This window comes from Heloderma suspectum, chromosome 2, assembly GCF_057233095.1.
Source record: "Heloderma suspectum isolate Gila_16-S chromosome 2, 16-S_ref, whole genome shotgun sequence".
Lineage (NCBI taxonomy): Eukaryota > Metazoa > Chordata > Lepidosauria > Squamata > Helodermatidae > Heloderma > Heloderma suspectum.
Window position 1 is genome coordinate 205,920,884 of NC_139459.1, and position 288,358 is coordinate 206,209,241.

General features: G+C 45.5%; 3 protein-coding genes across 4 annotated transcripts in view; all 3 read left to right on the top strand.

Moving 5' to 3' along the window:
* The first annotated feature begins 19,877 nt into the window (after nucleotides 1–19,877).
* Nucleotides 19,878–48,367, top strand: LOC146353866 (ATP-binding cassette sub-family A member 10-like). 2 transcript variants are annotated; one of them, XM_084832335.1, is made up of 6 exons: nucleotides 19,878–19,943; nucleotides 20,067–20,230; nucleotides 39,920–40,060; nucleotides 40,796–40,875; nucleotides 41,304–41,359; nucleotides 41,886–42,328. In XM_084832335.1, the coding sequence occupies exons 3-6, from the start codon at nucleotides 40,032–40,034 to the stop codon at nucleotides 41,982–41,984; spliced, it is 264 nt and encodes an 87-aa protein (XP_084688461.1). In that variant the 5' UTR covers nucleotides 19,878–19,943; nucleotides 20,067–20,230; nucleotides 39,920–40,031; the 3' UTR covers nucleotides 41,985–42,328. The 2 variants fall into 2 exon arrangements, with proteins under 2 accessions (XP_084688461.1, XP_084688462.1); XM_084832336.1 differs by having other exon boundaries at nucleotides 19,932–20,230; nucleotides 41,886–48,367.
* A 15,775-nt stretch (nucleotides 48,368–64,142) lies between these two features.
* Nucleotides 64,143–193,335, top strand: LOC146353867 (ABC-type organic anion transporter ABCA8-like). Its single transcript, XM_084837521.1, has 38 exons — nucleotides 64,143–64,277; nucleotides 65,222–65,426; nucleotides 75,614–75,772; nucleotides 85,834–85,934; nucleotides 96,806–97,026; nucleotides 97,489–97,627; nucleotides 99,556–99,741; nucleotides 100,114–100,246; nucleotides 101,195–101,366; nucleotides 101,647–101,705; nucleotides 102,851–102,961; nucleotides 110,150–110,325; nucleotides 111,949–112,068; nucleotides 113,149–113,287; nucleotides 114,521–114,611; nucleotides 119,945–120,084; nucleotides 120,642–120,761; nucleotides 121,865–122,045; nucleotides 123,404–123,567; nucleotides 125,951–126,078; nucleotides 130,711–130,848; nucleotides 133,849–133,965; nucleotides 135,490–135,666; nucleotides 138,483–138,596; nucleotides 144,679–144,804; nucleotides 146,749–146,826; nucleotides 153,626–153,717; nucleotides 154,550–154,673; nucleotides 161,846–161,972; nucleotides 174,124–174,215; nucleotides 177,249–177,421; nucleotides 177,712–177,787; nucleotides 180,125–180,219; nucleotides 181,792–181,911; nucleotides 187,113–187,253; nucleotides 189,677–189,756; nucleotides 190,199–190,254; nucleotides 190,730–193,335. Exons 1-38 carry the CDS (start codon nucleotides 64,173–64,175, stop codon nucleotides 190,820–190,822), a joined length of 4,869 nt encoding a protein of 1,622 aa, XP_084693647.1. The 5' UTR covers nucleotides 64,143–64,172; the 3' UTR covers nucleotides 190,823–193,335.
* A 10,515-nt stretch (nucleotides 193,336–203,850) lies between these two features.
* Nucleotides 203,851–288,358, top strand: part of LOC146353868 (ATP-binding cassette sub-family A member 10-like) — a 111,933-nt gene continuing 27,425 nt past the window's right edge. The window contains exons 1-25 of the mRNA XM_084837522.1: nucleotides 203,851–204,505; nucleotides 209,902–210,014; nucleotides 212,624–212,834; nucleotides 214,763–214,921; nucleotides 220,422–220,522; nucleotides 235,216–235,442; nucleotides 235,931–236,066; nucleotides 242,365–242,550; nucleotides 242,912–243,044; nucleotides 243,802–243,973; nucleotides 244,266–244,324; nucleotides 245,590–245,700; nucleotides 248,557–248,732; nucleotides 251,009–251,128; nucleotides 251,636–251,774; nucleotides 255,266–255,356; nucleotides 256,556–256,695; nucleotides 257,379–257,498; nucleotides 258,711–258,882; nucleotides 261,076–261,239; nucleotides 263,484–263,611; nucleotides 265,213–265,350; nucleotides 267,418–267,534; nucleotides 273,419–273,595; nucleotides 282,829–282,942. Of these exons, the coding sequence (XP_084693648.1) occupies nucleotides 204,496–204,505; nucleotides 209,902–210,014; nucleotides 212,624–212,834; nucleotides 214,763–214,921; nucleotides 220,422–220,522; nucleotides 235,216–235,442; nucleotides 235,931–236,066; nucleotides 242,365–242,550; nucleotides 242,912–243,044; nucleotides 243,802–243,973; nucleotides 244,266–244,324; nucleotides 245,590–245,700; nucleotides 248,557–248,732; nucleotides 251,009–251,128; nucleotides 251,636–251,774; nucleotides 255,266–255,356; nucleotides 256,556–256,695; nucleotides 257,379–257,498; nucleotides 258,711–258,882; nucleotides 261,076–261,239; nucleotides 263,484–263,611; nucleotides 265,213–265,350; nucleotides 267,418–267,534; nucleotides 273,419–273,595; nucleotides 282,829–282,942 (3,414 nt within the window). The 5' untranslated portion in view covers nucleotides 203,851–204,495. The remainder of the gene's footprint in view (nucleotides 204,506–209,901; nucleotides 210,015–212,623; nucleotides 212,835–214,762; nucleotides 214,922–220,421; nucleotides 220,523–235,215; nucleotides 235,443–235,930; nucleotides 236,067–242,364; nucleotides 242,551–242,911; nucleotides 243,045–243,801; nucleotides 243,974–244,265; nucleotides 244,325–245,589; nucleotides 245,701–248,556; nucleotides 248,733–251,008; nucleotides 251,129–251,635; nucleotides 251,775–255,265; nucleotides 255,357–256,555; nucleotides 256,696–257,378; nucleotides 257,499–258,710; nucleotides 258,883–261,075; nucleotides 261,240–263,483; nucleotides 263,612–265,212; nucleotides 265,351–267,417; nucleotides 267,535–273,418; nucleotides 273,596–282,828; nucleotides 282,943–288,358) is intronic.

Below are 288,358 nucleotides of genomic sequence, written 5' to 3' on the forward strand. Positions count from 1 at the left end.
TAGCTTCTAGCTGATAAGGATGCTCTTACTATGCTGTGAGAAACTTTCTTTCCTGCCAACAGAAAGGCCGCCTTTCTCCTCTCTAGGTGAAGGGAAAGCGGTATATGTGTGTGTTGTGACAGTTTCTATTTTTCCTATAAAACCCTGAGCAGATTGGCCTGCTACCTGTTCTTACCTGAGAGGGGGAAGGTGTGCCAGCCACCTGCTCAGGTAATCAGTCCTGGGACTATGGCCATCACTTTTTTGGGAACCAGAGTGACTGCAGTTGAGAACAGGAGGGCTGTGTGTAGGCTTTCGTTGTTTTTAAATATCTGCATCAATTTTCCGTCAATAAACTATCATTCTATCACACAAGTGGACTTGAGTCATATTGGAACCTTTAAAAGTGCTTAGTGTGTGGGTCCTGGCTGGGCCAGGCCCCAGATTTAAGACACCTATTAACATGCAAACCCATATAAGATCTATGGATACGTATAACCTGTACCTTTCAACCAAGCAAGAGGCTGAGAAGGAAAATAGGGAAACATTCGAAACATCCAAGTACTTGACATTTGTATTTATAAACTTTCCAGGTACAGAAACTATTGACCCTCTTGGATATCAGTGCCATTCAAGACACCCAAGCTAATCGTTTAAGTGGTGGACAGAAACGAAAATTGTCGCTTGGGATTACTTTCTTAGGAGACCCACAGGTAAAACATGATCAAACAAAAAGGTCTATTGCACATATTGTGTAAGTACATTTCTTTAATAACTGCAATATTTACTTACTGCTCTGTGATGGATTGTGGAACTCCTTAATTCTGGTCTGTGTGGGTACAGATTCTACAGAATACATAATGTGAGTTCCTTCCAGCACGGGGGGTGGGGGGAATCAATGTTGGAAGGTGAAAGATTTGGCACAAATCTTCTCTTGTTTCTTCTCCCTTGTTGTTGTTGTTGTTCAGTCGTTCAGTCGTGTCCAACTCTTCGTGGCCCCATGGACCATAGCACGCCAGGCCTTCCTGTCCTCTGCTCTCTCCCAGAGTGTGCTCAAGTCCATATTCATTGCATCGGTGATGCTATCTAGCCATCTCATCCTCTGCCGTCTCCTTCTCCTTTTGCCTTCAATCTTTCCCAGCATCAGGGTCTTTTCCAGGGAGTTTTCTCTTCGCATTAGGTGGCCAAAATATTTGAGCTTCAGCTTCAGTATCTGTCCTTCCACTGAGCAGTCAGGGTTGATTTCCTTTAGGATTGACTGATTTGGCCTCCTTGCAGTCCAGGGGACTCGTAAGAGTCTTCTCCAGCACCACAGTTCGAAAGCATCGATTCTTCAGCACTCAGCCTTCCTTATAGTCCAGCTCTCACAGCCATACGTTGCTACTGGGAAAACCATAGCTTTGATTATACGAACCTTTGTCGGCAGGGTGATGTCTGATCTAATTGTCTTCTCAAAATGTATCTCAAAGTTTTCTCAGGCTTTGTGTGTAAAGTGAAGTTTTCACAGTTATACAAAATTAGTTTCAATTGCAAAATACAATATGAAATTATTTAAACCTTTAAAAGCCACAGAATTGTGCACTGTTTTATATCATCATACAGAAAAAGAATACATGTCATCACTGAACACTAACTGCCAATTTCTCAATGTGATTAAATTTACAAATATAAGTACATCCCTGCCTGCAGGTCTTATTATTAGATGAGCCAACTGCAGGACTGGATCCTTATTCCAGGCACCAAGTGTGGGCCCTCCTGAATGAGCACAAAGCAGGTTGGGTAACCCTGTTCATTACTCAGATCATGGATGAAGTGGATATTCTTGCTGGTGAGTAGAGTTCCTCTTGGTAAAGCTGTTCAAAAATATAGGCATAAAGAGAAAGAGACATGTTTAGGGATGTCAGAGAATTTTGCCACGGATCTCAGTGAGGCCGAATGCCAGTGCACCGAAATCGGTGGCGGAACAGCTTGCCACCCCCCCACCACCCCCTGGGATGAGACTTACCTGGGGCAGATCTTCCGGGCGGCGGCGGCTCCGGCTCCAGCAGCAGTTTGGTGGTGGCGGCCGGTCTTCTGACTGGCTGCCGCCGCTGCCATTTCCAATTAAAAAAAAAAGACGTGATAGGCTATGTAAATCTTTATGTAGCCTCTCACATCTGACTTTAAAAAAAAAAAACAAAAAACCCGTGTGTACGCAAGTGGCGGTGGCCGTGGCCGCCACCATTTGCGTATGTGCGTTGGTTGTCTTTTTTTTTTAAAGTCAGACGTGATAGGCTACGTAAACATTTACATAACCTATCACGGCTGACTGCAGGGACGCAAATGGCGGCGGCTACGGCCGCTGCCATTTGCGTCCCTGTTAGCCAGCGGCCGGATGTCCGGCTGCTGGCGGAGCCGGCTGGTGGCTTCACAGAATCCCTGCGGAGCGGAGCCAGCCGGCCAGGATTCCAGAGGGAGGTACGGAACGCCTCCCCCCCACCATCAACATAATCCGCGAACAGGTAAGTGACTTTCGTACATCCCTAGACATGTTGCTTGGGAGCTTATGATGTTATTATCTCTCCCCCCACCCCCCAATATGGTATCTGCACTATTCCTATTTCTCCCTATTGGAGCAAAAAGGTATTTTACCACACTGCACAAGTCAGTTGGTCCATGTAGCATCCTAAGTATGGGATGCCTTCACATTTTCCACTGTGGAACAAGTACACATTATTCTACGAGCTCAGGGCCAGCCACAAGCATTTTGTCCATCACTTAAATGATTAGCTTGGGTGTCTTGAATGGCTTTGATATCCAAGAGGGTCAATAGTTTCTGTACCTGGAAAGTTAGTATGTCTCCAACTGCTGCTTCTCTGTCCAGGACTTTAATGGATTCCAGTTGCTATTCTTTTACCCAGTCTTCACAGCTTCTTCCAAGCCCACTGTTCTCCTCTCCCACCCCATCCACTCCAGTGGCTTTTGAACTGCTTTGCCTGTTATCTGATCCTTCCCTTGTTCCTTGCGTAGCATCAGCTGCTCTGTCCCTGCTTTTCATTCCATTGTAAACATTAACACCAGGATGACTGAGATGGAGGCATCCCTCCCAACACTCTTTGCAGGAACTGTACACTTTGCAGTGTACCACTTCAGGTAATTACTTTAGGTAAGGTTGGCCCTGAAACCACACAGTACTATAGCTACCAAAAATATCATCGTTGTTGTTGTTGTCGTCGTCATCATCATTTCCGTCTGTATCCTAACTCCCCTCAATGTTCAGAGGAGCAATTTGGATAGACTGGCAATGATCCTCTGAGGTGGGCTATTCCCAGAGCGATTGCCGTTTGGCCAAGGCTACCCAGTGAGCTTAATCGCTGAGTGAGTAGGAATTGGCATGCAGGATACCCAACATCAACACCCCAGCCACTTCCTTATGTTGGCTCAACCTACCCCAGAGAGATTGGTTTGTTTGCAAGCCCTGCTATGACACTTGTACAGCTTGCTTCTTTGTGCAGATAGCAGGAGTCACGTGCATGTAAATAGGGTCATTTGATTCCAAGCCAGCCTCTTTGGAATTCTTCATTTCCACTTCTGAATATCCAGCCCCTGTACCTTCCCTCCTGATAGGGATGTACGAAAGTCACTTACCTTGTCTGGCAGCTTTTTTCGTGGTGGGGGGGAGGCGCTTCGCTTTTCCCCCCGAAGTTCAGGCGAAGGGGGGGAGGCTTCCCGCCTCGCCCAGCCAAAATTCAGGCCGGGGGAGGGGAGGCTTCCCGCCTCGCCCGGCCGAAATTCAGGCCGGGGGGGAGGCTTACGTAGCCTATCACGGGTGACTTTGGGAAAAAAAAAAGCGTGTACGCAAATGGCGGCGCCCATGGGGCGCCATTTGCATTCCTTATTTGACCCCTGTAGTCTCCGTAAATCTTTACGTAGACCACGGCGAAAATAAGGACAATGCTATTTGCGTTGCCCTTATTTGACCCCTGTAGTCTACGTAAAGATTAACAATTACAACGTAATTGTAAATATTACGTTGTGATTGCTTACGGATTTCCTCCATAGGGGGGAATCCCCCCGTTGCTTCCGCCGTACTCTCGCCATTGTGGATTGCCTTGGCAATCTTTTCCATTATTGGAAAATAATGGCACACTTTTCCATTATTTTCGTAATTATTTACGTATTTTTTGTCGTTGCTGCCCGAAATATGTTTCCCACTTTCCCGCCTTCTGTGCGCTCCCCCGCTGTCTTCTTTTCTCGGACAGGGACAGGGATTTTATTAATTTCTGTGTATTTGTGCTTAATGATCCTCGCGTTTACTGGTCTTGTTAACCTAACCGCCTCACAGTCACAATAAAAAAAAAACGGGGCTGCAGCTCCGCTCCCGCAAAATCTGTCGTCAACTTCCTGCTAACTTCCTGCTAACTTCCTGAATGTCATCTGCATTTGCGCTTGCATCTGCGTGGGGATTTGTGGGTTCTGTGGTGTGGTGGTGGTGGTGTGTTAATGGTGGTGCTTGCTTATTATTGGATTTCCTCTGTTGTTTGTTCATTGTTGTGGTTTTGTCTGGTCTGTGTGTGTGTGTGTGTGTAGTTGTGCATTGTGGTGTTTTTATATGGGTTGGTCTGTGTGTGTGTGTAGTTAAGTGGTGGTTGTGCGCATGGCTGTCTTGGTGTGTCTGTTTGTTTGTGTGCAAATTGCAAAATGGCTGCACCAGTGCATGGCAGGAGGTGGGACCATGAGGAGACCAAGGCCCTCCTCATCAACATTAAGCACAGCGAGGCGGTGGCAGTGCTGTTTGGCAGCTCCTCCTGCCGCAATGAACTTTTTTGGGCCCAGATAAAGAGCAGGATGGAGCGAGCGGCCCACTATCACACAGTTGGACAATTGAGGTCCAAATGGAAGGCGCTCAAGCAGTCCTTCGTCAGAGAGGGGATTGCTGCTGCCGAGCGGAGGGCACCGCTGTCCAACCCCCCCGCCTACTACTGGCGCATCCGCAGAGTGTGGGTCCAAGCAGGCCGGCCCCCATTTTTGCAGAGGTATATGCCTGGTAAGTTATAGTTATCCCATCATCAAGCTCAACTAAATATGAAGACAAGGATGTGTACTGAAAATGAAGCTATCGCTTTGTGGTCTCATGCAGAAATAAACAAATCCTGACATTTTTAGCCTGCAATCCTATGCTTGCTGAACTTGGACAGAAAAAGGTCCCATCATCTTCCGGCCACTTTGGCTGGTTGAAGAAGGGATGCTGGGAACTGCATTGTTTTTCCCTGTACAACCACATGCATAGGATTATGCGGGCCTGGCTACTACAACTCATATTACACACTGACACACTGTCCATTTCCAGGGAAATGCTGCTGCTGCCGGTCTCTGCAGTGCACACAGGGGGACTGGCACTAGCCCAGCAGCAACAGGGCCAGCCTCTCGGTGTCGTCTTCCTTCTTCATGTAGTGATTGCTGAATTTTTGCACCCCACCCACCCCACTTTCTACCAAGACATTGGCACTCAAGTCAACTCATGAGCAAGTGTTCATCTGAGACCTTGGAGATCTGGGTATAGTCCACTCAGCCATGGAAGCTCGCTGGGTGACTTTGGCCCAGTCAGAAAGCCCCAGCCTACCTCAGTGTTGTTGTTGTGAGCATTAAATGGAGAGGAAGAGGCTAATGTGAGCCGCCTTGGGTTCCTTGCGCTAGGAAAAAAGGTGGCATTTATGCAATGCATCTCTAGAATGAACAGATACCATGGCATTGCAAATGTAGAAGTGGGGTGACTAGAAGTGCAATCCTGTGCATGTTTACAGAAGTGCAACAGTCCCCATCACACCAAAACTGTCAGTACTGTATAATCTGCCTCCCTAATTATCCCCTCATCATTAGACCTTGTGGTGGGAGGACAGAATCAGTGGTCCTTATGGTAGTGGGGATGGTGATAGACAGATCAATCAGTGACTGTGGTTTTGTTCACTCACCACATATATAAAGGCATTCATTCTGTTACTGTGACATCCCACAGTTGCGCATCGTGCCTTGCTGGTGGAGGAGGCACTGAGGGCCGCGGAGAGGGAGAGGACAGAGGAGGAGGAGGAAGAGGAGGAGGAGGAAGCGGAAGAGCCAGCAGCAAGAGGAGCAGCATTCGTGGAGGAAGGCCACCCTTCTTCCACAGATGAAGCCCCTCCTCTTGTGATCCTGACGCTTCTGATAAGAGACGTCCGGATGCTCAGGAGGACCTGTAAGTAGTACTACAGAATGGCACCTGACCTGAGCTAACAACTCTGCCTGCAAGATGCATATTACCATTGTGCTTTATTCTTCTCTTTCTTTCTACACACAGGTGACGACCTTCGAAGAAGGGTGGAGGCCCTGGAGCGGGAAAGCCATCCTCCTCCTACGAGCTGAGGCCTGCAGCCACAGCCAGCCACCCCAACGTTGTTTTTGAATTGTTGAATTGTTGAATTGTTTCTGTGTTTTGTTTTGTTTTGATCTGTTCTGTTTGTATATAAAGTTCTTTCTAAAAAATAGGTTACAATTCCTTGGTTCAAGTCCACAGATATAATTTCTTAAATATAGATCATTGTACACAATGATCTCTGTGTTTGCTTACTGTTAACCGCAACAAGAATGCCTCCCCAGAATTCCAGCAAAACAAGAACAGCTTCCCTCATAGGGAGATGGACAGTCCGCATCCCTGATGTTATGAATGAGTGCATTCAAGACAAGGCTGGACAGCCATCTGCCAGGGATGCTCTGACTTGGATACCTGCATTGAGCAGGGGGTTGGACTCGATGGCTTTGTAGGCCCCTTCCAACCCTATGATTCTGTGGCTCTACGATTCTATGAAGTATGCTTTGTTTTACATGTAGGTGCATATCTACCGAGAGTCCTTGGTCTTCACCAGACCCCCTCTCCGGGAGACCAAGGTTGCTGAGTGCATGTACTGGAGGTTGGGCCCGAAGGGCAGTCTGGGGATTCTGCTCGTGTACCGTCCACCCCGCTGCATGACTGACTCCCTGGCCGAGGTGTTTGAGGTGGTCTCTGATGTGCGTGTACAGTCCCCAAACTTACTGGTGTTGGGGGACTTCAGCATACATTCAGAGGCCATCCTTACAGGAGCGCCTTGGGACTTCATGGAGACCATGGCCTCCTGGGAGCTGCACCATATTCCAACTGGGCCCACCCATGTAGCCAGTCAAACAAACTAGACCTTGTGTTTGTTTCTGGAGAAGTGGGGAGTGATCTGGAAGTCGGGGGTATATCCACCACCCCCTTGTCATGGTCAGATCACTATCTGGTGACGTTGGACTTCTCAGTTCCACAGCCCCTCCGCAGGGGTGGAGGACCCATTAAAATGGTCCGCCCCAGGCATCTTATGGATCCGAATGGATTCCTGAACGCGCTTGGGGATTCTCTGGGGCATGCCAACGGCCACTCGGTCGAGACCCTGGTGGGTGGCTGGAATGCTGCAATCACTGGGGCATTAGATCAGGTGGCTCCGAAACGCCCTCTCCCCCTGAACAGGGCTCGGACTGCACCATGGTTCAATCCGCGGTTACGAGCTCTGAAACAGGAGGTGAGACGGCTAGAGCGCCGGTGGCGGAAGTCTCGCTCCAAAGACGATCAGACACGGGCTAGAGCTGTATCTTCAGCCTATCACGTGGAGGTGAAGGCAGCAAAAAAGGAATATTATGCTGCCTCCATCGCGTCTGCAGAGTGCTGTCCCAGGAGGCTGTTCCAAGTGGTCCGGAGCCTGGTCGGTCCTGTGGCTCCGAAACCACTGGAGCATTCTAAGGCCTCCTGTGAGGCCTTGGCAAGGCATTTTGCAGATAAAATTGATCAGATTAGGTGTGTTACTCTGCAAGCTGTGGATACAGTTAGTGAGCAAGAGGCGGCCTGTGGCTATCCGGTTTTGTGGGATCGGTTCCAGCTTTTCCTCCTGATGAAGTGGACAAGGTGCTTTCATCGGTACGGCCGACCACCTGCTTACTTGATCCTTGCCCATCTTGGCTCATTATGAGCTGCAGAGAGAGACTGGGTGAGGGGATCAAGGCGGTGGTGAACGCCTTCCTTGAGGAGGGAGTGATGTCATCAGCCCTCAAGGAGGCACTGATAAGACCGCTCTTAAAGAAGCCCTCCTTGGATCCTCAAGTTTTGAACAACTTTCGCCCAGTCTCAAATCTGCCATTTTTGGGCAAGGTGATTGAGCGGGTGGTGGCGGTGCAGTTGAAGGCATACTTGGAAGAAACTGATTATCTAGACCCATTTCAGTCGGGCTTCAGGCCTGGGCATGGGACGGAAATGGCCTTGGTCGCCTTGGTAGATGATAAGAGGAGGGCTCTGGATAGGGGTGAATGCTCCTTCCTTGTTCTCCTCGACCTCTCAGCGGCTTTCGATACCGTTGACCATGGTATCCTCCTGGACCGCCTGGAGGGGTTGGGCATTGGGGACACCGTATTGCGGTGGTTCCGGTCCTTCCTCTCCGGCAGGTACCAGAGGGTAGCACTGGGAGAGGAGGTTTCGGACCCGTGGCCACTTACTTGTGGGGTGCCAGAGGGTTCCATCCTCTCCCCGATGCTATTTAACATCTATGTGAAGCCGCTGGGGGCTATCATCAGGAGGTTTGGGGTGCAGTGTCATCAATATGCGGATGACACGCAGCTCTACCTCTCGTTTAAATCTTCACCAAGGTTGGCCGTAGAATCCCTGTCCAAATGTCTGGAGACAGTGAGTGGCTGGATGGGGAGGAATAAGCTGAAGCTGAACCCTGACAAGACCGAGGTACTTTTGGTGGGAGACAAGAGGAGGCTGGGGGATGTTGACCTGGTGTTGAATGGGGTACGGCTACCCTTGAAAGACCAGGTCCACAGCCTGGGGGTCATTTTGGACTCCTAGCTGTCCATGGAGGCTCAGGTGTCAGCTGTGAGCCGGACAGCGCTGTATCAACTCCATCTGATACGGCGGCTGTGCCCCTTCCTTCCCGACCATCTGCTCCCATCAGTAGTACATGTCCTGGTCTCCTCTCGTTTAGACTACTGTAATGCGCTCTACGTGGGGTTACCCTTGAAGACAGTTCGGAAACTGCAGCTGGTACAGAATGCGGCGGCTTGCCTGATTAAAGGCAGCCTCCGGCGAGATCACATCACTCCAGTGCTGAAGGAGTTGCACTGGTTACCAGTTGTTTTCCGGGCCAAATTCAAAGTGTTGGTTTTGACCTTTAAAACCCTATATGGTTCCGGCCCAGCCTATCTTAAGGAGCGCCTCCAGCAGCACCAGACAGGCCGCTTAACAAGATCAGCCTCGGATGGCCTTCTCTCTGTCCCATCAGCCAGGACAGCTAGACTGGTGGGGACGAGGGAGAGGGCCTTTTCTGTGGTGGCCCCCACTCTGTGGAACTCCGTCATGCCCCCTCTTTAATGAGCTTCCGTCGTGCATTAAAAACGCTGTTGTTCAGGCAGGCATTTGGGGTGGGTTAGGGTATTTTAGAAAATGTTTTTATTGTAGAATTTTATTGTTTTAAACTGTTTTTATTGTGTGTTGTACATCGCCCAGAGTGGCTGGGTGACCAGCCAGATGGGCGATTAATAAATTTAATAATAAAATAAAAATAAATAAAAAATATAACATACATGTAAACTGGACGCATACCAGAGGGATCTTTTCACATAGAGCTCTCGGTGCTTAGGAAAACCCAAAAGCTGAGGAGTCCAGGGAGAGACCACAACAAGGTCTTTGAAAGCAATTCCATGATTTATGAAAGAATTTTAAATGAATTAAAAGCATACATCAACATCAAGAGAAATAGAACTATACATACATTTGGGGAATCAGAATCATACTAACATTCAGAGGGGTAAAGATACACATATACAGTCGATAGCGGAGTACACTGGGATGCATAGAGAACTCTGTGTGTGTGTGTGTGTGTGTGTGTGTAGTAGGGATGTACGCTGTTTAGGGGTGAACAAAAGTCACTTACCTTTTCTCGCAGCTTTTTCGCGGTGGGGGGGAGCGCTTCGCTGCTCCCCCCGCGAAGTTCAGGCCGGGGGGGGGGAGGCTTCCCGCCTCGCCCAGCCGAAATTCAGGCAGGGGGGGGAGGCTTCCCGCCTCGCCCGGCCGAAATTCAGGCCGGGGTGGAGGCTTCCCGCCTCGCCCGGCCGCGAACACGAAAGTAACAAAAAAAAACAAAAACGTCCCCTGATAGGCTACGTGACGATTCACGTAGCCTATCACGGCTAGATCTGGAAAGTCAGCCATGATAGGCTACGTGAATCGTCACGTAGCCTATCACGGGTGACTTAAAAAAAAAAAAAAAAGCGCATACACGAATGGCGGCCCCCATAGGGAGCCGCCATTCGCGTTCCTTATTTAGTTGCTGTAGTCTACGTCAATGTTTACGTAGACTACGGCGAAAATAAGGGCAACGCAAATAGCGTTGCCCTTATTTTCGCCGTAGTCTATGTAAACATTGACGTAGACTACAGCGACCAAATAAGGAAGGGGAATGGCGGCTCCCTATGGGGGCCGCCATTATCCGTACACACTTTTTTTTTTTTTTTAAGTCACCCGTGATAGGCTACGTGACGATTCACATAGTCTATCACGGCTGACTTTGCAAATCTAGCCGTGATAGGCTACGTGAATCGTCACGTAGCCTATCAGGGGACGTGTTTTTTTTTTTTTCTTTCATTGCAATGGCGGGGGCGGCAGCCGGTCAAAAGACTGGCTGCCGCTCCCGCCCCGCTCGAACACCGGACGAACCGCCAGCCGGACCCGCCGCCAGGAGGGACATTCAGGGAAGGTAAGTCCCGTCCCGGGTGGGGGTGGGGGGCGGGGGGGGCGGAGGATTTCTCCCTGAAACTTGTTCGGGGGGCCGAACACGTTGGCGCTCGGCCCCCCGAAGTTTTGGGGAGAAATTCTCCGCCATCCCTAACGCTGTTGCATAGTCCGCCACACACAGTCGGGTAGCGCAACTGGATTCTGCATGTGAGGTATTATAAAGCTCTGCCACATGTCGCCAGTGCTTTGGGCTCTGCTCAGGCCAGACAGGGACTGCAGGTTTGGACAAAGTTCTGAGGGACACCTCAGTGTGACCACTCACAAATTGTATCATTCTACCTCATTGTCCCTCAGAACTCTGGCTCACATTAGCAGCAGTGTCATCATCCCAGGGGTCCTCCTCGTCACTTGATGACTGCTCTACTCTGCTGCTGACAGCTGGGGGGGGGAGGTGCTCCTTGGGAATCCATCCCCTGTTGGAGTGTATGAGGGCGAGGGTGGAGACATGTTGTGGCGTGAGTCTGCTTCAGTGGGCGGTGACAATGTTGCCTGTGGTGGAGAAAAGCCTTTCAGAGGCCTCACTCGAGGGAGGGCAAGATAGATGCCAAATGGCGACTTTGGTCAGATGTGGCCAAACGCCACGTTTTGTATCCCAGTATAGGAGAGGATCACTCTCTGGGCTGATCTGTGTTCCCGAGAAACTCTCTCTTGAATAACCTTCAAGTTCCCGGACAGCCACATCATAGGCTGATGCTTTCCTGGCTGCTTTGGCACATTCCCCCTGCCTGCGCCCACTTACACCAAGCTCCACTGCCATTGAGGAGTAAAAGCTGAACTTGAGACAAGATGCCCCTGTGTCTGACTCTGTTGGTGGTGCAGCTGCTGTGGCGTCATCATTGCCCCTCCTGCTGGTGATGGTGCTACTGCTGCAGATATTGTCTTCAGGGGAGGTAGTAGTCCTACTAGCCTCACCCAGGTCCTTCTCATCCAGCCCATCTCTCTGGAAGCACTCCATGACTTTCTCAAATATTTTTTTAAACTTTGGAAGTCAGGGTTGTCGTTTGGAGGCTCCACCCTTGTTGTGCTATCCCTGAACCGTGGTTCAAGGAATACAGCAGCAACGTATTTCATGTCCCCCCTGATTGAAGTGATGTGTTCGTTGGTGCCCAGCTCCTGCAGAAGGAATTCTGCAAGCCTAACTGCAGGATTGGGGAATAATTGACTGCCTCCAGCACTGGTGCACTCACAAATCTCAGCATGGCGTTTTCTCAGCACCCCCTCTATGATCCTCAGCACAGGTAGCACTTGGCCCAGTGTGGCATAGTCTGCACTCAGTACCGCTGTGCATTCATCGAAAATTTTTAAAATGTCCACCAGGTCTTGCATCCAGAGCCACTGATGTGGTGTGACAAAAAATTTGGAGTGGTATTGCTTCTCAGTGATGTAGTCATTTATAGCTGGTCTCTGCTCACAGAGTCTCTGAAGCATATGCAATGTGCTGTTCCAGCGTGTGGACACATCCAAAATGAATTTGTGTTGTGGAAGGCCACGGCTACGTTGGATGGCGCTGATTGCCTCCATTGCTGAGCAGGACTGCCGGAAGTGGGTGCAAATGCATCGGGCCACCTTAAGTAGCTTGCCAATTTTGGGGGAGGCGTTGCTTAATCCAGAATGCACCACAAGGTTCAAGCAGTGCGCAATGCACAGAACGTGGTTTAGCCATGCAATGCGGGCTGCTTTTAGGTAGTTTGAGGTATTGTCTGTTGCTACACAGCCCACTGTAAGATTTAAGGGGGCCAACCAGGACTGAACAACACCATTGATGCTGCTGCTGACGTTTTCCGCTGTGTGTGTCCCTGAGAGCATTGTGAGGGACAATGTCGCTGTTCTACGACTCAGTCGGCTGCTCGCACTGATGGATACCCAGTGCGCGGTGACACACAGATAAGACTTTGTTTGGTTACTTGTCCATGTGTCACTCATTAAATGTACACTTCCTCCAACTGCACATTTCAAATCCTGTTGGAGCACCTGTCTGATTGCAGAAGCCAGGGCTGGAATGGCTACGCCACTAATGTAGTGACGAGAGGGGACATCCCACTGAGGGCAGATGCTCTTAATGAAGGCCAAAAAGTCTTCATCTTCCACCAGGGAGAAGGGAAGCATACGTGCTGCAATGGCCACTGTCAGGAGGTGTGTCTACATTCGTGCCTGGGCGCTGTCAGAGGGTAATTTCTGTGTCAGTGCAAGGCATTTCTCCAGTGACACCTGCCTCTTAGCGAAGCTGCCTTCTGTGCCCTTCCCACCCAGACCACTTTGTGTGAGGTCGTTGGAAGATGAGGCAAAGGCGGCACTGTTCTTTTGGGATGGTTGTGGCTTCCCGTTGCTATCTTTGGGCACAAGAAGCAGATGATGCACCTCCATGTGTTGCCTCATGGCAGACGGGCCCACTCGTGGACAGCCCCCTTCTTTTCTTAGCCGCACACGGCTTTGACAAATATCGCACATCACGACATAGCGGTCATTCTCTGCATATTTGAAGACGCGCCACACATAGGAGCTCACCCTGCCACCACCATTTCTTCTTTGGGGAATGGGGCTTTTGGTTCCAGATGAGGTGGCATCTGGAGCTTCATGTTTCCACTCATCTGTGGATGGTGTTGTTGATGGTGTTGTTGATGGTGCTGACCAGTGCTTGGCAGGGGACGTTTGTTCCTGAGGTTTGGGATTGCTCCCGCAGAACGCGGAAGGCTGGAAGTGGAGAACAGAGTCAGACCCAGTCTCAGCAGGGACATCATTGATATAAAAGAGCTCCTCATCATCTTCGCAGTCCAGATCACTGATGACGCTAAGTCCTCCGGCCTTTTCTTCAAAATCACCTGAGCCGCCGCCCACGAGGTGATCATCAGCAGGCAGCTGTGGACCTGGTTCACCTGTCCCACTTCCGCTGTCGGATGCAGGGAGGACGGTTGTGGGCGTCTCTGTAAAGATTCAAAATAGATAGAAGCAGAGTTTCATGAGAAATGCGACTTTTACACATGAGTAATAGCCAAGCGAATAAAACTGTGTTGTTGTAGCAATCTATGAAACATAGCTTGGAGGACTCGCAATCAATCCACATGACACAAGGTGCAGTTGTAAGCTACTCCTGCACTACCGAGCACTGAGAAAACACATTAGGTGCAAAAAAAAGGGTACTGTACAGACTGGGAAACTCAACGAGAGTTATCTAAACGTGTCCTCACTGGTGAAAACATGAAAAGCATGGGGGAGGAGATATCTGGCTCCCTTGCAAGGTCCACTCCTTTCATCAGCTCTATTATACCATTGTGTGGGACTCATCCCACACAGGGCTGGCCCAACGCGTTTTGCTTCCTGAGGCAAAGGGTAAAATGGCACCCCTCCATCCTACATAGGGCGATAGCTGAATCTTACTTGAACAGTGACAATGGGAGAGCCTCTTCCACCACACCAGAGGACAACAAGCTGGCTGAGGAGCTGCAAGGCTCCCTAACGATAGGGCTGGTCCTAACCTGAGCACATACTTGGCGAATCCCACTGCCTTTTTCAAGGGTGCATTTGTGGTCCCCCAGGAGCAGTGCCTGATTAGTCAGGCCCTCTTTTTGTAGTAGCCATATCGGGGGTCAGACTAAAGGGACTAAATAAGTCTCTGTCTCAGATTTCTGCAACATTTTAAAAACCATCCTCAGAAATGTAATTGCTTAATCAATTCACATTGCAGCTCTAGTTAAAAGAGATCAAGCCCAAACAAGACAGCAAACTATGATGAATGGCTTTGGAAACAAAGCAAGCACAAAACACTGAGGTGTTTTCCCACCAAAAAGGTGTATCGTTTGAGAAAGTATTGCAGTTCTTTTAAAGACTTGGGGTTTTCTTTAGTACTGGAGCACCATGTAACATTTAAATAATATGAAATATGTTCACAGCAATGAATATGAATGAATGTAAAACAGTCGTGTATGTTTTGTTGTGTTGAAGAAGAAGATCTCTTCCCCAAATGCTCCCCTCCAAAGGTTTTGGACTTCAACTCCCATCAGGCCCAGCCGGCATGACCAATGGTCAATAATGCTGGGAGTTGTAGCCCAAAACATCTGGAAGGCTGCAGGTTGCAGAAGGCTAATGTAGGGACTATTCAAATATTCGAAGATATTTATTTGTATCCAGATATTCACAAGCACCTGTGATGACAGAGTCTTACCAGATTCATCCTTTGGAATGAGGTAGATATCTTGACTTTCATCCCGCCGCTGCAGAGTCTCCTTGGGAACATTTTCATCCACTCTGGGTTTGGAGACTCTGCCCTTCCGCTCACCATCCAAGAACTTTCTTCCTCTTCCTCTGGAGTTGTGGCCGGTTGTGCCTGTGTCACTTTCTGTAGCGGAAATTGGTGGTGTGCGCTGCTTACGGGTGCGTGGTGGACTGGGGCTGGGGCCACTGTCGCTGCTGGTCACACCTTGGGCTTCCTCCACTTCCATCTCATTATTAAAATACCGCTGAAATGCAACCTCAGCGGTGTATGTTCTCGCCGGGTGTCCACGCCTCTTTTGAGTGCCGGATTGACCACGGGTTCCTCTTTTCTCCATGTTCAAGTCTCTGGGCAGAAGGAGACATAAATGCATGTGGCAAAGCTGAAATCATGTGAACAGCCTACAATCGCAGATATAGTACAGTGTAGAAGTAGTTACCCTCCAATCCAGCCATTCAATGCTAACTAAATAGGGGCATATTGTACAGCAGACTAGGCTGAAAAGCCCAGGATGGAGGATGTGGTCCATCCATGTCCAGGAGGATGGGGGATGGGATCCTTGCCTTGCACACTGGCAATGGCTGCTGCCTGGAGCATGGCTTCCCCCCCACATGGGTTAATCCTGGAAAGACCAGGAGGATGGGGGATGGGATCCTTGCCTTGTTGCAGACTAGCAATAGCAATGGCTGCTGGAGCATGGCTTCCCCCCCACCTGGGTTAATCCTGGAAAGCCCAGGAGGATGGGGGATGGGATCCTTGCCTTGCACACTGGCAATGGCTGCTGCCTGGAGCGTGGCTTCCCCCCCACATGGGTTAATCCTGGAAAGCCCAGGAGGATGGGGGATGGGATCCTTGCCTTGCACACTGGCAATGGCTGCTGCCTGGAGCATGGCTTCCCCCCACATGGGTTAATCCTGGAAAGCCCAGGAGGATGGGGGATGGAGTCCTTGCAGGATGCCTTTCCACCCGGTTCCCCCTGCTCCTCCATCTCACCCCAAAATCACTAAGCATAGGGCACATTCAGGTAAAGTAAACATACCTTCACTGTAATAAAGGTTGAACTGCAGTGCTGTAGAATGCGGGGATGCAGAGAAAGAAACACCCTCCTTGCAGCAGCTGGGACAGAGCAGCAGCGGCGCCTGTTCTCTGTCTCTGGACTCTGGAGTCTAGCCTGGAGCAAGTGAGGCTGCATGACCGCCGTCCTATGTGAACTGAAGGCGGGAATCATAAATGGTCGATGAGTTCCCTCCCCTCAATGACGTTATCTTCCTGGTGGGGTGGCCTGGAGGGATCTCGCTCACCTGACCTCACCTGACCTGAACCTGACCACACACAGACAATAAAACAAAAGATGAGGCTAACTGCAGGTCGTGACTCAGCCTCAGGGCAGGCAGGCTACGTGCACTTTGTGACCCTGTCCCTCCCAGCGAAAGAAAGCCGCGTCGTAGCAGGAAAGGAAACTGCATGTTTATTAAAAAGTTTCGTAAAATCCCTTTCGCCATCTTTCGTCCAAATTTGCGAAGTTGCCTTCGTAAATACCTTCGTAAAACTTTTGGCAGATAAAAAAAAAAAGTGCCGCATGAGCTCCGGTTCGGGTAGACCGGGGCACCTCGTCCCAGACTAGGGTTCGGCGAACCGAATGTCGTTGATTTCGGGCCCATTTCACTTTCAAGAGAATTTCTCTGACATCCCTATTTGCAGAGCAGTTTTTGTTTTCATTGTGGCTCAGAAGGGTCTGTAAGTTTGCAAGATAGTTTCAGTCCTACAAAAAGCAGACATCTTGTAAAAATGTGTGCAGAGCTCAGCAGAATGAATTTAGGGAAAATATAAGCCCTCGTAATTGATTAATGTTGCAAGCACAGGCTAGCTTTAACATATAAAAAAGAGGCAAAAAGGCAGTTTTGAGTAGCAGAAGGCTATAGGGATGGACGAAAGTCACTTACCTGGTCCCGCATCTTGCTTTGCAGTGGGGGGGAGGTGCTCCGTTCCTCCCCCTGAAATTCTGGGTGGGGGGGGAGGCGCCCTGTCCCTCCGGCCACGAATCCTCTTCTCCTGCCTGGTTGCAAATGGTGGCGGCCATAGCCGCCGCCATTTGCGTCCCTGCAGTCAGCCGTGATAGGCTACGTAAATGTTTACGTAGCCTATCACGACTGACTTGGGGGGGGGAAGCGCGTACGCAAATAGCGTTGCCCTTATTTTCGCCATAGTCTACATAAATGTTTACGCAGACTACCCATACCCAAATAAGGAACGCAAATGGCGGCGCCCATGGGCGCCGCCATTTGCGTACACGCTTCCCCCCCCAAAGTCAGCCGTGATAGGCTACGTAAACATTTACGTAGCCTATCACAGTGTTTTTTGAAAATCTAGCCGTGATAGGCTACGTGAATCTTTACATAGCCTATCACGTTTGTTGTTGTTGTTGTTGTTGTTTTACACTTGGAAATGGAGGCGACGGCAGCCGGTCGGAAGACCCACCGCTGCCGCCGAACCGCCGCCTGGAGCTGCCGCCACCAGGGACATTCGACCAAGGTAAGTCCCATCCCGGGGGGTGGAGGGGGTGGCAGATCGTTTCTCCACCAATTTCAGGGGGCCGAATGCGTTGGCATTCGGCCTCCTGGAGATTCGTGGAGAAATTCTCTGACATCCCTATGAGAGGAAGGTTTGAAAGAAGTATCATGCAATTGCAGAATAGCGGCTGGCTGCCCTTTCCCCTTCTGCTCTGTGTATTCTTTATTGTGCACTACATATTAGGGGTGTATGAACCCCACTCACCGTTCCAGTTTGAGGTGTCTGTGGGTTGGGGGAGGCAATCTGTCCCTCCCCCGGAATCCTCCCCAGCCGGCTATGCTCCGCGGCAAGTCCGTGGAGCTCCCAGCTGGGCCCGTCCGCAGCCGGACTTCTGTCTGCTGCGGGCTGTGGATCCAAATGGTGTCCAGCGTAGCGGACGCCATTTGCATCCAGAGACCAGGGCAGCGGATGGACCCAGACCGGCTGGTGGCAGGTAGGGTCCACCCGGGGAGGATTTTGTGGGGTGGCAGGGGGGAGTAGTCAAAGAAAGAAGACTCAGAAAGAGAATGAAAGTCAGAGAGGTGTTTGGGGAATGCTGAATGCTGGGGAGAAGCTGACTGCTTGGAAAAGCTGAGAACTCTGACAATAAGATGTTGCTGATTGGACCTTAGAGAAAATAGAGGCTCAGACTAGTCAGACTAGCTGGGTACATATACCCTGGGTACCTGTACCTCTACTCTTTTGCTCTTAAGGTTTTGTTGTAACTGGTGCTGTAATGATTCAAATGTTAAAAACTTCTTTATAATAGTTTCTTCAATAAACTTTAAAATGTTGTTTAAACTAGGGTTGGCGGAGAATTTCTCCCCGAAACTTCGGGGGGCCGAGCACCAACGTGTTTGGCCCCCCGAACAAGTTTCGGGGAGAAATCCTCGGCCCCCCCCGCCCCCCCCGGGACGGGACTTACCTTCGCCAAATGTCCCTCCCGGCGGCGGGTCCGGCCGGCGGTTCGGCGGGTGTTCGAGCGGGGCGGGAGCGGCAGCCGGTCTTTTGACCGGCTGCCGCCGCCGCCATTGCAATAAAAGAAAAAAAAAAACAGCGCCCCCTGATAGGCTATGTGACGATTCACGTAGCCTATCATGGCTAGATTTGCAAAGTCAGCCGTGATAGGCTACGTCAATCGTCACGTAGCCTATCACAGGTGACTTAAAAAAAAAAAAAAAGTGTGTATGGATAATGGTGGCCCCCATAGGGAGCCGCCATTCCCGTTCCTTATTTGGTCGCTGTAGTCTACGTAAACATTTATGTAGACTACGGCGACTAAATAAGGAACGCGAATGGTGGCTCCCTATGGGGGCCGCCATTAGCGTACGCGCTTTTTTTTTTTTAAAGTCACCCGTGATAGGCTACGTGACGATTGACGTAGCCTATCACGGCTGACTTTGCAGATCTAGCCGTGATAGGCTATGTGAATCGTCACGTAGCCTATCAGGGGGCGTTTTTTTTTTTTTTAACTTTCGCGTTCGCGGCCGGGCAAGGCGGGAAGCCTCCTCCCCGGCCTGAATTTCGGCCGGGGCGAGGCGGGAAGCCTCCCCCCCGGCCTGAATTTCGGCCGGGGCGAGGCGGGAAGCCTCCCCCCTGGCCTGAATTTCGGCCGGGGCGAGGCGGGAAGCCTCCCCCCCCGGCCTGAACTTCGCAGGGGGAGCAGCGAAGCGCCTCCCCCCCACTGCGAACGTCCTTCGAGGACAGGTAAGTGACTTTCGTCCACCCCTAGTTTAAACCTTGTGGTTTTCTTTCTTGTTGGATTACCCATTTCATGCCTAGAAGCCAAACCCTGCACTACCTAAAGGTATTTATAAGAGACACAGAGGCTGTTCATGGGGGCAACCTAGGAAAATGAAGATTTACACCTGGTGGCAGTGGAAAAGTGCCAGGAAGGGAAAGGCAAACAGGAGTGGGAAAACAGGAGCGGTCTCCCTTCCGCACATGGATCAGGGCATAGCTGGTCCTTTGACAAACTTTCTACAGCTTCTCTCCAAGTAGGCTAGTTTTGCATCTCCACTCATTCTGTGTTTTTGTTAGACATAAAGGAGGGGTTCAGAAAGGATAAGGCTCTACCAGGGATGTTTTTCTGAAAATGTAGTTCTGTTTCTGGCGAGCTTTTGCTGCTCCTTCAGCTGTGCAAGTAGGCTGCTTTTTATTTTGGCAGTACACTCTTTGGCTTGAACATCTTCTCCCACCTCCTTGTCCTGCTGGCTAAGGGCCCATTTATAATTGGACCCACAAATATTGCTCTCCTGCCCCCCAGCCTGGTCCTGCTGCCAACAGCTGCAGCTGCTTTTTCATCAAGCCCAGCTGTGCAGCATCTACTCAGAAGTCTGACTTTTGCAGGGCTGAATGCAGCTTAACTCAGCTCAGAAGTCTGCTGTTCTAACGGTAAAGAGTTATGAGTGGCAGCAAGAAGGAGAAAGCCCCACTTTTCCCTATGGCACAGTATAATGCAATTGGCCAAATGTCTCCTCCCTCCTGTGCTTAATTACTATCTCTCCTTCATTACAGATTACTTCTTTCTGGAATTCTGCTACTACCTGCTGTCATTCACTTAATATCATATGGTATTTGGTTGAATTTACGTTATGCAGAGCTTCGTCATGGCCTTTATTTTGAGCCAGGAAAGCAGTCTTTCACAGGATCCAGTGGACTTCTGATCCTTAATGATACAGGTACGTGCACAGAACAAAATACTGAGACATTCTTTCATACAGTTCAGAATGAGATCCAAGGTAGTGTAGGGGTTACAGTGTTGGGCTACCACTAGGGTAGGGAGATTAAAATTCAAATTCCTCCTTAGACATAAAACTCCTTGACCAGGTTCACATGTCATGGCACACCTCATTGTGGGTTATTTAATATGCAACTCCCAGCCAAGGGGTGTTCTTGTGCCACGTAAACCCAATGACCATCATATGTCTGCTGTAGAATTATGCAATGGTTGTTTAACCATCACATTACCCAAGGCTGCCAGGTTTGCATGACATGACAATCCTTGGCAAACCCTGGCCAGGGAATTGCATATTCAGAATGGTGGCCAACACTTGCTGCATCCTCTCCATGTGTTACATGACCCACAGTGGGGTATTGTCTTGTGAGAACTGGCCCATCAAGTTTCCTCGGTCCAGCCAGGTACTAGCCTTCAATCTAACCTTACTCACAGGGTAGTTGTGAGTAAAAAATGCGGGAGGGGTTGCCATGTCTGCTGTCATGAGCCCCTTGGAGGAAGAGTAGGATATAAATGTAATAAATAATAAGGTTTGCATTCAATTTCAATATAAGCAGAAGTAGAAAATGCATGAAGAACAGGAATTCTAGAAAAAAGAGCAAAGAGAACAGCCACCATGCCATAGCGTATTATTTCTGCAGAAGTATCACACAATTCTATGATTACCCTCAGTGCATTCCTCTGCTTCCCAAATTGACATGAGTGCTCCCTTCTGGGCATCAGGCCTGGCAACATGCAGCTGAAAAAGGTCACAGAGTACTGAGGTTGTAGAATGGATTGTACCACTTCAGACTGCTAGTGGGTGTACACTATTTTCAAGTTTTGTTTTGTATGAAAACATTCAAAATGTGACACACCCCAACTGAAGTCTGAGCTGAAGTTCTGCAATCCGTTTTATCAGCCTGGGATTTTGCTACCTCAGTTCTAACTTGTTCTGCAGCATACGTCTGTCTCTCCTCAGAAACCAGCAGAATGAGGCAGTAAAGTGACTTTGTAGTAATTGGAAACTATAGAGTTAAATATTGTCTCCAGTTATAATGGGTTGGAGTTTAGACCCCACCCCTTGAGCTTGTGCTTACTTTCGTTTTCCTGTTTAGATCAGTGTTAGCCTGTTCCTCAATAGACAGCCTCTTGTGTTTGGGCCTACAATTGGGCTCTGTTTCATTTATATTACATAAATGAGGACTTTGTTGCAGAACCCAGAGTCAGAGAGACCACGGAGTGAAGAAAAAGAGATTCTTTATTTAACGCACGGGCTTAAGGCTGGAATTCCTGTGTCTCGTCAGCTTACAACAATATATTCAAGGGAGAAAGAGCTCAGCAAGAACATGAAGCATGAGACTGCATGAGGCTACTTAGTCTGACCCCCAATATGGCTGCTACAACTTAACAGTGGCAACGAGAAAAATCGGATCATGTCAGCCTATGGAACAATAGAGGAATTTAATCCAGAAACAGAAGAATGGCAACAATATGTGGAAAGACTAGGCCACTATTTTTTTGCTAATGAAATCACTGAAGAGGACAAACAAAAGGCGATATTCCTCAGTATTTGTGGCAGTAAAACTTATTCCCTTTTAAGAAGTTTGGTGCAACCCCAATAGCCAGGGGATAACAGTTTGGCAGAGTTACAAAAGATCTTGTCTGAGTGATCACTATCTTCCAAGGCCAAGCATACTTGTGGAACATTTCAAATTCCATAATAGGAGGACGAAGGAGGGGGAATCTATATCTGAGTATATAGCTGTTCTCAAAAAGCTTACGGAACACTGTTCTTTTGGAAAAGTTCTGGAGGAGATGCTAAGAGACAGACTTGTGTGTGGAGTTGGTGATATTAAAATTCAAAAGCAGTTACTGGCTGATGGGAAGCTGGCCTGGGATAAAGCTCTAAAAGTAGCAACAGCCATAGAAGTGGCAATAAAAATGTACAGGATTTGCATCTTGAAAATAAAGACATTCAACATGAGTCTATAAACCAGGCATACAGCCCACAACAGAGGCTTGGAGATTTGGAGAAGTGTTTCCGTTGTGGAGGAACACATTTATCCTGTGTTTGCAGAAAGAGAACGTCCCAATGCTGTAAATGCAGAAAAACTGGGCATTTCATTTGCAAGAAGTTGCAAAGAGAGTTATCAGGCTGCACAACCAAGTCAGGCTAAACGACAGGCAAGAAAACAAAAACAAAAAATTTACCATATACAAGAGGAGAGAGTATAGGAAGCAGATGAAGAGGTCCACACTGTTTACTGTGTAATGGGAAAAAGTGGAGCCTTATAAAGTAACTGTACAGTTCAATAAGCATCCACTAAGCATGGAAATAGATACTGGTGCATCTGTTACAGTAGTCAATGAAGAGACTTATCAGCAATGTAAAGGAGGTCTAAGTCGATTGGCCAAGACAAGTATGAAATTAAAGACTTATACTGGGGAAAATATCCCAGCCCTAGGATCAGTAAGCATTCCATTCACATACAAAGGACATCATAAAGTCTTAGAGGCCTTAGTAGTAAAGGGAGAAAGGCCAAACGTGTTTGGTAGAACATGGCTGAAGGTACTGAGACTAGACTAGGACCAAATCTGCAAGGCTGAGGTACAGAAATGGTCAGACCTACACGAAATTCTGGGGGCACACCCTAAAATATTCCAGGAGGGGTTAGGTACAGTAAAAGGAATAAAGGCCAGGATTTATATCCAGGAGGGCAGCCAGCCTAAGTACTGTAAAGCCTGAGCAGTGCCCTATGCTCTCAGAGAGAGAACTGAAACAGAACTGGACAGACTGAAACAAGAGGACATAATTTCCCCTGTACAGTTTTCTGAATGGGCAACACCTATAGTACCTGTGGTTAAGCCTAATGGAAACATCCGCCTCTGTGGGGACTATAAAGTAAGTATTAATCAAGTTTCTAAACTAGACAATTACCCCATCCCAAATTGGGATAATTTGCTAGCCGTGCTTGGAGGAGGCCTACATTTTAGCAAGTTGGACATGTCCCAGGTGTACCAACAGGTAGAACTGGAGGAGGACTGTAAGAAATTCACCACAATTAATATGCACAAGGGATTGTACCAGTACAACAGGTTGCCTTATGGAGTTTCATCAGCGCCAGGCATATTCCAAAGGACCATGGAAACTTCTTAAAGGAGATCCAGGGAGTAGTGGTGAGGATTGATGATATTCTCATCACAGGGAGAAGTGATCAAGACCATCTCTCAAGACAGTATTTCAGAGACTGGAAGAAGCAGGGATACATTTGAAATGAAGGAAATGTTTTTTTATGAAGCCTGAAGTTCAGTATCTAGGTTTTAAGATCAATAATTTTAAGATCAATAAGGAGGGAATTCATACCATGGCAGACAAAGTAGTTGCAATTGAAAAGGCATCAGCCCCACAAAATACATCAGAACTTCGGGCATACCTGGGGATGTTGAGTTATTACCATCGATTCCTCCCAAACCTTTCTGGCCTGTTAGAACGTTTACACCACCTGTTAAGAAAAGGAACGTCATGGCACGGGGGAGATGGGCAAAGAGGGGCTCTCCAGGAATCTAAGAAGTTACTCAAATCTGCAGAATATTTAGTCTATTTTGGCCCCACCAAAGAGTTAATTTTGCCCTGTGATGCTTCATCCTATGGACTAGGTGCTGTTCTATCCCATAAAATAGATCCAGCAGAACGGCCTATCGGTTATGCCTCCAAGACACTAAATAAAGCAGACTAGGGATGTACGAAAGTCACTTACCTTTTCGAAGGGGGTGATTCGCGGTGGGGGGGAGGCGCTCCATCCCTCCCCCTGAAATTCTGGCGGGGGGGAGGCACTCCGTCCCTCCCCCCCAAAATTCTGGCCGGGGTGGGCGTCCGTCCCTCCCCCCCCGAATCCTAGCTGGCCGGGTATGCAAATGGCGGCGGCCGTAGCTGCCGCCGTTTGCGTCCCTGCAGTCAGCCGTGATAGGCTACGTAAATGTTTACGTAGCCTATCACGGCTGATTTAAAAGAAAAAAAATGCGCATATGCAAATGGCGGCGCCCATGGGCACCGCCATTTGTGTACGTGCATTTGTTTGTTTGTTTTTTAAATCAGTGTATTTTTTAAAAAATCTAGCCGTGATAGGCTACATAAATCTTTACGTAGCCTATCATGTTTGTGTTTTTTTTTTTTTTTTTACTAGAAATGGCGGTGGCGGCATCCGGTCAGAAGACCGGCCGCCGCCGCCGAACTGCCGCCGCCGCTGCCAGGGACATTTGCTCAAGGTAAGTCCCATCCCGGGGGGGGCGGGGGGGTGGCAGACCGTTTCGCCACCGATTTCAGGGGGCTGAATGCGCTGGCATTTGGCCTCCCCAACATTCGTGGCGAAATTCTCTGACATCCCTAAATTAGGGATGTCAGAGAATTTCTCCACGAATCTCCAGGAGGCCGAATGCCAACGCATTCGGCCCCCCGAAATTGGTGGAGAAACGGTCAGCCCCCCGCCCCCCCCGGGATGGGACTTACCTTGAGCAAATGTCCCTGGCAGCGGCGGCGGCAGTTCGGCGGCGGCGGCCAGTCTTCCGACCGGATGCCGCCACCGCCATTTCCAAGTAAAAAAAACAACAACAATAACAAACGTGATAGGCTACGTAAAGTTTTATCACGGCTGACTGCAGGCCAGGGATGCAAATGGCGGCAGCTACGGCCACCGCCATTTGCGTCCCGGCAGGAGAAGAAGTTTCGCGGCCGGAGAGACGGGGCGCTCCCCTCGGCCACAATTTCAGCGGGGAAGGATGGGGCGCCTCCCCCCTGCCCAGAATTTTGGGGGGAGGGACGGAGCGCCTCCCCCCCACCGCAAAGCAAGCTTTGGGATCAGGTAAATGACTTTAGTCCATTCCTAGTATGAGTACAAAATAGGGATGTACGAAAGTCACTTGCCTTTTCGAAGGGTGATATTCGTTGTGGGGGGGAGGCACTCCGTCCCTCCTCCCGAAATTCTGGCCGGGGGGGAGGCGCTCCCCCCCTCCCCCGAAATTCTGGCCAGGGGGGGAGGGACTCCGTCCCTCCCCCCCGAATCCTGGCCGGCCGGGTTCCGCAAATGGCGGTGGCCGTAGCCGCCCCCGTTTGCGTCCCTGCAGTCAGCTGTGATAGGCTACGTAAATATTTACGTAGCCTATCACGGCAAAATACAGGGATGCAAATGGCGGTGGCTATGGCAGCCGCCATTTGCGTCCCTGCAGGCTGCCCAGCGGCTGGATGTCTGGCTGTGGGCGGCCTGGCCGGCGGCTCCATGGAGCCGGCTGGAGAGAATTTCGGGGGGGGGGACTTTCGAAAGGTAAGTGACTTTCGTACATCCCTACACCATGTCTGGCACTCACTGGTTTGTACTGTAAAAGTGTGTGATTGTAGTGCTGACACTACTATCTGTGTGGTGCAGGAGTGATTGATTTAGTTGAGCCATGTCATTTCGGGAAGGGACCATAGCTCAGTGGTAGAGTTCTTGCTCTGCGTGCAGAAGGTCCCAGGTTCCATCTCTGGCATCTCCAGGTAGCAGGTGGATGATGGGAAAAGCCTCTGCCTGAGACCTTTGTGATCTGCTGCCAGTCTGAGTAGATCATACTGGGATAGATGGGCAGCTAGTCTGACCTGGTATAAGGCAACTTCTTAAGTTTGTATGCTCTGCGTGAATGGGAATGCCTCATTTGGCTTCTGCTTGATCAGTTAAGAGGAGGAAGGCCAACGGCTATGACTATATATGGCATAAGCAACCAAAGTTTGAGCGCATCTTCTACAACCATCAAAGTCATCTGGATGCTGATTTAGATATATGAAGTGCTTATATAGACATACCCTGTTTATATAACCAACACAGACACTATGGTCAATATCAGACGCCTTCCTCTGAGTGCTTCCACTGAGGGAGGCTGAGAAGGTGGCAGCAAGGGAGAGAGCCTTCTCAGTGGTGGTCCCCCGATTATGGAATGCTCTGTCCACTGAGGTCCACCTGGCGCCAACATGTCACTTTTTTGGTGTTGGGATAAGACAGGCCTCTATGCCCATGTGTTTGATGGCATATGATCAGCAGATATGTCAATTGTTTCTATCAGGCCCAGTATCTTACTGTTAATGTTTTAGCTGTTTAAATTCTTTTAAATTTTGTATGTTAGAGTTTTTATATTATGTTTTTACTAACTTGTATTATGATATGTGTTTTTTGGGAACTTCACAGAGAGCTTTGGCTATTGGGCAGTATAGAGATGATGACGACGATGATTTTGAAAAGGAAATGTTAATCCTTCCCCCCTTCTTGTTCTTTTATTTTTCATTTTTTCTTATCCCTATATCAGGGAGATGTTAATGATTACTGTATATTCATATGTTTAATGATATGATTCCCATCTTTTAAAAACTTTTTTTGTTCACCTGTTTTTGTAACTGTTGTGTTGCAAATAAAAAGATTTTCTTTAAAAAAAAGCAACCAACTTTTTCTCTTCTTCTTCTGACTTAAAAACCGGTTATCATTGTCCACAATTTGCACAAGGAATACAAAAGTGGGAAGGCTTGTTCCTGTTCCTGTTTCAAGAAGAATAATGAAGGGAAAAAAGTGGCGACCAGAACTGTCTCTTTTTGTGTTAAAAAAGGTTAGATGGCAAAAATACTGTTATTGTATAATGTTTTGACTTGAATTTTTTTTTTTGTTCTATACTAATTTGCAGGAATGTTTGACCTTTTGTTGAATATGCTGTTTTTGTTCGTACTGTAAGGGACTGAAATAGGAATGGAAGAAGTTTCAACATTGCAATACATGTCTATTCAGATGTAAGTCCCAATGAGTTCAATGGGGCTTGCTCCCTAATAAGCAGATATAGGACTGCAGCATAAGCTATGTCCTGTGGTCATGTAGAAAAAAAATATCCAAAGGAAGAAAGTTAGAAAAAGAAGGGGTTGTTTGGTTATAAAAAGCCAGCGAAAAATTTCAGCTCAAGTACTCTTAACTGGTTTCTTTTTCCATACATTCCTATTACTATGCTTACTGTATACTTTTCACAAATATTTGTGTACTTCCTCATTCTTTGTATAGTTTACCATATTGTGCTTTATATTTCGTGTATTTATTTATTTTGGTAGATCTGTATCCTGCTTTATGACTGGCACATTAAAGACCATACACCTAAAGCAAAACAAAACCAGCGCAGCTAGGGCAAGAGCAACATCTGATGCCATTTTCGCCTTTCTCCCCCCCTCCCCCCACCCCTTATAATTGCTATGATCTGTGGATAAGACAGTAATCAAAACAGTTTCAAACCCCCCCTCAGCAACAACAGCCATGAAGCACAGTAGAATGCTTGTTTATCTGGAAGTAATAAGGGATAATAACTGTGCAGCCATAGTCTAATGCTTATTTGCATTTGTTGAGACATTGACTACTTCCTAGGAAGATTAAAAAAGAACACTGGTGATTACTGAAGCATCCAATTTAAAAAACATACAAACCTAGCTAGCTCTCTTGACGTTTGCTTTCCTTTCTTTGGTATGGTATTGTTGTTGTTCAGTCGTTCAGTCGTGTCCGACTCTTCGTGACCCCATGGACCATAGCACGCCAGGCCTTCCTGTCCTGCGCTCTCTCCCGGAGCGTGCTCAAGTTCATATTCATTGCATCCGTGATGCTATCTAGCCATCTCATCCTCTGCCGTCCCCTTCTCCTTTGGCCTTCAGTCTTTCCCAGCATCAGGGTCTTTTCCAGGGAGTTTTCTCTTCGCATTAGGTGGCCAAAATATTGGAGCTTCAGCTTCATTATCTGTCCTTCCAATGAGCACTCAGGGTTGATTTCCTTTAGGATGGACTGATTTGACCTCCTTGCAGTCCAGGGGACTCGTAAGAGTCTTCTCCAGCACCACAGTTCGAAAGCATCAATTCTTCGGTGCTCAGCCTTCCTTATAGTCCAGCTCTCACAGCCATACATTACTACTGGGAAAACCATAGCTTTGATTAGACGGACCTTTGTCGGCAAGGTGATGTCTCTGCTTCTTACTATGCTGTCTAGGTTGGCCATAGCTTTCCTCCCAAGGAGCAAGCGTCTTTTAATTTCATGGCTACAGTCACCGTCTGCGGTGATCTTGGAGCCCAAGAAAGTAAAATCTGTCACTGCTTCCATTTCTTCCCCTTCTATATGCCAGGAAGTGATAGGGCCAGATGACATGATCTTCGTTTTTTTAATGTTGAGTTTCAAACCAGCTTTTGCACTCTCCTCTTTCACCCTCAACAAGAGGCTCTTGAGATCCTCTTCGCTTTCTGCCATTAGGGTGGTATTGTCTGCATATCGAAGGTTGTTGATAATTCTCCCGGCAATCTTAATTCCGACCTGTGATTCATCCAACCCGGCATTTCTCATGATGTACTCTGCATATAAGTTAAATAAGCAGGGTGACAATATGCAGCCTTGTCGTACTCCTTTCCCAATTTTGAACCAATTGGTTGTTCCATGTCTGGTTCTTACTGTTGCTTCTTGACCCTCGTACAGGTTTCTCAGGAGACGGGTAAGGTGGTCTGGTACTCCCATCACTTTCAGAATTTGCCACAGTTTGTTGTGATCCACACAATCAAAGGCTTTATTTGATTTATTTGGTCCCTGCCTTCTTTGTCCTTTATCATGCCCGTCTTTGCACAAAACGTTCCCTTGAGATCTCCAATTTTCTTGAAGAGATCTCTAGTCTTTCCCATTCTGTTGTTTTCCTCGATTTCTTTGCATTGTTCATTTAAGAAGGCCTTCTTGTCTCTCCTTGCTATTCTCTGGAACTCTGCATTCAGTTGGGTATATCTTCCCCTTTCTCCCTTGCTTTTCGCTTCCCTTCTTTCGTGAGCTACTTGTAAAGCCTCATCAGACAGCCACTTGGCTTTCTTGCATTTCTTTTTCTTTGGGACGGATTTTGTTGCTGCCTCCTGAACAATGTTACGGACCTCCGTCCATAGTTCCTCAGGCACTCTGTCTATCAGGTCTAATCCCTGAAATCTATTCCTCACCTCCACTGTATATTCAGAAGGGATATGACTGAGGTCATACCTGAACGGTTTAGTGGTTTTCCCGACGTTCTTCAATTTAAGCCGAAATTTTGCAAGAAGCAGCTCATGATCTGAGCCACAGTCAGCTCCAGGTCTTGTTTTTACTGACTGTATGGAGCTTCTCCATCTTTGGCTGCAAAGGACATAATCAATCTGATTTCGATATTGACCATCTGGTGACGTCCATGTGTAGAGTCGCCTCTTATGCTGTTGGAAAAGAGTGTTTGCTATGATCAGCATGTTCTCTTGGCAAAACTCTATTAGCTTTTGTCCTGCTTCATTTGGTACACCAAGGCCATGCCTGCCTGTTATCCCGGTGATTTCTTGACTTCCTACTTTAGCATTCCAATCCCCTATGATGAAGAGGACATCTTTTTTTGGTGTTAGTTCTAGAAGGTGTTGTAGGTCTTCATAGAACCGATCAACCTCAGCTTCTTCGGCCTCAGTGGTTGGGGCATAGACTTGAATTACTGTGATGTTGAATGGTTTGCCTTGGATTCGTACTGAGATCATTCTATCATTTTTAAGATTGTACCCCAGTACTGCTTTTCCCACCCTTTTGTTGACTATGAGTGCTACTCCATTTCTTCTAAGGGATTCTTGACCACAATAGTAGATATGATGGTCACCTGAATTAAATTCGCCCATGCCTGTCCATTTTAGTTCGCTGATTCCCAAGATGTCGATGTTCAATCTTGCCATCTCATGTTTGACCACCTCCAGCTTACCTTGATTCATTGATCTGACATTCCAGGTTCCTAAACAATATTGTTCTTTACAGCATCGGATTTTCTTTTCACCGCCAGACACATCCACAGCTGAGTGTCCTTTCGGGTTTGGCCCAGCCGCTTCACTCTTTCTGGCGCTACTTGGAAATACCCTCTGCTCTTCCCCAGTAGCATATTGGACACCTTCCGACCTGAGGGGCTCATCTTCCGGCGTCATCTCTTTTAGCCTTGTGATACGTTCCATGGGGTTTTCTTGGCAAGAATACTGGAGTGGGTTGCCATTTCCTTCTCCAGTGGACCACATTTTGTCAGAACCCTCTGCCATGACCTGTCCGTCTTGGGTGGCCCTGCACGGCATAGCTTATGGCTTCACTGAGTTACGCAAGCCCCTTCGCCACAACAAGGCAGTGATCCATGAAGGGGACACATTCTATATTAACCTTTTTTTTCCGCTCCTAATCCCTCTCAGCCTATAATCTTTCTAGCCTTGCCACATGTGCTTATTTAATGTGAAAATGCAGTTCCTTTTGGAGAAAAGATTCATCATAACTACAAAAACAAATTCTAATTGAATATATTACAAGGACAGTATATCCTTATAGAGTTCTGTTAATATTATAAGACACACACGTAATATGGGTTGGATCCAGGATCTGCCTTTTGCAAGAGGAAGGACTCCGTTCACAGAAGGTCCCTCCACCTGATTGGGGCGGGGGGCTCCTCCCTCCTACACCACTGCTCACCCTATTCAGCAGGGTGTTCTGACTCTCTGTAGCATTTTCAGGGGGCTGGAGGGGCTGCCATCAGAAGGTCATGGTGGGAAAGTCCACTCCCATCAGTGCAGGTGATACAGTGTAAATCTGGATCCAGCTCTATATCAGTTCTTTATTTTGGAGGACTTCAGGTGGCAACCCAAAATCTTTCTCTGGTATCCTAATCATTTTCCTAGCCGCTCTCTTAGGGTCAAAGTAGATGTGATGTTCAACGCATGTAAGCACTTACTGTGCCTAGTTTTTGTTATTTAAATAGCAGCTATGGCAAGGGTGAGAGGATCAAGATCTCAGCGCTCAGGGAAGGGAGATTCAACTCTTTTCCCCATGCTGGGGTCCTAATGAAAAATCCCCCCAAAGCTGCTATTAGCCCCTGATCATGTGAAGCTTCCATTGGTGCCAGTTGTGGCTCCAAGTTTTTGAGGGCCCTTGGGCCAGACACCCTCAGTGGTCCCCTTCCCTCTGTGGTTCCCCTTCTCACCAGTATTATGACCAGTATTGTCACCAGCTGCTGTCCTCCTCATCCTATTTCCCATGGTGGCTACCACTTGCTTGCTGGATCAGCAGAGAGCAAGCGAGCAAGTAGACAGTGGCATCTCTCTCCTCCTGACCACCACCACCACCACCGTTGTCTGGGACAGAGCAAGAAGCAGGTGAAGAAACAGGGTGTAATAGTGAAGAGGAGGAGCAACTCCAGGGGGCTCTTGTCAGTGGGCACCTGCTGGGGTGTGGACCCCCGGCAGGTGCCCTACCATGCCTTGACACCAGCCCCGATTGGCACCAATGGAAGCTATTCTTCTGGGGCTAATAACAGCTTCTCTGTATGTATGGTGGGTGGGTAGGAATTTCATCAGGACTGCAGTGGTGCTTGTCCTGATTGCCTCATCCCCTCCATGGCTGCCATTTAAAGAACAAAAGTCGGGCATGTTAAATGCTTACGCACATTTCATATCATGTCTAGTTTGGTTCTTTCTCTTTTCTAAAGGGTCCAACATTTCTCAGTGAGTCTCAAATCTCTGACCTATCTGTCATCTGGTTCTACATCATTAAGTTGTTATGCTAGTGCCCTGCACCTCTGACTAGGATTGCATGGACCACTTGCAGATTCTCGGATGTTCGTCTTCATGGTCTCTGTGCATCACACATATAGGCCCTGTGCCTGCATGGAGCCTCAATTCGGGATGCTTCTGTACCTGAGGAATTTTGGTGGGAACCCCTCCCCCACCATCCTAGTGTGCATGTCTCTAGTGGGTTCCCATTTATTCCCTCTGGTATCTTTTGATCGCCATTGCATGTGCCTGGTAGAGAGCTGCTCTCATCGTTTGCTGTCTTTAAAAGTGTTTTTCTGATGAAAAGGTGAGGTTTTTTCTATCAAGTATTTCTCTCTGTTCCCTTGTTATTTTAATTTCTTTTGTTTCACTAACTTCGCAATCGTCCTCACGGTCATATGGCCCTCAGGGCCCCCTTTTGAAAGTGCACCCGCTGCAGGGCAAAACTGGTGCCCTCAGATGGGCACTCTCTCTTCCTGTTCTGCTTTGGTGAGGGGCACGTAATTGAGGCTTGTCCTCACTGTAAAGCCTTTTTGAAGCAAACAAGAAGAAACAGGTCATATTGTTTAAAAGCCACACTTTGGAAAAGGGTGGTGGAATCGATAGAGGAGCCAAAAGATATGGCAACCTTGCCAGTTTTGCCCTCACACAACCCATGTGCCACACAGGAGCCTGCTGAAGGGTTGGGGTCGTCATCCCCTCAGCGTTGTACTCCACTGAGTACATAAGATCTCACCACTCTGGGCCAATCTTTGGGGCTTACACTGGCAAAAAGACTAACAAAAACAGCAAAAGTCTCTAAGCAGGCTAGTCTGTCTTCTTCACCCTCAAAAAACAAAGACAAAAAAGTAGGGATGTATGAAAGTCACTTACCTTTCCGCGGATTATGTTGGTGGGGGGGGGAGGTGTTCCATCCCTCCCACCCGGAATCCTTCACGGCCGGCTGTGCTCCGCGGCAGCTCTGTGGAGCAGCCTGCCAGGCCCAGGCCAGAGCTGTCCACAGCCGGATTTCCAGCTGCGGAGGGCTCTGGGTTAAAAAAAAAAAAACCGCGTACGCAAATGGCGGCGGCTACGGCCGCCACCATTTGCGTTCCTTATTTTTGTCCGTCTCAGTCTACGTAAATATTTACATAGACTATGATGGCAAAAATAAAGGGGAACGCAAATGGCGTAGCGGGCGCTATTTGCGTCCCTTTTTGATTCGCCGTTTTAGCCTATGTAAAAATTTACGTAGACTATGACGGCGAATCAAAAAGGGACGTAAATAGCGCCCGCTACGCTATTTGCGTTCCCCTTATTTTCGCCGTCTTAGTCTACGTAAATATTTACGTAGACTGAGACAGCCAAAAATAAGGAATGCAAATGGCGGCGGCTGTAGCCGCCGCCATTTGTGTACGCGTTTTTTTTTTTACCCAGCCATGATAGGCTACGTAAATCTTTACGTAGCTTATCACGTCTTGTAAAAAAAAAAAAAAAAACCCCGACAAGACTGCAAATGGCGGTGGCGGCAGCCGGTCGGAAGACCAGCCGCCGCCGCCTGGAACATCCGCCCCAGGTAAGTCTCGTCCCGGGGGGGATCCGCAGGGGGGCGGGGGGGTGGCAGGCCTTTCCGCCACAGATTTTGAGGGGCCGAATGCACTCGGCCTCACCGAGATCCGTGGCAGAATTCTCTGCCATCCCTACAAAAAAGACTTCGAAGGAGTCGTATGATTTTGCTCAGGATCAAACATCAGGACCCTCGTGTCTTTGTGAATCTGCACGAGCTCCTTGTGACTGGGATCGGTCCATACAGGCTACGTTGGCCAGAGCTCCGACTCAGGATGAAGAGCTGACCATCTTGCTCGTTTCGGTGCACACCTCTTGGGAATGACAGTAGGGGTGCACGAAAGTCACTTACCTGGTCTCGCAGCTTGCTTCGCGGTGGGGGGGAGGCGCTTCGCTGCTCCTCCCAAAGTTCAGAAATTCTCCCCCATCCCTAAATGACAGCAACCCCCACTATAGGCTATGTTGCCCACTGCTCTGCCAGTGCCTTCTAGTCGGATGCAATTGCTTTTACCAACAGTGTTACCCGCTATTCCGCCTATGTTATTCTCACCCAACAGTGAATCTTAGGTAGGAGAGGGAAACCATCCTGATAACATCTATGTCAGAAGGTGAGATCTGGACCCGTCCCTAACAGAACCAGTCCCTGTACCACCTTGTTATTATGGGTTCAAAAGCCATGGTACAGCCCGTAACGGCTGCCCATGTTCACTGGAGTCAGTGTGGTCATGTACCTCCAGTACAAGAGGTCATGCCCCCAGTTTTTATGAGTGAAGCCAATATTTGGAACGGTCTAGAACGCCATTCAGCATGAGACATGCGGTACAGGAGACACTAGGACTGGGTTGACTACTATAAAGAGCCATATGTCTAGTACCATTTTTGCCATCCTGACCCTCCCTACTGGGGAGAAAGTTGGTACCATCGACACCCATTGGCTACAGTGTTGAAACCTCCAGACCAAACGGTCCTTCCCTACCTTTGGTGCCATTTATGCTGCCTATTCAGCGGCCACCACCAGTTCAGCAGCAAGACATTCAGCCCACTGTCAGGGTGGAAACTGAGCCCATAGAGCCCCAGAGCAGTTCTGATTCTGAGGAGGAACAGCAATCTGTGGGAGAGGAGCTTGCTCATCTCTCACAAGCACAGCGGCTGGCAGAGATTCCTCCTGCCAGCACTCCTGGGAGAGATAGTGACCCTGGCAGTGAGAGAGCGCTGGAGGGGGGCTTGCTGGACGCTCGGTGCAGATGCAGGGAGCGACGGCAGATGGAAGGTGCCGAAAGGAGGCGCTCCACTCGTTTGGTGCTAAAACAACGGTCGCGTCCCGAGGACCCAAGGGAAAGAAGGAGGATCTGTCCATAGCCCATAAGTTCAGAGTCTTCCCGCGATTCTCCTTCAAACGGGGACCAACTGCCTTACCTGGAGCTTAGGCTGCTCTGCTATCTACCCCTGCGCTTACTTGGGAGAAGACTATATTCCTCCACAGTGATGGGCCTTAAAATATCAAACTACCAGGCAGCAATGTTGGGATACAAGCTATTGCTATGGGACAAAGTAGGCTATCTTCTTGAGCATCTTCCAGATGATAAGAAGGAGCTGGGTTGCCTCTTCCAATCAGAGATTCTGAAGCTGTCCAGACAGCAAATAAATGCATCACACCACCAGGTTCATTGCAACTAAAGGTGCTAGTTGGATCCATAGCCCTTTGTCACCACGCCTGGTTGAAATCGTCCGGTCTTCCACAGGAAACCAGGAGCCATATCAAGTACTTACCCTTTGTTGTTTTTTCAACACAAAACTGATTATGCCCTCGATTTGGTACAGAAGACCCATACCATGGTGTGTTGTATGGGTTTTATGTTGCAGCAGCCTCCCAGGCAATGGCACTGGTTTTTCAGTCATCTGCTGCTCAGTACCAACCTTATCAGCCAGCTAAAACACAACAACATCAACAACAATGGTCACAGGCAGGGAAGTTGGGGAAACCATTCCCAACTTCAAAATTCCACAATTATCGCAGGAAACACAACAGCAGAAGTAAGCAGCACGTTTGACTTGGTTCTTGCCATCCTTCCTCGCCTTGTGGCCCAAGCACCCATTTTTGGAACACGCCTGTCTGCTTTTCATTCAGCTTGGTGCAACATCACATCAGACTCCTGGGTCCTTGCAATAGTCCAGAGGGGCTACCGTATTGATTTTGATACCCTCCTCCCTCTCGGTACCATGCTGGTGAGTACTCCATTCCCGGTCCTCCATACCAGAGTTCAAACCCTCCTTGAGAAAGGCGCAATAGAGCCTGTCCCTTGAACTCAACTTCAGGATAGGTTCTACTCAAGGTACCATTTGGTACAAAAGAACGATGGAAGGCTTCAGCTGATCATGCACCTTCAACAACTGAACGTGTTTATCTCACCCAGGAAGTTCCACATGGTTTCTCTGGTGTCTGTCCTGCCTTTCTTCTCTCAAAGATTGGTTCACCTCTATCAACCTCAAGGATGCCTACTTTCACATCGCCATAGACGAATCACAACAACGCTACCTCTGCTTTGCCATCGGTACTGATGCCTACCAATTCCTGGTGCTACCGTTTGGTTTTGCCACTGCTCCGAGAGTATTCACAAAGTGCATGGCAGTGGTCTGCTCCTACCTGCAACTGCAAGGCATAGAGGTCTAGCCATACATAGATGATTAGCTGTTGGTGGTGTCAATGAAAGATCAACTTCTTTGGTTGATAAAGGTGACCTGCCATCTAGGAATCTTGCAGGAGTCCGACAGGGGGATGGACTCTGGTGGACACCCCCCAGCTTAGCCCCATGGACCCTGCTCGCCGAGCTGCTGCCACTTACTGGACCCATTTGCTGGCTGCTTGCATGTCCCCTTAGCAAGGTGCCATTTTGCACAAAATGGCAGCTTGGAGTCTTATAGAAAAGTAATGTTGTGTAAATGGCACCTTTACAGCTGCCATTTATGTAACATTACTTTTCTGTAAAACCCTGAGCCACCATTTTGTGCAAAATGGCAGCTGCCAGAGTCCCTGTTGCCACCTGCCAACCCCTTGTTCTTTCCTCCTTGCAAGAAGACCATGAGGGGTTGCCAGGTGGTGGGGGCAGGAGTCCTGTTGCCGCCTACCAACCGCTCATTCTCTCCTTGCAAGGAGGAGAGAACAAGGGGTTGGTGGGCAGTGATGGGGACTCTGGCAGGCACCATTTTGTGCAAAATGGCGGCTTGGGGTTTTACAGAAAAGTAATGTTACATAAATGGCGGCCATAAACTGTTGTTGCATATTTGAACAAACAGGGAGGCACCAGATCTCTCTCATTGCTCAGCCTTATGCTCCAGATTTTCGACTGGTGCATAGCCATCGAATCAGACTTGTGGCAAGGGATGGGGGAGAATTTCTCCCCGAAACTTCGGGGGGCCGAGCACCAATGCATTCGGTCCTCCGAAGGTTGTTCGGGGAGAAATTCTCTGCCCCTCCGCCCCCCCCCCCGGGATGGGACTTACCTTTCACGAATGTCCCTCCTGGTGGCGGGTCCCGGCGGTGGTTCGGCAGGTCTTCGTCAGGGCATTTCATTTTCCAGCATACATAGAATCATAGAAGAGTAGGGTTGGAAGGGGCCTACAAGGCCATCGAGTCCAATCCCCTGCTCAATGCAGGAATCCAGGTCAGAGCATCCCTGACAGATGGCTGTCCAGTCTTGTCTTGAATCCCTCCAGTGTAGGAGAGCCCACTACCTCCCTAGGTAATTAGTTCCATTGTTGTATTGCTCTAACAGTCAGGAAGTTTTTCCTGATGTTCAGCCGGAATCTGGCTTCCTGTAACTTGAGCCCATTCTTCCATGTCCTGTACTCTGGGATGATCAAGAAGAGATGCTGGCCTTCCTCTCTGTGACAACCTTTCAAGTAATTGAAGAACGCTATCATATCTCCCCTCAGTCTTCTCTTCTCAAGGCTAAACATGCCTAGTTCTTTCAGTCTCTCTTCATAGGGCTTTGTTTCCAGTCCCCTGATCATCTTTGTTGCCCTCCTCTGAACCCTCTCCAGTTTGTCTGCATCCTTCTTCAAGTGTGGTGCCCAGAACTGGACACAGTACTCCAGATGAGGCCTAACCAGTGCTGAGTAGAGGGGAACTAGTACTTCTTTCTAATGGAAGCTATGCTTCTATTAATGCAGCCCAAAATAACATTTGCCCTTTTTGCCGCCACATCACATTGTTGGCTCATATTCAGCTTGTGATCTACAACAATTCCAAGATCCTTCTTGCTTGTAGTGTTGTTGAGCCACGTATCCCCCATCTTGTAACTGTGCATTTGGTTTCTTAGGATACCATGAATGTGCTGATGAGGCAAAAGATCCTTCGTATTCTCATATTCTTTGATCTCATACTTCTTTCAGTAGTTGAAATGCTGGTCAATGGTTGGTTCTCTCTCTCTCTCTCTCTCTCTCTCTCTCTCTCTCTCTCTCAGTCAGAGACCTGTTATACTCTGGTACACAAGGAGAGAGACCACTTAATGGCTCAATGTGGCCAATTTTCAGGACACTTTGCATTTAAAATCGATCATATCTGTGTGTACTTGGAAGCCAACAGCTGATACAGGTCCAGTGGATATAACTTTGGCATGTGCTTTCCCAGTTACAATATAATTTGTATGGCCCAAGGATGCATGCAGGACCCTTGGAGAAGTGAGGCCTACCATTTGTGTGCTGGACGTTTGCCCTTCCTGTCTTATAACAGCAGCCATGAAGAGACTAGCTGAGTGGGTAAGGGTAGTGGTGAGCACCTCTTTATGGCAAGGTGTGAATCCATCTTACCTAAAACAGGTGGTGGTAAGACCTTCATTTAAAAAAAAAACCCCAAACCCTCCCTGTATCCCACAGTATTGGATAATTTCCAGCTGATCTCCAATATTCTATTCTTGGGCAAGGTGCTGGAGTGTGTGGCGGCTTCTCAATTCCAGGGATTTCTAGATGATGCGGATTATCTAGATACATTTCAGTCTGGCTTCAGGCCTGGTTAACGGACAGAGATTGCTTTGGTTGCCTTGGTGGGTGATTTATGCTGGAAACTTGACAGGGGGAGGCCTGTTAGTTCTGCTGGACCCCTTGGCAGTTTCCAATGCCATCGACCATGGTATCCTTCTGTGGCCTATAACTGATAGGGGACTGGGAGGCACTGTTTTACTGTGGGTCTGGTCCCTCTTGGAGGGATGATCTCAGAAGCTGGTGCTCAGGGATTCCTGTTTCATGCTATGGCCATTGGCCTGTGGTGTCTCTCAGGGTTCTTACCCCCCTGCTATTTAACATATACATGAAACCAGTGGGAGACATTGTCCGAAGTTTTGGCTTTGGTCCCACCAGTGTGCTGATGACACCCAAATCTCTCTCTCCTTTCCATCCAAAACTAAGGAAGCTGTTCTAGTTCTAAATCTGATACTGGTAATGGACTGGCTGAAGGCAAACAAATTGAAGCTTAATCCAGACAAGACAGAAGTATTCCTGATCAAGTCAAAAGGCAGATCGGGGAACAGAGATGGTTCACAGTTTAAGTGTACTCTTGGCCTCGACGCTGAACCTGGATGCCTGGGTTTCAACAGTGACCAGGAATGTCTTTGCGCAGCTGAGGCTAGTGTGCCAGCTGCACCTGTTCCTAGAAATGTCTGATCTGGCCAAGGTCACAGATGTCTTAGTTACATCTCATTTGGACTACTGTAACTCACTGTATGTGGGGGCTGCCTTCCAAAAGGGTTAAGAAACTTCAGCTGGTCTAGAATGCTGTGGCCTGACTGTTGACCAGTGCTGATCAAAGGGAGCACATGACACCTTGTTACAACAGCTTCACTGGCTACTGGTCTGTTTCCATGCAGAATTCGAAATGCTGGTTATGACCTACAAAACGCTATATGGCTTGGGATCAGGCTACCTGAAAGACCGCCTTCTCCCATATGAGCTTGCCTGGGTCTTAAGATCTTCAGCAGAGGCCTGTCTTTCAGTACCGCATTTGGTGGTGATGTGAGAGAGGGCTTTCCCAGTGACCACTCACAGCCTGTGGAACTCCCTGTCAAAGAAGGCTAGGTTTGTTCCCTCTTTGCTCTCCTTCTGCTGGCAGGCAAAGACCTTTTTATTTAAGCAGGCCGTTGGTGTGTAAGTGGGTCTGTTGGGTTGGCACGGTTTATATTCTGTTATTGTTGTGTTTTACTGCATTTGTTTTAATGCATTATTCTTTTAATCCAGTTTAATTTATGACTGTAAGCCACCTTGAGTGCCATTTTTCTTGGTAAAAAGGCAAGGTACAAATCAAATAAAGAATAATAATCAATTAAAGTTTAATCAGCCAACTTAAAGGTCTCTAATGGATTGACAGTCCTACCCTGTGAATACTTTATACAGTAGTATACATTCGGAACAACAATATGGTGTGTCAGATCACCCAGGGAAAGCCTGCAATAGTGTTCTGCATTAACTTCTGCGTTAATTACATTTTGTGACCTTATGTTGTATGCTGATCCCTCCCTCCCGCAGGTGCCTTGGTCCTATTCAGTATCTGAAAAGCAAATTTGGCAAAAACTGTTTGCTGCAAATAATAGTAAAGGGAGTTGAGCAAGGTGAGCTTCTGAATACTCAAATTCTTCAGATGTTCCCACATGCAGCTCATCAAGAAAGGTAACTGAAAAACCTGTTCACAATTTGCTTACAAAATGTCTTAGATTTTAGTTAGCACATTCTGTGTTCTTGTTTGATTTGCATTGCTTTTTATTTAACCTTCCTGGCCTTTAGGGGATGGATTGGATTAATGAGATCTGGAGCAAATACCTGCCTGTGCCATCATTTCACTCAACCGTCTAGGTCAGCCTTCACTAACCTGGTGCCCTCCAGATGTGTTGGACTACAGCTCCCATAATGCTGTAGTCCAAGTTGTCCAAAACATCTGGAGGGCACCAGGTTGGGGAAGGCTGGCCTAGGTCCCAACTATTAACACATATTCCTACCACATAGGTTAATACCACCTATTATCACTACCACATGCTAAGCAGGAGTTGTTAGTTCTGGGGATAAACTCATATGCCCCAATCCATCTGGCTTCTGTGTGTGTATCTGACGCTGGAAGAGGAACCATGCGTGTAGCTCCCTTCCCAACCCACCAGCCCATGCTGTACACATGGAACCCTTTTAAAAAGCTGGAGTCTTGCTGATAAGCTTTTCAGGAGAAAAAGCTGTGTGTGCATGTGTGTGTACACAAGTGTGCATGCTGGATTCAATCTCCCTGTTCACCTTCCCTGCCAACTTGGACCTTCGTTCCTTCTCTGCTTCCCTACCAAAGTGATTTCTCTGCTCAAACTCTTTTGGATCCAAGCTATACTGGCAGGCATACTAGGCTGTTGTTTTTCCTCCTCCTAGGATATCCAGTTTGTTGGTCTACAAGATCCCAATGGAAGATGCACTGCCTCTGTCAAAAGCCTTCTCCATGCTAGAGGAAGGTACGTTTGAACTATGCAACTATTTGTAAGTGAAGATACTTAAGGCCCAGTTTGGATGGCACTGTCCCTTCCCTTCCCCCTATGCACAGCGGGGAAGAAAGATCACACCTTCCTTCTCACTCTGCCTCCAGCATCTCTGGACATCCAGATACAGGTGTAGAATGTGAAGAGGGTATACATATGCAACATCCAGCACATAACGGAATGGGTAGATGCATGTTGGATTTTACATATGTGTGCCCTCTTCAAACATTACACTCACATATGGACATCTGGGGGTCCTGGAGGTAGAGAAAATGCACCCTGTGGACGAGGCGTGAAGGCCTGATCTTGCTCCCCACTGTGAAAAACGGAAGGCAAGGGAAAGCATCATCCCAAAGAGGCCAAAGTCAACAGAACATAATTGGTTTAATTTTATGTCCTCACAGCTAAACGAAGCTTCAACTTTGAGGAGTATAGCTTTTCTTTGAATACTTTGGAACAGGTAATGTCTATTTAAAATATGAATAAAAAATGGTGGTATTTGCAGTGGTGGAAAATGACCTTACCCCAAACTGGAAGTTTTAATCTTCATGGCTGAAAACCATATTCAACAGAAGTCAGCTTCCACATGTGCATCTTCTGCTAGATTGGGAATCAAGTGCAAAACAAGAGCTGTGCATGTTCCCTGTCCCTCCTGTGCTGGATCTCTGCATCCAGAACTATGGGCCCCATCCACTGTATTGGAAACTGTGTACTTCAACATTTTTCGAGATGCTGGTGACCTCCTCCTCAGCCAAGCTCAGACAGAAATAACTGTGGGGGATCATTAGAGCCCAATGATGGGGAACCTCTTTCAGTCTGGGGGCCAAATTCAGTTTCAGATAAGTGCTCTAGGGCCTCATTCCAGTGTTGGGCAAGGCTGAAGGTAAAGGAGGTGAAGCCAGAGGCTGAAGGGGTGGGCCAAAATGCAAAACCAAAAATAACTCTTAATGTGGCTGAATAAACAATTTTTTTATTGTATCCATTAGGTTTTCCTAGAACTTTGCAGAGAGCAAGAGCTAGAGTATTTTGATACAGCTCTGGATACAACTTTTGAATGGAAACAACTGCATGGGGCTGATCTCTAAGTTGTTAATAATAGCTCAGCTGAAATGACAGTGTTTACCAAAGTGCTGATGTCTTGAACGGAGGAGGATCTAAGGCAGATGGCCCACAGCAGATGTTCCCTGCATTCTGTCTTGTCTAGTTTGGCCTTTAGACTGGAAGCCCCTTGGGGCAAGGACACTGCAGTTCATACAGCCCTCTGTATGCTAACAGGTCTGTGTGAGTAACACCCATAGTAGTCATATGTTTGCTATGTTTTTCAGAAAAAGACTGAAATTGGGGTAGGGGGCAGGGGAGAAAAAATGCAATATTTTAAAGTGTATTCTATATACCTTAGCACATACAATTATACTATTGATATAGATTTGAAAAGTGTAAATGCCTTAATTCATTCACATAATTCTGGTTATTATGCAAATAATAATTTCAAATATACCCAGTGTTAAGAGATGGGTCAGTAACCCATCCCCAAGATACCGAGCATCTGTTCCCCTTGCCCGCCTTATTTTGCAAACTAGCAAAAGCTAATAACGTATCATCAAAACTATAGTAAAAAAGAGGAATTAATTAATTCCTTAGCACTAATTAACATATATTTATTAATGGGTTAATAAAATTGCACCCACCAGGGGCGTTGCTAGGTTCTTAAAAGATCCGGGGCACAGGCCCATAACACAAATTTGCATGCATATATGTATGTACAGTACGTATGTATATGTAATATATATCAGTCTAAGCGCACCTCATATGTGTGTGTGTGTGTGTATGATGTGCTTGTGTATGTGTATAGATTACATACATACATATACATACGAAGTATGCACTGCCCCCCTCACCTCACTTCAACTCAGGCCCTGATTCAGCATTTTGGAAAACATCACACTTCTGCTCTGCACCAAACCAGAGTCAAAGTTCAGAAAAATGAGTCTTTATGCTTCCTGTTGACTACCATGGGAAATTAGAAAAAAACTCTTAACTTTTTTCTCTTGGTCAGAACTGGATGATAATTTCAGGCATAGTAGCCCCCTAGAAGGGGATTACACCTGCCCAATGTCAGAAAAATAGGTGTAGGGTTTATATTTTGATTTTCTTTTGAAGGGAACTGCCAATAACATTTTTATTACTTGGAAGAACTGGATAAACATTTCAAGATTCATTGCCCCATCAGAGGAGATCAAGTCTGCCAAATTTCAGAATGCTAGCCACAAGGGTTTTTGTGCAAGGGTGGCCTTGACATTTTGCAGTCTCCAAAAGAGGACATACTTATCTCCCTGTTTTCCTTGTGGCCCATTGTTCTGAAAGCTACAGACAGCCTAGAGGTGTCTCTAAGTAAGAAACCAGTAAAGTTTCAGAAGCATAGGTACAGCAGTTCATGTAGAAGGGAGTTCTCTAATTTGGGGGAGGGAGGGATTTGCTTTCCCTTCCCCAATAGTTTTTGGGTAAGTTTATATGAAAATGAGCAGGTCATTAGAGGTGCCCCCCAGCCAAGACACCTGCAAAATTCCTGAAGGATATACATGCGTGCAAATTTAGAATTACTAGAATTTATTTACTTTTCACCAATGTTAGCAGCAGGGGAACATGGGTGGGAAGGTACTATAGCACTCATGTCCTGCTTGTGGGTTTCCCTTGGGCAACTGGTTGGCCACTGTGTGAACAGAATGCTGGACTAGATGGACCTTGGTCTGATGCAGCATGGCTCTTCTTATGTTCTTAAATAGAGAGTGCCTCTGAGCATATGCAGAATGCTTTTCTTTCAGCACTGAGCACTTACATTCTCCCCCTACCAATTCTATTCCCCTCCATGCAAACATCCCTCCTCATCCTACCATCCTCCAGCAACTCTTCATAAAAACAGATGTCTTGTTTCGAGCAATTCTTCTCTACCTCCTCCTTGTTATGCACAAGCTCTCATTGTATCTTCCTCCCCGTAACTTCATTTGTGCCAAGACTTCACCAAGATCCAGCCAATGAATCTATTTTCAAAACTAGGGCTAAGTTATGGAGAAACTCTGAGCATGTACTAAGTGCCTTTCCCTCACCACTGAAGCTAGAGTTCATGCAACCCCCCCCCCCACACACACAAATGAGAAAACATGCACAGGACTGAGCTGAAAGGGTAGTCAATTCATTAGACAGAATTGGGTAGGCACTGTATTAAGCTTGCAGTACCATGCTCACAACTCAGGACTTATTTGTGAGTAAACATGTAGAACATCAGGGTGCAAACCTCCCTGCAAAAGTAACTTGTGCTGGAATCTTATGCACACTTTCCAGAGGTTAAGCCTCATTAAACATGATGGGGCTTCTGAGTAGGCATACATAGGCTTGTATAAATGAGCAGTATTTATCTCCCCTCCACTTAAAAAACCCCAAACTCCTATTTTTATTAAAGCTTTCTGTTCATAGGAACATAGGAAGCTGCCTTATACTGAGTCAGACCCTGGGTCCATCTAGCCCAGTATTGTTGACACTGACAGGCAGCAGCAGTTTTCCAGGGTTTCAGGACAGATTCTTTCGTAGCTTTACCTGGAGATGATGCTGGGGATTGAACCTGGGACCTTCTGCATACCAAGCATGTGCTCTATCACTGAGATACAGCCCTTCTTATTGCCGGATAATGGCAACTGACAAACCAAACAGCCCCAGATTTGTTTCTCTACCACCATGTGAACCCACTTTTCTCAAAGACTTGAGAGAGAAGGAGAAAACCCAACCCTCTTGTCTGTTTGTATAAAGTCAAATACAGTTCAGAACTTCTCTTGCCCACCAAAGAGAATTCTCTTTAAGAGTTCCCCAAGATATGCTCTGAGTGGAATAAAGAAGAGAAAGAAAAAACAGGATAGAGGAAGGAAGAAGAAAAGTGATTGGAAATGCGTGGGGGTGGGGGTGGGGATAGAGAGAATTCCCTAAGCCAAGTGGCACCTTTCAGAGAGGTAGTACTTCAGAGGAATTTAGGAAGCTGTGGAGGGTTTGTAAGGATTGCACACACTGAACTTTATGAGGCGAGGTGACTGAGGGCTTTTTCTAGCTTTTTAAAAACTAGAACTTATTTAAAAGCCTCAGCTATTTAAAAGCCTCCTCAATCATGATACCACATAGTCCTAACTCTCCTTTTGGAATAATTTGAGTCCTACAGCTCTTTAGGAGAAATTAAAGTGGAGGGGAAGAAAGAAGTTTGTGGAGGCTGATTGGATCCTTTGCTGTACTTGAAGCTACTAAACTTCCACAGAACCCAAAGGTTCCAGTTCGGGGCAGTAAAACCAGGTGTTGTGTGAAATACCAGTATTTCACATGGAGCTCTTTCTTCCCTTCTCCCTCTTCAAAATGTCATTGCAAGCAAGCTCCCAAAAGTGGGCATGTAAGAGCAGACTGGTAGGGGGAGAGAGGTTTTTTGCGCCTTAAAAAAAAACCTACATCAGAGATTAGGGATAGTGACCTCCTAATGGTCACCTTAAACACCTTCTGATTAGGATCTCTAATCCGCTGTGTGACAGTTTTTTATGGTGATTACATCTGGCACTTCACCCATCCTCCATGATTTCTCAAAGATAACAGACAGTGGTTCTGAGAGTTCTTCTGCTTGTTCCTTTATTACTCTAGGATGCAGTTCATGTGGCCCTGGAGATTTGAACTCATTCCAAGTAATTAGGTGTTCCTTGACCATATGCCTATCAATCTCAAGCTGCAATCCTGCCCCTTCAGCCTGTACTTCGCCTTTGCCAGGGGCGTCATAAACCATATTTCGGGAGAAGACTGTCAGGAGCGCCCTGGCGGCCTCTGTCAGTCTACTCCAATAGCTAACTCAAGACACAGACAAAAGGATTATTTTCAAGGCTTTAATCCTTTTACAACTTAATGACTCTTATAGATGCTAATCACCTGCGACTAAGCAAGGAACAGCAGAGTAGCCTATGCTCCAGGTTAGGCAGTTGGTCCCCATTTGAAGGAGAATCATGGGAAGACCCTGAACTCATTGGCTAAGGAGAGATCCTCCCTCTTTCCCTTGGGTCCATGGGACACGGCCGTTGCTTGCGTGCCAAACGAGCGCTATGCCTCCTTTCCGCACCCTCCAGCTGTTGTCGCTCCCGCCGTCGGCATCAAGCGTCCAGCAAGCCCCCCTCCCGCACTCTCTCGCTGCCAGGGTCACTATCTCAGGAATGCTGGCAGGAGGAATCTCTGCCAGCTGCTGTGGCTGTGAGAGATGAGCGCGCTCCTCTCCCACAGATTGCTGTTCCTCCTCAGAATCAGAACTGCTCTGGGGTTCTATTGGCTCAGTTTCCACCCTGACAAAGACTGAGCCAAAGTAGGAATTGAACACCTCTGCCCTTTCTTTGTCATCTGTTATCATTTTGCCATCCTCATTGAATAGCTGAACCACCATTTCTTTCCTCTGCCTTTTACTAGGGAGAGGGCCTTTTCTGTGGTGGCCCCCACTCTGTGGAACTCCCTCCCTAGGGAACTCCGTTATGCCCCCTCTTTAATGAGCTTCCGTCGTGCATTAAAAACGTGGTTGTTCAGGCAGGCATTTGGGGTGGGTTAGGGTATTTTAGAAAATGTTTTTATGGTAGAATTTTATTGTTTTAAACTGTTTTATTGTATGTTGTACATCGCCCAGAGTGGCTGGGTGACCAGCCAGATGGGCGATTAATAAATTTAATAATAAATAAAAAATAAAATACTATGCACATATCTGAAGAAAGCCTTTTTGTTGCTTTTAGCATCCCTCGCTAATCTCAGCTCGTTCTCAGCTTTAGCCTTCCTGACACCATCCCTGCAATTCTGTCCTACTTGCCTGTACTCTTCCTTTGATGCTTGTCCTTCCTTCCACTTCCTATATGCGTCCTTTTTGGTTTTCAGGTCTTCTCTAAGCTTTTCGTGAAGCCACATTGGCTTCTTCTGCTATCTTCTGCCTTTTTTTCTTGTTGGAATTGTTTGTAATTGTGCCTTTAGAATTTCCTATTTTAAAAACTCCCACCCATCTTGGACTCCTTTTCTCATTAGAGTCGCTTCACATGGGACCTTACTTATGATTGTTCTGAGTTTATTAAAATCAGCTTTCCTAAAATCCAGGGTATGCGTTTGACACTACACTTGGCTTTTGCTTCCCCTAGAACCAAGAACTCAAGTGCAACATGGTCGCTTTCCCCCAGAGTTCCTGTAACTGCTACTTTATCCACTAAATGATCCTCATCTTCTCCTTGATTGGGTGATCGCTCCTTAAAACTGTTTTATATTATTTCATTTATACTCTTTCATTCGCCTAATCAAGCTTTCTTACTATCAATAAGGATTCTTCTTACTACAACCTTTGAATTCCTTTCTAAAAGTTTGCTCTCTGTCCCTTCCTCCTCCTTTCTAATTCATGGAATTGGCCTGGATCACTGTGACGCTGAAAGTACCTTGAATTGTAAATATCCTGAATGTAACCTCTCTACCCAAAATATTTGGGTGACATCATGGAGGACATTGTGAAATGTGAAAAGGTTAATGTGACAACAATTCTGTGTAATATTCATATGAAACATTCTAGCCCAGGTCAGGAAAGTGGGTGGGGAGATTGTGAATGGTGAGTGGTTTTATTGCAGAAAGGCCTAATGGGGGTGCTTTGGTATATGCCAAAGATTGCCACAGTGTCAGTTAAGATTAGAAAGATGGAGATAGGCCAATAAAGAGGGGCATCAACAGATGTTTTAATACAAAGAACAGTACTCTCCAGGTTGTAGAGGTGTTGGGGAATCAGAAGGATGTGTCAATCTGTCAGTAACAACCATCAGTCTTGGAATTTGGGATCAGCAAAGAACATGTCCAGCCCCTCTTTGATGCCATAGGCCCCAACCAAGGAACAAGAGTATAAAACCCCTGAGCTTGCCAGTGTTAAGGAGGGGCAGGGTTGCATCTGGATTGTTGCATGTGCCGCATACCAACAATACCCTTGATCCACAGGACATGTGTCAAGTGCTCTGGCCAAGTGCTTGGCAGTGTGTAGTGAGTATGTGTTGGGTAGAATTCAGGGAACAGGATTTTACCAACCAGGGCACAGATAAGGTGCAGTTATCTTTGCACTGTCATGCTCACTGTTTCGGAGGTTTTCATACAGACAGCAGGTTCTGGCTTGAGCCTGGCTGACACTGTGTGCCCGTTGCACCGTCAGCAGGCTCTGGCGTGAGCTTGGCTGCAGGGAAGCTGTGCAACAAACAGAGACTAACTGTATATTTAGTCATTTAATGCACCATGTTTGGGAAGCTAAGTTGTGACCAAGGAGCGTATAATTCTTTGAGGTATTTGTAACTAAGTTTGTAACTACAGGGTGCACTGCATCTTAAGCCTCAGATAGCTTGCAACTCTCTGGGGAGGCTCAGCTGTTGTTTGTTTCTTTATTGTCAATAAATCGCCTTTTGCTTTCAGCTACGTTGGTTGTGTGTGTCCTATGTCCACCACAAAAGATCCCAAACTCCTCAGCCTGATCAACTAACGGGTTCTGGGTATAAATTAAAATTAAACTCATACCCTAAGGGACACCACAAGCTCATACCCTGAATAGAACAGGAATCCCCCAGCACCACTTTTGAGATCAACCCTCCAAAAAGGACCAGAGCCACAGTATAACAGTGCCTCCCAGTCCCATCTCAGACAGGTGCCTCAGAAGGTTACCATAGTTGATGGTATCAAAAGCTGCTAAGAGGTCCAGCAAAACCAACAGGAACACACTCCACCTGTCCAGTTCCCAGCATAAATCGTCCAGGGGGTTGGACTCGATGGTCTTATCAGCCCCTTCCAACCCTACTATTCTATGATTCACTAAGGGCACAATCCTCTGGCCACTAGACAGGCCATAGGATTTTTTTATTTCTGGGAAATGAGCTCAGAGCCAGAAAACTCACCCCCCACCTCCTCATAGGCAGTGTGATTTGTCCCCAGCTCAGCACTGAGGGTGAAAAGGGGGTGTTCCCAGGGAAGGGGAGGGCAGGAGACTATGGAAGCGTCATTATGTCACTTCCTATGTGCCATCCGGCCTCTCCCACCCCGCTCCGAGGTGCTCCAGCTAGACAGCCAAAATTGGCCATCCAGCTGCCAATGCTGAGGATCCCATCCATACTCTGCCCATCCTGCCATCTCTGGTTGGCTATCTCTGAGTTTGGAGGCGGCCAATTATCCTAAGTAGGGATGTCAGAGAATTCCGCGATGGATCTCGGTGAGGCTGAATGCCAGTGCATTCGGCCCCCTGAAACCCATCGTGGAATGAAGCCCCTGCCCCCCCCAACCCACAAAAGGCGCGCAGGACGAAGCGCTCACCGCCCCCACCCCACGAAAGGCGCACGAAACGGAGCACTTACCTGCTCTCATCCGCGCTGCTGTGCGAATGGTGGCCGTCCTGCAGCCGCCATTCATTTCCTCCTTCTTCAGCCGTGATAGGCTACGTAAATATTTACGTAGCCTATCACGGCAGGGGGGAAAAAACCCCAGCGTACGCAAATGGCGGCGGCTACCACCATTTGCGTACGCTGGGGTTTTTCCCCCCTGCCGTGATAGGCTACGTAAATATTTACGTAGCCTATCATGGCTCACTGCAGGGACGCAATTGACGGCGGCTACGACAGCCACCATTTGCATCCCTGCAGGGCTGCCCAGCGGCCGGATGTCCAGCTGCAGGTGGCCAGAGCTGGCCGGCAGCTCCGCAGCTTGGCCGCAGAGCGGAGCCAGCTGGCCAGGATTCCGGGGGGGGGGGCAGGCACGGAGCGCCTCCCCCCCAGTGAGGATTCTGGGGGGAGGGACGGAGCACCTCCCCCCACCTGCGGAGCCCAGCGGAGCCAGGTAAGCGGGGTTTCGTACACCCCTACCTAGGATTGCGCCCTCTGGCGACCAAAGCAGTCTCTGTCCCATAAGCAGCCCTGAAGCCAGATTGAAATGGATCGAGATAATCTGCATCATCCAGAAATCCCTGGAGCTGAGAAGCCACCACACACTCCAGTACCTTGCCCAAGAATGGGATATTAGAGACTGGCTGGAAATTATCCAATACAGTGGGGTTCAGGGAGGGTGGGTTTTTTTTTTTTAAGGTCTTAAAAAAAGTGTCTTATCTTACCACTGCATCCTTTAGGCAAGATGGAACCCTTACCATACCTTGCAGTAAAGAGGCATTCACCACTGCCCTTACCTACTCAGCCAGTCCCCATCCCCCAGCTGCTTTGATAAGCCAGGAAGGGCAAGGGTCCAGCACACAAGTGGTAGGCCTCACTTCTCCAAGGGTCATGTACACATCCTTGGGCTGTACAAACGGAAAAGTATCCATTGAAACTGGACAAACAGGAGCCAAAGTTACATCCACCATACCTGCATCAACTATGGCATTCACATCATCATGGATATGATCAATTTTATCTGCAAATTGTTGTGCAAATTGATTACTGTAGGCTATCGAGTTGTCCACCTCCTTTTCTTGTGGGCCAGAGCATAACTGGCCTCTGCTCACTCAAAGAAGTGCAGCTGGTTGACTCTGTGCAGATGCAACGATGGTGGTGAAGTGCACTTTCTTTGCTGCCCTCATTGCAACAGAGTAGGCTTTCACATGAGCTCTAGCCCATGTTGGATCGGGCTCATTCATTTCCACCAACGTTGCTCTAACAGATGCCCCACTCATTTCATTGCTCGCAGTGCCCTGGAAAGCCAGGAGCCTTAGTGGGCTCTACGCTATGGGAGAAGATGCTCAGGAGCTATCAGGTCAACCACCCAGGCTATTTCTCTATTCCACACATCAACCAGGGCTTTGATAGGTGACAGGGAAGGTGACAGGGAAATCCCCAAGAGCCATCAAAAAACCATTTGCTTACATCCATCTCCTGGGATGGGCCATCTTAATTGGCCCCCCGCCTCTCATCCTACCATAGAAAAAATCACTGTCATTTTCAATTTGATGCAGAAGAATATTTTCTCTATTTCAAAAGCTGTTTGATTCTCCCAAACTCTGGAGCATAGTTCTTCAGTTGTCCAGCTGCATGAATACTGTTTAAACATTCAATAAAGAAATCTGTTGAGCTGTCTTGAGGGTAAGGTTTGGGAGGGGAGCAAATACTGGGAAAACAAAAATAATAAAGGGCTTATGAAATAGTGTGGCTTTTTTGGTTGCATGAATGGCTTGAAAGAAGAAACACACAAAGAAGCAGAAAAAGCTGCTGAAAACATTAAAAGTCATAGTCCAGACAAAGAAACGACACCGCCATTCTTATGCAGCTATCTTTTAATTCTATGCTGAACTTCTAGCTGAAACGGATGGCTTCAGCCAGGTAAGCCTTTCATGTTCCTTTTCTGCTTCCCTCTCAAGCTATTTTCTCATCAGTAATAGTTGCGTGCTTCCAGATGAGGCTTTTATTGTGCAATTGCCCTGCCTCATTCATGGAATTTTATGGGAGTCCAGATGATGCTGTCTTCTATTTGCAAACCTCCTGTGGTGCCCCACAGCTTTCTTCCATCTTTTTTCTTACCACAAAAAATCAGTTAAAAGGGGAAAGACAGAATAGCTGCACAACACCTTTTGACTGGTAGCGCTAGGAGCTCTCTGCCTGGAAGCACTCCCTGACACTGCATCAGCCTAGCCTTTTGGGGAGCATTAAAGCAAACCTCCCCCTTCATGGATCACTGCCTTGTTGTGGCGAAGGGGCTTGCGTAACTCAGTGAAGCCATAAGCTATGCCGTGCAGGGCCACCCAAGACGGACAGGTCATGGCAGAGAGTTCTGACAAAATGTGGTCCACTGGAGAAGGAAATGGCAACCCACTCCAGTATTCTTGCCAAGAAAACCCCATGGAACGTATCACAAGGCTAAAAGAGATGACGCCGGAAGATGAGCCCCTCAGGTCGGAAGGTGTCCAATATGCTACTGGGGAAGAGCAGAGGGTATTTCCAAGTAGCGCCAGAAAGAGTGAAGCGGCTGGGCCAAACCCGAAAGGACACTCAGCTGTGGATGTGTCTGGTGGTGAAAAGAAAATCCGATGCTGTAAAGAACAATATTGTTTAGGAACCTGGAATGTCAGATCAATGAATCAAGGTAAGCTGGAGGTGGTCAAACATGAGATGGCAAGATTGAACATCGACATCTTGGGAATCAGCAAACTAAAATGGACAGGCATGGGCGAATTTAATTCAGGTGACCATCATATCTACTATTGTGGGCAAGAATCCCTTAGAAGAAATGGAGTAGCACTCATAGTCAACAAAAGGGTGGGAAAAGCAGTACTGGGGTACAATCTTAAAAATGATAGAATGATCTCAGTACGAATCCAAGGCAAACCATTCAACATCACAGTAATTCAAGTCTATGCCCCAACCACTGAGGCCGAAGAAGCTGAGGTTGATCGGTTCTATGAAGACCTACAACACCTTCTAGAACTAACACCAAAAAAAGATGTCTTCTTCATCACAGGGGATTGGAATGCTAAAGTAGGAAGTCAAGAAATCACCGGGATAACAGGCAGGCATGGCCTTGGTGTACAAAATGAAGCAGGACAAAAGCTAATAGAGTTTTGCCAAGAGAACATGCTGATTATAGCAAACACTCTTTTCCAACAGCACAAGAGGCGACTCTACACATGGACGTCACCAGATGGTCAATATCGAAATCAGATTGATTATGTCCTTTGCAGCCATAGATGGAGAAGCTCCATACAGTCAGTAAAAACAAGACCTGGAGCTGACTGTGGCTCAGATCATGAGCTGCTTCTTGCAAAATTTTGGCTTAAATTGAAGAACGTCGGGAAAACCACTAAACCGTTCAGGTATGACCTAAATCATATCCCTGATGAATATACAGTGGAGGTGAGGAATAGATTTCAGGGATTAGACCTGATAGACAGAGTGCCTGAGGAACTATGGACGGAGGTCCGTAACATTGTTCAGGAGGCAGCAACGAAATCCGTCCCAAAGAAAAAGAAATGCAAGAAAGCCAAGTGGCTGTCTGATGAGGCTTTACAAGTAGCTGAGGAAAGAAGGGAAGCGAAAAGCAAGGGAGAAAGGGGAAGATATACCCAACTGAATGCAGAGTTCCAGAGAATAGCAAGGAGAGACAAGAAGGCCTTCTTAAATGAACAATGCAAAGAAATTGAGGAAAACAACAGAATGGGAAAGACGAGAGATCTCTTCAAGAAAATTGGAGATCTCAAGGGAACGTTTTGTGCAAAGACGGGCATATAAAGGACAAAGAAGGCAGGGACCTAACAGAAGCAGATGAGATTAAGAAGAGGTGGCAAGAATACACAGAAGAACTATACAGGAAAGATCTGAATGTCCCTGATAGCCATGATAGTGCGGTCACTGAACTTGAGCCGGACATCCTCGAGAGTGAAGTCAAGTGGGCCTTAGGAAGCATTAGTAACAACAAAGCTAGCGGAGATGACAGTATTCCAGCTGAGCTATTTAAAATCCTAAAAGATGATGCTGTTAAAGTGCTGCATTCAATATGCCAACAAATCTGGAACACTCAACAGTGGCCACAAGACTGGAAAAGGTCAGTTTACATTCCAATTCCAAAGAAGGGCAATGCCAAAGAGTGTTCAAACTACTGCACAATTGCGCTCATTTCACATGCCAGCAAGGTGATGCTCAAAATCCTACAAGCTAGGCTTCAGCAGTATGTGAACCGAGAACTACCGGAAGTACAAGCTGGGTTCCGAAGAGGCAGAGGAGCTAGAGATCAAATCGCCAACATTCGCTGCATCATGGAGAAAGCAAGAGAATTCCAGAAAAACGTCTATTTCTGCTTCATTGACTATGCTAAAGCCTTTGATTGTGTGGATCACAACAAACTGCGGCAAATTCTTAAAGTGATGGGAGTACAAGACCACCTTACCTGTCTCCTGAGAAACCTGTACGAGGGTCAAGAAGCAACAGTAAGAACCAGAGATGGAACAACCGAGTGGTTCAAAATTGGGAAAGGAGTACGACAAGGCTGCATATTGTCACCCTGCTTATTTAACTTATATGCAGAGTACATTATGAGAAATGCCGGGTTGGATGAATCAGAGGTCGGAATTAAGATTGCCGGGAGAATTATCAACAACCTCAGATACGCAGACGATACCACCCTAATGGCAGAAAGCGAAGAGGATCTCAAGAGCCTCTTGTTGAGGGTGAAAGAGGAGAGTGCAAAAGCTGGTTTGAAACTCAACATTAAAAAAACTAAGATCATGGCATCTGGCCCCATCACTTCCTGGCATATAGAAGGGGAAGAAATGGAAGCAGTGACAGATTTTACTTTCTTGGGCTCCAAGATCACCGCAGACGGTGACTGTAGCCATGAAATTAAAAGACGCTTGCTCCTTGGGAGGAAAGCTATGGCAAACCTAGACAGCATAGTAAGAAGCAGAGACATCACCTTGCCGACAAAGGTCCGTCTAATCAAAGCTATGGTTTTCCCAGTAGTAATGTATGGCTGTGAGAGCTGGACTATAAGGAAGGCTGAGCGCCGAAGAATTGATGCTTTCGAACTGTGGTGCTGGAGAAGACTCCTACGAGTCCCCTGGACTGCAAGGAGGTCAAATCAGTCCATCCTAAAGGAAATGAACCCTGAGTGCTCATTGGAAGGACAGATAATGAAGCTGAAGCTCCAATATTTTGGCCACCTAATGCGAAGAGAAAACTCTCTGGAAAAGACCCTGATGCTGGGAAAGACTGAAGGCAAAAGGAGAAGGGGACGGCAGAGGATGAGATGGCTAGATAGCATCACGGATGCAATGAATATGAACTTGAGCACGCTCCGGGAGAGAGCGCAGGACAGGAAGGCCTGGCGTGCTATGGTCCATGGGGTCACGAAGAGTCGGACACGACTGAACGACTGAACAACAACAAAGCAAACCTCAGCTACTGCTTCAGTTGAAACCCATTTACTCAGTGTATTTGGATTTCAAATTATATTTGATTTTACAGTACATACCCATTTGGATGTAAGCACATAGCCATGTAACGTTGCCTTCCCCAAACCAGCACCCTCTGGATGTGTTGGACTACAGCTCCCAACATCACCAGCCATCACAGGAGTTGTGGGAGGTGCTCACCTCTTGGGTAATAGAAAAACTGCATGGATCTAATAACAAATTGCTCCTCAGAAGAGAAATGTTTTGGATTTTAAAGCTTGGTAGCGTTTCTCCCATAGGATTAAATGAAGATGTTGATTATTTACCATTGTTGTGAAGGTGAGAACAATCCTAGTTTTTTCAGGATCAGGACAGGCAGAGAAGGGTTTTTGTTCTCCTTACGTAACACCAGTGTTTTAGGCCAGTGTAGCCAATTAAGGGCATTCTATCCAAATGACTTAAGCCAGCCCCTGGGACACTTTCTGCTAATACAAACAGATGTGGGTTGTCTGTCTTAGTATATTGACTACAAGATAAGGTGAGGGTGTGGGAGCTAAGCAAATAACTTTCTTGGGGGAAACTATAGCTCGTATAAGATTATACCATTTTTTGGTGAGTCTACGATTTGCTTGCATTTGGCACAAGAAGTAAGGGAGCATAGTTAGGTTGTCTATGAAAACAATTTTGTAATATGGGCATTCCTAATCTCCATTGCCTTTCCTATTTGTCTTCCTGGTCATTCAAACAAAGTTTCTTAACAGTCTAAGGCAATTTTGAAGAATAATAGATTTTCACAGGAGAACAAATGCCTGTTGTAACAAAAGTATTTCTGCAAAATAAGATGATGTGAGGACTTTAATTTATCTGATTGTCTCATGAAATGATGGCATCGTATAAGAGAATTATAGTTTAGGCTTTTTCTATGAAATTCTCTCAAGCGTATGCTTTAGGGATGCCAGTTTTGAGAGCTATTTACAAATGGTACACTTTCATTACTACAAACTTACTTCATGAAGCCCACCTTGTTATAAGGGTAGTTCAACAAAACCTACATAATTTGCTGTTAATATGTTTATACAAAAGGTGCTGGTCAGTTTCAAGTGTGCGATATAAGGTGGACAAGTGATTGGTCTGTTTTTATGTGAGGAAGGTTCTTTAATAATATAAACAGTACTGATGTGTTGTTTTTTTATTGATAATTATTGCAGTTAGAGTAATCCTGATGTTGTCATTTGAAGCTTTTTTTAAAATGTAGACAGACAATAACAAATCTTTGCACTTTGTTCTTATTTTTTGCCTTGTTGGTTTTAATATGTGGAAAAGTAATGGTTTCCTGATTTTTATATGAATGTCAGAAGTATTAATTGTGTATAGGATAAAATTGGCTGTTACATTTCTATAACGTTATAGTAATCATTTATTTTAGGTGTGTCTGAGATGTTTTCATATTGTCTGGAGTAACATAAAATGACCAAGTTGATGTATGTATATATTTTTATTGTAGCCCCTGAAGAAGGCAATCAATATTTCCGAAACGCGTTGGGCCAACTTAAAAGCACCATAATAAGCTTTTTTCTATAGGCACCTGGGATTTCTCCTTTTTCTTTTCTCCTTTGTTTTTTCTGCACACATGCCTCCCCTCCTCTTTTCATCCTTTAATTGTTGTGAACCACCCAGAGAGCTTTGGTGATTTGGTGGTATAGAAATGTAATAAATTAATTAAGCCCTGCCAGTCTCCGTCATGGTGTGACTGGTGGTGCTTGTTTTTTTGTGAGGCAACTGGGCACGCTCAGCCCCGGCAGTTTCCCCCATTGTAGTTTTTTTCAGTTTGAGGGGACGGGATGTTTTTCTGGCCCACCCTGCTCTCTATCACCAATTGTTTCTGTTATCAGGTCAGGTGGGAGGACTTGGCACTACATAGCCCTGGTAATCACTCCTGACCTGCCGCTGCCACCGCCACCACCGCCAATCAGCTGGGCTGACTGGAGGACCCAGCACATCTTGGCTCCAGGTTGAGGAAGACTGAGGTAACTAGACTCAATCAGACTTACTTGACTCATTTGTGGATTGACAGTACATTAACTAAGCCTGTGTACTCGGAAGTAAATCTCTCTAGCCTAGTGTGCATGTATATTTGGGTGTGTGCTGTGACTTCTCCTTATGTGCAAACCTGGCAAGGGTGGGTTGTTGGGGTGGTTGACAAGCCACTTGCAACCCTAATACAGCCCATGGGTTCTGGGTAGCTTGTCAACCACCCCAACAACCCACCCTTGCCAAGTTTGCAGCTAACAAGAAGGCACGGTGGCAGCTTTGATAGCCAATCTAGTGTCCACAGGCTGCAGTGATGGTGTGAACCAGGTCACTGAGTTGAATGAAGCTTACTGCTAGGCATATTTATATAGAATTAAAGCCTTAGACAAATCCTATGCACTCTTACTTGGGAGAAATCTCACTGAACGAACACACACACACACACACACACACACATATATATATATATATTGCCAAAAAAGAAGAGAAATCAAGATACAGATTTTAATAAAATTTGCATATGCCAATGCAGAGCTATTAAATGCTAATTTAGAAGTAAGTAATTTAAAAAGAAATACAATACAGCTCTCCATAGGGGGAGGTCTGTGACCCGTGTGCCTGCTCACTGGTCTGTCCAGGTGCTGACTGTTCACTGGCAACGTCAAGGCCCCTCCCTGCTCTCCCTTCTTCTAGGCCTTTATCTTTCCACTGGACTTGAGCTGGATGGCCCTTAAAACAGACAACACCTTGAAAGAGAGGGCTGTCCTCTGTAAAGAAGGACACATGCCACTGTAGTCCTTGATGGAATCAGCAGGTGAATTACCATTGGAAGGACATTTGGTAGAGCTGTCTGTCTCTCTGTCTATGTAATAATTCATATAGCTGGCCAGCATATAGTATGAATAGTTTGTCACCTAGGGAGGCAATTGCCAGATCACAAAGCAGAGACCACTCCTATCCCTTTAAATATTCCAAGACAGCTGGAGATTGTGCAACCATTGGGCCTCCCACCATGCTCCTCCTCCACATCCCGCCTCTGCTTCCCTCTATTGGCTAACACTCAAGCCCACGGCAGGTGTGGAGGAGAAAAGGGGGGGCAGTAAGGAATAGAATGTAAGGCACAGGCACTAAATGCACTGGAACACTTAAAAGGACAGAATCGAGCTCCACTTAGAGATGTGAAAATGCCACTGGCGAGGAATGTCAAACAGCAGATGCTTTGCTTTCTCCTTCAAACTATTAGAACATAAGAAGGGACATGCTGGATCAGACCAAAAGTCCATCTAGTTCAGCATTCTGTTCACACAGTGGCCAACCAGCTGTTGACCAGGAACCCACAAGCAGGGCATGAGTGCAACAGCACCCTCCCACCCATGTTCCCCAGCTCACTGCCTCTAGCTCTGGAGGTAGCACATAGCCATCAGGACTAGTAGCCACTGATAGCCTTTTCCTCCAGGAATTTGTCCAACCTCCTTTTAAAGCCATCCAAATTGGTGGTCATCGCTACACCCTGTGGTAGCAAATTCCATAGTTTAACTATGTGTTGGGTGAAGAAGTGCTTCCTTTTATCTGTCCTGAATCATCCACCAATCAGCTTCATGGGATGACCCCGGGTTCTAGCATTTTGAGAGGGGGAGAAAAATGCCTCCCTATCCACACTGTCCATACCATGCATAATTTTGTACACCTCTATCATGTCTCCCCTTACCCTCCTTTTTTCCAAGCTAAACAAGCCCAGCTGTTGTAACCTTCTCTCATAGGGGAGATGCTCCAGCCCCATGATCATCTGAGCTGCCCTTTTCTGCATTTCTTCCAGCTCTACAATATTTTTTTGGTGTGGTGACCAGAACTGTATGCAATATTCCAAGTGTGATTGCACCATAGATTTGTATAGGGGCACGATGATATTGTCAGTTTTATTCTCAATTCCTGTTCTTATGCCTAACATGGAGTTTGCCTTTTTTACAGCAGCTGCACACTGGGTTGACATCTTCATTGAGCTGCCCACCACAACCCCAAGATCTCTTTCCTGGTTGGTCACTGCTAGCTCAGATCCCATCAGGCTATACTTGAAGTTGGGATTTTTTTGTCCCAACATGCATCACTTTACACTTGCTTACATTGAACTGCATTTGCCATTTAGATTCCATCCTCCCAGTTTGGAGAGATCCTTGTGGAGCTCCTCACAATCCCATTCTCTTCACAATTATGCTGCATCGAGTGCTAACTATTCTGTTGTGTTTGAGGACTGGTGAGAAATAACCTATGGCTTTCACCACCCAGTTACTTGGATCCATATCAGCTGAACCAGTGATAATTAAAGTTTGAGAGATTTGTTTGAATTCAGACCCATTTGCAATCCTGTAAGTCTGCAGTTTAATTGTGTGTTAAAACTAAGCTTCCATTTTATGTATTTCAGCAATGTCTGAAATGCATTAAAATTCTTATTATTTTTATTTTATTTTAAAATGAATATGAATTTGAGCACACTCCGGGAGAGAGCGCAGGACAGGAAGGCTTGGCGTGCTATGGTCCATGGGGTCATGAAGAGTCGGACATGACTTAACAACTGAACAACAACTGCACCTTCACCCCAAAGAGGATTTGAAATTAAAAATTCAATAGGAAAAAAACCCTAAAACCTAACAAACCGTAAAATTGAGATGCTTATAACTATATCAACAAGCTTAAAAATACAAAATTAAAACATAAAATTAAAATTAAAAAATGCCTGTCCAGATAAAAGGGTTTTAACCCACTGCTGAAAACAATACCATGTTGTTGCCAGGTATAGCTCCCATGGAAGGGCATTCCAAAGTTGGAGCACCACCGCATAGAAGGCCCTGTCTTTTGTAGAGGATAGAGGAGCCTCTCTTATAGAAGGCACACAGAGAAGGGCCTCCTCTGATAATCCTAATGCGTGGGCAGGTTGGTGTGGGAGCAGGCAGCCCTTCAGATATTTGGGCCCCAAGCTGTTTAGGGCATTAGAAGCAAGCACCAGCATTTTGAATTGGGCTCGGTGCCAAATATGCACCCAATCTAGCTCCTTCAGAACTGATATCATATACCTCCACCTAGGCAAACCAGCCAGATTTCTAGAAGGTGAATTCTGTACTTTTTCAAAGCATTTACAATTATGCATTGCATTATCTGACCTGGAGGTTACTAGAGCATGGTTTGCTGAAGGCAGACTACCTCTATCCAGGAAAGGTCATAGCTCACGAACCAGAAGAACCTTGTAAAAGATCCTACAAGAGATCACTTGGTTCTCTAGTGACTGTGTTGGATCAAGAAGCACCCCCAAGCAGTGCTCCTTCAGAGAAGTGCAACCCCGTCCAGAATAGGTTATACACCAACTTCCTGGACCTGGGAAGCACCAACCCACAGTGCCTCTATCTCTTCAGAATTCAGCTTTGGCCCTCATCCAGCTCATTACTGAGTCCACAGAGCTGTTCTGCACCTCCACAACGTAACCTAATGGTGCAGCCCTACTTCCCAATTGCATGTTCAGGTAAGTGATTGTAATAAAGCCCTGAATAGGCTATAGAAACCAGCAAAGCTAGAAGATGGCAGGAACCAGCAAACCCAGCACTACGAAATGTACCCAAAAGATAAAGGGAGCAAATACACATCCCGGAGCAATGGTGAGATGCATTTCCCACTTCCCTTCCAGGACAGGATGTAGGTCATTGCATTCTGCAGAAGCTGAAGCTTTTGAATGCTTTTCAGATGCAACTCCACGTACAGCACATTTGGGTAGCCTAGCCTGCAGCAGATTACAAAAGCGTACACAAAAATGGCAAGTTGCCATTTTGTCTGAGTCTGATAAAAAGTTTGCAGCTCTCTCCTTCAGATGAAGTTGCTATCAGGAGCAGCAGTAAGAACGTGCAAAACACTGTGACCTAGCTAGGCAGAATGACATTGCTGATGGGGAACTCTAGGGTGGCGAGATGTCTTACTTTACACTCCTCTCTTTGGAGGGCTGGAAGAGGACAGTCCTCTCTCTGAAGGTGTCCTCTGTTTGAAGAGGTCTCCAATCAAAGTTTAGTTTAAAGGTCATCAAAACATAAGGAGGGAGCACAGGGGCCTTGAAGTTGACCAGCAATGCTTCGCACCTGGACAGCAGACTGAGCAGGCACACAGGCCACCTGGTCACTCTTCTCCACTATGGTGAAATGTATTGTATTTCTGTTGACATTATAGTTATTATTTCTAAATTTGCACACACACATACAGTCAGGGCCAGAAATATTGGAACAAGGATAACTGTTTTGGCAGTTGGCCTCTGTGCACCACCACAATGAAGTTGAAAGGAAACACACCCAGATGGGAGTGAAGTCAGGACTGTCAGCTGTAATTCAGGGGGTTTGACGTAAGTGGGGCACCACAAGAAGTGAAGATTTACTATAGTTGCACAAATGTCAAGCTCCTCTTAGACTGCAATCCTGTTCACACCTACCTTGAAGTAATCCCCATTGAATTCAGTGGGGCTTACCTCTGAGTAGAGAAGTATAGGATTGCACTGTTAATTGGTCCAATAAATTCTGAATGGAATATCACAGCAGAAACATGTTGATTACGTATCTGAAACTCATTAGTGCATTTACTTGCTTAACAAAGATCAACAGCCTCATGTCTTTCTGTAACAGCTTTCAAAACACCAGTCTCTTAAAATATATTCTAAGGGTGCAGTCCTACAGTCAGGGCCAGAAATATTGGAATAAGGATAACTGGGCAGTTGGCCTCTGCACACCACCACATTGAAGTTGAAGGGAAACACACCCAGATGGGAGCGAAGTCAGGACTGTCAGCTGTAATTCAAGGGGTTTGACAAAAGTGGGGCACTAACCATTCAGGAAGTACAGCCAGTGGCATACACACACACCCATCGTTGGTGGCTCATAAGTAATGGAACAAACCAACATCATTTCAAACTTAAGGATCGCCTTTAATACCTGGATGGAAATCTTTTGCAGTCAATGGCTGCCTGAAGTCTGGAACCCATGGACATCACCAAATGCTGAATTTCCTCCCTCGAGATGCTTTGCCAGGCCTTTACTGCAGATGCCTTCAGCTGCTGCTTGTTTGTGGGTCTTTCTGCCTTCAGTCTTGTCTTCAGTAAGTGAAAAACATGCTCTATTGGGTGGAGATCAGATAACTGACTTGGCCATTGAAGAACATCCCACTTCCTTGCCTTCAGAAACTCTTGGGTAGCTTTTGCTGTATGTTTTAGGTCATTATCCATCTGCAATATGAAGCGGCGTCCTATCAGTTTGGCAGCATTCGGCTGAATCTGAGCAGAACGTATAGCCCTATACACTTCAGAATTCCTCCTGCTGCTTTTATCAGCAGTCAGGTCATCAATAAACACCAGTGACCCGGTTCCATTGGCAGCCATACATGCCCATGCCATAACACTGCCTCCGCCATGTTTGACAGATGATGTGGTATGCTTTGGATCATGAGCTGTTTCTTTCCTTCTCCATACTTTTCTCTTCCCATCATTCTGGTACAAGTTCATCTTGGTTTCATCAGTCCAAAGAATCTTATTCCAGAACTGGGCAGGCTTTTTTAGCTGTTTGCTGGCAAAGGCTAATCTGACCTGTCTGTCCTTGAGCGTTTGCACCTTGTTGTGAAGCCTCTGTATTTACATTCATAAAGCCGTCTCTTGACTGTAGATGTTGACAATGACATGCCTACCTCCTCAAGAGTGTTCTTGACCTGGCTAGATGTTGTGAAAGGGTTCCTCTTCACCATGAGCAGAATTCTGTGGTCATCCACTTTAGTTGTCTTCCGTGGTCTGCCAGGCCTTTTGCTTTTGCTGAGCCTGCCAGTTACTTCCTTCTTTTTCAGGATGTTCCAAACTGTTGCATTGGCCACTCCCACTGTTTTTGCTATCTCTCTGATGGGTTTATGTTGTTTCCTCAACCTAATGATGGCCTCCTTTACTCGCATGGACACCTCTTTGGACCTCAGGTTTGGAGTTCCAGTGAAGAGCTACCAAATGCAAATGTAACACTCAGAACCACCTCCAGGCCTTTTATCTGCTTAATTGGTCATGAGGTAGCCAGGAAACAGGCCACACCTGGCCATGCAGCTGCTTGTCAGTCATTTGTTCCATTACTTATGAGCCCCCAACGATGGGGGTGTGTGTGTATGCCACTGGCTGTACTTCCTGAATGGTTAGTGCCCCACTTTTGTCAAACCCCTTGAATTACAGCTGAAAGTCCTGACTTCGCTCCCATCTGGGTGTGTTTCCTTTCAACTTCAATGTGGTGGTGTACAGAGGCCAACTGCCAAAACAGTTATCCTTGTTCCAATATTTCTGGCCCTGACTGTATATAAATTTACATAAGCACATGTTATGCGAATTGGCATCTGCTTTTGTCCTCCTTTGTGCTGATGAAAGTCCTCTTTTTTGGCAATACTCTTGGGCTCCAAGATCACCGCAGACAGTGCTGTAGCCATGAAATTAAAAGACGCTTGCTCCTTGGGAGGAAAGCTATGGCAAACCTAGACAGCATAGTGAGAAGCAGAGACATCACCTTGCCGACAAAGGTTCGTATAATCAAAGCAATGGTTTTCCCGGTAGTAATGTATGGCTGTGAGAGCTGGACTGTAAGGAAGGCTGAGCGCTGAAGAATTGATGCGATCCAACTGTGGCGCTGGAGAAGACTCTTACAAGTCCCCGGGACTGCAAGGAGGTCCAATCAGTCCATCCTAAAGGAAATCAACCCTGACTGCTCATTGGAAGGACAGTCAGATACCGAAGCTGAAGCTCAAATATTTTGGCCACATAATGCAAAGAGAAAAGTCACTGGAAAAGACCCTGATGCTGGGAAAGACTGAAGGCAAAAGGAGAAGGGGACGGCAGAGGATGAGATGGCTAGATAGCATCACCGATGCAATGAATATGAACTTGAGCACACTCCGGGAGAGAGCGGAGGACAGGAAGGCCTGGCATGCTATGGTCCATGGGGTCTCGAAGAGTCGGACACGACTTAACGACTGAACAACAATGATGAAGTGGCCACCCTAAACCTAATTCCCCTTTTAGGTTGCAAGGCCTGGTGAAGGTCATTTTATCCCTATTCGTTTGAAAGTCTTTTACTGCATGGTAAGGAAAAGGAGCCATCCCCAAACAGTGTCAGTCAAGCACCTGCTATCGCATACCCAGATATTGATCTGCTTAGGAAAACACACATGCAGAGGGCATTGTCCAAATAAACACGAAGGGGAGTTGTGTTGTAATTTTTAACTTTTGCCCACTGCTTCACCTTGCCTTCTTTAAAAGATTTCTGTACAGGCTTATTTCCCATTTCAAGCAGACCCTAAAATGCAGAAACAACACCCGAGAAACAGAAGTGTGTATCAACAGACTATTGCACTCCTGTGGAAAAACATAATTTTTAAATGGAGGATGAGAATGCAAAGTTTTCAGGTGAGTATAAAGAGCTAATTCAGGTGGAAGGAAAAAAGAGCAAAATGCTTTTTTGAGTTCAGCATTTCTTCTCCTGATTTTTTTTTAACGTTTGAAGTTGTGATCATTTGTCAAGGTTGAAATAAGAACAGTTAGCCTTGTGTTTATTTTCCAATTTTACTATTGATCATAATGGCTATTTGAATGACATCAGGAGAAAGAGAAGGCGTTCATACTAATTATCAGAGGGACTGGTTTCCGTTGTTCAGTTCTTTCTGTATCATGTTAGTGGCAGGAAAATGGTGTGTATTGATACCAGCTGCATGTAACTGCAGGGAGGGACCTTCCCATAAACATGCAAGATAAAGTATTCGTCTCTTAAATTATCCTGATTGGCAGAGTAGGTAGAAAGAATTTGTGAGTGGTTGCACATGCCTAGCAAATTGATCTTGAAACACCAAACACTTGAAACACCAAATAGGCTCGGAATGAAGATAGCTCGAGTGCAACATTTTAAAAGTCCCTTCTGATCAGCTGCTTTGTGGGTAAGAGAGAACAGTAGGAGTGAATCCTCTTCTTTCACTCCTGAACAGCGGATCAGTGGGCCTTTCAAGTTTTTTTTTAATAGGTGTCCGTGCATGCAGTTCTGGCAATTGGATCAGACAGGAAAACCATGTTCCTTGACACTGCAGCCAGGAATATGTGTGTGAAAACCTCCTTCCACCAGGGATCAGGAAGACTATGGGTTGTATCCAATCATGGGTCTGTCCTAGTGGAAAGTACTTCTGCAGGTCAAGGCACCCATTTTCACTGATCTGCCCCCCAATTCACTTAAGCCCCCAGCCTAACCCCCAAAGCTGCTCCTCAATTGTTTGCCTATAATCTGAACAATACAATTATTGTAGGATAAGACTTTGGTGTACTGTTCTGGGTTTTATTGTCACTGACATGTTTGTCATCTCCAGGAATGGTTCTCATGGCTGGTTCTCCTCACTGTATTGATGGTATATGTGTTAGATTTTCATCCACCTCTTGAAATACCTCAGGCATTTCTTGGACAGCTTGATGATCCTTCCTTCAATACTACTGGGGTTAAAATTGTTTATACTCCAGATACAAAGATGGCAAGAGAAATAATGGGAAAAATAGAAACCATCTCTGTCCTGAAAGGTATATAATGTCTGTTATAATATTTTGGCATACTAGTTCTTTAGACGGAGTTAACTTGTAATGTGACTTATCACTTTGGTTGAGCTCTGGAGACTGTTCACAGTCAGCAAATGGGTGGAGCCAGCAGGAAAGGGTTAAGTCCAGCCTGAGAAATCAGGGTAACAAAAATCTCACTTTCACCTGATTGGAAGAAACCCCCCTCACTCCTGGCTCCTGCCTTCAAGAAGAGTAGGGTTCTCTCACTGCTCCCAGGTAGTTCTGGTTTTTGTTTTGTTAAAAAGGACATGTTTTTGCAGAAGAGTGGTCCTTTTCCTCACCTTCTCCTACCCTCCTGTTGGTGTCCTAGGATTAGCTTTGGGGGGAATCAAAGGCTGTCGGAGTGAGCTTCTCGAGCTACAAGCCGAGTCCAATCAAACATAGGTTAGAGCTCTTTATTGAGCTCACTCTGTGGTGGTGAGGGTGGGAAAGAGGGAGTTCTTTTCCACCACCATTGCATCTTGTCAGTGTTGTCCAGCAGAGCTGTTCTGAGTCGTTCATGGCTTGCTGCAATCTGGGTCAGGAAGAGAGATGGTGGAACCCTTGGTAGTATGTTGTGACAAATTTGAATGACACTTAGCAGATAAAGTCCCTCGAATCCGTCAAGACTTGAACACCACAGTTAATGCAATTTCATTGGAGGTGTCCAGCACACTGACTGGTTTAGTTTTATTGGTTGAGTTTCAGTTATTGAGGCCTGAACAAGGTGCTTGGCCAACCTGTGTGCTTGACCCTTACCTTCATAGCTTATTACATTTAATAGAAATGGGATGTCTAGTCTAGCTGGGTCCAGGAGGCTGTAAATTATAAGGCTGTTCAGGGGCCCCCTGATCCAACTCGGAAGCCACTTCGAGGCTTCGGAGGTGGGCCCAATTCGGCTCGGGCTGATTTGGGGGGGCGGCGGCTACCTGACTCGGCCCTGAACCCGAAGCGGGATTTGGATGCTGAACCCTGCTTTGGGTCCTCCTCTGACAATCCTGTGCAACCCCCCAGCTCCTTACATTGCCACTGCCACCTCCTCTGCTGCTGCTGCCTTTTCCGCCACCTTCTCCGCCTGCGCCGCCTACTCCTCGCTGCTACCTTCTCTGCTTTTGCCACTGCCATCATCACTGCTGCCAGATCCTGAGGCCTGGACACGTGCTGACTGTTATTGCAGGGACTCGCCATTTTTAAAATGGCAACCTCCTGGAAGTTCCTGGAAGTTGCCATTTTAAAAATGGTGACTCCCTGCAATAATAGTTGGCGCACGTCCAGGATCTGGTGGCATTGATGACGGTGGCAGTGGTGGAGAAGGTGGCAGCGGTGGTGATGGAGGTGGCAGTGGAGGTGGCAGCGGTGAAGGAAGTGGGCAGCTCAGGTAAGGACCTGGAGGTGCCGTTGCAGCTGCGCTGGGGGTGCTGAAGCTCCAAAGTGCAGTGAGACCTTTGGAGAGCCCCTGACTTGCTCCGGGTTGCTTTGTGCCCCCTCCACTTCCCTTCAGAAGGGGCTCAAAGTGACCCGAAGCAGCTCTCTTCGACTCAGGGTTCGGGCCTCAGGCCGAAGCAGTGCACAGCCCTAGTAAATTCCTCCTTGACAGAAAGGATAGTACCAGCCTCTTTGAAGGAGGTGGTAATTAGAAGCCTAACCTGAGGTAGTCTAACCTGGACCTGGAATATGGTAACAACTATCGAGCACCATTCGAGCACCTTGCCAACTTCTTCTTCCTGGGCAAGGTGCTCAAACAGGTCAACTCCAGATACTCTTGAATGAAACTGAAATAGATCTACATAATCAGTTGGGCCTCAGGCCTGGTCTTGGAATGGAAACTGCCTTGGTCACCTTGTGGGATGACCTTTGCTGAGAGCTGGATAGGGAGAGTGTGATCCTGTTGATTCTCTTGGACCTCTTGGCAGCTTTTGATACCATTGATCACGATATCCTTCTGGATAGGCTGTCTGGGTTGGTAGTTGGAGGTACTGCATTGCAATGGTTTGGCTTGTATTGGATGGCCGATTCTAGAAGGTGGTGCTGGGGGATTATTACTCAATGTCTTGGCAGCTAGGGGTGGACGAAAGTCACTTACCTTTCGTCAAAGGTTGTTCGCGGTGGGGGGGAGGCACTTCACTGCTCCCCCCGCGAAGTTCAGGCCGGGGGGGAGAGGCTTCCTGCCTCGCCCCGGCCGAAATTCAGGCCGGGGAGGAGGCTTCCCGCCTCGCCCGGCCGCGAACTCGAAAGTTTTTTTTTTTTTTAACGCCCCCGTGATAGGCTACGTGACGATTAACGTAGCCTATCATGGCTAGATCTGCAAAGTCAGCCGTGATAGGCTACGTTAATCGTCACGTAGCCTATCACGGGTGACTTTAAAAAAAAAAAAGCACGTACGCTAATGGCGGCCCCCATAGGGAGCCGCCATTCGCGTTCCTTATTTGGTCGCTGTAGTCTACGTAAATGCTTACGTAGACTACGGCGAAAATAAGGGCCCTTATTTTCGCCGTAGTCTACATAAATCTTTACATAGACTACAGCAACCAAATAAGGAACAGGAATGGCGGCTCCCTATGGGGGCCGCCATTATCCGTACGCGCTTTTTTTTTTTTAAGTCACCCGTGATAGGCTACGTGACGATTTACGTAGCCTATCACGGCTGACTTTGCAAATCTAGCCGTGATAGGCTACGTTAATCGTCACGTAGCCTATCACGGGGGCGTTTTTTTTTTCTTTCATTGGAATGGCGGCGGTGGCAGTATTTATATTTCCGAAACAATATTTCTGAAACGCGTTGGGCCAAATTAAAAGCACCATAATAAGCTTTTTTCTGCCGCCACCGCCAATCTGTTGGGCTGACTGGAGAACCCAGCACATCTTAGCTCCAGTATTCCTCACAGCCAATTTTGCTACCACAGCCTCCTGTTTCAGTGGGCAGAAAGCTGGTGCTGTGTCACACTTGGTGTTTCCCACCCATGGGATAGGTCTGTGAAGGTCACCTCAGGGAATGTGGGAGCCTGAACACCCAGTGTTCCTTGCCTCAGCTTTCTCCTGTACACCTGTCCAGGTAAGCCTGGACTGGGCCCTTCATCAGGGAATTCTTGAGGCTTCTAGCAAAGGGGAGAGGAGTGCCTGAAGTACAAACAGCCAGTGGACTGTGCTTTCTCTTTTCATGGCCACCACCATGTTAGAGTCTCATGCAGAGATAGGAAATACCCCTAGTGGTCATTCCAATGTTCTGTAGCAGGCCATGCCAAGGAAATCCAAGAAGGTCCACAATCCTTGCTTTGTTCCACAGACCCCCCCCCCCCCGCCCAGGGGACATACTGGCTATTCTGGGAAAATTCCTGACCACACAACACAACACAGTGGTCACAGTAGGTGATGCAAACATAGCTAGAGGAGGAGGAAGTCCTCATCATCCGGCATCACCTCCACCTCATCTTCCTCATCCTCTGTCTTATTTTAAGGAGAAACAGAGGGTTAAGCACCACGGTAAACATTTAAGGGCATAAAGGAATATGCCCTTTCTTTCGCATAGGGGTTACACTCTCTCCTGTAACGATACTACATCTGACAGAAGTGGTGAAAGTCTTGCTGATGCTTCCTCAAAAAAGCCCTCCATGCCCTCCCCTTCCTTGTTCAATGCCTCTTTTTTTTTTTTTTTTAATTCACCTCTGGGAAGTAATTCCACTGGGTTAAAGCCTAGCAATCCTGTGTCCAGGTCCCTCAGGAGCATAGAATCTGGAAAGGAAGAAGAGTTGTCAAGGGAGATCAACCCACTGTATCCTGGCCACAGTACAGACTTCTTCAGCAGGAGATTTCCCAGTTATCCTGAGCAAGGCCATCCAGATACTAAAGCTAACTACTAGGCCAGCTTCACTTGCAATGTCTTCTGTGGAAGATCCTGCTCAGGAAGGGGCAGAGGAAACTTCTCCTTATGACTCTCCACCTGATTCTGTGGAGCTCTTTCCAAAGTTCTTTTTGCAGCTTCTGAACTCTGAATGGAAGGAGTCAGCCAGGCAGATGTTTGCTCAGTCTCTGGTTACGAAGATTATACTTTCTTCCAATAGAGGTCATGGCCCATCTGAAGATGCCCACAGAGGATGATCTAGTGGCTGCCCTCACCTCTAAAGTAGTTCTTAGGGTAACACAGCCCTTTCTGATCTGGGCAAGTGGAAGTACAAGGTGGCAGTATGTCAAGCCCATCAGGCTTCAGCTCTAGTCATTACAGCTGCTGAATCTAATTGCATTATTGCCCAGGCATTGGTTCTCTGGGCACATACCTTGCTGCCTGAAGTTCCACCTGCCTGTAAGCATCTTTGGGAGGGTCTCAACAAGCTGGCCATTGTGACAGAGTTTCTTCCATGGACTGTGTCCAGTACTCAGCCAGAGCCATGGCTGCTGGAGGGTAGCCTATTGGGGCTTGTGGTTGAAGCATTGGGAGGTGGATCAGCAGTCCAAGGCTACTCTCTCTATCACATCTTTCCTTGGAGGCAAGCTGGGTTTTTTTAGACAAGATTGGGGCCAAAGATATTTTAGTCAGGACAGACAGTGTAACAACAAATACCTATATCAACAAGCAGGCAGGGTCCCACTCCAAGCATCTCCAGAAGGAAGTTTTGCATCTTCTCTCCTGGGCAAAGATTTACCTAACACATCCATCATGCATAAAATGAGAACTGAATGTCCAGACAGTCTGGTTGCACTGAACCATAATTCAGTAGAATAACTGGGCACTTCATCCTCATGCCTTCCTGGAGGTTACCCAAATGTGGGGGACTCCAGTCATCACTCTCTTTGCAGACATGTCCGATAGGAAGGTGTTTTGGTTCATGTGAAGGTTTGAGGATCTCGGGGTGGAGGCCATCAATGTGCTCCCCCTGGCTTCAAGGCGTACTGTAAGCCTTTCCCCCATTTCTTGTTCTCACCAGTTTCCTGAGGAAGATTAGAGCCTTGAAGGCCTAGGTGATTGCGGTGGCTTCTTATTGGCCTCACAGACCATAGTTATCCTCTCTAGAAGATTCTAGTGCATCCCAACCTTCTATCAGGAATAAATCTGAGTGTGTGGAGATGTCTAGCAGCTCAGATTCAGACTTGGATTGGGAACAGCCAGAACAGGGGGAGGCACCCTCCCTAGTGAGCTCAGATATGGCAAGGCTGTCTCCCCGAGACCTTGACAACACAGATGGCTCAGCCTGAACCACCCTCCCTTTCCTGCACCATGAGAACGCAGGGTTCGGAAGAGGAGCAGGAGGAGAGTGAGGGGTGTGACTTGAGAGATGCTAGGCTCCTCTATTGATACCTGTAGATGTGTGGATTAGCTGTTTCATTGCAGTCTGAGGGTTTCCTAAAATCTGCATTTGTAAGGAAGCTGGTAGTTAACTAATAAAGAAGTGAGCCTGAAGCCTTGTTTCCTGGAGTGTGTTGATTGCGAAGGGGGAGTAAGAAGGAATGTAACAGCTTCTGTCCCAGGGTCCCCTGTTCCATCGGATCTAGAGAGGCTCCACCTCTGTGCCTAGAGGTTGAACGGCAACAGTCCCTGGACAGACTCTCAAAAAGCATGGGTAATACCATGGTATTGTCCAGGATGATCTGCCACTACCAAAGCTTATCAAATGATGGACTGTTTTCCAGAAGTGGTATGGGAGGAATAAGGTGTCCCCCCCCCCCCCCGGTAGATAGGACTTCCTTTGCCTCTATCCCATCTGATTTTCTTTCACTCTCTTTTTTTTTTTTTGCAGTAGATGGGAATGGTTTTTAAATGGTTTGTAGTTTCAATAAATTCTAGTGCTGTCAGCAAGTTCTGCATTTGAGTGGGGTTTCCTCCTCTCAGGGTGGAAGTGAGATTTCTGTTCTGCCCTGCCTTCCTGAGCTGGAGGAGTTTAACATTTTCTGTTGGATCCACTCTCCACTGACCAGAAGGACACTTCATGGTAAGCCCAACTTTCTATTTCCTATGACAGGGCTCAGACTTGGAATTCTTATTTTAAGTGTCTCTGTAGATATGCAAAGCACCTTTCCTTCACCACTGATAATAATTGCCTTTAGGATACAAGATAAGGTTTTCCTATCAAACAGTCATTTTCAGGCATTGTTGAGACCTGCCACTTCTCTTCTTAAAATTTATCTTGAACACATCACAGCAGAGAAGTTGCTTGGCTTTAAAATTCTTACAGTTTGTGTGCAGCTAGGAAGAGTCATGCTACATTTGCATTTTAAATTATTTCATTGAAATCTAAATACGTGTTCAGATTCGGAGCCATTTAAGGGTCACCTCTGGGATGAATATCGTAACTGTCCTATGAAAGGATATCAGTTGTTTCATCCATAAATGAATCTCTCCAACATTTTATGCCAATTTATTTCCTCCCTGTAATTTCAATCAAGGAGGACTCAAGAGATTTAGGATTAAAATGCTACCAGTAAACACATTGAGGGCATTTCTACATGAGGCTTTTATTCTGCACCTTTACCAGGGCTTCTGCTTCCAGATTCTTTGCAGGATTAAGATTAGATCCTTTATACATCTTTTTTTTCAAGGGTTTTTCTCTCCGCTTTTCCATGTGTTTCAATATACAACCACTAGACGGTGCTGTGGCATAGTGGATTTGCGCGATTACATTGGGATAATAATGCATTTTCTAAATAATAGAAGACATTCATCATCAGGAAAAACCCACAATAATGGTTGCAAAGAGCGGGAGAGCCTCTGGAGGAGAATGTTGTATAAAGGATGTTGTATAAAGGACCCCCAAACTACAATGAATGAACAATCACTTTTAGCCAGAGCTCACTTCACTTGTTCCTTGGCTGGCAAACTCAGTTTCAAGTAGGCATCATATTTTGAACCAACCAAGGCCCAGGGTAGCAGCATTGGGTCCACCCACTGACTCACTCCCATTTAAGCCAAAACATAACCAGCAATGCAATGCCTATTGAATTCTATGGGGTTTGCTCCCGGGTAAGTGTCTGCATGACTGTAGTGTAAGGGGCTGTTTAACATTCAGGGCAAACAGTAATAATGGCAGAGACTTTCTTGGACACCTCAGCTATGTGCAATCATGTGCCTGTACCTTGGCCCTTCGGGAGTGACCATTTGAAATGCATAAGGGGAGAACTCTTGAAAGAGCCTCCATTGCTTCTCATACCAGGGGCAAGGAAATTAATGACCTCTTTGCTTGTTTTTCAGCATGGGAGAATTGAGCAAGGTCATGTGCATAATAATGTATGTTTCGGGGGGGGTGTCTTTGAGATCAGAGGATAGGTTGGTGCCCAGATGAGAAGCCTTTGGAGACCAGATTGCACCCCCATTCACAACCTTATGGTTGCCTATCGCTTAGTGGTGTCAGAGAATTCTGCCACGGATCTCGGGGAGGCCGAATGCCAGTGCATTCGGCCCCCTGAAATTGGTGGCGGAACAGTCTGCCCCCCTGCCCTCCCCCCGGGATGAGACTTACCTGGGGCGGATCTTCCTGGCGGCGGTGGCGGCGGTGGCTGTGGCGGCTGGTCTTCCGACCGGCTGCCATTGCTGCCATTTCCAGTTTAAAAAAAAAAAAAGACGTGATAGGCTAGTAAAGATTTATGTAGCCTATCACGGCTAGGTTTTTTAAAAAAAGTGATAGGCTATGTAAATATTTACGTAGCCTATCACAGCTGACTTAAAAAACAACAACAACAATGCCTGTACGCAAATGGCGGTGGCCACGGCCGCCGCCATTTGCATTCCTTATTTTGGCACGTCTTCGTCTACGTCAAGATTTACGTAGACTAAGACGGCGAAAATAAGGGGAACGCAAATAGTGTAGCTACGCTATTCGCGTTCCCCTTATTTTTGCCGTCTTAGACTACGTAAATCTTGACATAGACTAAGACGTGCCAAAATAAGGAACGCAAATGGCGGCGGCCGTGGCCGCTGCCATTTGCATACGTGCGTTGTTTCGTTTTTTGATTTTTTAAGTCAGCTGTGATAGGCTACGTAAACATCTACGTAGCCTATCACGGCTGACTGCAGGGACGCAAATGGCGGCAGCTACGGCCGCTGCCATTTGTGTCCCTGCTAGCCAGCAGCCGGATGTCTGGCTGCTGGCGGAGCCAGCCAGCGGCTCCGCAGAATCCCTGCGGAGCACAGCCGGCCGGCCAGGATTCCGGGGGGGGGGGGAGGAACGGAGCGCCTCCCCCCCCCCGTCCAGGATTCCGGGGGGAGCGCCTCCCCCCCCATCAACATAATCCACAAAAGGTAAGTGACTTTTGTACATCCCTACTATTGCTAGCTTATTGTGAATTTTCCTGTCAGGGTTGGATCAGAGCCCATACAGCCCCAAAGCAGTTCTGATTCTGAGGAAGAGATAGAAACAGTGGGAGAGGAACCTGCGCGCTGTTCAGAGGCACTGCCGGAGGGAGAGCCCCTTGCTGATCACATTCCTGAGGGTGGTAGCGACCCTGGCAGGTAGGGGGAGGGACAACTGGAGCTTCGGGACACTAGTCGGCGCTGGCGTAGGGACAAGCAGGAGATGGAGGGTGCCGAGAGGAGGCGCTCAGCCCACTTGGTGCATCGTCAACAGCTACGCCCCGATGGCCCATGGGAAAGGGGTGGACTTTCGCCTCCTAGCCCATAAGTTCAGCGGCTTCCCGTCTTTACCTCCAAACAGAGATCAACTGATACACTAAGGTTAGAAACCCCAAGTAGGCAGCTCTCTTAAGTTTCCCTCATTAGGCTCATGCAATTAGCATCTGTAAGCATCATTAGGTTGAATGGAAATAAAGCCTTGGAAAAGAGCCCTGTCTGTGTGTTTATTCTGGCTACTTCGGGATTTCAGAAGGCAGCTAGGGATGTCAGAGAATTCCGCCATGGATCTCGGTGAGGCCGAATGCCAGTGCATTCAGTCCCCCGAAATCGGTGGCAGAACAAAGCCGCGGAACCCACGAAAGGCGCACAAAATGGAGCACTTACCTGCTGCCATCCGCGCTGACTTCATCATAGCCGTGATAGGCTACGTAAATATTTACGTAGCCTATCATGGCAAGCCAACCCCCCCCCAAAACCACAGCGTATGCAAATGGCGGCGGCTATGGCAGCCGCCATTTGCGTTCCCTATTTTTAGCCGTTTTAGCCTTCGTAAATATTTACATAAGTTATTACGGTGAAAAAAAAAGGAACGCAAATAGCGCCCACTACACCCACAATAGCGCCCACTACTTTAGCCCACTAAAACGGCTAAAAATAGGGAACGCAAATGGTGGCTGCCGTAGCTGCCGCCATTTGTATACGCTGTGGTGTTTTGTTTTTTTTGGCTTGCTGTGATAGGCTATGTAAATACTTACGTAGCCTATCACGGCAGCTTCGCTGGATGCAAATGGCAGCCGCCATTTGTGTCTGCAGCAGCCCGTCTGCGGCTGGAACTCCGGCTGCAGACAGCCCTGGCCAGCGGCTCCGCGGAGCTGGCCAAGGAGGATTCCGGGGGGAGGGATGGAGTGCCTCCCCCCCACCGCGAATCCAAGCTGCGAAAAGGTAAGACTTTCGTACATCCCTAAAGGCAGCAAGGGTGCTCCTGACAGCTTAATCTCTATTTTGAGGTAAAGGCGGGAAGCCTGTGAACTTAAGGGCTAGGAGGCGAAAGTCCACCCTTTCCCATGGGGCATCGGGGTGCAGCTGTTGACGACGCGCCAAGCCGGCTGACTGCCTCCTCTTGGCACCCTCAATCTCCCGCTTGTCCCTACGCCGGCGCCTAGCATCCTGAAGCTCCAGTTGTCCCTCCCCCTGTCCGCCAGGGTCGCTACCACTCTCAGGAATGTGAGCAGGGAGGGGCTCTCCTTCCGGCAGCCCCTCTGAATGGCACATGGGTTCCTCTCCCACGGTTTCTGTCTCTTCCTCAGAATTAGAACTTTGGGGATCTATGGGCTCCAATCCAACCCTGACATCTCCTTGCTACTGATCTCTCCTTTTCATTGCTTTAGCTGGTTGCAGTTTCCCAGGCCAGAGTTCAAGCTGAAAGGTTAAATGTCAGCCTAGTGTTTGATCAGTTCAAAAATTCCAGAAGTGATGCTTTGGCCAACTCCTCTACCCTGTCAGACAGGCAGCCATGGAACATTACACTGGTATAGGTAGCAAAGCATCTATATAAGAAGCCATTTGTTTTTCTCCTGTATGGGATCCCATCTAGTAACAACATGTTTTCATACTATAGGCATAAGAACAGAATTACTGAAAAATGAGAAAGCCATGGAAGCAGCACAAATGGAGGACCATGATATCATTGGAGTTGTGTTTCAGGATGCCGTTTCCTATCGACTCAGATTTCCCTTTTATAAAATAGTTTCTCCAAGCAATGCTATCAATGAAATAGGTAATCCAAGATGTTTTTGTAGTTATGCTCCACTTCCTAGATAACTATTAAGTATACAGTGAAGTCATCAATAGGTATTGTTGTAAGTCATTTGAATGTGCTTTTAATGTAGAAAAAGATCCATACATTATTCTATTCAGTTATGAAAAAACCTGCCAGTCTAAGACCAGAGGCTAATCCTGTTGGCTCAAGCTTCCCAAAGCCAGGACACTGGAAGGTAAGATATGGCCCGTGATCAGCAATGACGTTGTGCAATGTCACAAATTGCGCTTGCTTGCAGCTTAACCTCCAGGCACCCACACTTCTCCTTGGTCTTTCAGGCCCAAATCTTTCTTTATCACGTAAGTCAAGCATTCTGACAGTGGGGAAGGGTAGCTGGGAACTATCAACTGAGAGAATTGTGAGGTAATTTTGAGGCTGAGAGCCTCACCCTGCCTGGGAATTGGGATAGATGTGGAAGATAGGGAGGGAAGTGACAAGGGTATGCTACTGGAATACTGTGTAGGCTAACTCAGAAGTAAGCCTTTCTGAACAAAGGGGGACATACCTATTCATATACACACATGTACCCAGCTAATAACACGTACGTGTGTGTGTGTTTTTCAGAATCGTTCTGTAAGCTGGAAATACTTCAGGGCCATTGTATCAGTATTGTGCAAGTGCTAAAAGACTTGTAAAGATGCGTGACAATTTGGTTTAACGGGAATTGTTCTCCAGTAAGTCAGAATAGAATTGCAGCCTCCATTTGCAATCCACACCCTTCACTATGAACTGCAGGATGGGGGTTCCAATAAACAGCTCTAGACCCTTCCTTTTTATTATAATTCAACACAAGGAAGCCTTCTGGATATCTCAAAAGCTAGATTATGACCGTGTATGTAATGCTGAAAGTATAATAATATTGTTATGGATGCTTACATCAGCTGCTGGAAGGATGGGTGAAACAGTAGGAGATGGGGGGTCTCTCCTGATGCAGAAGTGTGAGTGGTACTGCTTCTAATAATTGGGCATGTGGTGCTTGTGGCCATGTTTCCTAACACCATTTCGATTGATGATAGTGCCAGTAATGAAAAATGTCAAAACAAATTTTGAAAATAATCTGTTTCATAGATGTTTAAAAGCCACCAAGACACGGAGCATCTTGGTGATGCGGGGTAGGGGAATGTACTGAATTTGAGCATGACTGGATTGCTTAATTATTTATATTTCAGTGAATTTGTAGGCCATTGCCTCTTCCCTTCTAAAAGGTGCTCACAGGGACTTACATAGACTATCAAGTTAGATAACTGAATTTCCAAACCTTAGCTGAGACATCTTCCTTGTTGTGGTGTTGAAAGGATGCAATTTGAAGCAAACCTATTCCAATCTGGGTTTCATCCTCGTTACGGGACTGAATCAGCCTTGGTTGCCCTGACCTTTATCGAGAGAGGGACAGGAGGAGGGAAACTCTGTTAATTCTGCTTGATCTCTCATTGGCTTTTGATACCATTGACCATGGTATTCTCCAGGATTGACTCTATGGGATGGGTATCGGAGGCACTATGTTACAATGGTTCCAGTCCTACCTGTGGGGCCAGTTTCAGAGAGCAACATTGGGTGACCATTCCTTGGCCCTGTAGCAGTTGAGCTGTGAGGTTCCTCAGGGCACTATCAGGTCCCCAAAGTTATTTAACATCTATATGAAGCCACTGGGAGTGGTCATTAGGAGATATGGAACCAAGTGACATCAGTATGCTGATGACACACAGCTCTATCTCCCTGTGACATCTGAATCAGGAGAGGCTGTGCAAGTCCTGGACCAGTGCCTGAACTCAGTAACAGGCTGGATGAGGGCCAATAAACTGAAGCTGAATCCTGGCAAGATGGAAGCCCTGTGGGTGAGTGGTTCCCAAGTCTGGGAGATAGGCTCATTTAGGGATGGACGAAAGTCCCTTACCTGATCCCGAAGCTTGCTTTGTGGTGGGGGGGGGAGGCGCCCCATCCCTCCCCACTGAAATTCTGGCTGGGGGGGGAGGCGCCCCATCCCTCCCCGCCGAAATTCTGGCCGGGGGGGGAGGCGCCCCGTCCCTCCAGCTGCGAAACCTCGTCTCCTGCTGGGACGCAAATGGCGGGGGCCGTAGCCGCCGCCGTTTGTGTCCCTGCAGTGAGCCGTGATAGGCTACGTAAATGTTTACGTAGCCTATCACGGCTGACTTTGAAAAAAAAAGCGCGTATGCAAATGGCAGCGCCCGTGGGCACTGCCATTTGCGTTCCTTATTTTGGCACGTGTAGTCTACGTAAACATTTACGTAGACTACGGCAAAAATAAGGGCAACGCTATTTGCATTGCCCTTATTTTCGCCGTAGTCTACGTAAATGTTTACATAGACTACATGTGCCAAAATAAGGAACGCAAATGGCGGCGCCCACGGGCGCCGCCATTTGCGTATGCGCTTCCCCCCCCCCCCAAAGTTAGCCGTGATAAGCTACGTAAACATTTACGTAGCCTATCACGGTGTTTTTTAAAAATCTAGCCGTGATAGGCTACGTAAATCTTTACGTAGCCTATCACGTTTGTTTGTTTGTTTTACTTGGAAATGGCAGTGGCGGCAGCCGGTCAGAAGACCGGCCACTGCTGCCGCCGCCGAACTGCCGCCGAACCGCTGCCGCCAGGGACATTCGAGCAAGGTAAGTCCCGTCCCGGGAGGGGGGGGCGGGGGGGCAGACCGTTTCTTCACCAATTTCGGGGGGCCAAATGCGCTGGCATTCGGCCTCCCCGAGATTCGTGGAGAAATTCTATGACATCCCTAGGCACATTGCCTGTTCTGGATGGGGTTGCACTCCCTCTGAAAGGTCAGGTATGTAGTCTGGGGGTACTCCTAGATCCATCATTGTCTCTGGAGGCCCAAGTGGCCATGGTGGCTCAGACTGCCTTTTATCAGCTTCGCCTGGTTCGCCACATATGGTCTCTCCTGGACAGGGATAACTTGGCCACAGTGATACAGGCACTAGGAACCTCAAGACTGGATTACTGCAACATGCTCTATGTGGGGCTGCCCTTAGGGCTGCTCTGGAAGCTGGAGCTAGTGCAGAATGCAGCAGCTTGGCTGTTGTTGGGAGCTTCCCCTTTTCAGCATACAACTCCTTTGATGAGGGAACTGCACTGGCTGCCTATTCGCTACTGGGCCAGGTTTAAGGTTTTAGTACTAGTGTAGAATGCCCTAAACAACTTGGGACCAGGATACCTGAGAGAGCGCCTTCTCCCTTACCAACCTGCCTGGTCACTGGGGTCTTCGGAAGGCATGCTCCTGGTGGTTCCACGTGGACCTATGGCCCAGTTGTTGGAGTCCACCAGGAGAAGAGCCTTCAGTGCAGCGGCCTCCTTTCTTTGGAACTCCCTGCCCCTGGAGGTCAGGTGGGCACCAACACTGTTTTCAGCGCCTCCTGAAAACAGCACTGTTCCAGGAGGATTCTTTAATCAGCTGCGGTTTCTATTGGCATTGTTTTTAAAGATGCGTAATTCTAATACGGTGTTTTAATCTTTTTATTCTTTTACTGTTTTATCTTTTGTGTTCACTGCTCCAAAATCTGGTTTAGATCTGGAGGAGGAGTATATACATATTGTAAATAAATAAATAAATAAATAAATAAAGTATGTACGTGCTGGAAGGGTACACTTAATCCTTCCAGTTATCCCGTCTTTTCGACTTCAGCAGTATACCACCTAGCCCATTTTATCCCAACCAAGGAACTCAGGTTCTTGCAGCAAGTTTGCTGGTAGAAATCAATGTGGTGATGAATGGATATGTTTCTTTTGCTCATCATGTTGTACTTCCACATCCAGATTAAGAAACTTGAATTCTCATGACATCTACTCTTACTTTAGTGCTACACAAAACACTCCTCTGCATTGAGCCAGCATGATGATAGTGAAGGGTGCTAGAAGAGGGACACCTCTCACTGTTTAATCCATTTCCCCCATGACCCTGTTGGCCGGGAATGATGGGAGTTGCAGTTCAACACATCTGGAGGGCACTAGGTCGAGGAAGGCTGGATTAACCCATCCTGCCAGCTACTGATGTATGCAACGAATTGCCATGGGTCAACTCACGGGAGAATTCCTCTAGCAATACAGTAAGGCTTAGATGCTTCTAAGGGCAATACAGAACTAGGACAACGTGGATCATCTTTGATGGTCCCAGGGACTCCATCCTTTGCTGAGGCTGGATTCGTTGGGACACATGAGAGAGCCTTCTCTGTACCTGTACCCAAACTGTGAAGCTCCCTTCCATGGGAGGTCTGCTTGGTCCCCACTCTGCCTATCTTCCACTGCTTAGCTGGGACCTCAATTTGTTTGGTTAGATTTCAAAGGCTGACCCCAATATTTTAGATTTTTTTATCTGCTCCCACTGACTCTTCTATTACTGTTTCTTTATGATACGTTGTTTTGTTTTTAAATTATGTAAGCCTGCCCGAATGCTGCTATTTTTATTGTGGAAAGGTGGGATATAATTTTTCTAAAGTAAATACACTATGTTGGGAGAAACATCCTGTCCACCCCAAGAAGTGAAGATTTACTATAGTTGCACAAACGTCAAGCTCCTCTTTTAGCCTTGTGATACGTTCCATGGGGTTTTCTTGGCAAGAATACTGGAGTGGGTTGCCATTTCCTTCTCCAGTGGACCACATTTTGTCAGAACTCTCTGCCATGACCTGTCCATCTTGGGCGGCCCTGCATGGCATAGCTTATGGCTTCACTGAGTTACGCAAGCCCCTTCACCACAACAAGGCAGTGATCCTGGACTGCAAGGAGGTCAAATCAGTCAATCCTAAAGGAAATCAACCCTGAGTGCTCATTGGAAGGACAGATACTGAAACTGAAGCTCAAATATTTTGGCCACCTAATGCGAAGAGAAAACTCTCTGGAAAAGACCCTGATGCTGGGAAAGACTGAAGGCAAAAGGAGAAGGGGACGGCAGAGGATGAGATGGCTAGATAGCATCACCGATGCAATGAATATGAACTTGAGCACACTCCGGGAGAGAGCAGAGGACAGGAAGGCCTGGAGTGCTATGGTCCATGGGGTCACGAAGAGTCGGACACGACTGAACGACTGAACAACAACAAGCTCCTCTTAGACTGCAATCCTGTTCACACCTACCTTGAAGTAATCCCCATTGAATTCAGTGGGGCTTACCTCTGAGTAGAGAAGTATAGGATTGCACTGTTAATTGGTCCAATAAATTCTGAATGGAATATCACAGCAGAAATATGTTGATTACGTATCTGAAACTCATTAGTGCATTTACTTGCTTAACAAAGATCAACAGTCTCATGTCTTTCTGTAACAGCTTTCAAAACACCAGTCTCTTAAAATATATTCTAAGGGTGCAGTCCGACAGTCAGGGCCAGAAATATTGGAATAAGGATAACTGTTTGGGCAGTTGGCCTCTGCACACCACCACATTGAAGTTGAAGGGAAACACACCCAGATGGGAGCGAAGTCAGGACTGTCAGCTGTAATTCAAGGGGTTTGACAAAAGTGGGGCACTAACCATTCAGGAAGTACAGCCAGTGGCATACACACACACCCATCGTTGGTGGCTCATAAGTAATGGAACAAACCAACATCATTTCAAACTTAAGGATCGCCTTTAATACCTGGATGGAAATCTTTTGCAGTCAATGGCTGCCTGAAGTCTGGAACCCATGGACATCACCAAAATGCTGAATTTCCTCCCTCGAGATGCTTTGCCAGGCCTTTACTGCAGATGCCTTCCACTGCTGCTTGTTTGTGGGTCTTTCTGCCTTCAGTCTTGTCTTCAGTAAGTGAAAAGCATGCTCTATTGGGTGGAGATCAGATAACTGACTTGGCTATTGAAGAACATCCCACTTCCTTGCCTTCAGAAACTCTTGGGTAGCTTTTGCTGTATGTTTTAGGTCATTATCCATCTGCAATATGAAGCGGCGTCCTATCAGTTTGGCAGCATTCGGCTGAATCTGAGCAGAACGTATAGCCCTATACACTTCAGAATTCCTCCTGCTGCTTTTATCAGCAGTCAGGTCATCAATAAACACCAGTGACCCGGTTCCATTGGCAGCCATACATGCCTATGCCATAACACTGCCTCCGCCATGTTTGACAGATGATGTGGTATGCTTTGGATCATGAGCTGTTCCTTTCCTTCTCCATACTTTTCTCTTCCCATCATTCTGGTACAAGTTCATCTTGGTATCATCAGTCCAAAGAATCTTATTCCAGAACTGGGCAGGCTTTTTTAGCTGTTTGCTGGCAAAGGCTAATCTGACCTGTCTGTACTTGAGCGTTAACAGTGGTTTGCACCTTGTTGTGAAGCCTCTGTATTTACATTCATAAAGCCGTCTCTTGACTGTAGATGTTGACAATGACATGCCTACCTCCTCAAGAGTGTTCTTGACCTGGCTAGATGTTGTGAAAGGGTTTCTCTTCACCATGAGCAGAATTCTGTGGTCATCCACTTTAGTTGTCTTCCGTGGTCTGCCAGGCCTTTTGCTTTTGCTGAGCCTGCCAGTTACTTCCTTCTTTTTCAGGATGTTCCAAACTGTTGCATTGGCCACTCCCACTGTTTTTGCTATCTCTCTGATGGGTTTATGTTGTTTCCTCAGCCTAATGATGGCCTCCTTTACTCGCATGGACACCTCTTTGGACCTCAGGTTTGGAGTTCCAGTGAAGAGCTACCAAATGCAAATGTAACACTCAGAACCACCTCCAGGCCTTTTATCTGCTTGATTGGTCATGGGGTACCCAGGAAACAGGCCACACCTGGCCATGCAGCTGCTTGTCAGTCATTTGTTCCATTACTTATGAGCCCCCAACGATGGGGGTGTGTGTGTATGCCACTGGCTGTACTTCCTGAATGGTTAGTGCCCCACTTTTGTCAAACCCCTTGAATTACAGCTGAAAGTCCTGACTTCGCTCCCATCTGGGTGTGTTTCCTTTCAACTTCAATGTGGTGGTGTACAGAGGCCAACTGCCAAAACAGTTATCCTTGTTCCAATATTTCTGGCCCTGACTGTATATAAATTTACATAAGCACATGTTATGCGAATTGGCATCTGCTTTTGTCCTCCTTTGTGCTGATGAAAGTCCTCTTTTTTTGGCAATACTCTTGGGCTCCAAGATCACCGCAGACAGTGCTGTAGCCATGAAATTAAAAGACGCTTGCTCCTTGGGAGGAAAGCTATGGCAAACCTAGACAGCATAGTAAGAAGCAGAGACATCACCTTGCCGACAAAGGTTCGTATAATCAAAGCAATGGTTTTCCCGGTAGTAATGTATGGCTGTGAGAGCTGGACTGTAAGGAAGGCTGAGCGCTGAAGAATTGATGCGATCGAACTGTGGTGCTGGAGAAGACTCTTACGAGTCCCCGGGACTGCAAGGAGGTCCAATCAGTCAATCCTAAAGGAAATCAACCCTGACTGCTCATTGGAAGGACAGTCAGATACTGAAGCTGAAGCTCAAATATTTTGGCCACATAATGCAAAGAGAAAAGTCACTGGAAAAGACCCTGATGCTGGGAAAGACTGAAGGCAAAAGGAGAAGGGGACGGCAGAGGATGAGATGGCTAGATAGCATCACCGATGCAATGAATATGAACTTGAGCACACTCCGGGAGACAGCGGAGGACAGGAAGGCCTGGCATGCTATGGTCCATGGGGTCACGAAGAGTCGGACACGGCTTAACAACTGAACAACAATGACGAAGTGGCCACCCTAAACCTAATTCCCCTTTTAGGTTGCAAGGCCTGGTGAAGGTCATTTTATCCCTATTCGTTTGAAAGTCTTTTACTGCATGGTAAGGAAAAGGAGCCATCCCCAAACAGTGTCAGTCAAGCACCTGCTATCGCATACCCAGATATTGATCTGCTTAGGAAAACACACATGCAGAGGGCATTGTCCAAATAAACACGAAGGGGAGTTGTGTTGTAATTTTTAACTTTTGCCCACTGCTTCACCTTGCCTTCTTTAAAAGATTTCTGTACAGGCTTATTTCCCATTTCAAGCAGACCCTAAAATGCAGAAACAACACCCAAGAAACAGAAGTGTGTATCAACAGAAGTGTGGATCAACATATCCTGAATGGTTACTGCCCCACTTTTGTCAAATCCCTTGAATTACAGCTGAAAGTCCTGACTTCGCTCCCATCTGGGTGTGTTTCCTATCCTTTCAACTTCAATGTGGTGGTGTACAAAGGCCAACTGCCAAAACAGGTATCCTTGTTCCAATATTTCTGGCCCTGACTGTATGTCCCTGAATGGCATCCCAGGGGCCATAGGATTCTATTGATGTACTTCTCTGTGGGTGGAGAGAGAGGTCCACCCTCAGAAGCTCCCCAGGGGCCACAGAAAGCTCCGCTACCATTGCTTCTCCATCATTGGTATGTGAATGGCAGAAAGAGGAAAAAGGGGTGCCCTGGGGGCATGTCAGAACAAATTAGGGGATAAAAGATAAATTCCCCTGAAACTGGCATACTTAATTTTCTTCCTCCATAACCATCACACTTTTCTCACTGCTGGTGTGTGAGCCCAACAGGACTTTCAGTTTGGAGTTCTTCCACCTCCACTGTTCCCTCTCCTGCTCCATAGAATTCTTCTGCCTGTATTAGTAAGGGGTAAAGTGGGCAAATTATTTCACCGACATCCAATGCATTGTGCTTAGGACTGATGAGTGCATTTCCTCTGTTCCATACATTTACTGTTCTGCAGGTTCACTTTGTCCACTTTTCCTGAATTCTGATTTAACTAGTAGAAATGTTAAAATAAATTTCTAGAATTGCAGCATGCATAGCTGGCCTTCTCCATCAATAAAACACTGCATAAAGCAGTCTAGATGTAAGATTCTTTGTAGGAAGTGTTTCTTTCCAATATGCATGTGGATTCATGCTCATTAGTGAACCACAGCATAGAAAGAATGCTGATGCAGCCATACATACTATTGCATCAGCATTGCTTTTTGGCTGAGTTCATGTATGCATCAGAAATGCAGAAGGGGAAAAAGATACAAAAGAACTGGAAGTAAATGCAGAGTACTTCTCAAGGAATTTGAGAACTGATTTTCTAATGTATTGTTGCACAAACTGCTAGTTTCGCCCCCTGGAGGCTAGTCCAATTTGCCCCAAAGAAGAGAGTCAACTTCAGGCTGGGTCCAACTTGATTTTATTGTTTGCAAACAGTTCGACAAAGGAGCTCACGCTCAAAAGCAGAGTCGACCCTGGGCAACCCCCGCGCTACAGTTTTATCACTTAGCTTGCATTCCTCAGCCAGCGTGTTACTTTTGATTGGTTGCCAGCGGTTTGCCTAGCAACCTTATCTTAGGGTTACTGTCCGCTCATTCCAGGCATGCGCAGCTCTTACAATACTACGTGCTGCTTAAGGCACATGCAATGGCTTTTAGGTTACATTTTTACTACAGTATCTCTTCCAGTTCAGAAATAAGGCCAGGTAATTTAGAGCTTCAAAATCCAAGAAGAATTTTGGATGAGGGTAATTTTGGATGCATTTCTAATTGTATTCACCCTGACATTACATAAGATAATTTACTTACCCAAAGTGTCTCACTAGAATGTTTGATATTCCCTTGCAATTAAATACTGTTTAATTACTCTCCAATTTCCAGAAGTGCAGCCATGTTAGTCTGTTGCAGCAAAAACAGTGAAGAGTTTTGTGGCACCTTAAAGGCTAACAAATTTATTCTAGTATAAGTTTCTGTGAACTATAGCCCACTTCATCAAATGCATGAAGTGTCAGTGCTTTCTGCATTTAATTTCATTCTGATCTCACTGTTTACAATTCTCCCATCAACACTACCACCACCATGTATACTGTATATATATCTTGATATAATATAACACATTTCATGTATCAGGTAAATGGGCTATAGTCCATGAAAGTTTATGCTAGACTAAATTTGTAGTTTTTAAGGTGTCACAAGACAGTTCATTCTTTTTGCTCTGATTTCCTACTTTTTCCTAGCTATCAGTGGTGTCATTAATATACAAGATTGTGCATATAATTAACATTGTTTGCTTTTATCTTGCTTGTAGATTTCTGCTACAACTATTCATCACATCATTGTAGAAATCCCATATACTGGTTTGGAGGGTTTGTATCACTGCAGTCTAGCATTGATAGTGCTCTTATTGAAGTAAGTAGAACTTTTTAGTTTAAGAGTCTAGTTTTGTCTTTTCTTTTGAATACCTTGTATGATCCACTATTATAAGTCTCAACATTATATTGTTTTTAAAAAGGACCCCTGTTGGGCTAATAACTTGACACTTGGCATCCATAATCTACCTGATGAGGTCTACACTTGTGCAAAAGGACACACCGATTCAGTAAAAGTCATCACATGTACAGCAAGTTAAAAAGTTGATGCATTTACCCTTTTTATTCCAATTTGCAGCATGTCATATCATATATTACTTTCAATCTATTTGGTGAAAGCTACTGATGTATTTCCCCTTCATGGATCACTGCCTTGTTGTGGCGAAGGGGCTTGCGTAACTCAGTGAAGCCATAAGCTATGCCGTGCAGGGCCACCCAAGACGGACAGGTCATGGCAGAGAGTTCTGACAAAATGTGGTCCACTGGAGAAGGAAATGGCAACCCACTCCAGTATTCTTGCCAAGAAAACCCCATGGAACGTATCACAAGGCTAAAAGAGATGATGCCGGAAGATGAGCCCCTCAGGTCGGAAGGTGTCCAATATACTACTGGGGAAGAGCAGAGGGTATTTCCAAGTAGCGCCAGAAAGAGTGAAGCGGCTGGGCCAAAGCCGAAAGGACACTCAGCTGTGGATGTGTCTGGTGGTGAAAAGAAAGCCCAATGCTGTAAAGAACAATATTGTTTAGGAACCTGGAATGTCAGATCAATGAATCAAGGTAAGCTGGAGGTGATCAAACATGAGATGGCAAGATTGAACATCGACATCTTGGGAATCAGCAAACTAAAATGGACAGGCATGGGCGAATTTAATTCAGGTGACCATTATATCTACTACTGTGGGCAAGAATCCCTTAGAAGAAATGGAGTAGCACTCATAGTCAACAAAAGGGTGGGAAAAGCAGTACTGGAGTACAATCTTAAAAACGATAGAATGATCTCAGTACGAATCCAAGGCAAACCATTCAACATCACAGTAATTCAGGTCTATGCCCTAACCACTGATGCTGAAGAAGCTGAGGTTGATCGGTTCTATGAAGACCTACAACACCTTTTAGAACTAACACCAAAAAAAGATGTCCTCTTCATCACAGGGGATTGGAATGCTAAAGTCGGAAGTCAAGAAATCACCGGGATAACAGGCAGGCATGGCCTTGGTGTACAAAATGAAGCAGGACAAAAGCTAATAGAGTTTTGCCAAGAGAACATGCTGATCATAGCAAACACTCTTTTCCAACAGCACAAGAGGCGACTCTACACATGGACATCACTAGATGGTCAATATCGAAATCAGATTGATTATGTACTTTGCAGCCAAAGATGGAGAAGCTCTATACAGTCAGTAAAAACAAGACCTGGAGCTGGCTGTGGCTCAGATCATGAGCTTCTTGTTGCAAAATTTCAGCTTAAATTGAAGAACGTAGGGAAAACCACTAAACCATTCAGGTATGACCTAAATCATATCCCTGATGAATATACAGTGGAGGTGAGGAATAGATTTCAGGGATTAGTCCTGATAGACAGAGTGCCTGAGGAACTATGGAAGGAGGTCCGTAACATTGTTCAGGAGGCAGCAACTCAATCCATCCCAAAGAAAAAGAAATGCAAGAAAGCCAAGTGGCTGTCTGATGAGGCTTTACAAGTGGCTGAAGAAAGAAGGGAAGCGAAAAGCAAGGGAGAAAGGGGAAGATATATGCAACTGAATGCAGAGTTCCAGAGAATAGCAAGGAGAGACAAGAAGGCCTTCTTAAATGAACAATGCAAAGAAATTGAGGAAAACAACAGAATGGGAAAGACTAGAGATCTCTTCAAGAAAATTGGAGATCTCAAGGGAACGTTTTGTGCAAAGACAGGCATGATAAAGGACAAAGAAGGCAGGGACCTAACAGAAGCAGATGAGATTAAGAAGAGGTGGAAAGGATACACAGAAGAACTATACAGAAAAGATCTTAATGTCCCTGATAGCCATGATAGTGCGGTCACTGAACTTGAGCAGGACATCCTTGAGAGTGAAGTCAAGTGGGCCTTAGGAAGCATTACTAACAACAAAGCTAGCGGTGATGACAGTATTCCAGCTGAGCTATTTAAAATCCTAAAAGATGATGCTGTTAAAGTGCTGCATTCAATATGCCAACAAATCTGGAACACTCAACAGTGGCCGCAAGACTGGAAAAGGTGAGTTTACATTCCAATTCCAAAGAAGGGCAATGCCAAAGAGTGTTCAAACTACCGCACAATTGCGCTCATTTCACAAGCCAGCAAGGTGATGTTCAAAATCCTACAAGCTAGGCTTCAGCAGTATGCGAACCGAGAACTACCGGAAGTACAAGCGGGGTTTCGAAGAGGCAGAGGAACTAGATATCAAATCTCCAACATTCACTGGATCATGGAGAAAGCAAGAGACTTCCAGAAAAACGTCTATTTCTGCTTCATTGACTACGCTAAAGCCTTTGATTGTGTGGATCACAACAAACTGTGGCAAATTCTTAAAGTGATGGGAGAACCAGACCACCTTACCTGTCTCCTGAGAAACCTGTACGAGGGTCAAGAAGCAACAGTAAGAACCAGACATGGAACAACCGAGTGGTTCAAAATTGGGAAAGGAGTACGAGTCTCCTCGTACAAAGGAGCTATTTGCGTTGCCCGTATTTTCGCCGTAGTCTACGTGAACATTTACGTAGACTACAGTGACTAAATAAGGAACGCGAATGGCGGCTCCCTATGGGGGCCGCCATTAGCGTACGCGCTTTTTTTTTTTTTTTTAAGTCACCCGTGATAGGCTACGTGATGATTGACGTAGCCTATCATGGCTGACTTTGCAGATCTAGCCATAATAGGCTACGTGAATCGTCACGTAGCCTATCAGGGGGCTTTTTTTTTTTTTTTAACTTTTGCGTTCGCGGCCGGGCGAGGCGGGAAGCCTCCTTCCCGGCCTGGATTTCAGCTGGGCCGAGGCGGGAAGCCTCCTTCCTGGCCTGAATTTCGGCCGGGCCGAGGCGGGAAGCCTCCCCCCCTCGGCCGGAACTTCGCGGGGGGAGCAGCGAAGCGCCTCCCCCCCACCGTGAACGTCCTTCGAGGACAGGTAAGCGACTTTCGTCCACCCCTAGCATTCGATGAAGCACTGCAACGGGGAAAATGGGTGAGTGTGAATAATCACATTTTAATGTGAGAGTGTTTAACCCGACAGGACACCGAATTCATTGCGATGGTGGGCGCAATGTAGATCGGCACTAAATAGGGCTATATTCTCACAACAATCTGAACGAACGTGCATAGGGTATGTTCAGTATGTCCTGTGAATCCCCCCAGTGTAAGAACTTATACCTGCACATTCTTTTTAGGTAAGCCTACACAGGATTCTAGTAGCATACACTTTTCACTCCCCTCACCCATATTGCCCTGGCTGTGGGCTGCTAAGATTTGGAGGTGCGGAGATAATAAGTCAAATCCAGGTTTGCTTACAAGGAAACTTTGAGTACGTACAGCACACAGGCACACCCAATGGTTGGATCAGACAGCTTCTCTGAACCCAGAGCCAAGGGGTAAAATGGCTTTTATACCATCCATGTTAGCAGTGAGGCAGCATGGCAGCAGCAAGCGTTAATTAGCGTTCATCTGCAACTTTCCCAGCATAGGCTAACAGTGCTTGTTCAGAGGGAAAACAATCAGAACTTTCCCAGCACAGACACCTGTAACTTGGCATAAACATAGCTTCACTCCTAAAGCACATCCTACGCCCTGATAAGATACTAGCCTTCATTAGCGCAGCCTCAGCACATTCCATGCTATCGACCTTTGACTCATCTCACATGCTCAGAGGCCCACTAGCAAGGAAATTGCACTTATAATGAACCTAAGCAAAGCATTATGGATCTCTAGGCCCCTCTAAAATTATAGGTGACTTGGTTACAGGCCTGGGGCCATTACACCCCCCCCCTTCATCAACTATCTACCTCAGGCAGAGTGAAGCTCTCAGCCTCAAAATTACCTCACACTTGTCTCAAATGACAGTTTCCTGCTTCCACTCTCCCACTGTCATAATGCTTGACTTGTGTTGGATCATGCAGAGTGCTATAACCATGTTCTGCAGAGCCCAATTACAGTTTCTCTACGGACCTTCCCAATCAACATGGGGAGGCTGGGGTGGAGGGCATGAAGCCAACGTGCATGTCCCTGTCTCCTCTCCAGGCTTAAGATCTTTGAATGCCCGAACAAGGATACTGTCTACATGCATGCATCCATATCTGATTTGTACATCGGTACTAGAAGGCTACTTTATCCAAGGTACAGATGATGTGTACAGTTGAACCTGGGTTGACTGAATGCACAGACCGTTGTGTGAATTGATGAATGCATTTTCACTTTAGGCGTGTTCACACATTAACACCAGGCTATACTTTACATGGTTGTATAAGTTAACATATATTCATCAATTCATAGAAGTATACATGAATTCAAACCAGGTATAGCTGTATGTGTCAACTGTATCCTGGATTCTAGCACCTGTGTACAAATCAGGTATGAATGCATGTAGACAGATTCTTACAGCCTTCTGAACATGCATACATACAATATGAATGCCCTTCCAGTGTAACATGTGAACATCCCTTTTATGTAATGATGTGAAGTGTAGCCCCCTGCAGGGTACCTGGAGTAGAACCGTTTTTGGTCCTGTGAACTCCCCTTTTCTCTGAGTCTCTCTTACACCATAGGGTTGTTGTGAGCAGGGCTGGCCCTAGGATAAATTGCGCCCTGGGTGAGGAGTGCCTTTGGTGCCCTTCCCCCTCCTCCCATGGTTAGTTTTGCAGGGCCACCCAGAGGATTTCTGGGGCCTTGTGAATGTTTGATGTTGGGCGTCTTGCTGCTGCCCCCTAGAAGGACTCATACACATGTATACAAAGCTGGGGGACACATGTAGAAATACTGCATGCATGGACTACATCTGAGAATTTTTACCTGTAGCTCTTCCTTGTTCTGGGATCAAGCAGAATGATAGACGTGCTTCATTTTTTCTTACATGGGGATAAGGGAATGGGGATTGGGTTGCACTTCTCCTGAGTACCTCCTCCAGATTCCAACTCCCTTCTGGCAGAGCTTCTTTCTGCTCCCTGGGGATCAGTTTCACAGGTCTTCTGGTTGTGGCCTGCTGCTGGCCTTCTCCACTAAGCATGCAGGAAGGATTCCTCCCTTAAGGCCTGGCCTCACACCACTCCAACTCCTTTCTCTGTGGTAACTGCCACCGAAGATTACTCTCCAGTGGCACCTTCCCTGGAAATCTTAGGTTCACATCAGTGGCATTCACACTGAGATTCAGTGTAATATTACATTCTAACATATCACTTCCTTTTTTAATGAAAACTTTAAACAAAATACTAAGAATTCTGGTGAGTGATGTGGCAGGATCAGGGGAGGATCCAATGGTACACACAGGAACTGAGGCAGGGGGCCCCTTGCTTTGTGGGGGCCTGAGGCAAATTGCCCTCCCCCCAGCAACGTGGCAGCTTTGCAGTATTGGCATATCATATGGTTTGTGTATGGCAAATGACATTAAAGTGGAAATTGAAAAAGGAACATACTTTAAAGCTAATTGAAAGAAGATTTTTTTTTTGTAGATAGGACCAAACAACCTATAAAAGCTTGAAAAAAAGGTTACAGATGCTTGCATTTTGCCACCCCAGCTTGCTGCAGACAGTATATTCAAAAAACACAGCCACTGAGCTCATCTTGGTGCCCGCTTCAGCCCAGTGCCCTTGCCAACCGCCCAGCTCACCCACCCCTAAGGTCCGCCCTTGTTGTGAAGTTAAAGGCAGAGAATGCGAAACAGCAGGTAAGCTGCCTTGAGGAAATTCTTTGAGGAAAAAGGGTGGGATAAAAATGTAATCCTAAAAGAATTAGCAGTGTTCTTTAATTAGTTGTTAAGTGGTCCAGTCCATTCGCTTCAATGGGATCTTCTTATCACGTAAGTCAAGCATTCTGACTGTGGGGGAGAGGTAGCAGAAAGCTGTCAAGTGAGACAAGTGTGAGGTAATTTTGAGGCTGAGGGCTTCTCCACATGGGGCTTTTATCCTGCTATTGAGATTGCTTACAGAAGTTTGCAGGTCCTTTACTTTTGATGTCAACCTCAGGGCATCTTCTGTGCTAAATGACCTTTATCCCATTTTTTAAAAGATTGCAGATAACCAGATTACAGCACATTGAGTTCCCTCCTGAAAAGGGGAAATCCCAGAATAAGTGGAGCTAGACCACAGTGCCATCTAGTGACTGTATAATGAAACTTATAGAACAGTGCAGATACGGGGCGGGGGGGGGGGAAGCGTGTGTTAAGGGAGCCCATCATGATCCTGCATTTAAAATGGAAGCAGAAAGCTCTGGTAAAGTTGCAGGATTTTAGCCTGGTGTAGAAATGCTGTCAGAGCCTTAGGTAGACAGATGATGGAGAGGGAGGGAAGCGACAAGGATATGCTACTGGAATCCTGTGTAGGCTAACTCAGAAGTAAGCCTTTCTGAACAAAGGGGGACATACCTATTCATATACACACATGTACCCAGCTAATAATGTACGTGTGGGTGTGTTTCAGAATCATCCTGTAAGCTGGAAATACTGCAGAGCCATTGCATCAGTACTGTGCAAGTGCTAAAAGACGTGTAAGGATGCGTGACAATTTGGTTTAACAGGACTTGCTCTCCAGTAAGTCAGAATAGAATTGCACCCTCCATTTGCAATCCTTACCCTTCATTATAAACTGATGGGGATGATGCAGGATGGCAGCTCTAGACCCTTCCTTTTTATTATAATTCAACACAAGGAAGCCTTCTGGATATCTCAAAAGCAAAAGCTAGATTATGACCATGCTAAAAGTATAATAATATTGTTCTGGAAACTGAGTTTGAGCTGGAATTGTAACATTTGTACTGAAATGGTTGCAGTTGTTAGCAAAACAGTTGTAGTTATTGACAAGACATCCAGATTGTATCTCATTTCATTATGTCTTCAAAGCCAAGCTGGAGCAAAATAATAATAATTTTCAAAAATTACTAACCTTTAATGAAAAAATCAATTCATAACAATCTGGGAACCTCAAAAGTGGGCATTTGGGATTTTTTCTACAAGTCCAGCCTTACAGTGTGCTTCTGTTACAATATGTGTCATTGTCATATACGTCTCTTATGCATTACTGCTGGGCCATGTTAAATTTTATCTTTTGTCACAACACCCACCTTATGTATTCACAGTCGTCCTTTTACTTTGTATGTGGTTTGTTGTCTTTATGGCATCAAAAAATTTAAGGGAAAAACTCCTTAGGGGGAAACTCTACCCTCCAAAAAACAGTCCAACGTGGGCTGAACATGCTCACTGGGTACATAATGTTGAGTAATTGTTGTGGGTGGGGAATCAGAAAGCAAGGGGGAAGTGGAATGGAATGGAGCGGCTATGAAAATGTACCAACAAACCTGTAACTGAGCCTAAAGAAAGTATCAGAAAGAATTGCACATTCCCCCCCGCCCCCGTTCCTTCCCCTTCCTCTGTTGATTCCCCTGTGCCAATTCTTTATTGTAGGCCCCTTGGGGGTAAGGACCATTTCTCTTCTATAAAACACCATGCCCACTGTAAGAATGGAACCAGGAGGCTTGGTAATGACTTTTTAAACTGCCTAATGGAGTAATTCATCATCGTCATCACTATTATTATTGTTATTGACTTTATGTATCTATTTTATTTATATAGCTTACAATCTAAAATTTGACACAGAGGAAATGACAGAGAAAGGGAGGGAATATGCAGTAGTATCAGTTACATTTGCTTAGGCTCAGAGTGCTTCCAGACATGGCTGTTATTTTGGTGTCATAGTGTCTCAATCACAGAATTTTACTGGGGGTCTAGACAATGTCATTTTCCACTCATTGCCCTCCCATGTTTTTGTTGGGAATATTGCAACCCAATCTGCAAGTTACAGGAAGGGGACTGTTTGGCATTTAGCTAGTTAATGCATGGGCATAGCTAGCCTTAGGAACTCTATAGCCTACAGTGGTTTCCTGTTTCTGCTCCCCCCGCACCTGCTGTCCTCCATTGCTGGGAGCATGTGCTCTCTCTCTCTTTCTCTCTCTCTCTCTCTCTCTCTCTCTCTCTCTCTCATATGCTGGTGTTGTAGAAATGGACTGAAAAGAGAAGCACCAAAGTGCTAGATCTTGTACACAGTGATCTCTGTGGTCCAATCGATGTGCTTTCATTAGAGAAGAATAGATATATTTTAAACTTTGTGGATGATTTTTCAAGGTAGTGCATAACATATCTGCTGAAGGAAAAGAGTGAAACCCGCAACATGCTGAAGAAATACATTGCCATGGTCAGAAACAAGTTTGGCAAAAGACCTCAGGTGCCGCAGTCAGACAGTGGTGGTGTACGTTTTGCACCACACCCAAGCATTCCTGGATGAATAGGGCAATACTGCACAGGAGCTGTGTGGCCTACACTACTGAGCAGAATGGCACTGCCGAAAGGAAGCTGAGATTTCTCCTAGAGATGACAAGTTGCATGCTGGTAGATGGCAGGCCTACCTGATCAATTATGGGGAGGTGCTATCATGACAGCAATGTATCTCCAGAATAGATTACCAACAGAGGGCACCACACAGACACCATTCTAGCTATGGCACATTAAAGCACCAAAGATGGAACATATTAGAGTATTTGGCAACAAGGCTTATGCTTATATACCAGAGCAAAAGAGGCACAGGTTAGACATCCAAGCAGAAGAGAATGTGCTAATTGGCTATGCTTCAGGATCCAAAGGGTATAGAGTGATGAATTTAAAAACAGGTGAAGTCAGCACAAGGCACGTGGTGTATTTTGATGAACAAAACAGAGCTGGCAAGAGAGGAACTGTATTAGACAGCTCAGAGAAGCCTGATGACAGATACAGGTCCCTCCCCAGTGTACTAGGCTACAGAAATGAGACAACAGAACCCTCACTACCAGAAATGCATCCGGAATCCGATATAGAGCAGGAAGAAGAGGTAGATGGTGTAAGAGGAGAACCCCTGGCCAAGCGCAGTACAGCTGAAGAAGGAGGTATAGATGGGGAGGTCAAGGCAGATGTGCTGGACTGCGACAGTGGATCAGATTCCAGAAACAGCTCTCAGACGCTCATTACAATCCAACAAAGGCATACTAGCTCAACGCCTGTTGCAAAGTTGGCACCATCCAATGAACCATCAGCTTGAGAAGAAATTGAACAAATGCAAAGGCTGAAGCCAGCCAGTGGAGTGAAGCAGCCCAAAAGGAAAGATGCACCTTGCACAAGAACAAGATGCGGATCCCAACCAAACTACCACTCCCCCTCGCCTGCCCTCCCGGACCTGGCTCGGCAAACTGTGAGGCGTTCGCAGACCTGCTTGACGAGTACCCACAGCTCGGCGAGCGCCGGACAGCTGCCCATCCTCCCTAGCGACCCGCCATTGTGTGCAACAGTGCTGGCTCGGGCGCTTCGGGTAGGTGATGTTGCGTAATCGGTGGCCGTAAAGAGGCCGTCTACGCAACATTACAGGCGTGAATGGAGCGTGGCCCCGTTACGGCCACTGAATACGCAACGTTACCTGCCTGGAAGCACCTGAGCCGCCACGGTTGCACACAATGGTGGCTCGCTAGGGAGGACAGGTGGCCCGTGGCTGTATCGGGCAGTTGCTGGGCTGTGACGAAGCTTGCACGGCGCTGCAAGCAGGGGTGGGTGGCAGCAGTGGCTTAGCAAGTGCCTGACGAAGCTGCGGGCCACCTCTCGCCTCCCACCTCTCTCTCTCTCTCTCTCTCTCTCCTCCCCTGTCTCTCTCTGCCGTCTTCCACTGCTGGGAGCATGTGCTTGCTCTTTCTCCTGCCAGTGTTGTAGAAATGGACTGAACAAACTCTTCTTTTGAACTGTAAGCTCTGCCGGCATTATGCAAGATTACTCATGAGTAAAGCTGTTTTATTCCTTATCTAAAGAAGTGTGGCATTTTTCTTAAGATAGTCTTGTATGTGCATGTAGACTGGTAAATGTTCATTCTGCTTTGCCTTTACTAGCTGCCTTTCCGATAGGAGGCAGCAATACCATATAAACCCATCGGTTTCCCCATCGCTTCAGTCTTTTTTCTTCCCATGGAAAATCTGTCCAGAAAGAAAAGATGGAATAGCTGCCCAGTGCCTTCTGGTTGTTAGCAATAGGCCCCCTTGGTCCGGAGCATCCTCACACAGGCTGAGCTACAGTAGGGCAAGGGAACTAAAGGGTTGTACCAAAGGCTTCAGAACACGTTTATGGAAAACTGTGAAGGAATAAAGGGCAATAATAACAATGCTTTTTATTTAAAAACTGCTTCTAAAAGTATTTCACTATTAGTTTTTTTCCCCCTTAAATTGGGCCGCAGGTTGGGTGGGGGATGAAGAGAGAAAACCTGCAATTCCCCCCCGCAATTTTCCGAGTTCTTCTAAATTTTCACATGTCTACTTAGTGGTTAAATAGAAATCTGATGGCCATGCAGGGAACCTTCATAAGAATTCTACAGAAGAATATTGTGGGGGGAAAAGTAAAACCATCACATTATGACATTTTCTTGCTATGCATGGTCATATAATCTGCCTCATTGTGACATGCTGCAGAGCTCCTAGTCTTTGATCCCTGTCTGTAAAATGGGATAATAGTGAAAGGTTCTTGTGCCTTTTCACAAGAAAAGGCTCAATGCTAGTGGTTAGGAGTGTGTGTGTGTGTGTGCGCACGCGCGCGTGCGTGTATACATGCAGGGGGGGGGAGGGTTGGACTACTGTGGAAATTAAAAATATCAATAAATTAAAAAAAACCCAAAACTCTGTGCTTTTTTTTTTTTTTAGTACATCACCAGACATTCTGTTTGGGATGAAATGAAATCAATTAGTGGCATCCGTATGAGATCACCTGCTTTCACACCGGATTATTCACACTTTATGAACATCTGGACTATATCACTGTGCTTTTCTCCGTTTATGTACTTCTTGTCACAAAACGTTTCGAGAGAGAAAAGGAAATTAAAGGAGGTGATGAAGACAATGGGGCTACGGGATTCCGCATTCTGGTGAGCTATGAGATGATATACCTTTCTCAGCTGGAGCAACAACTTCATAGAAAAAGGAGAAAGGAATGATATGAATCCAGCATATCTAAGTTTATACGTTCTATAGTATGCATGTAAGCCAATCATAACAATGACAATAAAGATCATGTCCCTGACCACTCCTGCCCTGGGCATTCTTATATGGCAATACACTGGACATGGAGCTGCTGCAGAAAATGGTAACCCCATGTTCTCCCTGCTCCTCCTCATGTGTAAGCATACTGGCCTAAGTGGTACTGTCATGGTGTTGTGCCTTTCCCTGTCCCCCACCACACAAATGGCCTCTACGGGCAAGGGTGGGGGGCATGGCAAAGTATGCCTAAAGCAGCCTCCCCCAACCTGGTGTCCTCCCGATGGGTTGGGCTGCAACTCCCACCATTCCCAATATTGTTAAGAAGGTTAACACTGCATTTTTATTTGCAGGCTATCCTGGGGTTTGCTGTATGCTGTGTACGTTTTGATTATATCCTGCATGCTGGCACTAGCTTTGAACAATTTATATTTTACGTTGAGCAGCTTTCCTGCCCTGTTTCTTCTGTTCTTTCTTTATGGCATATCCTCCGTAAGTCTTGGCCTTCATTTTATCCCCTTTCAAAGTACTTCATTCAGGATTGAAAGTGTCTATATACCTGGTGAAATGTTTGAAATGAATAATTCCAAATATATTTTTCTCCTGTACTGGAGATGAGAATGGTATCCAGGGTGGGATAATCGTCCTAGTCTGGATATCCTCCATCCACTGTAGAGAACAAATGTTTATGGCAAGTCAGGTATTATTTTTCCAGGCTTTCCCACTAGTTCTCTTTTAAAACAAAGCAACCAAACATCCCTTTGATAAGTGTTTGAAGGGCCATGGAGGCAACAGAGCAGGGAGAGCAGGATGGACAGGTTTAAATATTCCCTTTAGGAAAATGTCCTGTGTTTGAAGGCCGGATGTAGCGGAGGACTTTCCCCAGTATTTATTGTTGCATTCAGCTGGTGTGCCTGCTGAAATTTCAGCTGCTCTGTAATGCCACAGTCTGATTACTGGCTTGGGTTGGCCACAAGGAGCCTGTTAATCCTGGTTACTGCCCATTTTCTTTCCAGGAAGAATCCAAGGGGATGTTTTCACCCTTTCGGCCCAAATGTCAGAGTATCTTAAGGAGCACCTACATCTATATGAGTTCCTATCTCAGGTGCTCAGATCCAGATCTCATCATTTAGAAATCAGGTTGGTGTCTAGAGATCCTAGAGCAGGCTTACCCAACCTTGTGCCCTCCAGGTGTTTTGGACTACAACTCCCAGAATTTCTGATCTTTGATTATGCTGGCAGGGGCTCATGGGAGTTGGACTCCCAAACACCTGGAGAGTACTAGGTTGGGGAAGGCTGCCCTAGAGGATTGTCAACAATGGCTCCCTAATTATGAAATTCCCTTCCTGGGGAAGCTTGACAGGCCCACACATGGGCAATGTTTTGTTATTCTTTAAGGGTTTAGGGCTGGACGGGTTTATTTGCCAGTTGCTATATTTTATTTTAACGGATACATATTATTCTTGGTTTCAGATGTAATTGTATTATGTATATTTTTGTAATCTGCCTTGAAGACCAGTTTGGTCAAAAGGTGGCACAGCAGTTTAACAAATGCATTAAACTGGACACTTATAACTGCTTCACATATGACGTTTTTTATGTGCATGCATAAAATACGTTATGTGTACCCCCCAGAATAATAAATCCCCATGCAACAATTGTGTATAATACATACATTTTTTACATGTGTACCTGGGAGCTAAGGTTGGCAGCAGCTCTCCAGTTAGAAACTTGTTTTAAATTGTATACCTACCAAATTGTTTCCTTGCTTCCTCTCTTCTTTTATCCATGCCATTAAATAAATCCTTGTTCCTAGTTTTCCATATTCTCTTAAGCTGCCCACCAGTTGTTTTCCCTATCTGCTTTCAGGAAATGTGGCAGATGGCACCACACACTATTTTGGGGTCCTGGCATTCTTCGCCCTCATCTATTCCACTACAGTTTGAATCCAGGTCTGCAACAAAGGGTTGCTAGAAATGAGGTGGCACTTGGAACGTGTGCAAATCCCCCGACGCCTTGTGCCCATTCACATGGAGTGTGTGCCAAGCCCTGCCCCCTTTCAGGGTGAAAAAAGGGAGGCTCTTGCATCCTAAATACTGGTTGCCTATCAAAAAGCAGTTTTCCTAGTTAGACCAAAACACTGGGCACTACAGTTGACAATCTTGGATCAGAAGCAGGTTTCCAGTGCATGTTCATCTGACAAAATACACATATGTACAGTCTTCACACATGATGGTGTACATGCATGTAAACAGATGTTTTTCTTCCTTCACACACACACACCCCCATATTGAAAAAAAATCCATCATTTCTGATGAAGGCCTGTGCAATATGCGCTTACTAAACGTTACTTCAGTCTATCTATTGTGTCTTTTAAATTAGTAATGAAAGTACTGAACTGGTAGTTTCCTCTTCTCCAGGTATGCTTCTGTTTCATGATGAGTTCTCTCCTAAAGAAGCCTAAAACCACTTGCTTTGTCATCTTCGTCCTCATTTTTTCTTTCGGATCCCTCAGCCTTGTTACACTGCTGAATCTGCTTCCTGCAGCTGTGGAATGGATTTTGAGCATCTTCTGCCCTTTTACTTTTGGTGCTGCAGTGTCAAAGGTACACCCCTATTCTTTATTTGGGATGGAAAATTCCACACTTCTTATTCTTGGTGAAGCTGGTTGTAAACATGCCTGACACTTGACAATGAAGAGACATCCCAGCCCCAATTGTGGAATAGGCATTTTTGTTCCTTTCCTCAAATTATTCTGACAGTGAATGTATAGAAATCTTTGAATGGACACAACTGGTGCTTGCCTTCATTTTATTCTGTTACTTCCTTCACTGGACTATGATCCATAGTTTAATTACTGGAGGCTAAGAGTCTGAACAATGGTTAGACTTATTCAAGGATTCATTACATTTAAAACGTTTGTTCTTCCCCGTCTGGCTTTGATCCATGGGAACTGAGGCTTTGCTCTTTTCATACAGATTGTCTGTTTCCGAAAATATGGAAGAACCTTCTATTTGTCTGACCTAATGCGTGAATCATACACTTATGTCCTGCTTTTTGACAGTGTTTTATATATGCTGCTGACTGTCTATTTTGACAAGGTTGTGCCTGGTAAGCATACTATAATTAGTACCTGCTGGGTTGAAGGTTGCATTTCTGCCAATTGCATTTCCTTATCTCAGCTTTATCCTTTTGGATTTGTCATCTGGAACTTAGCAAGTCCCTCACTGCTGTGAAAAATGCTACTTTGGGGAAAATAGCATGGTTGATGCAGCATGACTAGCTCTTTCTGTAGATTTATTAGCTTATACCTTTAATTTAAGATCCTGAATACAAATGTATCATCCAAATATAGACACTATGAAGACATGTTTAAGAAATGTCAGTTACAACTTTAGCCTTAGCTCTTAGTCTTGCTTTCAGCAAGTCTTTTTTTTTTTTTTTTGTAAGAAGCACCATTATATACAAAATTAAATTTCTTTAATTGATACAATGGATCAGTTCAGATTATTTTGCCTTTTGCCTACACATGTGAGCCTTTTTGTTTTGTGTGAACCATCGTACTATGATTACATGCTTCATAGTTCAGGACGAACTAGGATCTCAAACCAACTTCAGACCATCGTTTAGGAGACTGGTTTGTTCCGAAGCTGGTAATCATTGCTTCTTGGTTTGGACAAAATGGGAAAATATTAGAGACTTTCTGGTTTAATTGTAGCTCATGTAAGTGGGCTGTGCACAATCAAAAATCTGGCTCATTTCTCAGTTTAATAAGCCAAGATATGATTGTCCAAATGCAGCCAATGTACCTACTCAGTTATGGCCACGTTATGCAACTTATTTCTCTTCTCCACCAATATATTCACTCTTTGAATAGTCAACGCTTTCAATAACCTACAACATCAATTCCCCCCAACTGCTCAGTGAGACTGTACTATAAAGGAGCGGTGAGGAGGTTCTGATACATTGACGTGGGTTACATGTTCAGTGCTAAGAATAAGAATTTACAGTACCTTTTGATGTGCAAGAGCTTTGCTGTGTGTTTTATATTCCGGTTAGACAAATATGGAGTGCCCTATCCTGCCGTGTTTTTTCTAAAGAAGTTCTACTGGTATAAATCAAGATGGAACCATACTGGTTTTACTCCTACAAATGAACAAAGCCATAGCAGTGGCTTCAGTGACAATGTTGAGCCCATGCCTCCTGAATTCAATGGCAAGGAAGCCATTAGGTAAAATAAATCTATTGCTCTTGTCAAATCAGAAAGGAGATTCAGGTGTGTGGGTCAGGTTCTAAATTGGGAGTGACAACCAGTTGCACATATGCCTGAAGAAAGTATCTCCCATGTATAACATTTGCAGCGACATCCTCAAAGCTAAATATGGTGTGGTGGCTGCAAGTCAGTACAAGCTGGGCCTTTCTCCCCCAGAAATGATACATTGGGCTGATTGCTGGATTCTAGTCAGAATTCTCACAATGTACTAACAGTTAATTGCTTCCCAATCTTTTAGACTAAACAATGTTAAAAAAACATATAAAGTGAAGAAAAGGGAGACAGAAGCTTTGAGAGGTAAGATATTTTTAATTATTTTTAATTCAGGTGAGCTAGGTTTAACTGTATTCTCTCATTTTCCTCCTAAAAAAGAAAGAAAAGCGCGGCGTGCATGTCTGACACCACAAATACACCACTGCCTTTTATCCTACAGCCCAGGGGCTTTCTGTCTGTGAGAGAAAGCTATATGAACCTTTAAACTGTGGTGGTATTTGAATCTACCTTCAAGCAGATTACAGCAGCTTTATTCCTTTTGGACTAGCAAATGGTAGAATCTTCCACTGTTTTTGCCCAGATCTGTTTAGGTTCAAAATTTTAGATTGGGAAGGAATTATAGGAAGGCAGCAATAACTGCAAACTAGTCACTCTGAGCTTCTCCTGAGAGCAGGGGTTCACAACCTGTAGGGCAAAGTTCCTAGAAGGGAGATGATCCTGCAACAGGCAGAGCCTCTCAGCAGCCGAAATTTAGCATTGCAAACACTAGACCTGCTATGATGATCACCATGGAAGCTTTAAAAAAGGAGGGAGCATATCAGAGCTTCTGCCTCGCACAATTGCTCCCCCAGTGCTACTGTCTCTGACTGCTTGATTTAGCCGAGCCTGAAATAGGGATGTTGCGGGCACCCAACGTGGGGGTGGAGTCTCCCACCCCCACTTGCCTCACGAGCCGCCGGATGACCTGGCAAGCACCTGGTGAGCTTCATGCAGCTGCCCAATCTGCTAGTGACTGAGCTGCCATTTGGTGTAAAAATGGCAGCTCATTATTTTGCGTAAAAGGTCTTCTACGCAAATGGTGTCTGTAAAGCCATCATTTACATGAGATTAGAGGCTTGAATGGTCCATTAGCGCCTCTAATCTTGTATAAAAGGTGGTTTTATGGCCACCATTTGCATAGAAGATCTTTTACACAGAATAATGAGCTGCCATTTTTACACATCAGTCATTGAAAAGAGATGGGGGAAGCACAAATGAATGACTCAGAAGTTGACTCAGAAGGAAGTCTGGTTGATTTCAGTGGAGCTTCAGCTGCTATCTTATATACACACTTTATCTGAGAGTAAGTCCCACTAGACATGTGTGGGATTGCTCTGCAAGAATGCTGAGCATTGCATCCTCTGGGTATCTTGCCACTTTTAGAGCTGATGCAGTTTCTTGTATACTAGGATTGTCACTGGATATTTATGAAGGCCAGATCACTGCAGTACTTGGTCATAGTGGAGCTGGAAAAACGACCCTGCTTAACATTCTCAGTGGACTTTCCAAGCCATCTGATGGTAAGAATCAAGGCTTTAAGATGAAGTAGGTTGCAAGCCCCAATCCCAAACCTGTTTACACGAGAGCCCTGATGGTATATCGAGCCTAGCATATCTAGTCTAGCATCCAGTTTGGCCAACCAGAAGTGTATAGGAACCTCACAAGTAGGACATGAGTTATTCAGAGGCATGTTGAGAGCTGGTGTGTAGTGGTGAGAGTGTTGGACTTGGCCATGGAAGCTCATTGGGTGACTTTGGACCAGTCACAGACTCTTAGCCCAACCTACCTCACAGGGTTGTTGTTAGGATAAAAAGGAGAGGAGGAGGATAATGTAAGCCACCTTGGGTTCTTTGCAAGAGGAAAAAAGGCAGGATAAAAATACAATAAATAAAATGAAATGCAGACTTGTCTCTGATCCTGGAAGTAGCATATAGCCATCATGACTAGTGGCTATTTCTCTATGATTTTAAAATGGCTGTCACCACACCTTGTGGCAGTGAATTCCCTCATTTAACTCTATGCAGTGTGAAGACATGAGTTTAATTATTTTCAGTGAGATGTATTTCCAAACAACTGTCAGGAGCGCCCTAGCTGCCTCTTGCAGTCCCCTCCAATAGCCAACTCAGGTCACAGACGATGAGGATTCCTTCCAAGGCTTTATTCCTTTATGACTCTTTCAGATACTAATCACTAGCGACTAGGCAAGGAACAGCACTGAGGAAAGATAGTAGAGTAGACCTAAGCTCCAGGTAAGGCAGTTGGTCCCCGTTTGAAGGGGAACCACGGGAAGACTCTGAACTTATGGGCTATGGAGATATCCTCCCTCTTTCCCTTGGGTCAAAGAATCATAGAATCATAGAATAGTAGGGTTGGAAGGGGCCTACAAGGCCATCGAGTCCAACCCCCTGCTCAATGCAGGAATCCAAGTCAGAGCATCCCTGACAGATGGCTGTCCAGCCTTGTCTTGAAGGCCTCCAGTGTGGGAGAGCCCACCACCTCCCCAGGTAATTGGTTCCATTGTCGTATTGCTCTGACACTCAGGAAGTTTTTCCTGATGTTCAGCCGGAATCTGGCTTCCTGTAACTTGAGCCCATTATTCCGTGTCCTGCACTCTGGGATGATCAAGAAGAGATCCTGGCCTTCTTCTCTGTGACAACCGTTCAAGTACTTGAAGAGTGCTATCATATCTCTGTCTTCTCTTCTCAAGGCTAAACATGCCCAGTTCTTTCAGTCTGTCTTCATAGGGCTTTGTTTCCAGTCCCCTGATCATCTTTGTTGCCCTCCTCTGAACCCTCTCCAGTTTGTCTGCATCCTTCTTAAAGTGTGGTGCCCAGAACTGGACACAGTACTCCAGATGAGGCCTAACCAGTGCTGAGTACAGGGGAACTAGTACTTCCCGGGATTTGGAAGCGATGCTTCTATGAATGCAGCCCAAAATAGCATTCGCCTTTTTTGCATCCACATCACATTGTTGGCTCATATTCAGCTTGTGATCGACAACAATTCCAAGATCCTTCTCGCTTGTAGTGTTGTTGAGCCATGTATCCCCCATCTTGTAACTGTGCATTTGGTTTCTTTTTCCTAGGTGCAGAACTTGGCATTTGTCCCTATTAAATGCCATTCTGTTTTTTTCTGCCCAGCGCTCCAGTCTATCCAGATCACTTTGAATTTTGTTTCTGTCTTCCAAAGTATTAGCTATCCCGCCCAATTTTGTGTCATCTGCAAATTTGATCAGCATTCCCTGCACTTCCTCCTCCAAGTCATTAATAAAAATGTTGAAGAGCACTGGGCCCAGGACTGAGCCCTGCGGTACCCCACTCGTTACCTCTCCCCAGCTTGAGAAGGTCCCATTGATAAGCACTCTTTGAGTCCGATTCTGTAGCCAACTGTGGATCCACCGGATCGTTGTTTCATCTAGCCCACTTCGAGCTAGTTTGCTCATCAAGATATCATGGGGCACTTTGTCGAAAGCTTTGCTGAAGTCGAGGTATATGATGTCTACAGCATTCCCACGGTCTACAAGGGAGGTTACTTGATCAAAAAATGAGATCAGATTTGTCTGGCAGGACTTGTTTTTGACAAATCCATGTTGGCTTCGAGTAATCACGGCATTGTTGTCAAGGTGCTTCCAGATGGATTGCTTTATGATCTGCTCCAGAATTTTCCCAGGGATTGATGTCAGACTGACTGGTCTGTAGTTCCCAGGTTCCTCCTTTTTACCCTTTTTGAAGATAGGGACAACGTTAGCCCTCCTCCAGTCATCTGGCACTTCCCCCGTCCTCCATGATTTCTCAAAGAGAATAGACAGCGGTTCTGAGAGTTCTTCTGCCAGTTCCTTTATGACTCTAGGATGCAGTTCATCTGGCCCTGGAGATTTGAACTCATTCAAAGTAATGAGGTGTTCCTTGACCATATGCCTGTCGATCTCAAGCTGTAATCCTGCCCCTTCAGCCTGTACTTCGCCTTTGCCAGGGGGGTCATAGACCCTCTTTTGGGAGAAGACTGAGCCAAAGTAGGAATTGAGCACCTCTGCCTTTTCTTTGTCATCTGTTATCATTTTGCCATCCTTATTTAATAGCTGAACCACCATTTCTTTCCTCTGCCTTTTACTATGCACGTAGCTGAAGAAAGCCTTTTTGTTGTTTTTAACATCCCTTGCTAACCTCAGCTCATTCTCAGCTTTAGCCTTCCTGACGCCATCCCTGCAATTCTGTGCTATCTGCCTGTACTCTTCCTTTGTTATTTGGCCTTCTTTCCACTTCCTATATGTGTCCTTTTTTGTTTTCAGGTCATCCCTAAGCTTTTTGTGAAGCCACATTGGCTTCTTCTGTTGTCTTCCACCTTTTCTTCTTGTTGGAATTGCTTGTGATTGTGCCTTGAGAATTTCCTTTTTTAAAAGCTCCCACCCATCTTGGACTCCTTTTCTCGCTAGCATCGCTTGCCATGGGACCTTACTGATCATTGTTCTGAGTTTATGAAAATCAGCTTTCCTAAAATCCAGGGTACGCGTTTGACTACACTCGGCTTTTGCTTCCCTTAGAACCAAGAACTCAAGTACAACATGGTCGCTTTCCCCCAGAGTTCCTGTAACTGCTACTTTATCCACTAAGTCATCTCTGTTGGTTAGGATCAAGTCAAGGATAGCCGATCCTCTAGTTCCTTCCTCTACTTTCTGTAGGAGGAAGTTATCTGCCACACAAGTCAGGAATTTCCTGGAGGGGCCATGTTTTGCAGAATTTGTCTCCCAACAAATATCGGGGAAATTGAAGTCCCCCATTACTACTACATCATGCTTCCTTAAAACATTGGCTATGTGCTTTTCAAAAGTTTCATCCTTGTCTTCTCCTTGATTGGGTGGCCGGTAGTAGACTCCGACCACCAGGTTCCTTTTATTCTTTGCTCCATTTATTTCAACCCAGATGCTCTCGATGGGGCTACCAAGCTCATCCTACTGTATTTCTGTGCAGAGATATGTATTTTTCACATACAGTGCAACCCCACCTCCCTTTTTGTTCCTCCTGTTCTTTTTGAACAAGTTATATCCTTCAATTGCTGTATTCCAGTCATGAGAGTCATCCCACCAAGTCTCAGTTATACCTATCAGGTCATAATTTCCCTCTTGTATTAAGAGTTCAAGTTCGTTCTGTTTGTTTCCCATACTCTGGGCATTAGTATATAGAGATCGAAGACCATGTGCTTCATAGTCTGGCTTTCTTCCTACATGTGTCTGAAGACTATTATTGGGCGCTATCAGAGCTGTTCTCTCCATTGCAGTGCATGCGCCTATGTCCATTGTTACCCCCAACATTACATCTCCCTTCCCCGTAGGATTCAGTTTAAAGCCCTCCTGATGAAGTTCTTCATGCTGTGGCCAAACACATTCTTCCCAGCCTTTGTGAGGTGCAACCCATCCCTAGCCAACAGCCCATCTTCCAGGAAGTATAGCCCGTGGTCCTAGAATCCAAATCTCTCTCGTCGGCACCAACTTCGTAGCCAGTCATTCACCCGGAGTATTTTTCGTTCCCTTTCTATCCCTCTTCTAACTACTGGAAGGATGGATGAGAAAACTATCTGGGCCCCAAAGTTCTTGAGTTTCCTTCCCAAAACTTCAAAGTCTGACGTGATCTCTTCGTAGCTCTGCTTGGCGGTATCATTTGTTCCCACATGGATGAGAAGAAAGGGATACCTGTCAGTGGGCTTTATGAGTGCAGGCAACCTTTCAGTCACGTCTCTAATTTGTCCTCCCGGGAGACAACATACCTGGCGAGTCCATGGGTCTTCGTGACATACTTGGGTCTCGATCCCACGCAGCAAGGAGTCTCCTACTACTACCACTCTTCTCTTCTTCTTCTTGTAGGCCTGGGTTTCATCGCCTCTGTTTAACTGACCTTTAGCCTCTTGCTCACTCTCATGCAGGTTCCCCTGTGATTCTTCCTCTGCAGGCTGTCCTGCAGTCTCATCTGCAAGTACCTGGAATCGGTTCCACAGCTCCACTGCTTCCACTGGTGCAGAGTGGCGTCTAGTTCTTCTTCTCCTAACTGTCACCGTTTTCCAAGGAGTATCCTCTATTCCATTTTTCTTCACCTCAGCATTTCCCACTGCCTCATCTTGCTGTTGCTCTTCAAGCTTCTGGTCTGCCCTTTGCTGCTGTAGTTCCCCCATTCTGTCCAAGAACTCTTCGTGTTCTCTTATTCCCTGGAGGGTTGACAGTCGCCGCTCCAGTCCACTTACTTTTTCCTCCAGCAGCGTGATCAACTTGCACTTGTTGCAGGTGTAGGCCATGTTGTTCTCAGGCAAGAAAACAAACATTGCACACACCTTGCAGGTCACCACCACTGGAGAGTCTTGTCCTTCCATAGCCTCTTTTCCCTTTCTGTGTCTAGCTTTGTGATTGTTCTAGACTAGCCTGTGCCTGCTCCTCTACTCAGTAGAGGTTAAAAGCAGAGTCCCACTGGTGTGGAAGTGTGTGTTACAAGACAAATAAATGAAAAAAAAGTTAGTAAAAAAATAAAATAAAAATAAAATAAAAATAAAAATAAAATAAAACAAAATGTTAGGGGCTTCCCCCTTGACCTCCCCTGCCGAACTCCCCTGGCCAACTCCTGTTTGCTCTCCCTGTTCGCTCGCTCTGTTCGCTCGCTCTCTGGGAGCTTGCCTGCTTCTGTAGTCCCTGGACCAGCTGGAGCAGCTTGCTCTGCTCTGCTCTGCTCAGCTGGGAGGCGGGAAACAGACTCAAGGGTCCTCGGGACTTGACCGTTGTTTGAGCGCCAAACGAGCGGAATGCCTCCTTTCGGCGCCCTCCATCTGTCATCGCTCCCTGCTTCTGCACCGAGCGTCCAGCAAGCCCCCTCCAGCGCTCTCTCACTGTCAGGGTCACTATCTCTCCCAGGAATGCTGGCAAGAGGAATCTCTGCCAGCTGCTGTACTTGTGAGAGATGAGTGAGCTCCTCTCCCATGGATTGCTGTTCCTCCTCAGAATCAGAACTGCTCTGGGGCTATATGGGCTCAGTTTCCACCCTGACAACAACTATATTTAGAATTGCAGCCTGGGTCTCATTTCTTTCTATTATCCTTAGAAGGCTAGTAGAAGGGATGTGCATCAAAGTCCGAGCAGAACTGGGCAACTTTGGTCTGATTCTGTTGGGCCTCATGGCAAAGTGGGCTTCTCTCTGAAGCCGACAGAATGGATGCTGCTCCGGAACATGGTTTTGTTTGCGACTTGTGTTTTGGACATGATATGTGCACCCAGATTTTATGTCTCCAAATATCATCTCTTGGTTTGGCTTCTCTAAGCTGCAGGAAGAGAGGGCAGGGAGGGAATGTGAGTGAGTGACTGACGGATCAAACTTTTAGTCCTAGGGCTTGTTTTATCAGGGGCTCCAATCATTCTGCTTTGGGAGAGGGCAAGAATGGGACCATGAGATGGACATTCTTCCAATGCCACCAGGCTTCACTATGAAAAAAAAAAACTTAAATGGGTTTTCAATCTTCATACCTCCTTAGCCTATCTTTGTGAAACTTTGCAAGTTTCTTGCCTGGGGACACCTCTACGATGTGTTCTGTTTCATACAATGACCGAAGAACCATGGGGGAGGGAAGGGGAAGTAAATCACTTCTCTCTCTGTCAACAAGTTGGAGAACTCCCCTTCCACATGAACTGCTACACTTATCCTTCTGAAACTTTGCAGATTTGTTGCTCAGGCACACCTCAAGGGAGGTGGAATTTTCAGATCAGTAGTCCACAAGGAACACAGGATGAATGAGTCCTCTTTTGGAGACTCTCAAAATGTCTAGGCTGCTCCTGTACAAAAAACCCTGTGGAAATCATTCTGAGATTTGGCAGGCTTGATCTTCTCAGAGGGGACAATTCCAATTCTGCCAAGAAATAAAGATGTTATCAGCAGTTCCCTTTAAAAAAAAACAATCACAATATAAAAACGCATATCACAAAACCCCAACACCCTTTATTCTGCCACCGGGCAGAGATAAACATCTCCTAAGGGGTACCAAACCTGCAACTATCATCCAATTCTGACAAAGAGCAAAAAAGTTATAGCCAAATTTTTATTTCCTATGATAGGAAATGGAAAGCACAAAGCATTGGATTAACTAACCTTGACTCAGGTTCGATACGGAGTTGAAACAGACCAAGCCCGAATCAATCTGGGCAGAAGTGGGCTGTTTTCCAAAGTGCTGAATCAGGGTCTGACTTAAAGCAGGGTGGATAGGTTGGTGCACAACTCTAGCTGATAGTATATGATACTATGGGTTGGTTCCAAGCTCTTCCTCTCATGGATGGATGGGTATCTTCTGTCAGTAGGAGACATTTGATCCAGTGGGAATGGGGGAGGAAGTGATCATCACTGATTCCCACCTGCCTCTGCAGTCCCCTGTGTACCCTGAAAATCTGTTCTGGAAGGTAAGGGGATCCTCTGGAATTATAGGGAAGCATTGTTGTGATGGGGGATGCAGGGGGAGGAGAGAATTGTCAAAAATAATCTCCCCCCACTTTCCACCAGCAGGAGCATTCTCAACAGAACACCATTTGGGGAGGCCCCCACCAGCAGAATAATACTTGGATCCAACACACTGTTTCTGAGAATCAATTTTTAAATACAATGTCAGAATTACCAGAAGTTCAATTCCATTACATTCTAAAATAACTACTGGTTTACGCAAGTCTAAAACCTCTTTGCTTATATATACAGGTTCTGCAACCATATCCACATACAATGTATGTGAAAGGGAAGATATGGAACACATTAGGGAAATAAGTGCTGTATGCCCACAATTCAATGTTCAATTTGAATTTTTAACTGTGAAAGAAAATTTAAAGACTTTTGCTAAAATAAAGGGGATTCCATCCAAAGATGTAGATAAAGAGGTAGGTATATATTCAGTTGGCAATAATTTATATTACACAAGACATCTGTGTTATGCATCTATTTCCTTTAAGCCAGCTTCCTGTTAGTGACAGGGCTTCAGATTCTTACTGCCTTCTGTTCTGTTCTGTTCTGTTTGTATTTATATTCAGTCAGCCCAATCTAGTCAGTTAGTTGTGCTTTGAAATCAGTGGCGTTAGGTGCAACTGATTTCTTTGAACTGGGAATAGGGTATGCTAACAGGAGACCTGTTGTAGGTGTAATGATACATAAAATTGAGAATTAGTCTAGGGCCATCTTTATTTTCAATGTATTATGGAGGAGGAGGAAGTCTTTTTCCTATTTTATTTTTGGTGCCATCAATAGTAAATTGTCTCTTGCTCTATTAGTCTGCACTGCAGCTGTGATGTTAGGATCCAAAGAGCTGTGGTCCTCTCCATGCTAAGGGCAGTATTCAACACCGCTGCTCTGCTTACGCTACTGACATGGTGCTAGTGTAAGTGACCCCAGCGCAATACCAACAGCATATGCTGGTGTGTTGGGTTTTCCAGGGAAACCCAGTGTGCAGCAAACACTACTGGCATTGCACTAGAGAGGTTGCTTACACTAGCACAACGTCAATTGCATAAGAAGAGTGGCAACATTGGATGCTGCCCTACGGCTCTTTAGCGCTATTGGCAGTCAGCTGGAAGCAGGTCTGTTGCTGTGGTTTCAGGTGGCACTTAACATAGCATTACATTCGCCATTACAGTCCTGCAGTGCACACCCACACAGAAAAGACAAAAGTAGGTGGTAAATTCCTATGCCAGCCATAGCTATTCCAGGCAAAACAGGACTGAATATTTGGTTACTGTTTAAAAAAATAAAATAAAAAAACTCAGTGCACTTATATTTGAGCACAATTTAAAAAATTAATTTCAAAAAAATAAGAAAAAGTTAAATGTTGGCTATTGAAGACGAGCGATGTTGGAACCACATTGTAGAACATACAATGGCAGAGGTGTAAGCAGTCAATGTAGATTAGAATCTTGCTGCACATTTGTGGCAGGGAAGAGGAGGGCTGAGTTTTGTCCCTAGTCCCTTCCCTGCACAACTGAAAATGTTTTGGAAGTGCATGACTGTGCAGGAGCGCAGGAGAGATCATGTTGGCAGTGTAACTAGGAAATGCTGGGTGAAGAAGGCAGAAAAGCATGGCTTCACCAACTGCCTCATGGACCATTCCTCCACCAGATGAATCAATAGTGCTCTGTCAAGCCAAAAAGGAAGACTGTCATTGCATTGCTTTGATAATCAGAAAAATAACACAAACTAGATCTTTTAAAGAATGGGAAGGTAACTAAGGAAACCCTGAAATGTGACAGTTTGGCAGTGAATTCATCTGAATACTCCAAAACATTTAAGCAAACAATGTCAATTCAAGGGACAGAAGGTAGTCTGGAAGGACCCTATATTTCAAAATATAGAGGCTATGTAATACCTATAATATCCTATTAACATCCAATCCTATATAAGGATACACATAACCTGTACCGTTCAACCAAACAAGAAGCCGAAAAGCAAGACACAAAGAAATCTGAAACATCCAACATCCAAGTACTCGAAATTTGTATTTGTAAACTTTCCAGGTGCAGAAACTACTGACCCTCTTGGATATCAGTGCCATCCAAGACACCCAAGCTAATCATTTAAGTGGTGGACAAAAACGAAAATTGTCCCTTGGGATTACTTTCTTAGGAGACCCACAGGTAAAGTATGATCAGACAGAAAGGCCTATTGCACACATTGTGTAAGTTCTACTTGCATTTATATCCTGCCTTTTTTCCTCTACAAAGGGCCTTGTGTGGCAGAGTTTGGTAGGCAGCAGTATTGCAACCAAAACTCTCCCCACGACCTGAGTTCGATCCCAGTGGAAGCTGGGTCCCAGGTAGCCGGCTCAGGTCGACTCAGCCTTCCATCCTTCCGAGATGGGTAAAATGAGTACCCAGCTTGCTGGGGGAAAGGTAGTCACGACTGGGGAAGGCAATGGCAAACCACCCCACTATAGTCTTCCATGAAAATGCCAGCGAAAGCGGCATCCATCTAGGAGTCAGCAATGACTCGGTGCTTGCACAGAAGGAACCTTTCCCTTTTTTCCTCTTGCAAGGAACCCAAGGCAGCTTACATTATACTCCTCCTCCTCTCCATTTTATCCTCACAACAAAAACCCTGTGAGGTAGGCTGGGCTGAGAGTCTGTGACTGGCCCAAAGACACCCAAAGTCACCCAAAGCTTCCATGGCCAAGTGGGGACTAGAACCTGGATCTCTCAGTTCAGAGTCCAACACTGTCACCACTATACTGTCACCACTATATTGCAGTTATATGCACTGGCTATAACTACAGTATTTCCCTTTTAATGGATGCTGTTCATAGATGTCAGTGTTCCATGGTCAGTTGTGGAACTCCCTAATTCTGGTCTGTATGGGTACAGATTCTTAGGAATACATGGTGTGGGTTTCTTCCTTCCAGCAGGGAGACGAGCAGTGTTGGAAGGTGAAAGATTCGGCACATACTTTTCTTGTTTCTTCTCCCTTGGAAGAGCCAATTGTCTTCTCAAAATTTCTCTAAAAGTTTTCTTGGGCTTTGTGTGAAAAGTGAAATTTTTACATTTACACAACATTAGCTTTGGTCGCAAATTACAATATGAAATTATGTAAACTTTGAAAAGCCACAGAATTGTGCACTGTTTTATATCATCATACGGAAAAATATATGTCAACACTGAACACTAATTGTTAATTTCACTATGTGATTACATTTACAAATGTAAATACATTCCTGCCTGCAGGTCTTATTATTAGATGAGCCAACTGTGGGATTGGATCCTTATTCCAGGGAGCAAGTGTGGGCCCTCCTGAATGAGCGCAAAGCAGGTCGGGTAACCCTGTTCACTACTCAGGTCATGGATGAAGCTGATATTCTTGCTGGTGAGTAGAGTTCCCCTTGGTAAAGCTGTTCAAAAACATAGGCACAAAGAGAAAGAGACAGAGACATGTTGCTTAAGAGCTTATGATGTTATTATTTCCCCCCTAATATGGTATCTGCACTATTCCTATTTCTCTCTGTTGGAACAAAAAGGTATTATACCACACTGCGAAAGTCAGCTGGTCCATGTAGCGTCCTAGGTACGGGATCCCTTCACATGTTTCACTGTGAGACAAGTGCTCATTATTCTATGAGCTCAGAGCCAACCATACACATTTTTGTCCACCACTGAAATGATTAGCTTGGTTGTCTTGAATGGCATTGATATCCAAGAGGGTCAATAGTTTCTCCAACTGTCCAGGAGTTTAATGGATTCCAGTTGCTATTCTTTTACCCAGCAGCTTCTTCCAAGCCCACTGTTCTCCTCTCCCACCCCATCCACTCCAGTGGCTTTTGAACTGCTTTGCCTGTTATCTGATCCTTCCCTTGTTGCTTGCATAGCATCAGCTGCTCTGTCCCTGCTTTTCATTCCATTGTAAACATTAACACCAGGATGACTGAGATGAAGGCGTCCCTCTCACCACTCTTTGCAGGAACTGTACACTTTGCAGTGTACCACTTCAGGTAATTACTTTAGGTAAGGTTGGCCCTGAAACCACAAAGTACTGTAGCTACCAATTTTTTTTAAAAAAATATTATTATTATTATTGTTATTATTGCTGCTGCTGCTACTACTACTACTGTTTCCGTCTGTATTCTAACTTCCCTCAATGTTCAGAGGAGCAATTTGGACAGACTGGCAACAATCCTCTGAGGTGGGCTGTTCTGAGAGCGATTGCCGTTTGGCCAAGGCTACCCAGTGAGCTTAATCGCTGAGTGAGTAGGAATTGGCATGCAGGATACCCAATATCAACACCTCAGCCACTTCCTTATGCTGGCTCAACCTACCCCAGAGAGATTGGTTTGTTTGCAAGCCCTGCTATGACACTTGTACAGCTTGCTTCTTTGTGCAGATAGCAGGAGTCACGTGCATGTAAATAGGGTCATTTGATTCCAAGCCAGCCTCTTTGGAATTCATTTTCTTTCTGCATTTCCACTTCTGGATATCCAGCCCCTGTACCTTCCCTCCTGATACTTCCATGTAGTGGCTGGCATTTGGCAGACACAACGTCTTGCTATTGAATGAGGTATCTAAAACAGGCATGTTTGTTTTGTTTCCTTCTCTTTCTCTCCAGACCGAAAAGCTTTTATTTCACACGGCAGATTGACATGTGTTGGTTCGTCTTTGTTCTTGAAGAAAAAATGGGGTATTGGCTATCATTTGAGGTATTCCGAATTTGGCAACATTGTGTTTTTACCTGTTTTGTAGTGGTACATTTATTTCATATCACTGATATGCATTCACAGATATTATTTGTATCCATTAAAGGATTATGCCCTTCCTTTTCATTTCCAAAATGGAAACTCTTAAGGTACCTTAAAAAAAACGTGTCCCCAACATAAGCAAAAATGAATTAATAATTAAAAAGAACTATCAAATCAATAATACAAAGAGAAACAATATATTAAAAGGCAATGGATAAAAAGTTAAAACCAATGCAGAATCAGACAAAGAAAACCATCATTAAATGGAGGTAGAATCATAGAATAGTAGGGTTGGAAGGGGCCTACAAGGCCATCGAGTCCAACCCCCTGCTCAGTGCAGGAATCCAAGTCAGAGCATCCCTGACAGATGGCTGTCCAGCCTCATCTTGAAGGCCTCCAGTGTGGAAGAGCGCACCACCTCCCTAGGTAATTGGTTCCATTGTCGTATTGCTCTAACAGTCAGGAAGTTTAGCCGGAATCTGGCTTCCTGTAACTTGAGCCCATTATTCCGTGCCCTGCACTCTGGGATGATTGAGAAGAGATCCTGGCCTTCCTCTCTGTGACAACCGTTCAAGTTCTTGAAGAGCACTATCATATCTCCCCTCAATCTTCTCTTCTCAAGGCTAAACATGCCCAGTTCTTTCAGTCTCTCTTCATAGGGCTTTGTTTCCAGTCCCCTGATCATCTTTGTTGCCCTCCTCTGAACCCTCTCCAGTTTGTCTGCATCCTTCTTAAAGTTTGGCGCCCAGAACTGGACACAGTACTCCAGATGAGGCCTAACCAGTGCTGAGTACAGAGTACTTCCCGGGATTTGGAAGCTATGTTTCTATTAATGCAGCCCAAAATGGCATTCGCCTTTTTTGCAGCCACATCACATTGTTGGCTCATATTCAGCTTGTGATCGACAACAATTCCAAGATCCTTCTCGCTTGTAGTGTTGTTGAGCCACGTGTCCCCCATCTTGTAACTACATTTGGTTTCTTTTTCCTAGGTGCAGAACTTGGCATTTATCCCTATTAAATGTCATTCTGTTGTTTTCTGCCCAGTGCTCCAGTCTATCAAGATCACTTTGAATTTTGTTTCTGTCTTCCAAAGTATTAGCTATCCCGCCCAATTTTGTGTCATCTGCAAATTTGATCAGCATTCCCTGCACCTCTCCCTCCAAGTTATTAATAAAAATGTTGAAGAGCACTGGGCCCAGGACTGAGCCCTGTGGTACTCCACTCGTTACCTCTCCCCAGTTTGAGAAGGTCCCATTGATAAGCACTCTTTGAGTCCGATTCTGTAGCCAACTGTGGATCCACCGGATCGTTGTTTCATCTAGCCCACTTTGAGCTAGTTTGCTCATCAGGATAGCATGGGGCACTTTGTCGAAAGCTTTGCTGAAGTCGAGGTATATTATGTCTACAGCATTCCCATGGTCCACCAGGGAGGTTACTTGATCAACAAATGAGATCAGATCAGGTAAAGCTTGATGGAACAGCAAAATCTTCAGTTGATGGTAGAACACCAGCAAAGAGGGAAACAGATGAACCTACAGGTCAGGGAATTCCACGTGCCAAGTTTCGTAACAGAAAATGCCCTCTTATTTATTGCTGCCATTCATGTCTGAGATTGTGGTAGGATGTGGAGATGGATCTCCTCAGATTAGGGATTGGGAAAGGGCTGAGATCACAAGATTACTCATACTTCCAAAATCTTGTCCATATCCTCAGTCTGTACAAGCTGAAGAGCATCTATAAGAGGATAAACAGCTTCTGAAGGTACAACAATTGATATTTGGAGATTGGAGACCAAACTGGTATACATGTGAGCAACCTTACTCACAATTTAGGGATGCTTGAGGAATTCAACATTTGCAAATTCTTATATGAATTGAACTAAACCGCACCCCTCCCCCACAGACCAATGTACACCTCAAAAAGTATTTGTTCATGAGCTTTTACACTTCCCAAATGTTTTGGGCAGTTCTTGGAGAAGAAAGTATCAACATAGAAATGTGCATTTTCAGATAAAATGGTTGCAAAAGACATGTCTAAATGGTAGCAAAAGACATGTCTAAATACAAATTTCCATGTGAATTTTTTTTGTAGAAATCACAGGTTAATGTGGAAACATGATAGGAATGTCTCAGATCAGAAATAAATTTATTCACCCATTCCTACCACAACTGACGTGTCTTTCACCTCCACAGACCATTTTAAATGGGTTTTGGTCTGTATTTGGATGGATTTGTCATGGGCTTTTCTCCACTGTTGCTGTAGTGATAGCCCCAACAATGTTTGTACTTTCAGTTTCCCAGAAAACAGGGGGGGGGGGAGGGATTTGGCTCTAACAAGTGAGAGAGGCAAACAGAGCCATTATGTCAATGGACTGAGTGATTCCAAGGAGACCAAGGCCTTGACAGGACTGTCAAACAAGTCAGCAGGAATCCCTTCCTCGGAGCCCTCATAAATCCATTAATTCATTCATTTCATTTTTATACTACCCAATAGCCAAAGCTCCCTGGGCACAAAACCTAAACCCCAAATAAATCATAATAAAAACATAATATACATTGTTTAACATACAAAAATTTTAAACAATTTGCAACAGCTAAAAACTATGAATCATAAAATACCAAGATCCGATAAAATAACTGACATCAAAAGCCCATCATATGCCAGCACATGCCTTGGATATGATGGAAAGTCTTCACCTAGTGCTGAAAAAGATGACAATGTTGGCATCAAGTGGATCTCAAGCATTCCACAGTGGGGGGGGGGGGCTACCATCGAGAAGACCCTCTCCCTTGCTGCTGACATCCTTGTAGACATAAGACTGAGTGAACACCTCACCTCCCTGGCAACTGAGAGCAATCATCTTATTTGGAGTAAAGTGCCGTCAGTAAGCTGAGGAACCCAGCTCTATTTGTCTGTAACGTCTGAGTCAGGAATGTTCTGAACCAGTATCTGGATGCATTTATGCATTAGGGCCAATAAATTGAAGCTAAATCCTGTTAAGACAGAGGCCCTGTGGGTGGATGGTTCCCGGGTCCGTGAATTGGGTTATTTACCTGGTCTGAATGAGATTGCACTCCCTGTGAAGGAACAGGTTCGTGGTTTGGAGGTGTTCCTAGAGCCATCTTTGTCACTGAAGGCCCAGGTGACCTCAGTGGCTCGAAGCACCCATTCCCAACTTGGGTTGGTGCAAGAACTATGCCTGTTCCTGGATAGGGAAAGGCTAGCCACTGTGGTCTGTGCACTGGTATCCTCACGACTAGATTGTTCTAATGCACTCTATGTAGGGCTGCCCTTGTGCCCGGCTTGGAAGCTGCAGCTAATGCAGAATGCAGCAGCTGGAGTGCTCAGTGGGACACCTAACCATATTCACATTGCACCTGTGTTAAAAGAGCTTCACTGGTTGCCTTTTAGTTATGGAGCCATTTTCAATATTATATTGTTGACATAGACAGTCCTAAACAACTTGGAACTAGGATATCTAGCACACCGCCTCCCCCTGTATATACCCAGCTGACTTTAAGTTCTTCAGAGGAGGCCTTGCTGGTAATTCCACAACTAACAGAATATTACCACAAAATGCCTTGAAGATGGGTCTTCTCGGTGGTGGTGTCCACCCTCTGGAACACCCTCCCTCGTGAAGTTTGGGAGCCAGAAAATGTGGATGGTTCTAAATGCCTCCTGAAAATGCACGTGTTCAGCTAGGCTTTCTCTGGCTTGTAATCAATTTCAATTAATCATAGGCTGCTCTTTCTTACTGTTCCTTTTATTGCTTTTACTATTATCATAGTTGACATTGTTTTTAATACTTATTTTTAATGTGGTTTTTAATATTTATATGTAAACTACTTAGAGATGTTATTAAGAAGTATATAAATGATGATGATGATTATTATTCTCCCCCTCATCTCCATCTGGATCCATAAGTCTCTGTGGGTGGACCATCTTTATAAGTCCCCCATCCTTCCAGATGTTAGCTACTCCAGTAAATCTAAGTCTTATCAGGTACTGATTTGTCCATGACAAAGTTCTTTCAAGCCCCTCTGCACCCAGCAGAGGGTGGGTTCAAAAGAGTTCTTTCAAGCTCCCCACCATTAACCCATCCCGCTGGAAACACCAAAACCAGCATGTGTTCTGCTTGATGAGTGAGGGTATATATAATATGAGACAGAGCCATGGTTATCTTGGTGGCTACAAAATCTTGAGTTGCCCCATGACTTACGGGGTGGGACTCATCCCCCAGCACCTATATATTCCTATTAAGACCTACTATACCAGTTTCAATAGGGTGGAGTGGCACAGGAGGAATATAGGAACTGCAAAATTGTCAAAGTGACCCAGGAAGTGAGGAGGTCTCTTAATTTTCTAGCTCTCCCCATAGTCATATAAAAGTTGGAAAGCAATGTTCGGGAATACTTCCAGATGAAGCTTGTAAAGCCTGGCCTTGTTGTTCATGGGATTTTACAGGGGTTCCACATAACGTTGTCATCATATAACGGAAGACAACCACTTTAGTATCTCCTGCTTCAGCTATATTTAGAACTACTGCATGGGAGTGCCTTTTCCATTTTTTTTTTAAAAGAAAATGTATTTTAAAGGAGTCCTTACACAACACTGTTGTGTGTGCTTGATGAACTCTAAGCAGTTCATTATTTAAAATTCCAATAAATTTTGTCATCTGTTTCAAATCAAATGCTTCTACTTTCTCCCTGGGAACAGTGCAGCGTGAAGGGAAATTCTTTATGACTGGGTGCTCTGTTATATATGTGTGTTTGCTCTCCTCATTTGGGGATGAGGAGAGCAAACTGCCGGTCTGTTGCTGTTGTATATTCTGGTTAAAAAAAGTTGAGGTGCACTTACACGTGAATAGACTCACCTGTGCACATGTCTACTAAGGAATAAAGAAGTGGGAGGAGGAAATTGCTGGCAGAGGGGAGGGAAGAGATGGTGGAGGGACAAAAAGGCACCTTTTGCTGCCTTCAGTAAAGCTCAGTCCACACGTGTGGATGGGAGATGGTGGGATAATATAAAAGAAAATAACAAGATGCCTTCTGCAGTCTGGAAGGTACACTGAAGTTCCACGTTAAAAAATACATGGAAAACAACCGGCACCCTCAAGAAGGCTTCTGTCTGGAAGGATGCTTAGACAGTTTTGGAATAATGTATGTTTCTGTTGTGCTAGTGAGACAATTCTGAACTAGGACTAGATCTTGGATACTTTATTCAGAGAATATTCTAAATACATGAATGCAAACCTTGGTCATTGGTATTTAAATGCATTTTTAATATGTACAGGATGCAAGTAAATGAACTTTGTGAGTCTGAGAGAACAACATCCCTGATCAGACAATACATTCCTGCTGCCAAATTATCTGGACAACGTGAAAATGAGCTGAGGTATACACTGCCCTTAGAAAATGTGGATAAATTTCCAGGTAATTATCAAATTAAGTAAGTATCAATAAATACCATTGCTATCATCTATAAGTGTCCAGTTAGTTGAGCTGTTCCTTAGGTTTTATTTCTTGATTGATTGATTTACTCCATTTACCTGTTGCTCAGTAGCCAAAGTTCTCTGGGCAACCTACAGATTAAATCTTACTAAAATCACCATTCAAAACACCAGTCAAAAACCACAAAAACACATTGAAATGCAGAACAACCATATTGAAGCAGAGGTCAACACAATTTTAGCAACAAGAGTAATCTTTGCAAAGGGAAAAAAACACCATGCTAAAACCATAGTGAAATGCAGACCTTATAGTACTAAAATAAAATATTTCTAGAAGCCTGGAAAAATAAAAAGGCCTTTCCCTGGCATCAAAAAGGCATGAAAGTATGCACCAGGCAAGGCTCTCCTAATATGTTACTCTCCTTAAATTGCCATATAACATGGAATTACACAAGGCTGTTATGGGAATATGAAATCCTCGCCTTAAAGTAGAACGGTAAATCTCAGCTAGGCATGTGGGCTTTTCTCCCCGTCATGTAGATCTGTTCTGTGACATGGATGGCCAGACAGACCTAGGAATTGTTAATTATGGGGTTACTATGACAACTCTGGAAGACGTCTTCTTGAAGCTGGAGGGAAGCGGAACAATTGACGAAGAAGGTAAAGGATTGCTCCAAGTAATGTGCCTTCTGGCAGTGCTTCCTGCTGTGGCTGTGGAAGTAGTGCAGCGGTAGAGCACATGGTTTGCCTGCAGACGGTCCCAGGTTCATTCCCCGCCATCTCCAGAGAGGGCTAGGAAAGACCTCTGTCTGGAATCCTGCAGAGCTGCTACCTGTCGGTGTCGACTATATTATGGTAGATGGACCAGTGGTCTGACTCAGTATAAAGCAGCTTCCTGTGTTCCTAAAATGTGATTTGGGGACTATAAATATTTATTTCATTTCATTTATTTATTTGATTTGTACCCCACCTTTCTACCACAGGACTGGATGAGTACTGTGAGGCTGTCACAACCCCGTTTCCCCATCGTTTCAGATCTGGGAATGGGAGTTGGGATGTGTCAGGAGTGCCCTGGCGGCCTCTGTCAGTCTACTCCAATAGCCAACTCAAGACACAGACAAAAGGATTCTTTTCAAGGCTTTAATCCTTTTACAACTTAATGACTCTTACAGATGCTAATCACCTGCGACTAAGCAAGGAACAGCAGAGTGGCCTATGCTCCAAGTTAGGCAGTTGGTCCCCGTTTGAAGGAGAATCACGGGAAGACCCTGAACTTATGGGCTAGGGAGAGATCCTCCCTCTTTCCCTTGGGTCCTTGGGACGCAACCGTTGTTAGCGTGCCAAACGAGCGCTACGCCTCCTTTCCGCACCCTCCAGCTGTCGTCACTCCTGGCGTTGGCGTCGAGCGTCCAGCAAGCCCCCCTCCAGCGCTCTCTCGCTGCCAGGGTCAGTATCTATCCCAGGAATGCTGGCAGGAGGAATCTCTGCCAGCTGCTGTGCCTGTGAGAGATGAGCACGTTCCTCTCCCACGGATTGCTGTTCCTCCTCAGAATCAGAACTGCTCTGGGGTTCTATTGGCTCAGTTTCCACCCTGACAGGATGGTCTTTCAGACACAGGAGAGAAACGACTGCGGTGCAGTAGTGGTGGCAGCAAGGCTAAGTGGGGATGGAGGGGAAAAGCTCAGAACACAGTTTGGAGAAGCAGGCAGATGCTCCTTAGGCTCATAACAAAGTTCTGATTTGGCACTTTGAAATTGTCTTAGGTTGTGGAGTTCTTCAGAGAGAGCAAGTGGAAAGGGGTGAGAAGGAACAAGATCTGCTCTTGCTCTCGGACACAGGAAAGGCAGCAATGAGGGGCACCGAACTCTGGAGACAGCAAGTCTGTGCTGTGGCGAGAATGCACTTTTTAAACCTCAAGCGCGAGGGCAAAGTCTGGGGATCCCTGTGAGTGCCAAGTCATTTATGCATTTTTAGTCTCTCTGAAATCTCCAGTTTTAAAGCATGTTGAGGACACAGGCTGCTTTTGGAATGAGAGCCAAGCTACATGTGACACTTAATTGATGGGTTAACCCTTCCCTCCCTGTATGCTGTGGCCTCAGTGAAAATTGATTGACGTGTAATTAAAGAAAGGAAAAAGAAAACAGGCATACTTCATTTTTTTATTTTTTTATTCTATAAAGTTATGAGTCGCCTTTTGTCCCAGATAGAACTCCCAAGGTGACTTACAATTAAAACTTACAAGCCATTTTAAAACTTTTAAAACACATAATGGCACGTTAAGAGTCACAAGTAGTTTGGCCCTAAGATATAGTGGGGAAAACTAGATTTTATCTGCTTCTTGTGTATGAAAATGGTACAAAGCCATAAGTGACACAATATGGGTGTAACAAGATGTGTCCTCATGTTACATAGGATCACATACTTGAGAGGAACCAAAGGGGTATTCAGTTGACCCCGTCTCCCGAAAGGGCAGTGGACAAGCTGCCTCCTAGTATTAGTCCCATGGCTTCCTGAGCAGCACCATATAGCCCAGCAGGCACAGACATCAGGGGAGGGGGAACGCAGGTGCTCTTTTGCATGCAGGTGAGTGCAACATGTAGGTAGCCTCTCAGAGGTTCGGTTGATAACTGATACCGGTTTATTTTGCTGCAGGCATTGTTGCTCTCATTGTACTCAGTTTTATAGATTCATTATGTTACCAGTTTGTGTACCAGGAGCTTTTCCCATCCATGTCACAAAAAGAGAGCATAGACAAATACTATGGGAATTGGGAATCTCTGGTCTGCAGGCTGAGTACAGCCTGTGTGGGGTTCCCATCCCAGCTTCTCATTTCATAACTCGGACATAGTCCTTCAAATAATCAGGAAACGGGCTCCACCAGGGAGTAATTCCTGAAAATGTAGTGCACCTTCTGGCAAGCTTTTGCTGCTCCTTCAGCTGTGCAAGTAGGCTGCTTTTTCTTTTGGCAGCGCGCTCTTTGGCTTCAGCCCCTTCTCCCACCTCCTTGTTCTCCTGACTAAGGGCCCATTTATATTTGGATCCCGAAATATTGCTCTGCTGCCCTACCCCCCCACCTTCTGCTGCTGCCAAGAAGCCCAGCTGTGCAGCATCTACTCAGAAGTCTGATTTTTGCGGGGCTGAATGAAGCTTAACTCAACTCAGAAGCCTGCTGTTCTAAAGGTAAAGAATTATGAGTGGCAGCAGGAAGGAAAGAGCTCAGTTTTCCCTACTGCACAGTATAATGTAATTGGCCAAATGTCACCCCACTCCGGTGCTTAATTACTATCTCTCCTTCATTACAGATTACTTCTTTCTGGAATTATACTAGTACCTTTCCTCATTCAGTTAATATCATATGGTATTTGGTTGAATTTACATTATGCAGAGCTTCATCCTAGCATGTATTTTGAGCCAGGAAAGCAGTCTTTCACAGGATCCAGTGGACTTCTGATCCTTAATAATACAGGTAAGGGCACAGAATTCTGAGACATTCTTCCATACAGTTCAGACTGAGAACCAATGTAGTGTAGGGGTTACACTACTACTAGACCAGGGAGAGTACAGTTCAAATCCTCCTCAGATATGAGACTCATTAACCTGGTTCATACAACATGGCATGACTCATTTTGGGTAATTTTACCTATGCTGAGCCACAACACCCTTCTGAATATACAACCCCATGGTGGGGGTTGTTGTGTCATGCAAACCTGGCGACCACTGTAGATCCGTAGTAAGTTATGTGAGGGTTGTTTAACGCTCGCATAACCCATGGTCACCAGGTTTGCATGACACAACAACCCCTGCCAAACCCCGGCCAGGGGCTGCATATTCAAAATGGCGGCTGGCATGTGCCATAGCTTCACTGTGGGTTAAATGTGCGAACCTGCCCACTGAGTTTCCTTGGTCCAGGTACTAGCTCAATGGCCTTATAGGCCCCTTCCAACCCTACTATTCTATGATTCTATGAGGGTTGTTGTGAGTATAAAATGGGGAGGGGGGGGCTAAGCATGTCTGCTGCCATGAGCCCCTTGGAAGAAGGGAGGGAAATAAAACTAATAAATAATAAGGTTTACATTCAATTTCAATATAAGCAGAAGTAGAACATGAATGAATAATAGATATTCTAGAAGAAAAAGCAAAGAGTATAGCCACCACGTCATAGAGTATTCTTGCTGCAGAACTATCACACAGTTCTGTGGTCCCCTCAGTGCAGTCCTCTGCTTCCCAAACTGGCATGCATGCTGTCCTGGGCATCAGGCCTGGCAACATGCAGATGAACTAGGTCAAAGAGTACTGGGTTGTAGAATGGATTGTGCTACTTCAAACTGCTAGTGAGTGTAACCTATTTTCAAGTTTTGTTTTGTACAAGAAACCTAATACCTTGGAAGACAAACAAAATTCAAAGTGATCTTGATAGACTGGAGCACTGGGCAGAAAACAACAGAATGACATTTAATAGGGATAAATGCCAAGTTCTGCAGCTAGGAAAAAGAAACCAAATGCACAGTTACAAGATGGGGGATACGTGGCTCAACAACACTACAAGTGAGAAGGATCTTGGAATTGTTGTCGATCACAAGCTGAATATGAGCCAACAATGTGATGTGGCTGCAAAAAAAAAGGCAACTGCTATTTTGGGCTGCATTAATAGAAGCATAGCTTCCAAATCCCGGGAAGTACTAGTTCCCCTGTACTCAGCACTGGTTAGGCCTCATCTGGAGTACTGTGTCCAGTTCTGGGCACTGCACTTTAAGAAGGATGCAGTCAAGCTGGAGAGGGTTCAGAGGAGGGCAACAAAGATGACCAGGGGACCGGAAACAAAGCCCTATGAAGACAGACAGAAAGAACTGGGCATGTTTAGCCTTGAGAAGAGAAGACTGAGGGGAGATATGATAGTGCTCTTTGAGTACTTGAAAGGTTGTCCCAGAGAGGAAAGCCAGAATCTCTTCTCGATCATCCCAGAGTACAGGACATGGAATAATGGGCTCAAGTTACAGGCAACTAGATTCTGGCTGAACATCAGGAAAAACTTCCTGACTATTAGAGCAATACGACAATGGAACCAATCACCTAGGGAGGTGGTGGGCTCTCCCATACTGGAGGCATTCAAGACGAGGCTGGACAGCCATCTGTCAGGGATGCTGTGACTTGGCATTGAGCAGGGGGTTGGACTCGATGGTCCTATAGGCCCCTTCCAACCCTACTATTCTATGATTCTAAGAACATTCAAAATGTGGCACCCCCTGCCCCCAACTGAAGTCTGAGCTGAAGTTCTGCAATCCATTCTGTGACCTTGGTATTCTGCCACCTCAGCTTGTTCTGCTGCATATGTCTGTCTCACCTCAGAAACCTGCACAATGAGGTAGTAAAATTCTGGACTGCTCTGGACTTCAGTCTGCAAGAAGGTGAGATCATACTTTTCAACGTTCCTGCAACCCTGAGAAATGGAACTTGGTTGCAGGACAGGGTAAAATATCTAGAATAAATACAAAGTTTCTGGGATTTGGGATTGAGACATTTTTCCCTATTGTGTTAGGTTACTAAATCCAGGTAACTTTTTATAAAGGGAACTGAGGTGGCCACATCATGATGCAGGTTGAAATGAGTGCTTCAACCAGCAGACTGTGGATAGCAGCAGCTCTTGGATTATTTGTTATAACGAGAAGTTCAGAAATTGCGGCAACAGTTTAAGAGGAGATGCACACTGTCAAATCTATACAAATAGACATGCATTCAATTTTACATATAGTATTATTTACATTCTGTCTTATGCTTCATTTTGTTTGGGAAGTAAATATCTGGCCATAATCTTCTGGTCATCCTCTCAAGTCATCTTGCTCTTTTATCAGGTGCAAGCATTGACAATTTTATCCGTGCAGTGAAGAGTCAGAATATCCTTTTGGAAGTCGTCTCCGGCAACAATGTCAGTGAACAGCTAGTACACAATGGGGCTATAAAAGTAGCTCTTCAAGACAAGGTAACGTTTAGTTATTTTACTCCTTTTTGGAGAAAGAACCAAGATATCCAGTAGATTAGCCTCCCCAACCTGATGCCCTCCATATGTCTTGGACAACAGCTCCAAGATCCCTGTCCATTAGTCATGCTGGCTTGGGACGATTGGAGTTGATGTCCGAAACATCGTGAGGGCAGCAGGTTATGGAAGACTGCAGTAGATGGACCCCCCCTCACGCACAAAGCAGGTTGATGATTATAATTATAGTGCCATCCACGTACATAGCACTTCACAGAGATTCATAAGAAGAAGAAAGACTGCTCGCTGCCTATAATCTCAAACCAACTGTAGGAAAGACAACCAATAGGAAAAGTAACAAATACCTTCAAAAATACAATAGCTGAAGTGGCCAAACATCACCTCCCTGGCACTCGTGTTACCCTAGACCCTCCTCCTCAATAGAGCCTACTCCTTTGCAGTGTATTGTTGTTCCAAGACTGTCAAATCTTGCTTCAGGGCTCATCAGAGCTTGGTGAAAGTGTCAGAGGGATGTCAGAGGAATGTGTCGGTGTGGTGAAGTTCAACAATCTGCATTGCGTCAGGCCAGTTCATGGATTTCCTGTTTTTTTTTCATTTGTGTAAATAGAAATATGAGCACATTTCAGCGCCAACTTGCACAAATTTGGCTGTAATTTGTGCAAAATTCAGCCAAAATTTGTGCAAATAAGGCAAATTATGGTCAAAATTTGCACAAATTACAAAAATTGCAACTAATTTGCGCAAATTTATATTTATGCAATTTTAAAAAAAAAAACTGGAAAAAGTCCCCAGATTTCAGGAAAGAGCAGCTCGGCTTTCAAATTCAAGCCAAGCTGGGGTTACTGTGGACATTCAGCAAGCCCCCAAAGGCTGGATTTCTCAGTGATGTGCATCATAGAATCATAGAATAGTAGGGTTGGAAGGGGCCTACAAGGCCATCGAGTCCAGCCCCCTGCTCAATGCAGGAGTCCAAGTCACAGCATCCCTGACAGATGGCTGTCCAGCCTCGTCTTGAATGCCTCCAGTGTGGGAGAGCCCACCACCTCCCTAGGTGATTGGTTCCATTGTCATATTGCTCTAACAGTCAGGAAGTTTTTCCTGATTTTCAGCCGGAATCTGGCTTCCTGTCACTTGAGCCCATTATTCCATGTCCTGCACTCTGGGATGATTGAGAAGAGATCCTGGCCTTCCTCTCTGTGACAGCCTTTCAAGTACTTGAAGAGCGCTATCCTATCTCCCCTCAGTCTTCTCTTCTCAAGGCTAAACATGCCCAGTTCTTTCAGTCTCTCCTCATAGGGCTTTGTTTCCAGTCCCCTGATCATCTTCGTTGTCCTCCTCTGAACCCTCTCCAGTTTGTCTGCATCCTTCTTCAAGTGTGGTGCCCAGAACTGGACACAGTACTCCAGATGAGGCCTAACCAGTGCTGAGTAGAGGGGAACTAGTACTTCCTGGGATTTGGAAGCTATGTTTCTATTAATGCAGCCCAAAATAGCAGTTGCCTTTTTTGCAGCCACATCACATTGTTGGCTCATATTCAGCTTGTGATCGACAACAATTCCAAGATCCTTCTCACTTGTAGTGTTGTTGAGCCAAGTATCCCCCATCTTGTAACTGTGCATTTGGTTTCTTTTTCCTAGGTGCAGAACTTGGCATTTGTCCCTATTAAATGTCATTCTGTTGTTTTCTGCCCAGTGCTCCAGTCTATCCAGATCACTTTGAATTTTGTTTCTGTCTTCCAAAGTATTAGCTATCCCACCTAATTTTGTGTCATCTGCAAATTTGATCAGCATTCCCTGCACTTCCTCCTCCAAGTCATTAATAAAAATGTTGAATAGCACTGGGCCCAAGACTGAGCCCTGCGGTACCCCACTCATTACTTCTCCCCAGTTTGAGAAGGTCCCATTGATAAGCACTCTTTGAGTCTAATTCTGTAGCCAACTGTGGATCCACCAGATCGTTGTTTCACCTAGCCCACTTTGAGCTAGTTTGCTCATTGGGATATCATGGGGTACTTTGTCGAAAGCTTTGCTGAAGTCGAGGTACATTATGTCTACAGCATTCCCATGGTCCACAAGGGAGGTTACCTTATCAACAAATGAGATCAGATTCGTCTGGCAGGACTTGTTCTTGACAAATCCATGTTGGCTTCGAGTAATCACTGCATTGTTTTCAAGGTGCTTACAGATGGATTGCTTTATCATCTGCTCCAGAATTTTCCCAGGGAGTGATGTCAGACTGACTGGTCTGTAGTTCCCAGGTTCCTTCTTTTTACCCTTTTTGAAGATAGGGACAACATTTGCCCTCACCCAATCATCTGGCATTTCACCCGTCCTCCATGATTTCTCAAAGAGAATAGACAGCGGTTCTGAGAGTTCTTCTGCCAGTTCCTTTATGACTCTAGGATGCAGTTCATCTGGCCCTGGAGATTTGAACTCATTCAAAGTAATGAGGTGTTCCTTGACCATATGCCTGTCAATCTCAAGCTGTAATCCTGCCCCTTCAGCCTGTACTTCGCCATTGCCAGGGGGGTCATAGACCCTGTTCTGGGAGAAGACTGAGCTGAAGTAGGAATTGAGCACCTCTGCCTTTTCTTGGTCGTCTGTTATCATTTTGCCATCCTTATTTAATAGCTGAACAAGCATTTCTTTCCTCTGTGTTTTATTATGCATGTAGCTGAAGAAAGCCTTTTTGTTGCTTTTAGCATCCCTCACTAACCTCAGCTTGTTCTCAGCTTTAGCCTTCCTGACACCATCCCTGCAATTCTGTGCTACCTGCCTGTACTCTTCCTTTGTTGCTTGTCCTTCCGTGTCCTTTCTTGTTTTCAGGTCATCTCTAAGCTTTTTGTGAGGCCACATTGGCTTCTTCTGTTGTCTTCTGCCTTTTTTTCTTGTTGGAATTGTTTGCAATTGTACCTTGAGAATTTCCTTTTTTAAAAGTTCCTACTTCCTACCCATTTTGGACTCCTTTTCTCGTTAGAGTCGCTTGCCATGGGACCGTACTTATCATTGTTCTGAGTTTATTAAAATCAGCTTTCCTAAAATCCAGGGTATGCGTTTGACACTACACTTGGCTTTTGCTTCCCCTAGAACCAAGAACTCAAGTGCAACATGGTCGCTTTCCCCCAGAGTTCCTGTAACTGCTACTTTATCCACTAGGTCATCTCTGTTGGTTAGGATCGAGTCAAGGATAGCCAATCCTCTAGTTCCTTCCTCTACTTTCTGTAGGAGGAAGTTATCCACCACACAAGTCAGGAATTTCCTGGAGGGGCCATGTTTTGCGGAATTTGTCTCCCAACAAATATCGGGGAAATTGAAGTCCCTCATTACTACTACATCATGTTTCCTTGAAACATTGGCTATTTGCTTTTCAAAAGTTTCATCCTCGTCTTCTCCTGGATTGGGTGGCCAGTAGTAGACTCCGACCACCAGGTTCCTTTTATTCTTTGCTCCCTTTATTTTGATCCAGATGCTCTCGATAGGGCTACCAAGCTCATCCTCCTGTATTTCTGTGCAGAGAATATATATGTATTTTTCACATACAGTGCCACCCCACCTCCCTTTCTGTTCCTCCTGTTCTTTTTGAACAAGTCAAAAAGCTAAAAGGAGGGGTAGTCAGTCTGGGTCCTGATTTGCAATCTGACTTTTAGAGAAAAATCACTAAGGTGACATCCTCAAGCTAAGGGGAGGGGTAGTCAGTCTGGGTCCTGATTTGCAACCTGACTTTTAGAGAAAAATAAGAGGGAGTTGCTAGCTGAACTTCAGTGAAACTGGATGTGCAGTGAGGTACACATGTGTTCTCTGGGAATTAGATGCAGGGTTACCAAGTTGGCTATTTGCTTGAAGGAGTGTATTTGCCTCCAGTCTGCTGTGCTTTATATTTGTAAACAAAATAACGGTTACAAAAATACTATAATAAGACTGTGGTACACTCTTGTTGAAAGGAAACCAAACCATGGAACATTGCCCCTGGAACTTCTCCCCACTTAGGGAATTGGAGTGAGCAAATAACATTATACTACTGCAAAGGACTAAGCTGTAATAAGGAAGCTGGCAAAGCATGAAGGAATTGCAGTGATTTTGATCTGATGAAATTTCATTCTATTTTGTTAGGGTTAGTTGTGCTTTAGCTAATGACCAAAGCTTTAAGAATGGAGCAGACTCCACATCGAAATAAAGGATTAAATCCATAATTGTCTACTGAATTCAAGCCCCAGTAGAAAGGCCTTCTTATAGAGCCCCTGGGAAATGATCACACTCAGCTTTAAGGGAGAGGTGCAGTTATGGGGCAGGCACTTGAAATGCCTTCCTATTCAGCCTTTGCTATTCAGATGATAGAGTCAACAGAGGATTCTTGGTTGGTCATTAAAATGAAAGAAAAAATAAATATTGGTACCAACCTGCCACCCCACTCCCAACTCATTAAAGGCATTTTATTGCACTTGCTATGAACTTTAAAGCAAGTGCGTCTCACGGTTCTTTACAGACTGGTCTTCAGTAAAAAGCAATTATTATGTAAATTCTGATTTCCTGCTTTGTCTACTGGCTGTTGCTTTCTCAGCACTCCCTTCACTGAGTCATTTAAGTTCTGACTTCTGTCCCACGTCTTGCTTTGCTTCAGAAATACAGGTTCACACTTATGTGCCACATGGAAGTCACGAATTGCTTTCCAGTGCTTGTCAACATCATCAGCAACGCACTTCTGCAAATGTTTAATTCTACTGCCCGTCTTCGAATCTGGAGTGAAGCATTTCTAGGCGTAAGTGTATCAGCTTGGACCATAAGAAGTGTTTCTAGCGTGTGGTGGCAGGAAGGGAGGGAATGTACTGGGGTATTCTTTTTAAAGGATATCCTTTTACATGGATTATAAGAATATATTAAAATGTGGGGACATTTTTTTTAAACATTTCAGTATGTTCTATTTGAAAGGGCTCTTGATCCATCATTCTAATAAATATACAGTGTTTTCTTTTGTTGTTCTCTCCGAGAATCAACAGTCGTGATTAGTGCAGATGTCATAAAGATCCGTATTCAGAAATGGGTTCCACCCCTTTGCCCCAGAACCTCATTCCCTTCTGTTTCTCTTCCCACAAGGCTCATGCCCTGTTCACTAGATGGGAGGAGATGCTGTGGACAGCTTCCTTCCTTGCTGCTCTGCCCTGTGCATTCACTAGTCCACAATAGGCCTACAGCCCCTCAGGTTTGCATCCATAGTGATTTGGATCTTCTGGAGTTTCCAAAGTAGGGCGCCTCTCCCCCAGTGCTAGAGATATTCACAACCCAGGGACTTCTTGATGTGGAGGCAACTAACACCTGCCAATAGTGCTGTTCTGCTAATCTCCCTCTGATGGAGAGGCGAAGCCATTGTAGGGGTCCGGGGTGACAGTCTATGCATGTCACGGTTCCCTGTAGGTGATCCAGCTCTGATTTCTGAGAGGACCATCTGGACGGTCTTGTGGAGGTTTTCCACCCACTCCTGTGCCAATGATTTATATGCCTGACACAGGCCTCAGATGATTCAGTTGTTGACTTGGTCCCTGATGGCTTTTCTAGAGATTTACCAGTGAACCTTGATACTGAAGGGTTTTCAAGGTCTCATTCACATCCTTGCAGCCCTGTTGGAGAGAAGGCACATGAGTAAGTCAACAAAGTATGGATGTAGATGGACACTGAGTCTTCTTAGATAGGCTACCAGGGCTATCATCATTTTTCTGAAGACCCTGGGGGCTGCTAATAGTCTGAAGGAGAGCTCTCTTTATTGATAGTAGACCCCCTGATAGTAAAATCCGATATATTTTCTGAGTCAAGTGCATTGGAATATGCAGATAAGGTTCTGTGAGACCAAGGGAATGTCCCCTGTCTGGATATTCTCCATGATGGGTTTTTAAGAGTCTGTATGAAACTTGCATTTCTGCATGAACTGATGTACCTGCTTCATCTCCAGTGTCGCCCTCCAGCCCCATTCACCTTGGGAACTATGAAGAATAACAAATAGGATTAACAAAAGAGCTGTGCCCACAGGACCTACTTAATGACCTTGATCTCTAACAGGGTGTTGATGGCTTGTAGGATCAAGCTATCAGCAGGTGTTTTTCCTGTTTGGAAGGAATGGTAGATATAACAAAAGGGTTGCGAGGCAGACTTGCAAATTCCAGTGCTTCTCCCTTAGTCATCATGCGTAGCACTGATTTGTTGTAGGGATGGCCAAACACCCGCTGTCGCCTGATGCACCAGTTGTTGGACCCCGCCACCCGCCCAATCTTGCTTGGTGCGCAGCATGAGCCACTGGACAGACCATTTATGCTTGCAATTTTGTGTATATGGCACTATTTATGGCCGCCTTTTTGTGCAAAATGGCCATTTACATAAAAAGCTTATCTGTGGTTTTCTGCAAAATGGCAGCTTGCGGGTATGCAGGGATCCCAGAGCTTGCCTTACTCAGTGCACATGGAGCCAGGCAAGCATGGTGGTCCATGGACTGGCATTGGAGGGGGGGAGTGGGAGGATGTCTGTTGGACTCCACCCACTTCCCAGACTTCCGTGACATTCCTAATTTGTTGATCACGATCAAAGCTCAGCACTGTGCAAGCTGCTTGAGCCGTCCTCCCACTGGCGGAATGGGAGAGTCATGGCTGTGGTTAATTGCAAGATCCCCTTTGGAAGGCCGAGTGCCATTGCCCCTGGGGAATGTCCGGCCCTGCTGCTGCCTGGGCTGGGAGCTGGGTCTGTTCCAGAAGGACCTGGTCCTTCTGCCATCCCTGGCTATAAAAGATTATAAGGGATGAAAGGAATGTGTTGGCTGCATGGGGACCTTCCTCTTCTCCTTATGAGCTGAGGGGAGAACTTCTCCACAAGGACCTCCTCCAGGGACTCAGGGAAGGGAATGTGCTTTTGGGGAAAACCTCCATCAACAACAGGATGCGGGGGAGATGGTGCTGGAGTGGCTCCACCCCTGCATCTGCCATCTTGGATGCTCTATACTCTGCAGACAGGGACAATACATGTATCCAAAGCAACCACCCTGCCTCCTGAGGCCTCCCTGCTATTCAGGGTCTCCTCCTGGTCCTGGTCCTGTGTGCCGCTGTTGGGCTTTGTCCCTTAGGCAAGTCACACCTGGAGGATGTGACCCAGCTTCTGCTATCCCCAGCTCTTGTTAGGGAGCTGTAGCACCCATCCCCTGCTGCTAAATCTCTCAGTAGGGCCTCCACTCAAAGAAAGAGAGAGGAAACACAAGGGAAAAAAAGCAAACAATGTCCTGACAGTTGTGGAGAGAGCCAGAGGGGGAAAAAACCCTCTGTAGTCTGGAGCAAGGCAGGTCAGGACCTGGGAGGAGGCACTCTCTCTTGGAGAACTAACACAAGTCTGCTTAGCATAGCCCTGCCTGTTTGGTATGAGTGGAATAACCCATCTGAGGATACCCCCATCCACTATAGGAAAAGAAACTGGTACCAAGCAGAGTGTCAAAGGACTGAACAAGACTGGTTTGTTTGTGTTCAATGCCTCTAGCACTTTTTCCCAAAGAAGATCTGGGCAAAGGCCTGCTAGGGTTTGCAGGAGTGTACAAGACGGATCCAGTGTGGTTTAACACCCCCCCCCCCATACACACACATCTTTATCCCTGTTCATGCACTCAGGAGGATGACTGTGTTATTGGCCCACAACTGTTCTTCGCTCGCTCGTTCTGTTGTGTGTGTATGTGTATATATTGTTGTTGTTTTTGAAATGTTTCTAAACTTTGCTTTTCTGATTCACTCCCCAGCAAAATAATATTGAAGATATATGGTTTTATTTTTCTGACCTATACTTGGCTGGGATTTTTATTTCATTCCCTGGTTTTCTGCCACACTTTGCAATGAGAAGCATTCATGACTACAAGGTAAAACGATTAAATGTGCATGAAATATATTCCATTACAATAGCTAGACATTTGATTTTGGGGGGCATCAAACTCATATGAACATATGGTACATTTAAGTTTTAAAAAATGAACAGAGAACTAAATGTAAGAGAATAAAACCGATTTAAAAGCTACAGCAAGATTTAAAAGGCCTAGGAAAATAAAAAAGGTATTCACATGATGCCCAAAGGATATTTGCAATGCCCTTCCTGGGGAAGGGTGTTGCTACCAAAATGGCTCTTTCACTGATTGCCACCCTCAATATGTCACATGGCAGGAGCACCAGAAGAAGCACATGGAATGACAATTTCAGAGTCCAGAGATCCGTGTGCACCTCCCATTGTCCTTCCAGCTATCATTCTCACCTCACTGGAAATTACCCAGGCTTGGAGACCCAAATATCTTGCCTCAGACAGAAAGTGAGTTCTGGCAGGGAATATCTGCACCATACCAATCTCACTGTAACCACACTGTTTGCCAGGGCTCTGCAGGGCAGGAGAAAACCTAGAAGAGGGATGCCGCCTGAGAGGTAGTGGTGGGCTAGACATATTGGCCCAGGCAGTGGTGACCTTGGTGGGCCAAGCATGAAGAGCAGTCTGTTCTGCCGCAATAAGAAAAGGGAACAGAGGGAATGGGGATCTGAGTTCCCTCACTCAACCTACTGTTCAGTCCACATCAGGCTGGGTGGCTTACTTCAGCCCACACCGCTTAGACTGCTGTCCCTTCCCAGGGAGAGTGCTTCTGCTGCCGCCATGCCAGGATCCCATCTTACGATAAGCAGTTTTTGCCGCTCCTGTTGCTGTTGCACTTAGGGCAAATTTTCGGAATGCCTGCCTCCTGTTGGCTGCTCTGTCTTCCGCATCCCTGCTCTGGAAGAAGAAGAGTTCAATTTCAGCTGGGCAGAAGCCCCGCGTTCTGTTGCATGGTGGCTCAGCCACCGCAGTCACAGCAAGCTGGAGTCTTCAGCGATGATATGGAAGTTGCCTCTTCTGTGGCTGGATCTTTGGCCTGGCAAGGAGTGCACCAGCGGGATGTCTGGGGCACAGCCTGCAACTGGCAGGCTAAAATCCCATTTCCCCGAATGATTCATCAGGCTGTTAACACATAGCAGGAGCAGAAGGGAAGGGAGAGCTCTAATGAGCCCTATGAGGACTCTCCATCCAGAGATGCTGTGCCCATGGTGGGGGTGGACTGAGACCCAAGTGGGCATCAGATCTCTTATGCCCAGAACTCATGACTGATAAACTTTAAGCAACTTTTCATAAATAATTTTAAATGGGTTTTACAGTTAAACCCAGAGGATATCTATGGTATGGCAGAAAGAAAGTGAAGAAATGGAAAATTGCACTGGGAGTAGGAAGAGAAGATAAAGAGAGTCAGATAAAATAATAACAATAATATCAGCATTGTGTTCAGCTCTGGTACCTGGCACATGCCTGTACAATCATTTAATTTGAAGGGACACTGGAGTGTATATCAATCTTTTGTCATTTTCTTTGCTAGATAAAAATGCACTCTCAGCTGCGGGTCTCAGGACTCTTTCCTTCTGCATATTGGTGTGGACTAGCTCTGGTGGATCTGCCCCTAAATTGCATTCTACTTGTTTTGGTACTTTGGCCATGGTACTTAAGATTAGAAATTAGTAAACCTGAGACTAATGCCACCATAATTTTCTGTTTGGTAAGTATGATTATTTATATAACTTCCGAAAGGTGGTCTTGGAACAGCTTTTAAAGTTTACTGTCTTCAATTACAAATATCAACTATTACCACTTACTGTAATAAATGATAAACTTAATAAACCTCCTTCTCACCGGCCTTGAATGGTAGGCTTCCTGACCTTGCTTATAGAAAGTTCCTTATTCTAAAACAGCTACTCACACAAAGGACCCGACCCTACAACAAACTGAGATGCTCAATCTGTTTCTGTAGCTACTCAGGCAACACCATTACAGGACCTAATTACATGAGCACAAACATTAAAGGTTCATTCACCTGCTCATCCTTCAATGTGATATAAGCTACAACTTGCTAACAATGCCTTCCTTCTGTCTTCTGCATAGGACAAATAAGTCAATCTCTATGCAGAGGAATAAATGGATACAGTTATATCAGAAATGGTCACATTCAGAACTATTTGGAAAATATTTCAATTTTCAGGACACTCTACTGCTGATCTGAAAGTGCCTCCTCTCCAACAAAGAAATTTCAAAGCTACACTCTAGTGTGAAAGTGTTGAATTAGCACTAAGTGCTGAATTAGAATTATCAAGAAATTTGATTCTATCCATTTGAGCATAAATAAATATAATGGTTCCCTATATCACTGCAAGTAGTAGTTATCTTAGCAATGCTAGGATGGTATATTACCACCAATTACTATTTTTTTAATGGTTACTTCATTGAATTGTCATAGACTATACTCTTCACATATCATTGTTGTTTGACCTCATTATTTACAGTTTTTCCCTTCCACACCTATATACATATGCCAAACGAGGATAACATTTTACGCATTTGATGGAGTGAACTCTATCCACAAAAGCCTATGAGATAAAAACTTTGTTGGTTCTTAATGTGCTACAATTTCCCCCCATAATTTTCACTTAGAATCATGTAATGACTTAATTGGCACTACTCTACTCCTAATTGCTTGCACGGTGTCCAGAATACTTCAGTGCTTCATTAGGATCTGGCGCAGAGCTAATTGGTACAATCAAATAGTTAAATATGTTAAATATTATGGTACAAATTGTTAAATATTATGATTACAGAAAACCCAAACCAAAGAATTTCATATGGTATTTGGTTTTTCCAGCTGGGTGGAATGGGTTGTGGAATTTAGGGTAATACTCACCAAATGTAACAGGTGCTATCTGTCCAACATGGAATTTATACATGTATGTATTTATTTAAAATATTTATCGGCTACCCTTCAGCGCATAAGCCCTCCCTAGGTGGCATACAATAATTAAACACATAATAAAAACTGATATGATCTTAAAACACAATAAAAACAGTAAAAACCATGAAACCCACAAAAAAACAGCAATAAAAACTTAGATGGTCCATTATGCCAGACTGTGCCCTACCCAGATTCATCTGGTGAGCAGCGGCTGGCTGCCCAGTTTGTTCCAGAACACCATGGCAGGCTCTGAGGCCCCCTGGATGCTGTCACATGGATTGGATCCTTCACCCCAGCCTTGGCTCTCCGAGGACACCATAGGGACTGTAGGTCATGACAGGAAGGGCCCACAGCTGGAATAAAGGCCTCTCGGCTCTCCTTGCACACCAATGGCATCATTAGCATGTGGCAATTAATTCATTTTTAAAAAATCATCGCACCACTTGGGAAAATCATCGCACCATTTGCGCCCCTGCTCTTTGCCTATCACAGCCAAAGGGAGGCACACAAATGGCATCCACTATGCCGGACGCCATTTGCTTCGATAGACCAGGTGCGGCCGGAAGTCTGGCAGCGGCTGGCCCTGTCCGGTGGCTCCGCGGACTCGCAGCGGAGCCAGCCAGGGAGAATTCCAGGGGGGAGGACTGGATTACATCCCCACCCCGCAGACCCCCCAGCGGACCCAGGTAGGTGGGGTCTGTGTACACCCCTAATCTTTAGCGCTATTTTTTAATTTTTGCTTGAATCAGAATTCACACTGTATTTATCTCAAACCCAAGGCAGCTTACAGCATCTATAAAATATAATACATAAAAGATATCATTACAAGAATAACACTTGGAAAAACAACAGCAACAATTAGGCCTAGAGGTCCCTCTGGCAAGCTCATCAGGTCCGCAATAACAATACTGACTTCAGAATAAAGAAATCATGGCCAGCATATGTCCAGAAAAAATACTCCAGCAAACTCAAAACAAATAGGAAATGGTGCAGCTCAGCCATCTCTAAATATTGCCTCCAGGGCCCTTGGTAAACTAGGAGAGGCAGATTCAGTTACACTAAGTGTCAGCTTATCCTTTCTTAGGTCCTGTGCCCTCCAGTCTCACGCTGTCTTGGGGCAGCCTGGCCTCTGTACTTCTCCCATCCACTCACCTTCCCACAGCTGAGCTTTGCTTCGTGTCTTTCAAAGCTGGGATACAGTACAGCAATGACCTGGCTGTGATGTTCTTTGGTCATTGCATACGGTTTATCTCTGGTCTGGGAGGATCAGGGCAGGGACAGAGCTCTGCCATATATGCAGCTGCTTGTAGTATGTGGGTGAGGTAGTCACATGGCTGCTTCACTGTATGTCAACCTCAGCCCGGATTCACTCAGCCGGTATACTTGCTAGGTCAGTTCCCAGGTAGGCCCTGTGTTCAGGCATGGCTAGTAATAATTAATACAGGTATTTCCAATGTTATATTACTTGAAAAATGCTGATATGAGTGCAATTATTCATGCAAAACATTATACATATCTGCCACTTAAAATGAATAGTATATCTTTTTTCTAAACATTAGCTTACTGTTAATATGGAGCCTTCTTTCTAACAGGTGTCATTCCTATTGGGCTACAGCGTATCAGTTGTCTTATTCCTATATGTAATTGCCTTCATTTTTCGCAGAAAATCACATACTAGCAGTTTTTGGTCATTGATCTTAATCTTGGTAAGTATATTACCAGCCCACTGATTAGCTTCTTTATATTCATAATCTGTCCTGTCCCAATACCTGTAGTTAGAATTTTACATCTACGAAACATGTCTTAATGCATGAGGGAAGGGAAGTTTCAGTGTGAAGTATTAGAAGGCTGGATCAAATATAGCCAGTGCTGTGTAGAGGTTAGGCTGTTGTTCTAGTACTACTTGGTCATAAAGCGCACTGGGTGGCTTTGGGCCAGTCATTGACTCTCAGCCTAATCTACCTCACAGGGTTGTTGTGAGGATAAAATGGAAAAGAAGAGGACCATGTAAACCGCCTTGGGTTCCTTGCAAGAGGAAAAAAGGAGGATATAAATGTAATTAGAAGGGGGATTTAAAAAAAATTCAGCAGAAAAAAAGCATGAACACTGAGCCTGCGCGTGTACACATACACATGCGTGCGCGGTGTGCAGAATTGTATACTAAACCAATTCGGAATACTTGCTTCAGACTCTCTACTTGAAATGATAATAACAAAATTATAAACCCCATACAATTGAAATATTATCTTTAGTAGGGATGGCGGGGAATTCTGCCATGGACTCCAATGAGGCCGGATTCTAAGGATTCTAAGAAATGCCCGGAGTCCATGGCGGAATGGACTACACCACCCTGCGAAGTCCGACCCGGCCGGATCCTACCTGGCAGGCTGGCATCTCCGGGTCTGTCCGCTGTCTTGTGTGGGTGCAAAATGGCGTCCAGTATAACGGACACCATTTCCGTCCTTCCCTTTTTGCTGTGATAGGCTACGTAAAGATTTACGTAGCCTATCATGGCAAAGAGCAGGGACGCAAATGGCGGCCACTACGCCATTTGTGCCCCTGCTCTTTGCTGTGATAGGCTATGTAAATCTTTATGTAGCCTATCATGGCCACAGGGAGGCATGCAAATGGCGTCCACTATGCCGGACGCCATTTGTTTCGATAGACTGGCTGTGGCTGGAAATCCGGCAGTGGCCGGCCCTGGCCGGCGGCTCCGTGGACTTGCAGCAGAGCCGGCCAGGGAGGATTCCGGGGGGGAGGACCAGATTGCATCCCCACCCCGCGGACCCCCCAGCGGACCCAGGTAGGTGGGGTCTGTACACCCCTAATCGTTAGCGCTATTTTTTTTTTATTTTTGCTTGAATCAGAATTCACACTGTATTTATGAGTTCTGGAACAATGAAATTGGCTCTAGAACAGAACCAGGATCTAGCAAGGTATGGGGCTCAAATGAGGAGTCACATTGTAATGCACTCTTCTCTGTTTGATATGAGGAGGCATCCAATGATGGTTTAACTCTCGCTATGGCCCAGGAAAGGCAGGGATTGTGATACAGATCTTTGCACTAACCTCAGTGTTGATTATCTTCTCCTCAGTTCTTCGCTGCCTTTTGCCCAGAGCAAAGCTATTTTGCCTCAGGTTCTGTCTCTTGGCTTTACTGAAACCTTATTTATGTATGTATGTATGTACTTATAACATCTATTTTTTAAAAATTATATACCGCCTCATTTGCTAAAATGCCATCAGGGCTGTGTATGACAATATAAAACAATAAAACCTTAAACAAAGAAAATAAGAACATTAAAAACAATGGAAACATGAAAACTACACATTTGAAAAGTGTAAATTGAGAAGATGCTCCTTCACACACTTTCTAAAGGCCAAGAGAGTGGGGGCCAATTGCAGTTCTGGGGAGCGCATTCCATAGTTTGGGAGCAATACAGGAGAAGCCCTTTCATGCATGCCCAATAAATGGGGCTGTGTGGGTAATGGTGCCTTCAAAGGGGCCTTTCCTGCATTGTATCTTAATAATCAGGTGGGTTCATAGTGAGACAAGTGGTCCCTTAGATAGTTAGGTCCTAAGCCATTTAGAGCTTTAAAAGTTAAAACCAACCCCCTGAATTGCACCAGGAAAGCAACTGGCAACCAGTGGAGGTCTTCCAGGACAAGTTTAATATGGTCCCCACACTGTGTACCGGTTAGCAGTGTAGCTGCTGTATTTTGCACCAATTGAAGCTTCTGAACACTCTTCAGGGGTAGCCCCATGCAGAGCACATTGCAGTAGTCTAAATGTGATGTAGTCACTCCCAAGCTACAGACTTGATCCTTCAGGGGGAGGTGCAATCCCTTCCAGAACAGATTGTATCTGAATCCCGAGTCAGGTTTCTACCTGTCTACTCAGTCCAGCCTCAGCATACTGCTTTCAATTTCTTCCTTCCATTAAAAATATCCATTTTCACTTTCCTGCTTTTGAATCCTTTGCTTTCTCCCTCTTCTTCCTCCTTGCCCTGCAATAGTGCTGATGGGGAAGCCAGACAGTTTGAAACCTGCAAGGCAAAGAAAGCTCAGTCAGCCTTGCAACTTATTCGGGTGGTTAGGAGTTCCCACCAGTCAAACGGGCATGCCACTCTTCGTCTCTGTCGAAGGGCCAGTTATTCAGAGAATTCTTGTTAGCGACATGGTTGATCAATTGTTGAAGCAGAACAAAAGTTGATGGTCTTACTAGGAGCAGGCAAGCGATCATCTCATCAGATTCCTCCCTGTCTCCTCTCCCTTAAAAAAAATCACTCTAAAATCACTCTAACACATTCCTGTCAGGCTGTCCCTAAGGACCAACTTCTCATGATTGTGAATGGTCTGACAATAATTAAATTAAAGAAACACCGAGCACTAGTCTCTTCCATAATGACAATTTTGTTCCTTTACTTTCTAAAGATTTGTCAGTCTGAGGGCTGCAGTGCACCCCACAGGAACCAGCACAGCCTAAGAAACTTAACAGAGAAGTGCTCTTCCCTTTGATAAAGTTGTAAAAGCTGAATGGGCTTCTCCAAAGCAAAAAGGCTACTAACATTGCACAATGGTTCTATTCCCTTTACCATTAGGCGATCGAAGATTTAAAGCTGTGCCTTGTTGATGCCCTTGTGGTAGCAATCCTCTCAAGAGCCATTGTTCTTAAGGATGGTGATGCCCCCATCAATGATTCCAGGGAAAGGCATTCAGATCTAGCCCTTAGAAAAGCCCATGAGGCTGTGGTGTTGGCCATTGGGCCTTCTCTTATGGATGGAGGATCTCTCATGCAGAATAGGAACCTTGATTGGGTTAATCTCCATTGGGCCTTCCTAAAACTGGCCAAGACTTAGTCCTTTGTGTCAGACGCTATGTTGGATTCCATCCAGTTCTTGGCAAGAGCCATACCAAGCATGGTGGTAGCCAGGTGCTTGATCTCACTGAGACACTGAAATATTGAGGCCTCCTCCTGCTATAATCTAGAATTGGAACCCTCTAAGAACACATGCCTTTTGGGGGAGGAGTTGCTTAAAGATGTTCTCCTCCTTTAAGAAGGAAGACACAAGGCAACCAAGGAGAATTTCCCAACCTTTAGAGTCAATAGGAATTCCTTGCATTCCAGAAATTATTGGTCTAATAAGGCTTCATGGTTCAGATGAAGGTTTCTGGCTCTGTTTTCTCTAGAACAGCTGCTCCACCAGAGGTGGCTGTCAGCAGTTCTGATCCCTGCCAGGATTAAATGCTTTCTCACTCAGGAGGATGCTTTCACTGAAGGTAGCCTATCTAGTGGCGATTACATCCACCAGAAGAAGGTCCCAACTAGGTGTGTTGTATGCTTAGGACTATCTCTGCAACTTACAAAATGTCGGGATTGATTCTGAGTGTATGGAGATAGTTAGCAGTTCAGATTCAAAAGGGGAACAGCCAGAACTGGGGGAGGCATCTTCACAAGCAAGTTCAGATATGAATAGGCATGCTTCTCAGGATGCTAACACCCAGATAGCTGGGCCTGAAGCCCCTCCCCTCCGTGAGAACACAGGAGGAGGAGGAGGAGGAGGAGACTGTGGGGTGTGTCCTGAGGGATGCTAGACTGCAGAGCAGAGCTAAGAGGGAAAAGTTAGAGGCGGAGCTCAGATGGTCCACCCGGTTGGCGATGTGTGAGGGTTGATGTAGGGGAGCATCACTGGAAGGGAGGGGCATCCCTCCCTAAGTTATTCTAGCCAGCCAGTCTTGTTTCAAACTGCTGGCAACATCGTAGCTCCCATTTGGATCCCCTGTTGTCATTCCTTTGTAGCCTGAGAGTCTTCAAGGATTTGCTTCTGTAATGAACCTGTTGATAGTGAATTAAAAGCCTGAGACTGAAGCCTCTCTTCTTGTGTGTGTGCATGAGGAAGGAGGGGGCCAAGGAACCGTGACACAAAAAAAACCTTCATAAGGGCCCATCCTTCATTCTCAAAACGAACTCAGTTTTTCATAGGGCTCAATAACTTGTTCTTATTTCAGTCTATCCCAAATGGGTATGGCATAAACTGGATGTACACAGAGCACTCAAGATTTACCCACACACTGTGGCATCTTTCAGATACAGCAAGTCAGCAACCCACTTCTAATTTCCTTTAACCCCACTTCCATAAGGAAGAAAGCTTCTAGGGGCACCATAGCCAGATGGCTGAAGGCATGTATCTCTTCAGCCTATGAGACAATGCCTGCCTCAGCCACTGCATGAGCATTCTACCTGAGCGGCAGCCACTTCGACAGCTGATGGGGCTTAGCAGGGCTGTCAAGTGGCCAACTCCAAACCTTCACCCAGTGAGACACTTTTACCTCAGCAGAAGCAACTTTTGGAAGATGAGTGCTACAGCATGTCTTTCTTCCACAAATAAACCCAGCCTTCTTTCCCACCCACACTAGGACTTAGATTAGTTGGTACATAACCAATTGTTGGATGCTTCCTCGTTCCCCACAGAGAACGGAACATTGGGCATTTATTGTGACGGTTGCTTGTGGTTTGGTGTGATGGAGCCATTGCCACAAGTTATTCACAGGTGGCTGAGTTACATGCAAGACTGTGAGGCTATTCTCATACTAAATTGCCCTACTGTAGCTTCTGCCGTGCCTACCAGGTGGAAATGGGGAGTTCTTTCTTCCTCTTCCCCCCCCCATTTACCTCGTAAGACTCAGTTATACTCTATCTCGAGCTCAGCCATGGGATGCACTGGAAAGGAGTCTATCACCATTGAGCCCAGTGCAAAGATCTATGTCACAAGATCACTGCAATAGGGGGAGTTAATTCACTGTTGGATACCCCATCACACCAAACTAGAAGGAACCTTCACTGTTAAGTGTCTAATATTCCAGTCCTTGCATATGTGTGGTAGATCCCAGTGATGCCTGTGGAAGTTGCCAGATTGCTGCATGTACACAGGGACTCCAGTAAGACATAGGGGTAATGACATACTTTACTCCAGGACACGTGGCATGCCTTTGTGTGTATGCAGTGGGGACTAGCAGCCAGTCTGGGAAAACAGCCCAGAATGTACTGGAATCCAAGGTGGAAGGAGGGAAACCCATTTCATTGAAACATTTTCAGAGTTTGAGGAACCTAGAGCTTCCACCCATTGCTAATTTTGTTCGTCCCACCTTTTCAGGTCACTAGGAAAGCTGGGAGAGCTTTTCATTCTGGACATCACCAGACCAATAAGCCCTCATGGTCCAGATCAGACTTTCCAGAGAGAACATACAGAGCTGCTCCCTAATCCTCCAGAGGCAGCTGTCAACAGTTCTGACACCAGCCAGGATGAAAATACCACTCAGGATGGCTTCACTGGAAGGGGAATGGGGGAGATAGGTTTACTTAATGCATACAAAAAACAAAGGCAACTCTGTTGGCCATAAGAAAAAATCCCCAAATCCAAATAGTGTAATTCCTTTATTAGTCCAACTCAAAGCTTCCCCAAAATGAAAAAAGTCTGCTAGCTTTCAAGATCTCCAGGTCAGACAAGATGTTAAAAAAGTAAATTGGCAGGGAGTGGTGGTGAACGGGATTGGGGGCGGGGGGTGGGGGTGACTAGATGTTGTAGTCGGGAAGTCTGCATGGGTTTTGGAATGCATTGCATACAGTAATTAAAACAACAGAGAAAATGAGGGATGAGTATGAACAAATGCAGTTACACATACTCAGGCTCTGTTTCAGTTGAGGTGGTAGTTAAGGTGTTAAGCCATAGGCTTGAGTGAAATTGTTTAATCTGTTAAACATTAAGATACTCTTTTGTGTCATTATAGGTGGTCTTTATTTCCCTCATTATCAATATTTTCACACATTCAGTTAGTGAAGGGTATATGGATTACCTGCTGAATTTTTTTCTTCCTACATATCCAGTTATAAGCTTTTTAACTTCCTCATCAATGGTAAGTTAAAGTGCAAGTTATCTACAGACTATTCCTATGAAACTGCATTTTTGTAGTGGTTGAAGTATTTGGGCTGTACTCTTGACTCACTCTATGTGCTGGATGTGCTGAAGGTTGCACAATAGAATTTTAGATTTTTCATGAGAAAAGTGGATTCTTCATTTGGGAAATCCCAGGGTAAAATCTATTTCTACATGTAGAACATTCCTTAGATACTATTAATGATAAAATAATAATTACACAATTATAAACTAAGTTCACTGTAAAAATCATCATATAATATTGCATGGAATAAGAAATCTTACAACACTGCTTAAAAATGTATTCCAGTGTTGAAAGAAGAATATTCCAGAGTTGAGAAAGCCCCAAGCGACACCCCGACCAACAAGCACTCTTTTTACATTGCAATCCTATTTGTATACTGTGATTGTATGCTTGTATCAAGTTTCCCTTTCTATGATGTTCTATCAATATGCGGAAGTGCATGACTGGATTATTTTGTGAATTTCCAATTTATACTGAGCTGAGGAAAGCTTTTGGTCTCACTAAAGCTGTCAAGGAAAGACAGGCTGGAAGGAAGAGCTAACCAATAATGGAATAAGGTTTGTGTAATACTAGAGGCTTCGGGTTGGAAAGCTTCCCAGAGTTCAGTCCACAAGGCTGGGGGCTGTACAATTCCCTCATCCAAAGCTTTGTGAGTGTCCTTGGCCTTGTCCCCTGGAGGATTAGGAATGCATGCGTGTGTACTTGCTTAACTCAAGTTTAGATTAGTGTCTAGCACTTGGATAAAACTAAACTTACTGAACTCACATTTTATACCCTGCAATCTAGGAAATTAGAAATTACAAACTTCAGCAACAAGAATGTTAACATTTGCTTTGGAGTGTGAATATAGGAATATGGGAAAGAGTGTAGATACTGAGTTTTGAGGGTTCTAAAAATGGCACTAAAAGGACAACAGATGCCCAATGCAAGAATGCCTTCATATTCAGTTATAGATAAGACAAACGGGGGAACTACACCAAAAAATCCCCAGGCCCTAACATGAGGTGGTTCGGGTTTTTTTTAACCATCCTCCTGAAATCATCTGCCCAGGTTTGGAATTGGCTGCCGCCAGCCATAAACCTAAGTGCTGTATTGTTATACATGGAGAGGGGTTGGGGGACAGGGTGGCCTGGAAAGTCAGAAAGGTGTCTTTTTTTCTTTCCTCCTGAAATCTCTCTATCTAGTGAAAGAGTAAAGGGTTTTAACCTCCTGGTGCACATTTGCTAATCCCTCCCTCTAGGATCCAGTGTTACACTTTCTCCCCAGACATGTCACACTCAAAATTATGTAGGTCCTGGAAGCACAGAGATCCTTGCTGGGCCATTTTAAAAAGTCTTTTTCTTTTAGTTTGCAGATTAAGGTATCTCTACACCAGCCTAACATCCTGCATTTAAAATGGGGCTTTCTGCTTCCATTTTAAATGCAGGATCACAACGACCACCTTTTCACCTGCTTCCTTTCTCCCCTCCCCTTCCCCCTTCCTTCTCCCCATATTTGAGTCTTCCATATCTTTCACTGATCTCACTCCTCTTCTTGCTGTTTTTCCTCTTTTCATGGAGGGAACTCAAGCAGAAAACAATGGGGTAATTTGATAGGTCATTATCTGCTATCTATTTAAAAACTGAACAAAGGACATTTAGTGGAAGAGACGCCTTGGAGGGTCACGGCGTCATGTAAAGAGCCTGCAAACTTCCATGAAGGAGCAATCTCAATTGCAGGATAAAAGCTCCTTGTGAAGAAAGCCTAATACTGCATACTTGAGGAGTCCCCAGAATATGCAGAAACCATTGACATGATTTTGGGTAGCCCCATTTTATATTTGAACTGATCAGCACATATAGTATCTATATTCAGTATTAGAGGGTATGATCTACATTGTCAACTCTGTTTCTCTTATAGCTAATGTCTTGGGTTTTTATTGATGAAGAGAAAATAATCGCTGCATATCAGAGTCAGCTCTGGATGTCTTCCCTTGTGGTGAGAAATGAATACATCATTCTTATTTATATAAGAGAGAGAGAGAGAGAGAGATCTTTTAACAAAGCAGTGATAAAGTTGTTATCACCAATTATTTCCAAAATAGTTCAAATAATGTGACTGGTGTACTATCAACTTTCAGTTCAGTGTCTTTCACATTGTGTTTTATTGGGAACTCATTTCCCACACAGTATTAGAAGGTATGAGTTATTGGGAACACATTTCCCATACATCTCTCACCACTCCGCTGTTGCAAAATTGAGCTTTTGTATCCAGGCAATACGTCTGTAGTCATAAAATGAATTCTATGCTGGTCAATGTAATTGCTTGCCTATACCCTTTCTTGATGACATGCCATTCATTTCTGAGAAATAGGAATCAATGGTGTAAAACCAGCTAATTTCCGGGGTTACTTTGACCAGGTCTGTATTGTTCATCCTCTCTTTCACAACTAAACTACTGAAATATTAGCTTGCTTCTTAAGCTTGTTGTGGTGAGAAAAGAGAAAGGGAAGATAATGAGTTTGCATATGAATACCCCGATTTCTAACTCTTCATGTGGATTTGTCCAAGCAATTTCATTGAAACCCAATTTCCAGCTGATGGCAGTGATGCAGAGAACCATGGCTTGGATCCAACAGAGTCCTAGCATGATTTCTGTTGATCCCACTGCCCTTGCACCTGTCGTCTGCTGCACCAAAAGAACACTGTTCTGGATGGTTCCTTGACCAGGAGGAATGTTTGGAGGGGTGCAGGTTGCTGCAGTAGGGAGGAAGATGTGGAAAAGACCCATTCCACTAGTGGAGCTCTGGTCACAGTTCTTGGGACCAGGGATGGACGGGCACACACTCCCCCCCAGTCTGGGTTCTCTGCCCCTGCTCGCATGCCCCCGGACCTGTGCCCCCCCCTGCTCACTGAGCTGCCCGCACTCATCCCGGGCCCATCCGGCAATCTCTGTGCCCACCATTTTGCAAAAAAATAAAAAATAAAAATGGGCACAAATACGTACACATTTGCTCTTCCACAAATCGGCGCTGTGAATGGCTGATATATGCAAGGTTATAGGCATAAATGGCCCATTTGCACCTGTAACCCAGCCATTCACAGTGCCATTTTGCAGAAAGCAGAAGTCTCTCTAGGCCGCAACCAACCAGAGATGTAAAATTTCCAGAAACTTTGAGGCCATGGGAAAAAAGCCTTGTTTTTTTCCATTTCTTTTTCGCAGAACAAAAACGGAAATTTTGGGAAAAATTGAAAAGCAAGCAATACTTATTTTTTAACACTCTTTACAGATCTAAAGTCATTTTGTTGCTTTAAGATAGTCTTCCCCAACCCAGTACCATCCAGATATTTTGGACTTCAGCTCCCATCAGCCTCAGGCAGCACAGCCAGTGGTCAGGAATGCTGGGCTCTGTAGTCCAAAATGTCCGGAGGGCACCAGGTCGGGGAGGGCTGCTTTAAGAACATAAAGCAGCCTTTCTTCTTCATGGTCTTTATGCATCACACCTATGGGCTCTGCACCTTCATGGAGTCTTGATTCAGGAAGCTTCTCTAGCTAAGGAATTTTGGCAGGAAGCCCTCCCCTGTCGTCCTAGTGTGCATGTCCCTAGTGGGTTCCCACTTATTCCCTCAGTTGTCTTTCGACCACCATTGCGTGCACCTCATAGGGAAAGTTCTGTTGTTGTTTCACTGTTCAAAGCATTTTTCTTAGGAAAAAGGGAGGTTATTTTCTTTCTTTTCTTCTTGTATCAAAGTTTTTTCTCACTCTGTTTCCTTATTTAATTTATTTTAATTTTCGTGACTTTCATGATCGCCCTCATGGGTGTATGGCCCTCAGGGGCCCCTTTTGAAAGTGCACCTGCTGCAGGGCAAAACTGCCACCCTCAGATGGGGACTCTCTCTGCCTGTTCTGCATTGGTGAAGGGCATGTTTTTGAGGCTTGCCCTCACTGTAAAGCCTTCTTGAAGCAAGTGAGAAGAAACGGGTCAGATCGGCTAAAAGCTGCAGTTTGGGAAAGGGTGCTGGAACTGGTAGAGGAGCCAAAAGATATGGCAAACCTGCCAGTTTCACCCTCACACAACCTGCCTGTCACGCAGGTGCCTCCTCCAGAGTTGGGGTCATCTCAGCATCAAAGATGTTCAAACCTCAGCATCAAAGAAGAAGAAGAAAAAGTCTTCTAAAGAGTTGCATGATTCTGGTCAGGATTGAACATCTGGACCCTCAGGTCTTTCTCACTCTGCGTGAGCGTCTCATGACCGAGACGGGTTCATACAGGCAGTGTCAGACAGCACTCTGACTTGAGATGAGGAGCCAACTGCTTCGCTCATTTCAGTACTGGCGTCTTGGGATCAACAGGAACCAGTCATGTCTCCCACTGCTCCACCAACGCCTACCACTCGAATGCAGTCGCTTGTACTCTACCAATGTTATTTTCACCCATTCTCATGGTGAATCCTACACAACAAGGGGAGCCTATCCTGTCAACATCCACACTGGAAGGCGAGATCTGAGATCCATTGTCCACCTTGTCATTACAGGATGGAAGGCCAGAACACAGGCCATTATTGGTGCCCATGTTCGCCGGACTCGGTGTGGTTGTTCGCCTCCATTACCAGAGGTCATGCCCATAGTTTTTATGAGTGAAGCTGATATCAGGAAAGGTCCTGATCGCCATTCTCTGACTGGGACAGATGTTCAACATGGGACATGTGGTACAGGAGACCCCAGGACTGGGTTGATTACTGTAATAAGCCATACGGCCAGTACTGCCCTTGCCATCCTGATCCTCCCTGTTGGGGAAAAGTCAATACTGTTGACATCCATCGGCTATGGTTGTGAGACCTCCAAATCTGACACCATTAGTGCCACCCATTCAGAGGCCACCACCAGCTCAGCAGGAGATTCAAGCAGCTTTGCCACCTGTCCAGCACACACAGGCGACAACAGACTGTCTTGCCAACTTTAATGTATCCACACCCACAGTCTGCGCAATTGCAGGCTGCTCTGCCAGCTACTCAGCCATCATTCACACTACCTTTTGACGCACAGCTTGATGCAGGGGGCACTCAGTCACTCCCTATAGAACTAAGGGAGAAGCGCTTACCATGCCAGGTCCCCACGGGAAAGTCTCCAATGTCTGGAACAGAGGGTTACCAGTTGGACACTATGTCCCAGTCATTCTGCCCTCTTTCCATCTTGTCGCCAGATGCAGTTGTTGGCTCCAATGAAGCCATATCTCCATCAGAGGATCTAGGTCAATTTTTCTAATTAAATCCTCAGAATGGCACAGGCTTTGGGCATAGAGACTCAGCTGGTACCTTCCATAGTACAAGATCTGGTCTTCAACACAGTAAATGCTGAATCGTTTAGACCAGTAGCCATTCCTCTATTACCCGCATTAGAGGAGACTATTAAGCAGGCTTGGAAAGCCCGTTCCACCATGCCACCAATGGTACCTGCAAACATTTGGAATGTATGTACTGTCTGCAAGAGGCTAATAATGATTACCTCTGCAAACACCCTGCCCCAAATTGGATGGTAGTTGAACCTGCACAGGGAAGGCCCACAGGGAATGCTCCTCTCCAACTGACAAGGAGGGCAGATGCCTTGATTTGCTTGGAAGGAGGTTGTACTCCTCTGCAGCAATGGGCCTTAAAATATCTAGCTACCAGGCGGCAATGTCTGGGTACCAGCTCCTGCTGTGGGACAAAGCTAGCCATCTTCTTGAGCATCTTCTGGCTGACAAGAAGGAGCTGGGTCACCTCTTCCAATCAGAGGTTCTGAAGCTGTCCAGGCAGCAAATAAATATTGCGCACCACCAAGTCGATTGCAACTCCAAGGTATTAGTTGGATCCATAGCCTTATGCTGCCACGCCTGCTTGAGGTCGTCAGGTCTCCCACAGGAAACATATCAAGGATTTACCCTTCAATGGGCAAGGATTGTTCAATACAAAAACTGATGTGCTCGATTCAGTACAGAAGGCCTGTACTACAGCATGTCGTATGGGGTTGATGTCTCAACAACTTCCTAGGCACCGACACTGGCTCCTGTCATTGTCCAGTCAGCACCAACCTAATCAGCCACCACTACAACATCAACAACAAAGGTCACAGACAGTGCAGTAAGGGAAACAGTTTTCAACTTCAAAATTCCACAGTCATCGCAGGAAACCCAGCAGCAGGAGTGAGAGGCACCTTTGACTTGCTCCCTGCCATCCTTCCTCGCCCAGGGATCTAAACACTCATCATTGTAATGTGCTGATCCACTTGCCATCCAGCTTGCAACATCACATTGGATTCCTGGGTCCTTGCCATAGTCCAGAGGGGCTACCGGATTGAATTCGATACCTTCCCTCCGATTGGTACTGTGTTGGTGATTGCTGTATCCCCAGTCCTCTATACCAAAGTTCAAACCTTTCTCAAGAAAGGGGCAATTGAAGCTGTCCCTCAAGTTCAACTTTGGGACAGTTTCTACTTGAGGTACTTCATGGTACTGAAGAGGGATGGAGGGCTTTGGCCAGTCATGGACCTTCAACAGCTGAACCAGCTCATCTCACCCAGGAAGTTCCACATGGTTTCTCAGGCATCTATCTTACCTCTCCTCTCTTGAGGAGATTGGTTCACCTCTATCAACCACAAGGATGCCTACTTTCACATTGTCATAGGCGAATCGCACCATTTGCTTTGCCATCGGGACTGATGCCTACCGGTTCTGGGTGCTACCCTTTGGTCTCACTACCACCCCAAGGGTATTGACCAAGTGCATGACAGTCATCTGCTCCCACCTGTGACTGCAAGGTGTAGAGGTCTATCCATATGTGGATGATGTGCTGTTTGTAGCATCAATGAAAGATAAGCATCTTCGGTCAATAGAGGTGGCCTGCAATCTCCTTGAGGAGCTTGCACTTAATATAAACGCAGACAGATCGCACCTTGTACCAACACAGTGAATCCAACTCATCGGGGCATTGTTGGATTCCCAACTGGGATGCTCCTTCTTACCTGACACCAGGGTAAAAGCACTGATTCCCTGGCATTAAAACTACAAATGAGCAGATCTACCATGGTGCTCAACGTCCAATGTCTCCTGGGTTTCATGGCTGCGGTGACAGCTGTCGTTTCATATGCTGAGTTGAGTATGAGACAACTCCAAAATTGTCTCAAACACAACTTCGATACTGATTGGGACTCCCGTTGAATTAGGCTCTGTCTCCCCCGGATGTAAGAGACTCTCTCAGGTGGTGGTCAGTAGTGAGCAATCTTACCCAGGGCATGCTGTTCCCCCAGTCTTTTCCATTCAGAGTTGTGACTATAGATACATTGCTCTCGGGATGGGGAGCTCACTGTCTGGGCTTCACAGTCCATGGATGATGGTCGGCCAATGAGGCCACATAGTACATCAACCTTCTGGAGCTAAGAGCAGTGGACAAAACACTTTGTGCATTTGAACTGGACCTGGTGGGCAGCCTGGTCCAGGTTACTTTGGACAACACAACTGTCATTGTGTATTTGAACAAGCAGGGAGGTACCAGATCTCTTCCATTGCTCACCCTTATGTTCCAGATCTTTGACTGGTGCATAGCCCATTGAATTGGACTTGTGGCAATACATGTTGCTGGTGTTGACAATGTCCTGGCCGATCAGCTTAGCAGGACCATGCTGACCTCCCATGAGTGGGCGTTGGACAGGACAGTTCTGAACAGCCCCTTCCAGCTCTGGGGGATGCCAGAAATCGACCTTTGTGCCACAAGGGAGAATGCAGTTTGCACAACATTCTGCAGCAGAGTGGGCCTAAGCCTGGGATCGATGGGCAATGCCTTCGTTTTCCAGTGGACAAAGGCATTGTCCCCCTCCCTTTTCCACCGATAACCAGGATGCTACTGATTATGATGGACAGCACCAAGTACATCATTTTGACACTGTGGTGGCCATGCCAACCTTGGTTCACCCTGCTACTCAAGGTGGCAAAGGGTCGTACCAACAGCTCCCATCACATCCATGTCTCCTCACAAGAGAGAAGGGCCAAATCTGACACCCAGATCTACCAAGTCTCTTCATGACAGCATGGAAGAGTGGGTGACAGACACTACTTTGGATCCAGCAGTGATCCAGAGGATCCTTGATGCCGCCTGTAAGCCATCTACACAGTGTTCTTACACAAGAAAATGGACTGCTTTTTCTGCTTTTGCTCGTGAGCAGGGTGTTCACCCACAACGGTGCTTTTTGCACCAAATTCTTCAGTTTCTCCTGTCCCTTTTTGAGAAAGGACTCAAACAGTTATCTCCCAGAGTTTACCTTTTTGTTGTTTCTGAGATCCACCCTCCTGTTGAAGGATTTTCCGTGTTCTCTTATCTGAAAGAAAAAGATTATGAAAGGAACCAGTCTGCTCTATGGTACCAAGCTGGAGCCTTTCTGTGGTGCTCAAGGCACTTTCATCTAAGCTTTTTGAGCTTAGATGAAAGAGGAGGAGAGCAGCTAGGTCCCATATTGAAATCAATGGGAAACTTACAGGATTGTGTGATGGAGTTCTGCAGTGCTCTGCAGTGAGTGGGCAGGTTGGGAAATGTGGTGGCAGCGTGGCTTATGGGAGGGCTGATTGTGAGCACCGTGGTTATAAATGGAAGGAAACCATCTGTATGCATATGGCTAACTCTGCCATGAAATTATATACGTATATAAAATTACAAACATTCCTTGACTATAGAGAAATTTAACCAAGCACAGGTGTAAATACATTAAATTAAATTGATTATAGATATGTACTCTTGTTGAATATAAATTCTGTTTCTGTTTTTATCTAGCCTTACATCCACAGTGTAGTTCTCATTTTTTTTCTTCGCTATCTGGTGATGAAATATGGCAGGCCAGTTATGAGAAGAGATCCTGTCTTTAGGTTTGTATACATGCTCGTGCAGACAAACATAGTAGTGAAAAAATGTGCTTCTTGTTCTTATGAAATAGTGTCTTGCAAATGTATGAAGCACTTTGATATTCACATGTTCTATTTTTGTTTAGTTGGTAGTTTTCCTATTTCTATTCCTATATCTTAGGAATCACATCTGGTATCATTCTTCATTTTACTGGGGATTGCATTGGTTTAAATGTTGGAGGGGTTTGGCCATATGGTAAATGAGAAGTGTTTTTAAGAAAGAAGGAATTCAAAAATTTACAAACAACTTTGTAGCTGTTATGAATAACTAATTTTAGATGGTGGGTTTTTTTCTTCTGTATAGCACAAGCTCATTCTGTGGGCACAGCTCTGAAAGAAAATGGCAGCATATTATTTTGTTATTAAACTATTATGTTGGATGCCACGCTTTTTCACAAATCTCTCATGCATGTTTCAACAAACTTTGCATAACATATGAGTTAAATCACCCTCACATAGGTAGAATATCCCATCAAACCCTGCCTCCATGTTTAATGCTGACTTTATAAATAGTAAAATGATAGTAACTGATAAAGAAATATACAAAACCTTCGCTATTATTTATACTGAAATTTCTGCCTATCCCCAAAAGTAAGATTGCATCGTTTGGAGGACATGTTTCCATAAAAGCACAAAATGGAATTTTGTAAGGACAGGATTTCCTGAATTGTTTGTTTGAGTATTAAGTCTGATCCTAGTTTTATTATACTGTTCACTGATTTCCTAATTGAAGGGGGGGGAATTACTCCTTGGTATGCAGTGATTTCAAACTTTTTGTGATGTCTTTGTTCTTTAGGATCTCTCCACAAAGAAAGGGCAGCCACCAGAATCTGCGAGAGCCTAATGAAGATGATGACAGAGATGTTCAAGAAGAAAGGGCAAGAGCTCAAAGTGCTCTGGCCTCTGCAAATCAGGAAGAGGTAAAGCATAATTTTCTTATTCTGAACATCTGTAGAACTTGCCCTGGTGCTTATTTCAGTGATTTGTTTATGAATATAACGAAATGCCCAGTCCTACATAGCACCGCAGTGGCATCAAAGCTCACAGGGCTAAAAGGCCCTAGTACTGACACCTCTGACACTGCACAGGCACTTGCTTATAGAGGCTGCCCAAGGAAGCAGAGGAAGGGGAGAAGATTCACAGGTGTCCAAGTCCTCCAAGGTAGCATATTCAGAGTGTTACCTGCCCCACATGTAGGGTCACCAAGATAAGCAGAGCTCTATGTGTGGATGAGACAGCGATATCCAGAGTTAGGGTTTAGATTTGTTAGGCACTCAGGAAAAATCTGGAGCAAGGCAAATGTGTACAAAGGAGACGGGCTACTCTTGACCTGCAGTGGAACTAGACAGTTGGGGTTTAATAATCAAAAAGATCACAGAGCAATTTCAAAATGACTGCTAGGGGGAAACTAGCAGGACCTGAGGAGCATCAGTTCATGTCTTAGAGATGCTGTATTGCTTGTATTGCTGACAACACTCCTTGAACAGGCACATTTCTATTGTGAGCATTTCACAACATCACATTAGATCGATTGCTGCCCAAGGTTTCATCACATGCCAACTGCTCACAAATCATTATTACTATATTTTGTTAGTGAGTATAAAATATGATAATGAATGGCAAGGCAAAGCAACCTGGTGGCATGCTGTTTTATTTAAGATGATGTTACCTTTAAGCTCATTCTGCAGCAATAGAAATCCAAGCCTTCTGATCTTCTCTATTCTCAGATTTTTCCTGATTTCTCAGTATACACCATGTTAGGGATGTCAGAGAATTCCGCCACAGATCTCGGTGAGGCCGAATGCATGGATCCCCCGAAATCCATGATGGAACGAAGCCCCCCGCCCCGCAAAATGGGCCGGGACGGAGCACCAACCTGCTGCGTCTGCGGCCGCCATTCGCTTCTTCCATATAGCCATGATAGGCTATGTAAATACTTACATAGCCTATCACAGCTAACGCAGGGACGCCATTTGCATCCCTGCGGAAGCTGTGATAGGCTGCACAAGTATTTACGTAGCCTGTCACGGCAAAAAAAAGGGAATGCAAATGGCGGCAGCTACAGCCGCCATTTGCGTTCCCTTCTTTTTTGCCATGATAGCCTACGTAAATATTTACGTAGGCTATTACGGCAAAATAAAAACAAAGAACGCAAATGACATAGTGGCTGCCATTTGCGTTCCCTTTTTTTTTTGCCGTAATAGGCTACGTAAATATTTACGTAACGTATCACGGCAAAAAAAAGGGAACGCAAATGGCCGCCGCCATTTGCGTTCGCTTTTTTTTTTGTATTTGCCATGATAGGCTACGTAAATATTTATGTAGCCTATCACGGCAAAATACAGGGATGCAAATGGCGGTGGCTATGGCAGCCACCATTTGCGTCCCTGCAGGCTGCCCAGTAGGGGTGGACAAAAGTCACTTACCTGTCCTCGAAGATTTCCCGCGGTGGGAGGGGAGGCGCTTCGTTGCTCCCCCCGCGAAGTTCAGGCCGGGGGGGGAGGCTTCCCGCCTCGCCCGGCCGAAATTCAGGCCGGGGGGGGGAGGCTTCCCTCCTCACCCGGCCGAAATTCAGGCCGGGGAGGAGGTGCCTTGCCTCGCCCAGCCGCGAACTAAACAGTTAAAAAACAAAAAACAAAAACACCGCTGTGATAGGCTACGTGACGATTAACGTAGCCTATCACGGCTAGATCTGCAAAGTCAGCCATGATAGGCTACGTAAATCGCTACGTAGCCTATCACGGGTGACTTTAAAAAAAAAATGCGCGTACGCAAATGGCGGCCCCCATAGGGAGCCGCCATTCGCGTTCCTTATTTGGTTGCTGTAGTCTACGTAAATGTTTACGGAGACTACGGCGAAAATAAGGGCAATGCAAATAGCGTTGCCCTTATTTTCGCCATAGTCTACGTAAACATTTACGTAGACTACAGCGACCAAATAAGGAACCGGAATGGCGGCTCGCTATGGGGGCCGCCATTATCTGTACGTGCTTATTTTTGTTTTTTAAAGTCACCTGTGATAGGCTAAGTGACGATTTACGTAGCCTATCATGGCTGACTTTGCAAATCTAGCCGTGATAGGCTACATTAATCGTCACGTAGCCTATCACGGGGGCGTTTTTTTTTTCTTTTATTGCAATGGCGGCGGCGGCAGCCGGTCGAAAGATCGGCTGCCGCCCCCGCCCCTGATGAAGACCCGATGAACCGCCGGCCGGACCCACCGCCGGGAGGGACATTCGGCAAAGGTAAGTCCCGTCCCGGGGGGGGGGTGCGGAGAATTTCTCCCCAAAACTTGTTCGGGGGGCCGAACACGTTGGCGCTCGGCCCCCCGAAGTTTCGGGGAGAAATTCTCCGCCATCCCAACTGCCCACCGGCTGGATGTCCGGCTGTGGGAGGCCCTGGCCGGCCATTCCGCGGAATCTCCGCGGAACCGGCCGGAGAGAATTTTGGGGGGAGGGACAGAGTGCCTCCCCCCCCACCATGAATGTCACCCTTCGAAAGGTAAGTGACTTCCGTACATCCCTACACCATGTCTGGCACTCACTGGTTTGTACTGTAAAAGTGTGTGACTGTGGTGCTGACATTACTATCTGTGTGGTGCAGGAGTGATTGATTTAGTTGAGCCATGTCATTTTGGGGATGGACAATAGCTCAGTGGTAGAGTCCTTGCTCTGCATGCAGAAGGTCCCAGGTTCCATCCCTGGCATCTCCAGGTAGCAGGTGGATGATGGGAAAAGTCTCTGCCTGAGACCTTTGTGATCTGCTGCCAGTGTGAGTAGATAATACTGGGCTAGATGGGCAGCTAGTCTGACCTGATATAAGGCAACGTCTTATGTTTCTATGCTCTACGCGAATGGGAATGCCTCATTTGGCTTCTGCTTTGATTAATTAAAACCAGGAGCAACCTAAGTTTGAGCATATCTCCTACAATTGTCAGAGTCATCTGGATGCTGATTTAGATATATGCAGTGCTTATATAGACATAGCCTGTTTATAACTTCTGTTGGCACTACGGTCGACATCAGATGCCTTCCTCTAAGTGCTTCCACTGAGGGAGGCTTGTGTATTGGCCCCAGGAGCATAACCAAGTCACTTGTAGTGTTAGAGGGGCCTAGAGATCCATAATGCTTGCTTAAGTTCATTACATGTGCAATTTTCTTGCTAGTAAGCTTCTGAGCATATGAAGATGAGTCAAAGGCCGATAATAGCCGCCTCATCACATTCCTTATGAATGAGTAGAGGGCTTTATCAGGCCATGCCTGGGAAGTGAAGCTATGTGTTTATGCTGAGCTGCAGGTGGCTGTGCTGAGAACCAAGCCCGACTAGTCTATGCTGGGAATAAACGCTAGAGAGCACTTGCTGCTGTCATGCTGCCTCACGGCTAACATGTATGGTATAAAACCCATTTTACCCCATGGCTCTGGGTTCAGAGAAGCTGTCTGATCCAACCATTGCGTACGCCTGTGTGCTGTAAGTTACTCAATAAAGTATCTCCTTGTAAGTAAACCTGGATCTGATTTATCACTGTCTTGGCACCTCTAACCTAAGAGTTCAAAGCCCATGGCCGGGGCAATAGAATTGGCGCAGTGAGCAAGGTGCCAAGAATATTGCTATGTTCAGCTTCCAAGTGAAGCAGAATGTGGGTGTCGGCATGTTAAACTGACTCCCAGTGATCCTGAGCGGACCGAGAGCATGCCCAGAGGCCAAGCAGGACTGCACACCAGTGGGTCTGGAAACTGCGTTGGAATCTCTGCAGCTGGAAAAGTGGTCAGCTACAGAGGTGCAGAGTGCAGGAACTCTGCATGGCTTGTGCTGACAGCAATGCAAACTGTCAGTCAGAAGGAGTCAGAATGGAGGGAGGAAACAGCAGAAAAGCTCAAGGATGGGCTAAGAAACTAGCAACATCTAAGGCTGTTTATTAGAGAAATGTTGCAAGACAGCCTGGCTTCTAACGAGGCGTGGGAGTGGGAAGCTGAAGAAGTAGCAGTTAAACTGATACGCCAAGCTAGGAAAAATTGCCCAGAGACTGCCAGAGTGTGTAACATCATCACCTTGCCTGATTGGAATGAAATCCCTAGAAAGTGGAAACTGAAGATGAAGACCCAGAAAATGAAGATGCAGGACGGAGTAAAGGTGAAGAATCAGCCCCCAGGGCACGGGCTAGACCCCTCTTAGAGCAGAAAGCATGCCAAAGGACGGTCCCAAGGCAGAATGAAGCAGAGAGAACACATTAAAGATCTCTGTCGAAGTAATAGTGTTTAATTTTGAGCTGTTTTAGAATTACATAGAGCCTGTAGCTACTGACCATCAGCTATATGATTTCTGAGCCTTGAATGAGACATCTTCAGTTCAGCTGATTATGCCTGGAGCCTATTACCTGGGGGTGGAATAGCCACAATAATGTAAGGTGAATATTTTTGGAAGGGCAATGGAAATGGTATTGAACAACACTTCTGGGGCACTAGCAGCCATTGGGATAGAAGAAATGACAAGCATGAGAATTGCTGTTTTGCAGAACCACCTGGTCTCACAGCAGCCCAGGGCAGTGTTTGTGCCATGTTGCAACAGGAATGCTGCCTGTATACAAGCGGAGTGTGATAAATCACAGTGTAAAGGCTCTGTTTGTGCAAAGTGAGAAAATACATCACCTAGAAGGGGAGTCTCTCTTCGACCCAATTTCAGACTGGTTTCAAAGAATCAGGGGGTGGTAAAAGCAAGTGGTTGCAATAATTCTGACTGTTATTGGCAGCTTTATAGCTCTGTATGCTTGTTCATATGGCTGTCGCATTTTAGAGTATACATTTAAGTAGTTATCAATCCCCTGGTGATCAAACGGCAGGGCAAAGACTGCTATAGTCCTTTGATCATCTGGGGGTGGAATGTATTGGCCCCAGGAGCATAACCAAGTCACCTGTAGTGTTAGATGGGCCTATGCTGAGCTGCAGGTGGCTGTGCTAAGAACCAGGTCTGGCTAGTCTATGCTGGGAATGAACGCTAGAGGTAGCTTGCTGCTGTCATGATGCCTCACTGCTAGCATGTATTGTATAAAACCCATTTTACCCCAAGGCTCTGGGTTCAGAGAAGCTGTCTGATCCAACCATGGGGTATGCCTGTGTGCTGTAAGTTACTCAATAAAGTATCTCTTTGTAAGTAGGGATGTACGAAAGTCACTTACTGGAATCCTCAACAGGGGGGAGGCGCTCCGTTCCTCCCCCCCGGAATCCTCCGTGGCCGGCTGTGCTCCGCGGCAGCTCCGTGGAACAGCCGGCCAGGCCCAGCCAGGCCAGAGCTGTCTGCAGCCGGATTTCCGGCCGCGGAGGGCTCTGGGAAAAAAACAAAAAACTCCGTACGCAAATGGCGGCGGCTACAGCCACCGCCATTTGCATTCCTTATTTTTGCCATCTTAATCTACATAAATATTTACGTAGACTAAGACGGCGAAAATAAGGGGAACGCAAATAGCGTAGCGGATGCTATTTGCGTTCCCCTTATTTTTGCTATCTTAGTCTACGTAAATATTTACGTAAACTAAGACGGCCCAAAATAAGGAACGCAAATGGCGGCGGCCGTAGCCACCGCCATTTGCACATGCCTTTTTTTTTTTTTACCCAGTCGTTTTAGGCTACATAAAAACTTACGTAGCCTATCACGTCTCTGTAAAAAAAAACAAAAAAAACCCCCCTGCAAATGGCGGTGGCGGCAGCTGGTCGGAAGACCAGCCGCCGCAGCCGCCACCGCCGCAGCCGCCACCAGAGCCGCCGCCGCCCGGAAGATCCACCCCAGGTAAGTCTCGTCCCGGGCGGGATCCGCGGGGGGGGGGGGGCGGGGGGGCAGGCCGTTCCACCACAGATTTCGGGGTGCCGAATGCACTGGCATTCGGCCTCACCGAGATCCGTGGCAGAATTCTCTGCCATCCCTACTTGTAAGTAAACCTGGATCTGGTTTATCACTGTCTTGGCACCTCTAACCTAAGAGTTCAAAGCCCACAGCCAGGGCAATACAGCTTGGAAGGTGGCAGCAAGGGAGAGGGCCTTCTTAGTGGGGGTCCTCCGATTATGGAATGCTCCTCCCATTGAGGTCCACCAGATGCCAACACTGTCATCTTTTTGGTGTCGGGTTAAGACTGTCCTCAATTCCCATGCATTTGATGGCATATGATGGACATTTATGTCAGTTGTTTCTATCAGGGCCAGTATCTTATTATAAATAGGGATGTCAGAGAATTCCGCCACAGACTCCAGTGAGGCCGGATTCTTTAGAATCCGGCACCCCGCAATCCGTGGCGGAACGGCCTCCCCCCCGGCCACCCTGCGGAATCCCCCCAGGACGGAGCGTACCTGGTGGCGGATGCAGCAGCGGTGGCAGCTCCGGCTGGTCTCCCAGCCGCTGCCGGGCTGCTGCGGCCACAAATGGCGGCCGTCATAGCGGCCGCCATTTGCGTGGCTGCCTTTTGTTGTGATAGGCTACGTAAATACTAATGTAGCCTATCACGGCTTGGCAGCCACGTAAATGGTGGCCGTTGTAGTGGCCGCAGCAGCCTGGCAGCGGCCGGAAGTCCGGCTCCGGCCGGCCCTGGCCGGCGGCTCTGTGATGTCGCCATGGAACAGAGCCAGCTGGGGAGGATTCTGGAGGAAGGGACGGAGCGCCTCCCCCGCACCGTGGATGCCCCGGAACGGAGCAAGGTATGTGTTTCGTACATCCCTAATTATAAATGTTCTAGCTGTTTAAACTGTTTTAACTTTTATATGTTAAATATTATATATTATGTTTTTTCTGTGTTGTATTATGATGTGTAGTTTTTGTGGACTGCCCAGAGAGTTTTGGCTGTTGGGCAAAAATGGTGCTGGTGGTGGTGATGACGATGATATAATAATATTTTTTGAAAAGGAAATGTTAATCCTTCCCCCCGCCACTCCCCCCCATTTTTTCCTGTTCCCTACATCAAGGGAGATGTTAATGACTACTAGATATTCATACGTTTAATAATATGATTCCCACCCTTTAAAAAAAAACTTGGTTTGCCTGTTATTATTGTGTTGCAAAATACAAAGTTTTGTTTAAACCAACCTTCTCTCCTCTCCTCTCAACTTAGAAACCAGTTATCACTGTCCACAACCTGCGCAAGGAATATAAAAGTGGGAAGGGCTGTTCCTGTTTCAAGAAGAATGAGGAAGGGAAAAAAGTAGCCACCAAAGCCCTCTCTTTTTGTGTTAAAAAAGGTTAGATGACAAAAACGTTTACTGTTATTGTATACAGCTTTGACCTGAAAGAAATGCTTTTTGCTCTGCACTAATTTGCAGGAATGTTTGACCTATTGTTTAATACACTGGTTTTCTTTGTACTGTAAAGGACTGCAATGGGAAGGGAAGAGGTTTTAACAGTGCAATACATGTCTACTGAAATGTAAGTCCCATTGAGTTCAGTAGGGCTTGCTCCCAAGGACATTGATATAGGACTGCAGCATAAGCTATGTTCAGGGCTCGCTTAGAAAAAAAAATCCAAAGGAATATTTTTTCTTTCTTTTTTCTGCCGTTAAAAAATGTGTGACCATTTAAAAAGAAAAACAGCCTACTGGAGCCCTGGTGTAGAAAGGCAAACAAAACGATGATCTACAGGAAGAAAACTTGTTTCTTCCAGGAAAGTGACACCTTTAAATTAAGTTATTTTTCATTTTTCTATAAACAATATTATTATATGAAAAATCAACATAAAGAATACACATATTTGTTGACATAATTATAACAAACCAATGTTATTTTTCATTTAAATAAGAACATAAGAGGAGCCATTCTGGATCAGACCAAAGGCCTATCCAGTCCTGCATTCTCTTCTCACGGAGGCCAACCAGCTGTCTATGGGAAGCCCACAAGTAGGATATGAGTACAATAGCACTCCCCCGCTCGTGTTTCCCAGGAACTGATACTGGAGGTAGCATATAGCCATCATGATTCATAGTCTTTGAGAGCTCTATCTTCCTTGAATTTATCTAGTCCCTTTTAAAAACTGTCCAAGCTTGGTGGCCATCACTACACCTTTTGATAGTGAATTCCATAGTTTGACTGTGCTGTGTGAAGAAGTGCTTCCTTTTGTCTGTCCTGAATCTACTACCTTTCATCTTTGCTGGACTTAAAGCATGCTTACATTTATTCCATATCTTTTAATAAATTGGAAACTGGGGTATTAATTGCTTGTTCAAATTTCTTATTTAACTTCCTAGATGACAAGACATAATTTATTTTTACTGTTTCACATTTTTTGCTTTTTTCTGCTGGAGTGCTCATTCAGAAAGGCAATAAAATAAAATTTAAAAGGGAGAAAATGCTGTGTGAACACAGTATGAGGATGTATGAAAAATCTATTATTAGTACTGCAAAATTATATATTCTTGACTGAAGACAATCGGAGCAGTATCAGTAGAATCCAAGGCATAACAACAGAACCATAAAAACAGTAAGAGAACAAAACTGGAGGAATCCACTTACCCCTAAGTAGAATGTAGCTGTTGGTTAAAACTCAACACACTTTAAAAGAGGATACAATGATGTGGAAAGTGCTTTTAAGGTAGCAATTTAATTGCTTTAATTTAAAATGTAATCTTTCCCCTACATCACACATGTTATCTAAAATATGTCTCTCCTTCCCTACACCCACAATGATTAGTCAAGCTGAGATTCTAAGAGTTAGGTCATACAATGTTGCATAGGAAAAACAGATCTGAGTTCCCTTGTTCTCGGTCAGTGGAAGTAGAGCTGACAGGAATGGCTTAATCCTTCCTCTCCTCCATGAGAAGGTAGGGCTAAAAGACTGATACATTTCCCATGGTCAGAGGAGAAACCCCCTCAGTCTTTTTCTCTGCCTTGTAGAGAACACTAGGGTGCCTAGCTTTCTCCTCAGCTACTGCTGCGGAGCTTCAAAAAGAAGACGAGAGAGAACGGAAACAGAATCTACTTTCTCACTCTCTCCACCCCCATGCCATCCTCTGTTAGTCAGTGGCGGGGGGAGGACTAGGTTGTTGAAATTGTCCTTCGGGGCCCACCTGGGCTTCACTGGGCAGAGGTGAGGAGATGCAGGGCAGCTTTTCCCTTGAGGCTTCCCAAGCGCTAGGCGCGTTGGTGGGAACCTGACGTGACTGAGCAGTCAACATTCCTTGCCTCTGCCACAGCTCCTTGGGAGGAGGCAGGCCGATTGGGACTCCATCCCTCGCCACCGCTGCCTGTTCAGACCGAGGAAGCCATTGTGATTCACTGATGGAGTCAGGGATGTCGCTAAGCGAGGGGGAGGGGAGCTCACGTGCAGTAAATCTCTCTGCCTCGCGGAGGAAAACTCCAGTGGCCATTTTGGAAATGGGCCTCTTCCTCCTCCTGTGTTATGTTCCCCGGAAGGCTCGCAAGTAGCCAAGCCTATTCCTGGAGACCAAAGGTCCAGCAATGCCCTTCCAGGGAGACTGCTGGGATTGCTGGATCCCATGTGGGTGTCCCATGTGGAGGGCACCCAGCAGTGGCAACATAGAAGGTGCCATGGCGGCAGCAGGAGGAGGTCCCACTCTTCTGCATTCCATGGGTCATCATGTTCAACCCTCCTCTTCCTCATCGGTGTCAGAACACTGCTCAAAGCATAGGGTTGGAACCAGGTGCCACCAGGAAGGCAAACACAAGAAATCCAAGAATTGGGAGAAGGTGAGGAGCCAGTCATCCCCAGGCAATGCTCCTCCTCCTTCCAAAAGGCCAAAGTCGGCTGGAGAGCAGGGGGAAATGGGAGTTGCAGCTGCACAGCCCCCCCCTCCCTAGATACAGTGAAAGGTTGGATGGGAAGTGTGTGAGAATCTGTCTCAGAGTCAGAGATGGCCTCCATCCTGGGTGAATATTCCCAGGGAGGATTGGACACAGGGAGGAGCAGGAAATGTCAGAGGAAGATCAGCCTACCTCCACTTCCCCACTGTCAGGATTGATTCTGAGAGCAGGGAGATAGCAGCTCAGATTCAGAAGAGGAGCAGCCAGAACTGGGTGAGGTACTTTCACAAGCCAGTTCAGATATGGGTAGGCATGCTTCTCAGGTTACCAACTCCCAGATGGCCGGGCATGAAGCTTCCTCTTTACCCCTCTCTGTGAGAAGCAGTGAGCAGGAAGAGGAGGGGCTTGAAGACTGTGACCTAAGAGACGCGAAGTGGCGGCACAGAACTAAGAGGGAAATGTCAGGGGCGGAGCTCAGATGGTCGAACCGGTTAGCGATGCATGAGAGGCTATTCAGGGAAGCATCATGCGAGGGGCGGAACCTCCCTCCCTAAGTTAGCCTAGGCAGATCACCACCCTTTCAAACTGTGGGCAACTTTCGGTGATCCCATTTGAATCCCCTGGAGGCATTCCTCTGTAGCCAGATAGTCTTTGAGGATTTGCATCTGTAATGAACCTGTGAATAATGAATTAAAGGTGTGAGACTGAAGCCTCTCCTTTTGTGTGTTTGTGAGAGCATAAGGAAAGAGGGGGCTAAGAGAATCGTGACACCCACAGTAAAGACACTTAAACAGGACACTTGCTCCATTACTCTCAATAAAGTAGTCAGGGTTTTTAACCTGCAGCATCTGCTTACTCAAACCAAGGCACCCACTGCTGAAGATCAGCCACAACAGTGTGCTGAGGTTTTCCAGGGGACATCTGCTCAGAGCCTCCAATCCCCTTTCCCAAGGTTTTTCTCCAGAATTCTAGCCACAGAGTGAAAGGATCCTGCCAAACAAGGGGCTTCCTTGGCAATACAAGAGGCTCTGTTCACTGGCTCCAGACATCATGGAGTCACTGAAGTTCCCAACTGTGGATGAACTACTAGCAGCCCTAATCTCTAAGTTGGTTTTCCATGAGGAAGGGGGGAAGCCCTAATGGACCATGGGGACCAAAAAAGTGACGCGGCCCTTTGGTGGCTGCATGAGGCCACAGCCTTGGCAATCAGGGCAGCTACGGCAAATTCGGACATCAGTCTTATGGACATGTTCCCTCCTCTCGGAAGTCCCCACTGGGTCCAGACACCTCAGGGAAGGCCTAAATAAACTAACTAGAGCTACTGAGTTTATGGAAGACTCTTCTATGGTCTACTTCCAGTTTGCAGCCACACCTTTGTCCTCAGGAGTTGTGGTGCACAATGGTTTTTGGCTTAAACATTGGGCGGTGGAAGCCCATTCAAAAGCAAACTTGGCCACCATTCCCTTTTCAGTGGGGAAATTGGGGAAACCCTCATTCCCATGCTTGTAGAGAAGGAAGAGAAGAAGGTCTTCCAGTGGCCCATAAAAAAGGAGACCAAAGGGAAGAAGAAGCCCATACTATCTTTCGTTCCAAGGCCTCGTGTTCTACTTTTCAGTCCAACAGGCCTTTCTAATCCCAATGGTTGGGCTACCATCAGCAGTCAAGCCAAACTGAGGAGGCAAGCAAGAGGGAAAGTAGCCCTTGGCTTAATTCCCCCTCGCATCTCGAATAGAGGGGCACCTGCAGGATTTTTGGCACAAATGGAGCTTAATTCGTTTGGACAGGTGGGTTCTCGGGACCGTACCTCTGGGGTATGTTCTTGAATTCCAAACTGTCCCCAACTATTGTTTTCTACCTCCTCCAGTGTCCAACAATTGGGAAAAACACCTCAGGATTTGTGCAGCCCTTGAACATCTACTTGACATGTGGAACTGGTGCCTTGTACAGAGTGATTGCCAGGTGTCTTTTCCATATTCTTCACAGTCCCCATACGGAACGGGGCCTGGAGAGCTATTCTGGACCTCAAATTCCTCAACCAATTCATCAAGAAGAGAATGTTCAGGATGGAGACTGTGAGATCAACAACAGAGGCATTTTTTCCAGGGGATCTGTTTGCTTCAGTAGATCTCACGGAACCTTATCTCCATATCCCAATCAGGGAATTGCACTGGCACTTCTTACGCTTTACATACAATCCGGATCAATTCCTGTTCTTCACAAACATGTTGTGGTACACACAGACAACATAGCAACAAGAGCATACATTATATACAGTCAGGACCAGAAATATTGGAACAAGGATAACTGTTTTGGCAGTTGGCCTCTGTACACCACCACATTGAAGTTGAAAGGAAACACACCCAGATGGGAGCGAAGTCAGGACTTCAGCTGTAATTCAAGGGGTTTGACAAAAGTGGGGCACTAACCATTCAGGAAGGACAGCCAGTGGCATACACACACACCCATTGTTGGAGGCTCGTAAGTAATGGAACAAACCAACATCATTTCAAACTTCAGGATCACCCTTAATAGCTGGATGAAAATCCTTTGCCTGAAGAATGACTGCCTGAAGTCTGGAACCCATGGACATGACCAAATGCTGAGTTTCCTCCCTCGAGATGCTTTGCCAGGCCTTCACTGCAGCTGCCTTCAGCTGCTGCTTGTTTGTAGGTCTTTCTGCCTTCAGTCTTGACTTCAGTAAGTGAAAAGCATGCTCTATTGGGTGGAGATCAGGTGACTGACTTGGTCATTGAAGAACATCCCACTTCCTTGCCTTCAGAAACTCTTGGGTAGCTTTTGCTATATGTTTTGGCTCATTATCCATCTGCAATATGCAGCAGCATCCTATCAGTTTGGCAGCATTCGGCTGAATTTGAGCAGAACGTACAGCCCTATACAGTTCAGAATTCATCCTGCTGCTTTTATCAGCAGTCAGGTCATCAATAAACACCAGTGACCCGGTTCCATTGGCAGCCATACTTGCCCATGCCATAACACTGCCTCCGCCATGTTTGACAGATGATGTGGTATGCTTTGGATCATGAGCTGTTCCTTTCCTTCTCCATACTTTTCTCTTCCCATCATTCTGGTACAAGTTAATCCAGGTTTCATCAGTCCAAAGAATCTTATTCCAGAACTGGGCAGACATTTTTAGGTGTTTGCTGGCAAAGGCTAATCTGGCCTTTTGGTTCTTGAGCATTACCAGTGGTTTGCACCTTGTTGTGAGGCCTCTGTATTTACATCCATAAAGCCGTCTCTAAGATGTTGACAATGACATGCCTACCTCCTCAAGAGTGTTCTTGACCTGGCTAGATGTTGTGAAAGGGTTCCTCTTCACCATGAGCAGAATTCTGTGGTCATCCACTTTAGTTGTCTTCCATGGTCTGCCAGGCCTTTTGCTGTTGCTGAGCTTGCCAGTTAGTTCCTTCTTTTTCAGGATGTTCCAAACTGTTGCATTGGCCACTCCCACTGTTTTTGCTATCTCTCTGATGGGTTTATTTTGTTTCCTCAGCCTAGTGATGGCCTCCTTCACTCACATGGACACCTCTTTGGATCTCATGTTGGGAGTTCCAGTGAACAGCTACCAGATGCAAATGTAACACTCAGAACCACCTCCAGGCCTTTTATCTGCTTGATTGGTCATGGGGTACCCAGGAAACAGGCCACACCTGGCCATGCAGCTGCTTGTGAGCCATTAGTTTCATTACTTATGAGCCACCAATGATGGGTGTGTGTGTATGCCACTGGCTGTCCTTCCTGAATGGTTAGTGCCCTACTTTTGTCAAACCCCTTGAATTACAGCTGGAAGTCCTGACTTCACTCCCATCTGGGTGTGTTTCCTTTCAACTTCAATGTGGTGGTGTACAGAGGCCAACTGCCAAAACAGTTATCCTTGTTCCAATATTTCTGGTCCTGACTGTAAGTCATCAAAGTGCTTCTCGGTCCTGTGCTCTACAGGACGAGGCAAACCTACTACTGATATGAGCAGAGAACCATCTGACATCACTCACAGCAGAGTACATCAGCAAGGGGAATAGTGTCTTCATCATGACATTTTTCCGACAGATGACAGATGGGGACCCCAGTGATACACCATGAGGTATATGATAGCCTCCATTTCCCACCTTGGTGCTCAAGGCTCCCTTTGAGCCAATCGGAACCTCCTTCCTAAGGGAACTTACCTTCAAAACTGTGTTCCTAGTGGCTCTAACATCAGCTACGAGGGTGCGGGATGGCCTCTGCACTTTCAATCCAGGATGGTCTCTGCACTTTCCATGCAGATAGGGTGGTTCTGAAACTAGATCCGGCCTTTGTTCCAAAGGCAAGTATTACTTTCCACAGAGCCCTAGCAATAGTGCTACCTGATTTCTGCCCCAAGCCAGTCCATCCTAAGGAAAAGGAGTGACACAAGCTGGATGTTCATAGGTCCCTCAAAGTGTATATTCGAGGTACTGAGGAAATCAGAAGCTCAGATAGCTTGTTTCTCTCCTTTAAATTGGGGGCACAGGGCAGAAAAGTTTCTAGGGGGACAATTAGTCTCTGGGTTAGGGCTTGCATAGCCCTAGTGTACCAGTCCCAGGGTAGCTTGCCACCAGGTGGCATAACAGCTCACTCTGTCTGGGGGGCAGCCACATCCGCTCTGGAGGATATTTGTAAATTGACTTCCTGCCTGGGCAAAGCCTTCCCCATTTTTCTGGTACTGTAGGATTGATAAATATGCTTCAGCAGATGCGTCCTTCAGATGTCGTGTGTTGCAGATGGGTTTGTAACCTTTGCTTTCCCACCCTGTTCTTGGGATACTGCTATTATATATCCCATTCCTGTCAGCAATATCCTCTGCTGACCAAGAATGGAAAGTTGGACTTACTGTGATATGCCCTTCTGGTCAGTGAAGGGTGGACCCAACAGTCCCTCCCTTTGCTCAGGTTTGGCTGGTTTAGTCTATCTGAGTTGGTGGGGATCAGAGTATCATGTTTGTGTGGTGCCTTGCTAGGGAAATAGGGTGTCCTATGATTCATTCTTCTCTTTATTCTATCTGTTTGGTCCAGTTTTTCTGGGCAAGTCACTTTTACAGTGGGTTGCAACTAGAGTGGTTTTATCTGTTTGCAATTCTTCTCATGCCAGTTTTTTACAGATGTATGAGTTTAAAGTACAACTGAAGTCAGGTCCTGCAACTGAGGGGATTTCTCCTCTCATGGCAGGAAATGTATCAATCTTTTAGCCCTGCCTTCTCATGGACGAGAGGATTAACCCATTTCTGTTGGGTCCAGGTTTTGCTGGCCAGAAGGACACTTCATGATAAGTCCAACTTTCCATTTTTGCTGAAAGGTGCTAAGTTGGATTTGCACATCTCTTGATAGGAATGGTGAGCCTCAGTGGTGATCCAGATTTGTGAATCCTTCCTTATTTTGCATGTTGCAGGAGTTGGAGCAGCATCAATACAGTGGATGAGATTCAGCAAGACTTCAGACATGCTATAAGATTTGGGCTTGTTCTGGGGATGTTTGAGTCCCCCTTCCCTTTGAATAGCCAACCCCATATCAAATCCCAGCCTACTTTGGAAAGCCCTTTAGTTTCAAAAGTGGTTTGCTATGTGGCATGGCGTGGGAAGTCTGTTCTATAAACAAATCCACAAACACCTTCACCATGTAGAACTAGTTGTGCAGGTTTTCATATCCCAGCCAAAATTTCCATGAGCTAGCAAATCATATTGTTTGGACTACCCAGGACATTTCCAACAAAATGCATAGTCAAATACATTAGAAAAAGAAGTGATACTTTAAGTATAAAAAGCCAGCGAAAGATTTCAGCTCCAGTATTCTTACCTGGTTTCTTTTTCCGTACATTCCTATTATTATGCATATTGTACACTTTTTCACATATTTTTGTGAACTCCCCCTTTCTTTGTATTCTTTTCTTTTTACCATATTGTGTCTTATATTTTGTGTATTTATTTATTTTAGTAGATTTGTGTTTTGCTTTATGATTAATACGTTAAAGACCATGCACTTAAAGCAAAACAAAATCAGCCCAGCTGGAAAAGAAACAGATATCGGATGTCATTTTTGCCTCCTCCCATGACCCACCTCTCTCTCTCTTATAATGGCTGTGGTGTGTGGATAAGACAGTAGTCAAAACAATTCCAAAAAGCTCTCAACAACAACAGCCATGAAGCACAGTAGTATGCATGTTTACTCAGAAGTAATAAGCATGAATAACAGTGCAGCCTGTGTTGTTGTTATTGTTGTTCAGTTGTTAAGTCGTGTCTGACTCTTCGTGACCCCATGGACCATAGCACGCCAGGCCTTCCTGTCCTGCGCTCTCTCCCGGAGAGTGCTCAAGTTCATATTCATTGCATTGGTGATGCTATCAAGCCATCTCATCCTCTGCCGTCCCCTTCTCCTTTTGCCTTCAACCTTTCCCAGCATCAGGGTCTTTTCCAGTGAGTTTTCTCTTTGCATTAGGTGGCCAAAGTATTTGAGCTTCAGCTTCAGTATCTGTCCTTCCAATGAGCAGTCAGGGTTGATTTCCTTTAGGGTGGACTGATTTGATCTCCTTACAGTCCAGGGGACTTGTAAGAGTCTTCTCCAGCACCACAGTTCAAAAGCATCGATTCTTCTGCGTTCAGCCTTCCTTATAGTCCAGTTCTCACAGCCATACGTTGCTACTGGGAAAACCATCGCTTCGATTATACGAACCTTTGTCGGCAGGGTGATGTCTCTGCTTCTTACTATGCTGTCTAGGTTTGCCATAGCTTTCCTCCCAAGGAGCAAGCATCTTTTAATTTCATGGCTACAGTCACCATCTGCGGTGATCTTGGAGCCCAAGAAAGTAAAATCTGTCACTGCTTCCATTTCTTCCCTTTCTATATGCCAGGAAGTGATGGGGCCAGATGCCATGATCTTCGTTTTTTTAATGTTGAGTTTCAGACCAGCTTTTGCACTCTCCTCTTTCACCCTCAACAAGAGGCTGTTTAGATCCCCTTTGCTTTCTGCCATTAGGGTGGTATCGTCTGCGTATCTGAGGTTGTTGATAATTCTCCTGGCAATCTTAATTCCGACCTGTGATTCATCCAACCCGGAGTTTCTCATGATGTACTCTGCATATAAGTTAAATAAGCAGGGCGACAATATACAGTCTTGTCGTACTCCTTCCCCAATTTTGAACCAATGGGTTGTTCCATGTCTGGTTCTTACTGTTGCTTCTTGACCCTCGTACAGGTTTCTCAGGAGACAGGTAAGGTAGTCTGGTACTCCCATCTCTTTAAGTATTTGCCACAGTCTGTTGTGATCCACACAATCAAAGGCTTTAGTGTAGTCAATGAAGCAGAAATAGATATTTTTCTGGAATTCTCTTGCTTTCTCCATGATCCAGTGAATGTTGGAGATTTGATATCTAGTTCCTCTGCCTCTTTGAAACCCCACTTGTACTTCCAGTAGTTCTCGGTTCACATACTGCTGAAGCCTAGCTTGTAGGATTTTGAGCATAACCTTGCTGGCATGTGAAATGAGCGCAATGGTACGGTAGTTTGAACACTCTTTGGCATTGCCCTTCTTTGGAATTGGAATGTAAACTGACCTTTTCCAGTCTTGTGGCCACTGTTGAGCGTTCCACATTTGTTGGCATATTGAGTGCAGCACTTTAACAGCATCATCTTTTAGGATTTTAAATAGCTCAGCTGGAATACTGTCATCTCCGCTAGCTTGGTTGTTAGTAATGCTTCCTAAGGCCCACTTGACTTCACTCTCTAGGATGTCTGGCTCAAGTTCAGTGACCACACTATCATGGCTATCAGGGACATTAAGATCTTTCCTGTATAGTTCTTCTGTGTATTCTTTCCACCTGTTCTTAATCTCATCTGCTTCTGTTAGGTCCCTGCCTTCTTCATCCGTTATCATGCCCGTCTTTGCACAAAACGTCCCCTTGAGATCTCCGATTTTCTTGAGAAGATCTCTAGTCTTTCCCATTCTGTTGTTTTCCTCGATTTCTTTGCATTGTTCATTTAAGAAGGCCTTCTTGTCTCTCCTTGCTATTCTCTGGAAATCTGCATTCAGTTGGATATGTCCTCCCCTTTCTCCCTTGCTTTTCGCTTCCCTTCTTTCCTCAGCTACTTGTAAAGCCTCATCAGACAGCCACTTTGCTTTCTTGCATTTCTTTTTCTTTGGGATGGATTTAGTTGCTGCCTTCTGAACAATGTTACAGACCTCTGTCCATAGTTCCTCAGGCACTCTATCAGGTCTAATCCCTTAAATCTATTCGTCACCTCCACTGTATATGCATAAGGGATATGATTTAGTGGTTTTCCCTACGTTCTTCAATTTAAGCTGAAATTTTGCAATAAGAAGCAAAATCATGATCTGAGCCACAGTCAGCTCCAAGTCTTTTTTTTACTGACTGTATAGAGCTTCTCCATCTTTGGCTGCAAAGTACATAATTAATCTGAGTTTGATATTGACCATCTGGTGATGTCCATGTGTAGAGTCGCCTGTTGTGCTGTTGGAAAAGAGTGTTTGCTATAATCAGCATGTTCTCTTGGGAAAACTCTATTAGCCTTTGTCCTGCATCATTGTGTACACCAAGGCCATGCTTGCCTCGTATCCCAGTGATTTCTTGACTTCCTACTTTAGCATTCCAATCTCCTGTGATGAAGAGGACATCTTTTTTGATGTTAGTTCTAGAAGGTGTTGTAGGTCTTCATAGAACCGATCAACCTCAGCTTCTTCGGCCTCAGTGGTTGGGGCATAGACTTGAATTACTGTGATGTTGAATGGTTTGCCTTGGATTCATACTGAGATCATTCTATTGTTTTTGAGATTGTACCCCAGTACTGCTTTTCCCACCCTTTTGTTGACTATGAGTGCTACTCCATTTCTTCTAAGGGATTCTTGCCCACAGTAGTAGATATAATGGTCACCTGAATTAAATTCACCCATGCCTGTCCATTTTAGTTTGCTGATTCCCAAGATGTTGATGTTCAATCTTGCCATCTCATGTCTGACCACCTCCAGCTTACCTTGATTCATTGATCTGACATTCCAGGTTCCTAAACAATATTGTTCTTTACAGCATCGGACTTTCTTTTCACCGCCAGACACATCCACAGCTGAGTGTCCTTTCGGCTTTGGCCCAGGCGCTTCATTCTTTCTGGCGCTACTTGGAAATTCCCTCTGCTCTTCCCAGTAGTGTATTGGACACCTTCCGACCTGAGGGGCTCATCTTCCGGCGTCATATCTTTTAGCCTTGTGATACGTTCCATGGGGTTTTCTTGGTAGGTATACTGGAGTGGGTTGCCATTTCCTTCTCCAGTGGACCACATTTTGTCAGAACTCTCCGCCATGACCTGTCCGTCTTGGGTGGCCCTGCACGGCATAGCTTATGGCTTCACTGAGTTACGCAAGCCCCTTCGCCACAACAAGGCAGTGATCAGTGCAGCCTTGGTCAAATCTTATTTTCATTTGTTGAAACTTTGACTACTTCCTAGGAAGATTAAAAAAGAACACTGGTGATTATTGAAGCATCTGATTAAAAAACGTGCAAATTTATCCAGCTGTCTTTTAATACCAACATTTTCTTTCCTTTCTTTGGTATGGTGTACTAGTATACTTACTAAAAAGAACTGTTATGTATTTGTGTGTTCTAGGAGAAGTTTTTGGGCTCCTAGGACCCAATGGAGCTGGTAAAAGTACAACAATGAATATGATAATAGGAGACACAGATCCAACTGCTGGACAGGTAGGTGTACCTATTTTTGAATAAAAAATTAAATTCAAATAGAAAATCAATTACTATTACGTTAAATATACTGCATTCTCTATAAAAACATACTATTACCCTGAGGCTGCAATCCTATACCCACTTCCCTGGGAGGAAGTCCCATTGAATGGGAAGATGTCCCATTGAAGTCAGTGGGTCTTACCCCTGAGTAGACGTGTTTAGAATTGTGCTGTAAAATGATAACATTGATTCTCAGGTATCCATAGATGCTGAAATGTTTTGTCTCACATTAATGTCAAGCAATAAGCTTTCAGATATGAAGGATAATACTTGAAACCAGCATTTCATACTGTTCTGCTTAAGGAGAACCCGGTCACTTCAGTGACTGAGAAAGACTTTCTATTTAGGTTATTTATCATTTTATCATGGAACTATTTATCTAGCTTAGCAAAATAATAGTATGAAATTTCTCAGAACTATATTAACATAACAGAACATAAAGAGATAGAGGAGGGGCTATAAACAAACATCTGTGTGTCAGTTCTCCACTGGCACTACTGCTTAGGAGAGAAAATGAAAAAAAAAAAATCTTTACCTTCTTCTTTTGCCCTCCATCAAACTTTTCCTCTGCAAAGTACTTGCAGCACTTCTAAACGGGATGGGTGCACAATCATCTCACTCCTTCTGCCTTTCTAACACATTCCATATTAATCTTTTCCAGCTCCTCTCAGCCTATAACCTTTCTAGCCACTTGTTCTTATTTAGTATGAAAATGCAGAGTTCCTTTTCAAGACAACATACATCATAACTGCAAAAACAATGTTAATTTAATATTTTACAAGGCCACTATATCTTTATAGCGTTCTGTTAATATTATGACACACACATAATATGTGTTGGATCCAGGATCTGCCTTCTGCAAGAGGAAGGGCTCCATTCACAGAAGGTTCTGCCACCTGATTTTTGGAGGCCCCTTCTCCCTCCTACACCACTGCTCACCCTATTCAGCAGGGTCTCCTCACTCTCTGTAGCATTTCAGGGGGCTGAAGGGGCTGCCATCAGAAGGACGTGATGGGGAGGTCCACTCCCATCATTGCAGGTGATACAGTATAAATCTGGATCCAGCCCTATTTCATTTTGTTATTTTGGAGGTCTTCAGGTGGCAACCCAAAATCTTTCTCTGGTATCCCAACCATCTTCCCAGTCACTCTCTTACGGCCAAAGTAGATGTGACGTTCAATGCATGTAAGCACTTACTGTGCCCAGTTTTTGTTATTTTTTAGCAGCCATGACAAGGGTGAGGGGATCAGGATCTCAGCACTCAGGGAAGGGAGATTCAACTCTTTCCCCCATGCTGGGGTCCTAATGAAAAATCCCCCCCCAAGCTGCTATTAGCTCCAGATGTGAAGCTTCCATTGGTGCCAGTGCTGGCTCCAAGTTTTTGAGGGCCCTTGGGCCAGACACCCTCAGTGGTCCCCCTCCTTCCATGGTCCCCCTTCTCAACAGTATTGTCACCAGCTGATGTTGCTCCTTATCCTATTTATTTCCCATGGTGACTACTACTTCCTTGCTTGACCAGCAGAGGGCAAGTGAGCGAGTAGACAGTGGCATCTCCTCCTCCTCCTCACCACTACCACTGTTGTCTGGGCCAGAGTGAAAAGCCGGTGAAGAAACAGGTTGAAATGGTGAAGAGGAGGAGCAACTCCAGGGGGCTCTTATCAGAGGGCACCTGCTGGGGTGTGGGCCCTTGGCAGGTGCCCTACCATGCCTACTTTCAACACCAGCCGTGATTGGCCCCAATGGAAGCTAATAGTAGCTAATAGTAGCTTATGTGTGTGTATGGTGGGTGGGTGGGATTTTCATCAGGATTGCAGTGGTGCTGATCCTGATTGCCTCATCCTCTCCATGGCTGCTATTTAAAGAATGTAAGTCAGGCATGTAAAATGCTTACACGCATTTCACATCATGTCTAGTTTGGTCGTTTCCCTTTTCTTGAAAGTCCAACACTTCTCAGTCCAAAATCTCTGACCTGTCTGTCATCTGGTTCTGCATTGTTAAGGTGTTATGCTAGTGTTCCACCCCCTCTGACTAGGACTGCATGGAGCTCTTGCAGATTCTCTGATGTTATTAATGTGCTCTCATATGGAAGGACACCCTTTGTCGATCACATATCCTCCTTGAGAAGTCTTTGTTATTTCTATTATTATTGTTATTGTTATTATTGTTATTATTATTTTCACCCTTCCTTTTTCCCAGTACTGGGACACAAGGCGGCTTACAAAAATTAAAACATATACAATTAAAACATATGAAAATATACAAAGGTTAAAATATAATTTAAACAACAATATAATTAAAATTATATTAAAACATTAAAACAGCATTTTAAAACAGCATTTTAGCAGCTTACCCCCAGGTTCCAACTATGTCCGAAAGGCCTTCTGGAACAAGAATGTTTTAGTCTGCCTCCGGAAACACATCAAGGAGGGAGCCATCCTAGCCTCCCTGGGAAGGGTGTTCCACAGCTGCGGGGCAGCCACCGAAAAGGCCTTCTCCCAGGTTCCCACCAAACGTGTCCATGACAGTGGTGCGACTGAGAGAAGGGCATCCCCAGAAGATCTCAGAACATGGGCAGGTTCATAAGGGAGGATACAGTCTTTCAGATAACCTGGACTGGAGCCGTATAGGGCTTTATAGGTCATAGCCAGCACTTTGAATTGTGCCCAGAAATAGACTGGAAGCCAGTGAAGCTGTTTTAACAAGGGAGTTTATTTATTTATTTATTTATTTCATTTCTATACCGCCCAATAGCCGAAGCTCTCTGGGCGGTTCACAAAAATTAAAACCAAACAACACACAATAAAACAATTTAAAATATATAGAACATTAAAACCACAATATAACAATACAACCACAATAAAACCTAGCAGCAGTACAGGAGTTTAAAATACAGATTTAAAACAGCAAAGATAAAAATTTAGTTGTATGCAAGAGATGCACTTATGTTGAACGAAATTGTAACCAAGTCACAATACTGAATATTTTTAACAGATGCTGATAAAAGGGGCTGATGCAACTGAAACAGAAGAAAACAAGGTTGGATTTCTTGGCTACTGTCCTCAAGAGAATACCCTCTGGTCCAGCCTAACCGTGAAAGAACATCTGGAGATTTATGCAGCTGTGAAAGGGATACGGAAAGATGCTGCTGCTATTGCTATTAATCGGTACGGGAAGCAAAAGATTGTGTTTTCCTTATACAATTCATGTCTCAGGGTTTGGGGGTACTGAAAGCTAGGCATTTTCAGTTTTGATTTTTCTTTTTGAGTGGTGGGCATTAAATAGAAGCTCTTACATTTGCAAACACCAGATGTGGTACATATCCATCCAGTATAATAGAAGCATCCCTGAAATACTATTGCAGTGTATGTGTGTGTGTGTGTGCGTGCGTGTGCAGTTGGCATACAAATGAGATCAGTTGCAGAACCAAATATTGAACTTCCTCCTTTTCTTTCAGAATAGCTCAAGCTCTAGAACTTCGAGAGCATTTCAAAAAGCCTACTAAGACATTAGCTGTTGGATTATCAAGAAAAGTAAGTTCTGTGTTTTGTTAAGTCTTGAACCATTGGCCAAAGATTCAGTGTTAGCTACAGGTGGTGTGGCGGCACCAGGAAGCATAGTTTGTCAGCTGATGGCCTGCGGCTGCCAGCATCACACACACTCTTCCTCTCGCGGTCCTTTGCAGGAAGGTTCATCCCATCTGGCTGTCTGCTGAAAGTGAACTTTAATAGGACAGAAGAGTGGAAGGGTGGGAGAGAAGAGGCAGGCCATTTACTGCCCATTACAGAAAGGGAGGCCTATCAGCATGGGGGGACAACACTGAACCTGGAGCCAGCTATGGTTAGCTACCCCACGTTAGCACTGATATTCATAGTATACACTACTGGCTTGGAGTTGAGCCTGCCTTCTGAATTCATTCAACTGTTAACGGTGTGATTGTGAATAAGGGGAGGCTATGGCAGAGGATCACAGAATACTGCAGACTGGGATGCAGAGAGAGTTCTGTCTAAATGCATTAAAACCATTCATTCATTACATTTCTAAACCATGCCATAGCTGAAGCTCTCTTCACACCTCTAAACTGAATGTGGTTCTAAACAGACCTTCTGCTCTTAATGTGCTGCATTGGCCAACAATTAAAAAAATTATGGATTTGAAATTATCCTTAGGAATGCTTTGCTGACCTCTTTCAGTGCCAGGCAAAGTCATATTTATTTTCCCAGGCATTTGAACATTAATTATAGCCAGCTTGTTGTGGACTGCTTTGCTGGGATTCATTTTAAGATGTTGGGGGCAGGGGGAGATTTTTTTTTTATTGTGGATGAACACTTTTTCTAATGTACTATTTTTAGATGATTTTAATCGTGTGTTTTTAAAAATTGTATTAATTGTGCTGATTATGTTTTATATTGGTTTGGAATTTTTTTGTTATATTAATCTTGGATTTTTGTATTTGCATGGGTCTAGAAGTCGATTTGAGTGTCCTTTTTAGCAGTGGGCAATGATGTGTAAATTTAATAAATAATAATCCTAATTGTCTTGCTTCCAATATATATCCATTTCCTTCTAGAATTAGTTGCTATATATTCATTGAAAGTTAAAGTGATTCACATTTGGTGATGTTCTATTATATTGCTGCAGGATTATCATGGAAATGTAAGAACGGCCTTAAATAATTTTATGTGTACTAGGGATGGATGAATTTTGGTTTCTCTCAATTTCTCATTTCTGCAATTTTAAAATTGATTCATCCCTGAACTCTGAGAATCTTCCCAACCTTAAGTTCAATTCAGCCTGAACTCTGAGAATGTTTTTTCTAAAGTTGGCATGAAAACTCCTGCATTTTCATATGGAATTTTGCCCAATATACACATTTCTGCAAGCAGTTTTACTAATATAATGCATTTTTGAACATTACTTTCATTAATATATGCATTTTTCCTGTGCATTTTTAACAGAAAGGTGTACAGAAATATGCACCTTTCAAATTCAAATATGTATTATTTATATAGAAATATGTATATAAATATAGAAATATGTATATAAAATATACATATTTTAGTATGCATTTTTATTCCATTCCAAAATTTGGAGAAATGCACATTTTGAAGCATAACTGAGTTTCAGTTTGTATATTGGTTTGAAAGTGCAAAATTAGGAAAGTTTGCATTAAAATTCAAACTGAACAAATTTCTCCCCCATCCCTAGTGTACGCACACCCACACAATCTGGTGACATTGACCGATATATATAACAAAACTACAACTGTTTAGGAAGTATTCTGATTAGGGAGCTAGTGGGATGTTGTGATGTACCCAAGGTCTGTACCTTCCTGGTTTGGGCTACAAATTTCCAGGTTGTATTGCTCATGTGTATTATTAATCTAATATAATTTCCCTTAGAAGTGGTTGGAATTCTGGGACCCCAAATTTAAATCCATGCTTAGCCGTGGGTTTTCTTGGATGGCTTTGGACAAGCTGCTTTTTCTCAGCCTCAACTACATCACAAGATAATTGTATAGTACACTGAGATAACACCCTTGTTCAACCCCCCCCCCCCACTCCTTGGAGGGAAGGTGGAATAAAAATGTTAAACCATTGGGAAAATTGCTTGTTGACTTATGCGCTTGGCTGAACATTGACATGTTTTAGTTTGTTCTTACTCACATGTTGGTCGAGACTTTTCTGGGTTTCTTCACCTGGGCAGATACACGCGTTGTCCAGGAGTAACCTGAAGATAGCATTTATCTTTATTTTTACTTATTTATTTTTCAAATGTATATTCTCTGTTTCTGTAAAACAGTCAAGGTGATTTTTAAACCTTTTATATAATTTCCTCTCAAAGATATAATTCATTTTCCTTCAATTTAGTTATGCTTTGCCCTGAGCATGCTGGGTAATCCTACTGTGATGCTATTAGACGAACCAACCACAGGAATGGACCCCAAAGGAAAGTGCCAAGTGTGGTGAGTGACACGTATATTTACTATATAAGAGAACTGGATTTTTAAATTAACACTTGTAACAGAAACCCAAACTCCAACCCCCCTGTTTCAGTCCTATGTCCCTCATTTCTGTCCAAATATTCTCTTCACCCATAATCCCCAAAGCATGCAGTCAGAATAAATACAAGATGTCTGACAGTGTCCTACGAGCAGATGGCTCCCATTCACACCTGTGGTATCATCTCACTGAGCTCCTTGGACTTATTAATGATCAAACTCACCTTGATTTACATGATGTACATGATGCATCTCAGGCATGCCAAGCAGACCTGGTTTCCCCCAGGTTGATTAATCCTGCTTCCTACCAGCCAGTCCCTCCCCATGAATCCCCAGCAGTGGCAGCTGGTGTCCACTTGGGCTGGCGGGATGGAGAACGGGGTCAGCCTAGGCAAAGCCAACTAGATCTAGCATTCTCCACATCCTCCTCCTTTGCAAAGAGCCTAAGTACACTTAAGCAATGCATTATAAATAGCTAAACTGAAGAATGGTGCCTTCCCTTTGTTCGGAAGGGTTGGGTGCTGCCACACGTAGGGATGGGTGAACGAGGGATGTTTGAGATCGCCAGCACTCTCCAGACACTGTGGCACCGCTCACCTCATTTCCGATTCCATTCGTGTTTGCAATCACTCTGCATGAATGGGAAACTTGTGCAAGTCAAGCAGGGACTGAATGGCAGATTTGTGCAAGTTTCCCCAAATTTGCGCCAACTTCCTAATTTGCAGAACTCTCCTCCATTGGTGGGGCTGATTCAGTCTATGGAGGAAAATTGCACAAATCAAACTGGGAATTGGGAATAAGACAAATGCAAGTACCTGTTCGACAATTTATGAATATTTCCAGTGGGCATGTGCTCACACTCGCATTTGAAACTTTGAACAGGGCATGCTTGCAAATTTTATGAACAAAACCAAAATTCTCATACACCCCTAGTCACACTTGGTTCTGTGTTGGGGAAAAGTGTGTGTGGCCTCCATGACCCCTTACAGCCACCCTGATCCTCCAGTTGTCCATACCACTCCTTGAAAGGGGAGTTTGGCCTCAGCAAGACTCAGCTGTAAAAACAGGGCAAAGACAAAGGAGCTTGGGGCAGCACACCCGGTTCTGTGCTGACAGAAAAGCTGTGTGATCTCCACCACCCTCTATGGCAGGGGTGGGGATAGGGATGTCACAAGCGTCTGGTTGGGGCTTGAAGCCTGGCGAGAAGTTGCCGGTTTGGCCTCCCAGACACCAGCTTGCAGACCTGAGCTCTTGCCTGACTCACAGCACAGCTCTTCCCTCTCTTGAGGCTGTTGATGCTGTTCCTTGTCTTGTGGCTTTACTTCTTTGGCCTCTCTCTCTCTCTCTCTCTCTGCCTTTACAGGCTCTTTTCTATTGCTATCACCTTTATGCACTTTGCCTCTTCATTACTTGAATGATTTGGAGCTTGAAGTGGACACCTCCATTCTTCTGCCCCTAAAAACAAAATGCTCAGAACAGGCCATATTGTCTGATTCCATACTCCTTTATTGTAAAAAAAAATCTTGTTGTGTGCAGGAATGCAATTCACACGGTTCTGAAGGACAAGGACCAAGGAGCCATTCTGACAACTCACCACATGGAAGAAGCTGAGGCAGTGTGTGACCGAGTAGCCGTCATGGTGACAGGACAGCTGAGGTGGGCTTCATCATGCATTTCATTTTCTAGCATATTAGGATACCATGAATGTGCTGATGAGGGAAAAGATCCTTCATATTCTCATATTCTTCTATCTCACAGTTTAAAAATAAACTACTTTCAATAGTTTAAAAAAAGAATAAACTACTAAACTACTTTCAATAGTTTAAAAAAAGAATGTTGGTCATTCCAGTTGCAATGGATACTGTTCAGTTTGTACAGCCCAAGGATCCTTGGAGAAGTAAGGCCTACCACTTCTGTGCTAGGCCCTTGCCATTCTTGGGATCTTGGCCTATTCATAGAATCATAGAATAGTAGGGTTGGAAGGGGCCTATAAGACCATCGAGTCCAACCCCCTGCTCAATGCAGGAATCCAAGTCACAGCATCCCTGACAGATGGCTGTCCAGCCTCGTCTTGAATGCCTCCAGTGTGGGAGAGCCCACCATCTCCCCAGGTAATTGGTTCCATTGTCGTATTGCTCTGACACTCAGGAAGTTTTTCCTGATGTTCAGCCGGAATCTGGCTTCCTGTCACTTGAGCCCATTATTCCGTGTCCTGCACTCTGGGATGATTGAGAAGAGATCCTGGCCTTCCTCTCAGTGACAACCTTTCAAGTACTTGAAGAGCGCTATCATATCTCCCCTCAGTCTTCTCTTCTCAAGGCTAAACGTGCCCAGTTCTTTCAGTCTCTCCTCATAGGGCTTTGTTTCCAGTCCCCTGGTCGTCTTTGTTACCCTCCTCTGAGCCCTCTCCAGTTTGTCTGCATCCTTCTTAAAGTGCAGTGCCCAGAACTGGACACATTACTCCAGATGAGGCCTAACCAGTGCTGAGTAGAGGGGGACTAGTACTTCCTGGGATTTGGAAGATGTGCTTCTATTAATGCAGCCCCAAAGAGCATTTGCTTTTTTCGCAGCCACATCACATTGTTGGTTCATATTCAGCTTAAAGCAGCCAAGAGGAGACAGGCTGAGTGGGTAAGGGTAGTGGTGAATAAGGATGGTACGGGTGTCCGGGAACAGGGTGGAGTCTGACGGACTCCCCCACACTCGCCCCTCCTGACCCTGGTCACCAAGCCCCATCTTCCACCTGCCTTTGCTCATGCACTGCACCAGCTGCTGGAGGGCTCGGCGAGTGGCCAATGAGTGTTGCAAGGCTGCCTGTCCCCATAGACAGCTGTGATTATGTGCAAAATAGTGGCTGTTCCCCGTTCTCTGTAATCTCTTGATTTCGCTGCTTCTCTGATGTGTAACTTTGCTCTATCGGGTCTGCGCGATCAGGAAATTGCGATTCCTCTCTGATGCATGTTTAACTTTGCCACTTCTCTGATGCTTGTGTTACTTTACAGCTTGAAAAGGGGCTGGGAGCTATAACTACAAAAGGAGCAGAAATCCTGTGTGCACCAAAAAGGGAGTGGTGGCTATAAAACTTTGGAGGTTTGCAGGATCAGGACCAGACTTCACACTCAGCCTCTCCTAGTTGGGAGGCACCTATTGTACCATCAAAACCCTGTGCAATTACCCCAGAGGAGGGAAAATCCTGGGTGCAACAAAAGGGGATGGCACAAATAAACCCTTGGGGGGTTGCAGGATTGGGACAAACTTTCAATTGCACATCTCTCCCCCATAAGTATTGCTGGCAGAAAGCCTATATTGTGTCAACATTGCTAAAGCGCTATAGCTAAAGTGCTGCAGTGGAGTTGCGTTACACATACACACACACACACACACACACACACTACTGGCAGAGCCATTTCTGTTCAGTTTCTGATGCTGGTAATGAACTGGATTAGGACAAGCAAATCGAAGCTTAATCCAGACAAGACAAGAGGTGCTCCTGGTTAGTCAAAAGGCAGATCAGGGAATAGGGATTCAACGTGGGCAGGATGGGGTTACACTCCCCCTGAAGATTCAGGCTCACAGTCTGAGTGTACTCCTGGACTCAGCACTGAATGTGGGTGCCCGGGTTTTGGTGGCGGGCTGGAGTGTCTTTGAGCAGCAGAGGCTAGTGTGCCAACTGCTCCTGTTCCTAGAGATGTCTGAGCTGGCCATGGTCATATCTGCCTTAGCTACATCCTGTAACATGGGGCTGCCTTCGAGAACTGTTAAGAAACTTCAGCTGGTCTAGAATGCTGTGGCTTGACTGTTGACCAGGGAGCACATGACTCCGTTGTTACACCAGCTTCACTGATTATTGGTCTGTTTCTGGGCAGAATTCAAAGTGCTGGTCTTGACCTATAAAGTTGTATACAGCTTAGGACCAGGCTGACTGACAGACTGCCTTCTCCCATACGAGCTTGCCTAGGTGTTAAGTTCTTCGGGAGAGATCCTTCTTTCGAAACTGTGGTTGTGGTGACCTGACAGGTGGCTTTCTCACTGACCACTCTTAGGCTGTGGAACTCCCTCTTGAGAGAGGCTAGGTTTGCTCCCTGTCTGCTGTCGATCTACTAGCAGGCAAACGTCTTTTTATTCAAGCAGGTGTTAGGTGTGAAAGCAGGTCTGTTGGGTTAGATGCTGTATTTATTTATTTATTTATTTATTTATTTATATCCTGCCTTTTTTCCTCTTGCAAGGAACCCAAGGCGGCTTTCATTCTCCTCCTCTCCATTTTATCCTCACAACAACCACCCTGTGAGGTAGGCTGGGCTGAGAGTCCGTGACTGGCCTAAAGTCACCCAGTGAGCTTCCATGGCCGAGTGGGGACTAGAACCTGGATCTCCCAGCTCCCAGTCCAACACTCTAGCCACTATACCACACTGGTTTTTATTCTGATATTGTTGGGTTTTAATGCATTTGTTTTAATGCATTATTGTTTTAATCCAGTTTTATTTATGATTGTAAGTAGGGCTGTGCATTGCTTCGGTGCTGAATCCAAATGCCAAAGCAAATCGGGCTACTTTGGGAATGCTTCAGTGAGGTCTGAAGTGGATCAGACCAGCACCAAGGTGTTCTGAAGCAAACTGAAATACCTTGGCTCACCTTGGAGACTCAGAGCTATTCTGATGCCTTCTGAAGCCCAGACAGCCTGGGCTGTATAACTTGTGAAAGATCAGGTAGGGGGAGAGGAGGAGGAGGAGGAGGGAGGGAGCGAGCTTTCGCAAATGGCAACTCTAGTTGCCAAATTTGGGCTGAACTTAACCCAGCTGTCTCCAGTCAGTGATGGTGGTGGTGGTGGGGCGGGGGAAGTACTGTATATACTGGAGATCAGCCTGCGTTTGTTTAATTGTTTGAGAGAGATCTGGTTAGAGTTGGTTAGTTAGCTAGATCTGTGTGTGTGTGTGTGTGTGGGGGGGTGTATGTGTATGTTGTACTACAGCTTTGTCATTCTTCTTTCCCACCCAGCCCAATTCAACTATTCCCTTTCTTTTCTAGATGCTTTACTTAAAAAACCAAAAACATTTAAAAAGTACTTTAGTTTCCTCTTTCCTTGCCTTGTTCTTTGGCTCCCCCCTTCTCAATTCAACCATTCTTATTAGTTTTCCCTTTCTTTCTCTAGATAAGTTATTTAAAGAATCATTTTTTAAAAAGTACTTTAGTTTCCTGCCTTGCCTTGTTCTTTGCCCCCCCTTCTCAATTCAACTATTTCTTAGTACTGTTTCCTTTCTTTCTTTCTTGATCTTTTTTAAAAACCCATATATATATATATATATATATATATATACACACACACACACACACACACACACACACATACACACACACACACACACACACACTTTCCTTTCCTTGTTCTTGGCTCCCCTCTCCCCCACCCTTCTCAATTCCTGCATTCCTTCCCTTCCCATTTTTGAAGTCTACATATTTTCCCTAAAAAAACATAATTAAAACCCCTTTTCTTTTCTTTGCTTGTAGGTAGGTTCTGTATTTGCTTTTCTTTTACTCTTGTGTATGTGCTTGTGTTGTGGTCAAACAAACAGTGTGTGGCAAAGCACTACACACAAGGCCACATTTCAAAATACAGTGGGCAAAGCACTACACACATTAACATATATCATTTAAATTTAATACTACACTGTGTGGCAAAGCAAGCCCAATATGAGGCATCTTTGGGGTCTTGGCATGGGGGCTGCCTGTTGCTCAGATTTCATGCACTTCTGTGCAACCAGTGAAAAGTTATAGCTCTTTGCTTTGAGAGTTTGTAAAAAGCACATAGCACAAAACTTTTCTGTCAGCCTGCCTGCCAGCCTGTTTTCCCAGGTAATGTGTATTCCATTCAGCCAAAGAGAGCCTGAGGTTATCCAAGGTGAAGCTGAATAGGAAAGTAGTACTGGGGGTGGAGGGGGGAGGTGTTATTTCAACTTCAGAAAAACCTATAGCAGAGATTACGGATAGTGACCTCCTCCTAATCACCACTTAAACACCTATCTTCTATGATTATCCCTTTATGACCTTTGGTTTGAGTTTCTGAAAATAGCACATTTTACCTGTGCCTAGCACAAAACCTGCTGGGAGAAACTGTCTGAAATTTGGCGGGTGGGATCACCTCTATGGGGGCTGAAAGGTCTCCAAATTTTATGCACTTCTGTGGAAACAGTGAAAATAGCTCTTTGCTTTGAGAGTTTCTGTTGAAAAAAAAATCAACAGAAGTTTACCTGCACCTAGCATAAAAACTACTGCTCCAAAGTCCAAACTGTCTGAAATTTGGCAGGTGGAATAAGCTCCATAGGGGCTGATAGGACCCCAAATTTTATGTATTTATCATGAAACTGAAAAGGTTATGGCTGTTTGTTTTCCAATGCAAGTCAATGGGAAAACATCAAATCCAAATAATTCGGATATCCGAATCGCACTTCAGATCCATATCCAAAGTGAGGTGGATTGGGTCCAAATCAGTCCAAAGTGAAGTGGGGCTGCTTTGGAAGGTCCGAATCGGCATCTGAAGTAAAGCGGGGCGTCCGTGCACAGCCCTAATTGTAAGCCACCTTGAGTGCCATTTTTCTTGGTAAAAAAGCAGGGTACAATTCAAATAAAGAATAGTAAAGAATTATAATGAATTAAAGATTGCTCAGCTAACTTAAAGTTCTCTAACATAATAAAAGTACTACTCTGTGAATACTTATACAGTAGCATACGTTAAGGACAACAATATGTATCTTAGATCAACTAGGGAAAGCCTGCAGTAGTGTTCAAGGTAAGATTATGAAACTTCTCCATTAATTGCATTTTGTGACCTTATGTTGTATGCTGATCCTTCCTTCCTCCAGGTGCCTTGGTCCTATTCAGTATCTGAAAAGCAAATTCGGCAAAAACTATTTGCTGCAAATAAAAGTAAATGGAGTTGAGCAAGGTGAGCTTCTGAATACTCAGATTCTACAGATGTTCCCATGTGCGGCTCGTCAAGAAAGGTAACTGAAAAACCTCCTCACAATTTGTTTTTTTTTTAAATCTTGTATTAAATTTTAGTATATTTTATATTCTTTTTTTATTTGTATTGCATTTTATTTAACCTTCCTGAGCTTTAGAGGAGAGCCAGTGTGGTGTAGTGGCGAGAGTGTTGGACGGGGAGCCAGGAGAACCAGGTTCTAGTCCCCACTCGGCCATGGAAGCTCACTGGGTGACTTTGGGCCAGTCACAGACTCTCAGCCCAACCTGCCTCACAGGGCTGTTGTTGTGAGGATAAAATGGAGAGGAGGAGGATAATGTAAGCTGCCTTCGGTTCCTTGCAAGAGGAAAAAAGGCGGGATAGAAATGTAATAAATAAATAAGTTAGATTAACAAGATGGGAGTGAATACCCATCTGCACCTTCCTTTCACTCAGTCGTCTAGGTCAGCCTTCCCCAACCTGGTGCCCTCCATAATGCTGGGAGTAGTAGTCCAACTTGTCCAAAACATCTGGAGGGCACCAGGTTGGGGAAGACTGGTGTAAGTCCCCATTATTAACACACAGTCCTTCCACATAGTAAGCAGGAGTTGTTAGTTTTGGGACAAACTCATACGCCCTGATGCAGTTGGCTTCTCTGTGTGTATCTCAGGCTGGATGAGGAACCATGCATGCAGTTCCCTTCCCAATAGCCCATGCTGTACACATGGAACTCTTTTAAAAAGCTGGAGTCTTTGTGGTCAGTGGTTCTGTGTGTATGTGTGTGTACGAGAGAGAGAATGAGAGAGAGATCTGGATTCAACCTCCTTGTTCCCCTTCCCTGCCAACCTGGACCTTATCCTGGGGGCTATCTACATGACAACAAAAGGAGAAGCACTTCAGGGTATTACCTGCATTTTCCCAGAAATGGCTTTGGTCCGTCAGGAACACATAGAGCAAGAAAAGTGGAATATACCATACCTAAACCCCCACTTTTCACAGGTCACAAAGCACTTGAAATCAACATACTTCTGGGTTGGGAGGGTAGAGTAGAACTGACCCTCATCAACCCAGCAGGTGCTGCTCAACCAATGGGAAAGGCTTGTGTCCTGCCCCTGTCCTGGCTTCCCCCTGCCACTACATTATTATGGATGGGAAAGTAACTACTTTAAAAATCTGAAGTGTTATGTGCACTTTGCATTGAAGAAACTAAAATCTCTAATTATCCAGTACAATATCTGAAGGCTGCCTCGGAGAGCACCCTACCGGCGCAATTTCACTCCATTCCAGAAACCTGCCAGGGAGTTATAGCTCCCACCCCCTTTTTAAAAATGTGCATACTTTTCAGTGAAGAAGCTGAAATCCTCAGTTATCCAGTGTAGCATCCAAAGGCTCCCCCTAAGAGCACCCCACCACCACAAGGTCACCCCATTCCAACAAACAGTCAGGGAGTTATAGCTCCCACCCGCTTTCCCCTTTATGTCCCCTTCTTAATGAAGAAGCTAAATTATGCTGTTATCCACTAGAGCATTTGGAGGGGCACCCTGAGGGCACCCCGCCTTGCAATTCTGACCCATTCCAGCAAACTGTCAGGGTGTTGTAGCTCCCACCCCCTATTCCCCTTCATGTGCACTTTTCAAGCTGCAAAGTAACACAAGCAGAGCATAATCACGTCTCTCAATGGGGACGGGCTGCGAAATGGAGGCTGGTTAGTCCCACTGGTGAAAAGGAAGTACATACGTACATTGTGATTCTGAAGCCTCGAAAGCGCGCCCTAGAGCTAGAAAGGTAGGCTAGTTAGCCTAGTTATTCTCGCTGAGGACCGTAGTGCCCTCTCTCCTTCCCTTCTGGGAATTTCTTAGTTGTAGGTGTATCACACCACTGTGAAGTTCTGGGTGTATCACAGTAACACGACTTTGAAATAGAGGGGCTGCAGGCCCCTGCTACTGGCTGCCCTTTTTCCTTCGGCTCTCTGTATTCTTTATTGTTCACTGCATATAGACCAGCTACTCCACCAGCTACTGCTATTATGAATGGGAAAAGGAAGCCACTTATTGTGAAAGCAGCCCTACTACAATTGGGAAAAAAGAGGGATGGGGGGGTTAGGGGTTGCCCTACTCCTTGACCACTTCACTTGCCAGTCACAGCCAGGTCACAGAGGCATGCCCAGGATTTAATGCGGGGCGATGGAGCACACTGCCGTGGAACCACTCTGGAGCCTCATTTAAGCAAAACAATGGAGTAAAGGACTTTCTGAAAATGCGCATTTTTGGGACAGATGCTGCAGGATGGCGGCAGATTGGCTACAGTGTCATCTGTTGCAAATGATCCCAAGGCGCTCTACCACCGCATTAAATCGGCCATGTAGACTGGCCCCTGCTCTCCTTCTGTGTTAAACTGGTTTCTCTGCCGGTACTGTTTTGGATCAAAGCTATATTGACAGCTGGGTTGTTCCCCCCCCCCCCTTAGGATATCCACTTTGTTGGTCTACAAGATCCCAATGGAAGATGCACTGCCTCTGTCAAAAGCCTTTTCCATGCTAGAGGAAGGTATGTCAGAACTGAATATACTATGCAGCTATCTGTAAGTGAAGATATGTAAGGCCCTGTTTGGATGGCACTGTCCCTTCCCTTCCCTCTATGCACAGTGGGGAAGAAAGATCACACCTTCCCTCTCACTCAAAGGGACTTCTCTGCCTCTAGCATCTCTGGACATCTAGATACAGGTGTAGAATGTGAAAAGGGTATACGTATGCAACATCTAACACATAAGGAAATGGGTAGATGTGTGTTGGATTTTACATGTGTGTGCCCTCTTCAAACATTTGAAGTAGTGGACATCTGGGGATAAGGGAGAGAAAGTATGTCATGTGGGTGAGTCGTGAAGGCCTGATCTTGCTCCCCATTGTGAAAAAGGAAGGTGAGGGAAAGCGTCATCCCAAAGAGGCCAAAGTCAACAGAACATAATTGGTGTAATTTTATGTCCTCACAGCTAAACAAAGCTTCAACTTTGAGGAGTATAGCTTTTCTTTGAACACTTTCGAACAGGTAAAGTATTTTTTAAATATAATAAATGGTGGTATTTGCAGTGGGGAAAAACAGCTATACCCCAAAATGGAAGTTTTAATCTGCATGGATGAGCTGTGCATGTCCCCCCCCCCCATGGTGGATCTCTGCATTCAGAATGATGGGTTCATTGTAAATTAACATTTTAGAGATGCTGGTGACCTCCTCCTCAGCTAGGCTCAGAAAATAACTTCGGGGGATCATTAGAGCCCAGGGGTGGGGAACCTCTTTCAGCCCGGGGGACACACTGAATTTCAGATAAGCACTCAGGGGCCTCATTCCAGTGGTGGGCGAGGCTGAAGGTAGAGGGGGTGAAGCGAGAGGCAAAAGGGGTGGGGCCAAAAATACAAAAACAGCAACAACCCTAAACAGCCCAGCATACTGCAGCTTAGAAGCTCTTACATGGCTGAGGAAATTTACATGGCTGAAGAAACTATGTTTTTATTGTGTCCATTAGGTTTTCCTAGAACTTTGCAGAGAGCAAGAGTATTTTGATACAGCTCTGCATACAACTTTTGAATGGAAACACCTGCATGAGGCTAATCTCTAAGTTTAATAACTCAGTTGAAATGCCAGTGTTTACCGAAGTGCTGCTCTCTTGAACCGAGAAGGATCTAAGGCAGATGGCCCACAGCAGACTGTCTCTGCCTTGTCTAGTTTGGACCTTAGACTGGAAACCGCTTGGAGAAAGGACCTCACTGTCCTCTCTATGCTATGCTAACAGGTCTGTGTCACTAATACCCATAGCAGTAATATGTGGAGGTGCAACATTTCTGGAAAATTTGAACCCATGTGGGGGATGGCTGTTTCTGCTTTGTTATGTTTTTCAGAAAAAGACTGAAATTGGGGCAAGGGAGAAAAAAAATAAACATTTTAAAACATATTCTGTATAGCTTAGCACATAAAATTGCACTATTAGTATACATTTGAAAAGTGTAAGTGCCTTAATTTATTCAAATAATTATGGTTATTATGCAAATAATAATTACAAATATGCCTGGTGTTAAGAGATGGTTCAGTAACCCATCCCCAAGGTACCAAGCATCTGTCCCCCCTGCCACTTTTCAAACTGGCAAAAACGAATACTGAATATATCATCAAAAGTATAGTGAAAAAGAGTCTGCTATAAAAAGTAGTCTCCTCTCTATACAGTTGCATTAGCCAGAAACAAAAGCTACCATACAAAAGTCTGAAGCCCTTGTTCACCAGAGGTGACACTGGGATGCATGTAGACATCCCGGTTCTGCTCAAGACAATCTGCTCCCTGAGGCAGAGCAGCAAACGGTGCCTCCTCCCCAGCCCCAGGTCCAGGTGCAGAGTACCAAAGATCCAGCAGGTTATATTGGTACCTGAAACAGAGAATCGCACGAGCACCGCTTCCCCTCTCTGGCAGTAAAACTACTAATATATTAAAGAACTCACAATTTGCTGACCTTTCATGACACCCCAAATCAGCTGCCTGAGGCGGCTGCCTCACAAGCCACAACCCCTCTTTCACATTGTTTCACGTTCTCTAACAAGTGTCACCTCCAGCCTCACAGTATTAAAAACGATCAGTAAATATGGATATTGAGTTAAATAGCATTGAACTGTTTTGTATTGTATTGTATTATCATCACCCTCAATATGAGCAATAGTAAATGTGGACAAAATTAGCCAAATTGAACCTAGTGTCATGTTATTTAAAGAATGAATCATATGTCCTTGAGAATACTACTTTCAGTGCTTCCTTTAAACAGATTATGTCCTAAAAGATAATTTGCTTCTGATTCGGAACTTTCTTTTTTATCACCACTGATGTGATGTCAGAGAACTGAAGGCTCCTCTACTATTTCACATGTTAGTTTGTTTCTGTTTTTGGCAAGTATATTTCCAAACATTGACCAGTTACTTTCATATGCTTCAGAAGATAGAAGAATATATAGCAGGAAAGAAGATTGTGTGGCTGCACCATAAAAAGTGAGTGCATCAAAAAAAAGTGAGTGCATCAAACAAGGGATCCAGCAATACACTGAAGTTGGTAGATCCCTTGAGTGGAGGAGCAGCTGTACTCAGCAGCAATACGGTGGTCCTCCTGGGGGAAGTGGGGGCCACCAGGTTGAGTTGCCTAAGGAAGCATCAACCTGCCCAGGCTCGAGATAGCGCAGGCCAAAGCTTCTGTGGCTGATGGAATTTAGAGATTTATAAAAACTGTGGATAGAGATTTTTCTCCTTTTCTCATAATGTTAGAATCCAGCATAGGTCACCTGGTGAAATGGATGGGCAGTAGGCTGAAGACAGACAACGAGACTGCAGGCACTACACAATCAACTTCTAGAATGTACTGCCAGAAGGTGATGTGATATTCACTAGTCCAGATGGCTTTAAAAGGGGGAGAGGTCTGTCAATAGCTATCCACTATGGCTTGAGAAATCTGAAGGCACTGGCTTGGCCAGTCACTGGAGAAAAACAGGGGCAGAGGGCTATTTCCCTCAAGACATGGTTGTGGGCTTCTCATGGGCATCTGGCTGGTTACTGTGGGAAACAGGATGCTGGAGTAGTTACAGCTTTGATATGATCCACAAGGAGTTGTGTGTGTGTTGTTGTTGTTTTAAAGTTTTAGGACAGATAGAGGCCTAGGTGATAAGCCAAGCTGATATTTGTACATCTCTGTATGTCTCATGCACTGCAGTGCGTGAGCGGAAGTCCTTTCCACTAGTCCAAAGCCACAATTAGGATCTTGTACTGGGGTCCATCTGTAGGTGGCCTCTTTATCAGAGGCACATTATTCAACTGCAAGGAAGAGGGCCTTTTCAGTAGAGGTGTACCAATTATTGCATGCCGTCCCCTGTAAGGCTCACCTGGCACTTCAGTTTCAATAGTGTTGTCACCAGACAAAACATTTTTATTTATCCAAGCATTTTGTCTTCTGCAAATCTTAATTATGCTTTGAAGGATTATATCTACTGTCTTATAGCTATTTTGTATTATGATATAAATGTTGGTTGTACATTGCTCTGAAATCCAAATAGGATGAAGGACAGTATATAACTGTTGTAATAAATAAATAAATTATTAGATGCAACCCGTTGTCTGCTCTCATTGATTTTATATGATTTAAGACTGTTGTGATGTACTCTTGGTTGAATTTATATGAACAGTGGGTTGGATCCAGACTTTGTCATGCTTGCAGTAAACCCACTGAAATCAATGGGACATGTTAGTCAAGACTAGTATAAATCCCATTTATCTCAATAGGTCTACTCTAAGCATAACTAATCCTTGATCAAACCCATTATTTCTTTTATCTTGTGGTTTAAAAGCAGTTAATCAATTAATGAATTAACAGTTCTAACAAGGAATGGTCTGCCCCCCAGAGGCTGATGAATCTGGATGGATTTTTGAGGTCTCTTGGGAATTTTCCTGCAGGCTTAGCCGGTGGTCCTCCTGAGGCCACTGCTTGGAATGAGGAGATGACCTAGGCTATCGATATGATTGCTCCCAAATGTCCTTGACCTAATCATAGAACCATGTCAGCTTCTTGGTATTCCGAGGAGCTGAGGGCGATGAAACAACTGTGTGAACGATTAGAGCGTAAATGGGGGAAGACCCGGAACAAATACGATTGAACACAGGTAAGAATCCATTTGTGATCTTATTCTGTGGTGGTGATGGAGGTGAAGAAATCTTACTTCTCAGCCACCATTGCATCTCCTCAGTGTCATCCAGTAGAGCTCTTCCATGTGGTTAAAGGCCTCTTGGTGTAGGCCTTGAAGCACAACAACCCAAACCCTCAAAGGCCTGCTGTGAACAATTTGCCGGACACTTTGCAGATAAAATCACTTGTATTCATGCTGACTTGGATGCCATTTGACAGAGTCTGTGATGGACGAGGCTGGTGTACCATCTAATCATGTTATGGATACCTTTCAGCTTGTGCAACCTGAGGATGTGGACAAACTGCTTGGAGGACTGTATTGCCCCGGCCGTGGGCTTCGAACTCTTAATTTAGAGGTTCCAAGATAGTGATAAATCAGATCCAGGTTTACTTACAAGGAGATACTTTATTAACTACAATCAGCACACAGGCATACCCAGTGGTTGGACAGCTTCTCTGAACCCAGAGCCATGGGGTAAAATGGGTTTTATACCATACATGTCAGCAGTGAGGCAGCATGACAACAGCAAGCGTTAATTAGTGTTAATTCCCATCCTAGACTCTTTCCCAGCACAGACACCTGCAGCTTCAAGGCAAACAAGCTTCACTTCCAAGGCACAAACTGATAAGACCCTCTAGCTTGTTAGTATGGAATGCGCTGAGGCTGCTCTCTATTGACCTTTGACTCATCCTGGTAAATCAAGATGCCTGCTAGGGAAAACAGCAGCCAACTGACCAAAGTCAGAGAGCATTATGGGTCATCTAAACCCCTCTAAAACTACTAATAGCTTGGTTCAGGCCTGGGGCCTTACAAGGACTGAGGCTTACTACTTGCCCTTTAGATCCTTGTCCATCCTGGCATGTGAAATCTGACAGAGCTGTGCTTGGTAGCAGGACCTCTGAAGTGGTAAATGTCCCCTTGAGAGATGGTGAGGTCCCTGCAGCTTTGAAAGAAGCTATGGTGAGGCTATTGCTGAAGAAACCAAATTTAGATCCTATGGTTTTGGATAGGGCTATGCAGGGACTCCCCAACCCGCTTCAGAGTTTCTGAATCAGCCCCAGCCCACCTTGACCCGATTCAGACCTGGTCCAACACACTACGGACTCTGGATCTGAAGTTAGGTTCAGACACCCAAATCGGGACCCAGCTGCATGAGCCCTGTGCCCCCCCCAGCTGTGTGGGGCCCCTGTGTGAGGATCAATCTGACCCCCTTCAGACCACTTTGGACCACTCCCAATCCTCTTCAGATCCAGACCGAAGCAGTCAGAATCAGCCCACTTCGGCTCAGAATTCAGGTTCAAAGCCAAAGTGGTGCACAGCCCTAGTTTCGGATAACTACTGCCTGGTATCAAATTTGTCATTCTTGGACAAGGTGCTAGAGCATGTGGTGGCCTCACAACTCCAGGCGGTCTTGGATAAAACTGATTATTTATATCCATTCCAATTAGGTTTCAGGCCTGGTATGGGGTGGAAACAGCTTTGGTGGCCCTGGTTGATTACTTATGCTGGGGAATGGATGGGGGAGAGTGCAACCCTGTTGGTTCTTCTGGAGCTCTTAGTGGCTTTTGACACCATTACCATGGTATTCTTCTGGATCATTTATCTGGATTGGCCTTGGGAAGAATGGTTTTAAAGTGGTTCCAGTCCTTCCTGGAGGAGCAGTCTCAAAAGGTGGTGCTGGGGGACTTCTGTTCTATCCCATGGCCATTAGCCTGTGGGGTGCCAGAAGGTTCTATCTTGTCTATCCCCAAACTTTTTAACATCTACATGAAACCACTGGGGGAAGTCATCAGCAGATTTGGGCTGAATGCAGATGATACTCAGCTCTACTTCTTATTTCCATCTGCACATCAGCTGTGGAACTCTTGAACTAGTGTCTGGAGGCTGTTTGGGGATGGATGGATGAGGGTGAACAAGCTGAAACTTAATTCATACAAGATTGAGGTACTGTGGGTTGGGAAACCTACTACTTCAGATGGAGGTTTACAACTGGTTTTAGATGGGGTCCCCCTAGAAGACCAGGTGTGGAGCTTGGGAGTCCTCTTGGACTGTGTGCTAACTGGGGAAGCCCAGCAGTGGCTGCAGTGTCCAGGAGAGGATTTTACCAGCTTAGGCTGGTACACCAGCTGTTACCCTATCTGGAGAGAACAGACCTTGTCTCAGTTATCCACACACTAGTGATGTCCTGGCTGGACTACTGTAATGAGATGTATGTGGGGCTGCCTTTGAAGATGGTTCAGAAAATTCAGCTGGTGCACAATGTAGCTGCCCAAGTGTTGGTGGGGTGAGGCGTTTCGATCACATAATGCCTATACTATGCCAGCTGCACTGGTTACCGGTGTGTTTCCAAGCCAAATTCAAAGTGCTAGTTTTGACCTTTAAAGCCTTAAACAGTTTGGGACCAAGTTACTTGAAGGACCGCCTTCACCATATCAGCCTGCCCACACTTTAAGATCAGAAAGAGAGGCACTTCTCATTTGCCCACCCATGAGAGCAGTTAGGTGGGTGACTACAGATGAGAGGGCCTTCTCTTCAGTGCCATTGGAGGTTCACCATACTCCATCCTTGCAGGCTTTTCAGAAGGTCTTGAAAACATATTACCTTGGCCTTTTCTTGATATGCTTGCTATTGTTGCCTTTCACTTTTTTTTATTGCTATTTTGTTCGGTTTACGTTTTATCACTTTTAATATTTTAATTCTTTTTATGTATTTTATTACTGTGAGCCACCTTGGGAGGGAGTCTGCCCTAAAGGGTGGTCAAGAAATATTTAAAATAAATTATTATTATTAATACTAATAATAAAGGCATGGATAAAATTCACATACACAAAAATGACCCAAACCACTTCTGGTTATGTGGCATCAGCACTGATTGTCTCTAGTTGGGTAGCAGTTGTGTTCCCTGCCATAAAAAGTTTATTCAGCCCATGTTCACGCTCTTCTCTTCTCTTCTCTTCTCTTCTCTTCTCTTCTCTCTTCTCTTCTCTTCTCTCTTTAACTTCTCCTCCCACTCCAATTGCACCCATGTGAGCCTTCCTCCCTTCACTCTTTCCCAACATTCTACTCTCTTCCCTTCACTGCGTTCTGCAATTTAGTTGGCTAATTAGAGCATTTATATACTGCTACAAAATGTCCTCCTCTAGACACGTGTACAAACTTGTGCATGTTCTCAAAACCTGCATTCCTTTTTAAAGGACTTTTTAACATTGGTGATAGAGTATCCGGCAAAAGGGGATCTAGTAAGACATACACGCACCAGTTCCTTCAAACAATGGGGAATTTATTAAACACAAGCAAGAATTTAAAAAGTGCACTCATTACTTGGGGGGAAAGAAGAAAAAAGATGGGATATAAGTGCAATAATAATTACATTTAAAAACTTGAGCGATAGTTATTCAAATAGAACCCTACAAATCAAACTGATCCTTCAGAGCCTGCAGAGAGAACTGGATTATGGGGGAATCAGTGTAGTTCTCTCAGAGGCTGAATCTGAGGGTTCTGGAGCTTAAATCAGTCCATGGACATGTGCAAACAGTTTAGGGCACAATCCTATGCATGTTTCAGCAGGAAAAAGTCCCACAACTCTGGCTGAGTAATGCTGGGAGTTATAGGAATTTTTCCTGTGTAAACATGAATAGGATTGCGCCCTTAGCCTGTTATAAGATGAGCTTGTTAGTTTGAGAGGTCAAGGAGATGGGGATTAAGTAAATTGGAGTCCCTAACACTCTTGGGAAAGGAAAAGAAAAAATTTGGGTGAGCATTAGTGGGGAGTTTTGTGCTAACAAGAGACAGTGCAATCAAGCTGGTCCCGATGTGCAGTCACAATTCAAAAAGGGGATAGGCGAAGGAGGTTAATTATACCTCAAAATACATTCACTCCAATGTATTTATTTATTTGATTTGTATCTCACCTTTCTACCAAAAAGGCAGCTTACAATCACTAATAAAGCTTAATAAAAAACAATAACAAGGAAATACATAAAAGCATAATTAACACCAGTTAAAAACTAGGGCTGTGCACTAGGCATGTACGAATCCCTTACCTTGTTCCAGTCTGGGACATCCACGGTGGTGGGGAAGAAATCCGACCCTCCCCCCTGGATCCTCCCCAGCCAGCTCCGCTCCACGGCAAGGCCGTGGAGCCATCGGCCAGGACCAGCTGCAGCTAGGGATGTACGGAAGTCACTTACCTGTTCGTGGATTATGTTGATGGGGGGGAGGCGTTCCGTCCCTCCCCCCAGAATCCTGGCCGGGGGGGAGGCACTCCGTCCTCCCCCCGGAATCCTCCGCGGCCGGCTGTGCTCCGCGGCAGCTCCGCGGAGCAGGTGGCCAGGCCCAGCCAGGCCAGAGCCGTCCGCAGCTGGATTTCCGGCTGCGGAGGGCTCTGGGTAAAAAAAAACAAAAAAAACCCCGCGTATGCAAATGGCGGCGGGGCTATGGCTGCCGCCATTTGCGTTCCTTATTTTTGCCCTCTTAATCTACATAAATATTTACGTAGACTATGACGGCGAAAATAAAGGGGAACGCAAATAGCGTAGCCGGCGCTATTTGCGTCCCTTTTTGATTCCCCGTTTAGCCTACATAAATATTTACGTAGGCTAAAACGGGGAATCAAAAAGGGATGCAAATAGCGCCCGCTACGCTATTTGCGTTCCCCTTTATTTTCGCCATCATAGTCTACGTAAATATTTACGTAGATTAAGAGGGCAAAAATAAGGAACGTAAATGGCGACAGCCGTAGCCGCCGCCATTTGCGTACGCGGTTGTTGTTTTTTTTAACCCACCCAGCCATGAAAGGCTACGTAAAGATTTACGTAGCCTATCACGTCGTGTGTTTTTTTTAAACCTAGTCATGATAGGCTACGTAAATCTTTACGTAGCCTATCACATCTTTCTTTTTCTTTCTTTTTTTTTTTAACAAGAGTGGAAATGGTGGCAGTGGCAGCCGGTCGGAAGACCAGCCACTGCCACTGGAGCTGCCGCCGGAGCCGCCGCCACCCGGAAGATCCGCCCCAGGTGAGTCTTGTCCCGGGGGGGATCCGCGAGGGGATGGCAGGCTGTTCCGCCACGGAGTTCGGGGGGCCGAATGCACTGGCATTTGGCCTCACCGTGATCCGTGGCAGAATTCTCTGCCATCCCTAGCTGCAGCCGGACTTCTGGCCACTGCCGGGCTGCTACAGCCGCAAATGGCGGCCATCGTAGCGGCTGCCATTTGCGTCCTTGCATTAGGCCATGATAGGCTATGTAAATACTTACGTAGCCTATCACGGCAAAGAGCAGGGGCACAAATGGCAGCTGCTACGCCATTTGCGCCCCTGCTCTTTGCCATGATAGGCTACGTAAAAACGGCATAGCGGTTGCCATTTGTGCCCCTGCTCTTTGCCGTGATAGGCTATGTAAATACTTACGGCCTAATGCAGGCCTAATGCAGGAACGAAATCGCGGCCTAATGCAGGCACGCAAATGGCAGCTGCTATGATAGCTGCCATTTGCGGCCACAGCACCCTGGCAGAGGCCGGAAGACGAGCTGGAGCCACCGCCGCATCCGTTGCTGCATCCGCCACTGCATCTGCCGCTGCCGCATCCGCTGCCGCATTGGCCACCAGGTAGGTCCGTCCTGGGGGGATTTGGGGGGGTGGAAATGGGGGGGTAGTCCATTCCGCCATGTACTCTGGGGGCCCGGATTCTTTGGAATCCCGCCTCACTGGAGTCCATGGCGGATTTCTCCAACATCCCTAGTGTGCACTGCTTCAGTACGAAGCCTGAATAAGAAGGTGAAGCAAGCTGTTTTGGAGGTTCCCCGGCATGATACGAAGCTGATCACCCCAGCACTGAGGCACCATGAAGTCAAGTGAAGCACCTCCTCCCTGAGGCACCTCTGTCCACCTCTGATATTTGTAGCTCTTTATGCCTTCTGAGCAGCCAAGAAAGGCTGTCTCCAAAATGTATCAACTTCTCAAAGATCAAGCAGACAGGCATGAGGAGGAGGAGGAGGGAGGGGGAAGGCGAGTGCAGGAGGAGGAAGGAGTGTGCTTTGGCAAATAGGAACTCTTGGCCAGAACTGACACCAGCAGTCTCCAATCAGAGAGAGTGGTGGAGGAGGGGGTTATATATACTTTGGCAAAAGGCTGCGTTTATTGTGCGAGGTGGTTGGTTGGGAGAGGACTGTGTTTGTCTGATTAGATCTGGGGTGTGTGCGTGTGCACTCATTGCAGCTTATTCTTCCTTCTTCTCCATTGAGCTCTGTCTTTCTTTCATTGTTAGAAACAGTTAGTAGTAGTTAGTTAGCTCGCTTGTTCCCCCCACCCCCCACCCCGTTCCATTGCTTGCGTTGGTCAGTTTGGACTTGGGAGAGGGCTGCGTGCATTTGTGTTCTAAGTTTGGCAGTTGCAGTTGTCTATCTAACTCTGTCTGTCCTTGATTGTTAAAAAGAAACAGTTAGTAGTTATTATTAGCTCGCTTTTTTTCTCATTCCTTTGCTCCCCACACTCCCCGGCGTTCCATTGGCGTTGGGTGGGGACTCTAGAGAGGGTTGTGTTTGTTTTTAAAAGTCTAGATAGGACTGTGTTTTTAAAATTTAGGAAAGAAAGAGTAGAGGTGGAAGGAACAATAGAACAATATTTTGCAGTCAGGGCAAAACTTACAAAACAAACATGTACCTCTGGGCTTGTTGTTCCTCCATCCCCCCTTTTAATTATTATTCAACCAATTTAGTTTTTCCTTTCTTTCTAAATTCTAAAATAAGGAAATATAGTAGCCTGCCTGTGCCTTGCCTTATTTTTTTTACTCTCTCTCTCTCTCTCTCCCCCCAGCCCCCGGTTCAGAAATGAACAGTTTGTGTCTTTTCTGGCTTGATCCTCCAAAAACATAAAGAAAGTGTGTTTTTTCTGTTCTTTGGTTGCTGTGGGCTCTTACCATCTCTCCTCCTCTGCTATCCTGTATTTCTTGAGCTTGTTGTCCTTAAAATAAAATAAAATATAGAATAAATATATTTATTTAAAATATATATAATTTAATTTTTATTTAAAAATCCCCTTTCCTTGCTTGGGTAGTTCTGTATTTGCTTTTCTTTTGCTCGTGTGCGCACGCGTGTGTGTGCGCACGCATGCTTGTGCTGTGGTCAAGCAAGCAATTCATCCAAAATTCGATACAATGGGCAAAGCACCACACACATATTATTTTATATCAATTATTAACTGTTCGGTCAGGGGTGTCCGTTCTCCTCAGCGTGGTGGGGGGTGAAGAGGAGGAGATGCTCCAGGGCATGTTGGAGGAGGAGCAGCAGGCAGAGGCTCCGGCACCTGCTCCCTCTTTCATTGTTCCCCTGCTCATGCGTTCCCCCCTCCCTGCCCCAACTCAAGGCAGGCAGTCTGTGTCTCTTCCACGGAAATGTCAGGGCAGCATAGTGTGGGACCACTTTGAGTTGGGAGCGGATCCCAGCACTGCTGTGTGCCGCAACTGCAAGGTGTCTCTGAGCAAGGGGAGACAGCCACGGCCCTGCAGCACCAGCAGCCTGCTCCTGCCCTTAAGGAGGCAGCACCAGTTGGTCTTGCTCAGGGAAGAGGCCCCCACGTCCCAGCAGGCCAGCAGCAGGGGCAAGCAGAAGGCTGGTAGTGCTGCCGGAACTCCTGCAAGCTTTCCGTGTCTCCCACCCAAGAGGCTTAGGCAGGCCTCCATGGAGGAGATGGTGTTGGGGAAGTGTAGGTCCACCAGGTGGTTTCCAGCGTTCAAAAATCAGTGGCCCTTCTGGGCTAGGCACTGACTGTTTTAAAAGATCAGTGGCCCTTCTGGGCTAAGTACTGACCGTGTTCATTCAAGATACATTAAAAAAAAAAACCTCATTTAGTGTGTGCTAGAAATAAACAAAAGTGGATAAAAAGATATCCTCTTCCAGCCTGCCTGCCGGGTAGGGATGAGCGGATTCCCTACCTGCTGCTCCGGGGGGGGATCTGCCCATGGGGGGAGGCGATCCGTTCCTCTCCCTGGAATCCTCATCGACCAGCTCCGCTCCACAGAGATTCCATAGAGCTACTGGCCGGCTCCATAGTGCCAGCGATACGGCCGCCATTGCCATGCTGTATCACTGGCTCAGAGCTCATTCCGGACGCAAATGGCATCTGCTATGCCATTTGCGGCCGTAAAGCTCTTAGATTAAGCTAAATGCAGCTGTAAATGGCTGCATTTAGCTGAAACTAAGGGCTTTACAGCCGCAAATGGCATGCACTACACCATTTGTGTCTGTGTTTTTCCCCGCGATAGGCTAGCCATTTACGGCTGCATTTAGCTTAATCTAAGAGCTTTACGGCCGCAAATGGTGTAGCGGATGCCATTTGCATCCAGAGTGAGCCCTCAGCGAACGATATGGCACAGCAATGGCAGCAGTATTGCTGGCACTACGGAGCCAGCTGGCGGCTCTGCAGAATCGCCATGAGGAGGATCCGACCCCAGACAGTTCCGGAGGAAGGCGGAGGTGAGTTGTGCCGTTCCACCACGGACTGCGGAGGCCAGATTCTATTGAATCCAGCTTCATTGGGGTCCGTGGCAGATTTCTCTGACATCCCTACAGTGCCAGGTAATGTGTGCATTCAGCCATAGAGAGGCTGAGCCAGTGATTCTTCTGAATAAGGGGTGTTTGGCACTTCAAAGAAACCTGCAGCAGAGATTAAGGACAGTGAGGTCTGCTTCAACACACTTTCCCTTATGAGTTTGGTCTGAGTTTCTGGGAATGTCAAACTCAACCTGTGCCTAGCACACAAGCCAGTGGGCCAAACGGCCTGGAATTTGGCAAGTAGGATGCTCTTGAGGGGTGCTGGGAGGGGCCAAGGTTTCACACACGTCTGTGGATACAGGGAGAAGTTACAGCTCTTTGCTTTGGGAGTTTTCCTGGAAAGACTCAAATTTCACCTGCGCCTAGCACACACGCCAGTGGGCCAAACTGCCTGGGCTTTGGAGCATGTGATGCCCTTGAGGGGGGCTGGAAGGGCCAAGGTGTCATGCATGTGCGTCGAAATAGGGAGAAGTTGCAGCTCTTTGCTTTGAGAGTTTCTGTGGAAAACATCAGATTTTAACTCCACCTAGCACAAAATCCACTGGGCCAAACTGTCTGAAATTTTGCAGGTGGCCTCCTCTCCAGAGGGATGGAGAGGTTCCCTTATTTCATGTCTCTATCATAAAAACTAACAATGTTATGGCCATTTGTGTTTTCCCATGCAAGTCACAGGGAAAACACCAACAATGGGTGATCTGGATATCCGAACCTCACTTCGGATTTGGATCTGAGTCAGAGAAGAGGGGGTCTGAATTGGTCCACAGCAGATAGGGGTCACTTCAGTGGATCCAAAGCAGCATCCAAAGTGGATTGGGGGGTCCGTGCACAGCCCCATTAAAAACATAACAGAGTAAAAACAGCATCCAGCTCAACAGACCCAGTTATAGACCAAAGGCCTTCTTGAATAAGGTAGTCTTTGCCTGCCAGCAGAAGGACACTAGAGAGGGAGCAAACTAGCCTCCCTTGGCAGGGAGTTCCAGGAGGCCAGGGAGTGACCTACTGAGAAGGACCTCTGTTGCATTGCCCCCAAACGTGCCTCTGTTGGCAGCGGTATCCAAAATAGGGCCCCTCCCAAAGATCTTAAGAACCGAGTAGGCTTGTGTGGGAGAAGGCAGTCTTTCACATAGCCTGGTCCCAAGCTGTATATGGCTTTATAGGTCATAACCACCATTTTGAATTCTGTCCAGAAACAGATCAGTAGCTAGTAAAGCATTACACTAGTTCAAATGGCATGTAACTAAGACTTGTGTGACTGTGGCCAGGTCAGGCATCTCTAGGAATGGGCACAGTTGGTGCACAAGCCTCAGCTGTGTAAACATACTCCTGGCCACCACTGAAACCAACACTGAATTTGATTGGACTCCTTCAGAATTTTCTACCAGCTGTAGCTCTAGTACACATCTGACTCATTTCATCGCTCACAGTGCCCTGGAAAGCCAGGCGGCTTGGTGGTCTCCATTCTGTGAGGGAAGAGGCACAGCAGCTATCATGTCAACTGCCCATGCCCTTTCTCCATTCCAGAGATCAACCAGGGCTTTGACAGACACAAAAGGCAACCAGAAAATCCTCAAAAGCCATCAGAAAACCATCTGCTTACATCCATCTCCTGGGGTGGACCATCTTAATTGACTCCCCAGCCCTCATCCTACCATAGAAAAAATTACTGTCCTTTTCAGTTTGATGCAGAAAACTGTTTCCTGTATTTCAAAAGCTGTTTGACTCATCCAAACTCTGGATCATAGTTCTCCTTCAGCGGTCCAGCTGCATGAAAACTGGTTAATCATTCAGAAAAAATCTATTGAACTGTCCCCAGGGTAAGGTTTGGGAGGGGAGCAAATACTGAGAAAACAAGAACACCAAAGTGGATACGAAATATTGTGGCTTTTTTGGCTGCATGAATGGATTGACAAAATAAAGACACAAAGAAGCAGAAAGAGCTGCTGCAGACATTAAAAGTCATAGTCCAGACAAAGAAACGACACCGCCATTCTTATACAGCTATCTTTTAATTCTGTGCTGAACTTCTAGCTGAAACTGATGGCTTCAGGTAAGCCTTTTCATGTTACTTTTCTGCTTCCCTCTCAAGCTATTTTCTCACCAGTAATAGCTGGGTGCTTCCAGATGAGGCTTTTATTCTGCTTCGTTCATGGAATTTTATGGGGGTCCAGATGATGCTGTCTTCCATTTGCAAACCTCCTGTGGTGCCCCACTGCTTCCACCTTTTTTCTTACCACAAAAAGTAAGTTAAAGAAGGAAAGACAGAATAGCTGCACAACACCTTTTGACTGGTAGCGCTAGGAGCTCTCTGCCTGGAAACACTCCCTGATGCTGCATCGGCCTTGCCTTTTTTGGAACATTAAAGCAAAACTCAGCTACTGCTTCAGCTGAAATCCATTTATTCAGTGTACTTGGATTTCAAATTATATTTGATTTTACAGTACATGCCCATTTGGATGTAAGTTCAATTGCCATGTAACTTTGCCTTCCCCAAACCAGCACCCTCTGGATGTGTTGGACTACAGCTCCCAGCCATCATGGGAGTTGTGGTCCAACACACATGGAGGACACCAGGTTGAGGAAGACTGAGGTAACTAGACTCAGTCAGACTAACTTGACTCATTTGTGGATTGACAATGCATTGAGTAAGCCTGTCTACTCAGAAGTAAGTCTCTGTGGTCGACTTCGCATGTATATTCAGGGTGTGCTGTGGCCTCTTGTTACATGTGAACCCAGCAAAGGTGGGTTGTGCGGTGCTTCATAAGCCACTTGCAACCCTAATACAGCCCATGGGTTCTGGATTACTTGTCAACCACTCCAGCAACCCACCCTTGCTGGGTTCACACCTAACAAGAAGGCACAGAGGCAGCACTTGTGTTGCAACAGACCGTGACTTAGTTATAAGCAGTGGTGGGCTGCAGTGACTGCGTGAACCAGGTCACTGAGTTGAGTCAGACATCCTCCTGGGCAAGTGTGTGTGGAATTGCAGCCTTAGACTAAATCCTATGCGATCTTCCTTGGGAGAGATCTCATGAACACAGTGGGACTTACTTCTGAGTAGATCTGCATAGGATTTAACCCTTTGGAATTATTGTCAAAGACTCATTGAAACTTTTGTGATTGTATTTAAGTAGGATAGTCTGAAACTTATTAATGTCTCGTTTTCCCATCATTAGAGCAATCTTCTGAGAAACAGTTTTCTTTTCAACATGTACAAGTTTTAACACTTGATATTGTTGTTACAATATTTGCGCCATGAGAGTAAAACCGAACCTTGGGAAACTCAGAGTTAGTCCTGTTTTGAAACTGCACATGCCAAGAATTCTCCCCCACACGTCGAGCTCTAATGTTGCAGTCCCAGAGCAGCTTTGCAGGACATTGTGTGGTCTTGGCGGCTGTCGCTTCTTTGGTTCTGACCTGATTGGCTGAAGCTGATCTCTGGCTTAGTGTTTATGAATTTGCTTAGGAAAGTGATTTTCAATAGAGTTCTCTTGAGTCATATTTCCTACTTTCTTCTTTCTGTCCTTCATAGGTAGCCATTTATACATTGCCAAAAAAGAAGACAAATCGAGATATTGATTTTCATAAAATGTGCATATGCTAATTTAGATCTATAAATGCTGATTTAGAAATAAATAATTTAAAAAGAAATACAATACAGCCCTCCATAGTGGGGAGGTCTGTGACCCGTGTGCCTGCTCACTGGTCTGTCCAGGCAATGTCCACTGTTCACGGGCAACGTCAAGGTCCCTCCCTGCTCTCCCTTCTTCTGGGCCTTTATCTTTCCACTGGACTTGAGCTGGACGGCCCTTAAAACAGACAACGCCTTGAAAGAGAGGGCTGTCCTCTGTAAACTAGGACACATGGCCACCGTAGTCCTTGATGGAATCAGCAGGTGAGTTACCATCTGAAGGAGATTTGAGAGCTCTCTGTCTGTCTGTCTGTCTGTCTGTCTATGTAATAATTCATATAGCTGGCCAGCATATAGCATGAATAATTCATCAGCTAGGCACACAGGGAGCTGCCTTATGCTGAGTCAGACCATTGGTCCATCTAGCCCAGTATCGTCGACACTGACCGGCAGCAGCTCTCCAGGGTTTCCTTGCCCTACCTGGAGAAGTGGGGGATCGAGCCTGGGGCCTTCTGCGTGCCAAGCATGTGCTCTGTCACACTGAGCTATGGCCCCTCCCTGTCTATGGTGCCTCCCTAGGGAGGCAATTGCCGGATTACAAGGCAGAGACCACTCCTGCCCCTTTAAATATTCCAAGAAAGCTGGAGATTGTGCAACCATTGGGCCTCCCACCATGCTCCTCCTCCACATCCCTCCTCTGCTCCCCCTCTATTGGCTAACACTCAAGACCACGGCAGGTGTGGAGAAGAGAAGAAGGTGGGGGGATGTGAGGAACAGAATGGAAGGCAGAGGCACTAAGTGCTCTGGAACGCTTAAAAGGACAGAACTGAGCTCCACTTACAGATGTGGAAAAGCTACTGGGAAGGAATGCCAAACAGAGAGCAGATGCTTTGTTTCCTCGCTCAAACAGTTATGCTGCATCAAGTGCTCAACTATTCTGTCATGTTTTGAGGACTGGTGAGAAATAACCTATGATTGCCATGGCCTTCATGCCCAACTACTTGCTACAGAGTAGGATCCATGTCAGCTGAACCAGTGATAATTAAAGTTTGTTCATCAAAATTATTCTTAGCCTTATTCTTATATTTTTATTTTTAAAATTTAGGTACTGTACTTTCACCCCAAAGAGGATTCAAAATTAAAAATTCAGTAGAAAAAAACAACCTAAAATCTAACACAAACAGTAAAATGGAGAGGTGTACAACTGTATCAACAAGCTTAAAAATACAAAATTAAAACATAAAATAAAAAATAAAAAATGTATGTGTGGATAAAAGCGTTTTAACCCACTGCTGAAAACGATACCATGTTGTTGTCAGGTGTAGCTCCCATGGGAAGGCATTCCAAATTTGGAGCATCACCACATAGAAGGCCCTGTCTTTTGTAGAGGATAAAGGAACCTCTGTTTTAGAAGGCACACAGAGAAGGGCCTCCTCTGATAATCGTAATGCGTGGGCAGGTTGACGTGGGAGGCAGCCCTTCAGATATTTGGGTCCCGAGCTGTTTAGGGCATTATAACCAAGCACCAGCATCTTGAATTGGGCTCGGTGCTGAATATGCAAGCAATCTAGGTCCTTCAGAACTGATATCATATACCTCCACCTAGGCAAACCAGCCAGATTTTTAGAAGATGAATTCTGTACTTTTCCAAGCATTTACAGTTATCCATTGCATTATCCAACCTGGAGGTTACTACCACACATGGATTGCTGAAGGCAGACTACCTCTACCCAGAAAAGGTCATAGCTCATGAACCAGAAGAACCTTGTAAAAGATCCTACAAGAGATCACTTGGCTCTCTAGTGACTGTGTTGGATCAAGAAGCACCTCCAAGCAGTCCTCCTTCAGAGAAGTGCAGCCCCATCCAGAATAGGTTATAAACCAGCTTCCTGGACCTGGGAAGCACCAACCCACAGTGCCTCTATCTCTTCAGAATTCAGCTTTGGCCCTCATCCAGCCCATTACTGAGTCCACAGAGCCGTTCTGCACCTCCACAACCTAACCTGAATCTGGTAAGTAAGAAATAACCCCTATTTGGTCATTCCTGTACTCACTTACCTGAACATGCAGTTGGGGGAGAGGGGCTGTGCTGTGTACCTCTGCCCTACAATATCACCCCTAGCACAAAGTGTGGACATCTGGGAGGCCTAGGCGTGTACAGCTACATGCACATAGGCTTTCACATGAGCTCGAACCCCATCTGGGAGAGGGAGTCCAAATGGTGCAGCCCCCCTTCCCAATTGCATGTTCAGGTAAGCGTGTATGGTAATGCCTGAATAGGCTATAGGAACCAGCAAAGATAGAAGAGGGTAAAAACAGCAAAGCCAACACTACAAAATGTGCCCAAAAGATAAAGGGAGCAAATACACATCCCGGAGCAATGGTGTGATGCATTTCCCACTTCCCTTCCAGGGCAGGATGTAGGTCATTGCATTCTGCAGAAGCTGAAGCTTTTGAGTGCTTTTCAGACGCAACTCCATGTACAGCACATTTGGGTAGCCTAGCCTGCTGCAGCAGATTACAAAAGCGTACACAAAAATGGCAAGTTGCCATTTTGTCTGAGTCTGATAAAAAGTTTGCAGCTCCCTCCTTCAGATGAAGTTGCTGCCAGGAGATCAGGAGCAGCAATAAGAACGTGCAAAACACTGTGACCTAGCAAGGCAGAATGACATTGCTGATGGGGAACCCTAGGGTGGCGAGATGTCTTACTTTACACTCCTCTCTTTGGAGGGCTGGAAGAGGACAGTCCTCTCTCTGAAGGTGTCCTCTGTTTGAAGAGGTCTCCATTCAAAGCTTGGTTTAAAGGTCATCAAAACATAAGGAGGGAGCACAGGGGCCTTGAAGTTGCCCAGCAATGCTTCGCACCTGGACAGCAGACTGAGCAGGCACACAGGCCACCTGGTCACTCTTCTCCACTATGGTGAAATGTATTGTATTTCTGTTGACATTATAGTTATTATTTCTAAATTTGCACACACACATATATAAATTTACGTAAGCACATGTTATGCAAATTGACATCTTCTTTTGTCCTCCTTTCTGCTGATGAAAGTCCTCTTTTTTGGCAATACGTAAGTGGCCACCCTAAACCTAATTCCCCTTTTAGGTCGCAAGGCCTGGTGAAGGTCATTCAGTGATTATTTTATCCCTATTCATTTGAAAATCTTTTACTGCATGGTAAGAAAAAGGAGCCATCCCCAAACAGTGTCAGTCAAGCATTTGCTATTGCTGGGGATGCTGGAAAAATTCGAGATGGACTAAAATGAGTTCAGATTACTAAAAATCCTGTGGACCATCCTCCTCCGGCTGCTCAGAGTCCATGGACTTTCAGATTTTTTTTTTTAACTTTCCCGAAATTTACACAAATTTATTTGTAGGAATATATGCAAGTGTCTGCTGAGACGGGTAAATATACTCTGGGGGAAGTTGAATGGAATGGAGGACAATACACTAAATATTACGTATGAACGTAAATTATATAAATTGTTGTGAACCCTGTTATGGAATTATTTGTGTAATGAATTTTTTCCCCCCATGTAATGAAAAAAAAGAAAAAGGAATTTATCTGTGAACAGACGTTGGAATGAATGACACCACACAATCCACGAAACACATGCGGGATGGATTTCACAAAATCTGGACATCCCTAGATATGACATAGCCAGATATTGATCTGTTTAGGAGAACACACATGCAGAGGGCATTGTCCAAATAAACACGAAGGGGAGATGTGTTGTAATTTTTAACTTTTGCCCATTGCTTCACCTTGCCTACTTAAAAGATTTCTGTACAGGCTTATTATTTCCCTTTTCAAGTACGCCTTAAAATGCAGAAACACCAGAGAAACAGAAGTGTGTATCAACAGACTATGGCACTCCTGTGGAAGAATATAATTCTGAAATGGAGGATGAGAATACAAAGTGTTCAGGTGAGTATAAAGAGCTAATTGAGATGGAAGAAAATAAGAGCAAAATGCTGTTTGGGGTTTAGCATTTCTTCTCCTGATTTTTTAAAAAGTTTGAAGTTGTGAAAATTTGTCAAAGTTGGAATAACAACAGTTAGACTTGTGTTTATTTTACAACTTTGCTAATCATAATAGCAATTTGAATGATGTAAGGAGAAAGAGAAGCCAGTCATGCTTATCTGACTAGGGACGAGTTTCTGTTGTTCCAGTCTCCCTGAACCATATTAGTGGCAGGAAAATGGTGTGTATCGATACCAGCTGCATGTAACTGCAGGGACTTTCCCATAAACACACAAAATAAAGTAGGGGGAGTATTAGTCTCTTAAATTATCCTGATTGGCAGACTAGGTAGAAAGAATTTGTAAGTGGTTACACATGTCTGGTAAACTGATTTTGAAACACACCAGATAGGCTCAGATTGAACATAGCATGAGCACAACATTTTTAAAAGTCCTTCTGATCAGCTGCTTTGTAGGTAAGAGAGAACAGTAGGAGTGAATCCTCTTCTCCCACTCCTGAACAGCAGATCAGTGGGACTTTCAAGTTTTTTAATAGGTGTCTGTCCATGCAGTCCTGGCTGTTGGATCAGACAGGAAAACCATATCTGCAGGACACAGTTCCTTGTCCAGCAGACAGGGTGTGTGAAAACCTCCTTCCATCGGGGATAAGGAAGGCTATGGGTTGTATCCAATGGTGGTTCTGCCTTAGTGGAAAGTGCTTCTGCAGGTCAAGGGTCTCGATTTTCACCAATCTGCCCCCTACCCACTGAATTCCCCAGCTTCACCCCAAGGGTGCCCCTGAGGGTTGGGGAGTCCTCCTGAACACAATGGAATTTGATGTAGGTGGCTGCAGTAGATAGGGGGGATTGTTGAAAACTGCGTGCCTCAACTTGCATGAGTGGAAGCAGTATCTATACCTATATCTATCACACACACATTGATATAAAGAGATTTTTTTACATCTTTGAACTTGAGTCTTTACTACTCTATTTCACAGTGGAGGTTGTAGTCAACACATCTGGAGGGCACCAGGCTGGGGAAGGCTGGAATTGATAATACTGGGTTAGATTATCTGATCTGGTATAAGACTGTTTCCTATGTTCCTAAGCTAAAGACCTACATAAGTTTCATATAGCTGAAGGTTTATTTTGTTAATACAACGATTTTGTGAAATCAAGACACAAGACCACATTGGCTGTGGTTTGTACCAACGATATGGTATAAATGATAAATCTGATTGTAGGGTTCTATGTGTTCAGCTTAGGGTTGCCACCTTTTCAGTGGCAAGTCAGGGCTTATTTAAATGAGAGAGGCCACCAAACATCACTACCACTTACCCATGTAGAGGCCACCAAATATCACTACCACTTACCTGTACCAGTGGCTCATGTGGCAGCAATGTGCATGTATGGATCTGCATCCACATTCACAATCCTCATTTTGGGTAGTATCCAATTTTAGGCCTATGTAGAGTAGACCCATTGAAATGAATGAGACTTAAGTTAGTTGTGACTTCATTTCAGTGGTTCTACTCTATGTAGAACTAACACTAGATTCAAGCCTCTCAACACTATATTGAACTGTCTGGGGTGTGTCTTTTGACAACACATCTCCATTTCTGTCAGCTGGCTATAGCGTGTAACTAGATCTGATGTGGGGCCAATAAGTAGGCTAAAAGAACCTGCAATATGTCCTACCATGTAATACACATGACCCAGTGTGTTATATATAGCATGTTTGTCCCCATGCTGGCTCTTTGTCCCTTATTGGCCCTCCACATTGTTGATCTGTTGAGTCACTATTCTTCCTTAATAGCTAGGGTTACGACAAAGCAAAGTGGGAACATATTGAAGAAAAACAGGCAATAGTTTAAAAGTTTAGAGAAAACATATTTAGTTTTGCTGGCCTTTCCATACTTTAAACAGTGTGAGTGCTGTTCTAAAAAGAAACTTCAAGGAGCCTTCCACCTGTCCTGTCTCCTCCACCACCCATGTATGTATTGTGTCATGTGTATGGGGGAGAGGGAGAGAGAATAGATGTGTGGATGGAGAAGGGGAGCAGAAGGGGGAGTTTCCTTACTTCTGTTCCATCCCTTCCACCTGTGTAGATGCATGTGACCCAAGGTGTGTTTGTATATGCGTGCATGTATATGTCTGTGCATGCGTGTATTATGTGAAAGTGTGCAAATGTGAAGGGTGCATCCCTCTGTGTCCTCTCCATTAGTGTAAATTAATTAGCATGATTCCCAGTAGAGGCTTGTGGCTCCAAATTTGGTGGAGTTCTGCATCCACTCTGGGTTTCAGCCAGAACCAGCCAGAACTTTAAAGGAGCTATCCAAGGTGCTGAACTGATCTCCAAAATAGGTTCAGCACCTTGGATAGCTCCTTTAGAGTTCTGGCTGGTTATGACTGAAACCCAGTGTGGATTCACAGCCCCACCAAAATCCGAGTGACCAGCCTCCATTGATGAGCCCTCAATTATTTATTTGCCTGTAATCTGAACAATGTGATTATCACAGGATAAGACTTCTGATGTTCTGGGTGTTATTGTCACTGACTTGTTTGTTATCTCTAGGAATGTTTCTCAATGCTGGTTCTTCTCACTGCGATAAGTCTAATAGTAGAAGTGTTACACACTGATGCATCGAATGAAATACCTCAGGCATTCCTTGGACAGCTAGATGACCCTTCCTTCAATTTTACTGGGGTTAAAATTGTTTATACTCCAGATACAAAGATGGCGAGAGAGATAATGGAGAAAATAGAAACCATCTCCATTCTAAAAGGTATATAGTCTGTTAAAACATTTTAGCAAAGTAGTTATTTAGAAGGACTTAACTTATAATGGGTCTTACTTACCCTTTAATAGAAAGGGGATGGCCAGCTGCGTCCAGGAGGTTGTAAATTCCTCCTTGAGAGAGGAGTACCAGCCACTTTAAAAGAGGTAGTTAGGCCACTCCTGAAGAAACCTAACCTGGCCCCAGAAGATCCAGGTTATACTTCTTCAGGAATTGCCAACATCCTCTTCATTTGCAAGGTGCTCAAGTGGGTCAGCTCCAGACACTTTGTATGAAACTGATTATCTGGATCCATTTCAATCAGGCTAAAAGCCTGGTCTTGGAATGGAAACTGCCTTGGTCACTCTGTGGGATGCCCTTTGCTGAGAGAGGGACAGGGGAGTATGATCTTGTTGATTCTCCTGGACCTCTTGGCAGATTTTGATACCATTGACCATGGTATCCTTGTGGATAGGCTGTCTGGGTCAGGAGCTGGAGACACTGCATTGCAGTGGTTCCGCTTCTACTTGGATGGCTGCTTCCAGAAGGTGGTGCTGAGGGATTATTACTCTGTGCCTTGGCAGCTATGCTATGAGGTTCCATAGGGCTCTCTCTTATCTTTCATGCTGTTTAACATGTACATGAAGCCACTAGGGGATGTTATCTGGAGATGTGGGCTGAGGGGTCACTTATGCAGATGACACCCAGCTCTATCTCTCCTTTTCATCAGATCTCTGTTCTGAATCAGAGCCTGGGCATGGTAACGGACAGAATGAGGGCCAATAAACTGAGACTCAGTCTAGACAAGATGGGTGGATGGTTCGTTTGTCCAGCTAAGTGATGTCCAACCTGTTCTAGAGGGTGTTGCACTCCCCCTAAGGGATCTGGTTCGTAGTTTGGGAGTGCTGTTGGATCCAGCATTGTCACTAGAGGCACAGGTGGCCTCGATGGCACAGAGCAACTTTTATCATCTTAGGCTGATATGCCAACTATGTCCTTATCTGGACAGAGATAGTCTAGCTAGGGATAGGTGGGTCCACCCCTGTCCAGTTTCAGCAGGTTCCTGCTGAAGAACTGCCCCCATCAAGCCCCCATGAGTTCACCGAGCCATCTGCAGTCACCCTGGATTTTGTCCACGAGCACCCACCATTTTCCAGAGCTTGTTTTTATGAAACAGGGAGGTCTTTAAAATACGCATTTTTAAATATGTGTAAATTCAGGCTGGGAAAGGTTGATGCATGCAATATTAGAGGTGTAAATGGGCTGATATTAACTTTCAAAGCTCTAAACAACCTAGGGCCAGGTTAGCTGAGGGATCATGTCCTCCCATTTATACCTGCCTGGACCACAGGATCGTCTTCAGAGGGGCTTCTCCGGGTGACTCCGCCAGATGAGGTCAGGCAGGTGACTACCAAGGAGAGGGCTTTTTAGCAGTGGTGCCCCAGTTGTGGAATGCCCTCCCCAGAGAGGCTGCCCTGGCACCTGTGCTGTGGTTTTTGATGCCAGGTGCAGACCTTCTTATTCTCCAAGGCATTTTAGTTCTTCAGTCTTGTTGTTTTGAATCAGTTATTATATTTAAAATTCTTTACACTACTGCTGGTATTTACACTGTAGTTTTAAACTTTTCAAAGTGTTATATTATTATTTTTTTATCATTGGCTATTGGGCAGTATAGACATGTAATACGTACGTCCCCTTTTCATTGCCTTAACTGGTTGCAGTTTACCAGGCCAGAGTTCAAGCTGACTGGTTAAATATCAGCCTAGTGTTCGATCGGTTCATTCATTTCAGAAGCAATGCCTTGGCCAGTTCCTCTACCCTGTGAGACAGCCATGGAATGCTACACTGGTATAGCTAGCAAAGTATCTCCACAAGAAGCCTTTCTTTCTCTCCTGTATGTGATCCCATCTAGTAACAACATGTTTTCCATACTATAGGTATAAGAACAGAACTGGTGGACAATGAACAAGCCATGGAAGCAGCACAAAAGGAGGACAATGAAATAATCGGAGTTGTATTTCAGGATGACTTTTCCTATCGACTCAGATTTCCTTATTATAATGTAGTTTCTCCAAGCAATTTCATTGAAGAAATAGGTAATCCAAGATGATTTTGTAGTTATGTTCCACTTCCTAGGTAACAATATGTATACAGTGAAATCAGATGCAGATTGGGACTCTCATCATATGTGTGTTTCAGAGTAATTCTATAAACTGGAAATACTGCAGGGCTATTGTATCAGTACTGTGCCAGTGCTAAGACTTGTAAGGATGTGTGGTAATTTCGTTTAACAGGACTTACTGACTGAGTTTGGACGACGTGTTAACCCACGATGGGTTAAATAAACCATAATGGTTCATTCAACCCATGATGGCTTAGTGAGTCATCTGTGAGCTCTTTTCCCACCCACGGTGGGTTATTTACCCAACATAAGCCACCCTGATAATCCACAGTCTGCAGTAAGGATTATTTCACCTATCATGGGTTAGCGTGTCATCTGTTGCACAGTGTGGGTTAAATTGCTTGCCCACGGAGTCGCTTGGCAAGAACAGTCAAAAGCACTGCCGCTGTGCCGCTCCGCTCCTCTCAGGCGATCTCTCTTTCCGAGATCTGCCTAGCAACAGATTGCATTGCTGTTTCCCTCCCTGCCCAACTACGCTCCCTCCTTCGGAGAAGCACTCTGCAAATTGCCCAAGTGTCTTCTGCCTGTGTGCCTCCCCAAGACTTTCCATGCAGTACAATCCCCATGTTCTCCCATGGGGAGGCATAGCCATGCACAGTTTTCGTTCTGCATTGGGTGCCTCCTGATGAGGGGAGCCTGTGTATGAAATGTCTTCCCATTCCTGGAAGTGTTCAAGGAGTTAGAGCCCCCACCCCATTGCTGGTGCACATGGCCGGAGATATGGGGAGGGTTTAGAAAACCAGCTTGGGAAGTGGGGTGGCTGTGGAAGGGGGTGTCAGGGCCCAGCTTCAGCACTGCAGTAGGCCTTGTAGCCAGGATTTGATTAGAAGTAGCCTGGAAGGGTTTGGGCCTCTTCAGTCTTTGGAATGCCGGAGTCTGTGTGAGCGTCTCTCTGTCAGTATTCTCAGAGCAGAGCCAGGAGTCAGCTAACTCCCTGTCCACTTGCTGGTCTGGCCTTGGCAGGCAGGAAGCTGGAAGTTGTCTGTGAGAACCTGAAAGAAGTGGGCTGAGGTTTGCAGAAGGGTCGCCCAGGTTGAAATGTCATTGCTGGAGGGCTGAGCAGTGATGCCCCATTTGGAAAGAGGCTTTGCTGGAAGGCTAAAGGCACTTGTCTGTCAAGGGATCCAGAGGGGATGTCTTACAGTCACATCTTCCCCTTTTAAGCTGATGCAAAGGCGAAGAGCCTTTTCTAGGAACATCTCATCTTCATTGCCCGGAGCCTTCTCTGTTTGGATCCATCATTGTCTGGGCCTCTGGAGGCACTCTGCACATGGACTCTCCTGAATGGAACTCTGGATTGCCAAGGACTTGCCATGAGGAGTACTGTGATGCTTTTCATAGATTCTGAACTCTGGTTTTGCTGTGGGTTTTGTGTCTTCCTTGTTATCAGCCCAGAGTGCCACAGGCTAGGTTTGATCCTGACTCTTGGACTTTTCTCTGTCTGGACTCATGCAGTGTGGAGTTACCAAGGTGAAAGCCACGGTGTGGAACTGTCTCCTTATGTGGACTCACTCTTGGACTTAATAGGCCTTACCCATGTAGCACAGAGATCCCAATGAAGGTTCAAGGTTGGATTAAGTCTTTGTGTGTGTGGTTTTGTTTGGGCCTTTTCTAGAACTGTTTTTGATTGCCTGGGAAGGATGACCCTAGGAATCATGCCAGTTCCTTGTGATGTTTGTGGATATTTGTGTCTTTGATTGCCTGGGAAGGTTGACCCCAGGAATCATTGTAGTTACTGACTATTGTCCTCGATTGCCTCGGAAGGATGACCCCAGTAATCCTGAGCCCCTTCCCCTGTGTTTTGAGCCTCAGAGATTTCCGTGGGGAAACTTATTGTGTGGATCTCTGCCATGGTTGTAGTTTTAGCTTTCAACTGTTCTGGAATTACATAGAGCCTATAGCTACTGACCATCAGCTATATGATTCCTGAAGAGTGTAACCATTAAGCTTTTGCTGTGGGATTTCCTGCAATAAAGAAGTCTCACTGATTTTGGTGTATGGTGTCAGTTTGCCAGGGGTGTGTGCTGGAAAGATCAGAGAACCTGACGGGGGCGGGGGAGCATTGGGAAGGAAGGCCATGAGAATCAGGATGACGTGGGTGGGGCAGGGGGATGCAAGAAGGCGGCTAGGAAGTAATGCCATGCAGAGAATGGCAGGGTATCAGGAGAGACAGGAAACAGTAGAAGATGCCCCTCATGCAAAGCTGGCCAATCGAAGGGAGGCAGGTGATGTAGTGGTGGCACAAGGGACAGTGGGATATGGTTTCCACAATGAAGGAAGCTCGGATACCTGCCTGGCCAGGCGGGAGGACTACAGAGGAGAATGGCGTGGAGGAATAAGCTGGTTGGGGGAATGTACTGAATTGCTTGTTTATATTTCAGTGAAAATATAGGCCATTGCCTCTTCCCCTCTAAAAGGTCTCACAGAGACTTACATAGAATATCAAATTAAACAACTGCCTTTCCAAACCTTAGCTTAGACATCTTTCTTGTTGTGAAGTGGTGTTGGAAGGATGCAACTTGAAGCAAATGTGCTGGAAGGGTGTGCTTAATATCCTTCCAGTTATCACTTCTTTTCTACTTCAACATCATGCCACCTTGCCCATTTTATCCCCACCAAGCATTTTAGGTTCTTGCAGCATGCTTGCTGGTAGAAATCAATGTGAAGGGGAATGGATATGTTTCTTTCATTCATCATACTGCGATTCCACATCCAGAATAACAAACTTGAATTCCCATGTCATTGACTCTTACTGTAGTACTGCACAAAGCACTCCTCTATATTGAGCCAACGTAATACTGAAGGGTACTAGAAGAGGGATCCCTATCACTGTTTAACCCATTTTCCCCATGACTGTGTTGGCTGGGAGTTATGGGAATTGTAGTCTAACACATTTGCAGGGTGCCAGGTGGAAGAATTAACCCATCCTGTCAGCTACTGAGGTAAGCAACAAACTCATAGGAGGATTCCTCTAGCAATACACTAAGGCTTAGATGCTTCATAGGGCAATACAGAAGTAGGACAACATGGATCATCTTTGCTGGTCCCAGGGACTCCAACCTTTGCTGAGGCTGGCTTTGTTGAGACGTGTGAGAGAGCCTTCTCTGCACTTAAAACCAAACTGTGGTGCTCCCTTCCATGGGATGACTGTTTGGTCCGCTCCTCGCCCCCCGCTTGTCTTCCACTGCCTAGCCATAACTTTAATTTGTTTGGTTAGGTTTGAATGGCTGACCCCTCTATTTTAGATGTGTGTTTTTTAATCTGCTCCCTCTGAATTCAGTGGGGCTTACCTCTGAATAGAGAAGTATAGGATTGCACTCTTAATTAGTCCAATAAATTCTGAATGGAATATCACAGCAGAAATATGTTGATTACATATCTGAAAACTCATTAGTGCATTTTCTTCTTAACAAAGACCATCAGTCTTATGTTTTTCTGTGACAGCTTTCAAAACACCACAGACTCGTAAAATGTATTCTAAGGCTGCTATCCTGTGGTCCCTGAGTGGCATCCCAGGGGCCATAGGATTTTATTGATGTACCTCTCTGTGGGTGGAGAGAGAGGTCCACCCTCAGAAGCCTCCCAGCTGCCGCAGAAAGCTCTGCTACTATTGCTTCTCCATCATTGATGCTTCAGTGGCAGAAAAAGTAAAAATGGATGTCCTGGGGGCACGTCAGAACAAATAAAGGGATAAAAGATAAATTCCTGTGAAACTGCCATACTTAATTTTCCTCCTCTACAACCATCACACCTTTCACACTGCTGGTGTTTGCCCAACAGGACTTTCAGTCTGGCAGTTATTCCACCTCCACTGTTCCCTCTCCTACTCCATATAATTCTTCTGCCTGTATTAGTAGGGGGTTATTTTATTATTTAGCGTATGGCACACATTGCCAGGGAGTCTACAATGTTTTTACACGGTAGATGTTCTGGCGCCGGTATTTGCTAGTCTTTGTTGCACTGATGCACCACAAGAGGGCGAGCTAGCTTTGCATCAGCTGGCCAGCAGCGTTCTTAGGGAAGTCGGCTCATCCGGGCTTTTTCTCCACCGCTCCACTGCCAATTGCTTCCAGGCAGATCCAGCGCCAGTTCCTGCTCCCCGCATAGAGTGCTGCCGCTGTTTCCCCCCACCAAAATGGGGGTACCTATTTATCTACTTGCAGATGGTATGCTTTTGAACTCCTAGGTGGGCAGGATCTAGGGATGAAATGACGGGAGCTCACTTCCGTCACGCGGAGCTGGGCTCGAACCATTGGAGTGTCGACCATTTCTGGCCGGCAAGCTCCAGCATCATTAAGTCACTGCGCCACTGCGTCCTAGTAGTAGGGGATAAAGTGGGCAAATAATTTCACTGACATCCGATGCATTATGCTTAGGGCTGATGAGTGCATTTCCTCTGTTCCATACATTTACTGTTCTGCAGGTTCACTTTGTCCAGTTTTCCACTTTTCCTGAATTCTGATTTAACTAGTAGAAATGTAAAAATAAATTTCTGGAATTACAGTATGCATAGTTTGCCTTGTCCATTAATAAAACACTACATAAAGCAATCTAGATGTAAGATTCTTTGTAGGAAGTGTTTCTTTCCAATACACATGTGGATTCATGCTCATTAGTGAACCACAGCATAGAAAGAACGCTGATGCAATCATACATGCTATTACATCAACGCTGCTTTTTTTTTTGCAGAGTTGTATTAATGTTCATGTGTGCATTATACGTATAGAAGGGGGAAAGATACAAAGGGCCTGAAAGCAAATGCAGAGTGCTTTGCAAGGAATTAGAAAACTGCTTTTCTAATGTACCTCTTCCACTCCAGAAATGAGACCAGGTAATTTAGAGCTTCAAAATCCAAGAAGAATTCTGAATGAGGGTAGTCTTGGATGCTTCTCTAATTGTGTTCATCCTGACGTTACATAAGGGAATTGCCTCACTAGAATGTTTGAAATTGCTTTGCAATTAAATATTGTTTTATGAAATTTTCCATTTCCAAAGGGGTAGCCATGTTAGTCTATTGCAGCAAAAACAATGAAGACTTTTGTGGCGCTTTAAAAGGCTAACAAATGTATTCTGGTGTAAGCTTCCGTGGACTATAGCTCACTTCATCAAATGCCTGAACTGTCAGTACTTTCTGCATTTAATTTCAATCTGACCTCACTGTTTACAATTCTCCCACCACCAGAACCATATATACTGTATATATACCTGAAACTCTTGATATAATACCATTTCATGAATCTGATTAATCCATTAAAGTTTATGCCATAATAAATGTGTTAGTCTTTAAGGTGCCACAAGAGTCTTTGTTGTTTTTGCTGCAATTTCCAACCTTTTCCTAGCTAACAGTGGTGTCATTAATTTACAAGATAGTGTGTATAATTAAATAACATTGTTTGCTTTTCTCTTGCTTGCAGATTTCTGTTACAACTATTCCTCAGATTTTTGTAGAAATCCAAAATACTGGTTCAACGGGTTTGTATCGCTGCAGTCTAGCATTGATAGTGCTCTTATTGAAGTAAGTAGGGCTTCTTAGTATCAGAGTCTTTTCTTTTCTTTGCTTTTGATTACCTTATATGATTTGATGCATGAATTGTTCATGGTTATCATAATGGTTTCCATATTAAAGGAGCACAAGAGTGTCCCATTAGTTAAGGGAAGCTGCAGAAATAAGAAAGAGGAGGAGGAGGAGAAGAAAGGGTTCCACTATTATGAGCCTCAACAATATATTGTTTTTAAAAAGGACACCTCTTGAAGTAATACATCTGGCATCCATGATCTACTTGAGGAGGTCTAGAATTATGCAAAATGTCAAACTGATCTGATAAAAAAAATCACCACAGGTACAGCAAGTTTAAAAGTGCTGAATGTTGCCATATTTACCCCTTTTATTCCAATTTGTGACATGTCATGTCACACATTTTTTTTTCAAATTTTGGTAAAAGCTACTGATGTACTTTATTCAGGCTTGTCAAGGTACCTTTCATGGGTTTAGTGAAGTTCTCAGCAGCAGTTCAAACGTTTTTAAGGTTTTTCTGTCCCATTAAATCTTATGCAGCAAGTGCATAGGATTATGTCGTGCCTGCTCAGTTTTTTTCTGAAGCTAGAAAGCTGCCAGTGCACCAATATTTCAAGAGGGATTCTATTCTACTGTGTTCTATGTGCAATGCCTATTCCTTTAGCTATGGTATGTCATCTTATAAGGTCAAACTGCAAGTTAATACACAGATCAGGACCCTAGCATGGTTAGGGCATATGGAGACTTTAACTTTTTGCCCCCAAGCTGTGACCCCTGTCACGACATCGGCAGAATCTGTTTGTGGGGTGGAGCTCAGCGAGCTTTGCTGGCTTAACCCCCCTCCCCCAGGACTCTGGTCTGACATCTGCCAGCTGGCTTGACTCGTCCCTCACCGAGTCAGGCCAGCTAGTGGATTTTCTGGCTGCATGACAGAGAGGGCAGGAGTGAGAGGGAAGCCCCTGTCATGCATCCTCCTGCGCTCGCTGTTGCACTGCCACCACTGCTCCCACAGTAGTGGGGGCAGGAGGATGAGAGGGGAATGGTGCTCCCCTCTCATGCTCCCATCCTTGCTCCTGCACCAGTGGGACAGGAGGAGAATGAGAGGGGAGCAACGCTGTGCTCTCACCCTCCATCAGGCCCCCAAAAGGCTGGATTTTCACATGATGGACAACCCTAGTTGCAATCTGGAATAAGTATAGAGTGTGAACACACATTCAGTATGCTGTGAGAATACGGTGAGATCTCATTCCTGCACATTCTTTTCAGGCACCGGATCATGGAGACTACTATAGCTATGTTCTGCTGAGCATGATTACAGTTTTTCTACAAACTTTCCCAGGGGTGGAGGGCATGGAGCCAACGTGCACGTCTCTGTCTCCCCCCCAGGCTTAAGATCTTTGAATGCCTGCATAAGGAAACTGTCCACATGCATCCATATCTGAGTTGTACACAGATACTAGAATCCTACTTAATCCAGGGTAAGATGATGCTTACAGTTGAACCTGACTTGAGTGAACACACATATACTTGTGTGAACTGGTGAACATTCACTTTGTTGGGTTTTATATGGTATTGCTGCCTCCGACTAGAAAGGCAGTCAGCAGAGAGAATGGCAAAGTAGAATGAGTGTTTACCAGTCCCACATCCACACAAAGGCTGAGAAAATAAAGAGATGACACGTCTTTTAGTTAGGAAATGAAACAGCTTTACTCATGAGTATTCTTGCATTAAAATATACAGGCACTGCTTACAGTTTCAAATAAGAGTTTGTTCAATCCATTTCTTTGCGTTTAGGCAGGAGATAAACCAAGCATGTTGTTGCACAGGTAGTAGGAATGAATGCAGAATCAGCAGGCCTCAAACACAACCGTTCCTTCATTCAGCGCACACAGAAGTGACACCTTAGCAGAAGCTCCACCCACTGTTGCTACTCCCAGCTCTACAGGAGCGGCCAAGGTTCAAAACAATGACTAAACCACAGTACCACCCCCAAATAGTACGTGTGCTCCCAGCAATGGAGGACAGAGAGAAAGTGGGGGTGGGGAGCAGGAAGGAGGATACAGGAAACCCTTGGAGGGTATAGAGTTCCTAAGGCTAGCTATGATCATGCATTAACTAGCTAAATGCCAAACTGTCCCCTTCCTTTAACTTGCAGATGAGGTTGCAATTTTCCCAACATATGTTAAGACCAGGCTACACTTTACATGGTTACATAAGTTAACATGCATTCATCAGTTCATACAAGTACACATGTATTTTTTCAGCCCAGGTATAGCTGTACTCATCAATCCTACCCTGGATTCTAGCACCTACCTATGCACAAATAGGTATGAATGCACGTAGGCAGATTCTTACGACCTTCTGAATGTGCATACATACAGTATGAATGCCCTTCCAGTGTAGCATGTGAACACTGCTTTATATGTAATGATGTAAATTACATATAAAGGTAATATAAAGGTACCATGCAGGGTATCTGGAGAACAATCCTTTCTGGTCTTGTGAACACCCCTTTTCCCTGAGCCTCTCTTCACCACAAGGTTGTTGTGAAGATAAACAGAGAGATAATGAGAATAAGATAAGATACCTTGAAGAGTTTATTTGAGGAAGAAAGGTGGAATAAAGATGTAATCTTAAAAGTATTAGGAGTTTGAGGTGTTTATACTAATAAAATACTCAGGAGGAGTTTAAAGTGTGGATACTTGACATCACTTCTTTGTGTCTCCTACTAGTTACTTGCTCATAATTATTATTTTAAGTTGAGCATGTGAGGGTGAAAGTGGAGAGTGCAAAAGCTGGTTTGAAACTCAACATTAAAAAAACGAAGATCATGGCATCTGGCCCCATCACTTCCTGGCATATAGAAGGGGAAGAAATGGAAGCAGTGACATATTTTATTTTCTTGGGCTCCAAGATTACCACAGATGGAGACTGTAGCCATGAAATTAAAAGACGCTTGCCCCTTGGGAGGAAAGCTATGGCAAACCTAGCACAGCACAGTAAGAAGCAGAGACATCACCTTGCTGACAAAGATTCGTATAATCAAAGCTATGGTTTTCCCAGTAGTAATGTATGGCTGTGAGAGCTGGACTTAGGGATGGACAGAACACTTACCTTCCATTCCGTTCTGTTTCTGTGGTGGTGGGGAGGTGCTCCGTCCCTCCCCCCCGGAATCCTCGACGGGGGGGAGGGGATCCGGTCCTCCCCCCTGGAATCCTGCCCAGCCGGCTCCACTCTGCGGCCAAGCCGCAGAGCCGCCGGCCGGCTCTGGGCGCCCACAGCCGGACATCCAGCCGCTGGGCAGACCTGCATGGATACAAATGGCGGCTGTCGTAGCCGCCGCCATTTGTGTCCCTGTATTTAGCCGTGATAGGCTATGTAAGTATTTACATAGCCTATCACGGCAGGGGGAAAAAAAACCAGCGTACGCAAATGGTGGTAACTGCTGCCATTTGCGTACGCTGGGTTCCCCCCCCCCCGCCGTGATAAGCTACGTAAATACTTACGTAGCCTATCACGGCCTCCGCAGGGACGCAAATGGCATCCCTGCGTTAGCCGTGATAGGCTACATAAGTATTTACATAGCCTAATATGGCTATGAAAAGGAGGAAGCGAATGGCGGCTGCAGGATGGCCGCCATTCGCAAAGCAGTGCGGACGGGAGCAGGTAAGTGCTCTGTTTCGCACGCCTTTTGTGGGTTGGGGGCGGCGGGGACTTCGTCCTGCGCGCCTTTCATGGGTTGGGGGGGGGCTTCGTTCTGTGATGGATTTCGGCGGGCCGAATGCACTGGCATCCATTGCGGAATTCTCTGATATCTCTAGCTGGACTGTAAGGAAAGCTGAGCACCGAAGAATTGATGCTTTCGAACTGTGGTGCTGGAGAAGACTCTTACGAGTCCCCTGGACTGCAAGGAGGTCAAATCAGTCAATCCTAAAGGAAATCAACCCTGAGTGCTCATTGGAAGGACAGATACTGAAGCTGAAGCTCAAATATTTTGGCCACCTAATGCGAAGAGAAAACTTCCTGGAAAAGACCCTGATGCTGAGAAAGATTGAAGGCCAAAGGAGAAGGGGACGGCAGAGGATGAGATGGCTAGATAGCATCACCGATGCAATGAATATGAACTTGAGCACACTCCGGGAGAGAGCAGAGGACAGGAAGGCCTGGCGTGCTATGGTCCATGGCGTCACGAAGAGTCGGACACGACTGAACGACTCAACAACAACAACAAAATCCCCTGAAAAGTTCATCAGTGTTCTGACAGGGAGGTGGTAAAATCAGAATGTGTGTGTAGCAAGAGAGGCAGAAAACTGCCCATGTTGACATGTTAACTTCTTTCTTTGGTATTTTAAACAAACCATCATGATAATTATGTTACCATAGGAGTTTTCCCATTGTAAATAGTAAGCATTTTTTGAGGAGGTCTGGTGGTAAAGGGAGAGAAGATAGAGAGCTGGGAATTGTTGGATAAATTGAGTTTGGGATAAATTACATTGAGAATAGCTTGGTGTTTTTAACTAACTGTTAAGTGGTCCAGTCCATTCAACTCAAGGGGATCTTCTTATCAAGCATTCTGACCGTGGGGAAAGGGTAGGCGGAAACTGTCAACTGAGAGAACTGTGAGGTAATTTTGAGGCTAAGAGCCTCACTCTGCCTGAGGTAGGTAGTTGGGAAAGAGAGGAAGTGACAAGAGTATGCTCCTGGAATCCTGTGTAGGTTTTCTCCAAAGTAAGCCTTTCTGAAAAAAGAGGGACATATCTATTCATTTACACAGACGTACCCAGCTAATGATGTGTGTGTGCGTGCGGACGTGCGTATGTGTGTTTCAGAATCATTTTGTAAGCTGGAAACACTGCAGCGTTGTGTCAATATTGTGCAATGTGCTAAAACTTGTAAGGATCTGCGGCAAACTTAGGGATGTATGGATTCCACACTGTCCATTCCGGTGGGGAATCCGCGGGGGGGGGGAGGCGATCCATTCCTCCCCGCTGGAATCCTCGCGGAGCGGCTCTGCTCTGCTCTGCTCTGCGAGGTTTCCGCAGAGCCGAGGTCCACTCTGTTCCACCGTCCGCATGCCCTGGATTCCCCCAGTTTTTTTCGGCTCCCCGAACTTACGAAAATAATTCTGTAAGTACCACTGAAAAATCCTTTTCATGCGCCCACCATTGGTCTCCATAAGGGTAAACCTTAAACCCTTCATGGGGATTACCCATGTAACTTCTGGTCACTGGACCTCACCAGACCTGACCTCACTGGACCTGACCTCACCGGACCTCACCTGACCTCACCGGACCTCACCGGACCTCACCTGACCTCACCGGACCTCACCTGACCTGACCTCACCTCACCTCCACAGACAATAAACAGAAAAGATGGAGGATTTCCATGGACTTTGCAACTGAGCTCCAGTGAAAGAAAGCCTCAGGTCACAGGGGAAATGCCTATCGTAAAAAGGGTAAAGCCGTTCACGTTCTTCTTCCATTTCCGATTTACGGATTTCTTTTCGTGATTATTTTTGTAAAATCTAGCGGACAAAGATATAATGGGTCTGCATGAGGTCCGGTCCGGGTTGACTAGGCCGCCCCGTTCCGAGGAGGATTCCATGGACCGCATTTGTCAGAATTCGATCTCATTTAAAATTCGTGTGGAATTCTCTGACATCCCTAGGCAAACTGCATGAAACACTCTAGTGAATGAAGAGTTTGTAGGAGGGGTCATCTGCCTCCCAGAGGCAGTGTGGGAAGAAGAACCCGTTGCTGTTGTTGTTGATGTTGTTCTTGGCTGTTACTATTAAAATGGTGGCTGATAAGAGGTGCTAGGCCTCCACTGTGTTTTATCTTCAGGTAAGTAGCTTAATTCCCAAAATGCTGTGTCTGTTCTGAGTGGAAGTCAGAGAAGAGTAGTAAATGTCTACAACGAGATCCTGACCATCAAGTAGTGACATGGGATATCTGTAAACATGGAGGCGGCATCTTGAATTCTTATTATTTTTTAGCTTGGGTTGCTCTTTAGCTATATTTCTCAAGGAAGGAGTGGGAGGGGTTGCCTGCTGGGCTTCTGCCCAGTTATACACTGGAACATGCCACAACATTTAGCGCAACAAGGTTTATATTACACTAGCTTAATTTTAAAAAAAAATCTTTTGTGAGAACAGAAGTTAAGATATTTACCTAGCAGGAGTGGCGGCAAGTAGCAACCGTTGACTGTGCCTGAAGACAGAAGACTGGAGGGAGGAGAAAGGAAAGGAAGTCTTTATGTAAACCTTACTCAGAAGTAAGCCCTTTGCTTCTGGAAAAGCTGTTCTAAACGATAACTCTATGTAGATTACTCAGATGTACGCCCCGGGCCCATCTACCTAAGTGATTTACTCTGGTGCTGCTGTTGCACTTCTAGAACAGTTTCTGGAAATGTGGACTGTTTGCTTGTCCTTTGACACACACTGTTTGCTTGTCCAGTCCACAGTACAAACATACACACACAGACACACAAGAGCAAAAGAAAAGCAAACACTAAACTACAAGCAAAGCAGGGCGGGGGACTAACTATAATCCTAACAGTAGAGAAAGGGTGGTTGTAGTTGTTGTTGTTTTAGGGAAAAGAGATAAAAAATGGGAAGGGAAGGAATACAGGAATTGAGAAGGGTGGTGGCGGTGGGGCGCCAAGAACAAGGAAAGGAAAGTTTATATATATATATATATATATATATATATATATATATATATACACACATACACACAGGGTGTTTCAAAAAGATGGACCCGATTTGAAATCGCTATATCTCTGCAACCACGAACTGCCCATGAATGAAACTCTTACCACTTGAAAGGGTGGGGCATAGAGTTTCAAATAATTACTGCTAGATGCCTCTTTCAGCGCACAAACAGACCCTAGCCTCAGTCATTCGCAAGATGGGGACCCTGCAACACAAGGCGTTTTGCGTTCTGCAGTTCAGCAAGACTGAATCCGCAATTGCGGTGCAATGTGCGTTTCAACGGCGTTTTGGCATTGATTCGCCAATGCCAAAGAGCATTCGTCGTTGGTACCGACAATTTGAGGAAACAGGCTGTCTATGTAAGGGGAAGAGCACAGGGTGACCATGCACTTCAGAGGAAAATGTGAGAAGAATTCAAGAGAGTTTTCAGCGTAGCCCATGCAAGTCCTCTCGTCGTGCTAGCCAAGAACTTGCGATTTCTCATATGATTGTCTGGCGTGTGTTAAGGCGATGTTGAATCATGAGGCCATACTGGTTGCAATTGGTTGGTACAGGCTCTTCGTGCAGGTGACAAAGGAAACAAAAACAGAATCATGGCAGCGGTGACTTCAGTGGAAGAAGACACTTTGAGAGGCGTTTGGGACAAATACAACTATCGTCTCGATATTGTCCGTACAGCAGGTGGAGGGCACATTTTGAAACACCCTGTATATATTCTAGACAGAATCAAAGTAAGGGCTTTGAGAGAGAACTGAAAAGGTATGTTTGGGGTGGGGGGAGAGATAAGCAACTGCAGTGAAATTTTCTGGATTTTTAAATGAACAAACAAGAAGAATGAATGGTAAACTGATTACAGAAGGGTGGGTGGGGTGGGGAGAGACTAACATAGCTTCATAGCATGCACTTTCTTCTCGGCTTCATTCCGCCAAAGGACAGTGGGAAGGGTTAATCTCCTTCCCACTCTTCTTCGGCAGGATGCCAGCTGCTCTGATGCTGCAGCTTCCGCTGCCATGCCTGGCAGAGACTGGCACAGTTGCTGCCGGTGGCCGCAGCAGAGGCAGGGTAGGACTGGAGCAGAGAGAGAAGTGCCATGGAGCTTCCCCCTTGGCTCCTGTCCCATCCTGCCACTGCTACTGCCATCACCATGATTGCATACAATGGCAGCTCGTCAGGGCAGAGGGTGCCTGCTCAATTATTAGGCGGCTCACACACCCGGGACACCCCAATGGATCAACTTGTGCCCCCCCCCAAATTTGAGACCACTGCTCTAGCCAAATAGTATTCAGATAGAGTCCTCTCCTCTCCAGTAACACCACCTCTCTCACAATGAGCAAATGGAGGCTGACTCACAGCAAAGCTCCCTCCTCCTCCTCCTCCTCCCCCCTTCCCCCTCCCTCCTCGTCTTCTGCTCCTTCTGGACCCTGGATCTCTCTCAAATTGATACAATTGGCGTTTCTCCCTCCTTTCTCCTTCCCTCCTCCTCCTCCCCCTCTATGTGATCTTTCACAAGTTGACACATTTTGGAGACAGCATGTCTGGGCTGTTCAGAAGGCATAAGAAGAGCTACAAATCTCCGAGGCGGGGATGCCTTGTTGCTATTCTGATTAACTTCTGATTCACTTCTGATCAGCACCTCCGAATCAGCCTGCATCACCTTTTTATTCTGACTTCGAACCAAAGTGGTGTACAGCCCTAATTATAATTCAGCACAAATAAGCCTTCTGGATATCTCAAAAACTTGTTGTTGTTTATTCACTCAGTCCCTTCTGACTCTTCGTGACTTCATGGACCAGCCCACGCCAGAGCTTCCTGTTGGTCGTCACCACCCCCAGCTCCCCCAAGGTCGAGTCCGTCACCTCCAGAATATCATCCATTCATCTTGCCCTTGGTCGGCCCCTCTTCCTTTTGCCTTCCACTTTCTCTAGCATCAGCATCTTCTCCAGGGTGTCCTGTCTTCTCATTATGTGGCCAAAGTACTTCAGTTTTGTCTTTCATATCCTTCCCTCAAGTGAGCAGTCTGGCTTTATTTCCTGGAGTATGGACTGGTTTGGTCTTCTTGCAGTCCAAGGCACTCTCAGAATTTTCCTCCAACACCACAGTTCAAACGCATCTATCTTCCTTCGCTCAGCCTTCCTTATGGTCCAGCTCTCGCAGCCATAGGTTACTACAGGGAATACCATTGCTTTAACTATGCAGACCTTGTTGTCAGTGTGATGTCTCTGCTCTTCACTATTTTATCAAGATTTGTCATTGCTGTCCTCCCAAGAAGTAAACGTCTTCTGATTTCCTGGCTGCAGTCAGCATCCGCAGTAATCTTGGCGCCTAGAAATACAAAGTCTGTCACTGCCTCCACGTTTTCTCCCTCTATTTGCCAGTTATCAATCAAGGTGGTTGCCATAATCTTGGGGTTTTTTTAGGTTTAACTGCAACCCGGCTTTTGCACTTTCTTCTTTCACCTTCGTCATGAAGTTCCTCAGCTCCTCCTCTCTTTCAGCCATCAAAGTGGTATCATCTGCATATCTGAGATTGTTAATGTTTCTTCCAGAGATTTTAACTCCAGCCTTCAATTCATCAAGCCCAGCACGTCGCATGATGTGTTCTGCGTACAGGTTGAATAGGTAGGGTGAGAGTATATAACCCTGACGTACTCCTTTCCCAATCTTAAACCAGTCCGTTGTTCCGTGGTCTGTTCTTACCGTTGCTACTTGGTCGTTATACAGATTCCTCAGGAGGCAGACAAGATGACTTGGTATCCCCATACTACCAAGAACTTGCACAATTTGTTATGATCCACACAGTCAAAGGCTTTAGAATAGTCAATAAAACAGAAGTAGATATTTCTCTGAAACTCCCTGGCTTTCTCCATTATCCAGCAGATATTGGCAATTTGGTCTCTAGTTCCTCACCTTTTCTAAACCCAGCTTGTACATCTGGCAATTCTTGTTCCATGAATTGCTGGAGTCTACCTTGCAAGATCTTGAGCATTACCTTGCTGGCATGTGAAATAAGTGAAACTGTTCGATAGTTTGAATATTCTTTAGTGTTTCCCTTTTTGGTATGGGGATATAAGTTGATTTTTTCCAATCTGTTGGCCATTCTTGTGTTTTCCAAATTTGCTGGCATATGGCGTGCATCTCCTTGACAGCATCATCTTTAGGGGTGGACGAAAGTCACTTACCTGTCCTCGAAGCTTTTCACGGTGGGGGGGAGGCGCTTTGCTGCTCCCCCCGCGAAGCCCGGCCCCCGCGAAGGCCGGGCGAGGCTTCCCGCCTCGCCCGGCCGAAATTCAGGCCGGGGAGGAGGTGCCTCGCCTCACCCGGCCACGAACTAAAAAGTTTTTTTTTAAAACGCCCCCGTGATAGGCTACGTGACGATTAACGTAGCCTATCACGGATAGATCTGCAAAGTCAGCCGTGATAGGCTACGTTAATCGTCACGTAGCCTATCACGGGTGACTTAAAAAAAAAAAAGCACGTACGCAAATGGCGGCCCCCATAGGGAGCCGCCATTCACGTTCCTTATTTGGTCGCTGTAGTCTATGTAAATCTTTACGTAGACTACAGCGACCAAATAAGGAACGGGAATGGCGGCTCCCTATGGGGGCCACCATTATCCGTACGCACTTGTTTTTTTTTTTAAGTCACCCGTGATAGGCTACGTGACGATTTACATAGCCTATCACGGCTGACTTTGCAAATCTAGCCGTGATAGGCTACGTTAATCGTCACGTAGCCTATCATGGGGGCGTGTTTTTTTTTCTTTTTTTGGAATGGCGGCGGTGGCAGCCGGTCGAAAGACCGGCTGCCGCTCCCGCCCCGGACGAAGACCCACCGAACCGCCGGCCGGACCCGCCGCCGGGAGGGACATTCGCCAAAGGTAAGTCCCGTCCCAGGGGGGATGCGGGGGGCGGGGGTGTGTGGAGAATTTCTTCCCGAAACTTGTTCGGGGGGCCAAACACGTTGGCGCTCGGCCCCCCGAAGTTTTGGGGAGAAATTCTCCACACACCCCTAAATTCATCTTGCAAGATTTTAAACAGTTCAACTGGGATACTGTCATTTCCTGCTGCCTTGTTATTAGCAATGCTTCTTAAGGCCCATTCAACCTCACTCTTCAGGATGTCTGGCTCTAACTCACTGACCACACTGTCAAATCTATCCCCGATATTATTATCCTTCCTATACAGATCTTCTGTATATTCTTGCCACCTTTTCTCTTCTGCTTCTGTTAGGTCCTTGCCATCTTTGTTTTTGATCACACCCATTTTTGCCTGGAATTTATCTCCGATGTTTCTGATTTTCTGGAAGAGGTCTCTTGTCCTTCCTATTCTATTATCTTCTTCCACTTCCATGCATTGCTTGTTTAAAAATAATTCCTTATCTCTTCTGGCTAACCTCTGGAATTTTGCATTTAATTGGGCATATCTCCCTCTATCACTGTTGCCTTTTGCTTTCCTTCTTTCTTGGGCTACTTCCAGTGTCTCAGCAGACAGCCATCTTGCCTTCTTGGTTTTCTTTTTCTTTGGGATGTTTTTTGTTGCCACCTCCTGAACAATGTTGCGAACTTCTGTCCATAGTTCTTCCAGGACCCTATCTACTAAATCTAGTCCCTTAAATCTATTCTTCACCTCCACTGCATATCCATTAGGAATATTAGTGAGCTCATATCTAATTCAACTGATCTGTTGGTCTTCCCTATTCTCTTTAGTCTGATTCTAAATTGTGCAATAAGAAGTTCGTGATCTGAACTACAATCAGCTCCAGGTCTTGTTTTTACCAACTGCATAGATGTCTGCCACCTTTGGCTACAAAGGATGTAGTCAATCTGATTTCGGTGTCGACCGTCTGGTGAAGTCCATGTATAAAGTCGTCTTTTAGGTTGTTGGAAGAGAGTGTTTGTTATGCACAGTGAGTTGTCTTGGCAAAATTCTATCAGCCTATGCCCTGCTTCATTTTGTTCTCCCAGACCATGCTTGCCTATAATTCCAGGTGTCGTTTGACTAACCACCTTAGCATTCCAGTCTCCTGTAATGAAAATAACATCTCTTTTTGGCGTATTATCCAGTAGGTGCTGCAGATCCTCATAGAACTGATCTACTTCTGCTTCTTCAGCATCTGTGGTTGGGGTGTATATTTGGATCACTGTGATGTTAAGTGGCTTACCCTGAATTCACATTGAAATCATTCTATCGTTTTTTGGATTGTATCCAAGCACTGCTTTAGCCACTTTATTATTAATTATGAAGGCTATTCCATTTCTTCTGTGGTCTTGTCCACAGTAGTAGATCCGGTGGTCATCTGATGTGAAGTGGCCCATTCCAGTCCATTTCAGCTCACTGACACCCAAAATGTCTATATTTAATCTTGACATCTCCCCAATAACCACATCCAATTTGCCCTGGCTCATAGATCTTACATTCCAGGTTCTTATGGCGTGTTGATCTTTAGAACATCGGATTCGTCGTTCACCACCAGCACCGTCGGCTGCTAGCTGTCCTTTCAGCTTTGAGCTATCTGTGTCATCACATGTGGGGCTAGTTGAACTTATCCTCTGTTCCTCCCCAGTAGCATTTTGACCATCTTCTGACCTGCAAGTCCCATCTTCCGATGGTATACCGACATATCTCTGGTTGTACTGATCCATTTAGTTTTCACAGCAATAATACTGGGGTGGGTTGCCGTTACCTTCCCCAGGGATCTTATTTAGTCTGACCTCTCTGCCATGACCTTCCCATCTTGGGTGTCCCTTCATGGTTTAGCTCATGGTGTCATTGAGGTGCTCAAGCTCCAGCACCATGACAAGGTAACGATCTCCTTTGCTGGAGATCTCAAAAGCTAGATTATGGCAATATATGTAATTCTGAAAGTATAACAATATTGTTATGGAAGCTGAGTCTGAGTTGGAACTGTAATGGCTGTTTGTAGTAAAGAGTTTGCAGTTGCAAGTAAAACAGTTGTAGTAGTTGACAAGATCTCCAGATCATATCTCATTTCATTACATCTTCCAAACGAAGCTAGAGCAGAAAAAATGACTAACCTTCAATGCAAAAAATAATTCACAACCTCAAAAGTGCAAAGTTTGGGGGGTTTGTACAAGTCCAGCCTTAGACTGCTTTTTGGTATTAACATGTGCCATTGTCATATATTCTCTTATGCATCACTACTGTACCATATTGTTTTTTAAAATCTTTTATCAGTAATAACAGCACCGTATATTTTTTCACAGTGGTCTTTTTTTACTTTGTGGTCAGAATGGAACTATCCATGCACAAGAGAGAGGTATCAGAAAACCTGGGGGGAAACCCCAAGGTTTGCAGAAGTACAAAAATATTAAGGGAAAAACTCCTTGGAGGAAACCTCTACCCTTCAAAAACAGTGAACATGCTCACTGGGCACATAACGTTGAGTGATTGGTGGGGATGGGGGGTCAGAAAACAAGGAGGAAAGGAAATAGAATGGAGTGGCTTTAACAATGAACAGAAGCACTCCATACTGAAAATAAAGGGAGTAAGATGCAATTTGTGACATTGTACAACATCATTATTGCTGTACAACATCATTAACAGACACAGGGCATGTCTGTTAAGGCATCAGTCTAAGCTTCCAATTTCCTGGCCTTGTGGAGCTTGAGAAAACACGAGAATGCCTCTGGTCTTAAACCTGCAGGTTTTTTGATCATTGATACTTTTTTATTCAAGCAATATTTACAAACAGTCAAACTATGTTGGAGATAAAACTGTGTGTTGCTGTAACCCCAAGGTAGCTAATCATAACTTTTCTTAGGCTGAATCTACACATAGCTGTTACACTGTTATCATACTGTTATCATAACTATTAGTGCCCATTGGTGTCATGTGTACCAATAGTTATGATAACAGTATGATAACGGTATAACTGCTATGTGTAGATTTAGCCTTAGTTCAAAAATTAACGGTAAAGTTGAAAATAGCAACCATGTGTCATAGATTGGTTGGGACATTGTTCTACAGCTGCTGATTCTGTTTTAAGGGCACAATCCTATGCACGTTTAGACAGAAAAAAGTCCTACAGCTTGTAGAGTTCTCCAGCCAGCCATTTATTTTATTTCTATAACTTACAATTTAAAATTTGACACAGAGGAAACAAACAGAAAAAGGGGAGGGAAGTATAGGCAGAGTTAAATAGGGAACGAATATGCTATTGTATCAGTTACACATACTTAGGCTCAGGGTGCTTCCAGACAAGGCTTTTATTTTCATTCATGGAATTCTGCTGGGGGTTGAGATGACGCCATTTTCCACTGGTTGCCCTCCCATGTTTTCCCATTACTTCGTTTGGCTTTTGTCTTGCTGTGGAAAATCTGTCCAGAAAGAAAAGGTGGAATAGCTGCGCTGCCCAGTGCCTTCTGACTGTTAGCCCTAGGACCCCTCAGCCTGGTGCACCCACACACAGGCTGAACTACAGTAGGGCATGGGGACTAAAGGGTTGTACCAAAGGCTTCAGAACACATTTATGGAAAACTGTGAAGGAATAAAGGGGAATAATAACAATGCTTTTTTATTTAAAAATGCTTTTAAAAGTATTTCACTAGTAGTTTTTTTCAAATTGGACCTCAGGTCGGGGTGGGGGACGAGGACAGGAAACGTGCAATTTCCCCCTGCAATTTTCTGGGTTCCTCTAAATTTTCACATGTCTCTTTAGTGGTTAAATAGAAATCTGATGGCCATGCAGAGCACATTCATAAGAATTCTACTGAAGAATATTGTGGGAAAATGTCACATTATGACATTTTCTTGCTATGCATGGTCATATAATCTGCCTCATTGTGACATGCTGCACAGCTCTTAGTCTTTGATCCCTATCTGTAAAATGGGGATAATAGTGAAAGGTTCTTGTGTCAATGCTAGTGGTGAGGACTGAGGGGAGGGGGTTTTTTGGACTACTGTGGAAAATAAACATATCAATAAGTAAAAACAAACCAACTTTGCCTTTTTTCTTTCTTTTAGCACATCACCAGTCGTTCTGTTTGGGATGAAATGAAATCAATTAGTGGCATCCGTATGAGATCACCTGCTTTTACACGTACTTATGCCTTTGAAAACTCTGTGAACTTTTTTGTTTTATCAGTGTGCTTTTCTCCATTAATGTACTTCTTGTCACAAAACGTTTCAAAAGAAAAAAGGAAATTAAAGGAGGTGATGAAGACAATGGGGCTACGAGACTCAGCATTCTGGTGAGCTATGAGATATACCTTTGTCAGTTGGAGCCAACAACTTCATAGGAGAAGAAAGAGAAAGGAATGATATGAATCCAGCATATCTAAGTTTATACGTTCTATAGTATGCATCTAAGCCAATCATCGTCATCATGATCATCATCATCATGATAATAAAGATTATGTCCCTGACCGCTACTACCCTGGGAACTCTTAGCGTACAATTTTCCAATACACTGGACATGGAGGTGCTGCTGAAAATGGTAACCCCATGTTCTTCCTGCTCCCCATCATGTTTAAGCATACTTACCTTAGCGGTGATGTCATCATGTTGTGCATTTCCCTGTCCCTCACCACACAAACGGCCTCTATGGGCAAGGGTGGGGGGCATGGCAAAGTATGCCTAAAGCAGCCTCCCCCAATCTGGTGTCCTCCTGATGTGTTGGATTGCAACTCCCACCATTCCCAAAATGTTAAGAAGGCTAACACTGCATTTTTATTTGCAGGCTATCCTGGGGTTTGCTGTATGCTGTGTACGTTTTGATTATATCCTGCATGCTGGCACTAGCTTTGAACAACTATTTTACATTGAGCAGCTTTCCTGCCCTGTTTCTTTTGCTCCTCCTTTATGGCATATCATCCGTAAGTGTTTGGCCTTCATTTTATTACCTTTCAGCATACTTCATTCAGGACTGAAAATGGCAATAGTAAAACCTGGTTTACTATTGAAATGGTTGAAATGAATCATTCCAAATATATTTTTCTCCTCTACTGGAGAATGGTATCCAGAGTGAGATAATCTTCCTAGTCTGGATACCCTCCATCCACTGTAGAGAAGAAACTTTTATGGTAAGTCAAGTTTTCCTTTTCCAGGCTTTCCCAATAGTTTTTTTAAAAAACAAAGCAATGAAACATCCTTTTGAGAACGGTTTGAAGACAGTTCTGTTGGAGACAACAGAGCAGAGAGAGCAGGATTTTTATTACCTTTAGGAAAATGTCCTGTGATTGAAGGATGGAGGTAGCTGACAACTTTCCCCACTATTTATTGTTGCATTCAGCTGGTGTGCTAGCTGGACTCTTCCCAGAGTAAAACTTGGTCATTGTCATACATGTCTTGAAAAACTCCAGATTAGATTATTATAATGTGCTCCATGTGAAGCTACCCTTGAAGACGACTGTTAAGACATTTCAACTGGTTTGTAATGCCACAGTCTGATCACTAGCTTGGGCTGGCCACAAGGAACCCATTAACACTCGTTCTTCTCTATGGACTATATGCATCACACATATGGGCTCTGTGCCTGTGCAGAGCATCAGTTCAGGAAATTTCTATAGCTGAGGAGTTTTGGCGGGAACTCTTTCCCCCTGTCCCAGTGTGCATGTCCCTAGAGGGTTCCCACTTATTCCCTCAGTTCTCTTTCGACCACCATTGTGGTAGCCTTGTCTAGGAACTTCTCCTGCATTCAGTTCATCTGAAAGCAATTGAAATACTAAGAAGCTGAGGTTTCTTTCTTTCTTTCTTTCTTTCTTTCTTTCTTTCTTTCTTTCTTTCGTCTTAATACTTCTGTCTTTTTCTTGGCATTGTTTTATTTGTTTATTGTTTCACAATCCTGCACTCACCCTTACGGTGGTATGGCCCTCAACACACCTTTTAGAAAGTACAGCCATTGCGAGAGCAAATTATCATCATTTGGCAGGCACTCGCTGTGTGTCTCTTCTGTCTTGGAGAAGGCCACATCGCTGAGGCTTGTCCTCATTGCCAAGCTTTTTCTAAGCAGGCGAGGTGAAATGGTTCTGACTGGTTGCAAGCCGCTCTTTGGAAACGGATGCTGGAAGCAATGGAGGAGCCAAAAGGTATGGTGGAGAAGTCAACCTTGTCCTCAGAGAGCTTGTCTGCCATGCAGGAGCCTATTCCAGTGTTGGGAATATTTTTCCCTCAACGTTGTACTCCTCCGAGTATAAAAGATCCCACCACTCTGGGCTGATCTTTGGCGTTTTCACTAGCCAAGAAGCTGACCAAAAAGGCTGAAGCTAGGGATGGCACAGGCATCTAGTTGGGGCTCAAAGCTCGGAGAGTAATCGCTGGCTTGCCCCCCCCTGGATGCAGTCCTCAGACCCCCTGCAGTTGCCTGACTTGGTGCACATCGAGTTGTGCAAACACACGTCCACCTGCTCCCTCGCTGAGCTGCCATTTTACAATTAGTTTTTTCCTTAAATGTAATGTTGCATAAATGGCATTTGTAAAGGGGCCATTTATGAGCCATTACAGGTGTAAATGGTCCATTTTTGCAAAATGGAGGCTCAGCAAGGGAGCGGGTGCCCACTCACCGGGTGCCTGCAGACCACACAGCAACTTGTGCGGCACACGAACAGGGGTAGTCGGTCAGTGGGAGTTCAGTGAGTGGTGCACGGCATGGATGGACGTGAGTCTGCCCCTCCCTAGCTAAATCTTCAAAACAGGCAGGTCTGTCTTCTTCAGGACCAAAACAGATGATGAAAAAGACCTCAAAAAAGTTGGAAGAATTTCCTCAGGATCGAGTGTGTCCTTTGGTTCCTACATGAATCCTGCTCTGGCAACTCAAGATCGACAGTGACCTCCCATACCAGGCATGTCTCCCAGGCCCAGTATTCCAATTCAAAATCAAATGATCCGCCATGGAGCAGAGCCTGCCGGGGAAGATTCCGGGGGGAGGGACGGAGCGCCTCCCCCACACTGCAGATGCCCCGGCACAGAGCCAGTTAAGGCTTTCGTACATCCCTACCACCAGTTGCGGTTTGCCCCCCCACATTCAGGATAGCACAAGGTTGGTACCCTAATCTCCCATCTAGGGATGGGTGAACCCACCTTCATCCAGGTTGTCTGGACACCTGGCCAGCCCCTGCCCCCACTCACTAGTCCCCAGACCACTCTTGACCCCTCCCGTGCTCAGCGAACAGCCCACACTCACCCTGGTGGCCTTGCCAAGCTCAGCAGTCGCCATTTTTTAAAAAAATAAATTGGTGATTGCAAAAATGTGCATATTTGCATATGCATGAAAATGTGCATTTTAGCACATGCATATATCTGTGCATGTGCGAAAATGCATTTTTGCAAAATGTGCATTTTGTGCATACACAAATATGCACATTTGCACAAATCTGCATCTTCGCATATGCAAATATGCATTTTTGTGATCACTGTTTTATTTTTCAAAAAATGGTGACCACGGAGCTCAATGAGGCTGCTGAGGTGAGTGTGGGCTAGGGATACCAGATAAATCTGCCACGGACCCCAATGAGGCTGGATTCAAAGGAATCCGGCCTCTGGAGTCCGCGGCGGAGCGGCACCACTCACCTCCGCCTCCCTCTGGAATCCTACGGAGCTGGCCTCTCTCTGCATTGATTCCACGGAGCCGCAGGCTGGCTCCATAATGCTGGTCTGGCAAATGGATACATCTGCAAGTGGCGTAGTGGACGCCACTTGTGGCCGTAAAAACACTGAATTTAATTTAAATGCAGCCATAAATGCCTGCAATTAGGTTAAACTAAGGGCTTTACGGCTGAAAGTGGCATCCACTATGCCATTTGCGTCTGTGTTTTTTCCCACGATAGTTAGGGATGTCAGAGAATTTCTCCACGAATCTCGGGGAGGCCGAATGCCAGCACATTCAGCCCCCCGAAATTGGTGGGGAAACGGTCTGCCCCCACGCCCCCTCCCGGGACGGGACTTACCTTGCTCGAATGTCCCTGGCGGCAGCGGTTCGGCGGCGGTTCGGCGGCGGTTCGGCGGCGGTTCGGCGGCGGTTCGGCGGCGGTTCGGCGGCGGTTCGGCGGCAGCGGCCGGTCTTCCGACCGGCCGCCGCCATTTCCAAGTAAAACAAACAAACAAACAAACAAACAAACATGATAGACTACGTAAAGATTTATGTAGCCTATCACGGCTAGATTTTTAAAAACACTGTGATAGGCTATGTAAATGTTTACATAAGCCTATCACGGCTGACTTTGAGGGGAAAAAAAGCGTGTACGCAAATGGCGGCGCCCATGGGTGCCGCCATTTGCGTTCCTTATTTTGGCACGTGTAGTCTACGTAAACATTTACGTAGACTACGGTGAAAATAAGGGCAACGCAAATAGCGTTGCCCTTATTTTCGCCGTAGTCTACATAAATGTTTACGTAGACTACACGTGCCAAAATAAGGAACGCAAATGCGTACACGCTTTTGTGTACGTGCTTTTTTTAAAACATTTTTTTAAACATTTACGTAGCCTATCACAGCTGACTGCAGGGACGCAAATGGCGGCAGCTACAGCCGCCGCCATTTGCGTCCCGGCAGGAGATGAGGTTTCGCGGCCAGAGAGATGGGGTGCCTCCCCCCCGGCCAGAATTTCGGCGGGGAGGGACGGGGTGCCTCCCCCCCCGGCCAGAATTTCAGCGGGGAGGGACGGAGCGCCTCCCTCCCACCGCGAAGAAAGCTGCGGGACCAGGTAAGGGACTTTCGTCCATCCCTAGATAGGATAGCCTATCGCGGGAAAAAACACAGACGTAAGTACTCTTACACAGTACTCTTACGTAAGGAAATGGACTGCTTTTTCAGCCTTTGCTCATGCTCAGGGTTTTGACCCACGCCAGTGCTCCTTGCACCAAATAGACCAGTTCCTCTTCTCCCTCATCAAGAATGGACTCAAATTGTCATCTCTAATTGTTTGTGTGCTGTTTCTGCTTTTCATCCTTCTGCTTTTTTCCCGCTTTCTTGCATCTGAGAGCTAAGAGATTTCTGAAGGGGATCAGGAATCTTGCACCACCTTTTGCTGTACAGTACCAAGCTGGAGCCTCTCTGTAGTGTTAAAGGCGCTCTCATCGAAGCCCTTTGAATCACTGGCAACCACAGACTTGTGCCTCCTTCCTTGGACGGTGGCATTTTTGGTGGCTGTTACTTTCGCACACCATGGAAGTGAACTCTGTACACTCAAAGTAGACCAGCCTTACCTCACCTTTCACCAAGACGAAGTGGTTCTCAGACCTGACCCCTCTTTCTTGCCTAAAGTGGTGTCAGATTTTCATTGAAACCAGGACATTATTTTGCTTGCTTCCTTTACTTTCCTGTCTACACCCCTGGAATCAACTTTGCACACCCTTGCTTTACGCTACACTGTGGCTTTCTACAAGGCGAAGACTGAGCAGTTCAGACTTTCACTTAATCTCTTTGTTTGCTATGGGAGAAAGCACAAGGGCCAGCCACCGTTGAGTCAGCACTTCGCTTCCTGGGTTGTCCAAACCATCAAATTAGCATTTGAGCTGGCTTGGCTCAAACTGTCTGCCCCGGTCTGAACTCACTCCACTTATGTTGTAGCGACAACAGTTGCATTCAGTAGAGGGGCTGCCATCCTTGAACTGTGCTGCGCTGCAACCTGGTTGACACCATCCACCTTCGTTAGACATTACAGACTGGATGTTCGGGTAGATCTGACTGTGTTTTTGGTCGTGCCATCCTTTCTTCTATGTTGCGATAAGACACTGACCCACCACCTTGTAAGTTAGCTTGCTATTTGCCCATATGAGTGATACACAGAGACCACAAAGAAGAAAGACAGGTTGCTACCTGTAACTGTAGTTCCTCAAGTGGTCATCTGTGCATTCACACAACCCACCCACCATCCCCTCTTCAGTGTCATACTTGAGTTTGATGTTTGGTACCGAAGGTATTTCTTCTCAGTTCCAAGATTGCAATTTCAGTCTCAAGGAACTGGGGGAATAAGTGGGAACCCGCTAAGGACATGCACACTGGGATGGTGGGGGAAGGTTCCTGCCCAAACTCCTCAGCTATAGAAGTTTCCCAAATCAAGGCTCCATGCAGGTGGACAGCCCTGCATATGAGTGAATGCACAGATGACCACCTGAAGAACTACAGTTACAGGTAGCAACCTGTCTTTACTGCCTATTTAGTTTCCAGACAGAATTCAAGGGGATGTTTTCACCCATTTAGCTCAAATGTCAGAGTATCTTAAGGAGCACCAACATTTGTATGGGTTCCTGTCCCAGGTGCTCAGATCATCTCTGTTCCAGATTCCATCAATTAGAAATCAGGCAGGTGTCTAGAAACCTAGAGCAGGATTACTCAACCTTGAACCCTCCAGGTGTTTTGGACTGCAACTCCCAGAATTTCTGACCATTGCCCATGCTGGTTGGGGGGTCATGTATAATGCATACATTTTTTAATGAGGGTACCTGGGAGCTAAGATTGGCAACAGATCTCCAGTTGTTTCCTTGCTTCCTCTCTTCTTTTCCCCACCCTGTTCAATAAATCCTAGTTCCTGGTTTTTCATATTCTCTTATGTTGCCCACCGGTTGTTTTCCCTGTCTCCTTTCAGAAAATGTGGCGGCTGGCAGCATGCACTATTTTGGGGTCCTGGCATTCTTCTCTCTCATCTATTCCACTACAGTTTGAATCCAGGTCCCATAGTTCCCTCTGCAAAAAGGGGCTGCTAGTAGGGAAAGTGGGGTTGCACTTGCAATGTGTGCAAATCCCCAAGGCTTTGTGCACATTCTCATGCAACTTGTGCGAAGCCCTGCCCTCTTTCAGGGTGAACAGCAGGATGCGTATGCATCCCAAATACTGGTTGCAATTAAAGACTGTCAACCATCCAATATTTCTCTTCTAAACTAGTCGGAATGCAGTTTTACTAGTTTAGAAGAGAAATATTGGATGGTTGACAGTCTTGAATTGGAAGCGGGCGCCCAGTGCATGTTCATTTGATGAAATACGTATCTGTACAGTTTTCACACATGATGTACATAGATACTTTTCTTTCTGCAGGCACATATGGCTATGTAGAAAAAATCATCATGTATGATGCAGGCCTATGGAATATATGCTTATTAAAAATTCCTTCATTGTATTTATTGTGTCTTTTAAATTAGTAATGAAAGTTACTAAACTGGTGGTTTCCTCTTTTCCAGGTATGCTTCTGTTTCATGATGAGTTCTCTCCTAAAGAAGCCTAAAACTACTTGCTTTGTTGTCATTGTCCTCACTTTCTCTTTTGGAGGCCTCAGCATTGTTACATTGATGAATCTGCTCCCTGCAGCTTTGGAATGGATTTTGAGCATCTTCTGCCCATTTGCTTTTGGTGCAGGAATGTCAAAGGTAGAGTGCTATGCTTTATTTGGGAAGGAGAATTCCACACCCCTTAGCGTTGGTGAAGCTGGTTGTAAACATGCCTGACACATGACAACCAAGAGACATCCCAGCCACCATTGTGGAATAGGCATTTTCGTTCCACTCCCCAAGTTATTCTGACAGTGAATGTACAGAAATCTGTATGGACACAACTGATGCTTGCCATCATTTTATTCTGTTGCTTCCTTCACTGGACTATGATCCATACTTTATTTGCTGGCGGGTTAGAGTCTGAACAACAGTTAGACTTCAGGGACTCATTACGGCATTTGTTCTTCCCCATCTGGCTTTGACCTGTGGGAACTGAGGCTTTGCTCTTTTCATACAGGTTCTCTGTTTCCAGAAATATGGAAGAGCCTTCTATTTGCCTAACCTAATGCATGAATCATACGTTTATGTCCTGCTTTTTGACAGTGTTTTATATATGCTGCTGACTGACTATTTTGACAAGGTTGTGCCTGGTAAGTAAACTATAATTGTGGTTTGTTCTGAAGCTGGTAATCATTGTCTTTTGGTTGAGACAAAATGGGAAAGTATTAATTAGAGACCTTCTGGTTTAACAGGCTGTGTGCACAGTCAAAAGGCTGGTTCATATCTCAGCTTTATAAGCCATGATAAGATGGTCCAAATGCAGCCAATATATCTACTCAGTTATGGCCAAGTGGTTAAGACGCTGAACTGCAGACCGGAAGGTCGGCAGGACAGCAGTTCGAGACCCGAGTGCCGCGCGACGGAGTGAGCTCCCATCTTCAGTCCCAGCTCCTGCCAACCTAGCAGTTCGAAAGCAAGAAATTGCAAGTAGATAAATAGGTACCGCTTTGGCGGGAAAGGTAACAGGGTTCCGTGCACTTTGGTGTTCAGTCATGCCGGCCACATGACCACGGAAGCGTCTTCGGACAGTGCTGGCTCTTCGGCTTAGAAATGGAGATGAGCACCACACCCTAGAGTTGGACACGACTGGTTGGGGACACCTTTACCTTTTTTTATCCAACTTATTTCTCTTCTCCACCAGTATATTCACTCTTTGAATAGTCACCTCTTTCAGTAACCTACAACATCAATTCCCCCCAACTGCTCAGTGAGGCTGTACTAGAGAGGAGCAGTAAGGAGGACTGATACATTTTAAGTGGGTTACATGTTCAATGCTAAGAATAAGAATTTACAGTACCCTTTGATGTACAAAAGCCTGGCTGATGTGTTTGTTTATATTCCTGTTAGACAAATATGGAGTGCCCTATCCTGCCTTGTTTTTCCTAAAGAAGTCCTACTGGTATAAATCAAGAAGGAGCTATACAGGTTTTGCTCCTACCAATGAACAAAGCCATGGCAATATCTTCAGTGACAATGCTGAGCCTGTGCCTCCTGAATTTGATGGGAAGGAAGCCATCAGGTAAAATAAATCTATTGCTATTGTCAAATCAGAAAGGAGATTCAGGTGTGTGGATCAGGTTGTATGCTGGGAATGACTGTCAGTCAGTTCAGCATATGCCTGAGCAAATTCTACCCTTTGTATAACATTTGCAGTGATATCCGAAAAGCAAACTATGGCCTGAATTTCAAGTGGCTGCAAGTCGGTACAGACTGGGCCTTTCTGCCCTGGAAATGATACATTGGGATGATTGTGAGAATTCTGACTAGAATCCAGCAATGTACTAACAGTTAATTGCTTCCTAATCTTTTAGACTAAACAATGTTAAAAAAACATATAAAGTGAAGAAAATGGAGACAGAAGCTTTGAGAGGTGAGTACCTTTAATTGTATTCTTATACCTTCTTTCCTTCCTAAAAAAGAGAAACACATTTCTGTGTGTGTGTGTGTGTGTCCCACCCGCCAAATATACCACTGCCTTTTATCCTACAGCCTAGTGCCTTTCTGCCTGTGAGAGAAAACTGTAAGAAACCTGGGCATACAGCTTCTTCCTCGGCTCCTTTAAATTGTGGTGGTATTTGAATCTACCTTCAATAATAATAATAATAATAATAATAATAATAATTTTTATTAACATTTCTATACAGCCCAATAGCCAAACCACTCTGGACAGTTTACAAAGATTAAAAACATAAAAAATGCAATATACAGAGATTAAAAACCATTTACATAAAAAACCCCACATGAACAGACAATATACACAAAAGAAACATATATCTAAAACAACTTCAAACGATCTCAAAAGCAAACAACCATAACCATAAGACATTCTAGGATCGATTAAAACTTATATGCTGCCGAATGCCTGGGAGAAGCAGTTTACAGCAGCCTTGTTAATTTGGACTAGAGAATGGTAGAGTTTTCCACTGTTTTTTCCATATCTGCTTAGGTTTGAAATTTTACACTGGGAAAAATTTTTAGGAAAGCAGCACTCACCACAAACGAATCACTCTGAACCTCTCCTGCAAGCAAAGGTTCAAATCTGTAGGACAAATTTCCTGGAAGAGAGGCAGAGGCACACCCGCTTTCCTCTTAGCAGCCCTTAGCAGCCGAGATTTAGCATTGCAAACACCAGACCTGCTACGATGATCATCTTGGGAACTTTAAAAAAGTCTTTAAAAAAAGACTGAGCATAATAGAACTTCTGGCTTGCACAAGCCCTTCCCCCCATGCCTCCTTCTCTGACTGGTTTAGGTGAGCCTGAAATGCCTTGTTTCATTCATAAAGGAGGCTTATAAAATAATTGCATCATGATTGCTTTTGGGGGGATAGTATTATCAATTCACACAAGTGCACACACGCGTTGGTAAAACATCACACATGGGTATATTACAGCTGCTTTTTTGCAGTGTTTTATGCAATGCACACTGAACGTCAATCATTGAAAAGAGACGGGGGAAGGAGAAATGAACTGAAGGTTGACTCAGAAGGTTGGCTTGGGCTGCAATCTTATACACACTTTATCTGAGAGTATAAGTGCCACTAGACATGTATAGGATTGCTTTATAAGAGTGGCTAGCATTGCAGCCCCTGGGTATCTTGCCACTTTTAGAGCTGACGCAGTTTCTTGTATACTAGGCTTGTCACTGGATATTTATGAAGGCCAGATCACTGCAGTACTTGGTCATAGTGGAGCTGGAAAAACGACCCTGCTAAACATTCTCAGTGGACTTTCCAAGCCATCTGATGGTAAGAATCAAGGCTTTAAGATGAAGTAGGTTGCAAGCCCCAATCCCAAACCTGTTTACACGAGAGCCATGCTGGTTCAGAACAATATGTAGTCTGGCATCCAGACAGTTTCATGTAGTGGCCAACCAGATGTCTATAGGAACCCCACAAGTAGGACATGATTGTTATTCAGTGATTGTTATTCAGAGGCATGTTGACTTGCCTCTCATCCTGGAGGTAGCATATAGCCATCATGACTAGTAGTCATTTCTCTATGATTTAAAAGTGGCCGTCACCACACCTTGTGGCAATGAATTCCATCATTTCACTATATGCTGTGTAAAGAAGCGAGTTTCATTATTTTCAGTGAGATGTATTTCCAAACAACTATACTTAAAATTGCAGCCTGGGTCTCATTTCTTTCTATTATCCTTAGAAGGTTAATAGTAGGGTTGTGCATCAAAGTTCGAGCAGAACTGGGTGACTTTGGTCCAGTTATGTTGGGCCTCACGGCAAAGTGGGCTTCTCTCTGAAGCCAAGAAAACTGAAGCTGCTCCAGAATGTGACTTCATTTGCGACTCATGTTTTGGATATGATACGTACACCCAGATTTTATGTCTCCAAATAGCATCTTTTGGTTTGGCTTCTCTAAGCTGCAGGAAGACAGGGCAGGGAGGGAGTGTGAGTGAGTGGCTGACAGATCAACCTTTTAATCCTAGGGCTTGTTTTATAATGGGCTCCAATCACTCTGCTTTGGGAGAGCAAGAATGGGACCATGAGATGGATATTCTTCCAATGCCATCAGGCTTCCTTCAGTACATACACGTGCGCGCGCACACACACACACACACACACACACTTATTTCCTAAGATTATATATAATCTTAAGCAGGTTTTAAATGTTCACATCTCCCTAGCCTATCTTTGTGAAACTTTGCAAGTTTCTTGCCTGGGGACACCTCTACGATGTGTGCTGTTTTCATACGAATTGACCAAAGAACCATGTGGGAGAGAAGGGGAAGTGAATAACTTCTCTCCCTGTCAACAAATTGGAGAACTCCCCTTCCACATTACACTTATCCTACTGAAACTTTGCAGATTTGTTGCTCAGGCACACCTAAGGATGGACGAAAGTCCCTTACCTGGTCCCGCAGCTTGCTTCGCGGTGGGGGGGAGGTGCTTTGGTTCTCCCCCCGAAGTTCAGGCCGGGGGGAGGCACCTCATCCCTCGCCGCTGAAATTCAGGCCTGGGAGGAGCGCCCCGTCTCCCCGGCCGCAAAATAAAAAAGTAAATGTAAAAAAAACAACAACACACACACGTGATAGGCTACGTAACGATTTACGTAGCCTATCACGGCTAGATTTCCAAAGTCAGCCGTGATAGGCTACGTAAATCGTTACGTAGCCTATCACGGGTGACTTTGAAAGGAAAAAAAAAAGCGCGTACGCAAATGGCGGCGCCCATGGGCGCCGCCATTTGCGTATGCGCTTTTTTTTTTTTCAAAGTCACCCGTGATAGGCTACGTAACGATTTACGTAGCCTATCACGGCTGACTTTGGAAATCTAGCCGTGATAGGCTACGTAAATCGTTATGTAGCCTATCACGTGTGTGTGTGTGTGTGTGTGTGTTTACATTTACTTTGTAATGGCGGCGGCGGCAGCCGGTTGGAAGACTGGCCACCGCCCCCACCCCCGCTGAAACGCTGCCGAGAGGGACATTCACATGAGGTAATTCCCATCCCGGGGGGGGGGGGTGGAGTAGAATTTCACCGCCAATTTTGGGGGGCCGAATGTGTTGGCATTTGGCCTCCCCGAGATTCGTGGAGAAATTCTCTGCCATCCCTAGGCACACCTCAAGGCAGGTGGAGTTTTCAGATCAGTGAGCCACAAGCAACACAGAGGGATGAATGAGTCCTCTTTGGGCGCCCCTCAAAGTGTCTAGGCTGCTCCTGTCCATAAACCCCTACAGAAGTCATCTGAGATTTGGCAGGCTTGATCTTCTTGGAGGTGATAATGATTCCAATTCTGCCAAGAAATAAAAAAGTTATCAGCATTTCCTTAAAAAAAATCAGAATATAAAAATGGATATCATAAAACCCAACACCTTTTTTTTCTGCCCCTGGGCAGACATAAATGCCTCCTAAGGGATACCAAAGCAGCAACAATCATGCAATTCTGACAAAGCAAAAAAAAGTTATGGCCATATTTTTATTTCCTGTGATAGGAAATAGGAAGTACAAAGCACTGGATTAACTAACCTTGACTCAGGTTCAATACTGAGTTGAAATGGACCAACCCTGAATCAATGTGGGTAGAAGTGGGCTATCTTCCAAAGTGCTGAATCGGGGCCTGAGTTAAAGCAGGGTGGATGGGTTAGTGCACACCTCTAGTTAATAGTATCTGTTACAATGGGCTGGTTCCAAGATCGCCCTCACAGGGGTGGATGGGCCTCTTCTGTCAGTAGGAGACTTTTGATCTGGTGGAGTTTTTCTACTGAGTGACGGAGGAGGTAATCTTCACTGTTTCCCACCTCCCTCTAAAGTCCCCTGTGTACCCTGAAAATCTGTTCTGGAAGGTTGGGGGATCCTCTGGAATAGTGGAGAAGCATTGTTGTGATGGGGGATGCAGAAGGAGGGGAGAATTGTCAAAAATCATCTCCCTCCACTTTCTGCCAGCAGGAGCATTCTCAACAGAACCCCATTTGAGGAGGCCCCCACCAGCAGAATAAAACTCTGGATCCAACACACTGTTTCTGAGAATCAATTTTCAAATAAAATGACATAATTATCAGTAGTTTAATTCCATCACATTCCAAAATAACTATTAGTCTACCCAATTCTAAGATCTCCCATACCTTCTCTTTACTTATGTATACAGGTTCTGCAACCATATGCACATACAATATATGTGAAAGGCAAGATATGGAACAAATTAGGGAAATAAGTGCTGTGTGTCCACAATTCAACATTCAATTTGAATTTTTAACTGTGAAAGAAAATTTAAAGACTTTTGCTAAAATAAAGGGGATTCCATCCAAAGACATAGATAATGAGGTAGGTATTATTAAGTTGGCAATAATTTATATTACACAGACATCTATATTATGGATCTATTTCTTGTAAGTCAGCTTCATGTTAGGGACAGGGCTTCAAATTCTTACTGCCTTCTGTTCTGTTCTTTTTCTGTTCTGTTCTGTTTTGTCCAGTTCTGTTCTGTTTGTATTTACGTTCAGTCAGCCCGATCCAGAGACAGTTAGTTGTGCATTGAAATCAATTGATTCAGGTGCAACACATTTTCTTTGAATTAGAAACAGGGTATCCTAACTGGATATCTGTTTTGCCAAGAGGCAAAGGTTCTTAAAATGATTCAGAAGCAATAAACACACAAGTGGATAGAAGTCAAGGATTTTATTAGATAGGCAAAATGATACAGAGAAACATAAGATACTAGGCAAGATAGCTTATTTCTCCTTTCTGTTGTCGGGAACCCCAGGTGAACAGCAACGGAAAGACTGCAGTCAAACGGCCATCATGCAGCACCTCCACAGTCCAGGTCTGCATTGTTCAGCCTGGGTGACAACACTTTGGGGACTTTTATACCTAAGATCTCCTTTGGCTACATGCTGTTTTGAACAGCACCCTAAATCACACCTGTTGTGATGGTCAGATTTTCAGATATCACAATATTTATACATTCCTGTATACCCAGAAGATAAGCTAAAGCAAGTGTACAGTGACCAACATAATAAATTTAGAGATCCTCCCACATTCCAAGGTTGTACCATCCCAAGCAGACAATTGACCTTGAAAAACAAAGAGTCAATCCAATTGGCTTGAGGGCCCTTAAGGGGGCCTGGTTCTTAAGGTTTTCCAGGAGGTTCAGGAATGAAAGGAACGGTTTGTGCCATGTCGCCCTAACTCCTTGAAACAGCAGTCTTCTGGTGCATTTCCTCTGCAATATCTGTCCAATATCATAGGTGTAATGATATATACAATTGAGAATTTGTCTAGGGCCATCTTTATTTTTGATGTATTGTGGAGGAGGAATCCTAATCCTATTATTTTATATTTCCACTTAAGTACAGTTGCCATAGGGTTTATTTAAATTTGCTCTCCCCAGTAAAACTCTCTTGAGGTGGGTTGAGATTCTTATTGGGGTCATGCATATTAGATTTGACATAGGGGTTCATCACACATTCACACGGAGCTTTTATCCTGCTATTGAGCAGGAAGTTTGCGGGCTCTTTAGATGATGCCGTTACCCTCCAGGGTGTCTCCCGCAATTTCCCCCAGCCTATCCCATGTTTTCCCCAAATGCAATAAATGTGGAATTTTTCCAGCCCACGGAACAGGACCATGACCTCCCTGTGACATTCTCCAATAGCAGGAGAAACCGCTGTGTCTACCTGCTGTGGGCATTTGTTTTCAGTTGTGCCTAGGATTGCAGATTTACAGCACAATCTTATGTCTACTCAGAAGTAAGTCCCACTGAGTTCAATGGGGTTTACTCCCAAGTAAGTGTGCCGAGGGTTGCAGACTTATAGCACAATCTTACATTTTATGTCTACTCAGAAGTAAGTCAGAGGTTTCCTGCGAACTGCAAGAAAAGAGTACAGCAGAAGTTAAGCTATGAAAACAAGACCCCCGCCCCCACTCCTTTGCACACATGCCAGGGAAGGAGGAAGGCGCTCCCTCAGTTCAAACCACATGTCTGCCATGTAAAGGAGGCTTTCCTATCCCACAAAGAAACTGAAAGCAGGAAGCTCTGGAAAGGATGTGGATTTTTGTGGGTTTTTTGCTTAATGTAGAAACACCCATAGGCTGCAGTCCTAGGCACACTTACCTGAGGGTAGACCCAACTGATCACAGTTGTGAACACTATATTTAAGAGTTTTCTATTAACATGGCAGCTGCAGTGAAGACCAATAGTTTTCTATTGCACAAACTAAAACAAAGCAGAACAGTAAACAGTTAACAAAGAGAATATAAAACAAAGTCATGGCTGCATACTTCTAAAGTAACACCAGTCATGAAACACAGAGTTTTAAGACAATGAAATGCAATTATACTGTGAGGGATGTTTTCTCTCTCATCTGGGGATTTAATAAAGGAGAAAAGTGGGCATTAAATCATTAATAGTCTGGAAGCACCCTGTATTTCAAATATGAGAAGCTACATAATATCTATAATATCCTAGTAACATCCAATCTTAGATGTGGATACACATAACCTGTACCTTTCATCAAGAAAGAGGCCGAAATGCGAGATAGGAAGAAATCCAAAACATCCAACATCCCAGTGCTTGAAATTTGTATTTATACACTTTCCAGGTGCAGAAACTATTGACCCTCTTGGATATCAGTGCCATTCAAGACACGCAAGCTAATTGTTTAAGTGGTGGACAAAAACGGAAATTGTCCCTTGGGATTACTTTCTTAGGAGACCCGCAGGTAAAGCATGATCAGACAAAAAGGCCTATTTCATGCATTGCATAAGTTTGTTTACTTTAAAACTGCAATATTTCCCTTTTACTTGGTGGTCTTCATAGATCTGAGTGCTCTGTGGTGGGTTATGGATCTCCCTAATTCTGGTCTGTGTGGGTACTGATTCTTAGGAATATATGGTGTGGGTTTCTTCCTTCTAGTAGGGAGATGAAAGGTGATGGAAGGTGAAAGATTTGGCACATACTTTTCTTGTTTCTTCTCCTTTGGAAGAGCCAATTGTCTTCTCAAAATTTCTCTCAAAGTTTTCTTGGGCTTTGTGTGTAAAGTGAAGTTTTTACATTTACACAAAATTAGTTTCAGTCGCAAATTACAATATGAAATTATATAAACTTTTAAAAGCCACAGGATTGTGCAGTTTTGTATCATCATACAGAAAAATTATACATGTCAACACTATTTGCTAATTTCTCAATGTGATTAAATTTAAAAATGTAAAGACATCTCTGCCTGCAGGTCTTATTATTAGATGAGCCAACTGCAGGACTGGATCCTTATTCGAGGCACCAAGTGTGGGCCCTCCTGAATGAGCGCAAAGCAGGTCGGGTAACCCTATTCACTACTCAGTTCATGGATGAAGCGGATATTCTTGCTGGTGAGTAGAATTTCTCCTAGTAAAGCTGTTCAAAAATATAGGCATAAAGAGAAAGAGACAGAGACATGTTGCTTGGGAGCTTATGATGTTATTATTTTTTCCTAATATGGTACCTACACTTTTCCTGTTTCTCTCTGTTGGAACAAAAATGTATTCAAACACACTGCACAAGTCAGCTGGTCCATGTAGCATCCTAGGCATGGGCTCTCTTCATATTTTCCACTGTGGGACAAGTGCTCATTATCCTACAAGCTCAGGGCCAACCATACGCATCTTGAATGGCTTTGATATCCAAGATGGTCAATAGTTTCTGCACCTGGAAAGTTAGTATCAACTGCTGTTTCCCTGTCCAGGAGTTTAATGGATCCAGTTGCTATTCCTTTACCCAGTCTTCACAGGTTCTTCCAAGCCCACTGTTCTCCTCTCCCACCCCATCCACTCCAGTGGCTTTTGAACAGCTTTGCCTGTTATCTGATCCTTCCCTTGTTCCTTGCGTAGCATCAGCTGCTCTGTCCCTGCTTTTCATTCCATTGTAAACATTAACACCAGGGTGACTGAGATGGAGGCATCCCTCCCATCACTCTTTGCGGGAACTGTACACTTTGCAGTGTACCACTTCAGGTAATTACTTTAGGCAAGGTTGGCCCTGAAACCACGAAGTATTATAGCTACCCAAATTGTCACTATTATTTCCATCTGTATGTTCAGAGCAGCATTTTGGACAGACTGCAACAATCCTCTGAGGCAGGCTGTTCTGAGAGAGATTGCCATTGGCCAAGGCCACCCAGTGAGCTTAATTGCTGAGTGAGAAGGAACTGGAATGCAGGATAATTATTTTATTTATTTATTTATTCATTCATTCATTCATTTCATTTAATTTCACTTCTATGCTGCCCCATCGCTGAAGCTCTCTGGGTGGTTTAAAAAGGTAAAAGGTAAAGGTGTCCCCAACCAGTCATATCCGACTCTAGGGTGCGGTGCTCATCCCCGTTTCTAAGCCGAAGAGCCAGCGCTGTCCGAAGACGCCTCCGTGGTCATGTGGCCGGCATGACTGAACACCGAGGTGCATGGAACGCTGTTACCTTTCCCGCCAAAGCGGTACCTCTTTATCTACTTGCAATTTCTTGCTTTCAAACTGCTAGGTTGGCAGAAGCTGGGACTGAAGACGGGAGCTCACTCCGTCACGCAGCACTCAGGTCTCGAACTGCTGTCCTGCTGACCTTCCAGTCTGCAGTTCAACAATATACAAAGTTTAAAAGCCATTTACATAAAAGCATACGGAGAATATATACAAACAACACATAACTAAAAACATCTTTGAATTAAAAACAATTTAACTAAAACAAAAATAAAAACCCAACAATAAAACAACATAGCTTAAAACAAGACAACTTAAAAACAGTATACAAAACTCAGCAGAAGGAACAAGAGTTCTAAAACGGGAAAGCCTGCCGGAATAACAGCGTCTTTAATGCCTGCTTAAAAACCTTCAACGAGGTCAGCGGGCGCATTTCAACTGGCAGGTCATTCCACAGCTGAGGGGCGGCAAAAGACAAGGCCCTCTTGCATGTGGCTGCCAGTCTCACATTAAGCAGCTGCAGCATAGAGCCCTCAGAGGATCTCAGGTGGCGGACAGGGGCATAGGGGAGAAGGTGCTCCCTAAGGTACCTTGGACCTAGACCATGTAAGGCTTTAAAGGTAAGAACCAGCACTTTATATTTTGCTTGGAAACAAATTGGCAGCCAGTGTAAAGATTTTAAAACTGGTGAAATATGCTCTCTACAGAATGTCCCAGGGACCAACCTGGCTGCCATATTTTGTACCAGTTGAAGTTTCCAGACTAAATATCCAGGCAGCCCCAAGTACAGCACATTGCAGAAATCAAGCCTAGAAGTTACCAGGATGTGCACCATCGTTTCCAGGTCCACATGTTCCAGGAATGGGCACGGCTGGCATATCAGCCGCAGTTGATAACAGGCACTTCTCACCGTTGCCTCCACCTGGGGTGCCAGGAGCAGGGTTGGGTCAAAAAGCACCCCCAAGCTACGAACTTGCTCCTTTGGGGGAGTGCAACCCCATCCAGAACTGGTTGACATACCTCAATACCTGAATTGGGACCCTTCACGATGAGCACCTCTGTCTTGCCTGGATTCACCTTCAGCTTGTTCTCATCCAGGGGTGCACGAAAGTCACTTACCTGGTCTCGCAGCTTTTCGCGGCGGGGGGGAGGCGCTTCGCTGCTCCCCCCGCGAAGTTCAGGCCGGGGGGGGAGGCTTCCCGCCTCGCCCGGCCGAAATTCAGGCCGGGGAGGAGGCGCCTCGCCTCGCCTCGCCCGGCCGCGAAATTAAAAGTAAAACAAAAAACAAAAACGCCCCCGTGATAGGCTACGTGACGATTAACGTAGCCTATCATGGCTAGATCTGCAAAGTCAGCCATGATAGGCTACGTAAATTGTCACATAGCCTATCACGGGTGACTTTAAAAAAAAAAAAGCGCGTGTGCAAATGGCGGCCCCCATAGGGAGCCGCCATTCGCGTTCCTTATTTGGTCGCTGTAGTCGACGTAAATCTTTACGTAGCGTTGCCCTTATTTTTGCCGTAGTCTACGTAAACTTTACGTAGACTACAGCGACCAAATAAGGAACGGGAATGGCGGCTACCTATGGGGGCCGCCATTATCCGTACGTGCTTTTTTTTTTTTTTAAGTCACCCGTGATAGGCTACGTGACGATTTACGTAGCCTATCACGGCTGACTTTGCAAATCTAGCCGTGATAGGCTACGTTAATCGTCACGTAGCCTATCACGGGGGCGTTTTTTCTTTTTTCTTTTATTGGAATGGCGGCGGTGGCAGCTGGTCGAAAGACCGGCTGCCGCTCCCGCCCCGGACGAAGACCCGCCGAACCGCCGGCCGGACCCGCCGCCGGGAGGGACATTCGCCAAAGGTAAGTCCCGTCCCGGGGGGGTGCGAGGGGTGGGGGTTGCGGAGAATTTCTCCCCGAAACTTGTTCGGGGGGCCGAACACGTTGGCGCTCGGCCCCCCGAAGTTTCGGGGAGAAATTCTCCGCCAACCCTACATCCAGCCCACTACCGACTTCAGGCAGTCATTCAGAGGAGTCATACCTTCCTTGGATAAAGATGTTAAGGAGAAATAGGATACCCATGTCAACACTCCATCCACTTCTTTATGCTGGCTCAACCCACCCCAAAGAGATAGGTTTGTTTGCAAGCCCTGCTGTGACACTTGTACAGCTTGCTTCTTTGTGCAGATAGCAAGAGTCACGTGCATGTAAGATCATTTGATTCCAAGCCAGCATCTTTGGAATTCATTTTCTTTTCTGCAGTTGGACTTCTAAATATCCAACCCCTGTCTGTACCTTCCCTTCAGATGCTTCCATTTTGATGGTTGGCATCTGGCAAACAGAATTTCTTATTATTGTAAGAGGTATCTAAAACAAGGATTTTTGTTTTGTTTTCTTCTCTTTCTCTCCAGACCGAAAAGTGTTTATTTCACAAGGCAGATTTACATGCGTTGGTTCATCTTTGTTCTTGAAGAAAAAATGGGGTATTGGCTATCATTTGAGGTACTCTGCATTTTGCAACATTTTGCTTTTACCTGTTTTGTATGCATTCACTGATATTATTTTATGTATTCATGGGAGGATTATGCTCTTCCTTTTCATTTCCAAAATGAAAACTTTCAAGGCATCTTACATAAGTAAAAACAACTATCAAATCCTAAGGGTAATAAGGACCTTTAGGGGCTGTTCACACAAACACACTAATCCACACTCAGTGGTTGAGTGTGGGTTGTTTTGAACCATGGGTTGTTTGTTGAAGCGTGAGTTAACGTGTTGTCTAACCGCTGTATGTTTTCCACAGGGTGGGTTATCATGTTGTCTGAACGCAGCCAGGGTGGCTTGTTATCCATGCAGCATGGCTTGTTGACCACTCTGAACAACCCAACAACAACCCATAGATTCTCAAGGTTGCTTGTTCAAGAAAATAAGCCACCTGCATAGTTAGCAAGCCACTCTGCCTGCATTCAGACAACACAATAACCCACCACTCAACAAACAATCCATGGTTCAAAACAACCCACACGCAATCCCTGAATGTGGATAGGGATGTGAGAACCCACTCCAGGTTGGGTTTTCCGGGCACCTGCTGAACTACTGTCCCCGCTCGCCCACCCCAGACCCATGCTCAGGCACCCCACAAGCTCGCTGAGTTGCCTGGACTTACCACGATCCTGTCCGGTGAGTGCCTGCCATTTTCCCACCTTTGTTTTCTGCATAAAAAAGGAAGTTTAAAAATGTGCATATTTAAATATGCACAATTTGGGGCTGGGAAAGCATAATTTGTGCAATACTAGAGGCATTATACCTTTAATATTGAGCATATTAAGCTTTCCTGTCCCCAAACTGCGGGACAATGGCAGGCACTCATCAGACAGAATTGCGGTGAGCCTGGGAGGACGTGAGCAGGGGGTGAGCAGGGGGTGAGCGAGGACAGCATCTCGGTGGGCGCAGTCTAGGGGTGGGGGGTGGGGTCCTGACAGACTCTCGGACCCAGTTGGGAGCCCGCAACATCCCTAAATGTGGATTAATGTGTTGTGTGAACAGCCTCTTAAGACAATTTTGGAATATTGTATGCTTCTCTTGTACTAGTGAGACAATTGTGTGTTGGGACTAGATCCTGGATACTTTATTCAGAGAATATTCTAAATACATGAATGCAAAACTTGGTCATTGGTGTCTAAATGCATTTTTAATATGAACAGGATGCATGTAAATGAATTTTGTGACTCTGAGAGAACAACATCCCTGATCAAACAATACATCCCTGCTGCCAAATTATCTGGACAACGTGAAAATGAGCTGAGGTATACACTGCCCTTAGAAAATGTGAATAAATTTCCAGGTAATTATCAATTTAAATAAGTAACAATAAATTCCATTGAGGTAATCTATAAGTGTCCAATCTGTTGTTGCTTAGTTTGTATTGATTGACTGATTGATTTACTCCATTTATCAGTTGTTCAGTAACCAAAGTTTTCTGGGCAACCTACAGAACACATTCAATCACAGTTCATAACACCAGTCAATAACACCAGAAACACTGTAATGCAGAACAACCATATCAAAGCAGAGGATAGCACAATTTTAGCAACAAGAATAATCTTTGCAAAGTAAAAAAAAACACCATGCTAAAACCACAGTGAAATGCAGACCTTAGAGAACTAAAATAAATTATTTTTAAAAGCCTGGAAAAATAAGGAGGTTTTTGCCTGGCACCAAAAAGGCGTGAAGGTATGCACCAGGCAAGGCTCTCCTAATATGTTACTCTGCTTAAATTACCATATAACATGGAATTACACAAGGCTTTTATGGGAATATGAAATTTATTTATTTATTATTTATTTATTTCACTTCTATACCGCCCAGTAGCCGAAGCTATTGGGCTATTATTGGGTATTGGGTATTATTGGGTATTATTTCTATGCCACCCAATAGCTGCCCAATAGCCGAAGCTGAAATCCTCACCTTAAAGTAGAAGGGTAAATCTCAGCTAGGCATGTGAGCTTTTCTCCCCCTGTCATGTAGATCTGTTCTGTGACATGGATGGCCAGACAGACCTAGGAATTGTTAATTATGGGGTTACTATGACAACTTTGGAAGACGTCTTCTTGAAGCTGGAGGGAAATGGAACAATTGATGAAGAAGGTAAAGGATTGTTCCAAATAATGTGCCTTCTAGCAGTGTTTCTTGCTGTAGCTGGGAAACCAGCTCAGTGATAGAGCACATGCTTTGCATTAGGGCTGTGCACCGCTTTGGCACAAAGCCCAAGTTCTGAGGGGAAGTGGGCTGCTTTGGGCCACTTCCGAGGTGAGGCGGAGGGGGCATGAAGCGGGTTGGGTCACTCTGAAGCGCTTCGGTGACACTTTGGAGTGATCTGGAAGCCCGGCCGTACTGCCGCTGCTAACACCAACCAGCCCCCAGCTCCTTACCTAGACCCTTAGGAACACATGCTGGCAGCCATCTTCCTGTTCCAGGGAGTCGCCATGTTTAAACTGGCAACTCCCTGTATTTCCAGAAATAGATACTGTGCCATTTGTGCAGGATCTATTTTTAAAATGGCGACTCCTTGGAACAGGAAGAAGGCTGCTGGCGTACGTCCTGAGGGCCCAGGAGCTGGCATCGCCAGTGTCAGCAGCGGCAGAGGCAGTGGCAACTCCCATCCTAAAGGTCCAGGTAAGGGCCTAGGGGCTGGCACGTTGTGTGCGTGGGGGGGATTCGGTCATCCAAATCTTGCTTTGGCTCCGGAGGCCAAAGTGGGTTGGGGGTACCCATATCAGCCTGAAGCAAATTGGGCTGCCTTGGAACCCTGAAGCTGCCTTTGAGGCAAATTGGAGGGTCTCTGCACAGCCCTACCTTGTATGAAGAAAGTCCCAGGTGCTTTCCCTAGCATCTCTAGATATGGCTAGGAAAGACCCCTGTCTGGAACCCTGCAGAGCTGCTGCCTGTCAGTGTTGACTATACTAGGCTAAATGGACCAACAGTCTGACTCAGTAAAAAGTAGCTTCCTATGTTCCTAAAATGTGACTTTGGGACTATAAATATCGTTTCATTGCATTTATTTATTTGATTTGTACCCTGCCTTTCTACCAAAACATGCACTCAAGGCAGCTGGATGAGTACTACGAGGCTATCAACCCCCATTCTACATTTTTTTCAGATCTGGGAAATGGAGCTGGGGTGGTCTTTCAGAGACAGGAGAGAGATGACTGCAGTAGTGGTGGCAGCAAGGAGAATCAGGCGGTGCGGGTCGGGGGGACAGAAGGAAGGGGAAATGCTCAGAACAGGGTTTGAACAAGCAGGCAGACACCCCTTAGGCTGATACCAGAGTTCTGATTTGGCACTTTGAAATTGTCTTAGGTTATGGAGTTCTTCAAAGAGAGCAAGTGGATAAGGAACAAGACCTACTCTTGCTCTCGGACACGGGGAAGGCAACAATGAGGGGCACTAAACTCTGGAGACAGCAAGTCTGTGCCGTGGCAAGAATGCACTTTTTAAACCTCAAGCGTGAGGGCAAAGTCTGGGGATCCCTGTGAGTGCCAAGACATTTATTTATGCATTTTTAGTCTCTCTGAAATCTCCAGTTTTAAAGCATGTTGTGGATACAGGCTGCTTTTGGAATGAGGGCCAAGGTACACGTGACACTTAATTGCTTTCCTCCCTGCATACTGAGCCCTCAGTGAGAACTGACTGACAGATAATTAAAGATAAAGAAAAAAGAAAATAGGCATACTTCAGCTCATAGAGTCATAGAACAGTAGGATTGGAAGGGGCCTATAAGACCATCGAGTCCAACCTGCTGCTCAGTGCAGGTATCCAGGTCAAAGCATCCCTGACAGGTGGCTGTCCAGCCTCATCTTGCATGCCCCCAGTGTGGGAGAGCCCACCACCTCCCTAGGGAATTGGTTCCACTGTTGTATTGCTCTAACAGCCAGGAAGTTTTTCCTGATGTTCAGCCAGAATCTGGCTTCCTGTCACTTGAGCTCATTATTCCGTGTCCTGCACTCTGGGAGGATGATCGAGAAGAGATCCTGGCCTTCCTCTCTGGGACAACCTTTCAAGTACTTAAAGAGCAGTACCATATCTCCCCTGAGTCTCCCCCTCAGTCTTCTCAAGGCTAAACATGCCCAGTTCTTTCAGTCTGTCCTCATAGAGCTTTGTTTCCAGTCCCCTGATCTGAGAACTCTTGACAGTAAGATATTGCTGATTAGAACTTAGAGAAAATAGGGGTCCAGATTAGTGAGGCTAGCTGGGTGCATTTACCCTGTTTATTTTCTTATTCTTTTGCTCTTGGGATTTTGTTTTGTTTGTTTGCATGCGTGCGTGTGTGCGTGCGTGCATGTGTGCGTGCGTGTTGTAACTATTCAGATGTTACAAACCTTCCTTATAATAATATTTTTTCAATAAACTTTTAAAATTTTGTTATTTAAACCTTGTGGTCTCCTTTCTTGTTGGATTACCCACCCCATGCCTAAGAGCAAACCCCACAGTTTATAAAAGGTATTTATAAGAGACAGAGAGGGTTTTTAAGGCTGTTCGGCAGAGGCAGCCTAGGAAAATGAAGATTTCCACCTCGTGGCAGTGGAAAAGTACCAGGTAGGGATATTGCAGGCATCTGGCTGGGGCCTGAGGCCTGGCAAGAAATTGCCAGCTCAGCCCCCTAGACACCAGTCTGCAGATCCCCACACTTTCCTGACTTGATGCACGCTGAGTCAGGTGATCCCTGATCCCTCACCAAGCTGCAAAATGGCAGCTCAGCCTTTTCCGTACAGGCCAGTTTTACACAAATGGCAGCCATATAGCAGCCATTTGCACAAGATTACATTCTTGTGTAAATGGCTGCTTTACAGCCGCCATTTGCATAACATTGGCCTTTACAAAAAAAGGCCGAGCGACCATTTTTACACAAAATGGTGGCTCTGTGAGGGATCGGGCGGCCACGCACCGGGTGCTCACGGACTGCCTGGTGACTTGTTGTGGGCAGCAGCAGGAGCAGGCAGCTGGTGGGGGTCTAGCGAGCAGCACGTAACCCCAGACCACAGTGAGTTTGACCACCCCTAGTACCAGGAAGGGAAGGGCAAATAGGAATGGGGAAATCTATTTGGCCTGGTCTCCCTTCCACACATGGATCAGGGCATAGCTGGTCCTATGACAATGACCCACAAAAGGTCATTGTCACAGAAAAGAGAAGCTTTCTTCAGCTTCTGTCTGAGTAGCCTAGTTTGGAGTCTCCACCCATTCTGTGTTTGAGTTGGGACATGAAGGAGGGGTTCAGAAGGGAACAGGCTCCACCAGAGAGGAATTCCTGAAAATGTAGCAGCTTCTGGCAAGCTTTTGCTGCTCCTTCAGCTGTGCAAGTAGGCTGCTTTTTCTTTTGGCGGTGCGCTCTTTGGTTTCAGTCCCTTCTCCCACCTCCTTGTCCTGTTGGCTAAGGGCCCATTTATAATTGGACCCGGAAATATTGCTCTGCTGCCCTAACCACCTTCTCCTGCTGCCAACAAGCCCAGCTATGCAGCATCTATTCAGTAGTCTGACTTTTGCAGGGCTGAATGCCGCTTGACTCAGCTCAGAAGGAGCTGAGTTGTTTTTCCTTGTTCTAAAGGAAAAGAATCATGACTGGTGGCAGAAAAGAGAGAGCTCCACTTTTCCCTACTGCACAGTATAATGCAATTGGCCAAATGTCACCTTGCTTCTGTGCTTAATTACTATCTCTCCTTGATTACAGATTACTTCTTTCTGGAATTATACTAGTACCATTTCTCATTCAGTTACTATCATATGGTATTTGGTTGAATTTACATTATGCAGAGCTTCATCCTAGCCTTTACTTTGAGCCAGGAAAGCAGTCTTTCATGGGATCCAGTGGACTTCTGATCCTTAATAATACAGGTAAGGGCACAGAACAAAATACTGAGATATGGCTGTTCATACAACATGCTAACCCACACTCAGTGGTTGAGTGTGGGTTGTTGTTGAACCATGGATTAGCGTGTTGTCTGAACCCAGAACATTTTCCACAGGGTGGCTTGTTAACCATGCAGTTTGGCAAGTTAATCACCCTGAATGACCCAATGGCAAACCATGGGTTCTCAAGGTGGCTTGTTCGAGAAAAATAAGCCACACTGCATGGGTAACAAACCACCCTACAGAAAATGTCCTGGGTTCAGACAACAAGGCTCAGGACCACAACACCTGGTTCAACAACAACCCATACTCATTGTAGGTTAGCATGTTGTGCAAACTCAGTGGCCACATTCAGATGATCGCAGGGGTGAAAGAACCCATTGTGTGTTCTTCACCTGCACATGCCACACGTGCGACCGCAAATTCCATAATTATCCACAATGCAATGTGAGTTGCTGTGTCATCTGAACAGTTCAGGCTGAGATCCAATGCGGTGTAGTGGTTAGAGTGTTGGGCTACCATTACACTAGGGAGATTAGAATTCAAATCTGTCCTCAGATATGAAACGCATTGACCTGGTTCGCATGACATGGGTGCCTCATGAGCCACAGCACCCATGGGTGCCATTTTGAAAATGCAACTTGAATATAAGCCAGGGGTTGTTGTGTCATGCAAACCCAATGACCACTGTAGCCCTTAACCCTTTAACCCTTGCATAGCCCACAGTTGCCAGGTTTGCATGATATGGCAACCCCTGGCAAACCCTGGCAACAGGTTGCATATTCAAAATGGCAGCCGGCACTTGCCGCAGCCCCTCTATGTGTTAAATAACCCACAGTGGGCTATTGTCTTGTGCGAACTGGCCCATTGAGTTTCCTTGGTTGAGGTTTGCTACGAACATAAAATGTGTTTGAGGGAGGGCTCACCATGTCTACCGCCATGAGCCCTTTGGTAGAAGGGTGGGATATAAATGTAATAAGTAATAAGGTTTATATTCAATTTCAGTATAAGCAGAAGTAGAAAATGAATGAAGAACAGGTATTCTAGAAGAAAAACCAAAGAGAACAGCCACCATACCATACAGTATTCCTGTTGCAGAAGTATCACACAATTCTGTGATCCCCTCAGTGCAGTCCTTGGCTGCTCAAATTGGCATGCATGCTCTCTTTTGGGAATTAAGCCTGGCAACATGCAGCTGAACAGGGTCAAAAAGTACTAGGGTTGTAGAATGGATTGTGCCATTTCAGACTGCTACTGGGTGTAACCTCTTTTCAAGTTTTGTTTTGTACGAGAATGTTCAAAATATGACACACACACATACCAGCTGCAGTCTGACCAGCTGCAATCTGTTCTGTCACCATGGGATTCTGCTACCTCAGTTCTAGCTTGTTCTTTTACATACATCTATGTCACCTCAGAAACCAGCAGAATGAGGTAGTAAAGTAAGTTGGTAAAATTCTTGATGGCTCTGTACTTCTTGAGAATGCAAGAAGGTGAGATCATACTTTTGAATGTTCCTGCAACCCTGGGAAATGGAACTTGGTTGTAGTGCAGGGTAAAATATCTAGAAGAAATACAAAGTTTCTGAGATTTGGGATTGAGACATTTTTTCACTTTGTGTTACTAAATCCAGGTAACTTTTTATAAGGGGAACTGAGGTGGCCACATTACGATGCAGGTTGAAATGAGTGCTTCAAGCAGCAGACTGGAAAGCAGCAGCTCTTGCATTATTTGTTAAATAACTTACAAAAAGTTCAAAAATTATGGCAACAGTTTAAGAGGAAATGCTTCTTTTAAACACACACACACACACAAATATTTTATGAAGGATTTTTTTTCATACATTATGTCAGAAAATATTGTAAGACATCGTATAACACAGCACCCCTCACCCCCAAGAGCTTCTTCTAAAACATGTTGCTGCTTTACATAGTTGGGTCAACACATGGAGGTTGACACTATCAGCAATCCTAGAACTACATTTTTCCAGACAATCCCTACTGAAATATGTGATACGTTATCTCAGAGTAAGTATGTAAAATTTAAGTTTAACTGTGAAGTATAACAACCCTTTAAAGCATTTATACAAATTGATGCGCATTAAATGTTACATATAATATTTAAATTGTGCCCTGTGTTTCATTTTGGTAGTTCCCTGTTTGTTTGGGAAGTAAAGATTTGGCCATAATCCTCTGATTATTCTCTTAAGACATCTTGCTGTTTTACCAGGTGCAAGCATTGACAATTTAATCCGTGCAGTGAAGAGTCAGAATATCCTGTTGGAAGTCATCTCTGGCAACAATGTTAGTAACCAACTAGTACACAACGGGGCTATAAAAGTAGCCCTTCAAGATAAGGTAACTTTTCATTATTTTACTCCTTTTTGGAGAACGAATCAAGATATCCAGTAGATTAGCCTTCCCCAACTCGGTGCCCTCCAGATGTTTTGGGATGAAATTCCCAGAATTCCTGACCATTGCTCATGCTGGCTGGGGCTGATTGGAGTTGGAAGTCTGAAAATCTTGAGGGCACCAGATTACGGAAGACTGCAGAAGATGACCCCTCCCCCCAAAAAAGTGGCTTGATTATTAAGATAATTATAGTGCGATCCATGTACATAACACTTCACAGGGATTCGTAAGAAGACTGCTCACTGCCTATATTCTAAAACTGACTGTAGGAAGGGCAACCAACAGGAGAAGTGTAAGATATACCTTCCAAAATACAATAGCTGAAGTGGCCAAATGTCACCTCCCTGTATCTCATGTTTCCTTATGCCCTTCCCCTCGTGACACTTTATTCTTTTGGAGACATTTAGTGTGTTATTGTTCCTTGATAGCTGAATCTCTCTCCAGTCTTTTGAACCAAATACTCATCAGAGCTTGGTGAAGGTGGCATCCTTAAGTTAGTGTGTGTGTGTGTGTGTGTGTGTGTGGCGGGGGGGTAGACATTTTGGATCCTGATTTGCAATCTGACTTAGAGAAAAACAAGACACAGTTGCTAGATGAACTTCAGTGAAACTGGACTTCAGTGAAACTGGGTGTGCAGTAAGGTACACATGTGCTCTTTGGGAATTAGATGCAGGTTTACCAGTTTGGCTATCTGCTTGAAGGAGTGCATTTGCCTCCAGTCTGCTTTTCTTTGTTAACAAAATAACTATTACAGAAATACTATAATAAAACTCTGGTACTCTCTCATCAAAAAGAAACCAAACCATGGAATATTGCCTCTAGAAATTTTCCCCACTTATGGAAGAGGAGTGAAAAAGTACCATTATACTGCTGCAAAGGAGTAAGACGTTATAAGGAAGCTGGCAAAACGTGAAGGAATTACAGTGATTCCATTTTGTTAGGCGCTGGATCTACACATAGCAGTTATACCATTATCATAACTGTTGGTACACATGACACCAATGAGCACCAATAGTTATGATAACTGTATGATAACGGTATAACTGCTATGTGTAGATTCAGCCAGGGTGAGTTGTGCTTTACTTACTGACCAAAGCTTTTAGAATGGTACAGACTCCACATCTAAATAAAGGATTAAATACCTGTCTACTGAGAGCAAACTTCAAAAGAAAGGTCTTCTTATAGAACCCCCTGGGAAATGATCATGCTCAGCTTTAAGGGAGAGGTGCAGTTACTTATGGGGCAGGCACTTGAAATGCCTTCCTATTCAGCCTTTGCTATTCAGATGATATAGTCAACGGAGGATTCTTGGCTAGTCATTAAAATGACCCCCCCCCACTCCCAAATTGTTAAAGGCATTTCATTGCACATACTTTGAACTTTAAAGCAAATGCATCTTATGGTTGTTTATTGACTGGCCATCAGTAAAAGCAATTATTATGTAAATTATGATTGCTTGCTTTGTCTATTGGCTGTTGCTTTCTCAGTACTCCCTTCACTGACACACTTCAGTTCTGACCTCTGTCTCATGTCTTGATTTGGTTCAGAAATACAGGTTCACACTTATGTGCCATGTGGAAGTCACTAATTGCTTTCCAGTGCTTGTCAACATCATCAGCAATGCACTTCTGCAAATGTTTAATTCTACTGCCCATATTCGAATCTGGAGTCAAGCATTTCTAGGCGTAAGTGTTTAAGTGGGATCATAAAAACTGTTTCTAGTGTGTGGTGGTGGGAAGGGAGGTTCTATAAAAGGGAGGTTTTATAATATATATAAATATTATATTTATATTTAAAAAGAATATACAGAGATATTCTTTTTAAAGGATATTGTTAACATGTATTTTTAGAATATATTAAAATATGGAGAAATCCATTTTTAAAGCAAAAATTGTAATATGTTCTTTTTGAAAGGGCTCTTGATCCATCATTCTAATAAGACATACAGTGTTTTCTTTCATTGTTCTCACTGAGAATCAACAGTTGTAATTAGTGCAGATGCAGATAGGTTCCACCCCTTTGCCCCAGAACCTCATTCCCTTCTGTTTCTCTTCCCACAAGGCTCATACCCTGTTCACTAGATGGGAGGAGATGCTGCGGACAGCTTCCTTCCTTTTTGCTCTGACCTGTGCATTCACTGCTCCACAATGGACCCCACAGCCCCTCAGGCTTGCATCCATAGTGATTTGGATCTTCCAGGGTTCCCAAAGTAGGTTGCCCCTTCCCCCAATGCTAGAGACATCCACTACCTGAGGAACTTTTGTGTGTGGGAAGGAATTACCACCTACCAGTAGTGCTGTTGTGCTGTCTCCCTCTGATGGAGAGCAGAAGCCATTGTAGGGGTCTAGGGTGTCCCTTGACCTATGGAACACAGTCTACGCAGCATGTCATAGTTCCCTGCAGTGAGCCAGTGTCATTAGCTCCAATTTCTGAGAGGATTGCTTGGATGGTCTTGTAGAAGTTTTCCACTCTTTCCTGTGCCTGACAGAAAACTACCAGTGAACCCTGATACTGAAGGGTTTCCAAGGTCACATTCACATCCTTGCAGATGGAGAGAAGGCAAATGAGTAAGTCAACAAAGTATGGATGTAGATGGACACTGAGTCTTCTCAGATAGGCTACCAGGGCTATCATCATTTTTCTGAAGACCCTGGGGGCTGCTAATAGTCTGAAGGAGAGCTCTCTTTATTGATAATGTTCCCTCTGATAGTAAAATCCGATATATTTTCTGAGTCAAGTACATTGGAATATGCAGATAAGGTTCTGTGAGACCAAGGGAATGTCCCCTGCTTAGATACTCTCCGTGATGGATTCTAGAGTCTCTGTATGGAACTTGCATTTCCACATGAACTGTGAAGAATAAAAATCTATAAATGAGCTGTGCCCACAAGTCCTGCTTAGTGGCCTTCATTTCTAATATGGTGTTGATGGCTTATAGGATTAGTTAGTGTTTTTTCACTGTGCAAGTCATGGTAGACATAACAAAATGTTTGCGAGGCAGACTTGCAAATTTCAGTGCTTATCCGTTGTTAGATATCTCCTTAGATAAGTTGATGTACAGTACAGAGTTGTAGTCCTTGGTCCTATCAGAAAACATCACTATGTCATAGGGTCCTACAAACATGGAGCTATAGCACTCATCCCCTGCTGTAAAGTCTGACTCTGTCTCTCTCTCTCTCTCTCTCTCAGTACAGCCCCCACTTAAACAAAAGAGGGAGGAAAAATCAAGGAAAAAAGCAGGTCCTGACAGTTGTGGCAGCGAGCCAGATTAAAAACAAACCCTGTAGTCTGGAGCAAGGCAGGACAGGAACTGGGAGGGGTCTCTCTGTGTCTGTCTCTCTTCCAGGAAGTGACACATATCTGCTTAACATAGCCCTGTTTTTTTGGAATGAGCAGAATACCCCATCTGAGGATACCCCCATCCACTATAGGCAAAGGAACTGGTACCAAGCAGAGTGTCAAAGGTCCAGGCAAGATCAGCTTGCCTGAGTTCAATACCTCTAGCAATTTTTCCGAAAGAAAGGTCAGGCAAAGGCCTGGCAATGTTTGCAGGACTCCACAATAGTTCTAGTGATGTTTAACCCCACCCCACCCCTGCGTACACACATGCACCCCCCCTTTATTCCCATTCATGAACTCAAGAGGATGTCTGTGTAATTGGCCCACAACTGCTCCTGTCTATATAAATAAAACCTTAATATATACTGTTGTCAAAGTGATTATAAACATCCTTTTTCTGATTCATTTTCCAGGAAATTACTGTGGAAAAACTGTGGTTTTATTTTTCAAATATATACATATCTGCGGCCATTATTTTATTCCCTGCTTTTCTGCCACACTTTGCAATGAGAAGCATTAATGACTACAAGGTAAAATGATTAAATGTGCTTGAAATATATTCTATTACAATAGCTAGATATTTGATTTCAATTAGAGTGGGGGCACTAAATGCATATGTATGCAGATATGTTACATTCAAGATTTTAAAAAAATCTCATTCATCCTTCCAGTAGTTAGAAGAGGGATAGAAAGGGAACGAAAAATACTCCGGGTGAATGACTGGCTACGAAGGTGGTGCCGACATGGGAGATTTGGATGCTGGGACCACGGGTGATACTTCCTGGAAGATGGACTGTTGGCAAGGGACAGGTTGCACCACACAAAGACTGGGAAGAATGTGTTTGGCCACAGCATGAAGAACTCTATTGGGAGGGCTTTAAACTGAATCCTATGGGGAAAGGAGATGTAAAGCTGGGGGTAACAATGGATGAAGGCTCATGCACCGCAACGGAGAGAACAGCTCTAATAGTGCCCAATAATAGTCTTCACAAACTTATAGGGATGTACGAAAGTTACTTACCTTTTCGAAGGGTGACATTCGTGGTGGGGAGGGAGGCACTCCGTACCTCCCCCCGAAATCCTACCCCAGCTGGTTCTGCTCCACGGCGACTCCGCAGAGCCGCCGGCCGGGTGCATCTGCACGGCAGGTCTGCGGACGCAAATGGTGGCTGGCATAGTGGCTGCCATTTGCGTCCCTCCTCTGAGCTGTAATAGGCTACATAGATACTTATGTAGCCTATCACGGCTTGCCAGGGACGCAAATGGCGGCCAGCATAGTGGCCGCCATTTGCGGCCACAGCCCGGCAGTGGCTGGAGCTGCCGGAGCTGCTGCTGCCGCCAAAGCCACCACCGCTGCCGCGGACAGAACCGTTGCCAGGTAGGCTCCGTTTTGCGGGGCTTTCGTGGGGTGGTGGGGCGGGTTGCTCTGTTCTGCCACAGATTCCGGGGGGCCGAATTCACTGGAATTCGGCCTCCCTGGGATGTGTGGTAGAATTCTCTAACATCCCTACAAACATATAGGAAGAAAGTCAGACTATGAAGCACATGGTCTTCGATGTCTATATACTAATGCCCTCACCTGAACTTCGGGGGGAGAAGCGAAGCGCCTCCTCCCCACCGCGAAGCACCCCTGCGAAAAGGTAAGTGACTTTCGTACATCCCTATTCCTGACTTGAAGTGTTGCGGATAACTTCCTCCTACAGAAAGTAGAGGAAGGAACTAGAGGATCAGCTAGCCTTGACTTGATCCTAACCAACAGAGATGACTTAGTGGATAAAGTAGCAGTTACAGGAACTCTGGGGAAAAGCGACCATGAGTTCTTGGTTCTAAAGGAAGCAAAAGCCGAGTGTAGCCAAATGCGGACCCTGGATTTTAGGAAAGCCAATTTTAATAAACTCAGAACAATTATAAGTAGGGCCCCATGGCAAGCGAGAAAAGGAGTCCAAGATGGGTAGTTTTTTAAAAAGGAAATTTTCAAGGCACAATTACAAACAATTCCAACAAGAAAAAAAGGTGGTAACAGAAGAAGCCAATGTGGCTTCACAAAAAGCTTAGAGATGACCTGAAAACAAAAAAGGACACATATAGGAAGTGGAAGGAAGGACAAGCAACGAAGGAAGAGTACAGGCAGGTAGCACAGAATTGCAGGATGGCATCAGGAAGGCTAAAGCTGAGAACGAGCTGAGGTTAGTGAAGGATGCTAAAAGCAACAAAAAGTCTTTCTTCAGATATATGCATAGTAAAAGACAGAGGAAAGAAATCATAGAATAGTAGTAGTAGGGTTGGAAGGGGCCTACAAGGCCATCGAGTCCAACCCCCTGCTCAGTGCAGGAATCCAAGTCAGAGCATCTAAATGGTGGTTCAACTATTAAATAAGGATGGCAAAATGATAACATGACAAAGAAAAGGCAGAAGTGCTCAATTCCTACTTTGGCTCACAGGCTCAGTCTTCTCCCGAAACAGGGTCTATGACCCCCCTGGCAAAGGCGAAGTACAGGCTGAAGGGGCAGGATTGCAGCTGGAGATCGATAGGCATATGGTCAAGGAACACCTAATTACTTTGAGTGAGTTCAAATCCCCAGGGCCAGATGAACTGCATCCTGGAGTAATAAAGGAACTGATAAAAGAGCTCTCAGAACCACTCTCTATTACCTTTGAGAAATCATGGAGGATGGGTGAAGTGCCAGATGACTGGAGGAAGGCTAATGTTGTCCCTATCTTCAAAAAGGGTAAAAAGGAGGAACCTGGGAACTGCAGACCAATCAGTCTGACATCAATCCCTGGGAAAATTCTGGGCAGATTATAAACCAATCCATCTGTAAGCATCTTGAAAACAATGCAGTGATTACTTGAAGCCAACATGGATTTGTCAAGAACAAATACTGCCAGATGAATCTGATCTCATTTTTTGATCAGGTAACCTCCCTTGTGGACTGTGGGAATGCTGTAGACATAATATACCTCAACTTCAGCAAAGCTTTTGACAAAGTACCCCATGATATCCTGATGAGCAAACTAGCTCAAAGCTAGATGAAACAAGTATCAGGTGGATCCACAGTTGGCTACAGAATCGGACTCAAAGAGTGCTTATCAATGGGATCTTCTCAAAGTGGGGAGAGGTAATGAGTGGGGTACCGCAGGGTTCAGTCCTGGACCAAGTGCTCTTCAACGTTTTTAGTAATGACTTGGAGGAGGAGGTGCAGGGAATGCTGATCAAATTTGCAGATGACACAAAATTGGGCAGGATAGCTAATACCTTGGAAGACAGAAACAGAATTCAAAGTGATCTTGATAGACTGGAGCGCTGGGCAGAAAACAACAGAATGAAATTTAATAGGGCTATAAATGCCAAGTTCTACACCTAGGAAAAAGAAACAAGATGGGGGATACTTAGCTCAACAACACTACAAGCGAGAAGGATCTTGGAATTGTTGTGCGTCACAAGCTAAATATGAGCCAACAATGTGATGTGGCTGCAAAAAGGGCAAATGCTCTTTTGGGCTGCATTAATACTAGCATAGCTTCCAAATCCTGTGAAGTTCTAATTCCTCTCTACTCAACACTGGTTAGGCCTCATCTGGAGTACTGTGTCCAGTTCTGGGCACCGCACCTTAAGAATGATGCAGACAAGCTGGAGAGGGTTCAGAGGAGGGCAACAAGGGTGATCAAGGGACTGGAAACAAAGCCCTATGAGGAGAGACTGAAAGAACTGGGCATGTAGCCTTGAGAAGAGAAGACTGAGGGGAGATATGATAGCGCTCTTCAAATCTTTGAAAGGTTGTCACAGAGAGGAAGGCCAGGGTCTCTTCTCGAACATCCCAGAATGCAGAACATGGAATAATGGGCTCAAGTTACAGGAAGCCAGATTCCGTCTGAACATCAGGAAAAACTTCCTGACTGTTAGAGCAATATGACAATGGAACCAGTTACCTAGGGAGGTGGTGGGCTCTCCCACACTGGAGGCGTTCAAGACGAGGCTGGACAGCCATCTGTCAGGGATGCTCTGACTTGGATTCCTGCATTGAGCAGGGGGTTGGACTCGATGGTCTTATAGGCCCCTTTCAACCCTACTATTTTATGATTCTATGAAATGAGCAGAGAATTACACATAAGAGAATCAAACCGATTTAAAAGCTACAGCAAGATTTAAAAGGCCTAGGGAAATAAAAAGGTATTCACATGATGCCCAAAGGATATTTGCAATGCCCTTCCTGGGGAAGGGTGTTGCTACCAAAATGGCTCTTTCACTCATTGCCACCCTCAACATGTCACATGGCAAGAGCACCAGAAGAAGCGCATGGAATGACAATTTCAGAGTCCAGAGATCTGTGTGCACCTCCCATTGTCCTTCCAGCTAGCATTCTCACCTCACTGGAAATTACCCAGGCTTGGAGACCCAAATATCTTGCCTCAGACAGAAAGTGAGTTCTGGCAGGGAATATCTGCAGCACCATACCAATCTCACTGTAACCACACTGTTTGCCAGGGCTCTGCAGGGCAGGAGAAAACCTAGAAGAGGGATGCCGCCTGAGAGGTAGTGGTGGGCTAGACATATTGGCCCAGGCAGTGGTGACCTTGGTGGGCCAAGCATGAAGAGCAGCCTCTTCTGCCGCAACAAGAAAAGGGAACAGAGGGAACGGGGATCTGAGTTCCCTCACTCAACCTACTGTTCAGTCTACATCAGGCTGGGTGGCTTACTTCAGCCCACACCGCTTAGACTGCTGTCCCTTCCCAGGGAGAGTGCTTCTGCTGCCACCATGCCAGGATCCCATCTTACGATAAGCAGTTTTTGCCGCTCCTGTTGCTGTTGCACTTAGGGCAAATTTTCAGAATGCCTGCCTCCTGTTGGCTGCTCTGTCTTCCGCATCCCTGCTCTGGAAGAAGAGTTCAATTTCATCTGGGCAGAAGCCCCGCCTTCTGTTTCATGGTGGCTCAGCCACCGCAGTCACAGCAAGCTGGAGTCTTCAGCGATGATATGGAAGTTGCTTCTTCTGGGGCTGGATCTTTGGCCCGGCAAGGAGTGCACCAGCGGGATGTCTGAGGGAGAGCCTGCAACTGGCAGGCTAAAATCCCATTTCCCCGAATGATTCATCAGGCTGTTAACACATAGCAGGAGCAGAAGGGAAGGGAGAGCTCTAATGAGCCCTATGAGGACTCTCCATCCAGAGATGCTGTGCCCATGGTGGGGGTGGACTGAGACCCAAGTGGGCACCAGATCTGCTGTTGGGAATATTGCAACCTTGTTTGCAAGTTACAGGAAGGGGGCAGTGTTACAGTTAGCTAGTTACTTTGGGGGGATTTGGGGCATAGCTAGAGTTAGGATGTCTATAGTCTACAGTTTCCTGCTCCTCTCCTCCTCCCCCTTTGCGATCTTCCTCCATTACTGGGATCACTCATGCTTGCTCCCCCTCTCTCTCCTGCCTGTGTAATGGAACACAGAATGGACTGAACAAAGTCCTTTTGAAACTCTGTACTGTACCTGCATGTATATGCAAAAAACTGCAAGTAAAGTGTTTCCCTTATTCTTTCACCAAAAAAAGGGTGTGGTCCCTTTTTGTTCTAAGATAGGCTCTGTGTGCATGTGGGACTGGTAAATGCTCATTCTGTTCTGCCTTCTTTGTGTTTTCTCTGCTAACTGCCTTTTTAACTGGAGGCAGCAATACCAAATAATCGTATCTGCAGAACTGATTACTGATGAACCTTAAGCAACTTTTTATTAATAATTTGAAATGGGTTTTACAGTTAACCAAGAGGATATCTATGGCATGGTAGAAAGAAAGTGAAGACATTGTAAACAGCACTGGTGGGAGGAAGAGATGATAAGTAGGGATGGATGAAACCTCCCCTGCCTGACCTGCATGCTGCTCGCTGAATCCCTGCTACTTACCTGACCTGGTGAGCAGTGTCAGGCAAGCTGCTGGACCATCTGGGGGGGCTCTCATTTTTTCAATGAGCCTCCATTTTTGCACAAGGCGGGGCTCTGTATTTTTGTAGATCTACTGTTTTCACAGTAGATCTACACAACAGTGGCTATAAAGGTTCATTTCTATGGCTGAAATGAATCTTTATGGCTACCATTGTGTAGATCTACTGTGAAAACAATAGATCTACAAAATTTCAGAGCCCTTTCTTGTGCAAAAATTGCCGCTCACAAGGACGCCAAGTGGCTGTGGTGAGTCCCGGCCTCACGCATGGGGTGTGGGGGTTTGCTGAGTTGGGTTCAGGAGTGTGAGCGGCGGGGGGGTATTCGGTGGGTTCCTGGACTGAGTCAGGCACCCGTGCCATTCCTAATGATAATGAGAGTCAGAAAAAATAATATCAGCATTGTGTTCAACTCTGGCCCATGCCTGTAAAATCATTTAATTAGAAGGGGCACTGAAGGGTATACCAATCTTTTGTCATTTTCTTTGCTAGATAAAAACGCGCTCCCAGCTGCGGGTCTCAGGTCTCTTTCCTTCTGCATATTGGTGTGGACAAGCTCTGGTCGATATTCCCCTGAATTGCATTCTACTCATTTTGGTGCTTTGGCCATGGTACCTAACTTTAGATATTAGTAAAAATGTGACTAAGGCCACCGTGCTTTTCTCTATGGTAAGTATGATTCATTACATAACTTCTAAAATGTGGTCATGGAACAGCTTTTAAAATGTACAGTGTTCAATTACAGACATCAACTATTACTACTTAGTAAATGATACACTTAATGAACCTCCCTCTCACAGGCCTTGAAAGGTAGGCTTCCTGTCCTTGCTTATAGAAACTTCGTTAAATATTATGGTTCCAGAAAACCCAAACCAAAGCCACTGAGAGGTCCAGGAGAATCAACAAGGTCGCACTCTCCCTGTCCCTCTCCCGGCAGAGGTCATCCCACAGGACGACCAAGGCAGTTTCCATTCTAAAACCAGGCCTGAAGCCCGATTGAAATGGATCTAGATAATCTGTTTCATTCAAGAGTGCCTGGAGCTGTCCTGCAACCACCTGCTCAAGCACCTTGCCCAGGAAGGGGATGTTGGCCACTGGCCTATAATTGTTAATGTCCTCTTGGTCCAGATGAGGCTTTTTCAGGAGAGGTCTGATTACAGCCTCTTTTAAAGAGGCTGGCACCACTAGGGATGTATGAAAGTCACTTACCTTTTCGAAGGGTGACATTTGCAGTGGGGGGGAGGCGCTCCGTTCCTCCCCCCAAAATTCTCCCCAGCAAGCTCCGCTCCGCGGTGACTCCGCGGAGCTGCCGGCTGGGGCCGCCCGCAGCCGGACATCCGGCCGCTGGGCAGCCTGCACAGGGACGCAAATGGTGGCCACTGTAGCTGCCACCATTTGCGTCCCTGTATTTTGCCGTGATACGCTACATAAATACTTATGTAGCCTATCACGGCAAAAAAAACCCAACAACAGTGAACGCAAATGACGGCGGCTATGGCCGCCGCTATTTGCGTTCTTTTTTTCGCTGTGATAGGCTATGTAAATATTTACGTAGCCTCTCACGGCCTCCGCGGGGATGCAAAAGGCTATCACGGCTATAACGAAGAAGCAAATGGTGGCTACAGACGCGGCCGCCATTCACAAAGCAGCGCGAATGGCAGCAGGTAAGTGCTATGTTTCGCACGCCTTTCGCCGGTGGGCTTTGTTCTGCCACAGATTTCGGGGGGCCGAATGCACTGGCATTCGGCCTCACCAAGATCCGTGGTGGAATTCTCTGACATCCCTAGGCACCACTCCCTTTCTCAAGGAGGAATTTACAGCCTCCTGGACCCAGCCAGACATCCCCTCCTTGTTTGATTTAATAAGCCATGAAGGGCAAGGGTTGAGCACACAAGTGGTCTATTGGACTTGGCCAAGCACCTTGTCTGAATAGTCAGGCCTCAATAACTGAAACTCATCCAAACTGGACTGGATGGTGCTCTGAATGCCTCTACCAGTGGAACTGCATTAATCGTGGTGTCCAATTTAGGGATGGCAGAGAATTCCGCCACGGATCTCAGTGAGGCCAAATGCCAGTGCATTCGGCCCCCCAAACTCCGTGGCGGAACGGCCTGCCCCTCCTGCCCCCCCGCGGATCCCCCCCGGGACGAGACTTACCTGGGGCAGATCTTCCGGGCGGCAGTGGCTACGGCGGCTGGTCTTCCGACTGGCTGCTGCCGCCGCCATTTGCAGTCTTGGAAAAAAAAAAAAGACGTGACAGGCTACGTAAAGATTTACATAGCCTATCATGGCTGGGTTAAAAAAAAAAACAAAAACGACATGATAGGCTACGTAAATCTTTACGTAGCCTATCACGTCTGACTTTAAAAAAAACAACAACGTGTGTACGCAAATGGCGGCGGCTATGGCCGCCGCCATTTGCGTTCCTTATTTTGGCCTGTCTTAGTCTATGTAAATATTTACGTAGACTAAGACGGCAAAAATAAGGGGGAACGCAAATAGTGTCCGCTACGCTATTTGCGTTCCCCTTATTTTCGCCGTCTTAGTCTACGTAAATATTTACGTAGACTAAGACGGGCCAAAATAAGGAACGCAAATGGCGACGGCTGTAGCCACCACCATTTGCGTACGCGCGTTGTTGTTTTTTTAAAGTCAGACGTGATAGGCTACGTAAAGATTTACATAGCCTATCGCGGCTGACTACAGGGACGCAAATGGCGGCGGCTATGGCCGCCGCCATTTGCATCCTTGCTAGCCAGCGGCCGGATGTCCGGCTGCTGGCGGAGCCGGCCGGCGGCTCCATGGAATCCCCGCAGAGCGGAGCCTGCTGGCGAGGATTCCGAGGGGAGGGACGGAGCGCCCCCCCCCCAGCGGAACCTGGCAGAGCCAGGTAAGGGCAATTTTGTACATCCCTAGTCCAATTCATGATCTGAGCAGCTTTATCTTCAAAGTGCTGTGCAAAGCCTCGTGCAACCAAAGGTTCTAAAGTCTCTCTCCATGGCCCAGAACGTAACAGGCTGCAAACCACTTGGAAAAGCTCTGCTGGACGATACTGAGAAGATACAATGCTGGTGGAAAAGAACTGTCTCTTTGCCACCCTCACAGCCACAGAGTAGGCTTGATGATGAGCTCTAACCTGTGTTTGGTCAGACTCGAAACATGTTTTCCTCCACCTGCATTCTAGCCGTCTCTCCTCTTGCTTCATTGCCCTCAGCTCAGGTGTATACCAAGGAGCTGGCTGGGCCCTGCTCAGAGGGAGAGGGTGCTTGGGCACAATCATGTCAACCGCCCAAGTCATCTCTGCATTCCACAGAGCGACCTGGGCTTTGACAGGAGCACCAGCCATACCAGCAGAAAAATCCTCCAGAGCCTTCTGGAATCCATTGGAATCCATTAGCCTCCGGGGGCAGACCATTTTAATAGGTCCCCCACCCTTGCAGAGGAGAAAGGCTGCCAAGAGTCTAAACCTCAGCAGGAAGTGATCTGACCATGACAAAGGGACAGATGTTAATTCCTCCATTTTTAGATCACCATCCTCCTGCCCAGTCGAGCAAACCAGATCAAGTATGTGTCCTTTTACATGTGTTGGGCCGATGACATGTTGGGACAGCCCCATGGTTGTCATGGCGGCCCTGAAGTCCTGAGCCGCCCTGGATACAGTGGCTCAGCATGGAAGTTGAGATCCCCCAGGACCATCATCCTAGGGGTCCTCAACACCAAGTCCGAGACTACCTCCGTCAGCTCAGGCAGGGAGTCTGATGGCCAGCGGGGTGGGCAGTACACCAGCAGAATCCCTAATCTCTCCCAGGTACCCAGCACAAGGTACAAACACTCAAGATCTGCACTCGAATGAGCAGGAAGCCTAGAGAGAGGGACTGAATTCCTATAGACCACGGCAACCCCCCCTCCCCGACCCTCAAATCGGTGTTGGTGCTGCACTGAGTACCCAGGAGGGCACAGCTGGGAGATTAATCTCTCCCAGTTCCCCCACCCAGGTCTCAGTAATACATACCAGGTCAGCCTCCTTATCCACAATCAAATCATGGATGAGGGAGATTTTATTTTGGGCCGACCTGGCATTCAGCAGCAGCAGCACCATACCCGAGGGCAAGCTGGTAAAGCTGTCAGGAACTATCAGGTTGGGGGAAGAACCAGAAGACGGAATAGCTGTAAGGTGTCTAGCCCCTCTTCTCCTCAGCTGGCCTGTTAATCCCCCAACGCCATACCTCCCCCTGCCCGTGACCACAGTTATGGTGGCACCTCCCCGACCCCCTTAGTTACTCCACGAGGCCAGGCTTTGGTGGGTGCATAGTCCTCCTTGACAGCAGGGGTTTGTACTTGGCCTCGGTCATTCAGGGGTAAAGTTGGGATGGAGAAAGGGAAGAACACAAAGGGAAAGAGCGGGAAGGAGAGAGAGAGAGAGGGAAGAAAGAAAAAAGCAGGAAAAGGGTGAAAGTAGGGAAGAGGGAGAAAAAGGCAAGAGTGGGAGGAAGAAAAGGGGGGAAGATATGATGAGAGAGAGAAAATGGTCGGGATGAGGCCCAGGAAGGCAATCCTCCAGAGATCATTTTGAGAGACGGTTGAGCCCCAGCACTTGTTTTTCAGGGACAGAGCTGAGCATAGTTCATAGGAAGCCACAAGGAAAACAGAAAGCCCTCAAGTGTGTCTCAGAGCATGTACGGAAGGCTTCCTCCCTTCAACTGCCCCCCCAACTCAAACAGCAGCCTCACCTACCAATTCGGGATGAACGGTTTCCATATGAAAGGCTGGCTTTTAACCAGAAAAGGTTGAGTGATTTGGCGCCCCTTTAAAAATAAATGACATGACAGGTTCCCTCCTGCTGCATCTATGACAGAGAGAGGAACTTGCCTGGATCTTGCCTGAGGGTCTGACTTGATGGTCTTATAGGCCCCTTCCAACCCAAACCAGATCAAGTATGTGTCCTTTTACATGTGTTGGGCCGATGACATGTTGGGACAGCCCCATGGTTGTCATGGCGGCCCTGAAGTCCTGAGCCGCCCTGGATACAGTGGCTCAGCATGGAAGTTGAGATCCCCCAGGACCATCATCCTAGGGGTCCTCAACACCAAGTCTGTTTCTATGATCTCCCAGCCCGAGCTTCTAGAACAGACTTGAGGGCTGTTCTGTCACTTAATATAGTTTAGCAATAATGGCACACACAAATTGTGGGTGGATTCTATTCTTAATATAAATCCTTTTGAATTTATGGTGCTGCAACTTAAGATGACACTTGTTATTTTTGTTGTTGTTGTTGTTGTTGTGAGAAATACACGCTGACATTATTTGCTTGTGTGTGCCAAGCACTTTTTATTGATGGGATATATATAGCAATCCTGTGTAGGTCTACTCAGAAGTAAGTCTCACTGAATTCAATGCTACTTCCTCATGTGTATGTGTGTGAGAAATGCCCCCCCCCCCTTTGCTTTCAACGTTGGAGAAGCCAGGTCTGATAGAAATTGCTTTATCTGTGTTGTTACTCTGGTACATTTGCTGGGGGTGGGGGCTGGTTACTGTTTGTAAGTTTGGGCCTGGAATCCATTTTATCTTGCTGTGTAATGTAGGGCTGTGCACCGCTTTGGTCCAAATCCCAAAGAGAATCAAGGTGCTTTGGGGGTGGTTTGCTGAGTTCTAAAGCGGGTTAGAATAGCACCGAGGCGGTCTGAAGCAAAGCGGGTCACCCCAAAAGTGCCTTGGTGTGCCTTGGAGATTGAAGCTATTCTGAAGCCATTCTGAAGCCCAGAGAGCCTGTCTCTAAAATGTATCAACTTGTGAAAGATCAGGGAGTGGGCAAGGAGGATGGAGCAGGGAAATGGTGAGCCTTGGCAAATGGCAACTCTAGTTGCCAGATTAGGGCTAAACTTAACCCAGCAGTCTCCAATCAGTGACAGTGGCAGAGGAGGAGGGGGGAATGCTGTATATAATAGGAGATCAGTCTGCTTTCGTTTCATTGTGAGAGAGAGTTGGCTAGCTGGAGAGATGGCTAGCTGGATCTGTGTGGTGTGTGTGTTCTACTGCAGCTTCACTTGTTCTTCTTCATTCCCACCCAGCCCTTCTCAATGCAACTATTCCTATTAGCCTTCCCTTTCTTTATTTTCTACTAGATTCTTTATTTTTAAAGAAATCTTTAAAGCTCTTTAGTTTCCTTGTCTTGTTCTTTGCTCCCTCACCCAACTTCTCAATTCCTGTATTCCTTCCCTTCCCATTTCAACACTTATCTTTCTAAATATATATATATATATGTATATGTATATGTATATGTATATACACACACACACACACACACACACACATATACCTTTTCTCTTTTGTTAGGCTTTATAGTGTATGCCCCCACCCCCACCCCCACCTTATAGGTAGTGGGTACTAGTCTAGTACTGCTTTCTTTGCCTTGTTCTTTGGATCACCCCCACTCCCACGCTTCTCCTGTATTTCTTCCCTTCCCATTTTCACCTCTTACCTTTCTCAAAAATATATACAAAAACATAAAAAACCCCTTTCTCTTCAGTTAGGCTTTATGGTGTACTTCCACCCCCCCCCCCCAGCTTGTAGGTAATTTTTCTTTCTGTATCTCATTTTCTTTTGCTCGTGTGTGTGTGTGTGTGCTGTGTGTGTATGCAAAGCACTATACATATACATTATGAAACATAGAATATATAGTGCTCAAGGCACTATACACACAATTTGTTTATTTACTGTGGTGCAAAGCAACCCCAATATGAGGCACCTAAGGGGCCTTGGCAGGGGCAGAGGTGGGCGAGGTGCTGGTGGGGCCAGGAACACCAGAAGCCAGGCTGGCTCACCCCAGTCTGGATAGTGCATCCTGGTGTACGGCAGCAGCATGTAGAGGCTAGTTACAGTGCCCGGAGGTCACTGTTTGAGGAGGCTCATGTTTGCAAAAGGAGCAGCATCTCCTTCTTATGTAGTGGAAGAGGGGAGCGTGCTGATGGATGTCATGTCTGAGGTGTCAGATGTCCTCAGCATGGTGGAGGGTCAAGAGGAGGAGATCATCCAGGGTGTGTGGGAGGATGAGCAGCAGGCAGAGGCTCAATCTCCAGCACCTGACCCCTCTTCCATTGTTCCCCTGCTCCTGTGGTGACCCCCAAGATTCAAGGCAGGCAGTCTCTGTCTCTACAGAAACATCAGGGCAGCATTGTCTGGGACTACTTTAAGGTGGGAGTGGATCCCAGCACTGCTGTCTGTCGTCACTGCAAGGTGTCTCTGAGCAGGGGGAAAGTCAAGGCACTACAACTCCAGCAGCCTGCTCCTGCCCTTAAGGAGGCAGCACCAGTTGGTCTTGCTCGGGGGAGAGCCCCCCACGTCCCAGCAGCAGGGGCAAGCAGAAGGCTGGTAGTGCTGCCGGAACTCCTGCAAGCTCTCTGTCTCTCTCCCCCAAGAAGCTTAGGCAGGCCACCATGGAGGAGATGGGATGGGGAAAGCATGGGTCCAAAAGGTGGAGGTTTCCAGCGTTCAAAAATGAGTGGCTCTTCTGGGCTTGGCACTGACCATGTTCATTCAAGATACATTCAAAATACTCATTTAGTGTGTGCTAAATTTAGAAATTTAGTAATTTAGAAATAAACAAAAGCAGATAAAAAAAATAACCTCTTCCAGCCTGCCTGCCAGGTAATGTGTGCATTCAGCCATAGAGAGGCTGAGCCAGTGATTCTTCTGAATAAAGGGTGTTTGGCACTTCAAAGAAACCTGCAGCAGAGATTAAGGACAGTGAGGTCTGCTTCACTTTCCCTTATGAGTTTGGTCTGAGTTTCTGGGAATGTCAAACTCAACCTGCGCCAAGCACACAAGCCAGTGGGCCAAACGGCCTGAAATTTGGCAAGTGGGATGCTCTTGAGGGGGGCTGGGAGGGGCCAAGATTTCACACATGTCTGCGGAAACAGGGAGAAGTTACAGCTCTTTGCTTTGGGGGGTTTCCTGGAAAGACTCCAATTTCACCTGCGCCTAGCACACACGCCAGTGGGCCAAACTCCCTGGGCTATGGAGCATGTGATGCCCTTGAGGGGGGCTGGAAGGGCCAAGGTGTCATGCATGTGCGTCGAAATAGGGAGAAGTTGCAGCTCTTTGCTTTGAGAGTTTCCATGGAAAACATCAGATTTTAGGCAGGCCACTATGGAAAAGATGGGGTGGGGGAAGTACGGGTCCACAAGGTGGAGGTTTCCAACACCCGACCAGATCACCAACTGCATTGGTGAGATGGTGGCATTGGACGACCAGCCGTTCAGCCTTGTTTGTTTGTTTTTAATCAATTTTTATTGTGAATTTTAACCAAACCAACAAAACAAACAAAAAACATTAAAAAAAAAAAAAGAAAATTAAAAATTTCAGCCTTGTTGAAAATGTGGGGCTCAAGAGGCTGATGGCCCTTATGGTACCCTACTATAATAAGCTGCCATGTAACACCACCTTTAGCAGGTGGGTGGTTCCCGCCGTCTACTGGGCATGCAGGGAGAGAGTGCTGGACCGTCTCTGGAGTAGCAGGGCTTGGTGACTGAATGTCATGAGCCTAACACTTACTTGCTGTCTGCTGCATCCCTTGCCCATAGCTGCATCTCTTTGCCTCCTCTGCCACTACTGTTTTCCCAGGTAATGTGTATTCCATTCAGCCAAAGTGAGCCTGAGGTCATCCAGTGTGAAGCTGAATAGGAAAATACTAGGGGAGAGGGGTTATTTTGCACTTCAAAACAACCTACACCAGGGATTAGGGACATCCTCCTAATCACCTCTTAAACACCTAACTTCTCTGATTATCCCTTTAGTTTATTTATTACCTTTGGTTTGAGTTTCTGAGACCTGTGCGTAGCACAAAAACTACTGGGCCAAACTGTCTGAACCTTGGCGGGTTCAATAAACTGCATTGGGGCTGCCAGGTGTCCAGGTTTCATGCACTTCTGTAGAAACAGTGAAAGTTATAGCTCTTTGCTTTGAGAGTTTTTGGTGAAAAAAACACATTTACCTGTGCCTGTGTGTGAAATGGGTTTTTTTTCCTTTTCCACCTCTCATTGCTTTCAATAAGTGGGCTCCTCCACAACTTGCTTTCTTTGTGTTGTCATTCTGTAGAAATGTCTGGGAGGGGGGTTTGGTGGGTTGAACTGTCTAGCAAAAGGTTTGTATATAGCAAAATAGGTGCCCTTGGGTCCAGCTCTGGTGATCCCCTGTGACATTGCTGGGGCCCGCCCCCTGTGACATCACCAGGGGCCATCCCTAGGTCTCAGGTCTGGGCCCTGAAATCTCAGGGCTGGGATGTTCCAGACCTGGCAACCCTACCTAGAACTCCCTCTAGGAAGTCCATCAACCCATAATAACAATACTGACTTCAGAATAAAGAAACCATGGCCAGCATATGTCCAGAAAAATACTCCAGCAAACTCAAAACAAATAGGAAATGATGCAGCTCAGCCATCTCTAAATATTGCCTCCAGGGCCCTTGGGAAACTAGGAGAAGCAAATTGACCCCCAGCTCATCCTTTCCTAGGGCCCATACCCTCCAATCTCACGCTGTCTTGGGGCAGCCTGGCCTCTGTGCTTCTCCCATCCACTCACTTTCCCACAGCTGAGCTTTGCTTCGTGTCTTTCAAAGCTGGGATACACTACAGCAATGACCTGGCTGTGACATTCTTTGGTCATTGCATACGGTTTATCTCTGGTCTGGGAGAATCAGGGCAGGGACAGAGCCAGTATGCTTGCTAGGTCGGTTCCCAGGTAGGCCCTATGTTCAAGCATGGCTAGTAATAATTAATACAGGTATTTCCATTACTTGAAAAATGCTGATATGAGTGCAATTATTCGTGCAAAACGTTATCCATATTTGCCACTTAAAGTGAATAGTATATCTTTTTTCTAAACATATGGGGCCTTCTTTCTAACAGGTGTCATTTCTATTGGGCTACAGCGTATCACTTGTCTTATTCCTATATGTAATTGCCTTCATATTTCGCAAAAAAATGCATACTAGCAGTTTTTGGTCATTGATCTTAATCTTGGTAAGTATATTACCAGCCCACTGATTTGCTTCTTTATATTCATAATCTGTCCTGTCCCAATACCTGTAGTTAGAATTTTACATCTACGAAACATGTCTTAATCCATGAGGGAAGGGAAGTTTCAGTGTGAAGTATTAGAAGGCTGGATCAAATATAGCCAGTGTTGTTGAGAGGTTAGAAGGTTGGACTGGGACTCGAGAGATCCTGGTTCTAGTCCCTACTTGGCCATGAAGCTCACTGGGTGACTTTGGGCCAGTCACTGACTCTCAGCCTAACTTACCTCATAGGGTTGTTGTGAAGATAAAATAGAGAAGAGGGGGACCGTGTAAACCTCCTTGGGTTCCTTGCAAGAGGAAAAAAGGCAGGATACAAATGTAATAATAAGAAATAAATAAAAAACATATGGTGCAGAAAGAAGCATGAACAGCGAGCCTGTGTGTGTACACACACACACACACACATGGTGTACAGAATTGTATACTAAACCTATTCTGAATACTTGCTTCAGACTCTCTATTTCATAGAATCATATAATAGTAGGCTGAATCTACACATAGCAGTTATACCGTTATCATAACTATTGGTACACATGACACCAGTGGGCACCAATAGTTATGATAACAGTATGATAACGGTATAACTGCTATGTGTAGATTCAACCATAGGGTTGGAAGGGGCCTATACAACCATCGAGTCCAACCCCCTGCTCAATGCAGGAATCCAAGTCAGAGCATCCCTGACAAAGTGATAATACCCCATACAACTGAAACATTTTCTTTAGGGCTGTTTGATTTTTGATCGAACTAGAATTCACATTTTATTTATGTATTCCGGAAGAATGGAATTGGCTCAAGTACAGAACCAGGATCTAGCAACGTCTGGGGCTCAAATGAGGACATAATTACTACCATGTCACTGTGTAATGCACTATTCCCTGTTTGGTATGAGGAGGCATCCAATGATGGGTTAACTCTTCCTATGGCCCAGGTAAGGCAGGGATCATGACACAGATCTTTGCACTAAGCTCCATGCTGATAGTCTCCTCCTCAGTTCTTCCTGCCTGCCCAGAACAAAGCTATTTTGCCTCAGGTTCTGTCTCTTGGCTTTACTGAAACCTTCCCTATTTATTTATTTACTTATATCATCTATTTTTAACATTTAGATACTGCCTCATTTTCTAAAAAGCCATCAGGGCCGTGTACAACAATATAAAAAAATAAAACCTTAAACAAAGAAAACAAGAACATTAACACAGTAGTAACATGAAAACTCTCGTTACCTTGTCATGGTGCTGGAGCTTGAGCACCTCAATGACGTCATGAGTTAAACCATGAAGGGACACCCAAGATGGGAAGGTCATGGCAGAGAGGTCAGACTAAATACGATCCCTGGAGAAGGAAACGGCAACCCACCCCAGTATTCTTGCCATGAAAACTAAATGGATCAGTACAACTAGAGATATATCGGTATACCATCGGAAGATGGGACTCCCAGGTCAGAAGATGGTCAAAATGCTACTGGGGAGGAACAGAGGATAAGTTCAACTAGCCCCAGATGTGATGACGCAGCTAGCTCAAAGCCGAAAGGACGGCTAGCAGCCGATGGTGCTGGTGGTGAACGACGAATACAATGTTCTAAAGATCAACACACCATAGGAACCTGGAATGTAAGATCTATGAGCCAGGGCAAATTGGATGTGGTTATTGGGGAGATGTCAAGTTTAAATATAGACATTTTGGGTGTCAGTGAACTGAAATGGACTGGAATGGGCCACTTCACATCAAATGATCACCAGATCTACTACTGTGGACAAGAACACCACAGAAGAAATGGAGTAGCCTTCATAATTAATAATAAAGTGGCTAAAGCAGTGCTTGGATACAATCCAAAAAATGACAGAATGATCTCAATTCGAATTCAGGGTAAGCCATTTAACATCACAGTGATCCAAATATACGCCCCAACCACAGATGCGGAAGAAGCAAAAGTAGATCAGTTCTATGAGGATCTGCAGCACCTACTGGATAGTATGCCCAAAAAAGATGTTATTTTCATTACAGGAGACTGGAATGCTAAGGTGGGTAGTCAAACGACACCTGGAATTACAGGCAAGCATGGTCTGGGAGAACAAAATGAAGCAGGGCATAGGCTGATAGAATTTTGCCAAGACAACAAACACTCTCTTCCAACAACCTAAAAGACGACTTTATACATGGACTTCACCAGACGGTCGACACCGAAATCAGATTGACTACATCCTTTGTAGCCAAAGGTGGCGGACATCTATGCAGTTGGTAAAAGCAAGACCTGGAGCTGATTGTAGTTCAGATCACGAACTTCTTATTGCACAATTTAGAATCAGACTAAAGAGAATAGGGAAGACCCACAGATCAGTTAGATATGAGCTCACTAATATTCCTAATGAATATGCAGTGGAGGTGAAGAATAGATTTAAGGGACTAGATTTAGTAGATATGGTCCCAAAAGAACTATGGACAGAAGTTCGCAACATTGTTCAGGAGGCGGCAACAAAAAACATCCCAAAGAAAAAGAAAACCAAGAAGGCAAGATGGCTGTCTGCTGAGACACTGGAAGTAGCCCAAGAAAGAAGGAAAGCAAAAGGCAACAGTGATAGGGGGAGATATGCCCAATTCAATGCAAAATTCCAGAGGTTAGCCAGAAGAGATAAGGAATTATTTTTAAACAAGCCATGCGTGGAAGCAGAAGAAGATAATAGAAGAGGAAGGACAAGATACTTCTTCCAGAAAATTCCAGGCAAAAATGGCTACGATCAAAAACAAAGATGGCAAGGACCTAACAGAAGCAGAAGAGATCAAGAAAAGGTGGCAAGAATATACAGAAGATCTGTATAGGAAGGATAACAACATCGGGGATAGATTTGACAGTGTGGCCAGTGAGCTAGAGCCAGCCATCCTGAAGAGTGGGGTTGAATGGGCCTTAAGAAGCATTGCTAATAACAAGGCAGCAGGAGATGACAGTATCCCAGCTGAACTGTTTAAAATATTGCAAGATGATGCTGTCAAGGTGATGCATGCCATATGCCAGCACATTTGGAAAACACAAGAATGGCCACCAGATTGGAAAAAATCAACTTCTATCCCCATACCAAAAACGAGAAGCACCAAAGAATGTTCAAACTATCGAACAGCCTTTGACTGTGTGGATCATAACAAATTGTGGCAAGTTCTTGGTGGTATGGGGATACCAAGTCATCTTGTCTGCTTCCTGAGGAATCTGTATAACGACCAAGTAGCAACGGTGAGAACAGACCACGGAACAATGTACTGGTTTAAGATTGGGAAAGGAGTACGTCAGGGTTATATACTCTCACACTACCTATTCAACCTGTACGCAGAACACATCATGCGACGTGCTGGGCTTGATGAGTCGAAGGCTGGAGTTAAAATTGCTGGAAGAAACATTAACAATCTCAGATATGCAGATGATACCACTTTGATGGCTGAAAGAGAGGAGGAGCTGAGGAACCTTATGACAAAGGTGAAAGAAGAAAGTGCAAAAGCTGGGTTGCAGTTAAACCTAAAAACCCCCAAGATTATGGCAACCAGCTTGATTGATAACTGGCAAACAGAGGGAGAAAACATGGAGGCAGTGACAGACTTTGTTTTTCTAGGCACCAAGATTACTGTGGATGCTGACTGCAGCCAGGAAATCAGAAGACGTTTACTTCTTGGGAGGACAGCAATGACATATCTTGATAAAATAGTGAAGAGCAGAGACATCACACTGACAACAAAGGTCCACATAGTGAAAGCAATGGTATTCCCCGTAGTAACCTATGACTGCGAGAGCTGGACCATAAGGAAGGCTGAGCGAAGGAAGATAGATGCTTTTGAACTGTGGTGCTGGAGGAAAATTCTGAGAGTGCCTTGGACTGCAAGAAGATCAACCCAGTCCATACTCCAGGAAATAAAGCCAGACTTCTCACTTGAGGGAATGATCTTAAAGGCAAAACTGAAGTACTTTGGCCACATAATGAGAAGACAGGACACCCTGGAGAAGACGCTGATGCTAGAGAAAGTGGAAGGCAAAAGGAAGAGGGGCCAACCAAGGGCAAGATGGATGGATGATATTCTGGAGGTGATAGACTCAACCTTGGGGGAGCTGGGTGTGGCGACGGCCGACAGGAAGCTCTGGCATGGGCTGGTCCATGAAGTCACGAAGAGTTGGAAGCAACTGACCAAATAAACAACAAAACATGAAAACTACACATTTGAAAAGGGTAAATTGAGAAGATGCTCCTTCACACGCTTTCTAAAGACCAAGAGAGTGGGGGCCAATTGCAGTTCTGGGGGGAGCGCATTTCATAGTTTGGGAGCAATACAAGAGAATCCCTTTCATGCATGCCCAATAAATGGGGCTGTGTGGGTAATGGTGCCCTCAAAGGGGCCTTTCCTGCGTTATATCTTAATAATCAGGTGGGTTCATAGTGAGACAAGTGGTCCCTTAGATAGTTAGGTCCTAAGCCATTTAGAGCTTTAAAAATTAAAACCAACCCCCTGAATTGCACCAGGAAAGCAACTGGCAACCAGCACAGGGCTTTCAGGACAAGTTTAATATGGTCCCCATACTGTGTACCGGTTAGCAGCCTAGCTGCTGTATTTTGCACCAACTGAAGTTTCCGAACACTCTTCAGATGTAGCCCCATGTAGAGCACATTGCAGTAGTCTAAATGTGATGTAGCCAAGGCATGGATATCTGTTGCCGAGTCAGACCAATTCTGGGAGAGTCACATTTGGCATACCAAGTGTAATTGTGCAACACACTCCTTGTCATTGCCACCACCTGGAGATCCCAGGATAGCAGAGGATCAAGGAGCACTCCCAGGCTACAGACCTGATCCTTCAGGGGGAGGTGCAACCCCTTCCAGAACAGATTGTATCCAAATCCCCAAATCAGGCTTTCTACCTGTCTACTCAATCCAGCATACCGCTTTCAATTTCTTCCTTCCATTAAAAATATCAATTTTCACTTTCCTGCTTCTGAATCCTTTGCTTTCTCTCTTTTCTACCTCCTTGCTCTGCAATAGTGCTGATGGGGAAGCTAGACAGTTTGAAACCTGCAAGGTAAAGAAAGAAAGCTCAGTCACCCTTGCAACTTATTTGGGTGGTTAGGAGTTCCCACCAGCCAAATGGGCATGGCTGTCTTCCTCTCTGGCCAGATCCACACCTTGTGTCATATCATTACGATCCCTTGTAACACTATATCTCTCTTGTGCATTTCTATGTTGTAGGGCACACAATGATATTTGTTGCATTATTTTGGATAATGTGGAATAAAAAGCAGGAAATAACACTATGGGTGGTATATAGAATGTGCAATGTGCCCCAACAGTTATCAGTGTGCTTCAATACCACTACAAAGCAGTAGTGTAGAT

Excerpts from the sequence above, each read along its gene's own strand:
- LOC146353866 (XM_084832335.1), top strand. The coding sequence starts at position 40,032 with ATGTTCCCACATGCAGCTCATCAAGAAAG. Across the intron at positions 40,876-41,303 it reads CTTCTCCATGCTAGAGGAAG|CTAAACGAAGCTTCAACTTT; the intron begins GTACGTTTGAAC and ends ATGTCCTCACAG. Across the intron at positions 41,360-41,885 it reads CTTTGAATACTTTGGAACAG|GTTTTCCTAGAACTTTGCAG; the intron begins GTAATGTCTATT and ends TGTATCCATTAG.
- LOC146353867 (XM_084837521.1), top strand. The coding sequence starts at position 64,173 with ATGCAGAAACAACACCCGAGAAACAGAAGTGTGTATCAACAGACTATT. Across the intron at positions 75,773-85,833 it reads CAATGCTATCAATGAAATAG|ATTTCTGCTACAACTATTCA; the intron begins GTAATCCAAGAT and ends TCTTGCTTGTAG. Across the intron at positions 190,255-190,729 it reads CTTTGAACACTTTCGAACAG|GTTTTCCTAGAACTTTGCAG; the intron begins GTAAAGTATTTT and ends TGTGTCCATTAG.